The sequence below is a fragment of the Arvicanthis niloticus genome, chromosome 8 (genome assembly GCF_011762505.2).
Source record: "Arvicanthis niloticus isolate mArvNil1 chromosome 8, mArvNil1.pat.X, whole genome shotgun sequence".
In the NCBI taxonomy this organism is placed as follows: Eukaryota; Metazoa; Chordata; class Mammalia; order Rodentia; family Muridae; genus Arvicanthis; species Arvicanthis niloticus.
This window is the reverse complement of record NC_047665.1, coordinates 7,097,658-7,386,015: the sequence shown is the minus strand read 5'-3', so window position 1 is coordinate 7,386,015 and position 288,358 is coordinate 7,097,658. Positions and strand designations below refer to the sequence as shown.

Sequence of the window (288,358 nt, the reverse complement as noted above, 5' to 3'; positions counted from 1 at the left end):
CACGCTGGGTGTAAGCCTTCCGGTGTGGCTGGTTTAAAACTGCCCAGGTCATGCTGGTGACAGCCCGTTCACCGCTCTGTAAGTAAGCTTAATAAATTCACTGGTTACCCAGGGTCAACTTCAGTGGAATCATATCTGGGTTTTGCTAGTTGGTGGGGTAAACACTGTCTCTCCCAAGGGAGGAATTTTAGCAACAGGCAAGAAAGAGCATGCCTAGGGTCACATGGCCTTAGATAAATTTTAGCAACGGAGACTTGCATTTACATCTGCGAATCTCAAAGTAATTATATCTAGAGGAAGACGCCCAGAGAAGACAGTGCTACCATTTGGTTCCTTAAACTGGTCTATTCCAGGAGATAAAAGTAGAGCAAAGGTGCCTGGGCGCAGGGGGTGAGTCGGGGGGGGCGGGGCCGGAAGTAGGAGAATGGTGTTCCGCTGAAGAGGTCTTTTGGAGTATTTGCCATCTTGATGGTGATGTTTTCAAGGGTCTACATTAATGGTTTTCAGACTTCCCAACGCTGAAACTCTTTAAAACAGTTCCTCAGGTTACAGTGACCCCCCAAGCATACCATTATTTTTTGTTACTCCTTTATAATTGTAATTTCGCTGCTGTGTCGAATTGTAATGTAAATATCTATGTTTTCTGATGGTCTTAGGTGACCCCTGTGAAAGGGTCATTCAACCCCCAAAGAGATCGAGACCCACAGGTTGAGAACCACTGCTCTGTCAGATGCAGCTCATTGTCTGCCAACCCGATTTCAGTGTTCCTCAGAAGACTCTTCACCCACGGGGCTCCTTGTGTCGCCTTGGGCTGCGCAGAGGGTAGGGATGAGCCTAGTGGCGGGACCTCAGTAGGAAGTTCTGAGCTTTAAGATGAAGCAAAGGGCTGGAGAGATGGTTCAGCGATCAAAAGCACTCATTTCTCTTCCAGAGGACTCCTGCTTCAGTTCATTTACCTCACAACTGCCTAGTACTGCAGCTCCACAGCAGCCAACACCTCTGGCCTCCACAGGCACCCGCACTCACGTGTGTACATGCCACAGACAGCTACACATAATCTAAAGTAATGAAAAAAATTATCTGAAAGACATGAGGAACAAAAAGCTTTTTCACAGTGGGGTGTGTGGTGTGTGTGTGTGGATATGGATGTGTGTGTGTGCATGTATATGCCTGTATAAGTGTATGTGTGTAAATGTATATATGTGTGTGCATATGTGTGCATGTGTGTATGTATGTGTATTTGTGCATGTGTGTGAATGTGTATATGTGTGTGCATCTGTATAAATGTGCATATGTGCGTGTGTGTGTGTGTGTGCATGTGCATATGTATGTTCATGGGTGACAGAGAACTAAAACCTTTCTCAATTACCCAAATACTCACAGGTTTCAAAAATGCATCAATCACTGTAACTAACAGTACATGGTTATAAACTGCAACCATTTTTTATTTTTAGCAGATTCTTGACAAACAGATAAAGTGAGCCTCTTGTTTCTTCTAACAGTGTCCTACCATTTTAACAGAAAGAGGCACAGGAATCTCAAGTCTGTTGCCCAAATTGCACAGCAGGGGAAGGATAGAGCCAGATATGTGGGACTTAAAATGGCTGGGCCTGTTTGCTCTCCCTAGGACAGGGCCCCTCCCTACATACAGCTCCCAACTGGGAGGCTACAAGCCTGAAGGCATATGGGTGGGTGTTGGGATGACTCAAGCCTGTCTAAGTGCTCAGCCCTCCAAGGGTTGGCTACTATGCATAGAGCTATATACAGCAGGTTGTTAAAAAGAAAGTAAGATTTACCTTTTGAAGGTTCGGGGGATCCGGGGAACCTGAGTGGTCCTGGCAGCCCTGCAGGAGGGGCTGACAAATCATTGTCTAAAGCACAGCTGGTGTGTGGTGTGGGCAGGGGAGGCGGCCTGGCTCAAAATAGAGACTGGCCATTTCCTGAGTGGGAGTTAGCTGGGAAGAGAAGAGTACCCAGCCCTGAGGCCTCTGACCACAGTCTCTCAGCCAGAGAGCAGAAACTGGACAAATGTGCAGGGTCCCTGAGGTCTCTGGCTGGGCGGAGATGGCAGGCGAGGTGATTATGTGGCGGTTTTATTGCTAAGGAAGTCAAGGCTATATCCCTGTAAGAGTTTGAGTGTCAAGGACAGGCCTTAAGGGAGCCTTGCTGCCAAGTCCACTTGGCTTGCAGCAGGGATTTCAGGGGAGAACCAGGGAGGACGCTATAGGGTATAGTGTACAGTGTGCGCATGCGCGCTCAGGGAGGCGGTGCTTTGAGACACTGGGCATGGAGGAGATTAAGGATTCTTATGTGGGGAGTGAGCCTACAAGGATCCAGAAAAGAAGGCAGGGGCCAGATGATGGCCCTGGTCATGGCAGTGAGCATCCAGAGCCAACTGCCACTGAGGGAACCCTAGAGCTGATGTAGAACCCCCACAGGATGTAGCCCAGTTCCTGTCAGCAGTTTTTCATAGAGGCTGAAGTCCGATGGTTAACTACGGAATGCCCTTCTCTGCCAAACAACTTCCGACCACAGGCCCTGTTCAAGTCCCACAGGCTTTCCCCAGAACCTCCCACAGACCCCACCACAGGGGACTTAATTCTTAGTTTCCTCTAATCGGCTGATTGTCAGCGTTAGAAGTAGTGAACTATGACCCCAAGAGAGTGACAGCCACCTTCTCATATTGGTTATATACCAAACGTCATTCTAGACGGCTGACTGCCTCAACAACAGTAGCTGACAACCGCTGGGTGCTCACCCAGGTGGGACCTGGTGTTGTGCTGGGTGTTATACTGATGTGAAATATAATGCCAACCATCATCTGGCATTAACCCTTTGTGGTCACTTTTGAAGACTATGGCTAATTTTCAAAAGAAAAAACCCTTTGGGGTTCAATATGTTAGTCACTTGGGGGCGGGTTCTCAATGACAATACCTGAGGGAAATAATTTAAAGGAAGAAAGAGTTATTTAATATCATGGTTTCAAAGTTTCAGTCCACAGTTGGCTAGATCCGTTGCTTTGGGCTGGGGGGAGGCAGATGGCTGGGCTGCAAGAGGGAGTGTGTGGTGGAGGCTGCTCACTTCACAGGAGGGCAAGGAGTAGGGGATGGGAAGAGACAGGGTCTGTTTTTACACACGCTTTCAATAGCCACCTTTCTCTAAGTAGGCGCCCCAATAATACCATCATATCATGAATCATGGGATTAATCCCCTGATCTGTTTGGAGCCATCAGAACCCAGTCATCCCTTCATCTGTATCTATCAACTGGGGACCATTTTTCTTTAACACGTGAGTATTCGAGGGGCAATTCATATCCAAGCCATGGCGCGGGCAATAAGGGACAGGTCTTGAACCAGGTCTGCTGACTCTATACTGTGGAGTGTCATTTGAAAAAGCCTGTAGAGTTATCTTCAAAACGGGTCGTTTGAGTGAGAAATGGATCCCACAGGCCCCTAGAGAGTGGCATTATTTGAAAAGATTTGGGACACGTGGCCTTGTTGGAGGAAGTACATCACTGGGGGCAGGCATTGAGGTTTCAAGTTAGCCCCAATTAAATGCTGTTCTTTATGAGTATTGCCATGGTCATGGTATCTCTTCACAGCAGCAGAACACTAAGACGGTCCCCGTCGATTCATTCCCTCATCCATGCATCTGTTCTAGGCACACAGCATCTTCACTCTCCTTGCCTCCAGCTTGGCTACCTAATGTTTCTAATACCTCCCTTGAATTCCACAGATGCTGGCCTCCACATGCTGTGAAAAAAAAAAAAAATCCATTACGTTGTGTTTTGGATGTCCCAGCTAATCTTCTGTTGCAGTGGTTCAGAACACCCTATAGAGTGCACGAGGCCTGTGAGGCTATGAGGAGACATGGTCCCCAGTCTGTGCAGTCCCCACCTGTTCTGCAGACTGTGGAGGCTTCCTGGACACCTGCTTCCTTTGTTATGCTGAAGTTGAAGTGAGGCCATCTTTCTCTGAAGCACCTCCTTGGCAAGAATCCTAGAAGATGCCCTGTTGCTAAAAACAGCATCCTGCTGCTGTGCCCAGGAGCCTTTCCATGGACCAGTGGTTGACCGTTGCATATACATCATCCCTCAGCAATCCAGTAAGGGCAGCCAGTGTCTGAGCCCAGGGATAAGGCCACAAAAACCAGACCTCACCCGAGGCATTTGCAGACTAGGGAAGGAAAGCAACATCAGACATATAATTACAGAAAAGAGCAAAATGATGTCAGATTTTAGATGGCAGAGTCAAGGGTCATAGGAAGAGGAATTAGTATGACTAATATCCAGGCTGACACATGTAGTAGTCAGCGGGGAGAAAGGAGAGGTCTCAAAATAAAGAGCTGTCCGGTCAGAAGGGAAAGCTGAAGTGAAGGTCCCTGGGCTGAGGTCAAAGTTGGGTATGTTGAGGTCACAGAAGATAGAGCGAGCAGGAGCCTCTGTGAGGGTGTTGGAGCCAGACCGTGAGAGACAGCAAATCCTGTACGGGGCTGCTCTGGGAAGCACAGGGGAGGATTTGGTACTGAAGAGGGCCAGGCAACAGCTGCATAGCCACACCCTTGACAGTGGAAAGAGACGTCATAAACGCACTTCCCCTGTGGCTCCAGCCAAGGAAGACATCCTCCAGCAGAGTCAGTCTATGGAGGCCTTGGTTCAGCATGGAGCCTAAACCAACAGCTGGGCTCCAGGCTGCCGCCTCCTTCAGGAAGCTTCTAGTCAGCAGAGGCAGAAATATCTCATTTGGCTCAGGCTGCAGGGGAAATGTGTCAACTCAGAGAAGCAAGCGGGTGGAGAAGAAGGGCTCCAGCTGTCCCCGTGTCCTTTAGAGACCCAGTCTTTCTGTTTCCTTCACCCTTTTCTCCATCCCCTCTCTTCCTGCTGACTTACCTGACATGAAGCTCTCATCCCGGGATGAGGATGCTTTTTCAAAAAAAAGAATCCCACAGAGATGTGAATTCTGAATGTCTCACTTAGACCTCTGCCTATCCTTGGGCAACTGACCAAGAGGCAGTACTGTGTCCACTGCCTCCGGGGCAGCCTTGCTTACACTACTGTGTCAGAGTCACTTTCTAGGAACATGGAAAATGAGTGGTCACTGATGAAAATGTCCTAACAGACAAAAAAGGATAAGGAATAGTGTGTGAAGGGCACAGAATCTCCCTCCCTCCCTCCCTCCCTCCCTCCCTCCCTCCCTCCCTCCCTCTAGCAGAATTTTGCTTTTCCAAAAGCCATGTATGGTGGTGCACTCCTCCAGTCCTAGCACTCAGGAGGCTGGGCTTAGGAAGAGCACAGACTCAAGGCTAGCCTTGGCTCCATAGTGAGACACTATCTCAAAGCACAAACAAGCTGCATGTGGTACACGTGCTGTCATCCCACCACTTGAGGCTAAAACATGAGGATTGCTGAAGTTAGAGGCCAGCCTAGTCTACACAGCAGGTTCCAGCTTGGGCTGCATAGTAAGGTCAACAAAACAAGCCCAAACAAGAGCAATCAAAAGAAATGTTACTTTGGGCATATGGTTTTTATTAATTTATTAAAATATAATTATATAATTTTCCCTGTTTTCTTCCCACTCTCCCATATCCCCTTCCAATCCTTCTTAGGTCCTTCCCTTACTTTGTATCAAATTCATGGCTTCCTTTGCTTTGATTATTGCAGTTACACACACACACACACACGCTCATATATACATATATACATATATACATATATATATACATATACATATATACATATATATACACACATATATGCATACACATATATATTGTATGTACATGATTTCAAGGCTGACCACTGAAATTGGAAAACCTACTAGGCAGTCCCCCCCCCCCCCAGCAGTCATTAGTTGCCTATAGGAGTTTGATTGGCTTGTGTCCTTTATTAAAAAAAACAGGATAATTTGCCAGGCGTAGTGGCACATGCCTTTAATCCCATCTGGCATTGGGGAGGCAGAGGCAGGCAGCTCTCTGTGAGTTTGAGGCCAGTCTGGTCTACAAAGCAAGTTCCAGGACAGCCAGGGATACACAGAGAAACCCTGTCTGGAAAAAAAACCAAACTTGCTTTTTAAACTTTTTGTTTAAAGCATAATTTTACTCCAATGGTGTGATGGTTTGTATAAGAGCGTCACAGGCTCATAGTTAGATGTTTGGTCCCTAGTTGGTAAAACTGTTAAGGGAGGATTAGGTATTGTATAGTTGGAGGACTTGTGTTTCTGGGGATGGGCTTTGAGGTTTCAAAAACCCACATCAGGCCCTGTTAGCTCACCGATGCGCATGCTCCCTCCCTCCCCCATCTTCCTCCCTCTTTTCTCCCTCTTCTTCCTTCCTTCTCCCCCTCCCCATCCCCTTTTCCCCTTGCCCCCCCTCCCTCCCCCTTGCACCTATGGATCAGATCAGATGTAAACAATCAGCTCCTGCCCCAGCACCATGCCTGCCTGCTGTCCCTCTCCCTAACAGATAATGGACTCCCCCTCCCCCCAGGAAACTTTAAGCAAGCCCCAAATGAAATGCTTTCTTCTGTAAGCTACCTTGGTTATGGTGTCTCTTCACAGACCTAGAACAATGACTAAGATACACGGTATTAGGTTTCCAAAGAATGTTACCTTATGTTCTTCTTTTTGATAACATCCCAAACTTTGGCCGACCTTCCTCTGTGTAGCCCTCATCTTGCACCGTTCACCCTCCGTTTGTCTCAACACTGGTGCAAGCATCCTCATCGCTCCATTCATTTGTAGGTTGGTACCCAGTGCAGCTGTGCTAGTCTTTGCTCACACATGCAAAGGCCAGAGCGGGACACCAGGCATTACCCTCTATTGCTCTGTCACCTACTACCTTGAGACAGGGTCTGCCACTGACATTTTAGCTAGGCTGGGCTCTTAAGATCACCTGTCTTAGCCTCCCCTGCTAGGGTTGCAGGCACATGCAGCCAGACCCAGAGTTTTACACGGGGGAGGGGGAGACTTGAAATCGGGTCCTAATGCTCACAGAGCAAGCACTTTCACCCACTGAGCCACCTCCCCAGCCCCCAAGTCTTATTATTACTGTAGCTTTAGGTTTAAGCTTATATATTACATATTCACACCCCCGCATGATTCTCCCCTGACTTGAGCTTATGGTTTCCGGTTTCCTATTGACACCTCACCTGGTTAGAGTACACTGTGTTATCCCTGGGAAAGACAGCTGTCTGAGGTCTTTTCCTTTGTGGGTGAGCTTTCTCTGAGCCTGGAAGCATAGTTAACTTTTCTCTAGAAACATAGTAGACTTTTCCCTTAATCTCAGATTTAAGAACTTTTGCCAAGATATGAGTGGGGTTTTTGTTTGTTACTTGGTATTTGATTGGCCCCTTAGTTCTAAAATTGTAAGGTTTTCTTTCTTTGCCTGTGTTTTTCATAAAGAGTCTTGTTGTGCAACCCCAGACTATCCTGAAACTCTTTATCCTCCTGCCTCAGCTTCCTAAATTCTGTGATCATATGCCTGTGCCACTATACCCAGCGAAATGCAGATTTCCTACAGCTTAAACACTTGCTATTTTTCTTCCTTAGTGTGCATATGCAGATGTGTGTCTGGCCACACATATATGCAAGAATGCATGTGTGCATGGATGTTGAAGTCAAATATTTTCCTTCCTCTATCGAATTCCCCTGAGGGAGAGTCTCTTGCTGCTTGCCTGATCTGGCTACCCAGCTTGTCCTGGGGAACCCTTGTCTCCATCTGCCTAACACTGGAATTACAGTGAGCTATCTTGCTCCCCTAGTTCTCATGTAGCGCTGGGCATCCAGACCCCAAGACTCATGCTTGTGGCAAGAACTCTATTCAGTGAGGCAGCTCCCCAAGTCCCTTGCTTCCTAACATCCTATCTCTCTAGCCAGTTGTTTTAGTGTCCCCAGTTACTAAACCTCTGTAACCTCCAGTTACAGTTGTAACCAGTTGTAACCTCCAGTTACAAGAACCTCTGCAGATATCTGTTACCTTACCTGATACTCATCATATTTAACACGTATTATTGCTTGGCGTGTGTGTGTGTGTGTGTGTGTGTGTGTGTGTGTGTGTGTACATGTGTGATTGGTTCATTTGCCTCTTGTAGTGTATTTATGAGAGATTTCCTTCACCCGATTTTCCAAACTGTAAATTTGTTTTTAGATTTAAAGTTGGCTAGACAGTATGTTTTATTAGCCTTGCAACAGTACTCTAATGATATTAGGTGTGTGTAAAGCACCAACAGAAGCAGAATATTCGTCTCTAAAATATGTGTTTAGTAAAACATAAAACAAACAAGCAGAGTGATTGCCACATGTGTACATAAAGAGGGCTGGAGAGAGGGCTGGAAAGATGGCTCAGAGGTTAAGAGCACTGCTCTTCCAGAGGTCCTGAGTTCAATTCCCAGCAACCACATGGTGGCTCATGACCATCTGTTATGGGATCTGATACCCTCTTCTGGTGTGTCTGAAGACAGATACAGTGTACCCATATAAATTAAATAAATAAATAATAATTTATTTAGAACCACAAATGATAAACATATAGGTCCTTGTATTTCTAAGACTGGATTAATTTACAGCTCGTTGTCAGCTGCCCAAGTCTCGATGGCTGCCCTAGACAAGCGACAGAGCAGATCTGTAATACTCGAGAATCTTGGTTCTCAACAAACACATGGTCAGGACCATGTAGCCGACACTTCCACTTCTACCTCCCAGAGTCAGCCTGCTTCTTAGTGGGAGCCACACCACTGCCAAGTCTTCCAGCTGCACTGAGCTCCAGCTGCCTACAGTGGGAAGTCGGTCAGCAACAGCCTTTGTGATCTGTGTCAGCTGCAAACTCCTTTGGTGGAGGCCATGCACTCCTGCCTCTGCCTGCTCCCTGTCTGAGCTGTTGATTGGGGTCACCAGGGTATGCAGCTCAGCTCAGTATGGTGGCCACACTGGTGAAGAGGGCTGGAACAAAAGGATCAAGGCCAAGGACTTCCTGGTTCCTTCCACCCTTACCTCTGGGAACACGGACAGGGCCCAGGGTGCTATCCTGAAACTCCCCTTTGCTTAGCTTTTCACTCCTAGCTGCTTATCTTACAGATCTCATATTCAAGCTAAGAAAATGCACAGCGATGGGTTTTGTTGGTTTGGTCACTGCCAAAACCAAAAGTGAAAAGAACAACAATAAAAAAATGAAAACAAACAAAAACCAGGACACACACATACACATGCACACATATAAACATACACATGAACACACATACATATACACACACAGCTAATAAAAACAAATTTAAAAATCTCAACTTGGACAAATTTAAAGATCTAGCAAATGCAGCAATCAGTACTTGTTGTTTGTCACTAAGAGAAAATGGTAGGCGGAGCCTGAAGTGTAGTGTTAATAGGGGAAAAATCAGATTGCGAAGTGCATTCCAGCTCAGTCTCACCAAGGGTGTGCCAGTGCCAATGGAGAGGCTCGCACACTCCAGTTTCATCTTGTTTTGAAGTTGTTCATCTGTCCTGTTGCCTTGAGAGTGTTTTTTACTTGAAACATGGCCATTCTTCTGGAAGCATTTGTTCAGAGACAACGAAGGGGGATTTAGAGGAGCTGTTGGAAACTTTATCATTTTGAATTTCCTATGGAAATTGTAATGTCTTTGGGAAGTGTTTGCTCTGCTTCTTTTTTACATAAAAGGCCTAATTTGAATTTATGTTTTCTGTCACAATCCTACCTGCCGTCCCTCACCTCCTGAGTACTGGAATTAGAGGCCTGCATCATTGGTTAATTTACATAGTCTCAGGATCAAACACAGCACTCTATGAATTCTGGGCAAACACTCAACCAACTGAGCTTCATCCCACCTCCAGAACAAATACATACACACACACACACACACACACACACACACACACACACACACACACCAGCTGGGCTGGAGAGAGGGAGGGCTCGGCACTTAAGTGTAAAATAAAATAAATTCCCAGTTTTCCTTTTCCAGCTCCGGCTTCCAGAATGACGACTCAGACACTAATTATTTATTAATAAATGCCTAAGCCATAGCTTTGACTTATTCCTTGACTAGCTTGTAACTTATTTCACTCAATCAAACTATTCCATGTCTACCACTTGGTTAGTCACCTCTCCTCAGTCCTGGCTGCCTCTTCCTTCACATCTCCTTAGTGTCTCTCTCAGCCTCCCACTCAAGTCGCTCCCTGGGTCTCTCCTTTCATTCTCTCACTATTTCCCAGAATCCTCTCTCTTCCTGTCAATGTCCCACCTCCTATTTCCTGTCTCAGCTGATTAGCTGTCAGCTTTTTTATTGATAGGTGATGTTTATAAGATATTCCCTCTACAGTTATGAGTATCTGTCACTCTCGCAAAGGACCCTTCCCAGCACCTACAAACATCCCTATCTCCATTCCAGGGCATCGATGCGGACCTCTGCAGGTATCAGACACACGCGTAGAGGACACACACAGGCAAAAACACTAACATGCATAAAATTAAATTTAAAAAGCATTTAAAACTACACTAGGTCATAAACACATGCACAGAGTGAGATATAGACACACACACTCGAAGATGTGAGCGCGCAGACACACACACACACACACACACACACACACACACACACACACAGCTTCTCCCTGGAGCAGATCCCTTCAGTGGCTTCCTCCTCTCTAGAAGCGTCATCCTCTTGCTCCTTGTTTCCAGATGCTTCCTGCTTCTCCCTATACTGAGTACTGCCTTCCTGCGGCTACCGTTTCTTTTTTTCCCAGCATCTTCGCGCTCCCGCTAGCAATTATTCCAGGGGCATTGTAAGACGAGGAGCAATGTGGAAATATCCCGATTCAAGCTTGCAAACCTTAGAGAAGGTCTTCAGACTGTTTTCTTCATGAAAGCCTTAAGTTGGAGAACACCATATCCTGTCAACTTTCCTCAGCCCCGACCCTGAGTATGACCGGCGTAAGGAGCCATTCTTTATAAAGCCACTGGTGATTCTAACTCCTTCTGGAAGTTCAGTGACCTCGGGAAGCTGTGTTCCTCCACAGAGAAGTTGGGGAACAATGGGGTCTTTTATATCCCCAACAATTACGATATGTGTTAGCTAAATGCTAATTTTGTGGGACTCTGAACAGAATAAGATATCCCAAAAAATGATCATGGCTGCAGCAGCCTGGGAAAAAGAGATGCTCGCACCTGGCTCTGAGCCCTTCTAGGGAAGAACCAGGCTGGATTGGTCTAGGGCTAGAAAGATGGCCCCTGGTGCCCTCTCCCTGGACAGTGCCTGGGTCAGGGTGGAATGGGGGAGGTGAGAGGGTGGCACTAATTCTCCTAGGTCAGACATTGAGTACAGGAATCTTAGAGAGGCTTGTCCTCCTGTTGCTAGGATCATTGTGACTCCTGTTGGTGAAAAGATCTCAGCATGTGTCCTCAATGTTAGTTCTGATGATGTAAATAGGGGTCTTATGAACTGTCAAATTCTAAGACGTGAAGTGTGAAATTTAAAGAGAAATACAACACCTTCCGCAGTGCAGCAGTAGCCATATCTGTGATGCACATGTGCTCTGGCAGAATCCTGAGTGTTCCTGGGACCCCGTGGTTCGCAATCTGAGGGAGCTGCGTGCTCACTCTCTTGGCCAATTACTCTCCAACATTCCTGAAGGGGCAGAAAAGGATCAAGATGGAAAATGCATAGAACATGCCTGTCAGTTATTAAATTTGGGAAGAATTTCTACCAAACAGACTAAGAGGGAAACTGTTGATACCGTGTGTTACCCACGCTAGGGCATCCTGGCTCCCTTGAAAAAAATCTCAGCAAACCTTCGTGGTCAGCACTCAGGACTATTTCAGAATAGCTGTAAAAACAGGCTGTTTCAGAGTCTTAGCTGGCTGCTGGGTTTTGGTATTTAGGGGATGGTTGTTTGGGGGTTGTTTGTTTTTGAGGTACTCTGAGGAATGTCATTTCCTACTTATTGCCAGCATGTCTTTCTACACCCACTCAAAGACTGCAGTTCCCAGAAAGGAGGCAGGCAGAGTTCAAGGGCAGGCAGGAGAGGAGCTGGGCAGCAGAGGCCAGAGTTCAAGGGCAGGTGGGAGAGGAGCTGGGCAGCAGAGGCCAGAGTTCAAGGGCAGGTGGGAGAGGAGCTGGGCAGCAGAGGCCTTTCGTCAGCACTTTGATGGCAGGAGGGAGGAGATGTTCACCACAGCTCCCAATGAATTTCATCCTCCCCACACTCTGCCATCAGGGAGCCAGGGTCTGAGAGGCAGGAGAACACTCACTTTAGGACCAGAGGCCGCTTCCTCTCCCAGAACTCAAAGTCATGTGACTTCGTAGGCTTTGGTGGTTAAGTGAAGTTCGAGACAAGGTTCCGCTCACAAGGCCGGGTCATGAACCAGTCTAGCCATTTGCTCTGCTCTTGATTAATGAGAAGTTGGTCTGGGAGGCCCACAGTTCTGCCCAGGAGACGGGTAGGACAAGGAAGTGATGAGAGGTGAGAGGGACTCCCAACACCTTGCATCAGGCAGCCCCTAGGTCAGTCTGTCCCATTTCTGACAGGAAAGACAACACGCCCTGTAAGAACACATGCTCACACTAATTATAAGACATCACAGTTAACCACTGGAGTTTCTTTTGAACCAAACAATCACCTTCACCAACCAATCTCTCAAAAGCCCCAGGTTTCTGAGTCCCTCTGCTTTTCTCCACAGGCTTTGAGCTCTTTTGCTTTTCTCTTGCCTGTCTTTCCATTGCTGCTCTGTTCTTATTATCATTTCTAGTTTCCCTTGCTTGAAAATCAGCCTCTGAGTTAGTAAATATTCACCACTGGGTTAGCCTTTTCCAGTTATGTTTGTGTATGTTACCCAAAGATGGACCGTAGCCCAGCAAAGGTCCTCAGGGGAAAGCTGTGGGTTTCATTTTGAGTCTCAACTCTTTAATACCTGGGTGAATCTGAGTCCGTCAACCTGGCTAAGCCTCAGGAGCCCATCTAGACAATAAGTCTCAATAGCCAATCCGTTACACTCATAGTTACTGACTGCTTGCTGCAGACCAGGCCCCACTCTGGGTGGGAGGTATGTAAAGGTAGGCAGGGCAGATAAGCCTCCTCAAGTCACAGACATTCTGAAGGTGGAAAAGGAGGTGACAGAATATACACATGGGAGAGTGAATACCTGATCATGCCATGTGCTAAATAGTAGTGTGTATATAGCCACACGGGAGGTGGCATAAAGCAGGCCAGGTCACCCATCTCTCCCGCCATCAGGCCTGCAGAGATGGTTCCCTAGAAGGGGTTGTAAAGTGTAAAGCAGGACATAAAACATGCATATTCTTAGGGAACCCAAATGCTCCTATTACTAACTGCTCAAGAGTCCACACATGTCAGAGGGAAAGAGATGCAGTGAAGGGAGAAGGGCATTCAGTAGCACAAGCTTGAGAAAGAATTCACTCAGTTGATAAAAACCCCTCTAGCCCAGTGTTTCTCAACCTGTTGGTCACAACCCCCCACAGGGTTATAGATTAAATATCCAGTTTATCAGATATTTACAGTATGATTCATAAGAGTAACAAAATTCTAGTTATGAAATCGCAACGAAATAATTTTATGGTTGGGGGTCACCACAACATTAGGATCTGTATTAAAGGGTCCCAGCATCAGGAAGGTTGACAGCCACTGTGTTAGCCTGGTTGTTTCGCCAAGTACAGATGCACGACTGAAAGAGGCAACCTTTCACTTTTGTCTATGGGGATTTTGGGACAGCCTTGTCTTTCACTGAAGCTAGACATGTACCAGTGAGTAAGAAAGCCTTCTGACCAGTAGCCCGGAGCATCTTCACATGGACTGCCTTGTACTTCAGTGACACAGTAGCCCATCTGCCACTGGTAGAGACCGCTACCCCACCCCCACCCCGTGAAGCAAATCTGGTATGAGGGCACATTTGCATATCCTGGTTTGGACTTTTTTTACTGGGCTAGACCTTGATGATTCTCCAACTCTCCAGTGAAGCTGGTTCTGTTCTCTGCACTGCTGAGAGAATCGAGGCTGCTGGGGAGCTGGCTAAAGGCATGTGTGAACTAGCTGTCCCAGGATCTCAGACAACAGTGCCTTCTGGTTCAGATTGTGATACTCACAATGTCTTGCCTGACATAGGGTCTTTGCTGTCAGCATTCCTTGCTTCCCTGGTCTCTCTGGTTCCCTCTCCATCAGAAACACACGTCTGCCTGCCCATGTTCAGATGTGTTTCCTTATGTATAGCCAGTGATCTCCACCATGAACGCAAAGTTCCCATTTGTTTGCCATATAGTGTCAGACACTGTTCCCAACAAATACTGGTCAAGCTGTGTGTGGAAGAGGGAAAGGAAGGGAGATCAACACAGTACCTCTGTTGGATGTTTTAAACATAAAATAAAAACCATCTCCTCAGATATTGTGAAAGCAATAAACTATGAAAAGCTGAAGGACGTGTGTAGTGTCAGTTCAATGGTTATCCCTCTTAAACAAGAGCTAGTCACCCAAGCTCATTTGGAGGCAATGCTCCAAGACTGGGTTGGCTTATGACACAGAATGCCCTGGAGCAGCAATCGCCAGCAGATGCTTCAGGAAGCCCCAGGGTTTGACAATGGACACTGTCCTTGCTGGCCTAGAAACAGCATCTTGAGTGCCAAACCACAGTTGCCACTGGGATTTAGTTTTCTTCACAGGTTCCTGAAGCACCAGGTGTCATAACAAATCTGAGCCTGCATCGGGCCTGACAAGACTCTGAAAGTGAAAGTTGGCTTACATCTCTATTGAGGACCAGTTTCTTCTTTTGTGTAATAGGGCTTAACAACCCTGACGTGGATGGTGGGAACCAGAGGTAGGCCACTGTCCTTCATGACACTGTAAGGCGTGAAGTGCCGAAGGCACAACGGCCCAGTAGTGTGGGCGTGCACAGCACTGTGGCAAAGGCCTAGTGGTGTGGGCATGCACAGCACTGTGGCTTCTTGTCCTTCACTCCAGGTTGCCCCATGGATGAAGAATTCTGGGTTCACTCCCAGAATTCTGTTATCTGGCAGGACTTTGGACCGAAGCCATGGCTCCTCCTGAAAGCATGGACTTTGGCCAAGGGCAAACATGCAAGAGCTTCTCAGATACAGCCCACTCCCGGAAGCTGGGGGCCTTGAATGCTCTGCCAAACTTCCTCCCCAACTTTCAGCAGCAGCTTCCAACCCAAAGCATACAGAACAGTGCACACACACACACACACACACACACACACACACACCTCCCTCCTACACCCTTTCTCCTCCACTCTCCCAGACTCAAATTTCTAGGGGCCCCTTTGCCCTAAATTTCAGCAGGAAACAAACCAGCAACCAGATGTCTGACTTCTTCACCCCATTGGCAGGGATTAGCCATCTTCCCTGTAAACTTCCGGCTGTTCCTCTCTGTTAGATCTTTCAGCTTCTTCACGCTCCATCTCCTTCAGCTCAGACACAGGAACACTCTCTGGAGGAGAAACAAAAGGTAGCCAGCCAAGAGTAGCCAACCAACGTGTGTGGGATTTCTATGCCCTAGCAGCCAGTGGGTGGTTGAGGTTTTGGGGCGGGGGTGGGTTTGGGAAGGGCAGCTGTCCTCTTCCTGGATGTATTTGTTCTATCACTAGATTCAGGACTAAGGAAGCCTAGAGACTTCTAGAGACTTTGATCAAAGACAGAGATAATTAAACAATGTCTGACTTCAAGAGCGCACAGGGAGATAAACGCAGATGCTGTCACATCAAAGAACTTGTGGAAAAACAAGATGCAAAGCAGCTTTCGGAGTCTGGAGTTGGGGGGGTGGGTGTGAGAACAGGGGTGTGGGGGCGCCTCCCTGACCCAAGGCAGAGAGCATGGAAACAGGAAGCAACACAGAAAGCAGCTCTCTCGTCAGCTCTGTTGCTTTCAAATCAGGGCAACTGAGGAAAGAAGGAAGTACCCAGGTCTGCTGCTGGATGGCAGAATGCATTCTGTTTGGGGACCACTCTTGGCTTTCTAGGATGTTGACTGGTGTGGCTTGGCCTACTTGCCCTCTCTGCCTGCTGTCTTGCCCTTAGGATGGCCAGGTGCACCCTTCCGGTGACTCACTGCAGTCAGCCAGGAGATAGCAGCCACCATGGGAATTTTCCTGTAGTGGCAGAGGGCAGAGGGCTTTTGCTTTTGCTTTGCTGAGCTGAGCTTTGCTTTGTTTGTTTTTTTTTTTTTTTTTTTCAGGGCTCGTTGTGCAGCCTAGGCTGGCCTTGAACTCACAACCTTCCTGTCTTAGTCTTCCAAGTGCTAGGATTACAGGCCTGGGCCACTAAGCTCAGATTTGAAGACTACACACAAAAGGCAGTACTGAGAAATGACTCTTTTTTCAAGTTGACACTCCAGATCTGCTTACGGGGAATTGTGAATTCACTGAGAACATGTGGGAAGTCGCAAGAGCCTTCAGAATGGGGTGTTAAGGAGTGTTTGCCTGATGGCACCAACTATAGCCCGGCTCTTCCCCTTCTTTTTCTCTTTATGGCTTTCTTCATTTGCACATTTCAATTGACATAAATCTCCTCTAAAGCGTGACTTGGGAGAGTCACTGTCTTCTCTGTGACTCAGTTTCTCCACTTGTAAAACAGGGACAAAATCCATATCTGACATAGTTTCCAGGAAGAGTTATGTGAAGAATTGCCCCAATTAGCACACGGCAGACCTTTGATAAGCTTCAGTTCTCTCGAATTCTCTTCCGATTGTCACAGAAGGCACTGTATGTGTGCCCATTAAGCAATGGGTCCCCACTGAAAAAGAGGCCTCCTTGTTAGCATTTTTAGGGACTGACCTGGATCTTTGTCCTTGAGTTCTGGCTTTTTCCAAGAGGACAGACATTTCTACGCCTTGAAGTATGTTTTCAAGTTTTCTGGGTTGGGAGGACACCTCACCCTCCACAGTGGTTTGAGCATGTCTGTCAAAGATTGGTTAAAAGTTTGGTCTCATGTGTGGTGATGTCTGTGGTAGCAGGCCTTTAAAGAGGTGGAGCCCATGACAGACCCTAGGCTAATGGAGGAGCTGTCCTCAGAAGGAATTAGTGTGGCTCTCATGAGATACCTGAGGTCTTTAGTTGTTGGAAGAGGGAGCCTGCCCTCTGACCTGCCATGGTGCTTCCTGTTTGAACATGTGACCTCTTTCTTCCACATTGGCCCCCACCACTGTGATACCTTCAGCCATAAGCCCCCATCAGAGACTTCTCTGTTCAAAACTATGATACAAACTGTCAGCTTTCAACTTCACAGAAACCTAGAGTCACCTGGGAAGAAGAAAACTCAAATAGACTGGTCTGTGACCATGTCTGTGAGGCATTCTTAATTACTAATTGAGAAAGAGGGCTGGGCCCACTGTGGGTGGTGCCAACCCTAGGTAGTGGGCCTGGCAGCATATGAAAGGTGCACATACACACATTCTGCACTTAACAGCCCTGCATCCTGCGAACAGGGATGTAGACTGGGGAGATAGAGAAGGGAGATCTTTAAACATTTCCAACCCAGCTGAGATCTAACTGTGCAGATTCCATTTCCAAATCACATTGCATTTGGAGCTCACTGTATGGGTTCTTAGCTATATGAGGGGCGTAGGGGGAATGTAAATGGTACCTCTAGAGACCCTTTCATCCTTGCAACTGATGGTGCCCCTGACACAGGAAACAGGAGAGTGGATGTCATGTGCCATGTGGTGTGTGTGTGTGTGTGTGTGTGTGTGTGTGTGTGTGTGTGTGTTGGAGAAGGGATATGGACCATCTACTCAGAAAAAAAAAAAAAAAAAAAAAATGACGCTATGCTCCCTTGTAAGGTGAGATGCTTGCTATGGAGGCTTCCTGGCTAGCTCTGCCCCCCCTCCTCTTCCTGCCTCTGCCTGTCTCTTGGGGTTTCTCAGAAAATGTCCTTAGATCTCCTTCCTCCCCTCTCTTTCTCGCTCCACACAGAGCATTTTGTGGGACAGTCTGGCCAGTGCTGGAAGATGTCCACCATCACATGCCATGCAGAAATCCTATGGCCAAGGCAAAGACGGCATTTTCTCTGTGTCTAAAGCTGCTCTTTAGAAAAAGCCAAGTCAACACCAGAGCACAGCTGAGTGCTTTGGCTTCTGCCAGTAAGAGGGAAAACTGGCTCAACCCTCTTACAGTATTTGGCAGGATTTCTCAAAACTAAAGACACACCCATCCTCTAACTCATGTCTTCCCTTAGGAACTCTGTCCTGTGGAAGTACGCACACGCCCGCACAAAGATGCACATGCCCACACAGAGGCACAGGTAGGAGGAGCCTGTTCTTTACATCCTGCCAGCAACAGGGGAGGACTGCCAACATCCCAGGAGCTCATTCCAGATCCACACAGATGCACGAATGCTCACCATGTCAGCTCTGGAGTAGCAGTAAAGACCAAGATGAAGCAAAAGCACCTGGTTGGAGCTGCTTAAGGTCACAGGGGGTGGGTTAGTGTAGCTTCCTTGGTGGAGGGGAAAGGCTGGAAATATATGTTAGGAGGGAATTAATTACAAATTGTTACGCGGAGTGAATTTAGGGGTAGCAGTGCATAGAAACAGGAAGACATGGGATGCATGAAGAGACATGAACAATTCATTGCTGTCATCTTGGTAAAGGGTTGATAGAAGTCAGGAGGCTTCTTGCCCTCTCTACACTATTTGTTCATGTGATATTTGACCTCTAATAAACATATCAATTTAGAGTTTTGTCTTTTTCTTTCTTTCTTTTCTTTTTTTTTTTTTTTTTTTTTTTTTTTTTTTTTTTTTTTTTTTTTTTTTTTGACTTAGTTTCTTTGTATAGCCATGGCTGTCCTGGAACTCACCCCGTAGACCAGGTTGGCCTTGAACTCAGAGAGATCCACTGCCTATAGCCTAAATGAAATAAATAAGAATTGTAGGAAGAATGATTAAGAACAAACAGATGAATGGAACAGAGCAAATGAACCCGAGTTCTGGAACTCTGAGGCACATGCATAGCCTGCAGAACAGACAGAGAGGAGCAGGGCAGACAGACAGAGAAGAGTTGATGTATGTTCTTTGGAAAGATCTTTGCTGGGTAGTAGGTATGGTTTGCCAGGACCTGAGGTACAAGCAGCTGAGGGGTCTGTTTCTGATGACGACTCCAACACCAAGCACTGGTTCAATGCTCCGTGGTATGTAAAGTCTGAGCAGGGTGCAGTGAGCTAGGCATCTGGATGCAGGACCAGCCCCCTGCCCATCTCTTCCCATGGATCTCTGGGCCAAGCCTGGCTCCCGTTTGTGAACGGATCTGGGTCTGAGCCAACAGAGGAAGAGGGCCTTCCAGAGGAGCCCATCCCTCACCCAGGCTGGGAACTCTGGACATTTGGGTCAATTCTTCCCTTCTCCCTGGCTTCCTGGAGGTTTCATGCTTTCTTTGTGAGGGGACAGGACAAGGACAGGAAATCTCTTAGACTGTGCTTATGGGCACTGATCCTGATGGCAGAGTCACGTGACCTAAGCTCCCATGCCAGAGGCCCCACCTCTTCATAACATCACTTTGTGGTGGGAGCTGGAGGCAATATGAAGGGGTACAAACCTTCTACCCACAGCAGCTGGCTCTCACAGACAGATGGGCTGCATAGGTCTGTTCCAGGAGGACATGGGCTACAGCTCCAAAGCCTGCAAGCCCAGGGCTTCAGAAGCAGCTCAATCTCTGGTCTCCTGGTCCCCGTGAGAAGCGTGGGAACTATGGTTTCCTCAATTCTGACTAAACTGAGAATGTCCACCAACTACAAATACGGGGGGGGGGGGGGGGGGGGTGGGAGGGGGGAGCTATTTCTGAAGGAAGGATCTAGCAACTGGGCAAGTGCACTCTGCCTGTCTGTCTGTCTGTCTGTCTGTCTGTGGTGTCTGTCTCTGTCTCTCTCTCTGCTTCTGACACAGAGAAGATTCACAGGGTCTAATGTGACACAGTCACATATTTAGAAAGCTACAGCCCAGAAAATCACAATTAATCTTTTGATTCCAGCACACTGCATCCTTGTCAACGTGATGGGTGTGCGTTATGAGGGAGGGAGGCCATTTCTCCCGTGGTAAGCGCTTGTTTTTCCTCCCAGTAAACGAAGTAGCAGCAAGCCATCCAAGTGATGTTTTCTTCCAGCCTCACACAGGAGTGCAGCCTTCCGATTAACGGTCACATGCCAAATACCTGGCCAGGGCTGTGCAGTGGATGTTCCGGGCAGATTTCTGGGACAGGATGATAGAGATGAAGGGAGTAAGCTGGAATTCTGTGTAGGTTTTGTCCAACATACATCCTGAGACAGAGCAAGGGAAGCGCCTTGGGGGGTGTTTACTTGGGTCCTTAGAATTATTTTCCTTTCCGTAAACTCAAGCTAACGTCTTTATCATCTAAGAAGTCACATCCTCTGCATGATTTTCAGAGCCTATAGCCACACATCGAGGCATTGAAATCTGGGGTTTGGATTCTCACAATTGACAAAAAAAAAAAAAAAATCACTTTAAAATGTGACTTGGATCAGGGTGTGGTGGCACATACCTATAATACCAACTACTCCAAATGAGGGGACAGCAGAATCTCCAGTTTGTAGGAAACTCACCCTATACGGTGAGACCTCATCTAAAAAAGAAAATCTGGAGGGTCACCTGAGGTTGCTCTTGACCTCAGTGGCTTTAAAAGACGGGTGATTATAAACCACCCAACAGTCCTTTCAAATTCGGGCTAAAAGTTCTATACTGTCTGCTTGCCTGATGGCTTCTTTCGAAGCCTTCAGCCACCCCTGAGGTGATGGTCTTGGTCTCAGGCCTTGGTGGCTGCTCCAATTGTGGATTGTCAGAAAGCAAGGGTTAGGTAGCAGCAGAGATCATGGCTGTCATCCACAAACATTTTAGGAAAAAGACTGAGGTGGGAAAGAAAATGTTACCTGTATTCTGAAGTCCTTTGTAGACCATGCAGTTAAGAGTAAGGAGTTTCTGCCTAGAACTTCATGTAAACCGTGGGCATGGAGAATGGTTTTCTAGGAGAGAAGCTTCCTGGGTGCTGCAGTTTCTCCACCAAAGAGTCCATTCTCCCTGATCCCAGCTTCCTACCCCCCAGTTAGGTCCATTCTTGGAACCTTACTAGACAAGACAAGCACTGGATTGGAGGGAAAGGGTGATTTGGTTTTGAGGGCCCTCTCTCCTCAGGACCTGAGCCTTCATCCCCTAATACCCAGCAAGGTGTCTGGTCCCAGAAGGAGCTTCACAGCCGTGCTGGAAGTAGAAAGTTGACTCCAAAAAAACTGTCCCAAAGCCCCACCCACAAGATCACCGTAAGGGTGGGGGAGGGGCAAGGTAGACAGGGGTGGGAGGGGTGGGGGGTGTCTGCTTCTGACTGTAGCCTCTGCTTCCCCAGTTTGCAGCCACGCTGCTTCTTTTATGTCTTGAAATGTTTCTGTAGCTCTGCTGCCTCTCTACACAGAGTCATTCTCTCAGAATTCTCTCCTCCCTTTCCTGGCCTGGCTAGGTTTTACTCTGGCTTTGAATGTCGTCTTATACATCAAATCCTTAAAGAGACATTTGTCCGTCATTTATCTATAAAGTATCATCTTTCTCATCCGAGCTACTCTCTTAGGACTTCTCTTGTTACAATGAAACACTATGGCCAAAGCAGCCTGGGGAGGGAAGGGTTTATTTGGTTTGCATTTCCAGGTAACAACAGTCCATCTGGGGAAGGAAGTCAGGACAGGAACTCAAATAGAGCAGGAACCTGGAGGCAGGAGCTGATGCAGAGGCCATGCAGGGGTGCTGCTTACTGGTTTGCTCCTCATGGCTGCCCAGCCAGCTATTTTTATAAAACCCTGGACCACCTGACTGGAGTGTTCCCACCTACAATGGGCTGGGACCAACCACATCAATCACTAATTTTAAAAATGCCCTACAGTCTTCCTAAAGTCAGATCTCATGAAAGCAATTTTTTAAATGAGGGTCCCCCCTTCAGATGACTCTGGTTTATAGCATGTTGACGTAAGACTAGCCAGCACAGCTACCATCTCTCTGTCTTCATCATGCACAAGCCTTTGTATGTCACCATAGTGTTGTAGAGTGAAAAATTATAAAGGCCAGTTTATGAAATATGTGTAGATTTTTCGCCTTACAGAACTCGGAACTGAAAATAAGATTTCAGGCCTTCACATTCCAGGTGAAGGACACTTGCTGGATTACATTCCCCAAGCCTCGCCCAAGGCAGGACTAGGCATTCCTGACTACAGATAAAGATGCTATCACCTAGGTCGGGCCATAGCCCTATAGCCGGAAAAAGTAAAGATAGTAATCTGAAATGGCAGAATAGGACACAATAGCATGGTGAAAACCACATTTTTGAGAAGAATGAGTGTGCAGAGTGATCTCACATGACTCTAGATCATTTGGGCTAGATTCTCTGAAATGTTCCACTGTTCTTGGTTACCCCTTCCTTGGTCTTCCCAGTGCTATGTTCAAAATTTGTAAAACAACCAATCATGTGTAACCACGCGAAAATGCCTTCCTCCCCCCACCCCATGCTATAAAAGACCCTTTAACCCACCACACGGGGCCAAAAACCCTGCTCTTGGAGCTAAAGAGCTTGTCGTGTTTGACCGCCGGCTCCTCCCCTAATAAACCTCTGCTGATTGCATCTAGGTATGGTTTCTTGTGATTTTTGGGTGGCCGCAATGTCCTAAGACTTGAGGAAGGGTCTCCGGAGTTTGGAGCTCTTCAGTGTAAGCCTCTTGAAGACAGGAATCAGAAATCTGCTCCGAACTAAACAGCACGTGGCCCACTGTCTGGCATGTTGTAATAGCCACTCTATCAAATTTATGTTACATAAATTAACGAACCAATAAGTATTTCCCAGATGGCCCCATTCATTTATATACTCAACCAACGTTTATTTTTTTCAGTACCTGCTAAAGACTGGACCCCAGGCTAGCTTCCAGACGTGCAGAAGGAAGGAAGCAACTTTCCACTCGATCAATGTGTGCTCTGAAAACAAAGAGGGTGTTTGAGAACCCAGATTGAAGGCGATGCTCTAGGATGGGAAGCCATGACGAACACGTGATGTGGGAGCTGGAGGACAGGAAGCCGTGATGAACACGTGATGTGGGAGACAGAGGACAGGAAGTGGGAAGGGAGGAGCATACAAGTGGCGAGCTTGTGCTCCGGGGAGAGAGGGAAAGAACACGGGATGTAAGGGTCAGAGGGAAACCCAATTCCGAAGGGGCTCAGGAAGCTGAGGAGAAAAGGCGAACCAAGGGATAGAGCCGAAGGCCGTGGGCTGATGGCTGCTTCTTCTCCTTACGGCTGTGGGAGACAATTTGAAGGCTGTGCATCCGGACTGTGGTGGGGTTGAAAAGATCGGATTGGTATCAGTGAGAGTGAGACACATCCAGAGGGTCAAGGAGGGATTAAGGAGATGTGGACCCTCTAGGCAGATACTGGCACTGGGGGTGGGGCAACGTGGGAGGTGGAGAGGTGAGAATACAGATAAGAAGGGGGGAGGGTAATGAGGAAGAGAAAAGAATCTTTCTGTGGAGCCACACAGGGCCATCAACATAACTACCCATGCATGTTTGTATATATGCACACAGCATGTACACCACAGTACACACTTGCACACACACGTGCACATACACACGCACACACATATGTTCATGCTCAGGTGTGCACACAATGCACACATGCACGCGCGCGCAGCGTGTACACACACACACACACACACACACACACGCACACACACACACACAGCCTCTGCACATCTTATTTAGAATAGATGGAAGGGAAACTTATCCAAGTTAAAGGATTCTTCACAGGGCTGGACCCTCTTCTTTATTAACCGGTCATTTCTTCAATAAGGGGGAAACAGTGGGGTTGGCTCAAGCACCTGCTAGCTAAGAAACAATGAGTAAGCACAGTAAAAGTGTGCCACAGACAGTGTAGCTCAGTGTGTCACTGTCACTGTCACTGTGACGGAGTCTAAGTTCCAGACTGTCTTGTTCAATACCATGCACATCTTATCCACCCACTCTGGCTTTCCTCCTCCTTCAGGAAACCCAGGTTGCTGCACACAGCTCAGACCTCCACACCTTTCCCCTCTTCAACCCAGAGAACATTGCCTCAAAGCATTGAGCTACCCTCTCTGCCACATAACCCAACCTTCTGTCACCCTCACAGACCCCAAGTCCTTCCCTCACAGTGACCCTGAAGCTCCTCCGCACCCCATTCCAACATGCCCTGCACCCCGGGCTGTCAGGAAGAGCCTCCTCCCATGTTTCTCTGTGCTTGCTCAGGGCTTACCACCCTTCTCTCTGTTCTCCTTGGCTTGATGCATCCATTGCTCTATCAGTTGTTTTATTTATTTATTTATTTATTTATTTGTCTTGGATCAAACCCCAAAGTGTCTCTTGACAGAGTCCCCATGCTGCATACATAGGGAGGGAGGGAGAAAGAATCTCTCAGGATCCTCAGACTCCAGGAACAGGAGCAGTGACCCCCAATACCCGGCCCCCCGCTCTGTTCCCTTTTCTTAATGTCTTTCCTATCTCTGACCTCCCAGTAGAAGCAATAGTTGAGAGATTTTCAGTCTGGGGAGTTGAACAGAGATGGAGGCTTAGCCAGTTGCAAGGGTAGGAAGCTTCTACTAGTGAGTCCTACTTCAAAACAAGCAAGCCTTCTCCTAGGCAAAACTGCTTTCTCCTCCCAGAGAACATTTCCTAGTTAGTTGCGTCCACCATTGGTGTGTGATTCATCGTGTATTTATAAGAGATCCTAAGCAACCATAAGCTCCAAAAACAAGCAAAGGGTCCTCTCAATTAAAAATTTACATATGTAATTTATAAGTGTGAATAGCTCGGTGTGTCCTATCAGGTACCTGATCCTTTGTCCATGCCAGAAGGGGAAAAAATTCTGGCTTTATCCTGAGCACAATCCCTGGTCCTGGCCAGGGCATGGATCACATGATTATGTTCTCTGCCTTCCTCCCAGGCAGTCCCGCCAAATAGGAGTCCTTCCTCCATCTTGTCGTTGCAATTGGACTCCAGTTCACAGGTAAGTATGTGACGTTTCTAATGTTACCTAAGGGAAACGTCTAACCCAGCCTCAGCCCTGAGGGGCTGACTTCTTACCCAGGAACCTTTCTGAGTCAGATTCAGGGATGTTCCTTAGGGCACTGTGGACAAGAGGATCCTTTCACAGTCCAGACAGCAAGTGAAAATGCACCTGGGTTCGAGCTGTACTGAAACACTGGCCTGAGTCCAATAACTAAAGCCCCAGTGATAGAAACGAAACACTAGCAAACAAGTCGGATGTTTTAAGTCAGTAGAAGCAAGTTGTGTAGGCGTGGGCTTAGTTCAAGTCTTATTGATTAGCATTTTGTAGTCAACTCATGCAGCCCCACTCTGTGCACAGAAGTTGTTTTGCTGTTAACTTTGGGGGTGTTCCTCCCAGACTTCCCCTTCAAAGTTACTCTCTAAGAAGATTGAAAACAGCCACTAAATCCTCTGCCTCCCTTCTGTGCTCCTCCACCTGCCTTCCGTGCTCCTCTACCTGCCTTCCGTGCTCCTCCACCTGCCTTCCGTGCTCCTCCACCTGCCTTCCATGCTCCTCCACCTGCCTTCCATGCTCCTCCACCTGCCTTCTGTGCTCCTCCACCTGCCTTCCATGGTCCTCCACCTGCCTTCTGTGCTCCTCCACCTGCCTTCCATGGTCCTCCACCTGTCTTCCGTGCTCCTCACCTCTTTTCTCAATCATTCTCTGCCCATCAGCAGGTGTGCAGGTCTGAGACCAGGGCACTGCAGAGGAGATTTGCAAAGCTTCAGGAAGGCCCAGTAGGTGATCAATAAGTAATGGGGGAGGGGGAAAGGAACGGTCTTGTGATGGTCCTGAATAGAAGTCACAGGTAAGATGGTGGCATTGCCCTGAAAGGTCAGATGAAGGCTAAGGCTGGTGTTTAAGTAGCTGTGTGTTTCTGACACCTCCCCCTCAGCCATCACTTTCTCTGATACCCCGTTCTCACTATCAAAGTAACTACCTAAGACCCAGAAGAGTTTGGTGACCACTGCTCACATTTGGTTCAGTTTGGGACAGTTCTGGAACCCTCTGTGGCCTCCAGCTCCTGATAGACTTACCATGCCCACTTGTGCAAGCTCCCTCCCTCTGCTCCCTCTTTCTGATACCTTGAACTGTCTTTGGTCTCTCACAGTCACCGCCATGATTGTTTATGTTGCTGGGATCATTCTGCCTAAAAGGCTCAACCCTATGCTCCCAGACATCCCCCCGATGGCTCATCCCTATGCTCCCAGACATCCTCCTGATGGTCATCCCTGTGCTCCCAGACATCCTCCTTCCTTAATTTATTCCTGTTCCTATCAGGTCTTCCCCTTGAGCAGAACAGCCTACCAGCCCCTGGCTTTGTGGCTGTCTTGTCCTATGCTTCTTTTTACACAGTGTGGCTCTTTGGTCATTGTCTCATTCCTCCAGCTGGGTTATACAGTCTGTGAGCAGGCCACGTGTTACTTGTCATTGTGCCTGGCACCTGCTATTACATAGTGTGGTATTTATGTGTATGTATCACATCTACACACACATAGTAGAGAATGAATAAAAGCATGTCCAGTGTGTTGATGATTGGAAGTCAATGCCTGCCATATGTAGGAAAGCTATCTCTCTGAAGCAGATGCCCTGTCTCTGACTTTGTGTGCTGGTCTGGCTGCGGTGGGGTGCAGGAAGCCCATGTTGTCTGCCATGCTCACAACGCGACTACCTCATCAGCAGAGTGGCCTAAGCCACTTCTTTTTTGCATCAGCGGTTGGCTTTAGCCCTGTGATCAACTGAAGTACAGGCAGTTCTGGCCACAGCGGTCCAAGAGAAGACTGATGTGCTGTGCCTGACAAATTGCAGGTGACAGAGAGTGGCAGGAGCCACTCCTTCTTGAGCAGCAGCTTGGCATGATCTTCAGATAGAGAGTGTCACTTTGGGTGGTAATGGGCTATGAAGTTTCTTTTTATAGAGTTTTAACTACCAAGAATTCTGGGGATAAAAGCACAGAAAGGCCATTCTAGGGGTTGTTGTTAGTCTAGCCCAGAAACCAGAAGGACTTTGTGGATAAGGAAGCTCATATATTGCTTATATGATACTTCAGCAAGGATATCCATACCCCCGGACATCCTTGTGATGTACCTCATTTGCCACCAGGAGCCCATGTTCACCCCTCCTTCTCAATCTTAAGGAATAAAAATAGTCTAGTGTGAAAGCAGGGGATAGTTACTGTTGCTGTCTTAAAGCTATGAGTCTCTAAATGTAGCATGCAGGGGCCACTCAGCATTTGAGCCTAAGTCTAGAAACTGCTTTTCCTGTTTGCTTAGCTGTTGGGTATCAGCTTGCTAATGAAATGGTACGTGATGAGCCAGTGGATCCGGTACTGTGTGTGTGTGTGTGTGTGTATGTGTATGTGTGTGTGTGGTATGTGTATGTGGTGTGTGTGTGTGTATGTGATGTGTGTGTGTGTGTGGTGTATGTGGTATGTGTATGTGGTGTGTGTGTGTGTGTGATGTGTGTGTATATGGTGTATGTGGTATGTGTATGTGGTGTGTGTGTGTATGTGTGATGTGTGTGTATATGGTGTATGTGGTATGTGTATGTGGTGTGTGTGTGTGTGATGTGTGTGTGTGTGTGGTGTATGTGGTATGTGTATGTGGTGTGTGTGTGATGTGTGTGTGGTATGTGTGGTGTATGTGGTATGTGTATGTGGTGTGCGTGTGTGTGTGTATGTGTGTGTGATGTGTGTGTGTGTGTGGTGTATGTGGTATGTGTATGTGGTGTGTGTGTGATGTGTGTGTGGTATGTGTGGTGTATGTGGTATGTGTATGTGGTGTGCGTGTGTGTGTGTGTGTGTATGTGTGTGTGATGTGTGTGTGGTGTGTGTGTGTATGTGGTGTGTGATGTGTGTGTGTGGTGTATGTGGTATGTGTATGTGATGTGTGTATATGTGTGTGTGATGTGTGGTGTGTGTATATGAGGTGTGTGTGTGTGTGTGTGTATGTTCACACATTGCATGTATGTGTATGTTTCTTGTTACTCCAGTTTGTCTGCTTGTTATCTCAGTTAAGACGAGATGAATAGAGAGAAGTTCTATAGTTGGAAAATTTAGAAAAGCCAAAGATGATCAGGAAAATAAACAGGGTTCTAGGGGTTGTCTTGGGCAGACTAGACATAGAACAATTTGTGCCTGGCTTTTGTTGTAGTCTGTGCGAACAGGGCTCCTGAATGGGCTGTTTTTTAAAGCTATCCCAATTATCCAGCCTAGGACCTGGCCCATAAAGGGCAATCAGCAATGTTTTTAAAGGGCATAAGTGAATCAAAAAAGAAGTTGCATTGCCATAGATCAGAATAGAATCTCATCCAGCAATCATAAACAAGTAAAATAAACATTTCATGATTTATAAGAAACACTCATTTTCCTGCGGCCCTGAAGCTAGAAGCAGATCCCAGCTGACTGTTGACTTCAGGGTCATTAGAGCCAGGACCACATTGGTCCACTGAATTCACGCAGGTTCTTGATTCCGACAAAATGATCTGGCAGGGGCTCGCCTTGTACTGTATCAGGACACAGCAGAATGCAGACGTTGTGTGACCTTCTTACTTTCTTTTTCAAAAATCTGAGCTTCAGTGTTTAGCATATAGTGAATGCAACAGTACAGTACGCTGTCAAGCTGGGTCTGTGGAAGCCATTCAGGTCTCAGCCAGGCTGCACCCTGCAGGTGGCTCCTCTTTGCTGAGGAAACATTACACCGCTTCCACATGAGTCAAGAAGCCAGTGTTGACTTTGAGTAATTTCCCTGATTTGATTCATCAGTCCAAATAGTCTCTAATGTGGCATGATAGTAACACCCACATGTTGTCAACAGTACAGTCACAGAAGCATGAGCCACTGAGCAAAGAGACTGAATAGGTTTCACTATTTCACTATTTCCCTCCAGATAAACATGTCGGAACACGGACTCTGTTCAGTAAGGGCCTTTAAATCTTGCTTAGAGCCCTCGCCAGGCTGTTAGGATAAAGTTTTATGGCCTACTTACTTTGTATGACTTTGCCACCACCAAATGACACGGATTCTGATTACAAATTGCAGTTATGTGTGCCAACACATTTATTTATTTATTCTTTTGCTTAGTAACCTGTTATTTTTTCCCAGCTCGGTTTTCAGAGTATTGTGACTCCCTAACATTTGGCATAAAATCTGTGTTGTTAGAGTATAAGGTTGAGTATGGTTCTGTGTTTCATGGAGCCAAGAGGGTAGGCAGTGTCGTGCAATGGTGGGGCTCAGCTGGTGTGAGTCCTAGCTTTGTTTCTGACGACCTGGGTCCACTTGAAAACGAGCTTCACTGAGCTCCCTTTTGTGTGTGTGAGAAATGGCTGCACAGCCCCCTCACTGCCTTACAGCTCATGCTGTCTTTCCTTTCTACACACTTCCCAGAATACCAAGTGCCAAGAAGAGATTTCTAAGAATCAAACTGTCCTCCCAGAGAAGGAAGAGAAATCTAAGGTCAAGAGATGGGACAGCCATCCAGTCCCCTGGTACTTCAGTTACAGGCGATTGTGAGACTTAACTCAAGCCTTCTGGAAGAGCAGCAAGTGGTCAAAACCACTGAGCCATCTCTCTAGCCATGGAGAGAGACCTTTTAAGGTGTCTTTTTAGGCAGGTCACAAAACACCCATAGAGCTGTGGACTTGTGGCCCGTGGAGCTGTTTGTCATAGAAACATAGTGATACTGGGATTTTTTAAATGATTTGTACTATGGCTTCTTAAAAAATAAAAAAAGATGATAATGTTAGTAACTGTAGGAGAGTTGTAAGTGTCCTGTGATGTTTATGAAGTTTAGGAATAAGCAGGACAAGTAAGTGCTTGTTCAGCGTGCATTATCACTCACACATGCGTGGGGATGGGGCAGATAAAGGTGTTTCTTTACCTGCTAACCACCCCTTTTTTTATTCACAGAAATTCAAGTACTTTTACCTTTTCTCTGTGATTGAAAGTTTCCAATAAATATGCATTTATCTAAAAATATGTAACTGTAAATTTGGAATGATTGTTGTCTTTCTCTCTCCCTTCCTCCCTCCCTCCTTTCTCTCTCTCTCTCTCTCTCTCTCTCTCTCTCTCTCTCTGTCTCCCTCTCTCTCCCTTCCTCCCTCCCTCCCTCCTTTCTCTCTCTCTCTCTCTCTCTCTCTCTCTCTCTCTCTCTCTCTCTCTCTCTTTCTCTCTCTCTGTCTCCCCCTCTCTCCCTTCCTCCCTCCCTCCCTTTCTTTTTGAACAGGGTTTTGGTTTTTTTTTTAAATAAACCCAGACTAGCTTTGAACTCATTGTTACTGCCTCTAGAATTACAAGTTTGTTTCATCACACCAAGTCCTGAAGATCCTTCTTTAAAATCTATATTTCAGGAAGAATCGTCTGTAGTAAGTCTGATTCTACTTAGCATTTGAATGAGGACTGTGAGTAGTTTCACTACTTAAGGGTAAAATCTTCACCTCAGGAAAAATTTATTACTTTGCATTTTCTCAACTGAATGATCCATATTTGTGACCAACCTTTGCCAAACAAGGAGCTCCTTGGAGGTCCCACTCATCTCCTTGGAGGTCCCACTCACTCATCTCCTCTACGGGGGACAGTTGGGTTGGCAGACTGAAATGACAGATTTTGATTTTCTCATTTCTAGTTCTTACATGAAATATTTGAGAAATTTGAAGACAAAACACAGCAAGCATGCCCAGGAGACTGGGAGGAGACTGGGAGACTGGGAGACTGGGAGACTGGGAGACTGGGAGACTGGGAGGAGACTGGGAGACTGGGAGACTGGAAGACTGGGAGGAGACTGGGAGACTGGGAGACTGAGAGACTGGGAGACTGGGAGACTGGAGACTGGGAGACTGGGAGGAGACTGGGAGACTGGGAGTGTCACCAGTGCAGGAAAAACACCTTTGTGTGTCTGATGTTTGACATCTCATTGAGCACAGTCCCCGTTGCTTAACATAAAGCCTGGCACATAGGAGTCACTGACTCTGTGTGTGTGTGTGTGTGTGTGTGTGTGTGTGTGTGCGCGCGCGTGCGTGTTCGTGCACAGTGTATTGTAAGTGTGTGTGAAGGAGAGTGTTTATGTATGTGTAATATGAGTGTGCGTGCACGCACACACATGTGCATCGGTGTGAGTGTGTATGTGTGAGACTGCGAGTGTGTGTGTTTGTGCACATGTGCATTGGTGTATTGTGTGTGAGAGGGTGTACATGTGAGCATGTGTATGTGAGCGTGTGTGAGCATGTAGGAGTGTGTGTATGAGAGTGTGTCGCGAGTGTATATGTGAGAGAGTACATGTGTGTGTGCACTCATGTGCATCAGTGTGTGTGTAAGTGTATGTGTGTGTGTGTGTGTGTGTGTGTGTGTGTGTGTGCGCGCGCGCACACACGCGCGTGCACGCACACATGTGTGAAGGTGTGGAGGCCAGAAGTTGATGTTGGGTATTTCTATTCCTTGATCACTTCTCACCCTATATTTTTAAGGTGGAGTCACTCAGTGAGCTTGGAACGCTCCATTCAGTTAGACTGCCTGCCCAGAAAGCCCTAGGGATCTTCCTGTCCTCAGCCCCTTCATGCTGGGACTCCAGGCATAAACTGCTCTGCTTAGTTCTTTCCATGGGTGCTGGACATCTGCACTTGGGTCTTAATGATTGTGTGAAAAGTACTTTATGGACTGACCATCTCCTAGCCCTAATGCATATACTCTTATATTGCACGCATGCCTGCCTGCCTGCATGCATGCATGCATGCATGCATGAATGCCAAATCTAAAGTTGAATTTCTGTTTCAGGAAGAAGGGAGCCATACCTTAGTACATAGTAATTGAGGGCCTACACTCAGTTGTGAAGTGGAACTTAATTACAGTGGGGTATGCAGACTTTGATCAAGTCCTGACCTGTAAGAAGTGAATCCCAGCAAGGGAAGAACTGGATGTTCTCTGAGTATGGAAGGGAGAGCCAAGATGTAGACATGGTAAAGAGGGAGGGAGAGAACACAGATATGGCAGGGAAAAGCCTTTGTGAGAAACACACATTTAATCAGAGATGCCGGTTGATGAGTAACAAGACAGTTCTCTAGTATCTGGTGTGGTATTCCAGAAGTTTCTGTGGCAGAGGGAAGTGGGGGGTATGTGCACAAAGGCTCTGATTTGCTAAGAGCGTGTGGCACCTGAGGGTGGGATGGTACCCTCTGAGCAGGCTGTGGGAGAAGGTCTCAGTTTCATCTTAAATGCAGTGAGAGGCCTTGAAGGACTAATATTCTTATTTAAATTTTCAAGGCTGGAAAGAACAGACACCTCACAGGTACATGGTAGTGAGCTGGGCTTGGATCTAGTGCTGATTGTCCAAGATATGAGGACAAGCAAATGAATTTGAGATAGTTTCCAAGTAGGAGTGGCAAGTCTTGATGCTGGATTCAGAGCAGAGGGCTGCCCTCTGGAACCAACAGCAGCCACACAGAAGCCACAGGCTCTCTGCAGCCCCACACTTTTCTCCCAGCCTCCCTCTGAGCTTCCAGATTCCTGCCAGGTCCCTACTACCTTGTTACATATTAACAGTTATCTGCTTTTCTACTTAAAAAAAAGAATGACCTGGAGATGGCTTACTGATTAAGAGTGCTTCCTGCTCTTCCCAGCACCATGTCGGGCAGCTCACAACCCCCTGTAACTCCAGCATGTATCAGGTCTCCTTGGGCCACGATACTTACGTGCACAAATCCACCCACCCAACCACTACTGCCGAAGCGACAACAGTACATCCTTTAAAATGACATATTGACATGGTAATGACTTAAGATTTTATCTGTTTTGTCTAATATCTAATCCCTGATGTCTAAAGCATGCTTAAAACCTGAAGGTGCTCACTAAATATTTACCATCTTCTTGAACTTAGGAATAAGTAAATAAATAAAGGCAAAAGGTTTGGTTGGGCACCACCATCTCTGTGTGCTGCAGAACAAGATGATTTTCCCACACGTGGCTGTGAATCCACTTGGGCAGCTTGTTGAATGACTCCACGCAGGGAGCTGTTGGTGTCAACCCCATAGTATTCGTGAGTGTGTGCCCTATGGGTGCATGCTGGCCTCGAACTTGAGATCTCCCGCTTCAACCTCCTGAGTACTGACATTCTAAGTGAGTGTCACTGTGTCTGGATCTGGGGTTGATCTAAAGGTAGGTTGCAAAAGACCTCCCCCTGGAAACATCAAACACATCGAACAATTATATCCCATCATGTTCCCTGCCCAAGTTATCACAGCAAGTTCTCCTAAGATTCAAGGGAGCAAATCCCATCATCAGTAGCGTCAGATGCCACCTGGCATCTATAGCAAAGACAGACAGAAGACTTGTGCACACCACCACATTCTATTATCACGGCTGGACATGGAGAACTGCCATCTCCTGCTGTAGGGAAGACTGGGGCAGGACCAGGCAGCAGAGGCAAGATGTCAAACATCAGACTTTTAAATCTGTGCCTAATAAATCCAGTGAGCCTGCCATGGTAGATATCGCAAGAGGTGTAAGGTAACTTGCAGAAACAAAAGCAGTCTGTAGGAGGCTGGTGGGGAGGGCATGGCTCTGTGGGTTAAAGTGCTTGCTGCCCAAAGCTGATGGCCTGAACTCAGAACCCCAGAGTACACAGAGCAGTGCAATAGCAACAGACAAGAGACCCTGCCTCAAAATGTATGCACGCGCACGCACGCATGCATTCGAGCACACATAAACACGTATACATGTATACACACACAAACACACATGCACACACATACACACACAAGACACACACACACACACACACACACACACAGAGAGAGAGAGAGAGAGAGAGAGAGAGAGAGAGAGAGAGAGAGAGAGAGAGAGGATGAGATCCAAGTGGCTAAAGTAATTGGAAAGTCTAAGAAGCCTCAGGTGAAGCTGGATCCAGAAACTCAGACTTTGAAGGGCATTTGTTACCTCGGCTCTGAGTCTCTGTGTTGGCTTCCTTTCCAAACAGATTTCCTCCATATGGTGTCAAGATGGTCCCTGTCAGCCTCAGAACCAGCACGAACAGAGAGAGGGAAAACTTTTTTCTCCTGACATCCTGACATCTCTCATCCACCTGAGGGATGATGTACGTCTGTTGGCTTACTGTCCATATGTAAGCTAACCACAGTGGCTAAGGTACTATGCTGCCAACTCCCTGGGTCATGTGTCCACCTCTCAGGTAGGCAGTATGTGCTATCATTAAAGTAGGAGAGGAATGGTGTCCCAGAGAAGGCAGGAGAACGAGCATCAGGAGGTAAGAAGGCAGAAAATAACCCTGTAACTACTACCTTAGGGTAGGGAAGCTTTGGGCAAAAATGGATTTAAATATCTGGAGTTCATTAGCCACCTTTGAATTAGACACACCCATTTAGAAATGTATAGCTTACCAGGACAGCACTTGCCTAACATGTGCAGGACCTTAGAATACACATCCCTCTGTTTTTCTGCCTCTCTGTCTCTCTATGCGTCTCTCTGTCTCTCTCTGTGTGTCTCTGTGTCTGTGTGTCTCTGTGTCTCTGTGTGTGTGTGTGTGTGTGTGTGTATTCTTTGCAACAGATGGTATCAGAGACCCTTCAGATGAATGAGATAAAGACACTTTATTATCCTATTACGTGAATGTATTTCACATAACTAATGCATTTGCTAAGAATATATGGAATTTTCTGCCATATCAGCAGGAAACAAAACACCATTTGCCCTTTGCTATGTGTCAGCCACTATTCTGGATGCCTTGAAGGTTGCAGGTGTTTAATCCTCAGGCTAATTCTATTGTGTTGATACTCCTGTTATCTCTGTTTTATAAGCAAAGAGACAGAAGCAAGAATTGGCAAAGCAACCTGCCCAAGGTCACAGACATAAGTTATATGGCCCTGCTTCAAGCCAAGAATTCTGGCTTCAGAGCTCTTGAGATTAACATTGCATGCCGTCAACCGCTTCCTAGAGATTTGCATCTTTTGTCTCCTTCCTCCCCTCTCTTCAATTCCTTCACATTCCCAGATTTTCACCTGCTGTTCTGGATTTGAAGTGTGGTACACATATGGTTTGACCCCTCTGAGATGGAGTCTCTGAGGGATGTAAGTTGAGAAAGCAGAACCTTGGGAGTTAGTGGAGTTAACGGGGGGGGGGGGGGGGGGGGGGGGGGGGGGGGGGAGGGCTGTTCGCCAGCAGGAGAGAACAGATGCCGCTTAAACCAGAGAGAGATGAATGTTCCCTCCAAGCCCGGCTGCGGAGAGCCTCTTTGTTTTATGACTCTGGATGCAAGCAACCCCTTTAATTTCATGTTTTGGATTCCAGCCACAGGAAGTCTTCTTTAATGTAGCAGATGGTTGCAGACAGGCAAGCCAGGTTCTTCTTGCATTCTACATTAAGCTGCCTTCCCCAGAGAGGAGTCTCCTAATTATGCTTATGTGGAGAAAAAAAAAAAAGAGGGACTGTAGTGTAACATAGACACACTAGTTGTTTACCACTCATAAAGCAACTGCCGCCTTAAGTGTCTATAAGTATGTGCAAGTCAGGAGCCCATTCGGGAATCTGATGAAAACCATGGGCTTTCTCTTTAGAAAATTTGTACATAGGCATACACTTAAAGTGTGCTAAATTATTGCGGGGGGATTGTGGATTCTCTGCTGTCATTCCTGAAGCTTCAAAGAGTTTCCTGGGCTTTGAGTGGACACAGCTGTTATTCTCTTCTTTCTTCTTCTTCTTCTTCTTCTTCTTCTTCTTCTTCTTCTTCTTCTTCTTCTTCTTCTTCTTCTTCTTCTTCTTCTTCCTCCTCCTCCTCCTCCTCCTCTTCTTCTTTCTCCTCCTCCTCCTTCCTCCTCCTCCCTTCTACTCTTCCTTCTCTTCTTATTCTTATTGTGTGTTATTGCTTCAGCTTCCAAGTTATGAATTTTACCTTTCAATAATTTCTTTTTGATTTTTGAAACAGGGCCTCACTATGCGGTCCAGGCTGGCCTTGAACTCACTATCCTTCCGTCTCAGCCTATCCAGTGCTGAGATTACAGGTGGGTGCTGCCACACCTGGCTTACTGATTAGTGTGGAAGTCTTTATATTAGAATTTTACAGGAAAATACTTTCAATTATTCTATAAAGAATTACTTTGGTGTAATCGCCAGTTGGTCTGGGCCTTTGGTTTAGCCTCTATCTTTTTTAAGATGTTTAATTATGTGTACATTTGCTCCTCTCTTGCAGGTATGTGCATGTAAGTGTAACTGCTCACAGAGCCCAGGAGAGGGTGTTGGTTCCCGTGGAGCTGCAGTTATAGGTGGTTGGAATCTATCTAACTCAGGTCCTCTAGAAGAGTGGCTTGTGCTCTTACCTGCTGGGCCATCTCTCCAGCCCTGGTTTATTCTCTTAAAAGACAACTATGAAACTTCTGACCAGAGGAGATGCTCTCCTCTCCCTGGCCTGTGCGAGTTGATTCTTGTAGCTTTGTAGTTGATTCTTTGTAGTTTGATTCTGGGTTTTGGAGAGCTGCTTGTTTTAGCTGTTATACTGTTTCCAGTACTAAGGATAGAGGCTGGGGGTGTTCTGCCAGTGCAAGAACATACAGAACGCTCTCAGAGTTTGAAATCGAGGTTTTATTCTACCTAAGGATCCTGTCTGTAGAACGCATATAAACTTGGGCATTTCTTCCTCTGGTGCCCACATTCTATAACTGTTTGAGGATGGCAGGTATCTCTGGGAGGCTATGAAGGTATGGATGCCTGTGATAGTGTCACTCCCTGATGCTTCTGTTGGGTGATACTGCCAAACCCTGAATTCTTCTGGTTCAACTAGGTGTATAGGTATATTAGGGAGAGTCTTCTGAGTTACAGCAAAAATGTGGACTAGAAATATTTATTAATAATTTTCAACCAAACCCCAACTTGCCTCAATTATTTTATATTTAAAAATAAAATATAAGAGAAGATGATTCACATGCTTTCCCAGTTTTCCTGAAAATTGCTTACTTCTTGGGTCAGAAGAAATGTATTTATTTTATTTTATTTATTTATTTATTTTATTTATTTATTTATTTATTTATTTTTGGTTTTTCAAGACAGGGTTTCTCTGTGTAGCCCTGGCTGTCCTGGAACTCACTCTGTAGACCAGGCTGGCCTCGAACTCAGAAATCCACCTGCCTCTGCCTCCCAAGTGCTGGGATTAAAGGCGTGCCTCACCACCCACTGCCTGGCCGGGTCAGGAGAAATGTAAAGCGAGAGCAGGCCATGGATAAACCCTTCAGGCTAATTCTGTTTATCAAATGACTAACTTATTCAGTTATTGAAAAGAATTGGGGAGAAAAGGCCCAATTTCTTCTTAAAATGAATTTAATCAAATACAAATCATTTGGGGGTTGAGATTTCTTGCTTCTTTACTTCCACACGGAGGCTGTGTAGTTTTGGCAGATGGAGGTCATTGTATATATTTAAGGCAATTTTTCTCAGCCTATGGATCAGAATCTCATTGATGGTTGAACAAACCTTTCACAGGGGCTTCCTAAGACCACCAGAAAACACAGATATTTGCATTACAGTTCATAATAATAGCAAAATTCCAGTTATGAGGTAGCAAGAAAAATAATGTTATGGTTGGGGGGGGGGTCACCATGCATGAGGAACTCTGTTAAAGGTCACAGCATTAGGGAGGTTGAGAACTATTAGGGTGTTTATACCATCTCTGGCATTTACCTGCTAGGTTCCTGTGGCCATGCTGCCTGGGACAAGGGAGAAAGCCTTCAAACTGCAAGGGGCGGGGGGCTGTCTTTTCTGGTTGACAACTGCAGGACTTAATGATCCAGAAATATATTTCTCTATGAGTAAAGAAAAAGCAAGCCCTGAAGCTAGAGTCAGTAAGTGATCTCCTTGATCAGGTGACAGTTCAACCTCAGTCAGGGGATCTTCTTGATCAGGTAACAGCTCAACCTCAAAATCTTGCTGTCCCATTGCATGTGTCATCTGTTCAGATCACACTGTGCCACGCTTGTTCTTAGATTCAGTTGGTTTCCTTAAGCAATACTTCATTATGCCTCTGGCAAGCCTGAGACCAATCCTGACAACTGTATAGTTAGTGAGCCTTCTGATTTCTACATCCTTCGAAGTTTAGGTTACTTCTCTGTTCCCTGGAAGAGCTCTACTGCCTGCTAAAGCCCCCATTCATCCTTTCTGTGTTATCTCTTGTAACTGAAAGCCTGGCCTGAATGTACAAAAGCCACCTGAGAGCCTGGAGTCTCTCGAGTTGATTTGCTCAGTATACAGATACATAGTTGAGGAAGTGAAACAGTTGCTTTTAGGGTTATACTCACAATTCTGGACAGGACCCCAGTACTCAGAAAGTGTCCTTACAAATATGCACACCATCTGTTTGTGAAGTGATTTTTACTAGTTTTTCGAAGTGAGGAATGGCGCTGATACACACAATATTAAACAAAGTCTTCTGCAAACATCGACTCTGAAAAAAAGGGCATTCTTTCGGTAGGGTTATAGGTACTTCGGGGAGTTGTAAATCCGTGCCAGGCTCCAAAATCCATGCCTTTCAAGGGCCGGTAACAGCAAAGAATTAACAGCAACAAATCAGTAAGCATGGCAGAATCAGTGCACAGAGTCCCCGTTCACAAAGTTTATGATGTAGTAAAGAAGTTTAAGATGGAGACCTGAGATTGCAAACTGATGGCCTGCAGGCTATATTGGGACCATGGGTTTGTTTTGTTTGGCTTGTACCAGGGTGAGTCTTCTCAATGTCTAAAAAGAGAAGGGAAGGGAAGGGCAGGGAACCCACGAAAGAAACAAAGAGGCAGCTCATCAGATAAATGTGTGATTTCCTTTTTGTATAAAAAAGATTAATTTCCAACCTTCCTCAAAAAGCCAGAAGATCTGCCAATAATGGGCCGGCATTCCCACATTTCTTTCTACGGATGGTTGGCTGTGATCAACAGCCATTGCCTTCCCTTGGTAGGAGTCCATGCTGTCTAGTTCCCCAGCTCTGACCAAATTCTCCCCTATCACCATTCAACATGGCTGCTTCCATAAATGCTTCATCACGGCATTTATTTAATCTCTTCCAAACAGAAACAAGCCGTTGGAGTTTGGAACAACATGAAAACTGCCCCATTTGTGTATCAAGTGAGGTGACCCCAACTCAGGCCGAGGAGGTGGCAATAAAAGTGACGAGAAACTGTCAGAATCAGGGGTATACAGAATTGGTATTAGATGGGATTGACTGGGAAAGGTTAAAAATAGTTCCAGTTTATTTAAAGAAAAAACGGAGCAATCAGTTTTGAAGACTTAAAAAACAAACACAAGCTTTTCCTTGCTGTCCAAATCCAGTACCCTAGTACAAATACCGTATTTCTGGGAATGCTGACCTTTGGAGGGAGGGGGAAGCCAGACAGCCGGATTAGTATAGAGCTACCCTGTGGACAGTGTGCACCTTCACTGGGACTGTGTCCTGAGAAATGGACACTCGTCCTCAGCTCCGGGTTCAGCACTGTCTCCACCTGCGGAGGACTTTTTTTCCTTTGGGCGCAATGTTATGGCTGCGCCCAGTAGGTTGTATGATGTCTGCTGCACAGCAAGAGGTCTCTGTCTGTTAGGGTTTCTATTACGAGTCAATGAAAACAGCAAAGTTGTAGCTGGAGATACTTTTTAACGCTTTATATCGGCTAGAAAGGCCTCCAGCTGTCCAGAGCGAGGATGACTGTTTTGCTATAAGGCGGGTTGGCTTGGCTAGCCCAAGTGCCACTCGCAGGCCCGCCGAGGACCGCAGAAGCCAGGCCGCGGCCACTCCCGACGCGCATGCGCCGGCCGCCGCGGCCCTCCGCCGCCCCCCTCCCCCTCATCATCCGGGTCCCCGGCGAGCGGGCGCCGAGCGCTTGTCCCGCGGCCGAGCTGCTAATAAAGTTGCGGCGCGTGCACAGCGCGGCGACGGCGTGAGGAGAGCGCGCCCGGGCGGCGGGGAGGTGAGTGAGGGGCCCCGGGGCGGGCGCTCGAGGCCCAGCGGAGGGACACGCGCGGCTGAAGCGGCCTGCGTGCTGCCGGAGGCCTAGCGGGTCCCGGCTCGGGACCGGACGGGACGGGACGCCGCGCGGTGCGGGAGGCCCGGGTGCCGAGGAGGCCCCGCTCGGCCGACGAGGCCGGCGCGGACGAGGCCGCTGCCACCGCGGCGCGCCACCGACGCCCCGGCCCGCGGAGCCGCGCAGGCGGCCTAGGCCGAGCGCGCGCCCCGCCGCTTTGTGTCTGCGAGATAAGGATCCGCGCTTATCGGTGGGAATTACACTCCGGCCGGCGGCGACCCGCCCCTGCGCCCGCCCGCCCGCCCGTCACTCAGGGGACGTCGCAGAGCCTCTGGGCGCTGCGCTAAACTTTGTGTGAGGAACCGAAGCAGCTTTTGTCTCTCGCCCGGTCCCCGTGGTTCCCGTGGTTCCCGTGGGCATGCGTGCCCAAGTTCATACTCCACCCCCTCCCCCTGCCCTTTCTCCTCTGCGCTTCTGGCTGCGCCGAGCCGGGAGCCCCAGCTCGGAGGACTCCCCCGTGGCGGTCGTCTTGGGTCCGAGCATGCTTAAAGCCCGGGCTTTAAGCTTGGAGAAGGAGCTGGCGAGGATGGTCGAGGTATTTGGAGGTGTGCCAGCGATCCGAAGCGTGTGTCCGGACTCCCGGTTGCGATGGCACCGGGGCGAAAGGAGTCCCGGCCAACCTGGAATGGTCAGGAATGGCCGAACACTCTGGGCTAGATCTTTATCTTGATTGTAAAAGACAATGTTTCCTGAGCAGCTGGAGGTGGGGGGGGGGGCGTATTCCTGGCTGCTTTTGCCTTTAAATGGGTGTGGTGCTAAGTATATCTTGTTTATCTTTCTGTGGAAAAAGTTTTGAAGTCTGGTGGAGTTTATCACATCATGCCTGTTGCCTGGCACTATCAAGTGTATTCCTACCTAGCAACGGACACTGGGTGATCAATGGCGTTTGTTGGTTGCTTTTACAGAAGGGTACATGGTGTTTTCTTTCTGACGGGGGCTTGCTATGCAGACCTTGAACTCCGGCCAATCCTCCTGCTTCAGCTTTCAAGTGCTGGGATCACAGGAGTGAGCCATCACCAAGTCTGTCTGTGTTTTTCTTCTTTAAACAAAGAGTGCTTGGATTTTCTTAAAGTATGGGAGTTACCGTTAAAGTTGGAAACCCGGTTGGTTTAGAAACGCTGAGAGTAGTTCAGTGTTTCTGCTAGATGCCAGCCCATAGTGCCTGTTTCTGCGTGCAGCAGGGTAGGTTCACACTCAACTGCTCTAGTAGAGGTTATGTTCCAGATTTCGTAAGGTACGAGTTAGTAGTCAGTAGTAACAAAGCACGTTACTCCTTTTACCCTTCTTGGTAACGTTTTCCCCCTCTAAAATGAACCTCAAAATTATAAAATTCCAAAACAACTTAGAAGAAGCAGTCTATCAAAACCTATCTAACCTATATAAAGTTTGTACATACTATGTTTAAAGGAAAAATAATTTTGTAGCCAGGCATGGTGGCCCACACCTTTAATACCAGGCAGGTAGATGTGTGTGAGTTCCAGGCCACCTGGGGGGGGGTTACATAAGGAGGCCTTGAGCGAAAGACATTTCATTTTGAGTATGATTGTTAGGTGGTCACCTCCGAGGCACCTCTCCTTCCTCTGCGATTCCCCACTCAGTCCTTTTAGATAGCTGCTGTTACCACTTCGGCTTCCTCGGTGACTGTCGCAAACGCCATTCATCATTTTGTCACTTCTTGTAGGTCATAGATGAATCTTCTCAACTGACTTTTCCTTCCTTCCTTCCCAGACAGGCGCTTAGGTAGCCCAGGCTGGCCTCAGACTTGCTATGTAGTCCAGGATGCCCTTGGACGCCTACCTCTGCCTCCAAATGCTAGGATTACAAGTACATCACATCTGGTTATTTGCTTTGGTTGGGTCGCTCTTTTAGCAGCTGGGACTTGTACTCTCTGTTTCACCAAACACTCAGATTGAGTTTTCCATGCATCTATATTATATGATATAGTTAAAAGAAGGAAGAAAGCAATGAGCCTGGGGAAAGTAAAATGTTTGGTCTATTCTATACAGTCTAGTTGGAGCTGCTTAGCTGGTTCTTTGTGGTGGGCACCACAGAATTGGGTGGATGATGGTGCCTTTCTTTGCCCTCTGGCAAAGTTAGCCATTGATTGCAGTGTGAAACGGTGGCAGACTGTGGCTAATGAGCTCTGAATCAGATTGTTGTGTGCTGCTGGTTCTGTAACACGGGGAGGGGATTATTAAAGGTTGCAGTCTGTAGCAAGGTAGAGAGGCAAGTCAATTCTGCTGACCCTCCTCCTTGGGCTTTAATTTCTGGCTGAACCTGAAGGCACTTTAGGCTACAACTGTAATTATACCTGGGCAGCCTGTTTCCTGTTTGCATGATGGACTCAAACATCATGATTTCATGTGATGATGTCTTGCCCTCTGTGTTAGAGGCAGCATGTTTTCCCTACTGAAAACAGATTACTAGCTCAGTTGAACAAACTCCTTTTCAATGTTCTGAAGATTAGGCAGTAAAATTACAGCGTTTTACTTCTTAGTACCATGTATTGAAATTTAATATAAAATTCTTTCCACATGCACATTCTTTGATGGTAGGTTTTAATTTACCAGTGACGTGAGTGTGGATCACGACAGCTCTTGTTGATAATCGTGTTTTGTTATTACCACATGTGACAGTGAGAGCCACATCAGCGCTAATCTCAAGCCTTCATTCCTCTGCTTATCTGTCTCCGCATTACATTTCTTTCTTTTCTGTGTTCTTAACCTCTTAGTGCTTTGTATGAAGGACATTGTATTTCTGCAGGTGTTGAAGGCGCCTTAGGTCCTATGGTTTTCCAGCACACCTACCTCCAAGAGGTCAGGTACTGGATACGTTTTTCTTTCTGTGATGAATAGCCATAGCCTGAGGAACAATTCTTATCTTCACTAGGTGACATTCTGGAGAAAAGCTGAGAAAGTTGGATCTAAGGAAGCTGTGGTGCACAGATTTAAGAGTCTCTCTCACCAAAAAGATGATGAAGGGTTTTCTCTTCAAGGCCCTGGAAGTTGACCTGTGCCTTTTTACACCTGGTTTCCACTTCTGAACTTAGGAGAACAGTAGCAATTGGAATTTTCAGGCAGGGGACAGCTACTTACAGCCACTACCATACAACATTATTGCCAGCTAAAGCTTGAATGTGATGTGTATGTTTACTGAGTGGAACATTTAGAAGTCTTTCAGAAGACTTGTACCAACTAGATTGTTAGGACTCTCTAATTCCCCAATCTTTTATTTATTTATTTATTTATTTATTTATTTTAGATAAGGTCTCACTATATAGCTCTGGATGTTTGGGAACTCACTATGTAGAGCAGGCTGGCCTCAAACTCACAGAGATCCACCAGCCTTCCTAGTGCTGGGACTAACAGCATGTGTCACTGTCTGACTTCCAAATCTCATAGGTCACATATTTTAAGTCTTTATTGTTTCACAACTTGGGATGATGTAATTACAGAACATACTTAGTCTCTTAACTCCCCATACTTGCATCTTCCTAGTCTCCTAGGTGAGAGTCTAGTTAACTCATTGACTGTTTTCACTCTTTAGAGTTGAGTGCAAATTAAATGATGGCCAGAACAGAAAAGCAAGCCAGACTGGTTTTGTTTGCTTGTTTGTTTGTTTGTTTGTTTGTTTTTTCTTTCCTTCTAAGTAGGGCACTTGTACTCTCAGGTGCATACAAGGTGCTGGAGAATGCCCTTGCAGGACATTGGAATGGATGCTTTAGACACCAGCTAGCTGTCTGCTCCAGAGATTGTGTTGTGATTGAAAGGAGAGCTCTGTGAAGTAGACTGGCCTGCTCTGTGTCTGGCCGTGTGCCTGCAAGCCTGTACAAGCAGTTTACTAACAGTGGCAAGGCAGGGACTCTCGTAGGCTCTGTGGGGGTGAGTGATACATCTAGATCAGGCTCTGCTTAATCAGAGGATGTAAAGAAGCGGCTGAAACTTAAAGAGTGGTTAACAAATCTGGACGTGGGAGATAAAAAGTAGAGACAACTGGACACAAAGAGATGAACATGATTACCCTTTGGGAAATATCAGAACCCCGTGTTCATCATCCAGAGGGCTTTCAGAGCTTTGTAGAACTTTGGGTGTCTTTTTTAAATTTAATTTTTCTATGTATGGGTATTTTACCTGCATGTACATGCCTGGTGTCCAAGTTATTCAGAAGAGAATGTTAATGCCAGGAATTGAGCCTGGATCCTCTGCAAGAGCAGCAACTACTGAGCCATCTTTCCAGCTCATCTTGATGGTTTTGAAATTGGGAGTCAGAATTGGGAAAAATGGTGAATTATTTTTTGTTTGTTTGTTTGTTTGTTTTTGTTTTTTGTTTTTGCCTTTCTCTAGGAAAACAGCATGAGTGCTCATATGACTGTCACCTTTCTTCCTTTACAGATGTCTTGGTGAAGAGTTGGATTTATGAATCTAGAGGAGCTGTGGGTACTGGCTTTTCTGTTTGCACCTTTCTGTCAGCAATCATAGATGCAGCCTATACATTCTAAAATAATTGTATACCGGGATGTAGTATCTCTTAGGTAGTGGTGATGGGTGTCTATCCCTTGTGATTGTTGGTAACTAGCTACAGTTACCAACAGAACCAGAAGGGTAAGAGCTTTTTAAAGCTTCATCTTGACTAGCCTAGAAGGTTAACTTGGTTGTATATTCACAGGTAGCTTGCTTCTAGTAACTTGATTTTGAACTTCTTGATTCCCAAACTTGCTACCTAACCTGGGATTCCTGGTTAAAATGTGGGAAGGTTTTGTTTTGTTGTTGGGATGGGTGTCCCTGGACGTGGGACTCACTGTGTAGACCAGGCTGAGCTCAAGCTCAGAGGTCACCTGCTTCTGCCTTTTGAGTGTTGGGATTAAAGGCATGCGCCACTACACCTGGCTGCTGTGTTTTTTTTTTAAGTTTTATTTTTAATATTCTCCCCCCCCCATCTCTGCATGTTCGCGCGTGCGCTTGCACACACACACACACACACACACACACGGCTGTTGTATCTTCTGGAGCTGGAATAATCACAGGTGTTTGTGACCCTCCTGACTCAGGTGTTGGAATCCTCAGCAAGAAGAATGTTGAGCCGACTCTATAACCTCTGAGCCGGCTCTCCCACCCCAAGATGCCTATGAAGAATTTTGGAAAAAAAATAGTATCATAATGTTGCCTCTCATAAGAGAGTTCATGCATGTGCAAATGTCTGTATTTAAGAGCTATAGAAAAGCTTTGTTGAACCTCAGTTGACATCCCAATGTACATGTTGGTGAGTAACTCTGAATGTGAAGACTACAGGAAGGTTGTGGCCCACAATGAACCATCACTTCCCAGTTGTAAACTCATTTACATGAAGGAATGTGGGAAAGGGAAGTGCATAGAAACCCTTGAAATAGAAGTCAGGCCTTCCACCATGTAGGGAGAATTAGTAGGTTACAGTAACATGTGCTTCATTTCCAACCCATTTGTGCCCTGATGATACAGGTTCTTGACAGCACAGTTACCTGTCAGGAAAACCAAAAGCAATTCAACCTGACCTGTGCTTTATGTAACATCTGAACTCAAGTCTGTGAGACTGAGGTTGAAACTCAAATGACATCAGAAACCCAGGAGAGATGATTAAGCAGTAGAGTAGGAGGGGGATATGGTGACATTCTGTCACACAGTGAGTCAAGACGTTCTGTCAACACAGGGGCTCAGGAGGAGGCATCCCCCTCCCCCACACTCCCTCAGTGCAGGCATGGAATCACTTATGGGCTTGAGAACCCAGCTGAGAAAAGACTGGGCCTTGGGACGTGGCTTGTGGGCTATGTGCTTATGAAACTTGTCTTGTGTGCACATTTAACCCTTAGATGTTGTCTTTATCATAGCATAGTTTTGCTCATGGATCAGTTGTTTGTAAATAGACTTGATTGTGGAAAACTGAAGCAAACTTAGAATATTCTTAAAAATGTAGGAGATAGGGTCTAGCTGATCTGATTTCTTACACTTGTTTCTGAGAGATTTATTCCTGTAAAACTCCTACTTATAATTTTTCTCCAAAGGTTTGGCTTAGGTGCTGGTGAGTTGTGGGTCATTTGTGTAGCATTGATTTGCATGGGGTAATATTGTCAAGAGAGTTTGCTTTGACAGAAAGCTTTGGGGGAAATTTGGTGAATTATTGTGCTTGCCTTTTATTTTGGGTTGAAGTAGTAAGACAAGTTTGAGTAGAGAGTGGGGGAGATGCTATTTCTAGGAATATAAACTATGTGTCTCTTTCTGGGGAAGAGTGTTGGAGAGTGGGTTCTGTATTGGTCAAGGTAGGGAAGAGCTGAACTCTTGAGTTACTAATCTATGTTACTATATTATGATATTGAAGTCTTGTGAAGCTTAGCAGCATTTTATATGCATTTACTATGTATACCATTAAAGCCCTCATCTTTGTTTAGACTCCTTAAGTCAGCTGGTGACAAACCCCATTCTTCCAGTTGCTGAGGGTGACACCTTGGAATCATTATTGACTCCTGTCCTCACAGCCCATATCTCTCCATCAGGAGTCCTGTTGTCCCTTTGTCTGCCCTGTTGTCAGTCGCCTGCTCTTGTCACTTAGATGACTTCAGCTCTGAGCACACTAGCCAGAGTACATCTTTGTTGTTTTGTCTTGTTTCTGAGATGCCTCCTCAGCCTTCTGAGTCAGTCCACGTTTGACCTACAGCATCTGTTAGTCCTGAATCTCTTACTGCTCCCATGGCCGCTCTACTTCTCTTCCCTCTTTGATCCCAATCCTTGCCTTCTCTCCTGTTCACTTTATTCCCAGTCAGCTTTCATTTCTTGCTGACTGAGCTCAAATAAGGGAAGACTGGGTTAAAGCTGATAATATAATGAGATTGTGTTAAATGTTGTAAAAACTAGTTAGAAAGTAAGCATATGGAACTGTAATTCTTCGTCTCAAATGATGTAATCTTATTTTAAAGTAATAAACAATATTTTGGAGAACTCAAAGGAATATAAAATATAATAGAGATCTATGTTTTAATATAAAACATTATTTAAAGAAAATTCACTGGAGAAGAAGAACCTGGTATTTGAGTTGTACTATGACATGGACAACTTTAAAGGTGTAAATAACTTCTGAGATATCATTTATTATAAATGTTGGGCATTGGTTCTCATGCTTTGATTTAATTGGGAATCTGAGTGTCCAAACACTGAAGGACCTTGTCCCCAATTGGTTTTTGATCTGTCAATGAAGATGCCAGCAGCCAGTGGCTGGGCAAAGAGAGATGGGGCAGGACCAGAACTCTTAGATTTGTGTAGCAGATGAGAGAGGAGAATGGCCATGACTTTTGGGGGGGGGTGCGGTGAGAGGGTGGGGAGATGGATCGAATTTAGAACTGCAGTGGGAAGATCAGGTTAGACCAATGGGCCTCACAGAAGGTAACAGGACAGCAATGTTAAAGGTAGATTTAGACGGTGGTGAGCCAGGAGAACCAGAGAGAAAAGTATGCTAACCCTAGGAGGATGAGAACTGCTCAGCATTGAGTAGCCTAGGCATTTTAAAATAAACTGGTGTGTGTGTGTGTGTGTTTCATTCGAGGATCCAAATTGCTGTGAGGCAGGTGGCTGGAAGCCTACCAGGAGCATAAAGGGGAGTAGCCAAAACTCCCCACTACATCTGTGCTGTGCAGCTCACCTATTTATAGAGTACAACCAATGAAACATCTTGTGTTGTCTAGTAATTGCTGCAAGGAACTTAGAATATCCAGTGACAATTTTAGAATATTTTAGTCTCTCACAAAAGCTATATTAGCAGTCATTCCCAGCTGCCCCTTTCTTCAGACCCTAGTGACCTCTGATCTACATCTTCTTTGGATTTAGCCATTTGTTTCATAGAAGCAGCTTTATGTGACTAGCTTCTCATTTAGCATTATGCTCAGGGTTTATTCCTGGCATAGTTTTTTTTTTTTTTAATGATTCATTTAATGTTCATCATACTTATATACTCATACATGTACTCAAGAAGATAAATCAAGAAACCCATCCTCTTAGACTGATGTACATAACTAAGTATGAGTGAAATCAGCAGTGTACCTAATTAGTATGCTGCGGCTATGTTGCTAGAGCAAGCTCTCTCCTGCCCAGCCCTAGCTCTCAGCAAACATAGGGAAATGATTGTGCACTAGGTACACTGTGCATTGTGGTGATGCTGTTCGGTGAGAACTTTGCTTAATGTAGTCAGCTACTGTACAAGTTTTCACCCAAAGCAGCAGCTCCGAGTTCATCTGCAGTGGTGGCTCTTGATATCAGCTTTGCACCTTCCACAACAGCAGGTTGGTGGTTAGTGGTCAGACTTGCTGGTGACAAAGACCAAGTTATTGTGCCCAGCAAGTTCCAGGCAGTTATGAGCCTCTAGATGTATTGGGAACAAAATTGGGGTCTTCTGCAAGAACAGCAACTGCTTTTAACTGAGCCGTCTTTCCAGCCCCAGCAATTACATTCTTAGAAAAAAAGTTATCAAGATTCTTGAAATAGCTGTGTTCTTCTTAAAAAGTTTAAAAACTTAACCTTTTTGAGTAACCAATATCCCTGTGGTTGCCAATAGTGCCATCCTTACTCCATGTCTTCTAACAGATTGCAACAATGACAGCCATGGACAGAAGCTCTGCCACATTGTTTGATCACTCCGTGACAGTGATAACTGGTCAGGAAAGTGCTCATTTAAAGTAAAAGCACTTCTTGGAGTTTTGTTTGTTTGTCTTTTTTAAAGAATTAGAGTATACTACTTTCAATGGTTCATCTTTTTACATTTATTTATTTGTATTTTATGTGCACAGGTATTTTGTTTGTGTGAGGGTGTCAGGTCTCCTGGAACTAGAATTATAGTTGTAAGTTGCCATATGGGTGCTGGGAATTGACTCCAGGTCTTCTAGAAGAGCAGCCAGTACTCTTAACCACTGAGCCATCTCCCCCCCCCTCCAGTTCTTGAATTTTGTTGTGAAAACAAAATGCTCAATTTTAAATTATGAACATGCATTAATTGTTAAAATAAACAGTGAATGAATCAGTGCAAATGATTACATTTAATGTTCCTCATAGAATAGGTAACAACATCCTTCAACATGGCATTTAACAACATTGACATGAAGTTTTTATTTTTCAAAAATAATGTGTAAAATATGTATAAGAGTCAGGTGTACTGGTTCATGCTTTTAATCGCAGCACTCAGGGCTGAGGCAAGAGAATGGAGACTTCAGGGTTGGTCTGGGCTACAAAGTGAGACCTTAAACCAAAAACATCCTAAATGTCTGTATATTACATCTTTCTGTCATCTCTGTGTGTGTGTGCATGTGTATTTGTCCATTTTTGAATGTTATAAAATAGAATGATACGTAAATTTTTTCATTTTTATATCTGAAGTTCAGTTATATTTTGTGTCTGGATATATTCTATTATATAAATTCTATTTCTATGATTTGGATCTTTTACATATGCTGGACATGTACTTTTCTCTTGAGTTCAAAGTATTCATTTATGTCAAACATATACCTGGAACTAGAATTGGCTATAGGGATCATTGTTCAGCATCAGTGGATGCTGTCAAGCATTTTCTAAAGTGTCTGAGCTGCAGTATATGAAAGTTCTGTTTGGTCTGTGTTCTCAGGAATATTGAATTGCTCCCTCCCACCTCTTTGGCATATTAAGAGCCCTTTGGACACAGAGCCTGTAGTGGTGTGGCTGCATCAAGTTTAGTTTAATGTTTAGTTCTTTAGGAACCATTGTATTGATTCCCCTGTGGCTGTACCAGTCTGCAGCAAGCAAGAGTTCTTTCTTCCCCAGCATTTGTTGTTTTCTTGATGACAGCCATTCTGTCTGAGTAAGATAGAATCTGTAAGTAATTTTAGTTTGTATTTCCCTGATGGCTAAAGATGTTGAACATGTAAACATTTGTATGTCTTCTTTGAAAACTGCCATTTCATTAGCCTGCTTTTTGATTGGATGATCTTTTTGGTGTGAGTATTTATGGCTCATTATCCTAGGTATTAATCTAGGCTGCTTGTACTTGCTGAAGAGTTTCCCCCAGTTCTGTAATCTGTCTCTTCACTGTGCTATTTGTTCAGCCCTCTAGTTTCATATCATCTCATTTGTCCATTCTTAGAATAGTTCTTGTGTTGTTAGAGTCATTTTAAGACAGTCCTTGCGTGTATTTATCTTTTTTATGTATTTTTATTGGATGTTTTATTTATTTATAATACAGATGTCATCCCCTTTCCCCATTTTCCCTCCCTAGAACCCCCTATCCTATACCCCCTCTTCCTTTATGCTTTTATACCATTTTGATTACATGCATTTATTAAGGTCAGTTCTAGGTTGAGTGTCTAGTAATACAATAGATGCAAATAGTCAAGGAACAAGCAATCCAATAAATACAAATAGTCAAAGAAAAAGCAAGGCATTAAACCCAATTATGTGAACACTCCCATGATCACTGTTTCTAAAGGCTTATCAGGATGACCAAAGTATCTGAGCCCAAGGTCATGTCTGAACCTACTTCCTTGTTCTAGCCTAAAATTTAGGTTCCTGTCTGAAATTACTTCTTTGTTCTAGCCTAATATTTAGATATCTGCCTGAGAGTACTTCTTTGTTGTAGTCTACGATTTAGATTCCTACCTGAAATTACTTCTTTGTTGTAGCCTAATGTCAGATTCCTGCATTGAAGCCTTCTTCCTTGTCCTTGGCCAATGTCATATTCCTGCCAAGCAGCCCATTTCCTTGTCCTTGGCCAATGTCATATTCCTGCCAAGCAGCCCATTTCCTTGTCCTTGGCCAATGTCATATTCCTGCCAAGCAGCCCATTTCCTTGTCCTTGGCCCATGTCAGCTTCTTGCCAAGCAGCCCCAAAGGCTCTCCACCTCTCCCCCTTTTTTATTTAATTAACAAGACTGAGCCTATCTTAGGTTGTTCTGACAAGAATGTCTTCCTTACCCGTCATGGAATATGCATTATCAAAAGCAATGCATTTCTGTCTTAGGTTGTTAAGGCTCTGTGCAGAACCTTACCCGTCCTTGGCTTGCCAGGCTGTTAAATTAATAACTCTGTCTGGGGGTCCATTATCAGTTTCAAGTCATGTACTTTGGCTGCCAGCCTGTTGATGTAGTTAGAGACAAGCTTTAACACGATGGGCAGGAATAAAAGTATTCCCAGGACTAGAAGGGCTAGCTTGATCAAGCTATATATGCCATTCCTGTGGTTTGACCAAAATGGAAATACTTGACCTCAGGTCATGGATAATTTTATTGGCATTATCTGCAGCATCAAAGCTCAACAGAGCAGCATTCTTTAAATTCATAATCTCACTATACAAAGTTAATACACCCAGAGAGGTGTTAGGATTATGCCAAATATCCTACAGGTGTCTTTAAACTTTTTTCTAATTATGACAATCATTATGAATTTCAAAAGTAATACTACTCCAATGATACTTGTCACAACACTTGGGATGGCTCCTAACTCTTGAACCCTGAACCTCCTTCAGATAATTTGAATAGGTTATAGAGCATCATCTGTTGTTCCAGATACCTGTATAAATTCTTTTGTATACTCAATACATTAGTAACATTTTTTTTTTTGCTAAATGGTTAACAAAAATAGTTGTCTTAACTCCTGTGTCACTGCTATTGCAGAAGCATTGGTGCTAGCAATTAATGAAATTAAAGCTGTTATACCAGCAATAATCAAGCCCGCTGCCCTCTTGCTTCTGCTTAAAGCCTAACTCACTTCTAGCACTTTCAAGCTTTTTTCAGAAAATCAAGGTTTTGTAATACTCCGGGCAGTAAGACAAAAGCTGGTTGATAGACCCCATAACATGCATGCCAGGTTTTAACACACTAACACAATTGGAAATTATACAGTTAATGCAACTTACAATAACTATTGTAGAAGAGACAAAACCAATTTTAGCTTGACAATTAAAAGAACCTTAAAACATGCACTAATCCTTGTTTGGATTCCAGATCCTGTCCCAACTTTACCTCTTGCTATTGTAACATCATAGTGAACTATAGCTAACTTCCAAATATGTCTCTGACAAAGTCCAGATCCAGTTGTCCAAAAGTAGACTGTTATTTTCAATATTGAATTGATTTCTAGACCAGTACATGATTGAGTCCTAATAGCTGGTCACCTTTAAGAAGAATACAAGAGACATTATAATTTCTCTTTTTGATTCTCTATCCCACAAGGTCTAAAAACTTGAGGCAAGGCAGCTTATCCCATCTGGGGTATAGTCAAGCAAAGATGGGTCAGGAACATATGTCCAATATAGCTCCCTAGTCACCATTGTCAGGGCACTCAACAAACTCACAGGTTGGCATCATTCTTTGTTTCAGCAACAGTATGTCTCAACAATCTTTTTAGAGTTCCATGGGCCTCTTCCACAATACCTTGTCCTTGAGATTATACGAAATCCCCGTAATAAATTGTTGACAAAAAGTCTCGACTGCTGGACTACAATTGCCAGACCCATTATTGTGTTTTTTAATTGGATATTTTATTTATTTACTTTTCAATGTTATCTCCTCTCCCATCCACCCCAAACCCCTTATCCCATGCAGACCCATTATTGTGTTTTTTTAATTGGATTTTTATTTATTTACTTTTCAATGTTATCTCCTCTCCCATCCCCCCCCAAACCCCTTATCCCATTCCCCCTCTTCCTACTTCTATGAGGGTGTGCCCCCACCATTCACCCATTCCCACCTCCCTGCTGTCAAAATCCCCAACACTAGGGAATCCAAACTTTCAGGGACCAAGGCTCTCCCCTTCCACTGATGCAGGCAAGGCCACCCTCAACTACCTATACAGGTGGAGTCATGAGTCCCTCCCTTTGTGTTCCCAGGCTGGAGGTTTAGACTCTGGGAGCTCTGGTTGAGTGTATTTATCTTAATGAGTTTTATCTATGGTTTTCTCTAGCAGCAGTCTGAAGAGTTTCTGGTCTTAGAATTAAGATCTTTTATCCATTTGGAATTGATTCTCTGCATGTTAAAATGTAAATTTTATGTACCATTTGATGAAGAGCCTTTCTTCTAGTATATTTTTGGCTGTTGCAGTTTGGGCTTCTTTCTGGGTCCTATATTCTACTCTATTGGCCCACATGTCTGTTTTCCTGATAGCAGCATGGAGATGTAGCTCCTGAGGCTCTGTGGACTCAGCTGAGACAGAGTGCTGTGGGACTTGCAGCATTCCTTTTTCCTTAGGGTTGCATTGGTCATTTGGAGTCTTTGGCATCTAGGATTTATTTTTTTCTGTTTTTGTGAAGAATGTAATTAGAATTTTGTAGATCTCTTATGGCAATAGGCCACTTTTGCAGTATTAACCTGAGACTGTGACCATGTATTTAGTGTCTTTATAGTTGTGTTTTAGAGATTTGTCACCTCTTTAGTAGATATGTCCTCCCTTTTAAAGCTATTGTGAATGGTTTCTTTCTCGGCAAGTTTGCTATTCTATACAGAGGAAAGCTACTGTTTTGTGTGTTGATTCTGGATCCTGCTACTTTATTGATTTGTTTAGCAGATGTTAGAATTTTTCTGGTGGAACACTTAGCATTTTATAATTATAGGACTGTGTTGTCTGGAATTTGGGACAATTTGACTGCTTTTTATTTGTATCCTTTTCATTTCTTACTCTTGTCTTATTGCTCTAGTTAAGACATTGAACATTGTATTTAATAGGAGCGTGTAATGTACACCCTCTTATCTTGCCCTCAGCTTTAGAGGGTGCCCGCAGATTTTCCAAATTTATAGACTGATGGCTATAGGCTTGCTACCTAGGGTCTTTATTATGTTGAAGTATGTTCAGGCTTTTATTCTGCAAGGACATTGTGCATTGTCAGAGGTTTTTTGTTCATCTCTTGAGATGATGGTGTGATTTTTGTCCTTAAATGTGTTTGTACATTGTGTTATGTCTAACACTTAGTGATCTGTGTGTGTTGTTGATTCATGCATTCATGGATGATACCAAAATGGTATGGCCTGTGATCTTCATAATGTATTCTTGAATTAGGGTTGCAAGAATTTTATTGAGAATTTTTGTCTGATGTTCAGGTTTATATAGCTTTCTTGTTTCTTGTGTTAGGGTCTCACCTGGCTTTAGTATCAGGTGACGCTTCATGTGACGAGTCTGCTAGTGTTCCTTTCCTTTTGATTAAACATTTTTTATTTGGTGTTTGCTTTCTAAACTCTGACCTGCTATTTTGCAGTCCTTTTAATTGCAGTTGGTGCTACAGTGATGTATCCACCCCCTACCCACTCACAGCACTAGAGTTCCATAGCACATAGCTTCCTCTTGCTAAGTATCTTCCTTAACTACTGTGCTTAAGCAAAGAAGGCAGTAGACATTGTAAAGTACAGATTGACACTCTGAGGAACTGAGTAACATTTATGTTCTAAATCTCCTCAGTATTTTTAGTTTTAAAAATAGATAGTTGACCCTTTCCATGTGTTAGGCTGTGTTTGACAGGTCGGTACATCTTATGACAACTCTTATTCTCAGTCTGCTCCTCTTAGATGTCTCTTTAAACCTCTGCTTTGCCACTGAACTGTTTGGTTCTGAAGAAGGAATTGAGGGGCTATAGGAATTTTAGAGACATTTTTGTTTTCTGGCTTTATGCTTTTTGTTTTACTTTGAATGCTTCTCTACTTTTATTTCTGATAAAATGTTCTCACTTGTGCTGACTAGTCTTCTTTGACTGAATTAAGCTCCTTCTGCCCTCTTTCAGGACTTGTACTAATGGAAGAAGCATATGGCACCTATAAAGTTAAATGTCATTCCCCCCCTCCACTTGGACCTTCTGCTTGAGACCTGCATGTGACTTTTCACCCGCGATCTGCACTTTTCGTATCTACTGACTTTGATTACAGGAAAGTGTCTGAAGAGTCGTATCAAATGACGTCAATGGCCAGCTTGTTTTCTTTCACTAGTCCAGCCGTGAAGCGATTGTTGGGCTGGAAACAAGGTGATGAGGAAGAAAAATGGGCAGAAAAGGCAGTGGATGCTTTAGTGAAAAAGCTGAAGAAGAAGAAGGGTGCCATGGAGGAGTTGGAGAAAGCCTTGAGCAGCCCAGGACAGCCAAGCAAGTGTGTCACGATCCCCAGGTCCTTGGATGGACGTCTGCAAGTTTCTCACAGGAAAGGCTTACCCCACGTTATATATTGCCGTGTTTGGCGCTGGCCAGATTTGCAGAGCCATCATGAGCTAAAACCATTGGATATTTGTGAATTTCCTTTTGGATCTAAGCAAAAGGAAGTTTGTATCAATCCGTACCACTATAAGAGAGTGGAGAGTCCAGGTAAGTTTCACTGTACTGAGAATTAAAAACAAAAACATCAACATGTCTCACCAATTTGCATATAACTAGGCTTATTAGCCAAAAGACTGCATTAACCTTTGTTAAAGATTCCATCTTAAAAGGAAGTCTAGCTTTTAAGTTTAGCTTTCGTGAACATTTAACTCTTGGCTGCTACTGCTATTCCCTTTCTCTACTAACACCCGTTTCCTTTCTGTGGCCCGCATGTCTCTGCATGCTAAACACACGTTCCATGTTCACACTGGATCCTTCTCTCCTGTTTGTTTAGGAACTTTGTTGTCACTCATTGTCGATTTTTCTGTCTTTACATTTTCCCTCTCTATATGTCTTTTTTACTAAATTATTTTTACTTTGTGCTTGTGTGTGCGTGCGTGCGTGCGTGTGTGTGCATGGCACATGTAGAGATCAGAGGACAGTCTTAGGAGTTGGCAGAGAGTTCTTTTCTTACTCATTTCTCATTCTTCAGTGTCTAGAATAATTCTTTTTACTAGGTACAGTGGTCAGTATTTTTTTTTTTACAGTGAATTAATTATATAAGCTGATATCTTAGTCCTTTTATTGCTTCTGTAGCAGACTACCACACAGACTGGATAAATTCACTCTACTGGAAAGAATTAAAAACAAAACCAACATGTATCTTCCCAATTTGCATGTAATTAGGTTTACTAACTAAAAGGTTACTTTAGCCTTTGTTAAAGATTAACAATAGAAATTGGAAGGTAGACAGTTCAGGATTAAAAGACCATAAGGTGAGGGTCTTGTAATGAACTCTACCCTAGAACAGAAGAATGGCATGGGTATGAGTGAGCCACAGAGGATGGAGGGAAATGGAGATGTATAAAGAGACCTACTTTTAGTTTTCCTTTGGTGCCATCATCAAAACCAGAGTCTTGTGCATTCTAGGCAAGTTCTCTACTATGGAGCTACACCTCAGCCCAAGCAACCTGTTTATGTAACAAGGAGTCCACCTCCACCTTAATGACATAATCTCATTACATCTTGTGAGACCCCACCTCCCAACATTGCCACGGTGGGATTTAAGTGTCCAGCCTGTGACCTTTGCAAGATAGATTCAGCACAGCAGCTGAGATACAAGCTGGGTTCTTCCTTATCTTAGTTGCTACATAATAAATAGCCACACATGTGGTAGTTTAAACACAACACACATGTCTGACCTTCTATCTTCTGTAGCCACCCGTGTGGTAGTTTAAATACCACACACATGTAAGACCTTCTATCTTCTGTAGCCACACCTGTGGTAGTTTAAACACCACACACATATATGACCTTCTATCTTCTGGGTCAGGCATCAGTCGACTCAGCACATCTTCTGTGAGTTTGTAATCAAGATGTGGGTCAGGGCTGGCTTTATCTTGGGACTTCCAATGTGACAAGATTTAGTTCCTAAACAGGCCATTGGATGCTTACTGGTTATTGCCTGGAGACCACCTTCATTTGCTTTACTGCATGGCCTTCTTCAGAAGGTCACCTGTGTATTTGTTCTTGTACTGCCATTCTCTCTCACAGTAGTAGATTTTTTCTGCCAGACTATCTCTTATAGCATGCATGCATGTGATGATGCTCTGTCTTCTTCAGAGCCAGTAATAAGAGGGTTTTCCTGCAAGAGGGCATTGAATTCTGAAACACTTCCCCGGTACATTGCCCATAATTCTGTTGGTTAGAAGCAAGTCATAGGCCATATTCTGAAGGGAGAGTTTTATCCAATTACATGAATCCCCTGACTCTGTCTTACACACTGGAGGAATTGTAAGCCTTGTATAGTTGAATGTGAAGGCTAAAAGACTAGCAGTGACCTGAGTTACTAGTTAATATTCAACCATGAACTTTAGAGCTGCTGGTCTATCTGTGAAGTAGATCTCAGTTTCTTATGAAGCCCAAGGAGAGCTATTGTATGAGGGAATTGAGGAAGAAAAGAACAAGGCAGATTTAGTGGAGGAATATTTTCTGAAAAATTCTCCAGCTAAGTGTTTGCCAGCAATACATCTAAGAATTGTATCTGTTCCTTCTCACAGTCAGCGTAATGACAGTGGCCAGTGGAATTGTCTTTCTTTTAGCCTGCCTTCTCATTCCATATGAAGCACAGCATTGGTTATGATACTTTAACTTTGGAAATGTCTTGCTAGTTCAGCTGATGGAAAAAACTATAGAAACCTCATGCTTGGTCCGAAGTCTATACATCTCCTGGGGAAGGGATAACTCAGTAGGATTAACTTGACTAGTGTTCCTCCTTGATCAGTTGGGGACAATAGATGCCTCTCCTCCTGGTACTGTGCTAATAAAGGAGGTTGTTGGTGACTCTGGTTACAGTGAACGGTGAGCACTGTACGGTGGACATATGTGCTTTCCTAAGTCTGGTATTCTCTTGTGTAGAGTTAGAGAAAGAGAAAGCACCAACATCTCACAGCAACATAGTCTGTTTTAATGTTACAGACAAAGTAGCTAAGTCTTAACTTACACAAGAGTACAGAGAGTATGGAGTGGAATGAGGAAGTGTCGCAGAGAGAAAAAGATAATAAAAGATATGATGAACATGAGAATAAGGCCAACCGAGATGTGCCAGTATTTATTGGACTAGAAAATATTATCTGCTGGCTAAGATTTTAAGTCCTAGAGTTGATTTTATATATAATTATTATGTGTAACCTCAGGAAAGTTACAAAATCTTTGTGATTTAATGTCCTCTTCAACTAGATAATACTACTACTAATGACCTTACGGAGTTGTCAGGGAGATTGGGTGAGTCAGTGTGTATGTCAGTGCTTAACATTATGTTGCCAAGCTAGTTTGAAATCTAGGATCATTTCTCCAGAGGGATCCAAGTAGAGCATGTGAGGAGTAGGCAGAGAGGAAACGTTCCAGCACACAGCCACTGAGAACTGAAAACTGAAAACCAGTGGCCAAGTCATTAGAATAAACAATCGAAAAGGACTACAGATGACGTTGTACTTAGAGGACTGAAGGGAAGGCCTTTTCACTCTGGAGATTTGTTGCTTCGTCAGGGAAACCTTACCAGTTCTCTAAATGCTAAACAAGGCCCTCACTGACTCTGAAAGTGTTCAACTTTGGGAATTCGGAGTTCTCCGGATTCCACATACTGACCTCAGCAATCTCTGTAATCCTACATCTGTCTGGGTCAGTGGCTGTCTCTTCCCCACCTGTCTGCCTCTCTTCACTCCTGGCATCCTCAGGTGTTATTATTTTCACAGTATTTGGTACTCTGTTGGCTGGCATGCACCTTTCTTGAATTCTCATTAATTGCATTAAATGATTCTTATTATGGTTGTTTTTTTAAATGACTTATGTGCTATAGATGGAGAATGCCATCCTTTTGAACTCTCTGCTTCCAGAGTCTTTCACACAGGCCTAATAATGCTAAAGGTTTTTGGGTTTGGTTGTGACGTAAATACAAATCCAGATTCTGCCCCGTCTAACAGTAAACTTTAATCACTGCCCCTTAAAAGTTCCTGACTAGCTGTGACTTGTTTTTCTGATTGATTTTTGTTTTTCTTTCAGTCTTACCTCCAGTGTTAGTGCCTCGACACAACGAATTCAATCCACAGCACAGCCTTCTGGTTCAGTTCAGGAACCTGAGCCACAATGAACCGCACATGCCACAGAACGCCACGTTTCCCGATTCTTTCCACCAGCCCAACAACACTCCTTTCCCCTTATCTCCTAACAGCCCTTATCCACCTTCCCCTGCTAGCAGCACATATCCCAACTCCCCAGCAAGCTCTGGACCCGGAAGTCCATTTCAACTCCCAGGTAAGACTTTACTGATCTCCAAAACTAGATTTTTAAGTGCTGGTCTTCTGAGTGAACTATTACATAAGATCTTGTTGTTGATGACATATTCTTGAAGAATTTATTCCCACAAGGATTGGGTTTTATTTTTCAACTTCCATTATGTTTAAAAATCTGAAAATTGGGGAATTAAGTCTAAGTGTTTAGTTTGCTGTTAAGAGTTGTCTCAAAAACAAATTTGAATACTTCATCATAGACTTCAGAGCCATATGTAGCTTTGTCTCAAGCCGTCCCATATAAACCTGGGGCAAAAGAGAGCTTCTCTCCAGTTTTATAGTCACTGAGAAAAGTAGTCTAGCTCTAACATTTGCAAACATTCACAGTTCTGAGTGTTGGAAGCCCAAAGCTCATGTTAATGCACAGTTTCCTGAGCTAATTACCCAGTCATCTAGTCGGGCATGATGGTTACTGGGGCATTGCAACAGAATACAGTGACTGTTGTTACTGTTAATGCAGACTTTGAATGACACAGCAGTATGTAAAATCACCTGTGCTGTGTGCACTAGGTGATATGTAGCCTCAGATTGCTGTGCAGTAGCTGCAGTTTCTTGGAATATAGATTAAAGAAAAAAACCTTGACTTTGGGTTCCATTTTATTGTTAATCCTGGTATCCTGGATCACCAAGGGTCTGAGTTAGTATACACTTGTAGTAGGTTTGCAGGAAATGCTGTGTGTGCTCTTTCTGCTCTTGAACAGTTGTGTCCTACGTCTGTATGTGCTCAGTAATGAATTCTGCTGTTAACCTTGTAAATTACAAAATGCTTTTAGAGAATAGCTTTGGGCAAAATGAAGCTCTTAGCCTTTGTGGAATTGATGTGTCTCCTTCTCTTTCTCTTAGCTGATACACCTCCCCCTGCCTATATGCCACCTGAGGATCAGATGGGTCAGGATAATTCCCAGCCTATGGATACCAGCAATAACATGATCCCTCAGATCGTGCCCAGCATAGCCAGCAGAGGTGAGAGCAGTGCTCACTGTTTAGTTTTGTTGATATTATTTTTATTTCTTTTCATTTCTTGGCCACTTTTCTTTACTTTTTTGCAGTGCTAAGAGTCCAACCCAGGGCCTCATATTCTAGGTAAATAATCTCCCACCGAGTTTTTCCAAATCTTGCTCACTTGTGAAAGCACCTTGACTGTACAATTGATGTGAGTTAGTTTAGTGGTTTTAGCAAATATTTGAAGTTTGGGATCAAAATATAGGGGTTTTATGTTTGTTTGGTTTGGTTTTTACTTTTTATTTGTTCTTTGTGAATTTCACATAATGCACTCAATCCCACTCGTCTTCCCCTCCTATACCTGTCCTCCTACCCTTGCAACCGCCCCACAACATAGACAAAAATCTCATCGTGGAAGCTGTAGTGTGTCGGTGTGGCCCACAGTCTACCCTTTTGTCCACACGTCTTTGCTTGCAGATGTTCAGTGGAATGACTCATTGGTATGGTGCGAGGCTTCTTTCTCTTAGCATGATAGCTTTGAGACGGTGTGTTTTGTATTTGTCAGGTTTTAATTCCTTAGATGAACAGTGTTTCTTGTGTGTGCCACCCTTGTTTGCCTGCTCTCCACTGAGGAGCTGCTGTGCTCCTCCCACCTTTGTGCTGCTTTGAGTGGAAGCTGCTGCAAGCACTGCTTGGAGGCTGTCAGGCCTGCTGCTCTAAGGGAGTGGTGACTGAGGCTCTTCAGTTACGTTGTGTTGTCTGCTGGGTTACAGTGCTCAACCTTTCTGTATCCTTGCCTATTTTCTTTCTAACTGTTGTGTCCAAATTGAGAGTGAAAGATTGGAGTTTCCAATAATTAGGATAGAATTATATCTATTTCTACTTTCAGTTCTTTTGATGTTTGCTTCGTGTATTTGGCGACTCTGTTGTCAGAATGTACAGTTCAGTAATATGAATGCATTCAGCTTTGTGTGGCCATTGCCACTGTCTGCTCCCAGAACTTGTCATCTTCCTGAGCAGACTCTGTGCCCATTATAAATTTCCCTATTTTCTTTCTCCCAGTTACTCATCAGTAGTTACCTACATCCTGTCTGAATTTTCCTGTCTGGGCATCTAATCTCAGTGGACTCGTCCAGTACCTATTTGTCCTTTGCATCTGGCTTTTTTTCTTTTTTTTTCTTAGGATTATACATGTCACAATATATGTTCAAGTCTTATTTCTTATTATTACATTCTAGTTTATGGCATGGCACCTATATGTTTTGTTTATCCACATGTTTTGTTTATCTGCTTTTTTGGCTGTTGCACAGTAGGCTGTTATTTGAGTCTCTTTGTGCAGTCCCATCTCCCTGCGTGCTACGTATATTTGGGAATATATGTATTAGCATAGATTAGCATAGAATTGCTGTTCTATGCTAACCATGTTTAACCTTTGGAACTGCCAAACTCTGTATGGCAGCAGCAGCACTGTGTTCCCAAGGGCACTATATATAAGCATCCCAAGTTTCCCACATCCTTGCCAGCTCACTCTCTGTTGTTTGTCATTGTGCATGCTCTCCTTGCTTATAATTCTGCCTGCGAGGCATGATGTATTACATTGGATGCTTTAATTGACAAATAAGAAAGAGTGGTGGTGTTTTTTTTCCCATAATGTATATACCATTGTGTAATGCCCTACATTGGTACAAGTGTGTTACAGATCAGATACTGACATTTTAGGGGCCAGGGAGATGTCTCTGAGTAAAGTCTTGCTATACAAGTCTGGGGACCTGAGTTCAGAAGGGCAGCATTCACACGGAAGCCAGGCACACAGCACACTTTTAATCCCCTCCCTCCTCCAGGGCAAGGGAAGTGGAGATAGAACAATCCCAGCAAGTATGAGAGCCAGCCAGTCTTCCACACCAAGGAGCAAACAGCCTAAGAGCCCTGCCTCAAACAGCACTTAGACCTGTAAGGCAAGGATAAGTTTTGAGGCTGTCCCTGTCACTCACGCATGCATTCAGCACACCACAGACAAAGTAGAAAGACACTGTTATTTACATATTCTAAAGATCAGTGTTATGAGTGTGTGTTGTATTTGTGATGATAACCACAGCTAACTCCATACCTAATGCTGAGGAACTTGGTTTTCTGCATTTCTGTTTGTTCAGAACCTTACTTATAGTTCATCTTTTTGTTTAGAATAATTCTACAGATACAGATGTAATTATTTTTAGCTGTTAGAAAAGGATTTTACTTGACAAAGTGTAGCTGCCCACGGCCACAAGTCAACTGGGTTCACCTAAAAAGGGGGCTGGGAATGAAAGGGGACAGAGGGCGAGAAGACATGAAGCCAAGACAAAGTTCTCTGATCAAGGCTCAAAGCTTTAATGTTTATCTCTCAATTTAAAGGGGAAGGCCCAACCCACAACCCCTCCTGGTTTCAGCCAGAGATGGGTGGGATAATCCATAATCCATTCTAGGTCAGAGATGTCTCAAGGCAAGCCCAGGGGCAGTTCTGCTTCTGTGTTCTGTGCAGCCAAGGTGGGTAACTCCATCTAGATCCTATCACTTGGTCTGTTGTGGTAAACAGGCCTGCACAAGGCTTGGGGGGAGGGCACAACAAAGCCTGTATTAGTTTAGTGTACACCTGTTTGAGGTGCTGTTGCTGCTGCATTGCGAATTGTGTCCTTACCAATTGGATTTGGAACCCCTAAGCCCCAACCAATGTGGTTGTATTTGAATATGTGGGTTTTTGAACACCAGGACAGGGTTCTCCTGGTGTGGTGAGGATCCTTTGTTGTTGTTGTTGTTTTGTTGTTTTGTTTTTCGAGACAGGGTTTCTCTGTGTAGTCCTGGTTGTCCTGGAACTGACTCTATAGACCAGGCTGGCCTCGAACTCAGAAATCCGCCTGCCTCTGCCTCCCAAGTGCTGGGATTAAAGGCGTGCACGACCACCGCCAGGCTGGTGAGGATCTTTATAAGAAGAGTGTTCCTTGTTCTTTCTCTGCCCTGAGCACAAACCAAGGAAAGGCTGTCTAGCAAAGAGCTGTCTACAAACAGGAAGTGTCATTAAACAGTGGAGCTACTGCCACCTTGATCCCAGACTCCCTCCCTGCCACAGGACTGTGAGAGCAGAGCTCTGTTGCTGACATCACTCCATCAGCGCTGGGAGCTGCTCACTAGAGCGTCCTAAGCCGCCTGAGAGAAGTTGGTATATATGAATCAATACAGGCTGGAAAGGGGGCTAGTGAGTAACTGTGGAAAAAGGAGAGAAGAATCCTTGCGTTTCCTTAATTAAGGAAGGTGTTAATGTTTGTGTTTAGAATGTTAGTGGGGATATGGTGCTTAGGTTGGTGCTTCTTCTATTTCAGACCTAAGTGAGGAACACTCTGGAAGACAGGTAAAAGGCCTTCCTTGTTACATATGGCACCTTGGCTGGATTGTGTGTATGTTCTAGTGTTTTCTGGAAGGTAGAGCTTTAGAGATACACAATCAGTTCTTTAGCAGGAGAGATTTTTATGCATGAGATTGGCTGGTTTCTCCTGATGATGACTACTAATATATAAAAGTAACGATTAAAGGGGGAACTGTTACTTTAAAAGGAAGTTAAAATTTAAGAGATTTTCCATTTTCTACACATTGTAAGTACTAAGAAAGTGTGTTTGTAGAGAAACTTAGATGTCTTTCCATCTGAGAGTGTATTAGTGTGGTTATGAAGTATGACCTGATTAGTCCTCTCCATCAGGAACAGTTTGTTTGGCTTGAGGGGACACAGGTGGATCAGGGCAAGGGAGACTGTTAGACTTATAAGGCAGGACATTTTAAGCTGTCAGTTGTAAGCTCAAAAGAGGGTGATTGTTTCATGAGGGGATGAGCCATGCATGGGCTGAGGGTGCTTACAGCACACCTCTCTCTACAGTACACAACAGAGTTCCGCTGTGTTATAGTTGAAGAGGCATTTCCTTGAGAACTTTGCTCTGGCTTACCTGTGGACTGCACAGCCTTGCTGCTGTGAGCTAAGACTGGGGACTTGGGAGATGGGATTTACGTGAGACGGGCTGAGATGGTAGTGGACCTAGTTGTTAGTCTCTCTGATAATGTTGGAACCTAACCTTCAGTGTAATGCTGCTTAGAGATAGGGCCCTTTAAGAGGCAATTAGGCTTAAATAAACTCCTGAGATTAGGGTCTTTGAGATAGAATTGTCTTTACATGATTAGATACAGAGGTCAGGGAGCTGGCTCCTCGTGTAAAAAGCACTTGCTTAGACAAACCTGATGAACTCATTTCAGATCCCTGGAACCAACATACAAAAAAACTATGTATATCTCTTAATCACAGCACTTCTGCAGTTGAGATGGGAAGTAGATACAGGAGAATTTCCTAAATTTCAAAGCTCAGCTAACCTAGAGTATGTGGCAAAGCAGAGACAAGAGAGATCCTGACGCAAAACAAAGTAGAAGGCAAGAACCAACTTCTAAAGTTGACCTCTGATCTCTACACGCACACACCTGTACACTTGCTCACACGCTCGCGCGCGTGCGCGTACACACACACACACACACACACACACTAGACAGCACATTTGCTTATAGCTTGATAGCTGAGCCTCTAGAGCAGACTGTGAGAAACAGTTGTGGTGGTTTTGCTGTTCTTGTTTTGTCTTGAGTTGAAGCCATTCAGTCTGAGATATTTTATTATAGCTTTCTGAGCAGGCCAAGATAAGCCTTGGACTCTAAGCCTGCAATGTCAGTGAAATTTAAATGAAATATCTATTTTCTTTGTCATATAATGCTTGGTTAGGACAAATGGTAAATTTACAAGGCACTTGGTGTTTCAGATAATCAGTTATTAACCCTCTTTTCTGTTTTCAGATGTTCAGCCTGTTGCCTATGAAGAGCCCAAACACTGGTGTTCAATTGTCTACTATGAACTAAACAACCGTGTTGGGGAAGCTTTCCATGCGTCTTCTACTAGTGTGTTAGTAGATGGATTTACAGATCCTTCAAATAACAAAAGTAGATTCTGCTTGGGATTGTTGTCAAATGTTAATCGTAATTCAACTATTGAAAACACTAGGCGACATATTGGAAAAGGTAATCTTGTCATTTCTTTTCATTCAGTTGAATTAAGTCTTTTTTTTTTTTTTTTTTTTTTTTTTTTTTTTTTTTTGTACTGGCTAGATACAATTCATTGCAGAAGGTGCCAGAAACATTCAAAAAATCTTAAGGCTTGGATTTTGCCTCAAGTTGCAAATATTAAAGAATGTGATCACATAAAGATACAACCAGTCCTCTCCTTTTTATCCTGATTAGTTTTTGTTTCTAGTACTAAAGATCTGAAATCCTATTGTTCACTTCTTCAGTGTTTACCCTAACAGTTAGGGCACATTTAGTTAGGGCCTAACTGGAATATACACCTTAGAGTATCTACCACAATTGAGTGTGCTGCATGTCTCCAGCAAAAGCGGCTTTGCTTTTGTACCCTGCTGTTCTGTGCTCCTTTGATTTGAGTCTTGGTCAGAGATGGTAGCAATGGCAGATAACAGTAATTGTGGTAAGTTTTCTTATAGGTGAGATTCAGAAAAATAATCTGAAGCCAGGTGCAGTGGTTCACACCTGTAATCCCAGCACTAGGGAGGCTAAGGCAGGTGAGTCCCAAGTTCAAGGCCAACCTGGGCTACATATAGCAAGACTGTCTTAAAACACAAACAAAAACACCCCAAACAGACAACCAGAACATTTGAACTGTTTTTATTGATTCTATTGTCACCTTTCCCTGACCTTTTCTGTGAACTGTGTCTTCTGTATACGCTGCTCTGCCAGTTCTCCCACAGTGGAGATAATTTAAGGACATCTCTTTGGATCAGTTTTCACTTACTTGCCAGGATTCCCATTCCAAAGTCCATTTCTGTTTACTCAGAAGCAAGCCACAGTTTTTTAATACCATATTCTGTCACAATTCTGTGACTTATATTTGAACAGAGATTTACATTAATGGAGATCCTGCTAAAGTAGGCATTGTATGTAGTCACAGACAATAATGGAACTGGTCCGTTGTGGGTAGTCAGTATTCTCTCTTACCTAGAATATGGCAGTTGGCAGCATGCTATACTGTGAGTGAGACAAGACTGTGTGCTTCTGAGCAACAGACTGTGACACCTGTTTCATTTATTTAAAAAAAAAGAAAAACAAGCAAGCAAACAAAACAGCAAAAACAAAACAGCAAAACAAAAAACAGCAAAGCCCCCTATTCCCAAAAGCACACAGACATTCTATAGGCGCCTAGATATAACTGTCTTAGTTAGAGTTTTATTTCTGTCAACAGACACCAAGACCAAGGCAACTCTTATAAAGACAGCATTTTATTGGGACTGACTTACAAGTTCAGAGGTTCAGTCCATTATCATCAAAGTGGGAAGCATGGCAGCATCCAAGCAGACATGGGACTGAAGGAACTGAGAGTTCTAGATAGTCATCCAAAGAAAGCCAGGAACAGACTGTCCTCAGGCAGCTAGAAGGATAAGGGTCTCAAAGCTCATTCCCACAATGACACACTTCCTTCAACAAGGCCACACCTCCTAATAATGCCACTCCCTGGACCAAACATATCAAACTACCACAGTAACTTAATGTGTGCTGCCTGTGAAAAGGTTTAAAATGATATACACCAAATTTGTAGCACTGTCTACCTGTGGGGAAGAAAACCTTGAGGTAGTTCTTAAGTATATTGGAAAAATATTTTTTGAGTCAGCTTTTTAGTAATAAAGTTTAAATTTTACTATTAGAACTGGTTTCTCATAAGTATGTTTCTAGAAAACTTTAAAAAGTTGTATTATTCTGTGTGTATAGGTATTTTACCTCCAGGTGTGTCTGAGTACTGCATACATACAGTGTGTCTGCATACATACAGTGCCCTTAGAGGCCAGAAGAGGGACATCTCCTGGGACTGGAGTTAGGTGGTTGTGAGGCTCCATGTGGGTATTGGGAACCCAATATGAGTCCTTTATAAGAGCAGCCAGTGCTCTCAACTTTTGAGCTATTGCTCTAGTTCCATTAAAAAAAAAAGAAGGAGGAGGAGGAGGAAAGAAGGCTTTTAAAAGGAGAGTAAGATGAGCCTGCTGTTTTAAAGTTTTCTGTAATCTGAAGTCACAGTGTGTCTGGGTGTCTGTGGGTGATGGTTAACATGCTGTGCTCTTTGTTAGCAAACAGGGTGGAAAACTTCATTAAATAATGTTTATAATGAGTTTTTTGAAAGTACTCATAAAAAGAAATGTTAAAGAGCATCTTTTCCTTTCTAGAGAAACAAATGGTGGTTGGGAAACGAAACACAAACCCTGGGGTCAGACAGTTATAATACCCTGCCAACACCAGCCAGAGGCTTGGCTGTCGGAGGCTCTCAGAGTTGTGGGGATTATTTGTGGCTGCTGAAGGCCATCTAGTGGTAGTTGTTATCTGAACACTGTCGAGTTTGCTGTGCATTCTGGGTGCTTTAGTTGTACTAGTCTTCTGTGGCTTCTTAACCATGGTTTGCTAAGCCATCTCCCTTGTTGCCTGTCTCTTTAAGGTGTTCATCTATACTACGTTGGTGGGGAGGTGTATGCCGAGTGTCTCAGTGACAGCAGCATCTTTGTTCAGAGTAGGAACTGCAACTTTCACCATGGCTTCCACCCCACCACCGTCTGTAAGATTCCCAGCAGCTGCAGTCTCAAAATTTTTAACAATCAGGAGTTTGCTCAGCTTCTGGCTCAGTCAGTCAACCATGGGTTTGAGGCTGTGTATGAGCTCACCAAGATGTGTACTATTCGAATGAGTTTTGTCAAGGTGAGTAGTTACGATCTATAGTGTGACTTAGTCATTGTAAGTATGTATGCATTATAAAAAAATTATTAGATAATCAATGCTTTTTACTCAATTTCATACATTTAAGTGAAAATTTTGAATTTATCACTTTAACCATATGATTCATTTTGTAATGTACACATAAGATCCATGATTAATTTTGATAATGGGTAAGGAGTGGGTTTACAAAGTATTTCATATAGTAGACTAATTATTAGAAAGAGTTTAATATTAACATTGCATTTTGACTGGCTCAGATTCCATGACAGTGAAGGGGGAAATTTATAGTACTTTATCACTTTACTTGTGTCTCAGGCCTGTTGCAAAGGACTTATAAAGCCTATCACTCTCGTGGCCTGATTTTACTGACCATTATAAAGATTGTGTTGAGAGACTCATAGTGGTGAGTTGCAGCAGTAGGCTTGTTTTGTTTTGCCATGTAAGCCCAGTCCACAGTTTCTTTGCTATTTATGAATGATCTGAATTTAATTTCTCACCCTCTTTTGAAGTGTGGCTTTTTTATTGTCCAGTTCTCCTCCTTGCCCCATTTCTCTTTCTCCTGACCCCCTAGTTTCCCTGGAGCAGAGCTACTATAATCAGAGAGACAAAGAACTTGATAAATCAGGAAAATAAAAGTTTAAAAAAAAAACCCACGTTTTTTAGTTTTTATCTGAAGCTTTATCTGGTTTTTTATCTTTAGAGATAATGGCTTGCCGTTCTTCATACAGTAAACTACACGGTATGGATTGGTCAGTGTTTACACTGTCTCATCAGATAAAAACAAACATTTACTCAGTGAGAGTGTGTATCACATCACAGCATGATTTAGCTGTGAAAGGTCATAGTCTGGGCCCTTTGTAACATTTAAACATGTTCTTGGCCCCATGGGTCTGAATCAGAGAAATTGTGTGAGTTGTTGAGGTGTATAGCCTTGAACAATGCAACTGTGTCTTCATACCGTGTTGAATGCTTACTGTCTTCTGTAGTTGTTCAGTTTAAATATGTCTTACGTATTTCTACAGTTAAGCTTTGTATTGTTAAGGATGGTGGAGATGGTTGGCCATTCAAGAGGGATTTGCTTTGCTGTCTGTTCCTTTCCAGGGTTGGGGAGCGGAGTACCATCGACAGGATGTCACCAGTACTCCATGCTGGATAGAGATTCACCTCCATGGGCCTCTGCAGTGGCTGGATAAAGTTCTTACTCAGATGGGCTCTCCGCTGAACCCCATTTCTTCTGTTTCATAGTGCAGAAGTATTCTTTTCAACTATATTTTTAGTGGACTTGTTTTAATTTTAGAGAAATTTCCAGTACAGATACTGTGAGCTGATATGGAAAAACAAATATTATGGCTTATTTTTTCTACGTAATTGTGACCAACACATTTGTATTTTATGATGATAATTACATTTGTTTGTATTCGTGTTCATTGTGATTAACTTTCAGAAGTATTATAAACAATGTAGAGTATTTTGCCCCTGTTGAAAAGTCTAGCATTGATCTCAAACTGGAACATGCTTTTGCTTATTGTCCCAACAGTTTTTTAATTTGATAATTTTTTTACAAAGTAGTGCATCACATAATGAAATTTTATCCTTTAAGAGCGTATATATTGTGGGAAGCAGAAGACAATATTCCTCTGGGAATTTCTTTGTCCTACCACCTTTGAAAAAGCATATGTTGTTTTGCAAAAACTTAAAGTAGGGGCTTAAAGGAAACTATTGAATCTTATTTGAAGGACACTGCAGTCCTAACATGGTGTTCAGTGAAAGCAAGGTGGTAGATTTCTGGACGCCATACATTTACGTTTAATATAGCTAAGTGTTTGTCAGTGTAATGGGACTTCATGCTGTATATCTTTTGTAAACATTTCCTTTTTTAAATCTCAAGTATTTGTCCTTTACTCAAGTCTGTCATACGTCTTCCTTAGAGCTAGTTACTGTGTGCTCCACGGCCTTGTGCAGCATTGTTTACTGCTTTGGGCTCATATGTCAAGAACTCTAATTTTACTGTGCATTAATCTTTTCATTTTGCACTTTTATGGGTGACTGTCTTAGCGTAGTCTCTGGTAAAGCGCTGGAGGAGATGGGGTCTGAGGCCCTCTCTGTTTCCTGGCTCTCCTTTGGACAGCACTGCCTTTAGATGACAGCTGGGGGCTGGGCTGCCTTTCTACCCTTTACGTTTTGTTTAGTCTATAACATTGTTATCTATAGCTCTAGCTGAGGTGCCTGTTAACACACTACAATGTTATGAGTGTTATTGATATTGAAAGATCCTGTATGAATACTGAATACCTTTGCTGTGTACCAGACTTGTCATATGAGGACCTATGCAGTATAGCCATCAGAGGCTCTTTGGTTGGCCCAAGAGTGAGGCTGTTGGTGTAAATGAATCACAGTGGAGGTTGGCCTAGTTCATATCAAATGTCATAAGGCAAAGAGTATAGGCCTGTCTCTCTGCATCATGCTCTGCCTCTTTCTTCTTATCCTTTTAGAGCCTACATGGATGCTAATCTCCAGAACACAGCTGGACGTGAACACTCTTAAGACAGTGAATTTGGTTCACTGTGCCTTGGCCTTAGGACTTGTAACCACTTTCTAGGGAGCAGTCAGGTAGACAGTTATGGCCTGAGAATGAACACACTACTTTGATAAAGAAAAAGGCTTAATTTGCCTATGAGAGCAAGAAATTTTATTTTCTGGTGCCTTTTGAAAATATACAGAGCTACTTTGTTCTTCTGCTGAAAATGTTATTTTGGTTTGACTTTCTACAGTGCCCTTCCTGCCTTTATGAGGAACACAGCTTTTGGAGGTTGGGGGGAGAGATGATTTCTTTTGTTTTCCGTGTCATTATTTATTGCCTTTCAGAGTGCAGCCATTGGGTGGCTTTGCTCCTTCAGAGGGGGTGCCTTGCTGGCCTTCAGTAGCTTGAGCTATAAACATAAATATTCCATAGTATGAGTGTGTCAGCCCCATGAGAGAGGGATATCCACTTTATACTGGAGTGTAGAAACTGCTCATTGTTGTTTATTTAGCAGGCTCATGGCAGCCTGTAAGGACAAGTTTGTAGGAATATGTCTTGAGTTGAGTGACAGGCAGTACATGTCCATGAGCTCCAGTGAGTCCTGGAAACACGTGCCTTGCTTGTTCCTTTTTTCAGCAGTAGGCTACATGTTGTTTCTCCAGTCATCATGTCACAGGCCTCAGGCTTGTGGAGTCTGTGTGATCTGCCGTACAGTGGCAGGACTGAAGCTCTCAGCTGTTCGAGTTTCACGGAGAAATCCCACCTGCTCTACCACTGTTCCACAGTCTGTAAGTGGAGACTGTGTTCTTTTTGCTTCTGTGCCATCTAAGGATATACATACGTCTGTGGGATGAAGACAGCAAGGGTGGACTCTACCACAGAGAGCAGGGAGTAGGGCCTCTGAAGAAGCCACCAGACCATACCAGTGCCGGTACAGTCTCTGTCTGAGATGGCTCTCATGGAGCGCCTGCTGGCCCTGAGTGTGCTGAGTTGCTTCAGCTCCCCACCCTCCAGTCTCTACCTCTGAAGTGCTAGGATGAGGGACATCCGCCATCATACCCGGCTTCTGTGGTGCTAAGGATCAGTGTCAGACTTCACGAGTCGTAGGCAAGGACTCTGCCAACTCAATGACATCCCTAGTTCAGCAATCACATTTTAGCATCCAAAATACATTAATATCTGCCAGGGAAAAAGATAGATTTGCAAATAATAAAGATTGCCATCAGTTTGATAAATCGTGCAAAAGGAAAACTCAAAATCTCAGCAATGAGTTGCAGCAACAAGTCGCTGGCTAGGAAAGCAGGACGGAGAGGTCCATTTGACTAGTGTACCTTCAGGGTAGCATGATGGCCTGCTAATGCTGCCAAACTGAATATAAGGGCTGTAAGCAGGAATGCTGTGGGCCTTCCAGAGTTAGACAAAATGGGAAGAGGAAATCAGTTTTAAAACAGTAAAAGCTGGGTAATGGTGGCACATGCCTTTAATTTCAGCACTCTGGAAGCAGAGGCAAGTAGGTCTCTGTTTGAGGCTAGCCTGGTCTACAGAGCAACTTCTACACAGAGAAACTGTCTTGGAGGGAAAAAAAGAAAAGAGAAAAGTAAAATAGCAAACGAATAGAACAGGGTAGGGTCCTCCCCTCCCCTTTCCTGTCATGGTTTCTCACATAAGAAAAGTAGTCGTAGACGTGGCTGATTTGCTAAGGTGAAACCAGCAGTAAGATTGCTAAATATAACACTTCAGCAGGCTACCCTAATGATGCAGAGAGGAAATGTGCCATTTTCATAACATTTGAAATTAGACACCCTTTGGGGATGTGAATGACAGTAATGTTGCAATATGAAATGACCTGTAAGAGTAAAACTTGTGGGTTACCTCACAGTCTCCCTATTGCCTGAGAGGACTGTCAGAAACATATTCTGTCCCCTTCCAGTAGTGCCCTTGGGAAGAGAGAGTGGATGAAGAAATGAAGTCTTACTGGTCCAGGGTGTCATTGGTGCTTCTGCTGCAGAGAGCACAAGCGGCTCAGGTCTGTATATTCACATCTTGTTTGGTCATTTTTCTGTCAGCACTTGGGTCCCTGTTACTGGTCTCTCTTAAAGTCCTGTCTCTTTGCTTCCTGAAGACTCTCAAAAGTTATTATTTTTTATTACTTTAAAAATGTTTTTGTTGTTTTGAGACATACTCTCTGTACAGTCCTGACCAGCCTGGAAATTACTATGTAGGCCAGCCTCAAACTTGAAGTAATTCTCTTGCCTCTGTCTCTGGAGTTCTGGGATTACAGGCATGCACTGCTGAGTACAGTGACCTCTGATGATTTTTAAAATTCAGCCCCTGATGATGGTTTGGTTTTAGATCTGTTAGCTTTGTCTGAACCTCTCTTTGTCCTGCCAAGTAAATCCTCTGCTATCTGGGGTCTCAGGAGAAATGTGTGTTCTCAGTATAAACACAGCTAAATATTGGTGGTTTATAGGTGGCCTCAGATAGTAGGGAGAGCATCTTTTTTTTTGAAGTAATCTACAGTTAGGTGGGTATTTCCCTCACAGCAGTAGGATCTTCCCCTTTGGAAGATACCAGTTCTTACAAGTTTTTCTTGTTGAAATAATGCATTTCCGGGAAGTGGAATTTAAGGGTTTGGTTCTACACTAACAGAGAATTCTATCTGATGGACCACTTGGGTGGATTCCAGGGTGCTGACAGGAAGGATGACAGTATTTCATAGTGTCATCAGGCCTTGCTCATCTCCCTGTCTAGGGCAGTAGGTCAATGCTAGAGCACTTAGTAGGCGTAAACAACTCAGGGCACACCTGTATTGAAATTGACCGCCTACAACTGGATGATATGCCAGGACCACAGAAAGGAGATTCCCAGTGATGTGTTTAAAAGCAAGAATATATCTTAATACATCAAACTGGTGACCTCCTCCCCAGCAAAGAGAGTCCTCGAGCAGACTGTCCTCAGCAGAGAGAAGGCACTGGTGTACTCCTTGTTCAGATAACTTTGTTTTTAAATCAGCAGAAATAGTTATTCTTTAAGGATTTGTTTGAAGTTACTCTTTTAAAAAGTTAAAATTTTTGTGTGCAGTTGGGCACATGCTTGCCCTCCCCCCCTCACCCCCCCCATAGTCATGCCTTTCTTGCTGTGAACTGGTGTCAGCTCCAACACTCCAATTAGGTCAGAGTCCCAGGCTCTTTTGAGAGGTCTTGTAGAGCGCCATGCGCCTGTGCTACTGTTGGTGGGGCTGCTGCCCCGCCTTCTCAGAGAGGAGCTGAAGCAGAGGGAGCCTTAGGCATGACGGTTGGGCAGTGTACTCCACCACGTCTGGTAAAGCTGCAGTTTAACTGTACTTACTTAATTCAGGTAAGAGTGTAATATAGAGAGCGAGTGCTTATGTTCACCTGTCTGCCTTCTCCCAGGAAGAGGCTTCACATGTGGGTGATGAGAGCAGATGGATGGCTGCACTGTAGGTCTGCTTATGTGTATTGGTTCTGCTTCTGTTCGCGTTGTAGAAGACTAACCACACCAGCAGCATGCCTCGGCTCTGCTACCTTTTGATACTTATAAAAATGTATTAGGTTTTACTATATTGTGCTTCTCAAAGCCATAACTCTTAAGAAATTTGTTTTTGCATATTGTTTGCTAATACTTTGTTTTAATAAACCTCAAAATCTGCTTACCGTGTCTCTCTGTTTATTTTCTTGTACTTTGCCTTCCTCTGTGGTTCTCATTGTGGTGATCTGAGGAGGCAGAGACTGAGGCAGAACCTGGTCTGCTTTACTCTAATCACTAACTCTCTTCTCAGTCTCATTTGTAGGGGAGGGGCCGTGCTCAGGCTGGCTGTACACTTCGTAGTGTAGAGTGTGCCAGGCAGTGCTTGAGTTCTGGGCCTTATAGCTCTGTGCTCTTAGGCAGGATGATCAACCACTCTGGGCCTTAGGTTTTTGCATTTACAAAATAAAGATCTCCTTCATAGGAAAATAAAATGAAACATTACAAAGAAAGTATTTAGATTATTGTTTGGCATAAAATAACTTGTTAAAATTATCTATTAAATTTTGTTACTTTGATGTAAAGCAATTATTTTTCATACTGTTAGATCTTGACCATGTTTGGTAAACTGTTGGTTGGTGGTCTACGTTTTTTTAAGTTCTTTATTTTGTCTACCTGTGTGTATTGGCTATCATGTCATGTTGTGCGTGTCTAGGTCAGAAAATGACTAGGGGTTCTTTTTTTGACCTTGTGGATTCCAGGGATCAAACTCAGGTCTCCAGATATGGCAGCATGGGCCCTCTCCCTCTCCCTCTCCCTCTCCCTCTCCCTCTCCCTCTCCCTCTCCCTCTCCCTCTCCCTCTCCCTCTCCCTCTCCCTCTCCCTCTCCCTCTCCCTCTCCCTCTCCCTCTCCCCCTCCCCCTCCCCCTCCCCCTCCCCCTCCCCCTCCCCCTCCCCCTCCCCCTCCCCCTCCCCCTCCCCCTCCCCCTCCCCCTCCCCCTCCCCCTCCCCCTCCCCCTCCCCCTCCCCCTCCCCCTCCCCCTCCCCCTCCCCCTCCCCCTCCCCCTCCCCCTCCCCCTCCCCCTCCCCCTCCCTTTCTTCCTCTTTCCTTCTTTCCCTCCCTCTCTTCTTTTCCTCCCTCCCCCTCCCCCTCCCTTTCTTCCTCCTTCCTTCTTTCCCTCCCTCTCTTCTTTTCCTCCCTCCCTCCCTCCCTCCCTCCCTCCCTCCCTCCCTTCCTTCCTTTTTCTTTTTCTCTTTTTGGTAACTGAAATCAGACTAGCTTCTGTGGTCCTTCCTCTGGTGTGTACCTCCCCTGGCTGACATACTCCACACTGAGGCGATGCAGGTTAGCTAGGGTATATAAGCAAGCACCGTGGGCAGGAGAAAATTTCAGAGTAAATTTCTTACTCCAGGAGAAGAAATGAAAAAACACATTTTTCTTTATTCTTTTCTTTAGAGGAATTTCTGCAAACCAGACCTTAATGTTGTATTAGGAATGCATTTGGTGAGGTGTTCTGTGGCAGTCTCAGGTTAGTGTGCTGTGTGCTGTGATGTTGACTTCCATAACCCTAATATTAGCTCTCTGGTTGCTGGGATCCAAACAGTTGGGATGATGCAGTGGCAGGGCCCAGCGGCTGCTGCCAGCCAGTCTGCGAGACAGCAGCTTTCATGATGTTTGTTCATGTCTGAGGAGGCTGGTAGCAAGCTGGCAGTTCTCTAAAAGTTTTATTTAAAACTCTGCATGAATATATGGTAGAAAGAGGATTTTTCAAAACATCTCTTCCTTGTGCAGGTTAGGCAGGCACTGCCCCCGATGAGCTATGCTGCCCCCAGATGGATTTTCAAAATTCCCTTTACTTGGTTTTACTCTCCACCCCTTCTTCATTCAAGAAACTTTACACATCTCATTTTAAGGATTATTTTGCCCGAGGTAAATTCTGAGAATTGTAACAGCACAGAAAAGCATACACTAAAACTCCCAAACCAGTAGCTGTGTGCTCTTCTGATCTGCTCAGGTGATCACTCACTACTGGTCCTCTGCTTTCTTTGGCAAGTTTGTAGCTAGGTAGGGGTGACACTGTGTGTATGACAGAGTGTGTTCATGTATGTGCAGATGTGCACTCACCCACCCAGGCTGCAGGTTGATCTCCGCTGTCTTCCTCTGTCACTCTTGACCTTATTGTTTGAGACATGATCTCTTACAGAATCTGGAGCTCACCAATTGGCTAGACTGGCTGGACAGCACACCGTGGGATCCATCTGTCTCTGCCCACCAGCACCGGGCCCACCCCTCCCGCCTAAGGCTTTGTATGGGCTCTAGGGATCTGCCTTATCCTCCATATCTCCTTAGTACTTCACTCACTGTACCATCTTCCAGCCCAGTGCTTCTCTCTACCTCCCTTCCTTCCCTCCAAGTCCTCTACAACACTGCTCTGCTCTCCTTCAGATCATGGCCTCGTTTGTGCCTATGTGCTCGTATGTATATGCACATACATGTATACTCTACTCACTCGGCCTGTACAATGCCACCTGCACACCTGCCTTCAGGGCTGCCTTCAGTTCTTTGTATAGAGCTAAGGCCTTGTGCTCTTTCGTCTGTCCTCTTAGGCATGTCGTTGTTCTTGTTCTACTCATGTTTAGGTAGTTAGTTTGGTGAGACTTTATGAGTGTAGCGATTGGTGCAATAACTGAGGAAATCAGTGGGGAGAATTCTTACACAAGAAATAAATCTACTGGGGGACAGAGAGATGGTTCAGCGGTTAAGAGCACTGACTGTTCAGTTCCTAGCAACCACATGGTGGCTCACAACCATCTGTAATGGGATCGGATGCCCTCTTCTGGTGTGTCTACAGGGTACTCATGTACATAAAATAAGGAAATAAATCTTTTTTTAAAGAAAAGAAAGAAACCTGATATTTGAAAAAATAAAATCTACCATATGACTCAGCTAGCCCACTCCTTGGCCTGTGCCCCAAAGACTCAGCAGATACACGCTCAGCATGTGCACTGGTACTCTCTGCCATTGCTAGGAAATAGAAGTGACCTAAATGACCTTCAGCTGATGACTGGATGGAGAAAATGTGATACATAGACACTAAGGAACACTTTCCGTGAGTGTTCCAAGGACATGCATGGATCTAGAAACAACCATATTGAATGAGGTGAATTCAGACCCAGAAATAGAACCATCACGTTTTCTCTCTTATTGGAGGCTCCTGGCTCCGAACTTGAGGTGGAGCATATACTGGAGTAACTGCAGAAATCAGGAAAGTCAGGGGACCATTGCCATAGTTTGGGGGAGCAATAGGGAGAGAAATAGTGCAAGTGATCTGATTGTGTAGGCGGGGCTCTGAGTGGGGAGCAAGAAGGAAATTAAAACACAGGAGAGAGACCAAAATCATAGTAAAGATACCTGAAAAATAAAGAATCCTACTATTAACTCCCTTAGAAAACCTATGGCATGGAAGACTGGGTATAACTATATAGTTTAAATAAAATTTTCTCATCTGGGATGGTAGTGTTCTCTGAAAGAACAAAAGACCATCTGAGAAAACCAACAGCAAGCCTGAGAATGCTCTGAGTGGTTTGGGGTTGTCCAAGAGACTCCCAAAATATTCCAGGCTCTTGCTAGTCCCCAGCTTGCTGTGTTAGCACTTAGGATCTCTGTGAAGACAGACCTGCATCCCCTGCTGGAACAGTTCCCAAACGTTGAAGTCTACTGTCTGACATGTTGACAGAATACTGGAGCCTGGTGTGATTGTAATACTAGAATTCACCTTGTAAGTTATGTAATGAGGCAATTTTTAGTTAAATTGATTCTAGTTCAACATTATTAGATCTCGTCCCTGTATTCCAAAGGAAATTCAGTGAAGAAATTATAGCACGTAGATCTCTTCTCACGGAACCCTTTGGCCATGATATGGCAGGTACCTGTGACTGTTGCCTGGCTGAGCTATAAAATCAACAGTGCAGTTGGTGTTCTCTCAGAGAACGGGAAAAGGGCGCAGTTTCCTTGATGCGTTTGAGGACAGAAAACAAGAAGAGATGTGTGAACTATTTTAGAGCCTAGGGGTGAATGTTCTCCAATCTGTAATCTGGTTTACGCCATGGTGTTCCTTCCCCAACTGTTGTGTGTGGGGAAGGACTTTCATGGCACTCAGGTGGGCTGCCACAGAAGACTCCTCTGAGACCTAGAAAGTTCAGGTGGAGGTTCTGTGGATGATAAAGGCCCAGAGGACTTGGGCAGCTTTTGTGCAGCTTACAGTTGTGTCACCATTAGTTTAGAAGGGTAATTAACAGCAAACATTCCACAATTAATCTCCTCACAGGTCTGTGAAATTTTTCATTAACTTAGAAGTGGTTAGGCCACCTGAGTGATGCCAGGAAATGTGGAGATATACGTAAACACAGACGACATGAACTGCACTCCAGAGAGAATGCTTCAGTGAAATTACCCTACATCCTCTGCTTAAGACAGGCAGGACTTCACCTCTGCCCAGTGTACACCTTGGTTCCTTTCCCAGCAAGTCTTTTCTTCTGACCTTGAGCAACATAAGTCAGCTAATATATGAGAACTGTTTACATGTCAGGCTGTAAATATACAGATAAAAAAATTCTTTTCCTGTACATCTTCATTCTCATTGGAGGCATCAGACAAGGGAAATCAAATGTCTGTTCACCGGTAAGTTCTGAGGTGAAAAACGGTGAGAAGTGAGTGGGGGAAGGAAGGAATCACAGCTGTGGATGTCACAGCCAGGGAAGATCTCAGTGGAAAGCTAAGTTTGGGTTCAAGTCGAGGAAGACATGAGGAAGTCGGTTGAATGTTCCCGTTCCAGGCAGTTGAGAAGGCATGGGAGCGACATCACTAAGATCTTCCTTTCCTTCAGGAAGGGGAGTGTTGTAAGCAAAACCAGGACCTGTACTAATGTAAAAACTCTGTGCCCAGTCTCTGAGGGAGATAATAATAGATTGTTAACTCAGGTGTTACATACACAGGGAGGAGAAATGCTGTTAACACTAGATCACCACCTTTGGGAAACAGGCTGCCTGGAGGACCAGTCGGTAAGGAAGAGTTTCAACTCGGTATTCTGTCAGATACAGGTTTAAGGCAAAAGTCAATGAATGCACAGGCTGAGCTCACCTTAAACCCTAGCTGTTTCCCCAGTATAATTAGCAATGCCTACTGGGTGTCTGTTTTATGTCTTTAAAAAATGCCAGGCATCTAGAGGAAGTGGTGAGCAGGGCAAATGTCTTCCTCTCGTATGACTGCACACAGTTGTGGGGAAGAGACAGGCTAATTACAGTCATGCCGTAGCTCTCACTAGGGACGAAAGAAAGGTGGCAACACTCGAGTCTGGAGGCAAGGTTAAGGACATTGAGTTAGAGATGACCGCCCTTTCAGAATGTAGAATGAGGTAAGAAGCCTGAAACAGACATGGGGAAATGGGCAGTCTGTGCTTTCTGCACTTCTGTTTAGCTGAGTTCATGTCCCCAATGGCTGGGCTAGCCAAGAATATAACTTACCAGTCTGGGGAGCTCAAGCAAGTTTTGACAAAGATTAGAAATCAGAAGGATGAGAAGGCATTAGCCAGAGGGTAGAGAAAGCTGCTTAATTCGGAAGGTTTTGGGGGATTAAAATGGTTTCAAGTTCAAGAAGGATATGAAGACATGAAGCTGATTGTGGGCCAGAAGGTTCTAGGCCTTGTAGGCAGAGTTGAGATTTTTGTTTTTATTCAGGAGAGAAAGGAGGAGCCAATAGAGGGTAAGTAGGCTGGAACTGAAGGCAGAGGCTGCAATCATAAGTATTCCAGTTGGAGGTAGATGAAAGGCTGTGGGACAAAGGAGGTGGGGGGATTGATAGGGTGGACAGGCATTTAGCATGTTACCTCTGCATGAGCAAAGGAATTGGCCACCATGCTTTCTTATAACCTTGGGCAGTCATATGCTCATGCAGTTAATACTGAAAACACTGAAGAAACCTTAAATTGAGATAGAAAGGTGATGGTCTTAGACCTGTAAGATGCCCAGCTATGGTGGAGAGAGCCCTCCGAGGAGCACCAGAAGCTGTGATTGTAGATGCGGTCCAGCTGCCCCTTATGTAGGCAGCCATGCTGGAGAGTGAAGACCTCTACCATCTTGTCCCACATGAGTGAGAAGAATACAAGACTCATGGAAAGCAGTCTCTGTCCTACTGTAAGCACTTCTGGGGCCAGCATCCTGACTCAACACACAGCTCACATTCAAACACGTTTGACATACCCAACATGAGCAGAGCACTTGACCTCAAATGTCTGTGTTGAAAGTCCCACAAGGTAGGTGCTATTATCTCCAGTCTATAGCTGAGGAAACAAACAGCTGAGTCCCAGGTATGATCCAGGTGTAGCGTGTAGGATCAAACTCAGGTCAGCAGACTCTGGAACTCAGACTCTTGGTCCTCATTGCTGTCTGTCCCTAGTTCGCATCTACTGTTCCCATGCTCCCATCCCTTCTCACTGTTGGAATGTCTTCTTGCTAACATTCTTCTGCTTCCAGTGCTAGCTTTAGAGAGGAAGCACAAACACCATGACATGGTCTCTTCCTATTTTTAGCCCGCCACACCCAACACTCCTAAGGTGTTTCCATTACAGCTTGGGCTCAGGATAGCAAAGACAGAAAAGTACGTGTGATTGTATCTAGCCTCCAGAGAGCCATCTCTCTTAAACTTGGGCTGTCAAAACAAGATACCATACATTTGATAGATTAGACAACAAAAAAATTTATTTTCCCATAGTTCTGGAAGCTGGAAGTTCAGTCTCGAGGTTCTGGTTAATTCAGTTTCTGACGAGGGTTTATAGATGGCCAGCATCTCTGTGTGTGCTCATACAGCCTTCTCAGCTACAGGGAACAGGGAGCAGATCAGGGCTTCACTCTTGACCTCCTGAAGCTCCGATTCCATAGTGTGTGAATGCAGCCACTTGGGGAAGCAGGGCCTTCATGTACAAATTTGGGGAGAACATATGCACGTATTCAGTCCACAATGCTATCTAAATTGTAATCGCACACCATAATCCACTCACTTACATACTATTAGCAGAGGACAGGTAAATCACACTTTGCTGCTCCTGGGAAATCCGGGTCCAGTATGAGGAAGAAACCTTACTGCTCAGCCAGCCCAATGCTACCCTAGAAAACGGAATGGAGTTATTCAGAGTAGCAGTGCTGGCACACGGTGCTCTTACCGACTCAGCTCTAGATTCTAGCCCTACGTAAGCCCAGTTATCTAGAGTTTATTCCAAAAGCAAGCACCTTTTGTCACCTTGCTCCATATTTTATGAAGGGATCCCAATGGTACTGGATCCCTGTGGCTATAGCCAATAGTGCCCTAGGAACCACAGGTGACTTTGTAGCCAATTACTTGGTCATGTTCTTCTCTGAGGGGACTGGCCCTTGTTTTTTCTTGTGGCCACAGAAGACTGAGCTGTAAATGAGCACATCCTGTCTGGGAGTCAGCTTCTCTCCGCCTCAGATCTGTTCCTCAGTGACAAGAATAGCTAACCTTTGAGAATTCATTCTATGCCTGTGTTGTTCAGGCTGTGACACTGGCTTAGTGTGCTACCTGCAGAAGATATGATAGCCATTTCATGGAAGAGGCCACAGGACATAGGTTAAGTACTCCATACATGGTCATGGGGAGTTTAAGCTAGAGGGTTAGAGCAGAGCCTGAATTTGGACTCCTCAGAATAACACCAACGCTGACCACCAGTGGACAAATGTCCTCCTCCTATATGCCATCCCTACCTCTCCCGCTCCCCAGCCCTGAGCATGGGATTTTGGTGTGCTAGCCAGGGGCTCATGCTTTACCTATCTGTGCTCACAGAGTCTTCCCTGTAATCAGGGTAGGTGTGCATTAGCTGGACTATCCTTACAGAAGACTTGAAGATGTTTGGCTCCATTTCCAGATAATAATGTAAGATTCTATGAGGAGAAAGGACAGAGGAGGTGTCCCGACAAGGACCCAAGGCTGTGGGAATTCAGAGCTCTTAGAGCCTGGCTGTGTAACCAAGTCTTTGGGCATCCCTAGTTCCTCCTTCCACCTCCTCACGGAGCCTCCTGCTTGGCCATCTGAACCTATCCAAAATCCCTTATAAATGTGGCAGAATTCTGTGTCTGTGCACTTGGGTGGGGGGAAATGTGCTTTTTTCATGTTCCAGATTCACAAAGCTCTCATGACTCCCAGCATGGTTTAAGAGTGAACTGGATTAATATGTCAGATTCTTTTTCAGTAAATGTCTCTTAAGCTCAAGTGAAGTGAACTTCTTGAAGCCAAGGTGCTCCTGGAGGTATTTTATACACCCATTAAAATAACTCCCTGGCACGGGGTATGGGGAATGATAGTCCATGCCCATAATCCCAGCATTCAAGAGTAGAGGCAGGCAGACCTCTGTGAGTTCCTGGCCAGCCAGGCCTATGAGACCTTGTGTCAAAGCAAAACCCACCTCCCTGGAATTAGGCTAACATAGAAAATAGTCAAACCTACCTCCTCACCCCCTGGTTCTTTGCCTCTATCCCCATGCATCCTTCCTGTGGGAATCTCAGGGCTGGCTTTTGCCTGCTCGGGAGGAAATGCTACCCACTCCTTCCCCTTTCAGAACCGACCTTCACTAAGCCCTGGCTCGGTTAACACAGCAGTGAGAAAAAGCTCTGCCTCTTCAGCGAGGGTCTCTGTGGGGTCCACTTAACAGGAATGTATTCAGCAGATCAGGAGGTAGTTATCCATGGAGTCTGCCAGCAAACAAAACCCAAAGAAAACACTTTCCAGAGCAAGCAAAAAGCTAAGGAAAACCAGAGAGTAGGTATACTCAGACTGACCTGACCCTTGCAGGGGAGGTGGGTCGACCTCGGGCCTATTCCTCCTGGGGATGGGCCCTCTCATATTCCTTTTCCAAAAACGGTGCGACCAATGATCAATGTTTTAAATGATCAATGTTTTCCGCGCTGGATCTAATTTGGTGGGCTTTTATTGTAGAAATATGCTCCGTGAAAGCATGAGATGCAGACTCTCCGTGGCAGCCCCCCACCCCCACCTCGGCGGCGGCTATAATCACTGTTTCCTCTACTGGTCCCTCAGCCCCTGCTCTTAGAGGAAACTGGGTACTCGAACCCAAGTGGGACACACTGAAACCTTGCATCATTTCTCTATCGGATGGATCCCCGGTGTCAGGGGCGGTAGCAGATGCAGAGGACAGCCATAGGGCCGGAGAGTCCAGTCCGGACAATCAGCTCCTGATTAGTCCCGCGCTCGCGGTGCCTGCTGCCCCTCTGCGAGCAAAGTCAGGAACTCACCAGGCAGGCAAGGCTTCTGCGCCCGGGTGGGTCTTTCCGGGTGGCTTCCTGACCTGACAGGACCCGCTGTAGCGGGTGGAGGGGAACTCGCCTAGGGAGTACTTTTAGGCACTGGGACCAGAACCGCACGCAACCTCCTAACACCCCATATTCTTCAGGTCAGAAAGGGTCTTTGGGCGACTCCGGAGCCCACCCTACTCTGCTCCTGCTGGAGGCTTTCTGCAAGGCCAAGACCAAGCTCCCCGCGGGCCCTGACTCCTCCTGCCCTATACCGGTCGCGTCTTCCAGGGTGCACGGGCGTCGCGCAGCGAGCGATCGTGGGGCAGAGCAGCAAAGGCCGAGTGGCGCAGCTGGCAGCCGATAAAGAGGACGACGAGCGCCACGGACAGCAGCAGGAGGAAGAAGAGCAGCAGGTAGGTGGGCAGGTCGGGCTTGGTGGCCGAGCCGTCCCGCACTCCACGCGCGGTGGCCAGCTCCAGCGGCAAAGCGCCCTCTGCCTTGACCGTGGCTCCGGGGGCCAGCGCGCCACTTCCCGCCGCCTCCGGCCCGCTGGTGGCGTTGAACACGTCGCCGTACATGATTCGCGGGACCCGCCGACTCCGGCAGGACCACCTTACTTCTGATGCTGCAGACCGGCGCTGTTAAGAGCCTCCATGGCTCCCTCCATCCCCTCCCGCCCGGCGGCGCACACCTGCGGGGGATCGGTGCCCCGCGAGCGGCGAGGTCACTGGGACCCCGGGGAGGTCAAGATGCTCAGCCGCGACAGACCCCGGTACCTCGGGAGTTCCCGCTTCTGGCTGTTGCTACCTGGAGAGTCCCTAGTTCCGGGCCGGTTTCGTGGGTTTCCAGCGCTCTTCAGATCGGGTGAGCTCCGGAGCACCCCTGGGCTGCAGCAGCTGCGAAGGCTGCAGGTGAACGCAGCAGCAGTTTGTGGGGCTCTGCTCCGGGCGCGGGTGCTCACGGATCCTCCGCTCTCCCGGGTGCGGTGGCCTTTTGGAGCCGTCCCGCAGCCTCGGGTCGTTGTCCAGACGCCTGGTGTGTAGCAAGCGCTCCCACCGCTGTGCTCCTGCCTGAGCTGGAGACTCAGTGTCTTCTGTCCTGGGCGGGAGGGAGGCGGGGAGGTGGCAGGATTTGCAGCACAGCCCTGAGAGAGGCTGCGAACCAATGACTGAGGATCAGAAGGGACAGGGACAGCGCTGTGACCGCCTGCTTTTTATCACTCACCAAAGAGGATACCGAGGAGGAGAGAGGGAGAAAGGGGAACAGAAACAGGGAAAGACGCTAGGGCTCTGAGGTTCTCATTCCTCCTCCCATCTGCAAAGCCTGGGTGGGATTGAAGGAGCTGGGATTTGAACCTGGCCAACCTGGCAGGGAGTCCATGCTCTTGGCCTCTACAGTGGCCTCTCATGGCAGAGGGGTTCTGGTAACCGCTATTCATGCTTCTAACCACACGTTGACTATAGGGCACGGGCTTCAGGGTTCATGCCTCACACTGTCATAGCGCTGTGGTACCTTTGTGCGCAGTGGGTACCTGAGCACCTTACCTCAGGTGGGAACTGGAACCCGGTAAGGATCTCACAATGGTAAAGGAGTTTCAGACTCCACAGGCTGGGCTTAGTACCTGACTACCTTTTTTGGAGAGGTGAGGGTGTGGGGGTGGGGTGGGAGGACTGATTTATGATCAGCCACGGGCCATCAGGTAGAACATTTAATTAAGGGGGTGAGCAGATTTATTTATTATTTGTTTGTTTGTTTATTTATTGTCAATTTGGCATATGCTAGAGTCCTCTGGGAACCTCAGTGGGGACCCTCAACTGAGAAAATTGCCCATGGGCATGTCGGTGGGGTGCTTTCCTGAACCATGATTTTGTGTGAGGTGTCCCGTGCCATCCTCGAGGAGGTGGTCCTGGGTTGCATGAGAAAGCAGACCATGAGAGTTCCTCTGTGGCTTTTGCTTCCCGTCCTGCTTCCAGGCTGACCTCCCGCCCTGACGTCCCTCAGTGACAGACTGCAACCAGGAAGCAAGCTGAAATAAGCCCTTTCCTTCTCTAAGCTGGTCTTGGTCAGACCCCCTCACACCTGCCTTTCCCTGTTTCTTTTACCCGCTCCGCCCCCCACGCAGATGTAGCCAGTTTGCATAGAACCCCAGTGGCTGGCTGCCCATTGCTCAGACTGAATACTCCTGGGCAAAGTGGCTTGCCGCTCAGTCGTTCACACCGGGCCTGTGGGTACGCAGGCTACCAAGGGAGTTGGTCACTTGTTCAGCAACCCTTGCCTGCTCCGCTCTCCCATAAAGAGGCAAGAAGAGAACATGAACTGGTCGAGGTCTGCTCAGATGGATAGGCCTGGGAAAGGCTGGGTGGCCAGAACACAAGTGAGATTGGGGGTCGGCGGAGATGGGTGGGGGTAGCAAGTCCTTGTTCCATGCAGAAGGCCAACAGCAGCTGCCACACTCCATGCCACACAGGCATGGCTGCCTCTGAAGGCACTGCTCAGCAAAGGCAGACCCAGGGGCTGCAGGTAAGAAGAGCCAGGCACAGGGCCAATGCAGACGGTGGCTCTCAGGTGGCCAAGGGCAGGTGCTACTATGTCCAGTCTCATATTCTAGATCTCTCTCTCTCTCTCTCTCTCTCTCTCTCTCTCTCTCTCTCTCTCTCCCTCTCTCCTCACCCTAGTGCCAGCCTCGTTACCTCACCGATTGTGGGAGAGTTTCTTTACACAACCAGTCAAGTGCATGGCTGTGCCCCCACCCCACCCCCCCACCCCATGAAGCAGTGAGTACCTGAGGAAAACCTAAGATGTCTGCCGAACAAGCCAATGGAAGGTGGAGTTAGCTCGTCCTCTCTCCCCACTGCACACTGGGTTTGGCCACAGACAGTATCACAATAGTGGCCAAGGTGTGCCCGGCCAGAGGCTGTCCTCACAAGCTCCTTCTCAGAGCTGCAGATGCACCCCTGTGCGCGCTCTGACTTGAAATTGTGGCCCCAAGTGCAATGATGAAGACTATGTGAACATGCTCCGAGGGCTTTTGTACTTTCTGGTGGAGCCTTTCTGGGCCAGGAGGGGGCCCTGTTGAGGGCAGGACACAACTCAGTGCTGCCCACACCCACTCTGTTGACAGCCTTGGTCCTGGCAAACAATTCTGTTTAAAGAACACACTCACTCCCATAGGGGCTCTACATTTGGCTACCATTTAGACCAACAACTCACTTTTCAGATGTGAAAGCTGGCTCAGAGGGTGCCAGAACGTATCCCTGTTGGCACAGGACACTATCACATAACCACCGCAGGGCCACAGTGGCAGGGGCAGGAGTCACTTTCTCTGTAGGCCTGACCTATTTCTTACAGCACATGCACGGGAGATGAGATCCTACAGACATGCCAAACCAGAACAGGCCTTACTGGCACCTTAGCCACGCGATGGTCCACACAGGGTAGGGCCTGGATGGAGGTTTAATTCTGGGTCCTTGTGTAGCTTGAATGAAAGGCTTGGCTGGCTTGGTTTAGGGCCTGGCCTGTAATCCCCTCCTGAGCTCTGGATGGGAAGTGGTGAGACCCTTTGCTCACTCAGCTGAGTGCCAGCCTGGCTGGACAAGAGCCCAGGCAGTGGGCTCCCTGCAGCTGTGCGGGCAGCTCAGGTGGGAAGCGGCATCTTGGGCAGGACAATGCTTTGGGGGCTGTCGAGAGGCTTCATAACAAACAGATTTCCCTGCTCTGGAAGCAGGTTGTGTTTCTAGGACATGGCTGTGGAACATGGCTCTGTAAAGGGGGCTTGGTGTGAAGGGAGGGTTCCTGCAGCACCACAGGCTCATGGTGGGGACAAAAGTCATCTCTGATCCTGGGGTCCCTGATGGCACTCACTCCGCCTACCTGGCACTGAAGGAGCTACTGAGACCATGCTGTTGACTTCCCCTGAGTTACCTCTCATAGCAGACTGTTTTCAGTCAGTGCTTTTCACGCCCCCATCCCAAACGGAGCATGGCATGGGCTTCAGGGTTCATCTCCCACAATGCAGCCTGTGATGACACTGCCATCCCTGTGTACCCCAGGCAAGAGGTAGAACCCAGGAAAGGGGTCACTTGTCAAGGTCACACTGATGTGGTGTGAGATAGCCTTCAATGCCACAGTCTGGGGGTGTCCACACAGTCTATAAAGGGGCATGTTGTCAATGCCACAGTCTGGGGGTGTCCACACAGTCTATAAAGGGGCATGTTGTCAATGCCACAGTCTGGGGGTGTCCCCACAGTCTATAAAGGGGCATGTTGTCAATGCCACAGTCTGGGGGTGTCCCCGCAGTCTCTAAAGGGGCATGTTGTCAAGTTGCTTTTTTTTTTGACAAGTTGGAAGGGGTATATGGCCCTTTTGGGAGAGCCCTCTGGTATTGATGGGGAAGCCACAGTTTATTTTCTGAAAGATATTCAGAGCCCTGAGAGGGTTGATCACGTTCCCTGCACATCCCCGGGCAGGAAATTAAACAAGGCTGGTACTGAGTAAACGCAGAGATGAAGTTTACACGGCTTTTTATACAAGCCAGAGCGACCTTCCATTAAGGGAGCTTTGTGTACTCACACATTTAAGTCTTGGGAAAGATTATAAAAGGGGGCTCCGGGGCCGCCTTTGACAGGCAGAGGCCACAGAACTGTGAACTCACAAAGACCTCTCTCCCATTACGTAGTTGTTAAGTGGCATGCGTGCCTTTCCTGGTGCCCGCCTGCAGAGCCCCAAGGGAAGGGAGGTAAGGACACCCTCCTGCTATGTCAGCCATTTGCCGGCTGTTGAGTGGAAACTTGGGAGATGGGGGAGCACTGAGCCCCAGGATTTTGTAAACTTGCTGAACCGGTGTTGTGCTGGGTGAAGCCATTTCTGTGTCTTCTAAATGTTTGGGGGACCATTATGAAACCACTTAGTGCCAGACAGGCTGGGGGCGAAGGTCAGAGATGAAGAGATTTTGCTGAGAGGGAGCGTGGGTGGGCTCAGACCTCCTCTCAGTGCGCTCTGAAGACACCCTTCTTGCAGAACAGTTTTTGTTTGGGAGTAGGGTTTTATACTTATTTTTTTTTTTTAACTGTTCCCGGCCCCAGCATCTAATTCAATCAGAGACACATGGATTGCTGGGACCCAGAGGACACCGAGGAGGTGCTGTCCATTCCTAGAATAGAAAACTCCACCTTCTGTGAGACTCCTCCCTCACATCTGGCTTGTCTGTCCAGTCTCCAAGTCTGTTGCCTGTTCTCATTTGGAAAAATTGCTTCATTTTGGAGTCTAATCTTGGGGTTATTTTTTGTTTATTTCTTAAAATGACCACAACTGGGTCATCACTGGCTACAATTGCCAAGGTTATCTGTAAAAGACCTGCTAATCATTGCGAGGGATGATGGTTTTGTTGTTCTCGGGGCAGCTTTCATGTCGAACTGACTGCATAGTGGCCTTGCTTTTCCCACCTCTTGGTTTCTTTGGGTTATGCTGAGGGAAAACTAGTGGGACCCTGTTAGCAGGGGACCTCTGAGAAGCACATGGACCTCCGAGAAGCACCTATGATGGATGGGACATGAAGATGGAAGAAGCCAGGGTGCAGTCACAGTGCTGGGGTGATTCTGGAAGTGGGGGTGGGGGGAGCGGCTTTAGGAAGAGCTTCAGACTAAAACTCTACCAGCCAGGCCTGTGAGAGGTTCCCAAACAAACGTCCCATTAGAGTCTCTTGTGGGGCAGGATGTAGGATGAAGTGGTAGTTCTGAGCATGCGGATTCAGCGGAAGGTTATTTTTCTTTTGCTATGGGGCTGGGATTGGGCCCGGGGCCGGGGCTGGAGACCCTTTGTGGCGTATTGAATTCTGGGAGGAGAGACAGGTGGCAGGGGTTCATCCTTCCCCAGAAGCCTTCTCTCTCTGCTCTGGCCCTAGCAGGCACTTCCTCCCCTCTGAATCTTCCCAGCCTTGAAGCGAACCATTGCTTTTGCCTATATCTGGGCTGGGGTGAGCGCCCCCTTGTGGTCAGTGTCTCTTCCGTTTTTTGTTTTTCAAGCTAGGGGCTCACTGTAGCCAAGCTGTCCTTGAACCTGTGATATTCTCTTGCCTCCAAAGTGCTGGGAAGTTACAGAGTGAGGCCTCACTGGCTCAGTGCGTCCCTTCTGTGGTCAGTAGTTTCAGGCCCACCCGAATCCCAGGCTTCAGGCCCGTGTTGGGCTGATTATCTCGTCCTCTGTTTTACAGTTCTGCTGGGGTTGCTTCTGCTCAGGCCTAGCCGCTATTGCTAGGAGCAGAGATCACAGAAGCTTCCTGCCTTTGCTCTTCCGAGGTCCATTCTCAGGATGAACGAAGCCTGGAGTTTGCGCATTTTTGGGACCCTCTCTGAGAATAAGACTTCCAGCACTTGGTTTTTCAGTGAGCATTGACTTGGTACAGGAAACAGAATCAAAGTAAATGTTGTTTTAAAAATCTGACCAAGGCTCCAAGTGTGGAAAGAAAACCAAACTTGCCAATGTAGCTTTAAAGCCTGCGGTAGTTTGAATGAAAATTGCCCCCATAGGCTCACATGGGCACTATTAGGAGGTGTGTTCTTGTTGGAGTAGGTATGGCTTTGTTGGAAGAAATATGTCCCCTGGGTTTTGAGGTTTTAAACACTCAAACTAGGCCAGTGGCTCAGTCCCTCTTTCTGTTCCCTGATGATATAGTTGCAGAACTCTCAGCTACCTCTCGGCACCATGTCTGCCTGTGTGCCACCATGCTTCCTGCCATGATGATAATGGACTGAACCTCTGAACTATAGCCCCCATTTAAATATTTTTCTTGGTGAGAGTTCCTTTGGTCATAGTGTCTTTTCACAGCAATAGAAACTCTAAGACTCCACAGGAAAGACCTGCAGGGACAGTTCTTTAGTCTGCGTAGCCAACCTTATGAGAGGTACTGGGATGGCCCCTGTGACCTACAGTCAGCCCACCCTGTAGCTGGGGTAGCATCAGCTGGAAAGACACTTGGCCTGTTTGACGGGAGACTGAGGGACTCACTACCAGTCCATACCACACTTGGGCCAGCTGTTGCTCCAGGCCATGGGAGGAAAGGCTGGAGCTTTGGGCTACCAGTTCTCCTCAGAAATCAGTCCTGGTGAGGCAGAGACAGGGGCCTCTTTGCCTCCTACCACTCCCAGAAGACAAGGCCAAACCTCCAAGCCCTGGCTTTTAGACAAAGCTCTTCAGTGGGAGCCCCTGGTAGCTGGCCTGGCTTACACAGAGCTGACTCTATGGATACCAGTCTGGAATTACTTGGTCAGCCTCTGACAGTATCCACTTTTGACATCAGCCCCTCCCCATTCATCGAACATAGAGTTGGCAAAAAGAGCCCCATTTGCAGGAGGGTATTTACTTCAGATTTGAAACTCTGGCTTTCCCAGCAAGTTGCTTTGTCTCCCTGTAAAACTACAGCCAGCCCTCCCTGTCTGCATGGGCAGGTTCAACTGGCTGTGGGTAGAAAATATTCAGCAAAACAGAATGCTCTTTTTGTGTTGAGTAAGTTTGGCTTTTTTTTTTCTTTTCTGTTGTCGCTTTGTGAACAGTGTAGGATAATAGCTAGTTAGAAAGCATTGACATTGAATTAGGATTATAAATAAACCACAGGATAGTGTGCTGTAAATTACATGCAAACAATGTTTCATTTTATACAAGGACTTGGGTATTCAAGAATGTGGGTATCTGAGACATCTTGGAGCTTGTCCCCCTGGGTGACTAGATGAAGATTTGTTCTCTTCTGTTTCACAAGTCTCTCCCTGTGGCCAGTGACCCTCTGCTCCTGCCAACCATTTCCTGTCACCTTAGTCTGCAAAGGGCAGGTTTTACTTCTTTCCTTTTTTTTTTTTTTTTCTTCACCTCTGCCATGAGGACAGTACTGTCCTTTCCCAAGGAGAAGCTTCAGGTTATAGTGGGCTGCTCTTGGGACTGTGGCTATGGGTAGGAGCAGAAACGCACCCCCACCCCTGACCAAGGCAACTATGCAGGAGACCTGAGGTATGCTTTTCCTGTTAGCCTTGGCAGGGAAGGAGAGAGGGACACACAGGCCCATGGCCTGACTCGTGATGAAGTGTGGAAATGTTCTGAGTGAGAAGCTGTCCTTTAAGTGGCATTTCAAATCTAAATCTGAAGCTCCGTCAGCAGTGCCATTTTGTGATGAGGGCATCTTGTCCTCTCAGCTCCCTGTGAGGACATTCCGGCATCTCCATCCTGGGACCTCTTCCCTGGGAGTTATCTTTGGTTCCCTGTATCCCTGCTCAGTTGGGGAAAGAGCTTCTCCCACTCCTGTCCAGAGAAGGATGGGTAGCCTTGTCTGGGGCATGGAAGATGTGAGTTTCGTCACCCAGTCAGAGAGAGGGCTGCTTCTTGGAAAAAGCCTTTCAGATCACACCCCCTTGTAGATGGTACCGAGTTCCAGTAGGGAGCTGTGGTACCCAAGCAGATACTCAGGCAAGTGAAGGGCATTCAAGACATGCCAGCCAAGCCATCATCCAGCCAGAGTCTCTTGTTCCTGATCACCCACTCTGGCGAGAACAGCAGTGTTCTGCAGGTCCTCAGAGCAACCCAAAGGGCCGGGGCAGCATTCATCAGCTTGGTCTCACTATCTCCTTCTGGGACCTCTTCTGATTCACATCAGAATCATTTGTGCTTTCAAACGCTAATGGTCTCTGTCTTAGTTTGCTTTCTGTGGCTGTGATTAACACTGACCCGAACGAAACAGGAAAGGGTTTATTTGGCTTATGGATCGTGATTCATTGAGGGAAGCTAAAATAGGGACTGAAGCAGAGACCTGGGGGTGGGGTGGGGGTGGGGGTTCTTGCTTACTGGCTGGCTCTCCATGGCTTGCTCAGCCTGCTTTATTAAATAGCTCAGGCCAACCTGCCAGGGTGTGGCACCACCCAGAGTGCTCTGAGCCTGCCCAATCATTACTCAAGAAAATGCCCCAAAGACAAGCTCACAGGCAGATCTTACGGAGGTGGTTCCTTAGTTGAGGTTCCGTCTTTCCAGGTAACTCTGATTTGTGTTAAATGGATAAAAACTACCCTGCTCAGTCCCAGTCCTCAATATACAAACCTAGTATTTGGAGCTATAGACGTGATGGTGTGTGTGTGTGTGTGTGTGTGTGTGTGTGTGTGTGTGTGTGTGTGTGTTAAGGATGCAGGGCATGTGCATTTGCTGACATCCAAGATTCTTCCAAAAAGCAGTCAAATTGCTCAACAGCAACTGCTGGAGGGAAGGTGCAACATTGTAACACTCAGACAGAGAAGGTAAAATGTTACCTTTTGTGTTTCAATTGTCTAGAGGAGGTTCACAGCCCCACAGCAAGGGAGGGTGGGGCTGTAGCCAGCAGCCCTTCTCTTTAGTGTCTGGCTTCAACTCCATCTCTTTGCAGATTACTTTGTATTGTGCACACACTGCTTGTGGGATAGCAAAAATCCCTGAAGTTTGAAACTATTCCCCAGGTCTCAGGGAGGGTACATAGAAGATAGAGTTGGTTTGGAGGTATAGGGACCTTACATATTGGTTGATCTGTGAGGAGATTGGAAGTTCTTTGCCTTAGAATGGAGAACAGAAACCCAGAGAGTGTGATGACTCTAGATTGGGGGTAGGGGGTGGGGGGATGTGGAAGGGATGGGGAGAGAGGGAGAGTATGTTTCCTAGACAGATCTGTAAGGGTGCAGAAGTCCTCAGAATGTGCCTGGCACCTCTTCCAGCCCCACCCTCCAGGTGTGAGGCGTTGGGATAATTCCATATATTTATTTACCAGAATATGCAGAGGCTTTCGTTGCGGCCTCTAGCTCTGGAGTGGTTGGAGAGAAATGGAAAAGTGGCCAGCAGTGTTTTGAGCTATGTCCCTGTGGGGCTCATGTAGCAGTGGCTTGAAGGAGTGACCTCCAGGAAGCATGTGGATGGAGGTACACACGGAGGGGTTTGTGAGTAGGAAGTCCTCTGCCTAGTGCATCGGACCCCTGACTGGTGTAGCACAGGGTGGTGGGGGTGGACACTCTAAGCTGGGCTGAAATGTACGCTCCTCAGAAATGGAGTAGGGACTGGGGCTTCTGCCAGAGATCAGCTACTAGAATGAAGAGAACCTTACATCTCGTAGTCAATTGTCTCACGGATTAAGATTTATATAATATGCAAAGACAACCATGAGCAAATACTTCCAAAAACTACCTCGGAGTGAGTAGATTCAGAGAGATTTCCTTTTTTCTTTGAGGACTAGGGATTTTGGAAATCTCTCCAGTGCCTGTGGTTTGCTTTATTTGATGAAAATAATATTTTAAGGAAACAGCACACACTCGAGCAGCTAAAGCGATTTGCTTTGCCACTCCCCTCCTGCCTCTGAGGTCCCCATTCCTTAATTGCCCCATCTGTGCCTTTTCCTCCTGCCCCTGCCAACACGAAGAAGGCAAAGGCTGGCATGGGCTGGGGGCTGCAGGAAAGAGTCTGCTGGTGGTGCCAGAGACAGTTGAACGTGAAGAACAACAGCCCTTTACCCTCTGCACCTACTGAGAGCACAGAGGTGGTGGAACCTTGTCATTTAGTGTTGGGGAGAAGTTCTCTCTCATCTAGCCATTAAGAAGGTTGATGAGAGAGCTCTGAGAGGGTGCGAGCTTTTCACACCTAGCCACACTACCAAATAGCCTCTCTCTGGTCCCTGAGGAGCCTTTGCTCAGAGCTATCCTTGCCAATGGAGAAGGCAACGGAAGAGCCCACCATCAACCCCAGGCCCACTTGGAAAGGGGGTAAAATGAGGCAGAAACAGCAGGGTTGCTTTAAGGAATTCCCACCATGGAGGCCAGAGATGAAAACGGAGTGGGGACTGGGCAGGGGGAGGGGCACAGTGGGCTGGAGGGAGAAACAGGCTGGTTATTAAAGAGTGAGTTACCTGCTCTAATTATGAATGCTTTTAACGACACAGCTCTCTCGATGCAGTTGTGGCTGTACTTCAGTCCCACAGAGGAGGAGAGACAGCAGGTAAGTCTCCAGTCTGAGGAACCAGCCCCCACCTCTCTTCCCTATTAGCTGTGGTGGGGAGAGGTGTAGACCCCACCCCACCCAGCCTGCCACCTCAGTAGCAGTGATGAAGGCCCTGCCTCTTCCAGCTGGTAGGTGCCAGGACACCTTGGAAGTTTTGTTGTTCTCTCCTGGTGGGTTGTCTGTCATGATTTTGTAGCCCTGATATCCTGGCTTGGAACTGCTTGAACTGTGAGCCGAAATAAACCTTTCTTAAAATCAGAGCATCATGGAGCCTCCGTCCCCATGTCCTACGAGATAAATGACTTTTCTTCCACTCCTGGCAAGGGGAGAGAAAATACATACATAGTTACTCCAGCCACACATCTGTGACCATGGCCCCTTTCCTATGATACTAGCGATATCCTGGGTATTGGGGTGAAGGGTGACGGGCCAAGCCATTGGGCCTAGCTCTTCTTTCTGTTTCCAGTGCTTCATCCGTCTTTCCTGCATGCTCACTTCCTAAACTTACACTGGTCTGCAGAGAGCACTGGGCCACGATGCTGGTCCAGTCCCTTCCTCCCCATCCTCCTCTCGGGCAACCTCATAACCATGGCATCTAATGAACTTTCATTTTATAAGTAGTCCCACTCAAAGGGACACTTGCCCTACTAAAGCTCCTTTTCTGGAACAGGGACAACAAATCGTGCCCTGCCTACTCTATTGGGCTGTTGTTTAGATCAAATGAGATAAGTGATCGGAAAGTCCTCGGCCACAGTGGGCTGGACATCTAGGAAGGTGTCATTTTGTCTCTTGGATTTCACATTAGCTGGCATATAACAATGGTCGAGATGATTCTCTGATTTTAAGAAAGGTTTATTTTGGCTCACGGTTCAAGCAGCTCCAGTCCACGAGTTTGCATTTCAGGGAGTGTGTCAAGGCAGTTGGTCATGGTGGGGGCATGTGGTAGAGAAAACCATGTATAGGCTGAGTTAGGAGGCAGAAGAGAAAGAGGCAGCAGCTAAGGTCCCACAAGGACATACCACAATTACCTAAGGACCTCACACTAGGACTAAGGACCTCCAGGTCCTACCACCCCTGATAGTACCTCTGGGGGACACTCAGTAAACTACAGCAAACAGCAATTCTTGTTTCCTTGGGCCCTGTCAACAAGGCCTCAGCTCTTGTAAACATCCCTGGTTGTTATTACCGTCTCCAGGCTTGCTCCTCTCACACTAGTGAGACAGAGCAGGAGTCCGTTCTTTCACACAGTGCATGTGAGAAGAAGTGAGCTGCATGTACCAGCCTGTTCAGCAAAGTGTGTGTCCTCCTGTCTGATAGTCAAAGATGCTTGCTGTGTGTGTGTGTGTGTGTGTGTGTGTGTGTGTGCGCGCGCGCGCGTGTGTGTGTTTGGAAGCCCTGACTACAGTTTCAGTAGCACCTGCTGAAGTGATCTTGTTGGATAATGTTGGCAGAGGCAGCTAAGGTCCATCATTATTTGTGGATTTAGTTTTGAGATTGCTTTTCTACAGAGAAACAGCATGGAGACTGAGGATACAGCCCACTGCTTATACTTATATTAAAAATAATTTATTTTATACCAGTGGTTCTTTGCCCAGCAAGCAGGAGACCCTGATTCCCTTCTGTACTGCTGAGAAAAGGTTCCTAGACCATCCTTCAGCCTCCTTGTTTTAATTATCTGTTACTGGGTCCCATCTACCAGAAACAAGAGCTCTTAGATCAACAAACCCTACAGATGTATTTATTACATGTATGTATTGTACCTGTAGGAGTTTATGTGTACCATGTATGTACAGGTACCCTTGGAGGTCAGAGAACGGTGAGTTCCCCGGAAGTGGAGTTTTAAGTGTTAATAAGCCCGCTGATATGAGTGCTGGAAACTGAACTCGGGCTCTCTGAAAGAACTGTATGTTCTGTTAACCACTGATGCATCTCTCCAGGCCCAATTTTTCAGGATTCTGTGATTAGCAAAGCTCAGCTGGGTGGTTCATCTATTCTCTGTAGCTGAATCACTTGTGGGGCTGTTTTCCCCTAGGGGGACCAGTTAGTCTGGGAAGTGGGAGAAGCCTCCAGTCCTCTGAATTTTCTATGTCGTCGTCCTTCTCAATGAAGTATGTGAACTTATTTACAACATGGCGTTATGTCTTCTGGAAGGCAGGCCCCAGTGACCATGGACTCATCAATTTATTGTTTAGGCTATATTTGCTATATTTGCAGGTCACATGGCTAGGCCAGGGATGCATGCGCAATAGGACTTGTGGGATTTGAGAAATGAAAGGCATGCTCCAGCCAGAAATGCAATAGTTCAGCCAGTACAGCCATTCTCCTCTTTGCAGAGGCACCATCCACACTTCGTAGAACAGATAAAACGGCAGCCACGGGAGGCGCTAGAGTTCACGACAGTTGAGTTTCCGCCCCAGTACTAACGCCCACTCCTCACTCCCCGGATAGGACGAATCCGAGGTCACACAAACTCAGGCGCCAGTTTTGTGCCGGTGCTCTTTGTGCCCCTGGCCTGGGCGCTCACACTCTGTGTAGTGCTTCCTCTTGCTCATTGGTTTTGACCTTCAATGAGATGAATGAAGACGATGCTCAGCGCCTATTCTGATCTTTCTCCGGCTGCCCGTGGGCCACTGCTGGCCTCTGCCATGAGATGGACCTGTGTGGAAACACTTGTGCTGCCTGCCTCCCTCCTCTCCTCCTCCCTCCTGGCTTCTGCTGGGGCTCAGCAGTCACACATTCACCCCCAATTACCCATCCTTGTCTCTGCTGTGGTGGAGCAGCGTGGTGTCAGTTACACACCATGGGCTTGGATCTACTTCTTTGTAGAGCTGACCTGTGGTTAGCTGAGCACAGTAGCTCCATGCATAATGACGACACTTAGTGTTGTGCTGGATTGAGAAATGTTCCTGATAGGCTCATATATTAGAACACTCGATGCCCTTGAGGCGCTCTGGGGAGGTAATGGAAGCTTTAGGAGACCCTTGCAGGTTCCTAGCCAGAGCCACTTCCTGTTCGTTGGACCGACCTGCCAGCTTCCGGTTCCTTGCTGTTAGGCCACACCTTTCCTGTGTCATGGACACTAGCCCTCTGGAACTAGAAGCTAAAACAAATACGTCCTTAAGTAGTTTTGATCATGCTGTCACAGCAACAAAAACTTGTTTCACTCGGTATTCTCAGATGCCTGTGCTCTGCTCCTGTTTCCCTGGAAGTGCGCACCCCTCCCCTGCATACCACCTCCCCACCCCCCCACCCCCCCACCCCTGCACCTTTGTTTCACCTCAGCACAAGTCCCCTGGATCGCCTCCATTTGGGCAGGAGGCAGACTGTGTGGTAGGCATTTGTGAGCCGCGCTGAGAACCCATGCTCAGTGGCTGGAAGCTCCATCCTTTCCTCCCTCTCTCTGCAGCCTCAGTACAAGTTAGGTCACGCGGCTCTATGCTGTGCTCAGAGACAGACCAGCTCAGGCATCCCAGGACATCAAATTCAACTGCATCCCAGGAGGAGAATTACCAGGAGATGTATGGCCTTTTTCTAAAGCACAGAATATCCATGCTATTCATAGACGGTGATGCGAAGTGTGTGCAAGTGAGTCTGAGGAACCAGTACCACTCTGATAGAATGTCCATCTTCAGCAAGGCTCCCAGGCTTGGGAACAGCTAATTTAGCTCTACAGATAGGGGAAGGCGTTAAGGGATCCACTTTGCTAGTGCCTTTCTGTGACTGATTGGTACAGAGATGAAACCCTGGGGCTCTGTTCTCTGTGATCATTAAAGTGATCCATGGAGCCACTTCCTGTGCTCACTCAGGTCTGGGCATATGAAAAATGGTGAGTCAGAGGGATGGTGGCTGGAATTCTGCTCCCTATGGTCTATGCACGTGGAGAGCCACAGATGTCCCTGGAATCCAATATTCACTTGTATTTATGTAACTCCAATAATCGACTCCACCAGCCTGCACTTAAAGCGAGGCCACACAGGTCCTATTTATAGCAACAGCATCACCAGCCAGAAATTGATCACCCACAGAGTGTCTCCTGGTTATTTCTAGAATACCTGAGGACTGACCCCACAAATAAGGGTGAGAATGTAGTCACCGTGCAGGGAACATTTCCGACCTTCCTGCTTGGTCGCCTCCATTTCCAGCTCCCTTCACAGGGGCCAGAGGCAGAGGCCTGCACAGGGCAGGGCAACTCTTCTCCTGAATTTTGAAGGGCCCCCACATACCTGGGCCACAGAGCAGCCCTGCCAGGCCCCATGCCTTATAAACGCTCCTTGAGTGCTCTCCTCGGCTCTCCTTGTCTGCTCACAATCCGCAAGCCCTCAAGAGAAAGAGTGCGTGTAAACAGCTTCTGGCCTTCACATCTCTAGCTTGAGACATAACCCAGGGAATTGGGGGCCCCGGAAGGTGGGGAGTTAGGATGTTAACTTCTGTGTTCAACCAGACTCCGAGGAGATAACTGTCGGGAGCCCACTGCAAGCTGAACAAAAGTGGCATGTGTTTGGCCATGTGTCACCAGAAAAGAAGAACTGTACGAAGAGGGTGGCAGAGATGGGCTTCACCCAGGGACCCATTGCACTGCACCCTCCCCACTCCCTTCTTCTGTCCCTTCCCTTCTCCTTTCCATAGCACTCTTCCCTCAAGTTCATGTGTGGGCAGCCCCTCTCCACATTCCCAGAGAGCTTGATGCACAGTCTCCTGTCCAGCCCCGCTGGCTGTGTGGTCACAGAGATGTGTGAAACTCAAGGCAAAACTACAAATTGCCCTGCTTTGGCCAGCTATTGGTAGTGGAAGGGGCTGTGTCTTTGGTTGACTGCACTGGAGTCAGGCACTGGCATCTGTGGGCTGAGGTGAGAACAGCTCACTGTCTGTGGAAAGCATTCTCAAGGTTTGCTTTCCCCTTGATTTCTGCACCTGCCACATGTCTGCCTGATTCCTGCATGGAAATGACATGGCTTGAAAATGACGTATTTCGCCTATTCCCTGCTTTTCAAGAGAAGGTAGAAGCTACTGACAACACAAGCTGGTGGCCCAGCAGGTGCTTCTGTATGTCAATGGCCCCAAACAACACATGGGCCTTTGGCCTGTCAATGTGGCCTGCGCCACACCCATGGGCTGTGTTTGCCACACCTCTTTCTGATTCAGACACATCGAGGACCTGAGATCAACACGTTTAAATTTACTTTCTTAAGAGAACATCAAAGAGCTGGAGGAGGCCTGTACTGAGAATTTTTTTTTTTTAAAACACAACCCAGTTACATTATGTGAATATGTTTTGTTTTAATCCCAAGTGTTGGATAAGAGGCAGCTTCACAGCAGGTGATTATGATTTGCCTCGTGCACTAGCTGGGATGTGATTTTTGCCAGATGCAGATAGTTTAATTCTGTGGGCTTTGGAGAGGGTATAAATGGGAGACCCTGAGAGGCCCTCAAAAGGAGGCTGCTGCTCCCTCTGAGGCTCCTGGTTGCTGCTGCTGCTGCTGCTGCTGCAGTTTGTCAAGTGTTCATGAGCAAAGAGACAAGAAGTTGGAGACATCCTTTGAAGATTGGACTTGCCCCCAAGGAACTCAACACCCCCAATCAGCAGGAAGAAGCCTAAAGAGCCCCCCCCCCCTTTCCTCTAACCTTTCTCTCCAACCTAGCATTAAGGGAATGGAAAGGACTGGGGTGGAGTAAAGGTTGGAAGGGAGATGGAGGAATAAGAACCCAGTAAAGTCACTAAACAAATGTGCCAACAGACGCCCTTTCCTCTTCCTCCTCATTCCATTCAGGTGCAGGGTGAAAGCTTGGTGCCTGCAGGGAAGACTAAGCTGTTTCTGGCTGCTTCCAGTGGGCAGAGCTGGTCCAGCCAAGGCCTTGATCTCTAAGACACCAGAACATCCCTCTTCCAGCTGAACCTCCCTACCTGTAGCCTCTCTGTGCTCTTCTGTGGCCTCCAACCCCAAGCCCAGAGATAGCCCATCATCTTCTCCCTCAGGCTCCTGTTCTCTAAAGACTCAAGCCCTCAGAAACCCCACCTTTAGTTTTCCTATTTCTTGTGTCATCCCTTTTCTAACGCAAAGGAAGAGGATCTCCTAGGTGCTTGCTAGGGAAAGAGGGGGACAGCAGTCAGAGGGGTGGTTGGTGTTCCCATGGTATAGTCAAGCCTCTGGGGCTCTTTACTGGCATTGGTGAGGGTGGGTTAGTTTCAGGATCTTGCTGAGTGGGGAGCCAGCTGGAAGCCATTCCACTGAGTGCTGGGACAGAGTAAGTTGCTCTCTCTCTCTCAGACTCTCTTTCTCTCCCTCTTCCCCTCCCACTCTCCCTTTCTCTCTCCCTCTCCCCTTCTCTCCAGTACTTTCTCCCTGCAGGGGTGAAGAGTGCAGCCTAACAAGTAAACAAGAACTGAAGGCACCTGGCCACAGGGCTAGATCAGAACTCCTTCCATGCCTCTGTGTGCCAACCCCAACTCACTGCAAGCCACAGAGCATCAATGTCCCCTCAGAGGAGTGACACTCCAAGAAGCTACTTGCTTTCAGGGTGTCACAGCCTTCCCTGGTCTGCCACCTCCATGTGAGGAACTTCCCCTGGAGTCAGACCTGACAGAGACCTCACTGGGAGAGGAGGCAATCTTCTCCAGGCAGAGGAGTGCTGCCTTCTCAAGTGTGAATGTTCGCTTGTCAGCAGCAGCCCCAGAGCTAATTGGGGGGTTTTGTCTGGGAAGTGTCAGCAGGACTTGTTGAGTCCTATTAGAAGCCATCTGAAAGTGACAAATGACCGAAGACCTCCATGCTTGATCTCTGCCTACCTCAGAGGCTTGATCAGGAGCCTCCCCACGGGCAGGGATAGCGCTGTGCTGTGGAAGAGAGCAGGGCCACCCTCCAGATTAGGGGGAATGGGGCCACATAGCTCAGCTACAGCCGGACAAGAATACAGCTGAGGTGGCTTGCATTTTCTGCAAGCCCGCTGGTACTGTCTACAGGAACTTTAGAAATCCAGGCCTGGGAGGGCTTCACTAGCTGCCCACTCATTGCCCCTGGTCCAATATGAAATCCTGCCCCCTCCTGGATCCTTCCTTTTGGGCAGTAGCAACTGACACTGGATGCACACATTAAAGTTACACGAGACAGCATGACAAGTGGGCAGAGCTGCTGGATCAGACGAGCTTCAGGAACTGGCTCTTGTCCCTCTACACTCAATTCTTTCTTCACTGTCCTGCCTACTGTCCCCACGAACTGCTTTCCTTGTCCACACTGGCTAATTCCGTGAGGGTCAAGGTACGGGAGGGTAACAACATGGAGGGTCACGTCACAGGGCAGATGAGGGAGCTTGCCGCTGAGCTCCAGGCTGGTTGAGTTCTGTCAGGCTTCAGTTGCAGGCTCTCCACTTGAGACCCTACACGCCCACCCGGGCATACTCGGCCTCCACCCACCCCGCCCCGCCCCTGCCTCCTCCCCCTCCTTTCTCTCACCCATCTGGCACCCACTCCTGGATGGCCCTGAAGGCCTAATGAATGGTGCCAGTCTCCGTTCCAGTTTTAATTATGCAGCGGGGCTTGTTTTCCTTTCTCTCTCTGAGGAGCAGATCTGAAGCTTAGGATTTTTAGGAAAAGGGTGTCACACAGTTTGAAAACAGGGCTGTCAAGCGCCTCTGGCGGAAGCAGTTGGGGATTGGAATGCTGCGCTCGGCTCGCAGTGTTTATCAGCAGTCTGAGGAAGATAAGTGGGGGATCCGAGAGGAAATCTTGCAGAAACATTGGTAATTTGTCTTCTCTGGTCAGATTGTTTGCTCTTCCTTCCAAGCATGTACTCCTCTCTTCAGAGGCCAGGCCGGAACAGGGGACTGCTGGGTCCTAGCCCGAGACAGGAAAACCCTGCTGCAGGCATTCGTTCATCTTGCGCAGGCTTGGGAGCTTGGAGGATGGCAGGAAAAAGGGAAGGCATTCTCTCTAGGGACCGGCACACAGCCTCAAAGGCACCTGTAGACTTGACAGTTCCAGTTTTTCTTTTTATTTATTTTTATGTGTTTGAGTGTTTTGCCTGCATGTATGTTGGTATACCATTTGAGGCCAGAGGAGGACGATAGAGCCTCTGGACTGGAGTTATGAGCTGCCATGTGGGTGGTGGGAATTGAATGCAGGTCTTCTGGAAGATCAGCCAGTGCTTTTAAGCACTAAGCCATCTCTCCAGCCACAGAGGTTCTTTGAAATACACCTACAATCCCTCCAGTGATCCCAGGCTAACAACAGGAGTCTGTATTTGTGAAGTGCCTTGTTCATATACCCAAGGTGCCCATGGGTACAGAGTTTGCATCTTGTTCAAGCCCTGGGTTTTTGTGGTACAGGTAGGGCTAAGAAGACCCAGATATGCAATATTCATGGCCACATCTTGTCTAGCTGCCTAGCTCAGCATCCAGGGGCTCATCAAATGTTGACTTTCTTTGCTGTTCAAAATGGGGCCGATGTGCTGTTCGAAATAGCCTGTATTAGCAACATGCAGGGATTCACCATCTGTTAGTGACAGACACAGACACCAGTCACATCTAGTATCTCACGTCTATTATCATGTCACCCCATCTTCTTGCAGCAGAGTTAAAACAGCTTTTGCAACTGGATATCTTGAAATGCAAGTCTGATGTCTCTGCATATATGCATGCACACTCCTGGACTCCCAGGGGAACACATGCAAAGGCACCGTGAGTTGAAACTACTCTAAGACAAAATGCATTTATTGAACCTATTCTACAGAACTGTAGTATGGGCTAGCCCGTGCTCAGAAGTCTTAATGTGGGATAGAGTAGGCCAGATATACCCTACAACAACAGGATGGTTCACTGGGTACTTGTATCCAAAAATATTTGCCACCAAGTCCTCTGTAGAGTGTTGCCTGTTGGTACATATAATGTCTGCCTAGGAACAGCTGCCAGATGATGCCTTGAGATGATGCCATACTGTGTGTTAATGCCCAGCAGAATCCAAATGAAGAGTATGGTTCCTATGACTACAGCTTTGATGCCTCTGTAAAGGTGAAACTCATCTATCACATGGGTTACCATCTATCCATATGTGCACACACACATATGTGTGGGGATATGTATGTGCATATACACCCATTCTTTTCTTCCTTCTCTTCCAGGGTATCTTCCAGGTATCTGAATTTGGAACCCTGACCCTCCTTCCAGGGTTGCTGTGAAGACTCGGAGAACTGACTCGTGGGAAATCCTGAGCACAGCACACAGTAGGTACTCAGTCACAAACTGATCAGCACCACCAGCTGTTTCCCGGGACCAGTGGACTCTCCTTCAATCCCAGGGCACCATCTCTGACCCACTGTGAGGCACATTGTTTGGGGCTGGGCGCCATCTGGTGGTAGCTCTTCCCTCTCAGGTCCCTTCAGGTGTGAGGCTCCATCCCTGGCACCCTTGCCCTCTCCCCTTTACACCCAACTGGGCAGGGATGCTCCAGGGGGAGTTGGAGGGAATCAAACCTGCCACTTCAGTGCTTCCTTCACTTCCTGCCTGACCTTGGAGGGGCTGGGGTCAGGGCTGGAAGCAGCAAGTGGGGCTGGGCAGTGAGGTGGAGCCTGGAGACTTCCCGGGACCATAGTTGTGGTTTGGTCTTGTCCTCCCAGAAAGCCCTGACCAGGAGGGTTTCCAAAGCCAGGCCCCCCAGTCAGAGATGGCCCAACAGCACATCCACACAGACCCCCAGGCTCTTATGAGGTAATTTTATTTCTTCTCATTTTAGGTAAAAATAGTAAATACAAGATAATCTTAATAAAGGTAAAAATACATTATTTGGATTTTGTTGTTCTCTAAACAATGACAACTTTTCTCTACAGTACGATTTTTGATTGAGTGTTTTTAAACTTTTTTTATATAAACAAATAGAACTATTTAGCTATTAGGCTATCTGGGTTCTCGTCTGGCACTTAAGAGTAGGTCACAGGTCACCTCCCGGTTCTGGTTGTGTGTGTGTATGTGTGTGTGTATGTGTTGGGGAGGAGTAAGAAGGAACTCGGGTGCAGAGGGCTGATTTCCCAGGACACAGTTGTTGTCCTGAGTCGAGTGGGAGGGCACACATGTGTATCCAAGATGGCCTTTTCCTGCTTTGGCCACAGAGGCTGGACAGGAGGTCTTGTGTGTGTCTGATGGCACTTCTTTCCTCCTTGGAGTAGCTTGTCTCTCCAAACAGCCCAGTTTCACAATCCTGGATCCAGGCGGTTCCTGGGCTATAAGTATCAGTCACATGGCCATGACAGAGCCAGTGGTTCCCCTGTATCCCAGGGAAGTGGAACGGAACCCCCTCCCCAACAGGGCTGAGACTGGGACACCTGGTCCGGCTTTGGAATGCTGTTAGAAGTCACGAGTGCCCTCAGGCCACTAAATGTCCTTGCCCTTGTTCACCCTCAGGTGGTCTTTGTTCAGATTCTTCCCAAACTTCTCACTGAGCTGTTGGATCAGGTCTGCCAGCTCTCCTGTAGCTTGAGACTTCTCCTCCAGGAGCTCATAGCGAAGGCTTGAGATGTCTTGCTTGATTTCTTTGAGTTCACCTGCAAAGACAGAAGAGGGCTTGCTGGGGTTGTGTGTATAACAGGAAGGAGCTTCTGTGCTGTGGGTGCAGGCCCAGCCCTGGGGTGGATGAGCTAGGGGAGGGTGTTGGGAGTCCCGAAGATTTTTGTGTGTTCACAGATGTCTGGGTAGGAGTGTCACCCAGCCTGTTTCCCATACACACAGCCCCTCCTCCCATTCCTGGAAAGCCTCCCTCTTGGCTTGGAGAGGAGGAAGTCAGGGCTGTGAGTTTTCAGGCACCTGTTTCACACACTGCAGGCTCAATGTTGGCCTCAGAACCAGCACACGGAGATGTCAAGAGTAAGCCAGATGCTCGTTAATTGGGACGTCCATTTCATGATGCTCTGCTTGGTTCTGTGAATGTGTGCTGAGGGGAGAAACCCCAAGCACCAGAGAACAGGGCTGTGCACATGGATGCAGCCCCAGGGCTGGCCAGCTGCGGGCTGCAGCTTCCCTTAGTTCTTAGAAGCAGCCTGACCGCCCTAATGTGAGCCTCCCTGATGCCTGCAGCTGCCTCCTCCTCTAATAGGGTACCACCAGTCACTTTCATTTTCTGTTTCCATAGTGACCCACGTGGTTAGAAGCCTGATGGGTCTGGGCCTGTGGGAATCTCTTTATTAAGCACAGAGGGGAGTAGAAAGGTTCTTTTCTCATACGTTAGACACCAGACTTACTTCTGGCAGGGGTCCACTGCTTGTGGGTATATTATTCCCATCTCTTACGCAGGTGTACTTTAATAGAAATCTTATATACACACAATTATACCCCTTGTTTTTATTAGGGTGCTTCACTAAGCCTTGGGCTCAATTAAGTTAAAATGACATCTGGGTACCCACCCCCAAACTGTATATTAGTTACTTTCATGTCCATCACAGCTACATACTGCTTGATACTGGCTGATGCGGTACCTTGTGACCTCATAACTGGGGCCCACAAGGAGCTGTAGGGCCACTGCTCAGCCTCTTGGCTCTGTGTGCTCAGCAGCTAGCCTGGGCATTGCTGTTTTGCAGGTTGTATGCTAGGTACCCCGAGAGGCCAAGGGTCAGTCAGTGGCCGAGCTCTTTTGGTAGCCCTGTGGTCCAAGTAAAGGGAGATGGGGCACCTCCAGTTATGGGCAAGAGTCTTCCAAATATTTATCCTAGGTGTTGCATGAATAATGACCTGGTATAGCGCATCTGCTCCTTGCTTAAGAATACTTGCTTAGATCAGATGGAACACTAACTCACTCAGCGAGACTGATGTAAACAGTAACTCCAGTGTGCATGGACAGCACCAGATGCTGTTGTCTAAAGTGTCAGCCACAGGCCTTGCCACAGATGTGGGGAGGCGTTAGGCTAGGCCCTGCACTTTCACCAGCTGCCACTAAAGAGGGGGCACTTCAGAGCTCCTCAGAGAAACACTGCTATTGCCAATCTCAGACCTCAGAACAGAGCCGCTAAGCTGGGTCTGAGCCAGTGGCAGATTTTGAAAATGGGGCACAGGCTGACCCTTTTGTATATGTGCCCACACAAGGTGTAAGTGGTGGCATCCTAGGCTATCCTGAGTTCAAAGGGCTGGAATCCAACTGAGAATGTCACCACTGTGAGACAGACTAACAGTGTTCCATTCCTCCGTGACATCCACAATGTCATCATTAGTGGTTGGCCTCAGGATGAGTTATGTCACACAGCAAACAGGAACTAAGGTGACAGGTGGAAGCAGGTGCTAATCGTCTGGGTAAAGAGGGAATCCTGGACCATCCAGGAGCCAATCTAATGATGTGCCTTCCTTACAAGAGGAGGAGGTAGCAGGGCTGGGTGGAGATGACGGAGATGACAGAGGGCAGACGGGGCGGGGTGATGAGAGGGGTGTGGACACTGAGGGGCGCGGGTCCAGTGCAGCAGCAACATGGTGGACCAGCAGTGAGGAAGTAAAGACCTTGGTCTCCCCAGCTCATGGAAATACATGTGTTTGCACTGAAGAGCCAGGCATTCTCCAGAAAGAACACAGAACCCAAACTACACCAGTCTCCACCGGAGGGAGCCATGCTTGACCCCTGCGCTGTGAAGCTTGGAGTAAAATTGCTTTGTGGCCTCCCCTACCTTCGTTGACTTCATCGTTCTCTCTGTCCACCTGGGCCTTCAGCACGTATCTCTTTATGAGCCGCTTCATGATCTTCTGAAATGAGAGCACAGCAGCGCTCAGAGGTAGCGAGGCCAGCAGGGTCCGATTCTCTTACCCAGCCTAGGCCTCAGCACTGGGCACTAGCAGGTTAGCGTGGTCCCAGCATGCTCTGCCCAGCGGAGAGACCTGGGCAGAGCTCAGCTTGGCCTCCTCACTGTCCAGGAGGTGAGAACAGGACACTTCCTGTTGACAGGAAGCCAAGCTGAGGAGAAAGGGAAGGAGAACCATCTTGGAGTCATGGCTCTGCTTGAGGCCCTAGGCCCAGGGTTATGCTGGCCAAACAGGGAACTCTGGGAAATCTTATCAGGTCAGCCAGGCAAATGCAGCCCTCAGGGGTGACAGTGAGTGGCTGCTGTTCATGAGAGCGGCTCAGGCCAGGCTAGAGGAAGCCAACTATACCTTGGAGGGTTGCCAGCATCAGCCATACTCTCAGCTGGGCCTCTGAGCCTTGATGGAGAGACCACTTCCCCAGATGCCCACAGGCCTGACCCTGCACCTCCAGTTGTGGAGGAGCAAGGGCTTTCTTCGGTCTCTAGCTTACAGATAACTTGCTGGCAAGTATTCCTTAGGTGAACAAAGTTTGAACTATACGCAAAGGACACCAAGAATAGAGCCATGTGTCAGGAAGCCGGCGGAGTTGAGCTTTCAATTTTGCCAGCTAGTTGTTCCAGCGTTCCTGTGAAATCACAGAGGTTAAAAATATTCCAAAAACTGAGATTTCTGGCTCTCATGAACAGCATGGAGAGAGGGGCCGGAGTCCCCTGCTCCCTGGTGCTGCCCCGTCCTGTGCTTGGTTCACCTGACCGCACCCAGAACTAAGAGGACGTGGCTGCATCTTCCAGAGTTCAGAAGCTGGCAGTGGACCTGGGCTCAGCCCCAAGTTCTCTCCGAGCACAGGAAAACAGAACTGTGCTGTATGCAAAGCACCGGAGGCTGCAGGCTACTTTTCTGCTGATGCCCGCAGCAGGGACTATCTTGCCAAGGAGATGTCTTCAGACTGTGGTTCCAAGATTTTACCTGTACTGAGCTAAGTTTCTTTCACCCATGGCCTGAGTGAGCTTAGCCCCTCTTCACCCGTGCCTGTGGGCTCCCTTCCCCACGGCTCTATGGTTTGGATGGTGGGAATGGTTCATTAGCAAGCTGCCCCCTGTTCATGCCCATGAAGTGGGTGTTATCACAGCAGTGTCTGAAGTGTCTGGTACATTCGTCTACTCCATGAAGCAGGATACCTACATCACAGGACCGTGTGCCCACCCCTTGGTACCTTCAATGGAAACAGGAACCAAACAAACACAGGTTCTCACAGGAGGCAATAGAGTTATTGATTACCTGTTAATCTAAGAAATTCTAAGCATTCCTCTACTGTACTGTTTTAGGCTGACCCAAGTACAAGGGAGCTAGTTAAAGCTAATTGTCATTCAAGGCAAACCTCAGTAATTAAGTATCCCTGCTGGGTGCACTCCTGCAGGCTTGAAATGTCAACACTCAGGATCTGAGTCAGGGGGTTACTGAGTTCCTGGGCCGGTTCCAGGTCTGGGCTACATAGCGAGACCCTGTCTCAGTGAAACAGGTAGATGGCTTCTCCACTTCTGGAGTGAAGGATGTTCATGATGAAGATGGCAAGGCAGAAGCTAGAAATGAAGGGAGTGAAAAACACCTTTTTTGGGGGGTGCAGAAATCACCACGCTGCTTCCTAGTTAGCAGTTAGTATCTGCTATGCTCCAGATCGAGTCACACAATCAATCCAATTCTCTAGAAACATCCCAAGGGCTATAGTTATCACATTAAAATGTGGCTGCCAAGCTCCAGACTGAACTGGGGAGATCAGCTCGCCTGCCTCTTCCTTGGTGGTGGTGGTGGTGGTGTTGATGGGAAGAGGAGGAGGAGGAGGAGGAGGAGAAGGAAGAGGAGGAGGAGAAGGAAGAGGAGGAGGAAGAGGAGGAGGAGAAGGAAGAGGAGGAGGAAGAGGAAGAAGAGGAGGAAGAAGAGGAGGAAGAAGAGGAGGAGGAAGAAGAGAAGAAAACTCAGACATGCATGCTCCATCTTACACACCGTGTTGTGTTAGTCTTATTCACAGAAATGATTTCAATCCTCCCAGAAACTCAGGGACAGATGAATTGTTACAGATGAGGACTTGGGCTCAGAGTGGAGGGGACTTCTCAAGGGCCACACAACTTGTGGGCTCAGAGTGAGGGGGACTTCTCAAGGGCCACACAGATGGGGAGCAGGAGAGGGAAAGGTTTAGATTTAGCCGAAATGAAAACCAAAGCCTCAATAAGAGGTGAATTCCCTGGTGGTGTGGGAATGAGAAGCATTTCTCCGGAGCTGGATCTGTTGGTCAGTGGGCTTGGCTGGGTCTGGGTACCTCTTACAGGAAGAAGCCTATGTCAGCAGACGGGCAACCTCACAGTGCTACTGCAGAGGGAAAGAGTTGCTGGCCTCCTAGTCTTTGGGCTTAAACACACATGGCCCATCCTTGGCTACTAACTGCCTGATCTGAGTGGGTTTCCGCAGTGTTGGGGTACAGAGAGTAGAAAATCAAACACCTAGGGATCTTTAGGACGAGATGGTAATGTTGTACCACAAAACATAAAATGGTTGGAAGATATTCTCCTTGACGTGCATGCCAGAAGGTTTTGGGGAAGATGGTCATCAGAAGTTTCCTCTGATTCATTATGTGTGTGTTGTGGGGACAGGGTAGGGTAGGGTGGGGTGGGATAGATGTAGGACAAGCAGAGAGGGGAGGGAGGGTGCTCTTTGTGCTGAATTGTTGACAGCTCCTTGTTTCCTTCCACCGAGTCCTTCGGCTTCATGAAGATGACCTCTCCCCCGTCCCCGGCCCTCACCGCATGACTCTGGCTTGCAGCAGAGATGAGTGTTTTTAGTGCTGTTACTCAGCCGAGGAAGACTCAAAGTGGGCGCAGAGGAGATGCACTGTGAGTAAGAAGGGCTGTCACACAGAGACTAGCATCCAGGCACACGGGGAACACCTGCCCAGTGCAGACTCCTGGGGTCAGTGGTCTCTGGGTGCAGGTGGGAGGGGACACAGATCCTCCTTCTTGGGACCTGCGATCTTTGTGCTGCCAAGGTGGCCAAGAACACAGCCTAGGAAGAGAATACATACTGTATACTGACAAAGGCAAACGAGGCAGAGCCAGATGGACGTGGCGTAGCCCTCCAACTACAGAAAGCAGGAGCTTATGAAGCGTGGATAAAATGGTGTTCAGCAGAAACCACACATGATGGTCATGTTTGTGAGACCCTGACACAAGAAAAGTAGCACCTGCGGCTTGTCTGTAACATGCTTGTTTGTCTCACAGCAAAGACCAGCTAGAAGGTGAAATAGAAGATTCCCCCTGCTCCCAAGCTGGGTGGGGATAGGAGTTCAAGGCTAGCCTCAGCTACATAGCAAGTTCAAAGCCAGTTTGGCCTTTGAACAATGGCCAAGACATGAGGTCCTGTCTCAAGAAACCCAACCAAGCCACTGCCCCCAAACAACAAAATAAACTCCCTTGCTCCCAGACAACTCACTATGTCATGAAAACTAAGGTCTGATTGGATGGTGGACTGTGTCTGGGTTCTGTGATATCTTTAGGAAGTGGCTGTCTGCTTTGTCATAGAGAAATGCTTCCCTCAGAGAGTGAGTATTGGGGTCTGTACTCCTAACAAACGGACTCTTGGAACAGGCCACAAGGCAACTCTGAGGGGAGGTGCACTTAGACCATGTCAATGATGTCATGGTTTGTCCCACTGTTTGGTCTCTTGGGGATGGAAGCCCAGGTTGGACACAACCTAACTAAAGCAAACAGCCAGTGCTGGGGGAACCTGGCGATCCGCGGCTCCTCCAGTCTGCAGGACTGGTCTTTCCCGACCAAACAAGGCAGCGGGATTGGAAAGCTTAAAACAGAGACTACTACCCACCAGGGAACTCCTAAGGACTGGATAAAGGGAGTCAGGCTCAGGGCCGCTAGGGGTGATAGGGCAGAGTGCAGTGCGAGGACTCTCCAGGGTTTCTGCCAATGAGCACAGTGTAGGAGGCTGACAGAACAGGCACTCAGTGAACTGGCTGCTCTGGGAGATGGACTGAGGGTTTCAGGTTCTCCGCACATGGAAAGTGCTGTGACAAGCACGCAGCCTGGAAGGCTCCCTGTGGGCCCACAGACAGGCAAAATGGCTCATGTCACCCCCAGATCCATCCTTTGGCTTTGCCTGTTGCTGCTGGTGACAGGATGCAGTTTAAGGGCACTCTGGCACCTCACCCTGGGCTTGAGACAGATCCCACTCAAGAGACCACCAAGCCCCAGCTAGGCAGGGGCTGAGGGACTCTGGGGGAAGCACCAGGAAGAGGGACGCCAGGCTAATGCCTGGGCAGTGTTCTGGGGAAACAGAGAAGTGTCCTCAGAATTAGGTGGGTCACCACCAGATGTGAGGCCTCAGCCAGGCAGGCAGTTCTCTTATCTGTAAATTTGCCAGAATCTGGGGGAGTCCGCTTCCACGTGTCATTTGGGGTCAGCTCAAGGTCTGTTTAGATCCTGAATGTGACTACAGCTCAGAAGGCTGCCCATACATAGGACACAGCAGGTCCAGAGTGCCCAGGTGCAAAGAGAAGGGTCTTCTCAGTTCCCTGCAGTCCCCTAGTCCTTGTTAGGTGCCTCTGTGCCTTTCTGAGAGGAATACTTGAATAAGTAGCCTGGAGCTTTTCTCTAAGTGACAAGAGACAAGCGAGCAGAGCTTCCCAAGGTCACCCCTAGCCTGAGGCTGAAAAGCATCTATAAGGCAATCTCTGTCATCACAGCAGAGGTTTGTGGGAGATTTAAGGCCGGATGGATGGAGGCTGTGATACTGGTAAGCAGATAGGAGGCTAGTAGGCTGACTGTGATTCATCTGGGTGCAGGGCATTTGCCTGCAGCCCTCCTTCCTTTATCTCCGTAGCTGGTTCCGCCCAACACCGAATTTCTATAAGGCAATTCCTATCTTCTCAGTGACAGAGAAGCTGAGGAGGGGAGCCTTCCGCTGGTCAGAGGACTTAGACTGTAAAATAGCTCAGAGCAGATCAAACTGGGCATCTCCATTCTGTGCACAATTAAACTCAAGATCTGCCCGCTGCCAATTTCGAGCTCATGTCATCTGATAAAACAGTACGTGCTTTGAAGGCTGAACTGTTTCTTAATTGTACAATTAAATCCTCTCCACTGCACAGCTGGCTTCTGAAAACCAGATGAGGAGATTCAGCTAGAGGCCTTGTCAGGGAGATGCCAGGTCTGTCAGGGTTCCCTATGGAAAGGCAGCACCAGGGCTAGAGACCATGTCAGGGAGATGCCAGGTCTGTAAGGGTTCCCCAGGGGAAGGCAGCACCAGGGGCATAGTACCTCCTCACATCAGTCCAAAGGGATACCCTGGACAACATCACATTATAGCCAGGTGAGATCATTCCTGTAGGGAGTGGAAGACAGGGGAAGGATGCCCACATGTCTAACAACTAACCTATAGTTACCATGCATCACTGCTTGGGAACTGGTTCAAACTGGAACAAAGATTTAGCCCAGGTTTCCAGAAGAGATGCAGGGATTGCAGGCATAGGGGCTTTACAGAATTCTGTAGCATCTATCTCTGCAGACTGCCAAAGGACAAGTGTGCAGGGATGATCTTGGGATCCACCTGACCACCTAGGACACACTGGGCATTATGGAGTGGCTACTCCTTCCTCTGAACCCCACTTCCAAGCCTTAGGTCCTGCTGGCTGTGTGTCCAGACTGTGCATCGCCTGCGTCTGGTTTTCTCCACTGCCCACTCACACAGCCCAACTGTAACCACCAGTCCTTCCATCCGAACCTGCACACATGTCCTCCTTACTGGTGTCTTGCCTGATGACTGAAGCTGAATACAGTCTTACTGCGTCTGCCTCTGCAGTTACCCTCCTCTCCTGGACCTTCTTAGAGAGCCCTGCCCCTTCCTGAGTGGCAAGGCTTTGCCTTCCTTTCAACTTTATCTTCTGCTCTCTGCTCCAGCAGCCTGAGATCTTTGTGGATGCACCTTTCTTTACCTATAAGGTTCCATGGTTGTCTCCTTTTCCTGGCTGAGGTCTTGGCTAAGTCTCCTCTCTGTGAAGGTGCCCCTCTAGCCAGGCCTTCCTGGTTTTCTCAGGTTTTATCTTATTCTTTGTTTCCTGGGACTTCTATCAGTTTGATGCCATATGCTATCTATGAGTTTGTCATTTGTCAATCCCCCTAAGCGGCCTGGTGCCACTAAGGTATTTTCTGCCTCCTTGGTAAATGGCACAGTGCCTGCCATACAGCAGGTGCTCTAAAGGGAACTGAGCTCTCTGCTCACACACAGAATGTGACTGGGCCCATCTTGGTGGGATCTACCTCTGCCCACACTTAGGTAAGGGTAGTTACCTGGTATCTGGTGGGCTTGCTGAAGGTGCTGTTTGCTGTCAGGTTTTCAGAATTCCTCATACCGGCCTGGTAGCGAGTCTTCTGGAGCAAAGAAAGAAAGATACATACATACACATGCATGCAGGATTGAGAATATCTACATCCAGGGCCACTCTATTTCTTCTGGAAATAGATTCAGAAATGACTTGGCTTCCTACAGTGTTGCTCTTGGGAACTGAGTTGCTGTAGGGTTGTCATGGTAACAGACCATTATTGGTCCATTTGGTCAAGGAAGCCTTGAGGTTTTTGTCTTTCCTCTAGAACTCAGAGGTTCTGCTATGCAATGAACACTGAGACCACGGAAGCAAGAGAGACTGGGCAGTGAACTCGGTTCTCAGATCATCCTCTGGGTTCTTTCTGCAAAAAGCTATTCTATCTCCACATGCCCTAGGACAGCAGCTCTCAACCTGTGTTAAGCCACGCTTTCCAAGAGGTCACCTAAGACCATCTGCATATCAGGTATTTACATGACAATTTATAACACTAGCAAAATTACAGTTATGAAGTAGCAATGAAAATAATTTTATGGTTGGGGTCAGCACAGCGTGAGGAGCTGTATTGAAGGGTTACAGTGTTGGGAAGGTTGAGAGCCACGGGGTTAGGGAATTCGTCTCCACTGGGGTCATGTCTTTCTAGGCAGCAGGCAGTTTGCTGAACTCAAAGGGATTTGGGGACATTTTGCTGGGTGGTGCTTTGCTGAGGTGCCTGGTAGATTCTGCAAGGCAATGGCCCCTTAGAGTTCCCAGCTTGCTGGCTGCTGGCTTCCTTTGTTAGAAGGAAGGAGTCAAACACAGCCTTCCCCGACCACCCTCCACACCACGCCCCCCCCTTCCCCCACCTTTTCTCACCCTACAGACCAGATGCTACCTACCCTGAATTTGGAGTTGAGCATGCCCATTTCCAGGTCGTTTTCACAGCGTTTGGCCTTAGATTTGCAGAGCTTTATGAGGCACATCTTGATTCTCATTATGAGATAATAAAAGGATTTAGGACTCGGCACCAGGTTAAAGGGAGCAGGGAGAGTTCTTCCTTCATCAAAGTAAGAAAGCCAGAGCTTCGCTCGAGCAAATTTCCACTCCACGTCCGCGTCTTCCTGCGAAACAAGGGAACAGTCACATGTGTCAGAGGTCACGATGACATCTGAGCACAGTGAGAGCAGGGTCGACAGAGTCTACAGCGGTAGAGCAGATCGCCAGGCAGGACTGGCAAGCTGTGCATGCTTACCCGATGGCTCAGGGCAGTGGTGTGCGCTAAAGCCGAATGCGTACACCACTCTTAAAGCTCTCCTCTGCCTTGGCCTTCCTGGAGGAAAAGGCCGGCCGTGCTATGCCCCACCCCCCATGCTCTCCGCTGGCACCTTTGCCAGTGGCTCCCACTTGCAGCTCGTCAGAACTGTCTTTACAGCTCTGGCTAACACAGCTTGGCCTTAGCCATCTCTTTTGGGAGTGTCACCCAGCAATGCACCGTGAACCTGAGGTGAGCCTCTTAGGAAAGCTGACGTTTTCTACGCCCTGCTGTAAACAAAAGAACAGGTGAAATAGACTTCACCGATGTATCTGATTTAATTGAGCTAACAGTTTGCCATGTCAACAAGTCATTGTTACAAAACTTAGGGCTGGGGTGTAGCTCGGTGCTCAGAATGTACAAAGCCCCGGGTTCAGTACCTAGCATCACACACAAAAGGCTACTGGTATTTCTTTTTTTCTTTGCACACTGGACTTTTGAGGTCCAGTGTGAGTTTTACACAAGCAAAATGCCTCAGTCTGGGCTAGCTTCCTATCAGCTGCTCCATGGACAAGTGTGTCTCTTAGTAGTCAGAGTGACGGCAGGGAATTCGAGGAGGGCAAGCCTGTGAACACAACACAAAGCCGACTGTGGCCTGTAGGATGCACTTCACTGGTTCTGGGCTTAGATTAAATGCAAGTCTTGGGTCTTCTGAGTCAGTGTCAAGTCTGGAATGCTGGGTGTCCCTGGGAGTTGAAGCTCGGTTGTCTTCTATGCACAGGCTCCCTGGAGCCTCTTATGATAGGAGGATAGTCAGTCCCAGGCCAGGAAATGGGTAAGGATGGATAGGACTTTTTTTCCTTTTCAAACTTTGATTTTTTTAATTGTGTATATTTCCATTCATTCGAGGAAGCTTGGGGATGTGGTTTAGAACCATACACATCTGATTTCAAAGTTTTATTAACTATGGGACTTGAGCTTATGGATCCATGCAGTATGGGTAACACTGCCTCCTGCACGTTCTGAGGCAGGCATCAAGTGAATGCCTGCTTATCCAGTGCTGGCTATGAGCCAGGGCACTTGTGAGCCCATCACAGATGTGCCTCTGTGAGTCTTCTGGGATGGAGCCCTGGGGTATCAGCCCATAGCCAGCAGGCGGCCCTTTGCTTTCTATTGGGAAGGTTCTACGTCTGAGTTGCCTGCACTGGAACATGACACATGGGGTCTTGTGGACAAGGTGCTCTGTGAGAACAGGGGTCACTCCTGGTAAGACAGTAAGACTGGAAACCAGAGGAAGAAGGGTGGTGTGCCCATAGGAACACTGGGACCTGCATTGGTTCAAATCCTGGCCGTGGTCCTTGAGAGTTGTGAAAACTATGGCATCTGACTTAGCAATTCTGGACCTCAGTTACCTCATTTATAAAATGGGAATATAAACTAATTACCTGCTTCAGAGGTGGCTAGAAGAAGTGAAGGAACTATATATCCATAAAAGACATGTAACCATGCCAGACACTGACAAGAAAGGTTGTCCATCTTCTCAGCTGGGATGGGGCTCACTGTCAGCTTCCTGACACAAAGGAAATATTCTACCCTGTGCTTTCTGGCCTGTGCTCAGGAGGAGGCATAACTTTTGGATCATACAGTCTGGCCAATGGCATGGTCGGATCAATCACTCGTCAGCCCACCTTGTGGCTGACCTAGAGACAGGTGCACATGCTGAGAGAGGATCTTGTGCTGGGCTTGGTCTAACTGGGGGCTCAAAGTCTGTTCTACAGCAGGTATTAGAGCTGAGTAGTTCTCAGCCAGCTTGAGGGGGTGAGGTGGAATCGAGAACGGGGTGAGAGTCAAAAGTGGGAGAGGTGCTGAGCACTGTGAACGACTGAGTGGTGTGAACCACTTAGCAGTGTGAACACTGGCTGTAGTGAGCCATGACAGGCCAGTAGAAGGGTTTTCTCAGTTTTAAAAGAATTTGTTTTGATTGTTTAAACGCTGACACAAAAGGCTAGGTGGAGGGCTGGAGGGCGAGGATCCAGACAGGCATGACAGCAATGCACAGTGGCTTCTGAGACAGCCATGACTGTCCCAGATAGAGGAGGTGGAGCGGGATGCTGTGTCAGGGGCGGGTGGACGAGCCTGTGGATTCTGACAGGAAGTGCTCACCATCCAGTGAATGAATCAGCAAGTGGTCTCAGAAGGCTTACAAATACTCACTCGCCAGGGCCAATGCGCTCATGAGTGCCCATAGAAACAGGCAGGCACAGGCTCTGGCTTGGCCAGCGAGTAGTTCGGGGCCTAGAGGGGAGGGGTTAGGCTACCGTGTTCTGGCCACCTCAGATATTATCCTGAGCTATGAGCTCTGGGCTTGCCTAGCCCTGTACCGAGTAAGCACCACTTAGCCAAGCTTCCCACGCCAGGGCGAAGTGGACTGAAGCACCACATGTTTGTTTAAAACCTCTGGGAAATATAAAGACCTGGGGGTTTTCTTCAAGTACTATTTGTCTTTTCTTACACTTAGGGAAAACGAGGCCCAGCAGGATGGGAGGGCTCACTGGCAACAGCTTATCTGCACAGGAAACCAAACATGCAAAAATGTTTAAGATAACACCTGCTCATTCTTCTGGTGTGTGCTGCATTCTCCAGGGAGTGGGTTGGGTTGGGTGGTGAGGGGGTAGGCAGCTGATGCCTCAATCAATCCCAGCCCCCTCAGAAGCTCCCTGCCCCACAGGAGGACTGTGGTTCCATCCTTGGCATCCTATCCTATCCGTCTCTCCTGCTTGTTTGTATGCGTATCATCATATTCATAGGAGATTTGCCTGCTTACTCTTTTCATTTAATAACACCTGAGGAATTTCTCTCTAACTTAGAAAGCGTAAGCTGAAAGGGACCCAGTCCATCACCTTTCCCCATAGCTCTTCCTAAGAGGCAGGTATCCGATAGGGCATCTCGTTTTCCTCTTAAAAAACAAGTGTGTGTGTGTGTGTGTGTGTGTGTGTGTGTGTGTGTGTGTGTGTGTGTGTAAAGTATGTGCACAGGTGTGTGCAGGTACCAACAGAAGATGGTATTACAGGAAGATGGTATAAGGTCCCCTGGGTGCTGGGAACTGAACTCTGGTCCCCCGCAAGAGCGATCCACACTCTTAGCCCTGAGCCATCTCTTCAGCTCCAGCCGTAACTTTCCCATGGTCTCCTTGAGAAGACTTTTCCTGAGAAGGTGGAATTGAGGTGGCTTTGCAAATGCTACCACTGAGCTGCATCCTCAGCTTCTTTGTTTTTCAGGCATCTCCTTTCTACCTCCCGCTTTCCATTACTGGGGATCACACCCAAGGCCTCGCACATGACAGGTGAGTGCTCTGGGCCTCAGTCACAGCCTCTATACTTTCTGTTATCTTTCTGGCAAAGCGGTTTTTGAAGCTGGCCCCAAGCTTCTCAGTAGGTCTCTTTTTCTTTGTTTTGCATCTTCTGTGCCTGTCAGCATTGACCCCAGAACATGGAGATGTATCGATTACCTTACCCGGCTTTTTAACACTAAAACATTACTTATTACTCTGTGTGTGTGTGTGTGTGTGTGTGTGTGTGTGAGACATGGGAATGCGTGTACTAGAGAACACATGTGGAGGTCAAGAGGTGATGTAGTGGGGTTGGTTTTTTTCTTTCCTCTTTTATGTGGGTTCGGAGGACTTAACCCTGGTCGTCAGGACCTGCACAGCAAGTGCCTTTACAAGCTAACCCATCTCACCAGCCCTTACCTGGTTTGGTTTGTTTGCTTATTTTTGCCTACGTGTATGTAGCAGGGTGTGCATGTGTGGATCTGTGAGTGTGCATGCCCATGTGTGTGCATGTAGATGCCAGGATTTGATGTTGGGGATCTTCCTCCATCACTTTCCACTGTATTGGAGGGGCTAGGCTCTCTCACTGACTCTGGGGCTCACTGACCAGGCTAGGCTGGCAGGCCTGAGAGCTCCCAAGAGCCTGCTGGTTTTTTGCTTTCCAGAGCTGGGATTACAGGCATATGGTGCCATGCCTAGCTTTTTACATAGGTTCTGGGGAGCCAGATTCCGGTCCCCATGCTTGCTAAGCAACTAAGTGTACACTTTAACCCATGAGCCATCTCTCCACCCCATTCTCTCTCATTCATATTCTCTCTCTCTCTCTCTCTCTCTCTCTCTCTCTCTCTCTCTCTCTCTCATTGGCCTATGAGCTCTTTGGGCGCAGGGACTTGTCTGCATCATCAATGTAGTACTAGCTTGGCACACAGTAGGCTCTTAATAAGAAGCACAAGACAGGCACAAGGGGGATGGGCATATAGCCATTGTGATGTGCCATGGGCAGCCATCACCTGTCTGAATGATGTGTGATCCTGGTTCCTTCTGCTGTCACTAGGCTTTCCCATGTGGTGGTGGCAGCAGGGCCATATGGCTGACTGATAGAAAATGTGGTCCAGGAAGAGTGTCTGTCACTGTCTTAGCTTCACACACGAGGGTGCATGTGTGTCTGATGCCACCACCCTCTTTGCTGCAGTGCTATGGCTGGCCAAGGAGGGACGGCTCTGAGCTGGCTTACCTCGATTTCTTGATAGGAGTTGTTGATCATGGCTATCAGCATGTTGAGCAGCACAACCACCATGGTGACATTATAAACCCCGTACAGCACATAGCCGATATTCTCGATGAACTTGTGGTCATATTTCAGCACCACCGAGATGACCTCAGACAAGCCAAATATGGACCAAAACAAGGTTTTAAAACTTTCTTCAACTCTATGAGAAAGCAGACAGGCCTTTCAAGTACCTTGAACTAGTTCACACTTTTAAAATGAAAGCTGCCCTTTCATTACCAGGCTTTAATGGTCTCTCCACCACACTCCCACCCCAGAATGGGACTGGAGTGGGGTGCCGATGCCTACACTCTGAAATAATTGAGATACTCAGATTTCTAAGAAGACTTGGAAAGACTCTCACATGGCGATTTTTTCTGTTTTAAATTCAATTTTGCTGGGACTCCTGGCTGGGATTTTTTTTTTTTTTAATCCCACTGTAATTAATCAGACATCTAAAATTAAACACAGGGCAAATGTTTGCTTTTGAGCCTCAGGAGAGTTCATTGTCCCTTCAGTGAACTCTCAAACAGCTTTTCTTAGGCTACACAGCTTGACCAGGACCTGTGTTCAACACACTGAACTGGCATTGCTACCTGGCACTGGTGGGCCTCATGACACCTGGTAGCAGGCGCGTGTTTATCCTCACTACCTGAGGCCAATCACATAAACAAAGACCTCTCAGCCAGGGAGGGTTGGTCAGAAAGAAGGCTGAGAAAACAGGCGTATGTTCTAATTCTGCAGGTGCCGCATCTGGTGGATGCCGCACATGTGCGGTGAGTGGTCCAAGGGAAGCCTGGCCATTAGCAGACTGCTCTTTGACCCTTTGAAATTACTGAATACAGTGGTTTCAGTCCCCAAGCACATTTCCTGGTCCTAACCAGGCTATGAATTCTTATTAGGCTTATTACATAATATCCAATCAAAAAGCTGGATTGTGGTTGGTTGGCTTAGAAGATGCCTGTGTAGTAGGGACATGAAGTTCAACTTTCTAGTCTGCATCCAAATTTTCAGTGCTATTATAAGACAGGACTTCCCCCTTGCCTCTTAACATTTCGGATTTTCAACGCTCACCCACAAATGGCCAGGATTAACTAGAGCTCACCCATCTTCCCATCAGTGTTTCTCACGCACTGAGATTTATTTGAGAAAACGTACAAAAATGTTAGTTTTGCAACTTGGGCTAAAAATCCACTCTTGACTTGCATGAATTTACAGTTCTCCTCATGTGAGAATATGGGGGTGTCTGTGTGGGGGTGGCGGCTAGTGTACACAGCAGCTGTATGGCTCGCTCCCTGTGCATCTCAGTCTGAGAGGCTCGCATCCAGCTGGTATTGCTGGCCCTTCATTTCCTCTGAAGCTGTGAGTTTGTAACCTTTAATCAGGAATTCACTAGCAGGGCTTTGCTTGCTTGCTTGCTCGCTTGCTTGCTTTTGAGACAGGTTCTCACTATGTAGCTTTGCGGGGCCTGGAGCTCACCATGTAGATTAGGCTGGCTTTGAACTCAAACTGATCTGTCTGCCTGTGCCTCTGCCTTCAGAGGGCTGGGATTAAAGGCATGCATCACTTTTTGAAGTGAAGACTGGGTACGAGCCATTACTGCAGAGCTCTGGCTCCCACTACTGTTCTAGAAAGGGAAAATGGTTTCCTTCTAGAAGATGTGAATCCATTTTATGTGAAAGCACGGCGTTCACTGTGTGGAAGATTTACGGAGGTATCATCTCCCATCACAAAGGAATTATTGTTATCTCTTTATGGAACCGTGGCATAGACAGTCCTAAGCCTTGAGATGATGAGTTCCCGATCCTAAACTCATAGGAGCCGGCAGCTCTTCATCTCTGGCACAGCTGTTCCCTTCCCCACAGGATCCAGCAAAAAGTGGCAAGCACTGTCTCAAACAATAGAAACAGTGGCTAATACCGGTGACACCGAGATGTTTCACTCAAATTCACTTTCCGCTCCTTACCCTAGACCACCCCACAGGTCTCTGGCTGATGCCACTGAGGTCACAGGGAACACGGGCGGGACCAACCCACTCCATTGGTTTCAGTTGGGGAAGATGGGCTTGGGTCCAGCATGTATTGCTTCTCACTATGAAGTTTGCCTCTGGGCCCTCATCTATTTCCAGTTCGTTCTTAGGCATTCTGTGTTTGTAATCAGAAGGAGGCAAGGCAGGCCTGTTAAGCAGATCACATTTTGGTAAACCCGTGTTTGCAGCAGGGTCTCTAAAGTGACATGGCCCCACTCCAGACAGCTAGTGCTGCATGCTCACTTGATATTACTCTCCTGTGTGAGGATGAGCACGAGCCTCTGAACCTCCACTTAGCCTCATTTCTCAAAGCATGATTACAAGAGCCCAGACTCGAGATTGCTAGAGGAATAAACACTCATCCCTGATTGGCTGCGAAGGGGTCTTAGCCAGACTGCAACGACCTCTTCCAGGCTCTTGAGGAGAGGTCTGTGGCTCTTTCTCCTCTTTATAGGAGGCAGAATGAGCTGAAGCAACAGACCCTCTTTCAGTGAAAAGGTGGGCTGACTGACCAAGTCAGGGTAGTGGGATCTCCAGTCAACCTCCAGGCTTTGTATCTGGAGCCAGCCCACTCCACAAGAGCATTCAGTGTACTAGCTACGAACAGACTAGTGTTTGCTACTTGTATTGGCAGAGGAGACTTTATTGGCTGACATCTGACATGCAAGATTACCTAGGCTAAGCTGTGGGTGATATCATGTTTTGTCTAGACTGACACAATGTGAACTGATAAGATCTGAGTGGAATTGAAGAGTTAAAATTAGAAAAATTACTTATGACAAAAACTAGCATACAACATTGCTGAGAATTTACTAGATAATCTTGGCTTGGGGAAAGTTCCAGAAACTATTAATACAGACACCAAGAGATCCAACCATGCACAAATTAGCTCCTGAATGTCAAAAGCATAGAAAGCCATAGACCGGTGGGAAAAGGACTTGAATCTGCAAACATTAGCGCATACAGTAAGAATACTTCCCGTCGATTTGATCAAATTCCCCAAAAGAAACAGCTTAAGGTAGGAAGGTTGTATCTCTTGGTGGAGACATCACAGTGACAGGAGAATGAGGCTGCTCCATCAAGCCTCAGTGGTCAGAAGGCCGACAGGGCCTCCGATGAAGCCCAGGCGAGACCACAACTGATAGAGCCTTTCTTCAGTGACCTACTTCCTCCAACTAGGCACAATTTCCTCAAGGGCCAATAACCCACCTACAGGGACACATGTGCCTGTGGGTAGGGCGCATTTAAACTCAAACTATATAGACAACGCATCCAGACTGACTTTTAACTCAATGTGAAGCCAAAGCTGGTGGCCTTGAACTTGATCCTTCTGCCTCTACCCTCCAAGTACTGTGATCACAGGTTTGTGACAACACACTTGGCTTCATAAACACTTCTATGAATCAGCATGCAAACAACAGACATTCTAAGAAAGAACGTGTGTGTGTGTGTGTGTGTGTGTGTGTGTGTGTGTTGAGGAAACGTCAATGCCCAATGTATGCTTTTGAAACTGCAAGAGCTTCTTAGTCAACATGAGATGCTGGGATACTATCTTCTAGTCTAGGGTATAGCAGAAATAAAATAATTAAAGAGACTCAGTCTCACTGCCCTCAGTGGGAGAAGACTGTATTACCTACATCTTGGGAGCCTGCATAATACATTCTTAGAAAGGAAGCCAGGCTTAGAATCAAGTCAGTAGACCATCACTGATGCCAAGGGCTCAGGCCTGGAGCTAATGTCCTGGGAGGTGTCCCACAGCCTGCAATGGTGTCTTTTCACCATCTGCTGCCTAGCCTAGCCTAGCCTTAAACTCATGGCCATCCTTCTGCCTCAGCCTCCTGAGCACTGGCATTGTAGGTTTGAGAGCCCTTGAGCCCAATTGTTGCCTAGAATTTACAGGATCCACAAGACCCAGGGCAGAGGGAGTGAAAGAAAGGTCTACCCTTCTCCTTAGTGTCTGGAGTTGCCCTTCAGGAAGAAAGATTTTGGGCTGATTTAACTGGTGTCTACCACAAAACCACAAAGGCCCCCACTGGCAGCTGTAGGGACACATCTGGAGTTCCCTGTTGTCAAAGGTTGCAGCTCCTGGTTCCCTGTCTTCTCCCACCCCACTAGCTGTGTTTACCCACCCACTTGCAGTTTCCCGGGTCCTCAGCTGTGTCATTCACAGAAGGCTTCACAGAGACAGGTGGAGCAGGCAGAGATCCACGCCGGGGCCTAAATCTCCTCGGCACACATACTGGATATGTGTGTGTTTAAAAGTTACAGACCCAGCCAGGGTCTCAGTTTGCTCAACTGTGAAGTGGACATGATGGTGCTTACCTGCTCAGTTGCCGGGAAGATTAACTGAGCAACTCACGTTAACATATCCAGGAAGAACAGCTTCCTGAATGGCTGCTATCCTTTTGATTCATCTGTTGGTTTGCTGAACTCTGAAAGAAATCTGGTAGGTGCTAGCGAGAATGCAGTGAGAGCAGCTGCTGCTGGATGCTGTGCTGGCTGGTAGCAGACGCATCCCCATCAGCTCCAAAGGCCCCCGCTCAGTGAATGAAGGGTAATCAGTTAGGTATTTATCGATTTTCCCTAACAAGCCGCCTGTGCCTTCCTATCTGCCAGATCACCACAGATGCTTGATTTCATGCAAATTATCCTCTGGTTCCTCCAGCTCGTGCTCCCCCTTTTCTCTGTCCTCCCCTTTTGGCTCTTGGCTTGCAGGGGAAGGATCTGAAGTTAGTCAATAGGCCACCCTGGCATGAGAAGTCTTAGCAGCGAGAGCCTGTGAGCGATCCTGAATAGACGTGATTCACCCTTGTCTCCCTGGGTGGGGGTGTGTGTGGGGGAAGGTTGGGGCTGATCTGTCATGCAGAAAGCTGGGGCAAGGTAATCAGTCCTCTCCCAGGTCTGTCTCGCCTGGATAATGAGACTTTAATAACAGGTTTCCTGAAGAGGCAGCATGCACGCGCCTCAGAGAACAAACTGATCAACAAAGCGACAGTTTAGGTCGATTGTTATAAAAATTGCTGCTTCTTCAGAATGCCACAAACCCTCCCCACCAGAGCATTCAGTTCAGTTCAGTTACCTAGCCAGTGTGCAGCTAGCAAGCTAAAATTAAGCAGGAGGATCGGAGCTCAGAGGCCTGCTCTGAGGGCTCGGGAGACAATAGCTATGCCCTGCTAGAGCTCTGCCAAAGGACGGCGACACCTGCTTGCCATCCAAGCAGTGTGCTGGAGGGAGCGGTTTGGGAGTGAAGGAAGATCTTGTAGGCAGGCTGTTTCTCCAATACTCAGATCTCAGGGACCGAAACCAATCACCATGCCTGAGGAGGTGAGGGGGGACAGTCAAACAACCAAGGGGGTCTATATTCCTGCCAAGCTCCTACCCCAGAGCTCCCACCTCTGCCTCTGAATCACCTCCTAACCAGGTTCTATCCTGGGCCCCAAATGAGGAGCTGGGATTAGGAACTCCAGAAAAGAGAGGTCTGGCTTGAGGTGAGTGAAATGTATACAGCCTAGCAGTGTATACAGACAGACGGAACTCGGCAAACTCAGTGTGTGGTTCTGAGTGAGTGAGAGGAGTCTGTGCTACACAGTTCCCTTCCTGTTCGCTGGCCTTGCTGTTGACAGCCATCAGAGTGCTGAAGCCTAAGATTGGCTCTGAGTTTTGGGCCAAATTACAGGTTCCCTAGTTCTCCCCTGCCCCGGCCATTCCTTAGACATAAGATGGGAAAGCAACAATCTCTATGGTGTAAGGCTGTTGTGAAGGGCGAGAGAATTCTCACGATGCTGGTGGTGCACACAACAGTTTGCTAGGCGTCAACTGTTTGATAAGCAATACTCGTGCTAGGTCTGGCATTTTTTCTTTCATTATTTCCTTAATAGCAGTAAGTTGTAGCATCTGGGGGGAGTCTTCGGAACCTTACAACACATTGGAAATAAAAATGGATCCAGGCTCTCTCCTTCAGTGGCTTTACGGCTGTCAAAGTCCATCACGTGGCCAAGGTCTTCAAGACACTGGGCAATTTAGCTCCTCCCACCTGGAAAGACACTCTGTTAAGACCTGGTTTCTTCCCACACTGTCTGTCTCTTTGAGAACGAGAGTTTCAATTCAACTTCCACAGCTGGAATGAAATTTGGTGACTAAAATGGTTAACATGCCCTCCCTGGCAGAGCCTCCACTCAGGGGAGGACCTGAGGTGGTGCTTGAGATACTATGTCATGAAGGCAGTCATCAAGGGCCTGTGGCCAAAACACCCTGAAATCCAACCTTGTTCGCCAAGCAGCATAAGGCCTGGCTAGTACTTGGATGGTAAGACATAGACAATGGAGCATACTTTCTTCCTGTGAATGGGTCTCTCGTCTTAAAACTTGGTCTAGCGATACAGCTAAGTGGGAGGGTGCTTGCCTTGGAGTCTCCAGTGTGGCAAAGCAACAGCAACAACAACACATCCCCCCAACCCTTATCACCTTTTAGTCTGCTGAAAAGGCTTTAACATTTCATGTCACAAATGAACAGGAGAGCAGCATTCCAAGCAAACACCATTCAGTAATAGAATACTTGTTCTAAAAAGTGTTGTTACCCTTTAAAAATAGCTCAGATAAAAGACTGTCTCTTATGTATTAATGAGGCATGCAAAGATAAGGGGTTTTGCTTGTTTGTTTGGTAGGTTGGTTTTTACATCTTAGTGAGTGTCGTTGCCCAAACTCTCTGGGTCTGAGTGAGGCTCCACATCTGACCGTGTGACACCCTGTCAGGTCTCAGAACTTATCTGATGAACTCTCTCACTCATGCAGACACTATGTATTGGTCGTATTGTTAAAGGGTGACAATGATGACCTTGGAGTATAATGGATCGTGATTTTAAACTCAGCCCATGGTGCTACTAGATCAGACACACCATGTTCCCGTGCCAGCTAGGATCCTGGCAAACACCTCACCTGTGAGGCCAAGCATTATGTATTAATTCTCTCCCATGCAGCTCACCAAGCACTGCAGCTCACCATGCACTGTACAGTGTACGCTGTACAGTGTGTGACCCACACTGCACAGATAAAATGGCAGCAGCCAAGGACCTATGTGCCCCAGGGGGCCCTTCCCCTGGCTTCCTGTAACAGGCCACTGGTTGACAAAAATCCAGCCTTGGCTGCCTCACAGGACCCACACACGGCTAGATCCTTGGATTCCCTCCTCTGTCCCCACCAGCACTACTGCAGCCTCTGCCCCTGCCCCACCACTGCCCCTGACTCCCCTCTAGCACATCTGGCTCACTTCCCTCTGGAGTGGTTTCAGTTGTAGACTTTTCTAGAAGACTGTTTCTACATTCTCATCTTACTCATCCTCCAGTCTTCAGTAGCAGGTCCAGGCTGACTTCAAGTCTCTGTGCTCATCCCTCCACCGTCCACACGATTGTCACAGCATCCTTTCTGAAGTGCCTCTGAGTACATCTTCATCTAAGAGAGGGCTCAGCGGAGATTCACGCCCTCTATCAGGACTTAGAAGACTCTTCACGACGGAGTCCCTTCCAATCTCCCTTGTGTAATCTTTTCCCCGTCTCCCACAGGCTCTTGGCTATTTGCAGTTCTTTGAAGATGTGCCATATGGGCCGGGTGCTCTTCTAGCTCTCCCCTAAGAACCCTCCAATGGGGCATCCCTTCTAGGAAGTGTTCCCTAACCCTGCCAATCAGCAGAGAACACTTCCTCCCGGCTGCTGCCCAGACATCATTTACAATGGCAGCACAGTTCAAAGTGCTGCTCGTCCACTGCTACTTGTCTGAGAGTCCCTGGGCAGGAGTAAAGGGAAGAGCTCATTAAGGCCAGGGCTGAAGGGCCAAAATAGAACTTGACACGCCGTGGTTGTCCCATAACTATCTGTTATGACAGAGATACCTGTTAGACATGGAAAAGCCATGGGCTGCAAGCCGAGCACCAAGATGTGTGGCACTGTTGGGCTCTCACTGACAAGTCTTGTATAGTATGTGAGTCTTAAGAATTAGCACTGCAGGAGGCAAAGAGACAACCTCCCAGTCAAAGCACATGGATGGAGGGTTCTACTTGAAGCTGGAATGAAGCCGAGGGGAGTGAGGTTCATGTCCATTTACTGGCTCCGTGATCTTGGGCGAGTCCAGTGCCGCCTCCTCTTTAGTGGTGTCTGTGTCTCCATGGTGTGGGTTAAATGAAAGGCTGAAGAGTGCTTAGGGCACTTCTCACTATCCCTGTCTCTTACTGTCTTTAAAAGGACAGTGCTGAGCCAGAGTTCATGAGGCTCAGGCACGGTAGCAGTATAGGATATGTGGCAGTCTTCAGGGTCCCCTCCCTCTGCCCCAGAGCCCCTCAGGATTGCAAGATGGCCCCTGAGGGAGGCAGTGTGTCAGGGTGAGGTGGGACATATGAATCTTTCCAGGATGGAATGTGGAAATTTCCCATTGTTATCACAGAAAACAGGAGCTTCTAATTTTGCCCAGTGCTTCTAAAGTTCCTTCCATTAAAAGTCATTCCTGGGGAGACAGAACTTAACAAAGGCGCTGTTTTTGATTAGACAGGTATCTCCACTGCTCCTTCCACAGTGCCCGTAGAAAAGGTTGGCTGGGGTCATTTCTATTTGATTTTCATGAGGACAGAGCCTACCAATCACCAATCAGGGTTAAGTGGAGAGAGCCAAACTGATTTCCTGGGGAGACAGTGGTCCTTTATGTGTTCTGTGAGAGAGCCTGCTGCTTCTGCTCTCTGCCACTCATGCCTCCAGCCCCACCTATCTGTGCATTTGTCTGGTCATATGCTACATAATGGTGAATCTATTGGTGGTGACATAAAGCCTGAGCAAGTACAAGGCTATGCTGTCTGTCTGTGTCAGTACATTCTGTGATGTCCCTAAAATGACTCAATAACCCAGTGCTCAGATGTCCATACAATCCACACAACCTCATGTACGGAGGGCATGTATCTTCCCTGCAGTCTCTCCCAGGAGAATTTCGTGAGTGAGCCAAACCTTTTGTCACTTATTTTTCTAACCCTGTAACAAGAATGTTAGAATGCCAGTGTTTTCCTATTATCTCTATGCGGAATGACTTTGCTTTATGGGATACATGAATCTCAGCGAAGTTGACTATAAAACAAATTTCCAAAAGATAAGCCTAACTTCATTGACTTCCATTATTTGACATAAATAGCTATCGCCAGGGAGAACACACCATTCCATTCTTAAAGGAGGTGTGTCCTCAGGCTGTCTCCTCCCTCCCTTCCTCATCCGTGGCTTGGATACTTGGAGACTCGATGAGGGAGAGACTGGTCTGAAAGTCCCCTGTTCTCCTTTTTGGCCATTTGCAATCTTTAATGGCTGGTTTAGAGGGAACCTGCTGCCAGCAGGTGTGTCATCTGTCATGTTAACAGGTCCCAGCTGTGCACGCACACACAGCCTTGCTCCTCCTTCTTAGGAATCTCTTGCCACAGAAGTGCACCTAGACCTTTGAGAGAACCCTTGGGTGTAGGGTAGAAGGTTGAGATACTGGAAGCGTTCATAGCATCTGACTCAGTCCTGCTGGATCTGCACCTATCTGATGGTCTGTGCCAGGAAAAACCTGCCCCTGTGGTGTGACATGCCACCAGTATGCCAGGCTCCTTGCTCTGTAAATGCAGAGCACAGGATGGTACCTGTTGCATCCGTGCACTGATGATGTCGGATGAGATCCATGCTGTGTGTGTGTACATGTTGCTGTATGTGTGTACATGTTTCTGTATCTGTGTGTGCACATATCTGTGCACATGTCCATGTGTATGCAGGTACATGTGTGTGCATGTGCACAGATGTGGAGGCCAGAGGATAACCTTGGGTGTTATTCTCAGGAGTTGTTGACCTTGGTCTTGGAGGCAGGGTCTCTCACCAACCTGGGCTCATGGATTGGGCTAAGATGGCTGTCAGGGGTCCCAGGGAGCCTATGGCTCTCTGGCTCTGGGTTTGAAACCCATCACCTCACTCAGCTCTTTTGGACGGGTTCTGGAAATTGAACACAGGTCCCCACAAGCCATGTCCCAGTTCTAGACCCAACGAAACAAAACAGAACACCTTTGATAATCCTGTATCAAAATCCCAGTGGCTTAGAAGAATTATCCTTTGGTCCTTCCTACCTGTGCTTGACACACTGTGACCTCGGTCAACCATGCTCTCCCTTATGAACTCTGACCTCAGTTAACTCCAGTTCCTCCTCTGAAGAGACTTCCCCATCTTTTCATCTGGGTTTGTTTTCTGACCCTTAGAGTCTAACTAGGACCACTCAGATAAGCATGGATGTAGAGCTGTCTAAGGAGCATGAAAGAGTCACCACCCACCCCCAATCCCTGTGTCTATCAAAAGCCTGTTCTCCAGGGAGGGGCAGGTGTTGTTCACAGAGTGCCCTGGGCCCTGCTCTGCAGCTCCTATAATTAGAGGCTTAGAGGTGGGGTCAAGAAAACCTTAGATTTAGCCACTGCCTCTGGATGATCCTGGTGTGCTTTGAGGACCACTGACCTTGGGGTCTTCATTCATACCTGGAGATGGACTCATGCAACCCTCTCACATTCTTCTGCCCCTCTGTGAGATCTGCTGGATGGAGGAAATGGGAAGGGGGAGGGGCAAGAGGTCCTTGATTAAGTACTAGAATATCATGGGAATCTGAACTGAGGGCTGGGGGCCGCAGTCCATACCTTTTCTGCCCAGTTGTCTCAGAATCTGTGTCACGCCCCTCTCTTATGACAGAACTGACCAAGTTCAGTTAGTTCTGTGAGCTACCCTGGGACCTCACCCTACGAGGGGCAGGACTCCCATGGAGAGGCTCCCTGTAGGAAAAGCTGTTGGGAGACCAGCTTTCCTTGAACACGGAAGGTGCTGACAATCAGGTTAAAAGTGAGGGCAAGAAGATTCCTGCAGTGTGTCTGAACCCAAATACCCTTCCTTATCATTGTGCCCTTTTAAGACCCTGGAAGCAGAGGAGGAGCCCTATCTTAGCCTGCAACTTCAGTCACTAGTGACACAGCTTCTGCGTGTGTGTGTGTGTGTGTGTGTGTGTGTGTGTAACTGTGAATATGTGTGTGAAACTGTGTCACTATGAATGTCAATGTGTGTGTGACTGTGTGTAAGTGTCTGTGTGTATGAGTGTGTGCACATGTGTGTGATGTGTGTGTGATGTGAGTGTATTTATATGTAGTGTGTGTCTATATGTGTCAGTGGAAGTGTGTGTGGTGTGTGTGAAAGTATGTGTGTGTGTGTGTATATGTGAGTGTGTATGTGTGTGGCTTGTGTCTTTGTGTGTGTCTGTATGATTGTGTGTGAGTATGTGTGATGTGTGTGGTGTGAGAGTATGTGTATATATGTGTGTGTGATGTGTGGTGTGAAAGTGTGTGTATATATGTGTGTGTGTGTGTGTGTGTGTGTGTGTGTGTGAGTGTATGCACATGCGTGCCTGTGTGTCTAGGCAGGTGGCCTGGGACTGCCTGCTTGGGGCACAGCACTTCAGTGGGGGTTTCAGGCTTCATCTCCAGCACAATGACACTCAACATGATTCCAGGTCCCCAAACACACACGCCTCCTTCATTCTCTCAGGGTATTTTTAAGGCCACGGCTGATCTCTTGGGGGGTGACATGCTTCAGTGTGCAGTCAAAAGGGAAGAGGTGACATTTGCAACACCCCATTGTCCCCTCTTTCTGCTTCAGCAGTCCGCTGACTTTTCCCATTCAGTCAATCCTGCTCACAGCTACGCGGCACACTTCAGGACCTGCGGAGGAGGAAGACCGTTCTTTGCTGTGTTTGCTGTGCCCATGGCTCTTCATCTCCACACTAGAAGGCCTGGGGTGGTCTGGTGGGTGATGTCTCCAGTGCCTGGCCCATGGGAGCAGATGTGTTAGGCTAGAAACTCACAAACCTCTCCTTCTTGGTTGGCATCTTCCCCACATCTGCTGACAGTGTGGTTCCTGCTGACCGGATGCCTTTAGGTCCTGTCCTGCTGTCCCTCTGTCCTGCTAACTCTTTACACACACACACACACACACACACACACGTGCGCGCGCACACGCACGCACGCACACATACACATACACACATACACACACACACAACACACACACATACACACACACACACACATACACACACACAACACACACACATACACACACACACATACACACACACATACACACACACACATACACACACACAACACACACACATACACACACACACATACACACACACATACACACACACACATACACACACACAACACACACACATACACACACATACACACACACACATACATACACACACACATACATACACACACACATACACACACACAACACACACACACACACACACACACACACACACACACACACACACACACACCAGCACATTCAGAGCAAATCTGCTTATTCCATTTCTTCAATGGGTGCTGGAGAAATAAAAAGGAATCTGACTGACTGATGTGCCAGTCCGTAAGCCAGGCCACTGCCCAGAGAGGGTCCTACGGTACCAGCTCAGCCGCCACACCTATCGCCATTACTGCCAACACCAGAGGCTTTATGCACTGCATGACCCCTGCTTCTCTGTGGAGCCCAACAACAGTCCTGTAAGGCTGGCCTTCTTCCTACTTATTCTGTCAGAGCTGCAGTTATTCTGTCAGAGCTGCAGCAATTCAGGGCCTGGGGATTTAAGACCATGCTTGAGGCTGCACAGTGAGTCCCAGCTAAGGTCAGATGAAAATCTAGTCTGACCCCTGAGGTGCTGCTGCCCCAACTCAGGCTCCAGCCCGCAGGCTTCCTGTTCCCCAGCACTGGGCCTGGCACCTGCTCTCGGTATACACTTCCCTGTAAGTCAGCAGCATGGGGGCTGCCCATGGAACAGGCAATGAAATGAAATTACCACAGCTCTGAGGTAAGTGGTGTGGGGGTCAAACCACTTTGTTCTTAGATACTGTATCTCCCCTTGATGAGTGATTTCTCCTGAAGCAGGGCCAGCTGAGGCCTCATTACAGTGGGGCTCACCCAGACGACCAGTCACTTGCAGTGACTGGAAAACTGAGATGCCACCTGTGGACATGTCTCAGGAGGTTCTTAGCCTGCTTGGTGGACACTCGTCTCCCAAGACTCTGGCCAAAGCTTAATGAAGAGAAGTTCTCGACCTGATGGGTCTGGAGAATGTCTGAGACCAGGGACACTGCACCAGGACACTTTGCATGAAATACTCAGCTGCGGTGGAGGGTGAGGATGCTTGTGAGTATGGTGGGCAGTCAGTCCCCTTTTCCTCTCTACAGATGTGAATGAGAACTTCTGGACAGAAGCTTTGTCAGCAGAGACTGATCGGCACTTAGAATTTCAGTTCTGCAGAAAGACTGGAATGTTGCTGCTCCAGACTGGCTACCTCAGCTTGGACGAGTTCTAGCCCCCCCAGAACAGACACTCTTTGTCCACCTTTGCATCAGGACTAACATCTTATGACAATAGAAGAAACACCTTTTCATATCTATGAGTTCAGCAGCCCACTAACCACTGCCAGCCCAGAGGCTTAGGCTGCATCCTAGCCCGTAGAAAAGCTTACCCCCACTCCCTGAACCTGCCTGCCTCTCTGATGTACCCACACCAAGATATCTTAAACTTGTTTTGATCGTTCTGTGAATCTATACAACATCATGAAACTGCTTCTGTGTTGGAACATGGAATTTGGGGTGACCTAAATCTGTGTTCCTGGGCCACAGTCACAGAAAATGGCTCTGGAAATCTCTCTTATTCCCTTTAAGATGAGAGCTGTGGTTTTTGCGTTGACACTGATGTGGACACACGAGCTCGGATGCATCCAAGGATGTGGCTAACGGCCATCAGCCAGTAATGCTTGCCAGGGTGTAAATTTGGCTCCGCCATAGCCATTTACTAGATTCAGCTCAGTGCCCCTGGTGGCCCCTCTAGGAGACCCCATAGTTCCTCACAGAGACTGGGAAGTTTTGGATCTTTTGCACATAGGCTACATGAGATCTGTCACTTTTTGGGGGGGCTGCAGAGTGGGGTGTCATTGTGCTATCCTGCCTCTGGCTAGCTGGAGCTCCACAGCAGCAATCTGCCTCCCTTGCCTGGGCCTCTGCCTCTGGCTGCAGAAGCCCATGAAGCTGCAGAACCTGCTTTGTGCTCAGTCAGGTGTGGCCAGCACTCAGCCCCAGGGCTGCCCTAGACTGTAGGAGAGTTAGTGACTCTGACTCAGGAGAGACAGCAGATGGCAGAGGTCTGACTGATGAATTCTCTGTCTTTCCAATAGGTTATTCTAAGATGGGATGTTTCCATCTTGTCTTCTTGGAGAAGTCTGTTGTGCCCAGGGTGTGTGTCAGGTAGCAGCCCCTGTTCCCCTTCCCTGTCCCTCATGTCCCTCTCCGCCGGCTCACTCCGTTCCCCTTCTTCCTGTCCCCGCTGTCTTCCCCTGGATTATAGCTCTCTGGACCTAATAGCATGCTGGCATACGGGGTTTGTCAGGTTCTGTTCCTAAGTAATACAGATGAAGTGTACTGCTGTAATAATCACAATGGTAACCCCCCTTTCTTGTGTACTTTCTGGGTCACCCCATCCTGCTGAAACCTCACACTATGTCACAATGCAGGCATTGTTATTATTGCCCCTTGTGGTAGTCTGAATGAAAAATGTCCCTCAGAGGTGGCACTGTGTGAGGTGGTGCTGTAGCCTTGCTGAAGGAAGCATATCATTGGGGGTGGGCTTTCACAGTCCAGAGCCCCACCCTACTTCCGGTTATCTCTTTCTCCACTTCCTGTTTGTGGCTGAAGAGTGATCTCTTAGTTTACTGATCCCACGACCATGTTTCTCCTGCCATTATGGACGCCCCTCCAACCTGAAACTCTGAACCCAAATAAAAATCCTTGTTTCTGCCTTACTTTGTTCTTGGTCACAGTATTGTATCACAGTAACAGAAAAGCAACTGCTCCATCCCCATCTATAGCTAAGGAACAGCTGGGTACCGGGGCACGTTTTTAATGTCAGCACTCAGGAGGCAGAGGCAGGTAGATCTCTGTGAGTTCAAGGCTAACCTCGGCTACATTGTCAGTTGCAGGCCAGCCTGGGCTACACAGTAGCAAAGTGAGGATTTGAGTCATTTGTTCTTCTAGTTTCAGAACCTAAGCCTTAAAACACGGAGAGTAAAACTCACACCAACCCCAAGGAAACCTGAGTTCTGCAGGGAACTGCTTGCAAGAGGTTCCCAAGGATTCCCAGACACCCAGAGATGGCCTTAGGGAGGGACCATGCTGTGATACTCACGTTGTAAACGCTGGGTTGTACTTTGCACCTCGGTAGTAGGAGTACAGGTTGAACATCCCGATCATGAAGGCCACAAACACCATGATAAAAATGACCATGAACTTGAAGATATCTTTCACAGTTCTTCCCAGGGAGATCTGCAAGGGCCCGAAGCTCTCATTGGCTGGCAGGATGTAGGCAATACGGGAGAAGCTGAGGACAACTGCAATGGCGTACAGCCCTTCTGAGATGATCTGGGGGTCTGACGGCCACCACTTGTCCCTGGCTGAAAGGAAAGAATCTGTGTTACTTGCTGGGGGATGGGGTCTGCTCTGGAAGAATACCCAGTCAGGGATCTTTAAAGACTTGAATTTTATTATTTTATGTCTGCATGTGTGCAGGGACCCAAAAAGGGTAAAGGGGCTTCAGGTCACAGGAGTCACAGGTGCTTGTGAGCCATGTGAGGAGGTGATGGAAGTTGAATGTCCTTTTGCAGAGCAGCAAGTGCTCTGTACTGTTGAGCCATCTCTCTGCCCCGTTAGGCACCAGTAGCATTCTCTGTTGTCAACTCTGCCCTGAGGTGATCTCAGCACACAAGATGCCATGCTCTCACCTGCCTGGAACTTGACTTCAGATCTGATCCATTCCCAGTCATCCCTTCAAGATTCAGTTTAGGAATGATCTCTTTCCAGAAGCTTCCTGTAACTCCAGCAGTCTGGGTGGGGTTCCTGGTCTCCCATGCGTATCCATTATGAAAATGCTACAGGGCTAACCATTATGTTCCCCTCCTCCACACACGGGAGCCGAGCCCCCAACTGGGGAAGCATGAGGAGGCAGTAGAGACACGCATGGGCTGGAATCAGTCAACTGGCTTTCCTGAGCCACACTGTCCCTGTGTGTGATCATGACAGACAATCTCATCAGCCTTAAAGACTTTGACCATTAAGCCTCTTACACAAAGGGCTAGGGTAGGGTCTGTACAAAGCAGGCACTGATAAATGCCTGTGAAGTGACTGAACAAACTAACCACATATTCAGATAGCCACACGGCAGAAGAAATCAGCTTCTGGACCAGGAATCGGAAATGTTTGCCTGTGAACATAATCTTGCTCTCTACCCCTCTCCTCACCCCAAAAGTGTATGCTGTCAGCCCTTCTCACTGACTGAGCGAGAGAGTCTCAAAGGGGATGACCAGTCACACAGGCTTGCTACAACATTACTGGAAGGACAATGTTGGTGTTTATTGGTGAGAGTCCTGGGGCCTGAGGTGCCCTAAGTATCGCTATAGTGGAGTGGGCCTCCACTGGGCCCTAACGCAGGCCTAATGTCTAAGGAACAGCACTCAGTCTAGTTCCTAGGTGTCAGGACAAACTGTGAGTCTCAGGTGAGGGCAGTACCTCCCTCCTGGGACAGTGCCTGCTTCTCACAGTGCCTGGGAAGGAGCACTCCTCAGATGCTAAACATCCTGTATCACCCCAGACTGCACCACTTGGTAAAAAAATGCCCTGCTGACAAAGCCGACAGCATCCCTGTTGAGAACTGCTGAACGAAGCTTAAATGAGAAACATTGAGAAACTGAAATTAGCCCTCACACTAAATTAGCGGTGATTTTCACAACAGCCCCGTAGAGCAGACATTACTGTTGCCATTTTAAAGATTGGATTTGGGGGTATGGGGCCCTTTTTCAGAGCCAGTAAGTGCAAATAGAGAGCATATTACATGGCGATTCTTGGCACCCCACGGGAGATGGAGGGGGAAGGAACCTTATTCTTTTTTTTTTTTCAAAGCTAGGCTCTGTTAAATTAATTATAATAGAGAGAAACCTTTAGTAAGGGAAGCTGTGAACCAGTTTAATGTAGCGCATTCCAAATTACATTTGGAATACAGTAACACAGACTCTAAGTTCTTCCCAAAGTCAGAATTCAGAAGCCCATGAAAGACAATGCATGTTTTCTAAAATACCTGATACCCTCTATAGATAAATAACACATACATTCCACATGAAATCAGAAGTGGCTTCTTCTAATAAACAGACACTAAAATGAATTCCTTTTTAAATGCCACCTGCAACCCACCACCTTCAACCTCAGCTATAACAGTAAAAACTGCTCCCAGGGAGCTGCAGCTTCTAGGAACTATGTTCCTGGAGGCCAAGGCTGGACTTCCGGTCCAGGCGATTCTGCCTGAATGGGTTTTGTCACAGCTGCAGCGCTGGGTGGGCATAAAACAAACGGTACCGCGTGACTCACACGAAGGGCCTCTCATCCTGGAGCTGTTTCCACCAGAAAAAAAAGTCTTTTCACAACCTGAAACTCCCCACCCTGTCCCCCAGCATACTTTTTGATACTGAAATAGTTGGAAGGCTCGCAGGCAAGGCTCGCCACAAGAGGGTGCTCGGCCCCCATAGCTGGAGCACATGCGCGCAGCAAGAGCTCCGGATATTTCCCAAGGTGAACCGAAAAGGCAAGGACAGTAATGTGCTGTGAGCTGAGCTGGGACCTAGTACAACCCACAGAGGAAAAGAAGTTAACCCGGGGACAGTACTGCAGAATGCATCCATCTTTCCTTGAGGCACCAAAGCAGCACAGGCTGGAAAACATATATGATTCAAGAAAAACCTGCATTTGTTAACCAACAAATGCTGGGAGCAGGGCCCAGAAAGCAGTGGTTTTCTGTAACATTTGCGTTATGTGGACAGTTCGCTAAAGGTCACGGCTGTATCCCATAATTCTGTGGTTAGAAGGGTGATTAGTTTTTATCTACCAGGAGGGACATTTGACATTCAAATCCTTTAAAATGTGTACCAGTAATTAATACTTACTAAGCACCAGCTACCTTTTATCACCATTACTTCATCCCCCACACTCAATCCCCCACCTCCATCCCCCTAACCCCCACCTCTACCACGGCCCTCTACCACCCTCACCTCCACCCCTTTAGTATTCTGTCTAAACTCCACCTCCACAGTTACCTGGCAACAGTCAGGTAGGCCTGGCCCACTATAAAAGGGGCTGCTTGCCCCCTCCTCTCTCTCTTAATCTCTTGCTCTCTTGCCTCTAGCCTCTCTCTGTCCCCTCGCTCCTCCCCGCTTCCCTTCCCTTCACCTCTCTCCACTTAGTCATGGCCCGCCTCTACTTCTTCTCTTCTCCCCTCTCTCCTCTCTCCTCTCTCCTCTCTCCTCTCTCCTCTCTCCTCTCTCCTCTCTCCTCTCTCTCTCTCTCTCTCTCTCTCTCTCCCTCTCTCTGCCTCTCTCTGCCTCTCTCTCTGCCTCGACTACCCTCCTGGCCCCCCTCCCCATGCCCTGAATAAACTCTATTCTATACTATACCGGTGTGTGACTGGTCCCTCACGGGAAGAGATGCCTCTGCATGGGCCCACTGAGACATCCCCTTCCCCCATACCTCTCCACACACCTACAGAACATATTCTCTTTATCTCTTTATCTTTTTATAAACACTTCACCCCCACCTCCTTCCCAACCCCCAACCCCCTCTACCACCATGCCCACTACTACCTCCACTCCCAACCCCCCACTCCTTGAACCCCCTGTCCTCCACCCTCCTCCCCAAGCCTTTCCTCCACCTCCACAGTACCTTACCCTGCTAGCATTTTACAACATGGAGTACAGTGATTGAGCTTTAAAAAAAAAAAAAAAAGAAGTAGTATTGATAATAACTGTTACCACCTAGTAAGATTTTACTATGATCATGGATAATGCAAACATCTTCAATCTGCATCATTTTTATTTAACCCAAAACAAGCCTTTTGACATAAGAGTTTTTAATCCTCATCTTACACGTGAGAAGTGGAGACACAAAAGTTAAAAAAAAAAAAAAAAAAAAAAAAAGTAACCTATGGAGCTAGACTTTCACTTCAGCTCTAATTTTAAAACTTGGAGACAAAATTAGCTAATAGGGGCTGGAGAGATGGCTCGGTGGTTAAGAGTGCTGCTTTTCCAGAGGACCCTGGTTCGATTCCCAGCACTCACATGATGGCTCAGAACCTCTGCTAGCACCAGGTATACATGTGGGTGCACAGATGTACATGTATGTAAAACATCCATACACAAAAATAAAAAAAAATTACAGTATGATTTTCAATTAATTGAAGGTCAGGATTTTCTCTTATACGAAATAATATTGTGCTCTGGTAACATCATAAGAGCCCTACTGAGGTAGACTAGAGAGAGAGGAGACTAAGATGACAAAGGAAGATAAAAGAACCCCTCACTGTGGGGTCTAGTTAAAATCTGAGTCAGGAGTTCCAGCACAATTAACACAGGCACTACACCAACATATGGCCAAGTACAGGGAATCTGACAGAAGAGATTGTGGGGAACAGTCTTGACTCACTGGTATATCAAAGACCTCCTGGACTTCTAGAACACTGTTAGTGCAGGCTCTAAGATCAACAGTTAATAAACGGGACCTCACAAAGCTGAAAGGCTTCTGTATGGCAAAGGACACCAACATTTGGTCAAAGTAGCAAACTGCAGAGTGGGAAAATATCTTTACCAACTATAGATCCGATGGAGGGTTAGTAGCTACAATATATAAAGAACTAAAAAGAACTGGACATTAAGAAAACAAACATCCCAGTTAAAAATGGGGTACCCAACTATGTGGGGAGTTCTCAAAATATGAAACACAAATGGCTGGGAAGCCTAAAGAAACAGCCAACACCCTCGGTCATCTGGGAAATGCCAATCAGAACTACTTGGAGATTCCATCTCACACCTGTCAGAATGGCCAAAATCAGTAAAACGAATGAGCCTCACCCCTACCTCGGGAGCTATGGCTGCTGGTGGCTTCTGTGAGGGGGTGGAGCCTCTGTAGGTCGACCATGTTACAGTGGATGCTCCCACCCCCTGTAATAATATACAGGCAGCAAGAACTGGAGTATAGGGGTTAATTTGTTAAACAAGCAAAGGACACAAACTTGGGGTGAGGTTTGGGGAGGTAGGGGTGGGTCTGAGAGGAGTTAGAAGGGAAGGCTTGGGGTGAATATGATCAAAAGACATTGTTAAAATTCTCAAAGAATTAGTAAAGTATTTTAAAAATTAGCCTCGGAGGCTGCCTGCCTTCTTTCTAAAACAAATGTATTTCTAAGCAACCAATGCTACAACGGCAATGACACGTGGGGCCTTTGGGTGCCGCCTTACTGCTTTACAGAGTACAAACATGAACATTTCCGGGAATCTCACAAAGAAGACCCTAAAATTATACTGGAAAACACATTGTAATTCCATTATGCAACTCGTTGCGACCTATAGTTTACTTCAGCCGCTGTCATTCCATCTCACAGGTCCCGGGAGCCAGCCTGTGACCTCCTTCATGCTCACTGGCATAACAAATACAACCTTGGAAGCCACCGGCACCTTTCCGATTTTCATTGGTTTTTGCAGGGAGGCTGACCCAAGGAACTTAACTTGGGTTGCTTCTTCATGAACTCCAACTCTCATTCCTAACGGCTCATTCGGAAAGTATTTTCTGCAGGGCAGTCAAGAATCCCACTGTCACCTAAGTAGAGCTCTAGGTAGACCTCAGACTTCTTGGAGGCAGCAGCCTTAAGTTGTGTTACCAGCTTCCAGGAAACCTGTTTCAAACCGGTATGTTCAATGTATTGATGCCTCTTTTAAGAACCTGCCTCACCGTGAGAAAGAATGTTGGACTAGAGCGAACTTACCTTTGTGCAAAACAGGATTCAGTATGGAAGGACAAATTCAGTATATTATAGTCATGTCTGGGAGGGGGCGGGTTCTTCAGAAACAAAACCAAAAAACAAAACAAAACAAAACAGGAATGTTCCAAGAACCTCCCTGAAACAAACCCATCCTTCCAACACTAAAACTCCATCTCTAAGTCAGGGATTAATTCCACATTCTGTAAGCGTGTTGGGGACACCTGCGTGTGGGCTCTACCCTGCCAGGTTCCAAACCCCAGGTCCTAGGACCAGGCTAAACGCTCCTTGTAACTCACCGTAGGTGAAGTACGCCACTTCCGGCGGAAGTGAGACATTGTGTAACGTCACATCCTGCACGTACTGGTCCACATACAGTTGGGCCTCACTGGCCTTGAGGAAGGCCATGAACCTCGCGGTGAAGGAGGCCACGAAGATGGACAACATGCCGAAATCCAGTAGGTTCCACAAGTGCAGCACGTACTCCCGTGGCCCCTCCTCCCAGATTTCCTTGCATTCGGACCAGATCATTCCTGTGGGAGAAGGCCAGGCCCATCTTTCAGTTACCTTGGCAGATGCCATGGGAACTAGGTAGAAACAAAAATATCAGCCCTGTGGGGATAGCTAGAGACAGAGAGCTGGAAACACCTTCAAACACATACTGGTGAATTTCTGTGACTGGGAGAAGGCATGCCTTTGTCCCCGACCTTATGAGGTAAACCATCTCTGAGAGTGAGTAGAGGATTCCCACCCATGGACGGACTTTGGGGACAGAATGTGGGAGATAAGGCTACAGAACTCACACACTTTAGTATGGAGTAATTATAAATCAGGAAAGAAGGGGGCTGAGGTTGCAGAATTTCTGAAGGTCCCACATGCGATGCAGAATTCCGTTTCCCCAAATTACAGATTTTCTGTTTCTGTGGTTGATTCAGAGGGTTCAAGCATAGGGTTATTGGATTTCCTCCGCTCTTCCTTTAAATAACGAATTGGATTTTAATGTGATAGATGCTCTTGTTACACAGTAAGCGGTGTAGAGGTAGGAGAATGTAATTGAAATGGTACAGGTTTCTCCATCTGTCTTCCTAGACAACCTTGGAAGATGGCCCAGGCAATGGTTCTCAACCTTCCTAATGCTGCGACCCTTTTAAACAGTTCCTCATGATGTGGTGACCCCCAACTATACAATAATTTTTATTACTTCCTAACTGTTATGGATCTTGATATAAATAATCTATGTTTTCTGATGGTCTTGAGTCACGATTCACAGGCTGAGAACCACTGGCGTAGGCTAATACTTTGGTGTGTAGACTTCTAGACCTGTCGCTGTCTGGTACTGGGGGTCACCTTGTAGATGTTCACAATATTTACAACTTCTGCTTTTAATTAAGATTTTTAAAAATGAAATTCCCACCATGCAGAGAAACTGCAGCTAGGGAATGTTCTGTTAGTGCCAGAAATGTCATATACCCCAAGCTGACACCCCTCTCCCCCATTGTCACCTCTTCCCATTGCCCAGTGCCCCTGGCATTCCTGACTCTTCTGTGTGACAATCACAAGAGATTGTCCTTTGATGGACTTTGAGTTACATAGTGCACTTTCAAATGTCAACTCTTAGCAACTAAACAGGTCATGTGGTATTGATTCACTTCTGTCTTGACACCTGCAGTGCATGCGTAATGACCCTGAGGTACAGCGCCACAGCAAAGGCGCAGTGTCAGATCTCCCTGTGGTCTACTATCTCTCTATGTCAGCAGAGCAGCCCATGCAGCAGTTCCCCAGTGGCTCCGCCCCTGGACGTGTGTATGTATCTCTTGCTTCCCCCCAGACTGTACACTAAACCTACTGACAGCGGTGCATGTTACAAAACAGGCTTCTTTGAGGATTCAGCTGCTGAGAACGCCTAGAGTCAAAGATGCTGCCGCCAGTGGGCATTGGTGGTGGCTCTGTCCTCCAGAGGGAGGCTGCCTGGGTCGCAGTGCCACCTCAGAGCACATGACAGTGAGGAACAGATTGTCTTCAGTCTTCAGGGACACTGCCCAAGGATTGTTAGGATCAACATTTGGTGGTGGAAAAGCCCTTCAATTAAAAGGGATTGAAATATTTTTCAAAGGTGAAAAGTAGTCTGAGAGCAGCTGTCTGTATCTTTGTTGATGATTGAAGTTTCCACAGTGAGAAGTGTCCCCAACCCCTACAGTTCTGTTTAAAGGACTTCTCATGGCCTTAGCTTGTTTTTCTCTAAACACAGCATATGTCTCGTGCATACCCTGTCAGACTTCATACAGTAATTCAGTGCATCATAAGTTTCTTAACACTGAAATATATACTTTTCATTTGCCTATTTAAAAGTCTTATTAGAAAACCTATCACAGGCTAGAGAAAAAAAAAAACATGGATTATTTTTACTCTCTCTTCCCCTAGATTAAAATTACCAGTGTCTCAGTGGATGGGGGTAATCAGTTTTAATTTGGCTAACAGTGGGCTTAGGTTCTGGCCTGGTCATTCACTGGCAGTGGGATATTGGATAAGTCCCTTGATTTTTTGAGTGTGTTTTGGAGGAACTTCAAACACTAAAAGCTCTATGAAACTGAAATGGAAATTGTTTTCACTAGACACTGAGAATTATTCCGTGGTCAGATGTCCTTGTCAGTCTTCCTAGATTTAACTATTAATCACCAAGGTTAATTTAAATCATTCCAAGGCCTCAAGTAAAAGTAGCCTGGGATGAGGGTTTGAACAGCTGGAATGCCTAATGAAAACAGCAGTGTGCTTCAGGGAGGGGAACTGGGTCTCCTGCTTTCAAGATGCTAGGGGAGCATATGGGATTATATTGGAGCTGAGGCCCCAGCATGTCGTCAGAGAAATGTTTAGATCTCAGAGTCCCAAGGGGGTAAAGGATGCTTGGTGTTTGAAATTCCTCCAGGCCAAGTTCCTGTTACTCAAAAATGCCTGGAGCTCAGAGAACAAGGTTGTCAATAATTAAGAAAGGGGCTTGGCAGAAAAGGGGGATAGGGCATGCCAGGAAGCCTCAGAGGGCATCAGTGTCTTGATGTACGTGTGAAGTCAGGGTAATGGCTGCAGTCTGTGAAGAGGGGCTTGGCAGAGAAAAAGGCTCCCTTCCGGCCTCTCAGAAGAGCTTCCCTTCAAAGTGTTCTGAGACAGAGCTATGTACATTTTTTAAGTAGTCAGAGGCTCCTACTCTAACCCAGGGTCCCACACTGCCTATTTCCGTAAGTTACTTTCTCACCATGAACTCCGTGAACTCACAGGAAGGAAAATACACCGAGAAGCTCTCCATCCACCCCTAAGATCCAAACATTGTCTCAGGGTTAGCATTTCCAAGGTTTATTTGCTTGCCAGGCAGAAGGATGATATTAATGATTTCCCAATAATTCATCTGTCTCTTTATCCCCTCTCTTCTGACTACAGCAGCCAGTAGTCGTCCAGTTTCTCCTAGGCACCCAGCCTGGGCTAAGCATTTTATGGACGTCACCTGATTCTTCAAAGCATCCTAATTGAGAGCTACTGTAATTATCCCCACTTTGAAGACGAAACACATGTACAAAGTTGGCAAGTTGGTTGTCCAGTGCCATCTTTACCATGCCCTGCATTAGGCACAAGCTTAGGCTGCTTAGTCAGAAACCCTCCATTGATCAGATGTTGAGGCCCAGGCACCAAACTGGGGTCAAAACAACCAAGACAACGCTGGCTGTAGGCATCCATTTGCTGCTTGGCTGTACAGCTAACTCTGATTATGGAGACAGGGATATCACAGCCATGGGACCAACCAGAGTGCTTGCCCACTGTGTATTTGTAGACTCAGGAAAGGTGAATTTATGGAAGAGTGATACTGGGTTAAGGAACACAAAATTAGCCGGGTGAAGGGTAAGGGTGTTCCAGGTATTGGCCATGCGAGAAAAGGTCGGTCTAGGGGAGTGGTTCTCAACCTTCCTAATGCTGTAACCCTTTAATACAGTTCCTCATATTGTGGTGACCCTCAATCATAGGATTATTTTCATTGCTACTTCATAACTTAATTTTGCTACTCTTATGAATCATAATTGTCTTAGTTAGGTTTTACTGCTGTGAACAGACACCATGACCAAGGCAACTCTTATAAGGACAACATTTAATTGGGGCTGGCTTACAGGTTCAGAGGTTCAGTCCATTATCATCAAGGTGGGCGCATGGCAACATCCAGGCAGGCATGGTGCAGGCAGAACTGAGAGTTCTACATCTTCATCTGAACACTGCTAGTGGAAGACTGGCTTCCAGGCAGCCTGGATGAAGGTCTTAAAATCTATGGCCACAATGACACCTACTCCAACGAAGCCACACCTCCTAATAGTGCCACTCCCTGGGCCAAGCATATTCAAACCACCATACCTGATGTGTTTGGACACCCTGGCTAAATACCCAAAGCCTCTATTAAAAGACTGAATTTGTTAAGAACCAGGAAGGAATCACAGAAGCAGGACTGTTTTTCCTCTTGGCTAACTGTGGAGGTGTGATTCCAGAGCTCAGACTCAGTCCTTTTGTAACCAGCTGGCCCAGACACTACAGCTACACATCTGGTGTGTCACTGGACAGGAGAGTTGTGCATCTGTGTTGGCCACTAGTTAAAGGCTTTCTTAGCCGTGACGGGGAGCAGAAGTCCAAGAACATCAGCAGGGGATAAGGCTACTTTATGCTCTTCCATGTTTGAGTGGCTTAGATGCAGGAGTACAGAGAAGCGTTTGTAGACAGCGAGCTCAGGTCTTTCAGAGTCATTACTTTTGCAGTCATTAAAGAGCTCCAGCAGGCATTTAGGGCAAGATCACACTAGTCATTTACTGTTGGTTCTCTAGTACCTGGCGAAGTACCTAATCCTTGATAAAATGCCTAACATTTAGATGGATCTACTGAGAAATAGAAAATGCCAGCCAAGACCTTCAGTGCACCTCCATCAGTGTGTCAGCCACACCATTTATTTCATGCCCTCCCTATGACCTTGCCCCCTGTTAAAGTGAATAATAGAATGCTCAGGACCCCGGAAAGGCTAGGTCCAGGACATGGACACAGATCCAATTCCTGTCATCTACTTAGGAGCTTTGCCTCTGGGTGATCAAACCTTAGGACTTAGCACTCCCTGGCTCCTTTCTCTGGCTCTTGACCCGCCATTCTCTGGGTCTTCCCAAACGTTAACATTGATGTGCCCTGTGGCTGGATCCTTAGTTTATGAGAGTGATAGGATAATTTGCTTAAATATACTGACATACTCAAATTTGTTTCTGACCCCACCCCCACTTCTTCAGAGTTCAGACGCACACACCATTTACTACTTGACCTCTTAAGTGTCTGATAAACTCGGGTTCTCGGCAGATGGTAGAAATAAAAACTATAATACATATCTCAAACTGTAGTCTTCATTTACCTCTCTTCTTCTCCTCCAAAACGCCTCCCCTCACACTCATGTTTCCCATCCTAGTGAATGACTGCCTTTTATACCACTTTGCAAGTAACTGTCCTCAACGGTTCTCTCTTCCTCACATGTGCTTGAACAGTAAATATTAACTTTACCTTCAAACTGTGACCCTCTGCTACCTGTTCTCACTAACCATTTGATGTCCAACTTACTACAGGGACATTGGGACTGGCACCCTGCCTCTGCCTCTGTTCCACAGCTATTCCTTCTTAGCACAGCACTCTTGGGCACACTGAAGTGTTATGACGTCACTTCCGTTAGATCCTACAAAGCTTCTACCCAAGTGGCATCATCACTGTTCTCTCTGACTCTGAAGACCTCAGCAACACTTGTTTGGAACAAGTCCAATTTGCTACCAATTCTAGGCTCAGGGTACCTCACCCCTTCCGGTTAAAACGAGTTCAGTCTACCATGGTAGGGATAAGATGCTCTCTGGCTGCTCAGCTATTCTGGCAGAATCTGAAGACCTGAAAGGAGAGGGATCTACTTGCCTCTCTCTCAAAGAAGGTTGATTACTGATTAGATGTAGGAGACACAGAGGACTATTTCCTTTTACTCTCTAACCCTTAGTGTGATTGTTTGTATATGCTTAGCCCAGGGAGTGGCACTATTTGGAGGTGTGGCCTCATTGGAGTAGGTGTGGCCTTGTTGGAGTAGATGTGTCACTGTGGGCTTGGGCTTTAAGACTGTTATCCTAGCTTCCTAGAAGCTAGTCTTTGACTGGCAGCCTTCAGATAAAGATGTAGAACTCTCAGCTCTGCCTGCACCATCCCTGCCTGGATGCTGACCTGCTCCCCCAACCCCCATGATAATGGACTGAATCTCTGAACCTATAAGCCAGCCCAATTAAATGTTGTCCTTTATAAGACTTGCCTTGGTCATGGTGTCTGTTCACAGCAGTCAAACCCTAACTAAGACACTGAGTCTCCCTCTGTCTCTCAGTCTGTCTCCCTACTTCCCTTTCTCCCTCTCTCTCTTTCACCCCAAGTCAGGCTCTTCCTCTGTAGCCCAAGATGACTTCACATTGGTGATTTTCTTGCCTCAGCCGCCAAGATTACAAGTGCATGTGCTACCATGTCTGGCCTCTTTAGTTCTGATAAAGGTTTCTGCCTCTTTTTTAGAGAATGTATCTTGATTTCTGTTCCCAGAAATTCAATACATTGAAGAACCATTTGCAGACATTCGAAAGAGGCAGCACTGGAGCGTGGCTCCCCTAAGCCAATGGGAAGGCCATTGTCCTTTCTGGAAACCCATGTCCCATGTGCAGCACTCCAGGGGGAGTTCAGAGCAGAGCGTCTGGGTCACTGGCTGGAGAAGGGGTGCTAAGGTGTCCTGTGACAGGCCTCTGAGGGAAGGGTGCCGTGCAATCCTGAGAGCAAACCCACAAGCACAGGCATGCAAAAGGAACCAAGACTCTAGATGTTTAAGTCGGGTCCATGGCTGAGTTCTAAGTCATGGGCACGTGGAGTAGAATTCCACACACAACAGCCAGAAAGCTCACTCTCATGGGGAGACATCTGAGTTGTGACCACCCAGAACTGAAAGGCATTGCTGACACCTGAGGCCTCTGGTAAAGACCCCCGAAGTGCATTCTACAGCACAGAAATAAGTAGTCATGGTAAAATCAGCACCAACCGAATGGTCCTTGTGGTAAAGCTCTTCAGAGGCCCTCTAAGAAAAGTTGAAAAAAAATGACTCAAGGTGATATGCAAGGGTGTAATACCAGTCTGCGTAAGGCCAGTCTTCAGAAGGAAGGCCATGCTGTGGTTTGATGGTGGCTTGTCCCTACCAGAACAGAGGCTCAATGTGCCAGTGTTGGGAGGTTGGGCCCATTGGGCTGATTGGGTCATGGGTGTGGATTAGTGTTTTCCTCACACCAGTAGTGGTTTCTTGGTCCTGTGGAAGATTGGTGATGGGTTGTCATGAGGTGAAGTTGCCTCTGGTATCTTCTTTCATGCACTTGGCTTTGTCTTCCCACATTAAGGATTTATGGTCAATCTTGCCCAGTTTCCTTTTTCTCTATCTTGTGTTATTTTGAAGCAAGGTCAGGGATCATGAAACCACACCCTTGGATTTGTCCCCCACATTCCACCATGAGGTCCTTGTCAGACACAGCTGCCCTATTTCAGGCACCCCCTCCACAACCAAGAACCAAAATAATCCTCTTTGCTTTATGGTTCACCCAGCCTTAGGTTTTCTGTTATAGAAAAAGAAATGGCTCAGGTAACAAAACTCAGATGCTTAACAACACAATTTGTGAGGTACTCATGGATTGATGTTGATGAATGTCAACCTTTAGGAGAAAGACTAGTCAGGAGAAATTACACAAAAGTGACAGAATTTAAAAAGCACCACAAATATAGACAATATATTCAAGGATTTACAGGGATATGCAGCCACACTAAGGAAGGAAATGAGAGATATAAAGATATAAAAAGAATTGAGAAATATGAAAAGAATATGAATTTCACAAAGTGAAAAGTATATCTGAAATGAAAAAAAGACTGGGATTAAAATTCACAGGCATGACAAACAAGGCTGTGAGGGTGTGGGATCAAAAAGAAAGAGAAGAAAACAGACTTTACTGAGTGGCAATACTCTATATAGCCCTAACTAGCTTGCAACTCACTGTGTAGACCAGGCTGGCCTTGGACTCCCAGAAATCTACCTGCCTCTGCCTCCAGAGTGCTGTGCCACTACACCTGGCAATATTACAGAGTTTTTTTTAAACAGATGAAAGTTTCATGATCCCAGACCTTGTTTCAAAATAACATGGGGTGAAGGAAAAAGGGAAGGGGCCAGACTGGCCATAGGTCCCTAATTATTCAAGGTGAGAGACACATGGAGTTTATTCTGTTCTTCTTTTGAGTTTTATATATTTTAAAAACTATCTGTAATAAACATTTTGCAAGTTTCCTCCCTTTAGTAAGAAATCATAGACTTTTCTTCTTCTTCTTCTTCTTCTTCTTCTTCTTCTTCTTCTTCTTCTTCTTCTTCTTCTTCTTCTTCTTCTTCTTCTTCTTCTTCTTTTTTTTTTTCTTTTTTTGGTTTTTCGAGACAGGGTTTCTCTGTGTAGCCCTGGCTGTCCTGGAGCTCACTCTGTAGACCAGGCTGGCCTCGAACTCAGAAATCTGCCTGCCTCTGCCTCCCAAGTGCTGGGATTAAAGACATGCGCCACCACCGCCCGGCTAGACTTTTTTTTCTGTATTGAACAAAGCAATAAAGAGGCCACTAGTGAGTGGCTCTTGTCTCCAGCACTTTAGATGCTTAAGTCCTGAAAACTCGCCTCTGCTCTGATGGGCAAAAGTTGTGTAAGTATGAGAGCCACTGTATGGAGACACACCTGCCCTATGGTGTTAAGGCTCTGACACCTGTGAGGAGCTGTAAGAGGCCTCAGGAAAAAGGCTTAGAATGGAGGCTTAGCTTATAGCAACTGTATTTGTTTAAAGAAAGGGAGCTTGTGCTTGCTACAGTCTGGGGTACAGGTAGGAAAGCGGGGTGAGTGAGAGACTTGTACTATAGACACTTTTTTACTCAAACTCAGAATGTGAATGTTTAAAAGAACCTAGTGTTTAAGTGTTTGGTGATGTTAAACCAAGAGGCTGTCTGAGAGAGGCCGGGACGTGCTCTGAACCAGGAAAGGCCATAGACCAAACCCATACCAGGCTTTGGTGTCTTCTCTTTTCAATTTTAGTGTCAATGGCCTGACTAAACAATTCCTTGGCCACAGGCTTGCTACTTGATCACATGTCCCTGGGAAGCATGGCATGCTGTCCTGACAACCCCAGGTCAACACATTCTCAAGATCTCCAGTTGCCTACTTTGTGGTCTAGTGTAGGGCCATTTTTCCAGGTGTTCCCAGGTTGGGCAGCCATGATGCTCTCTGGTGGTTTATCTCTTGTAACTTTCTTGGGCTACCTATCAGTACAGGCCATGGGTTAAGTAATCTTTTTACATATCTGCTCATGATTTTGCTATTTGATGGCACAAACACTTTGATCTTGATTACATTTTAACTTAATACTTGTAAATATAATAACAATTATACAAATATTAAGTATTTGTCAGGAAAGCAAAATCTGGGTAAATACCGTTAAACTAATTTAGTTAATTGATCAACTCTCCTTACCTTACAAATTTCAGTTCTTTTAAAACTTTTATTTCACTAGCATTATCTCCATTAAATCCAGATCTTTGCAGTATAAAGTTTATAGTATATTAGGTTTTGCTTATTTATTATATCCCTGATGATAGCTTTGGCAAGTTTTCATTTTTCTCCTGTCAACTGATTTGCAGTTTTCAGTGTTAAAAAAAAGAAATCAGTAGCACTTTTTTTTCTGCTGTGATAGCTATTTCCAGTAATAAATGGGAGATACTGGGAGCCATTTCCTAGGAAATTTTGCCAAACCTTGAAACCACAAAATATCAGCACAGATAGGAAATCACAACCATTTAACATGTTAATTTAAACAAATAGCACATGTTACTGTAGAGAGATCATCTTGTGTATTGTATGGATGCTTCACCTGTCAATTAAAAAGCCTATGGCCTGTGGCTTAGGCAGGAAATAGAGAGAGATGGGACATCGGGAGGAGAAGGGATTCTGGGAAAGAATGAGGCAGGGAGAGGAGCCCAAAAAGATGAGGAGACAGATGCATGGACACAGGTTACCTGGGTACAGGTAAACAGCCATGTGGCAAAATGTAGGTTAAAATAAGTAGGTTACCTTTAGTAATGATCTCGTCAGAGTAGGGCCTAGCTATATGGCCATGGTATTTGTAAATATAATTTGAACCTGAGTTTTTATTTCTGGGAGCATGGAACTGGAAGGCAGAATCATGACATAACTTCAACATGTTACTCACTGTGTTGATGTGTGTGTGTGTGTGTGTGTGTGTGTGTGTGTGTTGTTTTGTTTTGTTTTTTTAACTTGACATAAACTACAGTCATCTGGGAAGCGAGACCCTCAGTTGAGAAAATCTCTCCATTGGACTGGACTGTGGGCAGTCTGTGGAGATTTCATTGACTAATGATTGATGTGGAAGGTTCCACTGTGGGCAGCGCCACCTCTGGGAAGGAGGTCCTGGCTGATAGAAACAAAGCAGGCTGAGTAAGCCAGGAGGACCAAGCCAGTAAGCAGCGTCTCCATTGCCTCTGCTTCAGTTTCTCCCTCCAGGTTCCTGTTCCGAGTCCCTGCGATGACTTCCCTCAGGAGCCTGAGACCCAGAAAGTGTGAGTCAAATAAGCCCTTCCTCCCTAGGGTACCTTTGGTCAAGATCTTTATCCTGGTAATAGAAGCTTAACTAAGGCACTTCGCAAATTTTAGGTAATACTTACTATAGAAAGTCCACATGTTTGGATTAATACAGGCACACTTTAGGCTATGAAATTTAAGTGTCCTTTAAGCTACAAAATTTTACCCTTCTTAAAATAGGCTTGTTCTAAGGCTTGTAGGGTTCTGTCATAAGGTAGCATGGTTTTGTCAAGAGACAAACCATCTGACTTGTGTCTTTTTTTTGGAGGGGGGGGCGGTGTTTCGAGACAGGGTTTCTCTGTGTAGCCCTGGCTGTCCTGGAACTTACTTTGTAGACCAGGATGGCCTTGAACTCAGAAATCCGCCTGCCTCTGCCTCCCAAGTGCTGGGATTAACGGCGTGCACCGCCACCACCCGGGCTTGTAGGGTTCTAAATGATCGACATGTTTCCCAGGCAAAAACACTGTATAGCCATAGGCAGTACACCTGCGCGCAAGAGTGCCTAGCGGGTGTTCCTCCCTAAACATCCCTTTCACACTGGGGTTTACGTCACCTCTGCACAGCAACTCCACGTTTGTGTTGGGCATCCATTGCATCAGCCAGGAGTCTGCACAGACCCAGAGGGGAGCCTAGAGTTGCACGCAGTGATGTTGTCTTAGTCAGAGAGAGGGAAGACAGAGACACTGGCTTACCTAAGACCCACTTCATGATGAGCATTTCCGTCCAGGAGAACTGCGTGGTCTTCACTCTGAAGATCTGCTTGGGGTAGTCCGTGAAGGTCTCATTGGGCAGAGTCTTAACGCCCTCAAAGCGGTCGGAGGCATTTACAACCAGCAGTCCCAAGAAGATAGTAAAAGACACCGCATGGGCTACAAACTTCATGAAAGGGCTCCTCAGGGTTTGTCCTAGCTGGAGATAAAGTGTGTACAGGACATGTTAAAATGACAGCTCGGGTGGGTACAGGTTCTCTGCAACACGTTGCTTTGTGTCATAAAATCACAATTTAGCCAGAGAGTCTCCAATGTTGGACAGAAACTGGAAGGAACACAGAATAGACATTTTCTCTTGTACTTATATATGAGCAGCTGTTTAACCAAATCTATGTTCTACTGACTTCAAAGTTTTCTTTTTCTTTTTCTATTTACAAGTCTCAGGGGAAGGGGCTAAAGGAATAGGACACACAGACACATAATCAGGGTACATCTGTTGACCTTGGTACCCTCAGCCTCATGGATATGGTCTTACACTCTTCCAATCTGAAGAAACGGTATCTAACCAGGACCTATATCTTAAAAATGCACACCAGCCTTTACCCATTTGCTTGGGTTTGTGGCTGTTTTCATTTTTCTCATATTTACTTAGAGCTGTGTGAGTCCTGATATTACATTAGCTGCACTTCCATAAAGTTTGACATACCTTGATATTTATATCTTTGCCGTTTTCTTTTTGATTAATTTTCAACTCAGGGATTATTTGCTTTGAAGTCATGTGGGAACTTTTTTTTTCTTTCTTGAAAACTGTCTAAGGTAAAGCAGTAGAGTCGCCATTTGAAGGCTAGTTGGAGCTACATAGGGAAGACCTGTCTCCAAAACGTTTATAATTTTCAGCAGCATGCTCACGGAACACACAGGCTTCATGATGCTGTCTTAAAATTCGTTGGTTTCTCCTTTATGGCCTGTTAGTCAGTGTGGTTGTTCCCAGTGAGTCTAGAATGACCCAGAATTTGCCTGCCTGCCCGGGAGCAAGAATTAGTGCCATCTTCTCTGTCTAATGACATGCCAGCTAAAGTTTATTATGCTCATGAAATCCCAGGGGAGGGGAGGTCTTTGCTAGGCCACCTTCATCACTCTGGGCAAGTCTGATCCTTCCCCCAGGCATACTGAAAAGGAGGGGAATCTCTTCAGCAGCCCAGCTCCTTCCCCAGGGTGGATTCAGTTATGACCAGTGATTAATTAACTGATATTCACGTGTTATCTCACTTAGGAGTCCCAGAGGAAAATGTCACCTGGGAGACTCATCCTGACTGAATATCATCCACAGGGACTTCTATAAGGCACGACCCCCTGGATTACAGCTGTGTTCAGACAATGTTTGCACATCAGATACTTTGATGATACTCTTCTAATGTGTGTCAGTCAGTAACCACCCCTGCTCTCGTTGTCAGGATAACATGATTTATAATTATTTGAATGTCATGGGATGCATTTATTGGAATTTTAATATACAGCTGGTTTTTATCTTTTTAAAACATTCATGACCGAGCCAGGCACTAAGAGTTCATGACTATGTTCAGAGTCATTGGTGTGCACATGTATATTACTGTAAGATCCACTAGGAAGAACTCCAGAGGGGTAAAGAGATGTTTGTCTGACAACCCTATGCCCACAAACACCTACCGAATAACATTTCTATATACTTTAATGCCATAAGTTGTTATATATAAATATCTACCTTTTATTGACTGTGGTATTTTTGACAGTAGGGACATATGCTAATTTGATGAGGCCGAATGGAAGGACAGAGTATCCCACATGAATTCAGTCGGATCAATCTGTGTCTGAATTATGCCATGTTGTGCTTTGGTTTGCTAGGCATCAGATATCTAGTTTGAAGTTTTCAACATTTTAGCAATGGGTATCATCATCTTAGAGACTTATTTTCCAACCATCTGACCTTGGACATCCTTAAGTATTCATGGAATTGTTCCTAAGTAGCTGACATATAGTATCTTGTCCCTGTCTGCGTTTCCGTACGCAGCAAGGGTAGATGGTGAGTTCTGGGAGGGGAGCAGACACGGCTACCAGATCTGTGTCTTGCAGAAGGTCCATCAAAGAAAGATGGAGACACTTTGAGAAAGACACAGCTCTTAAAAGCTCACCGGCCATCTCCTTGTGGGCTGTACGTGGGGTCTCCCACTGACATGTGTGGAGTGAAGCAGTTTCCATCTCCCCTCCCCCCCCCCCAGGCTGGGCACTGCCTCTCACTAAGCTGGCCGTGGGGGGCGGTTCCTCTTTGAGCATGTCATCTTCTAGCAGGAGATGAGCTCCTAAAAGCTATTACGCTACTGTAGAACGGAACAAGAAGTAATTCCCACAATGTGTGGCACTGATTTGGAAGCAACCCTAGTCTCCATTTTCACTTGATGTAGGCAATGGGCGGGAAGGTGAGATGAGGGGTTGATGGATCTTCTGAACTTGAAAGCATTCCTATGGTAAGTCATTGGCAGATGAGAGCCAGTCATTTCAGTGGCTCTTTCTCTTCCTCCTCTTCTTCTCCTTCCTTCTCCTCCTCTTCCATTCCCCTTCTCTTCTTCCTCCTTCTCCCCCCTCATCCATTCCTCTTCTCCTCTTCTTCCTCCTTCTCATTCCTTCCCCTTTCTCCTCCTTCCCCCTCTTCCTCCTTTCCTCCTGCCTCTTTTTCTTTTTCTTGCTTCTTCCTTTTTCATCTCTCTCTTTCTTTGAAACAGGCTGGCCTTAACCTCATGGCAATCTTCTGCCTCAAGTAGTGGGATTATAAAGATTTGCCACTGCTGTATGAGTGTGTGTGAGTGTGTGTGATTATGTATGTGAGAGTGTGTATGTATGTGTGAGTGTGTGTGAGTGAGTGTGAGTGAATGTGTTTATGTATGTGAGAGTGTGTATGTATGTGTGAGTGTGTGTTTGTGTGTGTGTGTGTGTGAGTGTGTGTATGAATGTGTATTTAAGTGAGTGTGTGTATTTATGTGAGTGTATGTTAATGTGTGTGAGAGTGTGTATGTCTGTGTGTGAGTGTGTATGAATGTGTGAGTGTGAGTGTGTGTGTGTGTGTGTGTGTGTGTGAGAGAGAGAGAGAGAGAGAGAGAGAGAGAGAGAGAGAGAGAGAGAGAGAGATTTTCTGTTTTACCCACAAAAAATAATTTCTGCAGCGAATTACCTCAGGGAAGAACTGCTTTCCACAAGTCTGACTGATGAGCCAAAAAGAAGACAAAAGACCCACCAGTAAGGCCTCTCAGCTCTGGGATTGTTAAAGCTAAGTCAAGGTACAGCTTTAGGTTTATAGTTGCTGCTGGGATGTTGGGAGGTGCAGGCCACTCTGCGTACAGTGCACGGGCTGTGAGTCTAGAAATGCGCTGAAGCCGCTCCATCACTACCGAGGCCTGTGAGTGAGAGCGCAGCGGTTGCCGTGAGCCTGCTCTGGTACTTGGGAGGATGAGGCAGGAACATCAGGAATTTGAGAGCAGTCTGGGCTCCATAGGGAGTTCCAGGCTAGCCCAGGGAGTAGATGCTTTCTTAGGCAAAATCAAGGGCTGGAGAGATGGCTCAGAGGCTCAGAGCTCTTGCTGCTGCTCTTGCAGAGGACCTGAGCTTGGTTCTCAGCACCCACATCGGGTACCTTACAAATAACCTGTAACCAGCTCCAGGGGAGACAGCGCCCTCTGCAGGCTCCTGTGGCTACCTTTACCCAAGTGGCATACACTCTCATAGACATACACATGAACACATTTTAAACAAATTTAAGAGCAACAAAATCCAAATAGAAGAAGCCTAATCTAGGGCTCAGGTAGCTTCCTTTTTATGATAGTAGATTATTTTTGGAGTCTGAAATCAGGGCCTTCTCATATTACAGTGTGAGGCCATCCTTTGTTCAGGGGCTAAAGAAGTACTAGGTGATGGTAGTTTTTACAAGGTAGGGTTTCCAATAAGTGGAAGGGAACAGGCAGAGTCTGGCCTGTGCTAGGATTGATTTCTCTTTGCTAGAAAAGTTGGCATGTGGCTCTGCTGGAGCTGTGCGTCGGCACACAGGTGCTGCTGCTATAATCATGGGCACATCTCCTGACCGGTAGACACTCAGTCTCAGTCACAATGCCACAGATTTTGGTGGTTGATTGACTAGTATCTCTGTTTCTTCTATAAAATGGGAGTGGAAAGATAAGACACCCGCCTGTGGTTGATGTGAGTGACGACTGATGTAACATCTAGCAAACAGCACCTGCTCCCTAGGGAGCTCTTGATCTACAGGAAGGATGGTCGAGGAATTCCTCTAGTGGGAAACCTGAGAGACTTGACGGATTCTTTGAAAATTTTTCTTTAGATTTATTTATTTTGTGAGTTCCTGTCTCCATTTATGTCTGTGACCCATGTGTGCCTGGTACTCTCAGAGGTCAGAAGAGAGTGTTGGATCCCCTGGATCTGGAGCTGCCATGTGGATCCTGGGAACCGAACCCTAATTCTCTATAATAGCAACAAGCTCTCTTACCACTGCGTCATCTCTCCAGCCCCTTGGCTGACTCTTGGCAGGTATGCATGCAAGGGTTCGTGAAGGACCCACCCGGGATCACTGTACATGCCATGAGCCTGTTTGGAGTGCCGGCTGTGTGGAACTAGAGGAGACAGAGAGAAAACAGCCGTCAAGTGTGGGGCCTGCTCTTAAGGACTGCTCATTCCCTGGTGGGGAGAGACACAGATTAAAAATGATGGTGAAAACCTAAATGAGGACTAACAGTGCAGGGCTCAGACTGTGCCCAGCAGCAGAGTGACCAGCCTCTGGCAGGACCCAGTCCTGTCCCAGCAGGTGCCCGCTGCTGGATTGCCCCTGGGGACTTGGTGGCAGAAGCGACAGCGGTCTAAGAGGAGACCTGGTGAGCACACACACACACACATGCTCCTTCTATCGCCATGGCTAGGACGGTGCGTTGTGATTTCCTGTGGCTTAGGCTTGCTTTCTGGTAGAAACAAATGCAGGGGATGAGCCCTTTGGACCCTCGGTTCTCTTCTAGTTGGTACCTGGACTGTGTGGACTGGGGAATCCTTCAAAGCTGCTGAAACCCCCTTCTCACTAGATGCTCGTTTGAGATGGGGAGGGGAGTACCTACAAATACTTGGATATTCTTTCCAAGAGGAGCTATGTGGCAGGAAAGATTGGTGGACTGCACACTGCAAAGGCATCAGGTTGGATTCTAGAATTGTTTGGTTTTCCCTGTCTGATTCCTAGGACTGATTTTGGGGATAGCTGAAGAGTGAAGGCTAGTGATGAGGAAGCAGCTTCTCCTGTCACGCTTTTAACTGGACTGTGAAGCTCCTTGACAGAGCCACAATGCTGACTTCTACTTGGTCCTACCTGCTGAAGAGCCGCTGCCTGAGATTTTAGCAGGCACATAACCTAGCAGAGCTCACAAAAGCCTGCTCATCAACTGGCTAATGAGTTACAAAGGCCCTCGGGCACAGGAGCCTTTGCCGAGAGGATAAAGATGCTAAGAAATGACTTAACCCAATGCTCCCATTTTTCAGAACTCACTGGCTTCACACTGGCCTTCCTGGCCATGTCAATGTTTGTGACAGCAGTGAGGAATGAGGAACAAAATCTCTGTTATTTTTCCTTGATTCTGGAAAGCCAGTCCCAGGCTCATGTCTGCAACTCACCCTCACCTGCACACACCTGCAGCTTGCTGATGCTCTTCAAGTGACAAATTGGCGAGCTGTACTTCTCTTGATGTGCCTGGCTGTGCAATCTCTAGTTAACTTTCTTTCTCAGAAACCCCCCAAACTTAAAATAGCAGAAAGACAGGCTTAGGAGTTCAAGAGGAAGTTAATGAGCTCATCTCAGAAGGCCAGCCAGCCAATCTCAGTGTTGGTAGTTGTCTCTCAGTTAGGATAGCTGATAGGAAGAAGATGCACTATTGGGCTGGGAACAAAGCCTCCTGACAGTCACTAGACATTGGTGGACATGAGACAGTTGATGAGGCCATTTTACAAGTCTACTTATAAACAAATATGGCAGTCTAATATCTTATCTGGGCATGTGATAATGGAATCCCTGGAATGGCATTGTGTTCTTTATGAGACTACAGAAATAGCTATCAAGGCTGTGACCTCACTGGAAGATCGGCCTATTAGATTCCTCTGCACTGCCCTCCTCCTGGGAGGCCATGGTATTCTGCATATCAGGATCCCTCAGAGAGGCTGGCTTTGTCACACGCAAGATTTGACCTCTCTGTAATTCCCAGCAATGTCTCTGCCAAACTTGAAAAGGGTTTTTTCCCAACTAAGTGGTAAAAGGAAAGACTAAAAATATATCAACTCTTTTATCTGTCCCTTAGCTGCCTCAAAGCAAGCTTGACAAGCGCTTTAATGAGGGACTCTTTCCTTGTAAAGAGAGTCATCCCACGTGACAGACTCAGGCCTGTCAGTCACTACTCACCGTGCTCCCCAGTTGCTCAGAGAGTTGGGAGTCTAATAAATGTGCCCAAGAGACAAGTGGCTTAAGGTTAGCTTTGTTTATCTCAGTGCTCTATTACTTTGGTCTCACTGGACAGTTTTGGAGCACCAAATGTCAATCAAGTTTTTGAAAAGAGGAAAGGAAGCCCTAGTCAAAGGCTAAATCATCCTGTAATAATTTCTTTTATAACATTCCAGAAGGTTAATGTAAGTTTGACCTCTATATCTCTATGTTAGCTTTTTGGATTCGCTGGGTCTGGAAAGCCCCAAATGCCTTTCCCATAAACATATCTATTTTGGAGGCAGGGTTGAGCACATATATATTATTTTTCAAGTCTTCTCAGCCCTAGCACAACTTTAAGAAGTAGAATCTTTCCCAAGGTACCTGGGCAGACAGTGCACCTGGCAGACAGAGGTGTACTGGGCACACAGAGGTGCTCTGTGTGCTGGTGTAGGCTGGACCTGGGCTCTGGAGGTTGTCACTGTCAGTTTTGTGGAGGTGGGAAGTGGAGAGAGGGGAATGTGGGGGATGTGGGTTGTGACTGGCTGGTAGTCATTCCTTCATCATGTTGATACTCTAATTGACTAAACTCCCTAGAGTGTGCTTTGAGGCCCAGAGTTAAGGCAGATGTTCCTCTTGAGCGTGCATGGGTGCATTATGGGGGTGGTTCAATTCCACTGCAGACTATTTGGTTGCAGCCTGGAGATACAGCCTTATTATAAGTATCTGAAACCAACAGCCAGCAACAATCTATCTGGAGTCTAGTTACTTTCTTTGTGAGATTTTAAGCTCATAAAAAAAAAAGGGGGGGGGGACAGAAAACCAAACCATCTGACCATGCTTACATATATATTATCTGGAAGATTTCGATGTAGAAGTCCATGACATGAGGCTGCCATAGAAGCAGAACTCTCAAAGACATTAAGGCCAGATACAGCAAACACACAGCTCTGTCTTGGGGAGTCACTGTTTGTGGGAGAGCGTCCCCCCTCTCTGGGACTGCTGACCTATGCTGAGGTGCTGAGTTCCTTGCCTGGCTGCTTTGGCGGCCTGAATTCTTGGACTCATCGCTCTGGCCTGAGTGCCTCACCTGTGGACTTGACAGGAGTGTCAGCTCAGTGGCCACACTGTAGCAGCTGCACTAGCTCACCAAGCTGTCCGAGGATCCAGGCTCCCTGGAGGCATGTTCGTCTCCAGTGAGTGTTGCATCTCCTAAGCTTAATTCCATGTCTCTAGATTCACTTCGTTTAGGAGTCTTTAAGACAATCTTAAACCCATGGAGCATGTTTCAAGGCTTCTTCATGGTTTGGTCTTTTGGGCACCAACTCTTTCTGTTGCTGGAGTGCAGGTGCTTTCTGTTCCTAATGGCTGGGCCATGAGGAAGGTGGGACCCACAGCATCACAGGTGTCAGAGTGCCTATAGGGCCCATTCCTCTTGTCACTCCTGCCTTTCTGCTATCTTCCTTAAGGAACACTCAGTCCCATCCTTCTGGATGTTTCTTCTCTCCCTCTTGTCTACGTGTAGTCTATTTAATGTGGACAAGAACCTTCTGACGGAGGAGGCTAGGGGAGTAAGGATGCTGTGAGGAGCCTCCCCTCTGGTTCTTTCTATCTTCTGAACTGCTTCTTGAAGCACATAATGTTACAATGTAACCAGGAGTAAAATGAGCTATCCCAAGAAGATGTAACAAAAAGAAAGCTCTTGGGGAGCAATGGCTGCTTCTACACCATGATGCTAATTAGTGTCCTGAGAGCTTGGAGGACGTACTCAGCACCCTGTAGACGGAAGGTACCTTTATCCTCTATTCTGTTATTTATCCATTCAGAGGCACCTCACATATTTAAAATATCCTATCGCATCACTCCCTGCCTCTTTAAAAAGGAATAATTAAAAACAGATCCCTTTTGTGGTTCTTCTGTTCTTGTTTAGTATATCAGAACTTTACTCCCCTCCCTCCCCACCTCCATCCCTCTTCTCTCCCTCCCTTCCTCCCTTCTTTTCTTTTCATCTTTCTTTGTGGTTCTGGGGCTTAAACCCAGAGCCTTGCAAATGTGCCAAGCAAGTGCTTTGCCCAGCTCCAGCTCTATGTAATACTTGAACAACACAGAAAAAGTTCTTCTGCTGACCTGAAGGAAATGCTAAGAAAGGAGAAGAAATAACTGCAAATGACATGCGCCTTAAGCGGTCTGTACCTTGCTGCACGGAGCAATCCAATAGGCTATGGCGAGAAAAGGGAGGCCTATGGAGACTCCAAAGACAGCCAGGAATTTCACAGCGATAGACTGTTGCCGTAAGCCTGAGAGATTTTCATACCACATGGTAAGCAATTGCTGCTGACAGTTAGGGTGAGCAACGAACTGTAAAAACAAAAGCAAAAACAAAACAAAATGCAAACAGGAAAACGGCGTCATAGCACTTGAACAGTACACAACCCGAGGAGAGGAGCATGGGAGCCTGGGAAGCTGTGGCAAGCCTGGAGTCGGGGTAAGCAGGACTTCTGACCCAGAGATGCCGAGTGGCTGAAGTGCTACTTCAACCAGAGTCTGGAGAAGCCTCAGACTTTGGAATGCTCAGCTTTGGGGTAAATGCTTGTCTCCAATCCAGGTTGGTCGTCTGGTCAGAGAGACCTATCTCTGCACAGGGGTCTTTAGGAAGCAGCATAGAGGGGCACATAAGTCACTAATAGCGTTTGGGAGTAAGAATTTCAGGCTTGAATTGTTTTTTATCATTTGTGAGCTAGGTGCCCGTAGACCAGCTATCTAACCTCAATAGTCTCCCAGGCGAAACAGTTTATCAGACTGCCTTGGGGGATTAAGTTAAGGATTATGTTTCCTATGCAGCTGAGGAAAATGCTTATGGCATCTCCAGAAACGTTGGAGGAACTGGACAGTACTTCCTCACTGGATCCTGCCCTGGGCCTCTGCCTGCTGAGTGATTCTGTGCTAGAACACTGGAGCAGTAGCCTCCATGCAGGGCCCTCCTTTGAGGACATCAGTCACCTCTCTCAGCACGACCTCCTCCTCTTGGAACTGTCGGTTCTAATAGCCAAGTCACAAATGAACTTCTAGTGGCCATTTTATCCCTAGGTTGGTACAGCTGTTGGACTAGGGCCCCTGCAGTTTTTGTCTCAGGTATCTGGGGGCTCTGCTGAGAGGAAATGTACCTAGCAGGAAGTCCCTTGTAACTGGGGCTACATGGCCATCTATCTCTCTTCTACTGTGTAAAGTCATTCTGCAAACAAGCCAGTTAAAAGGGAAAAAATGAAGGTGAGGAGATGAAGGGACAGTGATGGTGATTGTTCTGTCGGGGCTTTCCTGCACTCTGCCCACATGTACAAAGACGCTTCGAAGACATTTTCTTTTTATCCTGCATGACCTAGCCCATTGGCTTGAGCTTCTGTAGCCAAATCATCTGTTTTTCTGTGGACAGTTGTTGCTACCCTGCCATCTGTTTAGCTGACCCTGCATCCTGGCCAGAAGAAACTTATAATAAGCAATATTTAAGTTGATTTAAAAAAATCATGGGACTAAAATTTAAACCTGAGAACATTTGATGTACTCATTTATTTTTCTCAGTGGCAGAAGGAAGGAATGTGTTGCTTTTGGCAGGCCTGTCCTTTGTCCCTGCTGAGGATTCCCACAAGCTAGAGAAGACCGGGCGTCATTTACAAGCTCTCCCACTGCTCGTCCCAAGCAGTATGCGCCCATATCCCTCCCATTTGCTTCACTGGGTACTGAGGGAACACATACAGTAACTCAGAAATATAAGACATTCCATCATGAAAACAATATAAATAGAAATCCTGAAAATTCTCAGTGCAGATGACTGCATGCTTTCTATCTTCAGAAACATAACATCAACAGATTATCTGTGAGGACACTGACAATGCTCTTTTGACCCCTGTGATACTGCTACCTGAATATTAGCTGCAGCAAGGTGTCCTTATAGTATTTATTAGATTCATAGTGACCATTGTGGTCTTCTCTTCCAAAAGGCTCTCCTTAATTGAGGGAGGAGCCCAAGAGCCAGCAAGTTTTGTGATAACCCGGGCCCTTTCCTCACAGCTAAGGGCAACAAGTAATAAGATACAGACATTGCTGGGATTCCCAGAGTCTAGTCCTAACCTGGATCTAGAGTGGAGTGCTGGGTGAACACAGTCATCCCCAAGACTCCGCCTTGTAAGAGTGCTGAGATGGCCTTGCTCTGGAGACCCAGTCTAAACAGAAGGAGGGACTTAAGCCCCTGAAAGCATAGAGGAGGCCAAAGGACCCCTGAAAGCATAGAGGAGGCCACAGGACCCCTGCAGTGATGCTCCCTGGGGCTGCCCTGGGAGGCTCTCACTATGGTCATGGCATTAGTCTGTGGGAAGAGCCTACCCCTTGGTTCCTCTGACTGCAGCAAGGGTTCTGAGCGACAAGTGGAGTCCATACATCCCCATGTTCTCTTGCTTACCCAGGAGGAAGACAGTGGCCTTTACTCAAAGAAGGGGGCTCTTCTGGGGCCCTGTCTGCCCTTGAATAAACCTTCATTGGTTTTCACAGGCATATTTATTTCCCTGCAGTGAAGCAACCTAGCTTCAGATCTGCTATTTATCTGAAGATGGGCTTTATACTCTGCTCGCAGTAATTTGACAGCAGCTAAATAGCTGAAGCCAAATTGATATTTGCTGTCTGTGGGCACTTTTCTATAGTCCTGGCAGGCCTTGGAAGACAACTCAGTGACATGGAGTTCAGTGTGTATCAAAGAAAATTTTCCTGTTATTCTAAAGCATAGGAAAATATCATCCCTGATCCAAGGAGGGTTAAGAGTAAGAAATGAAGTCCACCTTCAGGACACAGAGAGAATTTATGCAAGGGCACACAACCAACCTTGGGCTGGGGGAGGAGTTTCAAAGGTCAGAGAAGGGCCAGGAAGAAAACTCACAACTAGAATAAGAATGACTCAGAAAACTGGTGTTGTCTCACACTGGCTTCCTTTGTCATCTAGTTTACAGAGGATGGAATTATCAAAAGATACAAGTCCTAAGCTTTGCCTGAGCCACTCCTGCCCCCAAGCCATTCTGGTCCAGAGCACGGTTTGCTTTTAGGAAGGCCCTTTCGGGGAAGAGCTGATGGGATGGAATGCCTTGACTTCCTCAGGGATGTGATTTCCATTCTATAGACCCATGAGTCTGTAAGGAGCTGGAGTTGAGTCTATTAAGGTGGGTTTACAGGAGGCCACGCTGCTTTGTGAAAGAAAGGAAATCCAGCTACACGGCCTCTTCAGTGAGTGGGCGGTGGAGGCAGCTGAGTAGGTAGACTGCAGGGGATGAAGGATGTGCCGCTGAGGTCAAGTTCTCTACACTGGGCAGGAGACTGGGATTCACCAGCTTGGGAAAAAGGACCCTGAGGTCACAAAAGACCAGCTTCGCATGGTTCTAGCTCTCAGATCCTTCTCAAGCCAATTCCTGTCAGTCCACCTGCACCGAATCCATGATTAATGTAAACTTTATATCCAAAGCTAGTTTCTGCTAAAAACCTCATTTAAACGTAATCCCACAGGTGCTTCTGTGGTGCTGAGACTGTGTGGCTAGCCCATGAGGACCCCTGGTGTATTGGCTAAAGCTTGAACCCTGCTTTGGTTTTAGTCTGTGGGCTACTTTTCTTTCATACCTCAAAGGAAACTCCTTCCCCTCAATATTTGCACTGTTTATATTTACCCACAAAGAAATGTCCAATGTTTAAGAATAATCACTGTAGAGCTGCCAGAATCCTGTAACTATTAAATGTGTGTGTGTGTGTGTGTGTGTGTGTGTGTGTGTGTGTGTTGTTTCCTGAGATATTAACTCCCATGGGCCTGATAAGAGGCAGGGTTAACAAGCCACAAGGCTTTCCTGGTGGTGGGCAGGTAACAGAGGACCTGTGGCCAGGCTGACGGGGCTCTAGGCATTGCCAGATGCCAGAGGGTTGGTCTTGGTTCTTTCCACACTTAGCTGTGTTCTCTAAAGTTCTCTAAAGCATTCTTTCAAGCTAGTCATGAGTGGGTACTTAGGAAGTTCTGGAAACAGGACCTAATGTTACATGAAAATGCAAGAAATCAAAACAAGCTGGTGGCTCTTTCCCCTCCTCCACCTCATTTTCTTTGTTCCTTCTTGGTCCTCTTGTTCTTCTTTCTGAGATCTTTCTTTGTCCCAGCAGACATTTTCTTGAGATGTTTCTAGTCCATGTAACCTAAGTGGGTATGTTAGGCACCCCCCTCTATCATTCCAGGATTCTCCACTGAAAGTAGAGCTTATCCTGGAACACCAGGGAGCTGTTCCCTGGTGGAGCAGGCAGGAACTGCATGGATCTGTTCATCTGACACATACCCATTTACTGCTAAAGGTCCTGAAGCCCTGCGGCGGTAAGCAGTCTCCTTCTTCCCCCTTCTCCACACCCTACTCCTTCCCAACTAAAAGTCCCACATGTGGCAGGGAAGGGAAGTGGTTGTTGTGGGGCCATGTAACTTCCACATCCCTTATGGATGGATATTTCTCTCCGATCCTAGGGTTCATCCACACAGTAAGGCGATGTGGCTCTGCATGTTGTAGCGAGCTGAAACGTGACCCAGCTAGAGAAGAATGTTATGAACTCAGTGAGTATGGGGAGGGTGCTTTTATACAGCTATCCACCAAAGTCCCCACTTTAATAATGTCTCCTGTGACTTGGAGAGATTTTCCTCTTCCTCATCAGCATTGTTCGATCACAAAAATTTGTTCTGGAAACAGAGAAGACAGACATGGTAGCAGCCAGCAAGCTCTGTTCTCAGTGTGGCCAGCCAATGTGACTTAGAATCGTTCTGCAGTGCTGCCTCCTATTGGACTGTGTACAGTACTGGGCTCAGTGGTAGCAATGCTCTTCCCTTCCAGTATGGAAAGAAGTTTGTTGGTCACACTCTTAAGTCATGGAGATGAAAGAGACAGATGGAAAGGTTCATGGTTCACTGCTTCTGCTTGTTGGCTCGTTTGCTTGTTAATTCAGTCAACAAACCTTTCTCCAGAGACTCCTCTCACTGGGTATTGTACTCAACATTGGGGACAAAGAAAGGGGTCCTGGTCTTGAAACAGGATCCACCAGACATCAGCTCTGTGGCTAGGAAGTGGAGTATGGTTCAATGGTTGGTGGCTGTGGGGTGGGGGTGGGGTATCTACCAGTTCCTGAGCAGGCTGCCAGTGATGCTATGATGGGTGAGTTATTTTAGACCGTGGATCACCATGGGTATTCCTAATGGTGCTTCTCTTCTCTCTCCTCTCTCCCCCTGCCCCCTGCCTCTTTCTCAAACCTAGTTAGTACCTTGTAGTTCACATGCTCTGGAATCGCATTAGAATCTAGTTGCTTTGCTTCCATCGGCATGCACCCTTGCAGAGTGCTGTCTGCACCAGTACTGTGGTTGACTGTGCAGATTCCAGGGAGGACCACCCTGATTCAAGGTCTATATCTTTCCTAGATGTGCAACCCGAGCAGCTCTCAGCTTTGTGATCTGAGGGAGATGAAACTGCCTCGAGTGCTCAGCAGGACCCATTGCTCAGCTGGTGAAGGTGGGCATGGCTTTAAGGCTGCTCCTGAGCCCATGGTGGCAGGCGGTATCTCTGTTGGCCTCCCCAGGGCTTTTTAGAAAGTTCTTTTACCTCTTCACTTTCAGTTTATGACAGGGAGGATGCTTGTTGAGTGAGTTTGGCATAGCATGGGGATCCCAAAAGTGAGTTCTTGCCCAGAGCCTGTAAGTATAGGCATCAGGCAACATGAAGTCTGAACAGCATAAACTGTTCCTAACTGTTTCTTGAGGTTCCACTGTATACAGCATGCTTGTTACATTCTTACACACAGTTTTCCCAGTAAGCCTCCAAACTGGAGGCATAGTTACATTGTTGCACAAAGTTTTCCCAGTAACCCTCCAAACTGGAGTTGTCATATATGCACTCATGCTCTAGTGTTTCTGTTTCCTCTCCATGTTTCACTTGGGGAAACTAAGGCTGGGCCATCCCAAGTGGTTCCCAGGCCTGAGAGAGTGTTCATGTTCCAGCCACCATCTAACTCCAAGCTGGAGCTATTTTCATTCCACTACACACTTTGAATTTTCTTCTTCTGGTTGACTTAGACATTAACCTGTCCTTATCTTAGTTCCTTATCATAAAACAGTAAAAATCTAAGAAGCACGCATTGACAGAGAACTCGCAGCGAATTAGGCCCTGTGATGTGCAGTTTACAGACGTGTTTTTCACTTATTCCTTACCATCCAATGCTGGAACACTGATGCTCATTTTAAAGCTGACAATATTGAGACACAAGAATGTTTAGGCAGCACTGACATTTACCCTCACTGCTGGCATATGTAGCTAATCATGGCCATGTTCTTATTCTGCCTCTCCCAATGAAGCTTCCTGCATCTTCCCTAAGCCAGGCCACTGTCCCATCTATCCCGACAAGCTTGGCCTCTTACTGAGCTGTGGATTTCAGTCATGTTACTTTTCCATCCAGAGAGTCTCCTTTGGCTATCTCCTCTAGATGTCACTTTTACTCAAGAACATGGGGGTCTGTCCTCATGGGAGGGGCGAGAGGCAATTTCTGCCCTCCCCCCTCTGAGGAGCAGAGGAAGGGGTGCTAATTATATCACTGGCATTGTTTGGGATGGAGGGAACGGATAGTAGAGAATCATGCTAGCTGACAAGGAAAGCAATGGATGATGGGAGGGAAAGAAGGAAAGGAAGAGGAAAGCAAGACCATGGGGCTGCTAGTGGCAATGTAACAAATGATGGCAGAGCCAAAGCCCTCTGTGTTCACTCTGCAGACCTGGTTCCTCTTTGATTCGAGGGCTGACGTAAGTCCTCCTGGCCACGTGCCACATCTGGAGTGGGCATAAATATTCACTTATGCCCAGGGCTACAGGGCTGCTTGCGTCCCAGATGTGCATAAGTATTCACAAGGCTGCAGGGCTGCTTGCTTCCCAGATGTGCATAAGTATTCACAAGGCTGCAGGGCTGCTTGCTTCCCAGATGTGCAGATAAGGAGGTAAATGTCTGAATCTCTGTCTCCACAGAATTTATTTTTTACTGTAGATGCACATCAGATTAGAAAACCACAGTAATGGCAACCTCCTCAATCCACAAAGCCCATTGATCTGAGTTGATGAGCTTGCCGGGAGGGCAATTCGTAGTGCCATTTGGAGAGATGGCCTAAGAAAATTGAAGCAGTTGGGGAGATGAACTCAGTTCAAGATTTCTGGTTATAACCTGAGGCTCTTAATTTCATATGCCTATAAGCTCCTCCCCCCGCCCCGCCCCGCCCCCTCTGCACCTCGCATTGTTTTCTATAGTACTAACTTTTAAACTTTTTCATCTCCTGATTATCTGTATATCTGTGAGACATTTTTGTTTGTCTGTTCATAGTTGGGCGGTTCCATTCCTATGCATGTCTGCATGAGCTTCACTAGGCTGCAGCCCCACCCCCCACCCTCACCCCTTCACTTCTACACTTCCCAAATCACCTAGCTCTGGCATGCTTCTTGGTTATTTCCAGAGCTGAGGGTCCTACCATGCAGCTTCCCCTGAATATTCTGGAATTCTACCAGGCAGCAGGGGAGCTGGGTATCTCTGATGGCCATTTACTACTACAAATATTTCTTCTCACTCATTCAGGTAGGAGGCTTGCTCTAGCCCTGTTTCCCAGCTATAGCAGAACTTAATGCCTGTCTTCTACTTCTTAATTTCCAGCTTTTAAAGACAACTAGAATTATTTGCACTCATGTCATAGGTTGGCTCATGTCTGTAAAGACTGTACTGATGGCTCATTATTGCTCCTCAGAAATGGTTTTCTGATGGAGACTATCATTCATGAAATGGAGTGCCCTTCTGTGTCCTCCTAGGATCTGCTCATGATTTTCTTGGTGACTAATCCTCCCGGATCAATTTCTAAATATAACAATCTTTTGTTACTCAGAGCTTGGTGAACACTGTCCGCATCTTGACTACAAGGCATACATGGAGGAGTGATGGAAACCAAGCCAGGCTTTTGTGTGGTTGTGCAAGAGGAAATTGAAATGTGAGTCTAACATAGGGTTTGATTATTAATCTCTTAGATTGGATAAGAACTGCTTAATTTCTCTATATGTAGTAGCAAGCTACCACAAATAGCATCAGTTCGATATTTTAACATTAATTCATGTATTTATATAATCATAACTACAATGGTGATAAAAATAGTATTCATTGACCATTTTTCTATGTCAGGCCTTATGCTTAATAGTCATTATATTGTTTAACCCTGTATTAATCTGTTTTCAGGTACTACAGTAAAAGGCTTGAAGCTGGATACTTACAAAGAAATGAATTTTATTTAGCATAAAGATTTAGAGGTTGTAAGTCTAAAATTGGGTGACTTATTTGTCTGTTCTGCCTCTAATAAGATATTTCTGGCTATATCACAGCATGGAGGATGGCATTAGGTGGGAGATGGAGAGACCTTGTGCTATGACAGAAGGTCATGCCATGACAGAAGGCCATGTTATATGACAGAAGGTCATGCTATGACAGAAGGTCATGCTATGACAGAAGGTCATGCTATGACAGAAGGTCATGCCATGACAGAAGGCCAGAGGGCAGAGGGGTAGCATTTCTTTAGCCATACTCACTCTTGCTAAATATTCCTGATCAAAACCAATTTAGTCCCTTCTGAGGGTAATGCTCTTATGACCTAATGCAGTTGGACTAGGCCATCTCCTCTCAACACTTTCACACCAAGGATCAAGGTTCTAGCATATGAAACCTAAAGAGAACTCTCAAACCATCTCCAAGGCATAAAAACCCTCTGACAGTTCCTTCAGATGGGAACTGTTACACCCTTGTTTTTAAGTATAGGGGCCCGAGACACAGAAGTCGTTACTAGCTTGCAGCCAGTTATACAAGTAATTGTTTATGACAAGGTCTGGTCTTCAACCCAGGCTAATTTGACTTTAAATTTAATATTTTAAACTTTCCCTTATATTTCTAAAAGGTAGATTTGAAATCTAACAGACAAGCGGGGGGTGGGGTGGTGATTTCTCCAGGTCTACATGGATGGGGCTTGTTGCTGAACACACAGTGTTTGTGTGGGCGGGGCCTTGCCACTGAACTTGATGTAGAATTCTAGTCTCTCTGTACCAGTTCATTCATTGGTCAGCCAACTTCAGCGCAGACAGAGATCTGGAATATGTAAGGGAAAGGCTCAAAGCAGTTTAACTCTCCGTCCTCTTAGAAGGAGCGAATCATCATGCTAAAGGCAAAGTCCTGCCTCTGTCTCCCATTTATAAAGAAGAGAATCAGGAACTGGCTTCATGGCAGCTCCAGCGCCTGATCTCTGCTCTGCCTGGCCTCATGAAGGCTGTGCAGATGTACAGCCTCAGATAACACAACTCAAACCGCATGGCCTTGGGGAGGCCTAATGAGGATCTCAGAGCTCCATCCAGTCCCACTTGACAGCTTACTAGGCAGAGCAGTGCTTTCAGACAATTCCCTGGATCTGAGTTGTGACTGGGTAATTGGCCAGGTTGTTGAGTAACTTGGCAGCTCCTGTGGCTGTACTGTCCTGTGTCTACAAAGATTCACAGGGGTAGGGACATACTTGGGCTCCGCCTACGTGCCAGTCTTGATCTCACCATGGATTGTGAGTGGAACAAGAAACTTCTTTTGTCTATGAAAGTGCCACAGTCAGGGCTAACTCATAGGTGCTCTTGCTGGCTTAGAGGACATTGATCTAGTTTTTAATTTACAGGGCAGTTCTTAATATCTGCTGATATATTTTACTTAATAATTATAAAACACTTCTGTCATGCATTAAAATTTTAACTAAACAAAGCTGTCATTTCCTAACAGAGAAATTATGTTTGGTGGTTCTTCAGCAGAGAACGAAATTTGAGCATCAATAAAACCAACAGGTTTTTTTTTTTCCTTGCAAGCATAATTCTTGACTCTAATTCAAACACTTTATCAACAGGAATATATGCCCAAAGTTATCGATAGCAATACAAGAAATCTGCATGGGATTTGTACCTGCATTTAGTGAAATGAAAGTCAGAGACAGACTGGAAATGCTTTCAGAAAATATAAACTGTAGCTGTGACCAGCATAGAAATTCCAGCCTATGCTGATGGGGCTCAGGTGGGGTGGGTGGACATACTGTTTCAAATAGATTCCCTTGTACATCAGATAAAATGTTGGGTTGGTTGCACTGGATGAACAAATCCATGAGAAATCATTTAGGGTTATCTCTTAGTATTTGTAGGTTTTTGCAGATTTCTCTGCTGATCAGCTTCCGCACGAGTCGGGAGTGACACATTTGATCAGCTTTAATTAAAAAAATCGTGTTTCATCTTATGTAATTACTTTAAAATTATACTTTAAAATTACCTTCATCTCCTATGAATTTATACAACGATGCTGACTTCTGCGTATCGTCTTTGCCTGTATTTAGTTCTCTCAACATTTATTTTTATATACGGTTTTACATTTGGCATGCCCTTGGGATTTAGTACCACCATTTTTTTTTTAAATTTAAATTTTGGGTTTCTTAAACTTGCCAAATGTGAGACTGTTGCCAGCGTTTTGATAGTTTGAGCTGTAAACATTGAAATAACAGAACTGATATTGGTTAAGAATTAGAAATGATCTGGGTATGACCCTGATGTCTTGGGTGCTAATGACTGTAAACCTGGTTCTGTTGTTAGAGTCATCCATGCACACACTGTCTGCATGGGAAATGCCTTTTGATACTTAGCACACACACACCTCTAGGCATAGAGGACAGACTGGATAGCATTGTCAAGGCCCTGCCTTTGGGGAGTTTATTAACATCTCAGTCTTGATGGTCCTAAGTCTTTTCAGACTGAGTGACAGTTTGATAGATGCCTATGTATATTCATTTATTTATTCATTTACTTATTCACTTTTTTATCTGGTGGTGCTGGGGATCAAACTTAGACCTTCACACATGCTACCTAGGTACTCCACCAGTGAGCTACCTCCCCAACTTCTCATTTCCAGGTGCTCCACCTAGCCCGAAGTAGACTGCATGCAGGCCATCGGTTCTTCCTTGCTTAGGTAGGCTGCTCCAACCCCCAGGCAAGCTGCTGATACCTCGGGCAGCTCCACATCCATGCTCTGGCAGCTCCCACATCAGCCTTTGGGCCTGGGCTGTTGCCAGACTCAGCCAGCCCTCTGCCCACCACTCTTCAGGAGCTGATTTTTTTTTGTAGTCCTAGGCGTAGCAACATCATGTGGTGCTGGCTGTTTTATTCTTTTGGACCCTACTCCTTGGCACGTGGACTCTACTGTAGAGCAAAGCCAGCCAGCCTCTCTCCTGTATTCCTGTCTCTAGATCACTGTCGGTCTCTCCTCCTGTCTTTTCTAAAAGGCAGTCTGTGAACAGAGTGGCTGAGAGTGGCGCCCCAGGCAGAGATAGGTTCTACTCACCGCCTCTTTCCCAGGGCTTGGGTTTCCATGACTCTGCTTCTCATCATCCTGGGCAGGAATTGCTGATCTCTCCTCTCCTCTCAGACCCTGTAAATTAGCCCCTCATGGAAGCTGGAGAGTCAGTTCTCTTGTTTGCCTGCAGGCAGCTCTTGTGGCTTGTTGGAAGGGAGGCTGAGGCGGGCCCGAGGGCTCCAACTTCATAACTACCGTTCATCTTCCTCAGTTGGTTCTTGGCCAGATTTGGTTATTTCTGGGAGTTTTCCTCTCAGATTTTCATGGTCTTTCATAGCACCATTCTGACTAATAAAGGTAGACACAGTGTAGGTGGAGTTCAAGTCCTTGTTCCTGAGCCTTTGGTCCCATGCAAACAACAGCATGTGCTGTCAATGAAGCCTTCCTCTTCCAGAAGCCTCTCTGCATATGAAGCGCATGATTATAAGGCATTTTAAAGGCGTGTTCCATAATTTCATATGTTACATTGTCCTTTCATACTCTCCCATGTTAAAGGGGATTATTGCTTACCAGTGTCTCTCAACTTTTCCAGTGCTCTGGCCCTGTAATGCAGTTCCTCATGCTGTGGTGAGTCCAAGAACAAAATTATTTCATTGCTGTTTCATAACTGTAATTTTGCTATTATGATGAATCATAATGTAAATATCTGATATGCAGAATATCTTATATGTGACCCCTGTAAAAGGGTCATTTGAGCCCCGAAGGGTCACGACCCATAGGTGGAGAATCACTGGCTTAGACCAAGAACCTGGAGCAAATCCATGAGTGTCACCTAGTCAATGTTAGTTTATTTTGCCTTGGTCATGTATACCATGGTTACTCTGCTACTCAAATCTCCCATGTTGAACAATTTTTATTGTTCTCTTCTCCTCTTTGAGAAATGCCAAAATTCCTCACACCCCAAGCACTAGGGATGTTTTCGTTCAGAGCATATTTTGGTATGTATATGACATCTGGCTTCGAGTTTTTAGATGCCAAATGAGGACATGACCATTCTGTATCCAAAGCAAAGATTTCAAGGGCACTTGGGTTTGCCCTTTGAAGAGTAAGTCCAACCATTTCACTCAGGGAGTAACCTTGACGTGGGTCAATTGTGGTCATGCTTGGAATAGTGGTGTTTTTTTACCAATCTACAGTGAATACAATTTCCCTTTATCTCACCATGGTCATGTTCTTCAGAAGAGGAAATTGGGTCTAACTGCATTCAGATTTGTCTAACCACCATGTCTTTCCATCCATGCATGGCTACAGCACCTTGACTCTTAGGGTCTCTGAGTCTAGACAAGGACACATCCTAGGGCACTGAGTCAGTGCTTTGCCAGTGATTGGTGTCATGGAGTCCCATAGAAGGGGTACCTCATCCAGGCTGGGATGTGGAGACATACAAGGAAAGGCTTGCAGAAGAGGTCATTTGTTCTCAGCTGTGATACCTGTGAACTCAGCCTACTAAAGGGTTGAGAAGGGTATGCCGATGAAAAAGAGCAGCCAAGCACTTGGGTTAGAATCAAGCAGGTCTTAGCTTGAGTCTTGCCTCTGGGTGTGACTGGCTGGGTGTGATCCTGATGAGTCTTGTCACTTCTGAGGTATGTCGATTTCACCTGACAAGTGGAAGCAACATTGAGTGCATCGGATGATTATACTTAGAGCACCTGGCATGACAAGGGCCATGGAGTGAGCGCTTAATAAGGTGCTGTTACAGCTGCTGTTATTATTACTGAAGTCTAAGAGCGTGACATGTGACGTTTCCCAGGAGATTGGCATCCCGGACGTACTTATGAGCCATGATAAGATGGAGACCGAACATGAGTTTGAAAGTTCATTGCCTTGGGTGCTAAGAGAAGCTGCAGTAGAGTTGTTTTTCCAGGGGTAGACCAGATATCCAGAAAGGAAGTTTTTCTGTGTGCAGACTTGCCCCCACTGCCACCTCTGCTATACCCCATGCACTAAAAAGTAGAGCAGCATCCTCTAAATGACAGCACCAGACAGTCTCGGACGGCTCCAGAAGCACCTGATTCATTGAGCCTGCCCAGTGGACAATGATAATTTATTGCAGTGTCCAGTGTCCTGTTTGCAGCCTCTTTAAATGTTAATGATCAATAACATAATTATGACGGGGAAGGTTCCTGGGCTAGTTGTGGCTTTAATTAAGTTTTCAAAGCCATCTGGAGCTATGCAAAATTATTTTAGGTTTCTTTCCAGACATGGCTTGGGAGGCCTCTAGTCATACAGTATCAATCCTATAGCAGATACTATCCCTATGCTCTTATATCCAGTAGGGGAGATGTGTTGGCTGGTGGAAGATTTTGTCATCTCCAGCCTTTCCACCACTCCAAGGCAGGCAGGAGGAGTATTTGTCTGGCAAGGAAGTATCTGTCTTAAGAACTGAGCCTCATTAGCTGGCCAAGGGGCTAGACCAATGAGTGCTTTCCATGATTAGAAATAACTTCCTATCTGTTCCCTCTCTCTGAGACTGTTAGTGACCTGGTACTTACCTACATTGCACTCTGCCACTTTCTCCATCTATGTCCTGCCATCTGGCCCTACTGACCTCTTCCCTAAATCTGACATGCCCACAGCCTTCCTCAATGCTTTGTCCAAAATGGGGTCTTACCTTTCCTCTATTCAGACCCTCCATGGTGTCTTTCTCTACTTTATTTATATCTATCTATCTATCCATCCATCTATCTATTACTGTTTATGTATGTGAGTTCACATGCATCACATTTTTCCTCATGGAAGCCAGACAAGGGCATCAGATTGCATGGAGTTATGGATGGTTGTGAGCATGGGTGCTGGGAATGGAATCTGGGTCTTCCGTTCTTACCATTGAGCTCTCTTCAGCCCCAATCCTTCACTTTGTCTTTTGTCACTTAGCTGCTACTAGAATTGGTTATGCCTTTATTATCTATGGCCATCCTAAAATACTACATCTTTAAGAGTAAGATTGTTAAATTCTATCTATAGACACATAGCAGATACCGTAGTTTCTCAGCAAATACCTTTTAAATGCTTAACACACACATGAATTTTTCATGGTGGTGCTCAGGAATGGGGCAGTTGGCCTCATGAAGGAGTTTTTGGTTCATTCTACTGTTCTCTGGGCATGCTCCACAAGCAGGGACTCCTACCTTTCCTTTCCTCCTGAGAGGGATGGAATTTCCCTGAAAATGCTAGTATTGATATCTCCTTTTCTGATTACTCTGGAGTGCTATCCTGACAGCTGTCCATTAAGAGGTGGACTAGCATTCAGTGACCTATTTTGACTAATAGGATGTGGCTGCATTTTGTGTGGTGGCGTGAAGCTCCCAAGGAGGGGTCCCAGAAATCCCTAGCATCTGCTTCAGTCTTGGGAAGGCTCCTTCTTGGAAGGTAGCTGCCATGGAAGGTCACTAGCTCAGTTCAGCCACCAGTGAATATGGCTGGGCAAATGACCCTAACACAAGAGCTTCCCAGCTGAGCCATGCTTGACTTCCTGTATAACCGTGATTAGATAGTATGGTTGGTGTCCTAAGCAGGGAAATCTTAAAGCTTAACAAATAACAGGAGCACCCTTCTTCAGTTCCATACCCAGAATTCCACACTGTCAACCTCTAGGAGTCTTGAGCAAGAGACCCTTCCCCACGCCTCACTTTCTGTCTGTCTTCAGGCTCTTCCTGTATCCCATCCTTCCTGCTCTGCCCTCCTCGTCTCAGGAACTCTGTGTTCTTTCTCTTCTCTGCCCTCTAACTATCTGAAATTTGGCTCCTGCAATTATTCTCTTAAAGTCTTCCTTATTTCCTCCTAGTCTCCCTTCTGTCAGACAGCACTGTGATCAAGCTGCTGATGGCTATGTCCTGAACTACTACTCCATTGCTCCTGCATGTATGGTGTGTGATTGGTGTCTGAAAGAGCCTGCTTTGTTTTGTTAGCAGAAGACTCATCCTGGAAGAGAGTTGACATTTGTTCTTGGTCTTCCTACATGGCCAGAAGGGATCTATCACTGTGGAACAGGAGGCAGCTCACAGGTCACAGTGTGTTTGGGAAGATGCAGCCCCCTGAAGGGGCTTGGAGGATAGTGCTGTTATTTGAAGGATGCTTTCTGAGACCGGGAGAGAGGAGAAGGGGTTGGGAGTCACCCATGGGTGGTGTACACCAGGTTTCATTTGAACTTTCTTCTGGAGACAGGGCCTAAAGGGTGTTCTTTGTGAAATTTTAGAGTCTCAAAGTCATTTGCCCCAGAGGGTTTTCTTCGTTGGAATATCCTGGAGAGAAAGAATTCCTGTCTGCTTTGTACCCATCCCTAGTACACGCTATCCTAGAATGCTGTGGACACTCTAGAAAATATGTGGAATGAGTCCACGGAGCCATGGCTAGTCTAAATGATAGTGGTGGTAAGCGTTTGCAGTGGCTAAGGTGTCCACAGGAGAAGGGCACTGGCCACATTTCTCCCATGGGTATATAGGTGAATCCTTGAGCCCAAACAAAGATGCCTAGCTCAGGTTGAGATAGGATTTCTTGGCAAAGCAGGTGGGGCACACTGAGCCAGATCTACCTCGTTAAGGGAAAGCAGAGTATAAAAGATGCCCTGAGTGACTGTGGTGGATTGATTACCTTAATCCTTGAAAGACTTTTATGCCATAAATATAAATTTAGCTCTTTGTTTTCAAATGAAGACACTGAGGTCATATAACCAGGATGTGAGACCAGACATGCCTGCCACCATGGGACCTATACCAATAGTCCCTGAATTGGGAAGTTTCTTAGCTTCCAATGGTCATGCCTGCTTCTCCAGCCATTCTATATACCTTATATATAAACATATCCAGATACTACATCAAACTGTATGGCATAATAAAATAATTCTGACAACAGGTTTAGGTTAGAAAGGACCCTCCTTTTCTCTTAGTACAATATAGTATCTATTAGTAGAGTCTAGTTAAGATTTAACAGCTTAGAACCTTGCCTGCCACACAGATAATTTACAGACTGTTTCCTAATGAGCATTGGATGTGGCTCTGGACAGTTCATGAAAGATATTTGTAAGGTACCATGTGCCACTTTTGTCTGGAACTTACTACAAACTAGGAATTTCTGAGTGAAGCATTGCTGTCCCTGCCCTGGAGGGGAGAAAAGCACCATAGAAAGAGTCACTCACGGTGACTCGGAGTTGTCATACCAGGGTCACACCGTGGTTCTGGTGACTATGTCATGTGAATTTCTCTAAATCGTGTTAGAGGGATTTTTTTTTTCTTCAGAAACATGCATTTCTTGGGCAGGGGGTGGGGAGGTATTCAATTATTTTGGGAAGAAATCTCCTAATAGTTATGTAAGGAGGTTCAGGGATAACTGTGCACTATATGGAAATACAATATATTACAACTAGGAGGGACTCTGTGAACCTTTATGTGTTCCCTGTCCCTAAGTGGACTACCAGCCTTTTCAGGGCGGTGGTTTAGTAACACTTAGGAGCCATAACGGATGCTAATGTGCCGAGTTGTTGAAATCTGTCTTTGTAAAGCATCTCTAAAGGATCCTAAGTTTGCTAGATTTCAGTTTGGTGGCACCAAAAGCAGCTTCTAAATCTGCCAACACTGTACCACTTCCCTTTTGCCCATGGAATGAAGGTCCTTAGGAAACCTTCCATGCGTGGGGCTGGAGGGATGGTTCAGCAGTTAGAGCTCTTACTGTTCTTTCAGAGAAACCAGGTTTGGGTTCAATTCCCAGCACCACATGGCAGCTCACTACAGTCTGTAACTCTAGTCCGGTGGCATCTGATACCCTCTTCTGGCTTCTGAAGGCACCAGGCACCACGTGTGGCGCACACATAGATGAGACAAAGCATCCTTACACATAAACAAATACACTTTTTAAAGAGATAAAAGATAATCATACATGATGCTTACTTTAATTGAAGGTGACAGAGATGGGTAGTGGCGGGGGGGGGGCAGGGCAGGATGAGGAGGGCGAGGGCAAGATCTGGTGAGAGGTGAGGTTTCCCTGCACACCTCTGAGAAACAGAGTAAGGGTCCCCAGGCCCTCACACCACAGCAGCTCCTCTGGCAGGCCCCTAGAGGGCTTTCCTAGCTCCCTGGTGCCAGCAGGTATGGCAGTGACATATGGTGGCTAAGGACAGAGTTCAGAATACAGGCTTCGGAACCAGATGTGTGTGAGTTTGGGTCTGCACAGCTTCCTCCCCAGGGGTATGGCGTTAGGTGACATTAGGTGACATGCTCCCTTCTCTGTTAGGAAATAGAAAGGGCACAGCTTGTGTATGAAGGGAGGGTGACCCCTGCTGTCTGTCAGAAAACTCCTGCATGTCCCTTTCTTCTGAGCCTCTCTCTCAAGTTCTCCTTCCTTCTGTCTTCTGTCCCAGTCTTGCCCCATTTGTGAGGGGCCATAAGGCCTCCTTCAGTGTTGCCCAGTCTTACCAGCAAGACCTCCATTCTGGTAAAATGGTTCCTGCTCCTTCCCTAAACTGAATCACACTTTTGTCAGAGTGATGCGGGAATTTGAGCAATTTATCCTATGATTGGGAGGCGAGGCACCTACTGAAGTTTCTAGACTGACTTTGTCCCCTGACTTCCAGACTCATACTTTCTACCTCCTAAATTATAGCCACACATTCTCCTTCCCTGGACACAGTGTTGTCTGCAGATTCCCACACTCCCATTGTGTCTCAAACCATCTAGTTTATTTTCTGTTGCTGTGACAAACACCATGGCCAAGAGCAAATTAGGGAGGAAATGGCTTATTTCATCTTACACTTTCAGCTCATGGCGAATCTCTGAGGAAAACTGGCTAGGGACTTGAGCAGGGACTTGAAGCTGAAACCATGGAGGGATGCTGCTTGCTGGCTGTCTCCTGGACTCAGGCTTAGCTGTCTTATAAGGTCCAGGACCAGCTGCCTAGGGCATGGTACCTCCTGTAGCAAGCTGGGCCCTCCTATGGCAATAAACTCTCAAGATAATGCCCCATGCCTACAGGCCAATCTGACCTAGGAACTCCTTCAACTGAGGCTTTCTCCTTAGGACTCTAGGCTGTGACAAGTTCACAGTTAAAGCTGGAGTTACAGAGGCATCCAGCATGGGTGCTGGGAAGCAAACTTGGGTGTCTGCAAGAACAATGAGTGCTCGTAACTCCAGCGCCATCTCTCCAGCCCCTTGTCACACTAATGGAAAATGTCATTAGCAACCTAGTGAAATTAAGTCTATTGTAAGTGTGAACATTCTTCAGTAGAGTAAATGTATATGGCGGCTCGCTGGCTGTCTGCTAACATAGAGAGAGTAATTATAGGAAATACAGAAAAACATTGCCATTCCATTCTAATAATGAATCAAATCACAAAATCATTTACTCTAAAGCCAAGTGTATGTTAATTTATGTCTGCACAGAGAAGGAATCAGGAGACTGAAAACAAATTAAAACAGCTGACATCTGAGATATAGGATCGTATGCTATTATCTTTTAATTGTCTTTCTCATTTTTTATCATGTCATGTAATAAATGAAATAAGTGAGATGAAAACTACTGCATTCAGAGACCACTGAGCAGCCCTCCCTGTCACAGAGCAGACCTGTCCTTCAGCCCACCCCAGCCATGTTTCTTCCTACCCTCCTCTTCTGTTGTCTCTTGCTTCCCAGCTCTTAGAAACCAATGCTAGCTTTTTCTCTACTCCAGCTTACTTGTACAGGTTTCTCCTGACATCACCCTTTTGACCAACTGTGAACACATGAGCCCAGCCTCAGCCTCAGCTCCTCAGTGGTGATCACAAACTGAATTCCTAAGGACAAAGACCGAGCCAGGCTTGCTTATCCAGTGACAGAAGATTTAAGCTTGGACATGACCTGATGTGATTACTTTAAGAAAATCTCTCTCTCTCTCTCTCTCTCTCTCTCTCTCTCTCTCTCTCTCTCTCTCTCTCTCTCTGTGTGTGTGTGTGTGTGTGTGTGTGTGTGTGTGTGTGTGTGTGTGTGTGTAAGGAAGAGAGAAGGTGCAGGAAGACCACTTAGATGCTAATACCATCCAGGCATGATATCACTGTGGCTCCAATTATATTAACTGAAGCATTCATATTAAACAAACTCTTTCATCTATACTTATACTTACAGACCTCCTCCCCAAGAATGATGTATTGTGGGACATAATGGAAGGAATTTGCAATAGATCAATTCCTCATTAAAAGTCTAAATCTATGAGAATATGTAACCAAAATAATATGATTGAAATGAACATTTGGTATTTAGCTTAGTTATTAGAGCCAGCTAGAATTTTTCAGGAGAGACTTCTAAGATCATTTTGATTTATGGGGTAAAAATGACAATTAGAAAATAGTTTTTTGTTTTCTGCGTGTTGTGGTTAGTTGCCCCTGGTTTGCATCTGTTCTCAGGGATGATGAAGACTTTGTGTTCCTGCTGTAAATGCCCTCAGATTCTTTTCTACTTGCTGACTTTCAAATTGGAAAGTAATCCTGATCCAGCTCTGCCTACCTCAACAAACACAGCACCCAGGGGGCAGAGCTGTACACACTAAAATTCTGTGGGATAGGAAGTTTGGTAACCAAAGAGAAAGTGTTTCAAAAAATTCTCCCTGCACACATTTGTTTGTGTAGAACAAACAGGTAAAAAAGTTTAACAGCCTGCCAGTAAGACAGGTCAACAGGAGTTTCAGTAACTGTGTGTCTCCCTCACCCTGTTTTCTTTTTTACAAGTTGGGCAGGGCAGAGTTTGGAAATGCAGTGATAACTCAGGCCATTGAGATGGGAGCTTCTCTCTGACTGCAGGATGTACTGGGAGTCACCTCTTTACTTCATCTATGAGACTGGGGAGCCAGAGCCAGTGGCAGGGTTTCCCTGAAGAGCAAGATGCTTTTTCTATGACCCAAAGGGACACAGTTGTTAGTAGAGAGATTGGAGATGTTGAGTCTGTACTCTAGGGCCAGCCTTGAATGGCATCTAGATTCCACTAGATGTGTATTTATTGTAGGTAGTTGGTAATTACTGATATTGGAGGAGCACCAAGGCCTCTGGCTTCCCAGTGCACACTTCATTCTTCTGCCTAGCAGATTACATGTACGATGTGTACTGTTTCCAGAGAGGCCGCACCTTCTGTGAGTTCATGCTCCAAAATTGAGAATCTCTTGAGAGCTTTAGAAAATACTGATGTGCATCTCTTGAGGCTAGCTGAACCTGAAACTGGGTCGGGATCTGCCCTTGTCACAAAGCTCCAGGTGACTCTGTTAGGGAAGAGATGTATGAAGTCACTGGGATAGCTACAGTTCCTATCCTGGAGGCTTAGAATCCAGGGCTTTGTGTAGCTTAGAGTCTGAAAACTAGCCCTGCATTTTTCAGCAAGGAGGGCTTTGTCCTCATTGTTCTCAGAAGGATATTGGAAGCAGTCAGATGCACTTTTGCATGTACAGTTGAGGGGAGGTGACACTGGGTAGAGGTCAGGACTGCCAATCTGGACAGTTCTCACAGCAAAAAAATGATCTGCCCAAAATATTACAAACAGTGGAACTGAACCGAGGGGCACTTATGTAGCCTGAGGGTGGTTCTGTGCATAATATCAGCATGGCAAGTAGCTTCCACTAGCTGAGCAATTACGAATATGCCATTTTAAAGTAGATTATATGTGCTAATAAACATTGAATACCATTTCTTAGGTTATATGTTCTCATATATGGACAGGAAAATTGAGGTTCCAAGATGAAATTACACGTTTAAAGTCATATATCTCGTAAGCCAGGGCTCTGAGACTTCAACACAGAGAGGCAGGCTTCTGCCAGGTACTTTCCTATTGCTTTTCCTAGGAAGTCTTCCAGGCAGAAAAAGGATCATGATTCATACACATTTATTCTGATTATTCTTTCATTAATATTTTCTGCTTGGGAAAAACCACACTTCCTTGAGTAAAAGGCAGCACTTCTAAGCCAGGTGATTAATAGATGCTGGTTATTTTTTGGGCCAGGGTAGAGCCCTGGAAGTGAGGTGCGGCATCCCGAAGGGGTTGGTGATGGATGCTTTGGTACCAGCATGGTCTGGCAGTGAGAGGCTTCATGCAGCACAGCCTGGGGTAGTGCCTGACGCCTGAGCAGCCAGTCAGCCTGCTCTCTTACCTCTGAGCATCTGCTAGTACAGCGTGCTGCAGGGAAGCTCGGTGGGGGAATGTCTGCTTGAGCCTGCGCATGTCTGACTGGCCCCTCAGATGTCCTCTGGAAAGGCCTGATATCCCCAAGTCCCCTTTGTTCACTGGCCTTGCCTGTGCGTTGTGCAGACAGAGGAAATGAAACAGGACACAACAGAGGTCACTGGCCCTCTCCCCAGTGTCCTGTCCATGAAGGATACACAAGGGAGACAATGCCAGCTGGTGCTGACTGCTGCTGGGCTTCATGTTTCTTTTCCTTTCTTCTTTTTTTTTTTTTTTTTTGTGAGGCTCTAGAAGGTTAGAACGGCCTGTAATGTGCAGGAGAAGCCCCTGGCTAGTAAGTGAAGTGGTATGTCTCTATCCATATACCTGTTGCAGCCATGCTCCTAGCTAGATGCAGTGCTGCTGCCCAGCAAGCTCTATTCCACCCTAGCAGCTTTTAGTAGAAAAGCAGGTCCATTTGCACCATGTCTGTAAAACAAGCACAAGGTGTTCACTGGGCCCACGTTTAGGTGGGATAATGCAGGTGGAAAGTATGTCCCCACTCCACACCTATCGACAGTCTTCCTCACAGCCAAATGCTCTCCCACTGAGCTCTTCTCCCCAAAGTGCTCCTGGCTCAAAGCCTTCCACTGTGTCGAGTCCCGTGGGCACATTTTACACGTTCCTGTCCTCCAGCTTATAAAAGAATGGTGGCAGCCCCAGGAAACAGAGTCACAACAGCTGGGCTGGTGTGCGCAGCAGTCACTGTGGCTTGTCGAACTGGCAGAGTAAAGCGTCATCTGGGAAACAAGCCTCTGGGGATGTCTGACAGGGAGTTGCTAGGTTGGGCTAATTGAGGTGGGGGTGCCCACCCTAACCGTGTGCTGTAACTATTCCGTTGGCTGGGGTCTTAGACTACATCACCAGCGTTCATCCCTCTGCTTCCTGACTGGATACCGAGTGACCATCTGCCTCACAGCCCGCTAAGACAAACTCTTCCTTCCTTAAGCTGCTTTTGCTTGGTATTTTGTCCCAGGATAAGGAGAGAAACTAACAGGGAAAACTGGTACTCGCAGTAGGGCTCTTGTGCTCTGTAGGCCCGTGAGCCAGGTTATCGGGATGAATTGAGGTGTGTGTATAACTTAGAAAAGCTCTAAAAACCTATAAGCAGAGCTCAGTGGGCCTTGTGGGAGCTGAGAAGGACTGATGATCAGTGGAGGCCTGGCTCATGAGCTTTCAGAGGGTAACATGGTGCTCTGTCAGGAACGGGGATAAAAACGTTTATTTTTATTCTGGCAAAGAACTTGTCTGTCTTCTGCCTGTGATCTGATAGCTCAAGTGGGCGCAATTCAGAATTACAGGGTGCATTGTTTGGCAGGAGAAATGCCATGCCATGAGTTGGTTGTAGCTAGGCTGGGTCTGCTGCCTCTCACCAAGTCTACTCAAGTTTGTGGTGAGAGAGCACAAGCAGGAAATGGAGGATCTGACAAATGTGTGAACAGGAAGAGAAAGGAGAAAGTTCAGATAAGACAGTGGCTGTGATTGTTTAATCAGTAAGAGAAACCTCCTGCTGGGAGGGACAATAGGCAAGGTATCCTGAGGGTGAGACTGGAGGCTGCATTTGAAAGAGGTCCTAGTTCATCAGAGAGGAGAAAATGCCACTGAAGAGCTTCCTACTGAAAAACAAAAAAGGGCCCAGGGAAAGGTTTGCCTAGAGTCTCCACACAAAGGCTGGTGCAGTTGTGGCCAAGGGAGCCAGATAACTTCCTGAGCTGACAGCAGAATTTGTCAACATCATGCATGTGGTACCTGGTTTTACAGGCATAAAAGATGCAAGAATAGTGGGGTCACAGAGGCAAATGCAGGGGTTCCCGAAGGCTGATGAGCCAGGCATCTGCAGGAAACTGAAACTGAAGACGAGTTTGCAATAGAGACTGGATCTTAGAGATGCCAGGATCTCAGAACATCTGCCAAGGAATGCTGCATGTGCGGAGGAGGGCTGGCTCCAGCTATAGTAGTAGCCTGTAGTTGTATAGTGTGTGGTGGGGTGGGGTGAGGTGTAGTATGTGGGGTGAAGTGGGGTGGGGTAGGGTAGTGTGTGGTGGGTGGTATGTGGTGTGGTGTGGGGTGGGATGGTGTGGGGTAGTGTGTGGTACGTGGTGGTGTGGTATGTGGTGGGGTGTAGTGTGGGGTGGGTTGGTGTGTGGGGTGGTCTGGTCTGGTATAGTCTAGTCTAGTGGCATAGTCGTAGCCCAGGCTACTGTAGTAGGATTGAATGGCAGGCAACTCAAGCCCTTGGAGCCTAGATGATTCCATTATGAGCCCCAGGTACCCAACATGGAGCATCAGGACTCGGTGTTTGCCCTGCTGGATGTCAGTCTTGCTTTTGTCTGACCTTTCCTTACTGTGTCCTGTTTCTCAGTTTAGGGAGGAGCATGTTCACTTTGTACCTCTGTATAGCTGAACAATGTTACTGCTTTTTGATATTATTGACACTGGCAGTTAAGAGAATGCTTGAGTCTCAGAATACACTCTTCACATATGCTTTTGAAAAGGTGTTGAAACTGCATGAGAGGCTGCTGCTTCTTGAGTCACAGGACATCCCCTCCATCCGGTTCTCCAAGTTGTTGGGAGCAACCAAGTTGTTGGTTTTGTAACAGGCCGAGCTGTGTCTGTAGAGCTCAGAGCTGGTGACCGAAGACTCAGAACTAATCACCATCATTGTGGATACTGTGTGCTGCCTGGAAAGAGATGCGCTTCTTCTATAGAAGTAATAGATTTAGCAAAAGTAATCATTTCTCTCTCCACTCCTTATCTGCCACGCCCTTCTCTGTGTGTTTCTCCCCATGTAGGCGGCCTTTGCTTGATTATGTCCAAGAAGCTGTACCCATTCCGTGGGTACAGTTAAAATGTCTGCGATGCAAAACAGGACAGTCTGGATCCGCTTGCTCTACTTCCTTTGAATACTACAGGACCAATCCCTAAGGAGTTCTCTTGCTGTATCTGGGAGAGTCATCTGCTCCCCCCTCAGGTAGATGGGAGGAAGGATGATGAAGAGACAGTCAAGCAAAAGGGAAGGCGAACATCACCCTCAAGTCCGAAGATGAAGTAGTGAGGAGGAAGAGGAATGAGATACGTTCCCCCTTTGACAAGTCGCATATGTCAGCAAGTCACCAGCCAGTCATCACATGCCATGTACTGCCTTTGCTTTGTGGAGGGAGCATGGGCTCAGCTGAGCTGAAATTGAGATCTAAGGTCGTTAGACCTTTCCAGAGGGTAAGCCTAGAAATGCCCCAGGTTTATTTAGAATCAGTAGATTGTGAATGAGGCTTTTTAGGCCTTTGAGAAGGATATAGGAGACAGAGACAGACAGCAAGCTGCTTCATTCAGCTGGCTCACGGCCTGAGAAGATGATGAAGCATTTTGAGCAGCCACAAGCCATAGCTGGGGGTGGTTTTGAGTAGCTGTAGGCTACAGGCACTGTGGCTGTAGAGCTTTGGTGAGAGGCAGCTGGGGATAGAGTCTCACCTCCGAATTCTCAGGAGGTGAACTTGCTCTCTCAGGCGGGTAGCCGGTAGGGTCTCAAGTGAGCCCTTAGCACTTTTTCCTTGCCTTGCCCTGTAAGCTGCTATAATGAGCAAATTAACACGACTGCCTTCTCTCCACAGCTGATGAGGGCTGGCCATATTCAAGGTACAAACATTTTATCCCACTTGAATCTTATCAGAGCCTGTGAAGTTTGCCTTAATATCCTACCTTTAGTAGCAAGAGACATAAGACAGAGTCTAAGTGTCTGTTCAGGTGAGTCCATGAGTCCATGGGTAGACTGGCAGTTGACCTCACTGGGCTTACTCCCAGCCACGTCGCCAACATTGTCACTCAAGGGTTGCCTTCAGCTGCATTACTGAGTCTGAATTACCCACTTTTGTTTGTGAGTCAGGGTCTTATTATGTAGCTCTTGTTGTCCTGGAACTCACTCAGTAGACCAGGGTGGCTTCAGACTCATAGAGATCCACCTGCCTCTGCTTCTCAAATTCTGGGATTAAAGGTGTACGCCACCATGCCTGGCTTGAGTTACCTTCCTAAAGCAGAAGTCATGGAGGACAGACACAACTTATAAGACAGTTGACCACTCCAAGAGGAATTTTATACTGAATGATGTCCTTACCATGGGGCTACTTTTAACATTCTTGGGGGAGATAACACAAGGCAACTTGGAGAATGTCTTAGAGGATGGTAGGACATTGAGTGTCTTAGCAGGTAGTCACCACAGAGACAGCAGTGACGCCTTGCCTTTGATATACAGAGGACAGCATAGCCTTCAGAATATTGCCTCTCTTATCATCTGGAAATTTGCAAAACTTTTTATAAAGAAAAAGCTTGTTCATCCACTTCTGCAGATGGAGTATGAAGTCATGCTAGTGACTTGACTGAGACCACAAGACTACATAGTCTGTGATCCAGGCCGGAAGTCTGTGTCCTGACATCAGCCCAGGACTGGCCTTTTTACCAAGGGCTCCTATGTCTTCATCTTATGGAGGTCGACAGTGGGTTGGATGTTAGGGTAAGTCCTAGAAAAAGGCAAGTGCTGAGACAAGAGACAGCATTCCTGCCTGTGAGCAGGCCCAGGGCAGCACACGCCACTCATGTGCAAGTAGACAAGGAAGTCATGGAGGATAGTCACAACTTATAAGACAGTTGAACACCCCAAGAGGAATGTTATACTAGATGGTGTCCTTACCATGGGGCAGACAGAGACTGAACTTGTGTTTCAGACTGACACATGGACAGTGTAAAGAGCTCCATGGTTCTGTAAGGTGTGCTGTATTTTCCATGACAGCAGTGACACGCGCTAAGGGCTCTATGGTGCCTTGGAGCAAAGGCACCCGTCTGATTATGCTGAACTCAAGGTATCCAAATGTATCATACCTGATTAGATGCTTGGGAAAATGCCAAGAATAACTAGTCTGCATGAATGGGCTAATCTGATAGCATGTGGGCAGAACCTTAGGCTTTAGATTCTATCATCTACCATCTATCTATCTGTCTGATATGTGTTTATGTATCTATATATCTGTCATCTATTATCTATGTATCTTTTTATGTATTTATTTTATATATCTATATATGTATGTATCTATCATCTATCTTATGTGCATATGTATGTATCCATCAACTATCTATTATCTATCTTATCTATGTATCATCTATCTATCTACCAATTGATCAGTGTATCTCAGATACAAAAGAGAGTGTATTTGTACATGGGCCATGGTAGTTGACACTTGCAAGTCAGATGTCCAGGCAGGAGTGTGTTTGTGAGGACATGCTAAGTTCCTGAGGTCAGACTGCAAGTGCATTCTATGATTCATAAGCCTTCCTAATATTAGACATTTTCATTAGTAATTCACAATAGAACAGATGTCAAGGAAAGCCACAGGGCTGTCTGCCTTTGCATGATGCCGTGCATGGTCAGAGAGGCTCTGCACATTGGAGGGCTTTGACATGAGCCGAGGTTAGCAGCCCACACAAGTCATCCATCGTCTTCCCACCTGAGGAGGCAGCCGACATGACATTCACGATAGATGTTTCCTGAGACCTTTATGACTCCCTTAATTGGAAAATTCCACCAAGGCAAATCATTTCTCTCACGAAACCCTTTTATTCTGACCTCGGCCACCGTGACCACGGAGAGCTTGGGTTTTCTACCTCATTCAGTATCAGATCATTTGTCTGTAGCTGGCAGTGGAGGGACGCAGCTATGAGGAAATGGCCAGACACCCACTCACTGAGTGACTCTACCCTCCATGGCAGTTTTGTTAGAGGACTTGAATGTACATTTTAGAGGGAACATGGACAATGTCGACAGGGTAGGCACTGTTGTGATTGCTTGTAATAGTCAGATTCTGTGACTCTAAACCACAGACCCCCCAGCATCTATTTCCTGGATGTTTCCGATCTCATTATCATGCCCTGTGAGGGGCAGGAAGCTACTCTGGCTGGTGAAGACAGGAGTGCTTGGAAGCTTGGTGACACCTCAAGTTCATCTTTACCAAGGTCACACAGGGCCCATAGCAGGGCTTGTTTGAACCGGAGAGTGGGAAGTCTCAGCAGTTCCAGAATGAGACCCCTGTGCTTTGGTTAAAAACAAAGCAAAGCAAAACCTCTGATCAGATCTGGGGCTAGGTTAAACAATGCATTCCCACAAGCTAAACAACAGAGATTTGAACTTGAAGCTTGACTTGGCCCAGCACCCGGCAGGCAAAACCTCTCTGGTTTGGGGGACTCAGTCTCCGGGAAATCCGTTTTCCTCAGATTTATGATGATTATTGAAGTAGGGGCACAGAAAGCCTTAGGAGCCATGGGAGCCCTCCCTAGATGAGACTCACCAGCACATGCCACTTGCTGATGGCCGGTTTATGCCCCCTGCCTGCCCCTGTTTGGATAATCAAGGGAAGAAAAATGTTCAGAGCCCAGCCTGGGGCATTTTAAGACCATTTGGTTAAAAATGATTGTTTGGAGACCAGGTTTTGCAGTGTAAGTGTGACTGGGTTGTGTGTGAGATGCTGGAGAGGCAGTGGCCCTGAAGGACCTTGGTGTGTCCTGTCAAGAAGTGGAGCCTGCCTTTGGGCATCTATTGGAGCTTTCTGTTAAGAACTTAATGAGACTTTGGAATGACCCATCTCTAAGCTAAGTCTCTGAGGTCCTCTGGTCTTACCTGGCCCTCTGTCCAAGCCGCTTTCTTGGTGCAACCAGTTACTTGGTGCAGCAGAGCAAGCTCAGCGGATGCTGCTGAGCGCTCAATTACACGCTTTTCAGCAAGTCATGGGCCTGGCTTGCTAGCCCATGGGAGCCTTGCTGGGAGTGTGTTCTGACATCCCTGTGGAGACTGTGATTTCTGCTCTCTGGGCTCAAGGCCTGCTCATGGGCTGATTGTGATTCCTCTGTTGGGGATTGGGAGACCAGGTAGAAAGGGGAAGTGAAATCTGAGCAGCTCTGCAAAATTGACGGTTCCCAGAATCTGGGTGTCACAGTTACTTTGTGGGCACATGAATACACATGAGCACGAAGCTGGGCCAGCAGCCCTGCAAAGCCAGGCAAGAAGGCAGGAGAGGCAAAGAGCTTACCTTCTTGACTTCGTATTTAATGGCGAGTTTGATTCGGCTCAGACTTGGACGGTGGTGGTCGGACCAGACTTGCAAGTTCACATCGCCATTTAAAATTGCTTCCACCTCTTCTGTGTCTCGGCACAGGTCCAGCACGCCCACCACAAAATCCTTGCATTGCATAGATAACTTCCTGTAATCATTCTAACAGAATAAAAAGAAATCAGGGTGCGTCACACTGAGCCCCGCGGGTTGGCTTGCTCGGTCAGCACAGTGAACCTGGGCAGGGCCTTGGAGCCAGAGGCATGTGCTGGCCCCAGAATAGAAGGCTATCGCTGTCACCTGGGCCTGCCTTCTCTAAGCTAGTGTTTGCTCAGTTAGTGGTTCACGGCCACCTCGGGTGTGTGCTGAAGTCATGGATTCCCACAGTCCACCCTACTCACTGAGCCAGGATTCCCAGGGATAGGGCCCAGGAATCTGCCTTGTCAGTTTGTCCCCAGGTGATCTGTGAGTCTGCCGTGCCCTTTCCAGGCTCTTTCAAAGTATCAGGTCCTTGTGCCCAAGGCTGAGTAGATCCTAATACTGTAGAAAATGTCGCTCCAGTCATGGGACTGCTTCACAAGGCCTTGCTGGAAAGTGATGGCTGACAGGCTAGGCTGGAAAACACATGTACACAGGTGTACACAGGTGTGCCTTTTCATGTCCGGGAAAACTCCTACAAAATTTTAAAATGAACTGTAATTCACATCTAACATTATGCTTTTAAGAAAAGCTGTACACACATTTATTTAGCAAACCGTGACTCCTGCGCTGCCTGCCTGTTGAGTAAACTGCTCTGGGTCCTGACCCTCTTGCTGATATCTCTCCTTTCTTAATGAATTGCTCCTGGGCCCTCCCCACAGGTATTTGAAAGGGGCTTCCTTCCTTCCTTAGTGACACTCCAACTTGTCTAAGTCTTCCTAACAGATAGTTCAAAATTTCAGTCAGTATTACAAAAAAAGGTTGGAAAAAAATGAGTATTCTGTATCACTTGCAAACCACCTTCCTCCCTAGCCCCCCCCCCCCCCCAATTATTTCCCCTCAAAGCTTCCTTTCGGATCTCTTAGTTGAAATCACACATATACCAAATGTCACTCTCAGTGTTAATCACTATCATCGACCCACAGTTGGCAGATCGGACAGCTTCGTCTCCCTGGAGCCTGGATTCCTCAGCACATAGGCAGGAGCCTGGCTGGGATGCTCAGGCGTTTCCCCCAGTGAATGATTCCCAGCTCTGTCCTGGATGCCACCTCAGAATGTCACTTTGCATTACACACAGAGGTCAGCGAGTGCCTACTTGCTGGGGGAAAAAAGGGGATCAAGCAAATATTTTCAGACAAGAATAGCCATGCTCCATTTTTATTCAGAATTTAGGTAGAAGAAGAAAGTTTCAGTAACTCTGTGGAGACATGGCTATTGCAAAGCTTGGGCAGACTGTCGTGCTGGGTCCATGGCGGGTGTGGGAGGTTTGGGCATCTAAGACTGGGTTGACGTGAACGCTGCATCCTGTCTTTCTTCACCCTAGGACTCACCCACTCACCATCCACTCATTCTCAAGGAGCTACTGCATACCAGACAGTGAAGGTACCAGTGCGAGCTGCAGCCGCTGTTTCTAAACACCAAGGAAGCTGGGGGTCCACCCTCAGAGTTCCAGCCAAGAGCAGCAAATGCCAAGAGGAGTGTGCAGGAAGCTACCCTGGCCCAAACCATCTAAAAGTCGTGTTCTTGGATGCTGGTTCCCAGTGCCAGTGAGGCATTGTCTTAGTCCCCACAGAACCCTGTAAAGGAAGGACTGTCCCCATTTCCAGACAGAAGCCTTGAGACTCAGAGAGCCCCAGGGGCCAAGCGCATGCCTCTGCTGTGTGCAGCCTTCTCTCCTCAGGTCACAGAGGACCTTGTTTGTTGTCAGAAAAGAAGCTGCCTACACTCACAGCACCACATGGACTGCCTCTCCTGCCTCTGCACTCAGGAAGTCTGGGACCTGTCACCTCTGCCCCTCCCCAAGCCACTTTCTCCACTCACACTAGAGAGCTGCTCAAGGACACTCCACCCTTCCCTCCTTCCCCTGCACCTCCAGCTTCCCACTGGCTCCTACTGGCTCTGCGCATACACGTGCTGATATTTGTCTTAACAGTAAATGTCTCCTGACTCCCATTACAGCCCCAGTTTCCTGTCCTGTTTAACAGCAGAACTCTGAACATTGTTGTCTACATCCATTGTCTCTGCTGTCTTCTGGTGTGCGGATTGTTCCATTTAGCGCTTGGCTGTGGCCGCTCTGACCACAGTCACAGAGGACACACTCATCTCTGAGTCGGCAGCTGAGCGTGATCTCTTCAGTTCATCGGGGTGGCCACTCGCATTAAAGTTCACTTCTGTCTGCTTTGGATCCGCTCTGTGGTGGTACCACAGTCTGCACTCACTTGCTGAAGCTGTTGGGTGTTTCTACCCTCTGACAAATAAGAACAAGCGGCTATAAATGTCAATGTACAGGTCTTTGGGTGAACTCATGGTCTCACTTGTTACAGTAAATACTAAGGAGGGGTGGCCGAGTGTATTGTTAATGTGTGTGGCTTTGATAATTTACTTCTGGAATAAACATACCATTTTGTATGACCTGTCCTTTCGTGGATTCTCTGTCTTTATTTCTGTAACTTCACATTAAATGCCAAGGATTGGCATTCTGAATCCCTCAGCTTTGTCATACATTTAACTATTGCTTTGGGCGTTTTAAAAGTTCCTTTTGTTTTTACAGAAACTTAATAACAAATGTACTTCTAAGAAACTATATTGGGATTTTAAAAAAAAAAAAAGTGATATTGGGTTGGTTCTACTGATGAATTTCTGGTACCAAAACAGACAGCAAACTGAACCCACCCGGAGCCTGCGTTGGTCCTGAACTTTTGGTGCCAAGCCTGTCGTTGAACAGCATCGGTTTTAGTAAGTCATTGGTTTTCCTAGTTTTGGTGATGAATTCAAACTTGTCAGCTTTGTCAAAATAACTGACAGATAAAAATCAAGAGAGATGCTCACTACCCAGATGGGACGAAAGTGAAGGGACTTTCTCAGGTCGGTGCTATGGAGACACCCACACGATTTCAGGGTAATTAACACTCATTCCTCAATGGAGATTCTAGAAATTAAATTTCAAAGGAGTGCGGACTTCAAATCTACTCCCACATTTTTCCCTTCAGGGACCTGGCTATGGGAGGGAATATTTATTGAAATCTTCCACTGGCGCAGAGGGAGATAGTTAGCAGGGATGAACATGCTGTATGCCCGGAGGGAACTTTTGTTTTCCACATGCCTGATTTTGTTAAGAGATGGTTGTCGTAACAGTAACAAGGAAAGTGCCTTAAATATGATATGTCATCAGTCACAACTCTCCCTTGAAGCCTTACCGTCCCTAAACAACAAGATTGAGATTTCGTTACTGAAGTCAGTGACTCGGGGTCAGGAGCCTCCTGATGGAACAGCTATGGGAGACCCTGAGGATCCGGCCACAGTGTTGAGAAGAAAGAGAGATACTGCAGGCAGTGGGGCACATGGGTCTCTAGAGTTGTATTATGAAGGAGAGAAGAGGAAAGGATATACGGGGTGAAGGGAATTGCTTCTTTTCTTCTTTTTCTCCATCTCTGCCTTCATTCCTCCTTGTTATAGTTTGAATGTTAAATGTCCCCCAAAGGCTCATTAGTTTGAATATTTGGTCCCCAGCTGGTGACAATATTTGGGGGGGGGATGTGGAACCTTTAGGAGTGAGAGCTCACGGGAGGAGTCATTCAGCCTTGAAGCTTTACGGCCGAGCTGAGGTCCTGTTCTTGTTTGGCTTCCCGAATGTTGACTCAGCATGTACAGCGGCTTCCTGCTGCCACTAGTATGCCTTCCCTGCCAGCAGTCACCATAATGCCCCTCTGGAACTGTAAGCCACAACGCACCCTTCTTCAAGTTTTTTCATTAAGGTGTTTTGTCACAGCAACAGCAAAGTAACTTACTTCCTTCCTTTCTTCTGTTCTTTCTTCTTTTTTCCCCTTTGATGGATTAATAGTCTATATGTTGATTGAAATTTAATTATGCTGATTGTTGCTTATAATAGCAGTAGGTCATGATATTGATTTAGTAGAGCTAATACCATATACAAGAGTGTTGAACATAGTCTATAAGCAGAAAATAAATTTATATAGAGATGTACACACAGAGAAATACACCTCTCAATAGATAGACTGATTGATAGATAAATAGAATTACATTTTGCCTATCTCTAGTAACAAGAAGAAATGTCAGTCTGTAGGTGATGCAGCCAGGAGGAACACTTTTGGTACGTAGCTGTAGATATTTTCATCCCACTGTTTTGCTTTGAGTTAAATATAAACAGAAGTGATTAGCTGAGAGCTAATAAGGGGTGCAGTTCAGATTTGAAAAGGTCAGATACAGTTTGGGGGAGATTATCAGAATGAATGGGTCAGTAGTGCCTGCACAGGTAGGAGGCAGCAGAGGTTAAGACTAGCCTGGGGCTGCATAAGGAGTTAGAGAACAGCTAAAATCTATCTAAGCCTCTATCCAAACAAACAACTACAGCAAAACAAAAGCAAACCACAAACAAGCTCATTTGAGGTTTATGATAATAAATATAAGATGAGCTCCATTAATGGGATTCTGTTTTTTCTAAATACATTCCCCCTTTTTGTGTGCCTGCAAAGAGTAGTCAGAAACTTGTTTTTTTCCAAAGAGAAATCCAGAGGGGTAAAGGAGTTGAGGACTAGGTAGGGGAGTGGTTTTAATGGTTCATGGAGCCAAGGCTTGTACAAGGGGAAGGAGACTTCAGAAGGAGGGGGAAAGTGGACGGGTAACATCAGTGAGTCCTGGGTTCCAGAGGAACACAGGAGGGGCAGGAAGAGTGGAAAGGTGTCTGCATTAGTGAGTCTGGGGTTCCAGAGGAAGACAGTATCAGCAGAGTTGGGGATTTAAGGGAGACAGAAACACTGGAGGTCACAGTCAGAGTGTAGTGCACAATGCTTTGAATATTAAAGAGTCTCTGTTTACTGATGGTGACAGATGAGTGTCCATGGCAACCAGGAGAGGATGAGGATTAGACCACCAGAAGAAGAGTCGGCAGAGTTCAGTCAGAATGCTATGAAGGATGTGTTCATACTGAAATGCCAAGACTGGAAACAACAGTAGCTGAAACCACGGGGGAGTGACTGGGTAGCCCCATAGTACATTTCGCTGTCACAGTGTCAACGGGGACAGCAGTAAAGGGTAGGACGATCTGTTGATGTGTCAGTCAGGCATGGATGTTCTTGGGATGAGAGGCAGACAGAGCCCTACGTGTGACAAGGAACAGCAAGGGGATGCCATATTCAACCCCAGGTTCAGTGCTGTGGACACTTGTCAGGGCAAGAGCTGTCCAGGCAACTGTGTCCTTGGGGGACATCTCTTCAGAAAAAGGATGGTGGACATTACATCTCTCAGGGCGGGGGGGGGGTCTTACTGAAGGATGTGTTCCAGTGAATGAATGGGACAGTAAGGAGATGGAGAACAGGAGGTGTGGGTGGATTGGAGTGCTTGGGGCCAGTCTGGAGCTGGAGTGCAGGTTCTGAGTGGATAGGGAGACCCTGTTTCCTCTGGCGATGACAGAGAAGCCTCATTAATGGTGGTGTGAGGATTCAGTGAGCTGAGGCAGGAGAAACAGGCAGCATGGTGCTGGGTGTGTAACGCACACGCAGGACCCCATAGCTACCCCAGGACTCCACCCCAGTGCCTTTCCTACTGCATAGTTCTCACTCGCTTGATGGGTGAGGGTATGCTAAGATCGAACATTCGTGGTTGAGTTCTTATTAATTATAACTGGAATCAGCTGATGGATGTAGAATGCTGGGTGAGAACCTGAGCCTGGCTCTCATCATTATAATAAGAATTGGTTTCTTTCTTTGAGCAGACTGAAGTAGAGATTCTGGGTAAATCACTTACTACAGCAAGTGACAAGAACTGCTGACACTGTAGTGATCTGGAGCCCACAGTTTACAGGGAACCTCAACAAGGATTCTGGTCTATCCCAGTTCAGCTCTTCCCCTGCCTCTCTGAATACAGCTGACAAATACTCGTGTTGGACCAACTCCCATAGCTTCACTCAGTGAAGCCCTTGGATGCAGGGTACAAACAGAGCTCAGAAGCTTGGAGCATGGGAATGGGACAGAGTTCTGACGGTCACAACGCTGATGGAGGCCCCTGGGCACGGGCACGGCTTCTGTGCCAGGCAGTGCTGACAGGCCCCTGCGGATGCTTTAGTTTCCCATCTGAATTTTGATTTACTTGGTTGGCAGCTACTGACGTTGAGAGGGACTCTTAACCTAGTAACACCTCTGTGAAATTCCAGAAGTAACAGATTACTGTGCTTGATGGCTTTCTTAACAGGTCCTCTGTTGGCTTAAGAGGCTTGCCTAGGAAAAGAGCTGTATTTCGAGAAAACAATTCCAGTACTCTTTGGGAAAGCCAAGCATCATACCCATTAATGCTGCAAGCAGATTTAAGCAGACATGATGTGCCAGGCTCCAGAAATACATATCTAAATAAAACATAGCCCTTGCATGCAAGTTATTGGCAACTAAATGAAGACCACAAGGTTACTGGAAGTGCCCTGGGACAGAGCTGGGCATCCCACTGACACGTAGCCATCAAGGGGGCTTTCAAGGGGAATACAGAGTATGAACTGAGACCTGTGGATGAGTAGAAGCTAAGAGGGCTGAGGCAGGTGCGAGGCACAGCAGGGGTGAACTTTCTAGAAGGCGGGGCTTGCAGAGGCCCTGTTGGGAGAGGGCCATCCCCCATGCAGGCTGGGCTAGATGTTGGTGACTCTGACCAGGCCAGATCATGTGCACAGATTGTGTGTGGTACTCAGTACACCAAGCTCGCTCATGTGTCTGTACAGAAGCCCACACACTTCACAAACCTTTACCCAGAGCAAGGATGCTCCCTGGTGCTGTGTTACAGAGTTCTCAGCAGGACCCTGCCCTAGCTCCCTGCCCTTCTGCTGCAGTGATTTCAAACCTGAATGCATCATGCCCAGTCCCTGCAGGACATATCCCTCCACCCTGGACCTCTTCTCTGTCTTGGCAGCTCTTTACTGCATGCACATGTATGCATACACATGCACACACACACCACTGTGCACACACAGTCCTCTCTAGTTACCATATGTCTGCACCCTATGGCCGAATGATTGCTCTGAGCTGTGACTAAGGATTGTAAATTGAAGTAGAAAGATGGATGGTCTTCACAAAGGGTCCTCTCTTCTGCCAGCCTGCCTCCACCTAGGCTTGCCTGGTTTGAATTGCCATGGTTTGAATGTGTTGCCCAAAGCTCCTGTCTTGGCGACCTAACTGCCAGTGCTGCAATGTTGGAGCCTAATAAGAAGTAACTAAGTCAATTGGGCTCTGCCCTTGGGATTGGACCAAGGTTATTATTAGGGGTGTGGATACATTATGACATGAGCTAAAAATCACACTTAGAAATCTATTATCTTTTGAATTATCTGGTACTTCCACCTCCCACCATGGGACAAAGCAGGAAAAGGCTGTCTACCAGATGCACACACCTGAACCTACTTTTGGAAGACTGGATCTGGACTTTGTCAGAGACATATTTGGAAGCTAGATGTAGCTCGCTATGATGTTAGGATAGCAAGAGATAATGTTGGGACAGGATTTGGATTTCAAACAAGGGTTAGTGCATGTTTTAAGGCTCTTTTAATTGTCAAGCTAAAATTGGTTCTGTCTCTTCTACAGTATTTATTGTAAGTTGCATTGACTTTTTAATTTCCAGTCATGTTAGTGTGTTGAAATCTGGCATGTATGTTGGGGGGGGGGGGGGCTATCAACCAGCTTTTGTCTGACTGCCCTGAGTATTACAAAACCTTGATTCAAAAAAAAAAAAAATCCAAACTTGAAAGTGCTGGAAGAAGTGAGTTAGGCTTTAAGCAGAAGCAAGAGGGTAGTGGGCTTGATTATTGCTGGTATAACAGCTTTAATTCCATCAATTTCTAGCACCACTGCTTCTGCAATAGCATTGACACAAGGAGTTAAGACAACTATTTTTGTTAACCATATAGCAAAAAAAATGTTACTAATATATTGAGAATACAAAAGGATTTATATAGGTTTCTGGAACAATGAATGATGCTCTATAGCCCATTCAAATTATCTGAAGGAGATTCAGGGTTCAAGAGTTAGGAGCCAAACCAAGTTTCATGACAAATATCATTGGAGTAGTGTTACTTTTGAAATTCACAATGATTGTCATCATAATTAGAAAAGAGTTTAAAGACACCTGTAGGATATTTGGCATAATCTTAACACCTCTCTGGGTGTATTAACTTTGCATAGTGAGATTAAGAATTTAAAGAATGCTGCTCTGTTAACCTTTGATGCTACAGATAATGCCTATAAAATTATCCATGACCTGAGCTCAGTATTTCCATTTTGGTCAAACCTCAGGAATAGCATATATAGCTTGACCAGGCTAGCCCTTCTTGTCCTGAAAATACTTTTATTCCTGTCCACCATGTTAAAGCTTATCTTTAACAACATCAACATCTTGGCAGCCAAAATACATGGCTTAAACCCGAAAATGGAACCCCAGACAGAGTTATTAAATTAACAAGCTGGCACGCCAAGGACAGGTAAGATTCTGCACAGAGCCTTACCAACCTAAGACTGAAGTGCATTGCCTTTGATAATGCATATTCCATGATGGGTAAGGAAGGCATTCTTGTCAGAATGACCTAAGACAGGCTCAGTCTTGTTAACGAAATAAAAAGGGGGGAGAGGTGGAGAGTCTTTGGGGCTGCTTGGCAAGAAGCTGACATGGGTCAAGGACAAGGAAATGGGCTGCTTGGCAGGAATATGACATTGGTCAAGGAAAAGGAGTAGGCTTCAGGCAGAAATCTGACATTAGAGTAGAACAAAGAAGTAATTTTAGGTAGGAATCTAAATCATAGGCTACAACAAAGAAGTAATCTCAGGCAGGAATCTAAATATTAGGCCAGAACAAAGAAGTAATTTCAGACAGGAATCTAAATTTTAGGCCAGAACAAGGGAGTAGGCTTCAGACATGAAAATGACCTTGGGCTAGGATAGGGAAGTAGGCTCAGATACTTTGGTCATCCTGATAAGCCTTTAGAAACAGTGTTCATGGGAGTGTTCAGGTAACTGGGTTTAATGCCTTGCTTCTTCTTTGACTATTTGTGTTTATTGTATTGCTTGTTCCTTGACTATTTGCATCTATTGTATTGCTAGACCCTCAACCTAGAACTGACCTTAATACACGCGTGTAATCAAAATGGTATAGAAGCATAAAGGAAGAGGGGGTATAGGATAGGGGGTTCTAGGAAGGGGAAATGGAGAAAGGGGATGACATCTGTATTATAAATAAATAAAATATCCAGTAAAAAAAGGAATCTATTATCTTTTGAATTATCTGGTAGTTCCACCTCCCACCATGGGACAAAGCAGGAAAAGGCTGTCTACCAGATGCACACACCTGAATATTGGGCTGTCCAGCCTTCAGTTAACTTTTCTTTGTAATTAATCCAATCTGTAACATTCTATTATAAAGTATAAAATAGATGAAGAGAGACACAATATTAAGAGGTATAATTATTCCAAGTGTCCTTACAGTTGGTTATCATTTATCGAATGCTTGCCATGTGCCAAGTCTTGGGCTGCCTTACATATTTAGCTCATCAAATTCTCATGGGAAACCTAGGGTGTAGGTACTGTTAACATCTCTGTTTCCTGGATAGGGGTCTGAAGTCCAGAGACTTGCTGACAGCCATGATTCAAACTCAGGTATCCATATCCCAGTGCAGGTAGGAACTTATTTATAGCACCACTAATGCCCTAGCGCATGCTCTAACCCCCCATCACCTCCCTGTCAGGCAGGAAGAAGCAACAGTGTTCAGGGTCCTCGAGGGCCTGGTGTTTGAGGCAGTGGTGACTCTAGGCATGGCCTGTGTTAATACACCCAGGGGAGGTGGGATGAGGGGGTGAGACGGGATGAGGTGGGATGAGTCGATGGTTGATTTTCTGTTGTACTTGTTTTAGTGAGATGCATTTTGACCTGTATGTCGGGCAGAAGTTGACACACATTTCCTAAAAGAGTGGGATATTTTTGTTTTCCCCAAGGTCCTAAGTTCCACAAAACTGCCAAGTATATGCTCCAAAGCCTTGCACCCCATCCTGAGAGGTGGGTGGCAGAGAATTACACGATATTCTGCCCACTCTGTCTGCTCCCCACACCTTTTCTGATCTCATGGCTCACATTTTCTCTGTCACGAGTCTCCTCCCCACTCATATCCTTGTCTGCATGGTGGAAGGTATGGTAAACAGAAGGTTCCCAGAGTTCCCTTGTAGTGACTTAGAGGGTCTTGCAGCTCATTCCTCAGGCACACAGAGAAATAGCCTGGGAGGATGTGGCAACACTGCCTGTGTCAGCTCAGTCCCGAGGGGTCACACAGTCACGGCTGGTTGACTTTCAGCAAACACATTTTTGGGGTCTCTTTGTCCTATTGTAGCTGAAGCAGATGAGACAGCTCCAGACTCTGCCAAACTAAAAGTTGTGTCTCCTGGTTCCTGCCAAAGCATCCACCCATTGGCATAGCCAAGCCACATCCACCCATGATGGATCGTCTCAGTCACTCATCTAGTCATCAAAGATGAACTAAACACTAGCTGAGATCCTGGAGAGTGGGCAGGCGTCTCTCGCCCCTGTGAGGCTGGTGGTTCAAAGGGAGCTGCCAATGGAAGCCCTATGCTGGGTCAGAAGGGATGCTCTCCTGCTTGTGAAAGTGAAGCTCAATTCTTCTACAGTTAGCCTGTCACTAACTCCTGGGAAAACTTTTTTTTTTTTTTTTTTTTTTTTTTTCTCAAACACTATAGGTAAGATTCAAAAACCAGGTAAGAATTTACTTAACCTAAAGGTGGAGTGAGTGACTTCCAGGAACCTCCTCTTAGAAAGAAGTTTGACCCAGCCCAGTGTGTGCTCACTGAGCTACCTTGCCCTGGAGCTACAAGGAGTGACAATGGGGTTATTCTCTTTGCCCACACAGACATTGTTTCACTGGTAGATTAGTTTATATGTAGCGAATGTTACATGGTCACTGAGCCAAGGGCCACCAAGTACTCACAGCATGCCAGAGGCAGCCATAAGCCAGGCAAGTGGCTGCTACTCTCATGGACTTTGCATTTCACTGGGGGTGGGGGGAGCTGCCTGGAGAGGTCACTGCTTCCGAGTTCCCTGAGGAGGTGACTTTGAATGGAGAGGAGAGGGAAGTGAGGGACGCAGCTATGCAAATTTGTGATGTGTTCCAGACAGGGTCTCCAGAGAACGAAGACTGCAAAGCAAAAGGAGAGTGTGTCAGGGTTGGTGAGGAGGAGCTGGAGGGCAATGACTTGGGGGCAAAGTGAGCAAGGGAGAGACCGGGAGAGCTGAGGCCAGAGGAGCAGCGGAGAACAGATGGTGGATGTCCAAATGTTGCTTCTGAGAACTGTCCTCCTTTTCCTCCAGGGGGATGGGAAGTCATTGGAAGACCTCAGAGCAGAGCGGACACCATCTGATTCATGCTCTGAAAAGATCAGTCTGGCTGCTGGGATGGAGTGAATTGCAAGGAGCAAGAGCAGAAGCAACAGAGCCAATCAGGATGCTGTTTCTATATCCTAGAGGAGAGATGAAGGTGGCCAGGACCAGCAGCCAAGGGGTTAAAGGATATCAGGCTGGGGAAATCTTTGCAGGATGGAGCTGAGAGTTTGCTGATGGATTGGGCATGAAGTATAGGAAACAGGGAAAAGGCAAGGTGAAGCTGAGGTTTGGGGCTTCAGCACCAGGCTGGGCTGGGTGTTGCTCAGCAACCCGCTTCCAGTCTCATGAGAAAACCCCCTCCTCCTTTCCCACTGTGATTAGTGGAGACAACATGGGGGTGGGAGTGGCAGCCTTGGAGTTCCAACCTAAGCCTAGGGACATCAGTCATTCTCTGTTTTCCCCCTGAGTGTCTGATTGCTACCAAGAGAAGAATGTGCCTTAGGTCCAGAGGCAGGATAGCAAGGTAGGGAAATCTAGTTGACATGAGAAGAGAGAAGGAAGCCCTCCCCACTCTGGAGTTCAACTGAGGTGTTTGCCTCAGCAGAGCAGACTCTCAGTATAATCAACAACTGGGCCTTTTCCTCTGTCTTGGCCACAAACCCGCTCTTGTCTCTGTATCTCATCAGAGACCCATTTTCAGGGAAAGGGCATATACTTAACCTCTCATAGGGGACTTTGCTGAATTATAATTCTACCCTAGGCATGTCTGAGCCACTTCAGCCGTTTCTTCTGTCAAAAGGTGGGTGGAGGATTTTTAGCAACCTTTGGGGATATATTTCAGGAGTCCCCAAAAGTGTTTATATGGCTAATGCTAAGACAATTAATTGCTAGTCTTTCCCAAGGAGCCTGTATCCAAACTTGGGTAGTCTTGATTTTTGCCTGTGCTCTTGTGAAGTGAACACCTTGGCTAGGGTGTGATGTTCTTTCTGAGGGCCTTTCTTCCCCTTAGTGGTCACACTTAAAGCCTGTACTGAACTATCTTTGATAAAGCTGCCAACCCTGCCTTACTGAACTGGCTAATCCTGAGATTCTTTAGTGGTAAAGCAACAAATCCTGGTGTAGGCTGAGTCAAGGTCTCCTCAAATCCAAGCAAACTTCTCAGGCTGTTGAGGGTGGCAGTGTAGAGCTGTCTTGGTCCCTCAACACTGCCACCCACTGCCATCCACCATGGGCCCAGACTCTCCACCCTGACTTGTAAACATGGGATAAACGTTCATTTGCAGAGGACTGAGTTTGGAGGCGGCTGTTACATGGTCGGATATGACAATAGCTGATAGATAAAGACAGATGGGGTGATTTGGTCCATCATTATCGAAGACTGGTTCTTTGATAGTTGAGGAAGCCACCCTGGATGAAATAAAAGGTAAAAGGCTGAGCGTAGAAGAACACATGAGTCACCCTGTTTTAGAGATGGAGGAAGCCAGACTGAGGGCATGGAGGAAACAGAGAGGCATACAAACATGGTGCAGGAATCTACATGGGGGCATGCTAGGTGAGGCAGAGAGATAGAAGGTTAATGTGGAGAAGCAAACAGGAATTGGATCCCAGAGAGGTCTTACTCCCTCCCATGTGGCACGGAAACAGAAGGAACACCAGGTCATGGTGGTAAGAATACAGGAAAATGACTGGGGAAACATTTATGTTCTAAGAATCAAAGTACAAAAAATGAGAGCCCAGCGTGACATGCTGGGGACATCAGACCAGGGAAGGGATTTCCTAGCCATGCTGACATCTGATCAGATTCCAAATGATTTTTCTTGCACACAAATGCATTTTATATTAATAATACATCAGCAGTATAACTAGACAAATTTTGGGGCGTGTTACAGTTTTTAGACCCCACCTATTTGGCTTTTGGATACCTGTACTGAACACAATGTCCCCCTGGAGATGGGAACCCCTCTGCTGCTTTCCTAGCTGGGCTGCAGCTGGTTCTGCTCTAAATTTGACAATTTTGAGGCTTATTTTTTTTCTTTCAGATAAATTGAAAAAAAATCCAAGGTCAGAGCAAATATGGCCTAGGCACCATATACCCACTGTATCTTGTGAAAATGGCTCAGGCAGGCACTAATTGAACTTGCCATCATCAGGTAATGGCCTTAGAGAGTGGTATGTTGTGACTTGCCTGATTACACATTCAGAATAAGGAATGCTTGTGAAGAGCCACTGGGTGCTGTATATGTATGTATGTATAGGAGCACATTTGAAAATTGTTTGTGATTGCCAGGAATGCTATTGATTAAGAAGGACTAATAGTGAGAGGGTAGAGCACCAATTAAAAAGCTCAGGTCCCTCCGATGACAAAACAAAGAGCGAAAATCAAGTAAGGCAAAGCAGGGTTTGTGATTTCCCTGAAGAAGGACCACGCTGTACCTCCTGCCTGTCTGCTCCCTATGACCCACTCCCCTCCTTGTCACTTCTAAGGACCCCACCCTTCTTATAAGTGCCCAGAAGAGACTTCTCAGATGTTTGTCCTGCATCCTTGGAGAAATCTAGCTGTTGGTAGGGCTCCTGCAGCATTTTCTTCTTTGCATTTAAATAACTGCACTAGTAGTCTGCATTCTGTTAAACACTTAACAAATCAAACTCATTCCTTTGTATATTCCAGCTCAGGACTGACACCCTACAGGAGCTGTAAAATGCATGCATTGATTTAACATATGCAATCTGGCTTAAGAACCTTCTTGGGGGAGGCTGGAGGGATGGTTCAAAGGTCAAAAGAACTGGTTGTTTTTGCAGAGGAGTCAAGTTTGATTTCCAGCACCCAAATGGCAGACCACAATTGTCTGTGATTCCATGGCATAGTATGTGACTTGATGCCCAGGTTTCATACAGGCAAAATATTCATTCAATGGGAGAGACTGAGAGACAGGGAGTAGGGTGGGGGGGGGAAGAGAGATAAAAGCTGAGGAGGAGAGAGAGAGAGAGAGAGAGACAGACAGACAGACAGACAGACAGACAGACAGACATATAGAGAGAACAACATAATTTTAAGGTATAAGCCTTAAAATAGAGCTGTCTGTTGAAGGCAATTAATTATCTTGAGCATAGACAGATATAGTAACTTTCCAAAAGTTCTAAAGTTCATATATATATATATATATATATGTATATATATACACATACATATATATATATATGTATGTGTATATACATATATACACACATATACACTATATATACATACATATATATGTATATATGTATATACATATATACACACATACATATATACATATATATGTATATATGTATATACATATATATATATATAGTATATGTGTGTGTGTGTATGTTGTTGTTGTTTATGATAGTGTTCTACAGAAATCAGTAGCAGAGAGACTTGAAGCCTTGGGTGCTACTGAGGGATTATGTGGTCCAAGAGCCCGGGCTTCAGAGTGAGGAGAGTGAGATGCTGAGCTAGGAAAGGACTCAGCCAGGTCACGTGATGTTCCTCTCCTAGAGTTGTCTTCCCTGTTTACACCTTACCCTTACAACTGTCCTGAAGACTCTTTTATGACACAATATCACTTGTGACATGTGACATAGCTTGGGAGAGTTTGTCCACACCCTTTAATTCCCTGGAGTAATGTCGAGAGCACAGCTGCCACACGAACACTTGGCCAAGCTTGTACTGCATATGTGAGGGAAGAGCAGCCCCAACACTGCTTCAAGTCTGATTTGCGAATTTGTCTGCATAGGGGAGATACTATTTAAAGATCAGTTCTGGCTCCTGATGTTTTCAGCCTAATTTGAATTTTTTCTATTCTTGCACATTTTCTGGAGCTCTTTCCATGTTTATGTTAAAGCGTCTGTTTTAAGCCCATAAAACATCGAGTTTCTAATGTGCCGTGCCAAAGTGTTGAGTGGACTCTCTGAAGAATGAGCTTAAAACACAATAATCACCTGACAAGAGACACTATTCCCAGAAAGACTTAGTCTAGCAGTCTTAAGTGTGATGGGAAAAAGGCCCAAACTCCCATTGCTACACGGTATGCAGGGAAGCTGTAGGGCCCTCTTAACAGGCAAGCAGCAAACCCCATCATGAAGAAGGCTGGTGGCCATAAGCTGATAAGCCCAAGAAGGGACTGCAGGCTCCCACCTGTCAGGTTCAAGCAAGTGCTTTGAGTAAAAGGGAGAGGGAGGTGGAGAAAAGGGGGGAAGGAGGAAGGAAGAAAGAGAGGAAGAGAGTGGGCAACAGGGAGGCTCTTCAAACCATTTGTTATTCCTGATTAGCAGTCTTTCTCAGGAGCCTGGGAAGCAGCTGACTATTGTTAATTTCATAATGTGTTGATAAGGGGGTGGAAAGATCAGGGTGATGTGGTACATGGTGATACCACCCAGCATTCAAACAGCCCTTTTCTGTTTAGACCTCTATGATTCTTGGATCATTGTCCTTTTAGGGGAATATAAATGCTGTCAGATTTTTATCAGTTTTCTGCATCTTCTGTCACTGCCTCTACTATGACTCTATGACTGGAGCTTGTGGCCCCTCCGCCTAACCTCTTGGCCAGTAGCAGTGGTGAAGAGAGTGAAGATGAGGCACTGCATCTGCAGTGAGGAGAGTACAGATGAGGCATTGCATCTGCAGTGGAGAGGAGAGTACAGATGAGGCACTGCATCGGCAATGAGGAGAGTACAGATGAGGCACTGCATCGGCAATGAGGAGAGTGCAGATGGAGGCACTGCATCTGCAGTGAGGAGAGTACAGATGAGGCACTGCATCTGCAATGAGGAGAGTACAGATGGAGGCACTGCATCTGCAGTGAGGAGGAGAGTGCAGATGGAGGCACTGCATCTGCAGTGGAGAGGAGAGTACAGATGAGGCACTGCATCTGCAGTGGGTAGGTGAGTGCAGACAGGCACTGCATCAATACTGTACTCAGTAAATGGAAAAGTGCACTCCCTCCCTTTGCCCAGGCTTTGCAAGGAGCCTCTGCTAGGATTTCGAGGAGCACTTATTTTAGGGTACCTTGTCTCTGTACTGTGTTTGAGTGCTTGACATGTACCTTGGGTACTAATCACACAGTTTGTAAGTGAAAAGGAGAAAAAAGAAAGAAAGGCGTTTAGTTCATGAGTGTTAAAGAGATTTCTGGCTCATTCCATCTGAGTGAAAGAGCTTTTGTTTTTCAGTCAACTACAGTTCTGATTGCTTGATTGGCATCAAGTGGACTCTTGTTCCCAGGGGCTGCAGTGGCATTGACTGACTTTGAGACATGGACTACACAAGAACATGGCTTCTTAGCTGGATATAGTCCAAAATCCAAAAATCACAATAATACTGAATTGAATACTGAAAACAAACCTAAAGAAAATGTACTGTTTAAAACTTGTCTCTGGGATCTTCCTACTGGAGTTAGGTAAACAGATGCATATTTCTCCCCCCACCACCTTGTACTGATACTTTCTCAGGTGCCTCTCTCTCTGACACTTGAGCCTGCCTCAGTCCCTACTGGACTGTTGCAGACTTGATTTTATTGGAGGTGATCACGAAGCTTTCTAGAAATGATGTCTATTGAGTGACGGCCTAACAGGAAGGGATGAATACCAAAGTTATGGCACTCAGAGAAAAAGGCAGCATTGCACATTGTTTATTCATTCCTATCACAATTGAACAAGACAAACGTATGCAAACTAGCTCCATCACCACTACCACCATCACCATCATCACCACCATCACCATCATCACCACCACCACCATCATCATGACCACCATCACCACCACCAACCATCACCACCACCATCACCACTAGCACCATCACCACCACCACCACCACCACCATCACCACCACCACCACCATCACCACCATCATCACCACCATCACCACCATCATCACTACCATCACCACCACCACCACCACCACCACCACCACCACCACCACCACTACCACTACCACCATCATCATCACCACTAGCACCAGCACCACTGGATCTCCCAACTTGGTAATTGGTCAGAACCCAAATTCCTAGGAGTGAAACTGTGGGTGGATGGATGGAATTCCCCCACCTAGGGGGGATACTGTCCTAGGAAACCCAGCAGCAGAAGCACTCACTATCCGTATAAAAGGTAGCTTGGTTGGACTGAAGACTTACACATGACCAATGGGTCTATGAAATTATGAAGGAGAGGAGAGAGTTCGTAGGGCTTTGGGGGAGGGGAAAGACATCTTTTCAAGCAGCACTACACCTTCCAGCTATTTCAAAGCCAAGGGTTTACAAAAGCTCCGCAGACACATTTGACAGAGTTTAGGTCTCAGACTGTGTTACCCTGAAGTAGTCACAATCAGGAAGGTTTCTCTTTCACGGTACCCTGCCTGTTTATGTTGAGAGCTGGTTATAAAAGAAATTTCTGACTGACGTCCCCTGCCTCAGAGCCAGAAGAGTCTTCCATGGCCCTGGTTTCAGCTAAGCACTACCTTCTGATAGAAATTCTTCAAGCACGCGCCATCTCCCAACAGAGTCAGCTGCCCCAACAAGTCAACCCTAACAAAACTTCACGTTAGGGTTTGGGATGCTTCTTTTCACGACTCTTGGAAGAATGCCCATGTCTGCCACCAGACAACACCATGGCTTAATCTCTGCCCCCAGCCTACAGCCTGTACATCAGACTCCAGCATCAGATGCTGAGGTTTCAAAGAGTTCAGTGGCTACAGGTCTTCAGTGAGGATGGCTCCTGCCTCTTCCCCACCCAGCAGTACACTTTTATGTTCAGTGTAAACATGAATCCACTGCTACTCAAACACGCATCTCCATGCTGATAGTCTGTGCAGCAAGATGATCAATATGATCAATTTGCACAGCCTTGTGACCTTTTCTTCGCAGAGAAAAGTGTGCATCCATTTGATTTAATTTGTGATACTTCTCACTGGCTAATTTCCTTGAACAACCGTCGACATTTTCTTTAGATCTCTATTTCAGACTGACAAACTTCTGTGGGAAACGATTTTTCATGTGGTTGGTGTGTGTGTGTGTGTGTGTGTGTGTGGTATGTGGTATGTATGGTATGTGGTGTGTGTGTGGTGCTGTGGTGTGTGTGTGTGTGTGGTATGTGGTATGTGTGGTATGTGGTGTGTGTGTGTGTGGTGCTGTGGTGTGTGTGTGGTATGTGGTATGTGTGGTATGTGGTGTGTGTGTGTGTGTGTGTGTGTGTGTGTGTATAATGAAGACTCTTCATGGAGTCATGGAGATAGTTTTCAGGCAAACCGAATGCTCTCAATCTTGACCTTCCTGGTACATAAGAATTCAAGAAGCCCATTTGCTTGAACCACTGTGTGTTTGGTCAGGGTGCTGCCTGCCCTCTTCTTTGCTGTCTCTTTCCAGCCCACATAATTTCTTTTCACAGTCATATTTTATCAGCACTCTTAGATTATCTGATTTCAATGGTCTGCAGTTTTTCCAATTGAAAATAACCCCTCGTCTCATTTCTAATCATGGAGCTCACATGTACAGCCTCGATTTTTTTTTTCTTGTTTTGTGAACATCTGCCAAGGGCGTGGGAAACATAGCTAGAATGGAGGAGGCCCTCTAAGAAGAGGAGGTGCTGAAATGTGAGGTGCGTTCATGGGAGGGGAAAGCTGTGGTGTTGACCCAGTAAGAAACCAGAAGGGAGTCTCCATCAGCGGTGCCTGTTGTGTGTGAGGCTCGCTGCACATTCTTTATGTTCTTACATACTCCATCTCACTGAACCGCCTTGACCCTGAGAACTTATCAGGGATACATTTCCTCAGCTTGCTTGCTTGAGGGCACATCTGTTGAGCAACTGATGGGTGTCAAGATTTTCTGGAGATTACATGGGGTGCGGGGTATAACGCTCTTGCAGACTGATGATCATGAAGTAGACATCTCAGAGCCAGAGGAACTGTTTAGTTGGGGAAATAAGCATCCACTGGACAAATTACAAGGGTCCAGTCATTCCTGCCCGCCCTCAAGTTTTCAATAAGAAAAGGCAATTTTGGGGAATGTTGACAATTGCATGGTTAATAGAAGATGAAATTTAGGTCATTCTGACTTCAGGTTCTTACTCTGCACTGACGAAGTGAAGCATGGCAGTTCCCTTCCCGCTCCCTCCTGAGAGTGGTGACTTCCTTAGTTCTCCTTAGATCACCGAACCTACACTCTCTCCTGTACACTGACGCTCTGACAGCACAAACCTAGAAGAGCAGCAGCTTCTAATTTTAGGTGCCATTTGTGATCCAGTGAGTGAACAGTTGTCATTAAAGACATGCTGATTGGCTGACTTCCTGTGACGTCACCAAACTAGCGCATGCTCCCAGACGCTCAGAGAGTAAAATGGAGGAAGACAGTGACCTAAGGCGGAGTTATCTTTTTTCTTATTTCCCACAATAGGCCAGCCCCCAGATCTTGCTTTAAGGACAGGGACCTACGAGCACTCCACCAGAGAGGACTGCCAACAGATAAGCATATTCAGACGGCATCATCCCAGCCTATTCTGGTTCTATACTTGTAGCACACAGGAGGACCACATCTGCCTGTGTTTAGGGTGTGGCGCGCTCATCAGCACACTGATGGACCCACCATAGATCTAACTGTACTCCGCTCAGGCTGTGCATCCTCAGATGTTCTTGCATAGGACTAGCTTTGGATCCCCAGGGATATCGGTGACGACATTAAACAAGTACTTTGAGAACTTTTTTTTTTTTTTTGCCGGATTCTCTTCCACACATACCCCACCCGCAAAAAACACCTTCCTTTTAACACCGGCACCCTCCACAGCTTCAAAACATGTTTTCCCAGTGGAAAGCGGAGCAGTCTACGGTTTCCTGCATATTAAACAGACATCTGTTTATACTACCAGCCAGCCTCAAGGAAATTCTGTTTTCCTAGGGTGTTGGTTTATATGATTTAGAAATCCAATGCATCTGAGAAATTGATTCAAACACTGGAGGCTAACTCAGCTTTTCTCACTGCCTCTGGCTCAGGCTGGGCCTTTACTCACTTCCTGGCTTTTTGGCTCCAGTTAGCCACAAGTCAGATGTCCTCTGGGTTCTCAGCCTCAGGAAACAAAGAGGCCTCCACCCTCCTCCTCCTCCTCCTCCTCCTCCTCCTCCTCCTCCTCCTCCTCCTCCTCCTCCTCCTCCTCCTCCTCCTCCACCTTCTCCTCCTGGTCCCCCCTCGGAAGTTTTCCAGCAGATTCCAGACTATCATCTCATCATCTTTACCTTCCACAATGGACTTGCCCTGCATCACGGCAGGTGGCAAATCGGTCCGATTTATCATTATTTGCATTTTTAATTTGAGGTATTTTAGGCCCAGAGAGTTGTTTTTAAATGGGTCTCAGACCGACAGCACAAACTTCGATACATAATTCATCATCTGCTTTTTCATAATCCGGGTGGCTAAGGATCCACGGATGCACAGAAAGGTCATTAACGCTCTAGACAAAGATGAAGTTACAGTTTGCTCTTGCCTCCTACTCTCCCCTTCTGAGCTCCAGGCAGCAAAGCACAGGATGCTTCCGAGCTGGCACTGTACCAACAGGAAAAGTCTCCTCAGTGGTGCCTTACCCATCTTCAGAATAGCAAAATCTTAGGCAACAGATACACGGACAGGCGTCTTCCTTCCCTGACAGGCACATAGATGCTCCTAAGTGGTAGCATAACATGAAGGAGCGTGACAGATTTCGGGGTCCCAAACGGCCTCCCTTCAGTTCTCCATCAGGCAACACTGTCTCCAAGCCCCACAGTAAGTAAAGCCAGGAAAACACACACATGGGCACACACACACATTTTGTCTTCCATACACCACACAAAGTAACATATAATCAGTCCCCCATTATTTAGTGTATGGACTTCATTCCTCCACTGAACTGGCTGGTTAGTTTTTATCAACAGGAGACAAATGGGAAAAGCTGGGAAAATGGAAACCTCAGCTGAAGAATTGTGTCCTTGAGCTTGGCATGTCTGGAGGGCATTTACTAGATTAATGATTGGTGTGGGAAGGTGCAGCCCACTGTGAGTGGCATCATCCATTCTGGGCTGTATAAGAAAGGCAGCTAAGCAAGCCACGGAGAGCAAGCCAGAAGCAGCATTCCCCTGTGGTCTCTGCTTCTGTTACTGACCCAGGTTCCTGCCTGGAGTTCCTGACTTAGCTTCCCCTCAGAGATAGACTGTGATCAGTCAGGGGCACAAGCCCTTTTGACTCCAGCCTTTTTATCCTAAGATTGCTTTTGGTCATAATGTTTATCTCAGGAACAGAAAGTAAACCAGAATAACCACCAAGATGATTATTTTAGAATTCTCTCAAATGACGCACATCAAATGCCTCCATTCAGTAAACGCACATGTATGAAGAGGTTAACACACACCAAGGAACGCTTGTCTCGGCAGCTGCAAGGATTTCCCTTTGGGGAATGTCTTCGTTCAAGTATTTCCAGAACGCCCACTGATTTACTAGGTTCCATCTGAAGCACCAGGGAGGCTCTAGAGACCACATCAAATTTTAATACCTTCCTAGACCCAAGACAATTAGACCTAAGACAATCCTTGAGTGGCTATATAATTTCCTCACCAAAATAATGGCTTGCATCTGACTTCAGCTACAATTTACCTGAGACCTTGACATTGGTTATACTTCTTATTAATGGCTATACTTGATTCTGCTAATAAATTATGATGACTCCAAAAACAACAGCCCAGGCAACTGGATTCAGGCCTATTATATATAATGTTTTCTGCCCAGGAATAGTCACCCTAGAATGTTTGAAAGGACACGAAGGGTGACGACATCTGATGTATTTTCAGAGATCCTTTGGTATCTCTATGTAATTGACAGCTTAATGTGGCTACCTAAATAGCAACGTGTAGTCCCTTGAAAACAGAACAGCCTCATCAAGTGCTTTGCAGAATGTGTCCATGTTTTCTCTTGTTGCAATCTGACTTCCTGCAAAGCTGCTCTCGGAGATCCACAACACTGGGATGCACAAGCAGAGATCCTTGAATGAGTAGGCATTTCTAAAGGATCAGATGGGCTGGTTTATAGTGAACCATATTTTAATCCACATTCCGAAAATATTTCAGCTCCCTAGGAAGGTGTTAATAGCCACCAGACGTCCTTAGCTAGTTTTCACTCTGAGCAAATCAGTGTTTTGTAGGAAATATTTCTCACCACATGTGTAGCCTTCTTAATTGTCCACAATTTTCATAGTTTACTTTTGAATTCAAATATTATCCTTGCTTTCCAAAGATGCTTTCAGAAGCCTTCCGGATTTAGAGATGGTGTATACTGAAGTAGGACAGACCTTCAGGTTTTACTAATGGAAACCAATGCCTCAGAGGGATTTCCAAATGTCAGTCAGCATTGTTTTATTTAGGCTGGCTCACTTTCAGGCGGGAGAAAAGCAGAGAACCACGGAATCATCCAGATAACCAGATCCAATAACATTTTCTTTCTTTCTTTCTTTCTTTCTTTCTTTCTTTCTTTCTTCCTTCCTTCCTTCCTTCCTTCCTTCCTTCCTTCCTTTCTCTCTTTTTTGCCTGCTCTCCCCCACTTCGTCCAGAATTACTGTCTGAATGAACTCGCTTAGCCATTCCTGCCACACAGCCTGTACAGCGTCCACCTGAACACTGGGCAATAAGCAGGGCTCCACTACTGTTGGCTGGGCCGCCGTCCTTAGCCTCAGGAGACAAGGTTACTAGACAGACAAGCAAAGAAGCAACAGCTGTTTCCTGGGAGCTCCTGTGGGCTGTTTTGCACCTCTGCCTAAATGAGGCCAGGAACAATACAGGGATCCAGGGAGTAGCTCAGGTTCAGTGGGCAGGGCTGAGTTGGAGCAGGCGGAATAAAATAATTATAATTACAGGTCTCCTTTCTCAGAGCCTGTGGCCTTGCACCCTCCTGTTAGCCGAGCTCAACTACCCCTGGCTTGTAGGGCAAGTTTCTCCCAGGAGACAGGCATCTTTGGTCTCAGATTACATAACCAAATTACCTCTGTATCTAGGCCCAGCTTGCATCCCCAAATTCATCTTACTTTCCTGTCAAACAAATTTCCACATCTCCGTCATCACCGTAGTCCCTTAACCACAAATTTTTAGCGGACCTTCATTTCCTACAGGCAAAGTGCTCAGACAGGTGAGCAGGGTCCTCTGGGCGCTGCTCCCCACTCCCTCACCCCAACATCCCAGGAAGCCATGTTGGAGTCACGCAGAGCTGCTTCTTTGTCCCTTCCCTACCTTGGGCTGTTGTTGATCTCCACCTGTCTCATCTGGGGCCTTGAATCCTGCCCAAACAGCCTGGCCAAAAAAGCCTCCTTGCTGTGAGGCAGCACTCACTGTTGACCACCTTAACTGTACCCCGTGCAGGGACACGTCTTACACAGACATCTTGTCTGGACAATGAGTTATACACTTGTAGGTAACATCTCATCACCAGCTCTGTGTGAGACACCATCTCGTATTTCCATGGCATCCAGCGCACAGCAGTTTCTTAGCCAGTGTCAGGATGAGAAATGCCTGAGTCTAGCTGTGGTTTCTACTCCCCTGACCACACCGCCGGCCACACCCCCTTCACCATTTTCATAAAGGAAGTCAAACTGGGAAGCTGAGCACTGGGAACCTGGAGGGATTAATCATGGACTCTGGGGTCCAGCTGCTTCCTTAGCTGTGTGCTTTGGGCTCTGTGCTATCATGCAAAATGGGGGGTGTTGTACCCTTGACACGGTTGTGGAGGTTAAATAAGATCTCACAGGTGAGTAATTGGCACGCGGCAAGTACCTAATCAATGTTTGCTCTCCTTAATAAGCATCCTGTCAAGAGAGAGTCATTCTTACACCTGGGCCCAGTCTTCTCTTTCAGAGCAAATGTCAGTTGACAGAGAAAGCAAAAAGTAGTCTCCAGGAATAGCCCTTGGGGGCGGGTCTCTAATCTTTGGAGCTGGCCTGGTAGGTCGAGGTATTCTCAAGGTGGCTGGATTCTAGGAAACCCTGAGGCTTGTTCACTGGAGTGGCAAAGTCAGACTTTATTTAAGAAGAGTTTGATTTGCTCGTTTGTGAGCCTCTGCCACAGCCAACTGATAGGACAATAGCAACAGGTCACTGGGTCTAAGAAAGACTGGCTCTGCCTTGAATGGGACACCTAGTCCCTAGAGAAACTGAGGCAGGAGAATTAGAAGTTTGAGCCAAGCTTGGTATACATAGCAAGATCCTATGTCAAATTATTTTTTTAAAAAGCCAAACTTTTTTTCATGGTCATTCTGAAGCCGACTGCACGACCAGCAATCCAGAATGTGAATGTGGCAATCAGAGTCACACAATGGAAGCAGTAGCACTAACCTAAGTCCCAGGCCAGAAGTAACCTCAGATTGCTGGGTATTGGAACTTTTAGAGTTTCTAGGGTGGCCAGAGCTGTGTCTGATAGCTTGTCTCTCTCTTCTGCTTCTTCCTTCGCTAACCTTATGTAGTTTAAAACACCCCTGTTTTAGGCTACTTTCCCCAGACCTACACCCAACAAAATAACCCTATCCTCTCTTCCCCTACGGTGAACCCCAAAGACAAGAGCCCAAAATCTTTCACTCTGCCTTTGATAGGCGCACAACCCATTTCGCTCTTAGGTACAGGCAGAAGGGGCCCCTGGGCCACCTGCCCCGCAGGATGGAGAGTAGAGGGTTACCTTAAATTCAGTCTCAATGTTGGCCAGTCTGGCTAACTCATTGCTTAGCTCCAGCGCAGTGAGGACAGGGTCTTCACTGGACAGGGACAGGTAGGCGGCACTGGCCAGTCCTTTGTAGGCATTCATCCGCGAGCGCGAGTGACTGAAGGAGTCCTTGCGCTGCTTCTCCGTGCACTCATTGCACTTGCAGAAGTAGTCATGGGGCCGCTCAATGCGCGCGCCCTTGAGCAGCAGGATGTGCACTATCTCATACTCCTGGCAGTGGGCTGCCAGGATGATGGGTGTGATGTCGTGGGAGAAGCGCGTGCCATCCTCGTCGTAGGCATAGAAGTCATCATCCCGTAGCTCCTGCTCCAGCGGGCTGAGCGTCAGGCGCTGGCCCTGTGCGAAGGCCGGATGGCTGAGGATGGCCTCCACAATGCGCACATAGCCCTTGCTGATGGCCAGCAACAGCGCGTCGCCCACCCGCGCCAAGTTCTCCTTCTTCAACAGCAGTTCAGTGACTTCCAGGTGCTCGTTGCCCACGGCCAGCTGCAGCGCGTTCTGCCCCATGTAGTCCACACAGTTGAAATTAAGGGTCTTGGACTCCTCCAGCATTTTCCTAACCACTGGTATGTTGCCATACTCAGCCGAGTCCAGGAAGCGCTCTTCCTCAGGGGTCAGGCTGGTGCCCTTCTCGTTGAACATGTAGGCAGGACCCCGGATGGCCTGGCGGCGCCCCTTCTCCCTCAAGGTGGTGTGCCGGCGCTGCATGTTTTTGAAGGTGCTGCTCCCCAACCTGAAGGACAATGGCAAAGATGCTTGGTTACTTTTCTGGGGCCTAGGGACTGTTCAGAAGGACAAAGAAAATCTGATATATAAGAATATTGGGACTGGGATTCTGCTAGAACATTGTCAAGGCTAGCTGGACCGCCTGAGGTACTGTTTTTGTTTGTTTTGCTGTTACTATTTTTTCCAATCGGAAGAATGCTGACTTACTGTCCACTGTCCCTGAGGTTGGAGGGATGGGGGCAGAGCCGAAAAGCAGCCTGAAGTGTCCTGTGACAGTGGAGGGTACCGGGTGGGGATGCGGGAAAACAGGCAAGGGTGTCCATTTCACTCCCTTCTGTGTAAGACTGAGCAGATCCCCCAACCTCTCTGCATTCTTACTTTCTTAGCCCTACAAGGAAGTGCAGCGTTTTTGTTTTGTTTTGTTTATTTATGTGGGGTGTGTGTGTGTGTGTGTGTGTGTGCCACAGTGTGGGTTCAAGGGACAGGGAGAGCCTAGAGCTATTCAATGCTGGTTTCATCTCTTCCTTCCTAACCATTGTTTCCCCCAGTCTCCATGGACAGTACAGTAGAACCTTTGGTTCCCACATCTCACCCTCTACTGAGTTCTGACACTCTGGTCCAGCTGCACTAGGCTGCAAGCATGGCCACACAGTTGGTTCCTACAGTTGGTGACATTCTCTATGTGGGTCACATCCCCTGGGCCTCAGGCAAATCAGGCACCTACTCAAGTCAAAATGTGTCCAGGAACAGGACTGGAGAAATGCCTCTTAGGGAGGACAGGGATTGACCTCCTGGGGGACTCAGCCTCAGTTCCCTGTAATTAGATCCAGTTAAGCCTGGATTGGGTCTTCCCAGTAGAAGAAATAGCCCAGCTTACTTACACGCTGTGCTCACTTCTAAGGTGTTCCTTTGTGGCACACAGTAGAAGTTAATACTGATCTACTAACCGCAGCAGTTAGCATTTACTGAGACCCTGTCGTGTCACTCCCAGGTGCAGTGCTAAGAGCCCTGTTCACCAGCTTGTGCAGTTCCTCTGTCAAGCCAACAGAAAAGGTATCTTACCTTCACCTGTGCCAATAGAAGAGCACTTGGTCATCAGTCCTTGAAAGCCACATGGCACTGGCAGTCTTGAGGCTTCTTGGCTTTGCCAAGTCACCTAAGAGTTTGCCAAGGGTTTGTTGTTGTTGTTTGTCCTTATGTTTTTCTTTAATTTGTATCTATTTATGTGTATTTGTATGTGCACGAGAGAGCACATGTAGAGGTCAGAGGGTAACGGGAAGGATTTGGTTTTTCTCCCCCCACCATGTGGGTCCCACACACTAAGCCCTCAAGTTGTCCTGCTTGTTGATAAGAGGCTTAATGGCTGAGCCATCTCACTGACCCTTGACCAAAACTTCAGATGTCAGACAACAAAGAGGCAGCCATAATGTAATTTGAGCTCATATTAGACCAGCCTTGGGACCTTGTGGGTACTTAGTTTCTTGGCCCCAGATTACAGCTGTGAAAGAGAGGGGCTAGACCAGATGTACCCCAGGCCACCACCAACTTGGACATCTTAGATTTTTCTGTTCCCCCCCAGTTGTTCCTACCTGAATTTCCTTTTCTTGTCATCTCTCATCCACGCTGTCTGAATGATTCAGGGTGGCATAACCTTAACCCAGAGAGCATCTGCTTCACAGTAAGAAGTGAGAAGCTCATTCTAAGTCTTTCCCATTGTCCCAGAGGAACTTACTGATCCTGATTGTGTCTGCGGCATGCAGAATGCCTGGTACCTCACTCAAATTGACTGAAGGAATAAACTGCACCAATAATCCACGTTAGAGCTTTCACGTCAAACCTGGTGTTTTGTGATTGTGTAGACTTTGGAATTCTGAACTCATGTTTTCATGCTCAGCTAGCCTTTGACCCGATCCAGCTCCTTAGGGGGCCAGTCTCTGCCATAGATCATTGGAGGTCAGAGCTGGTTACTCTAAATCCTGCCTGGAGCTGAGTCACACTTCCCTTGGGAAAGCCTCCTTTGGCAAAGTGGAGCAGCTCCGTCATCTGCAAAAACATCTAAAAGCAGGAGTCCTGGGAATCCCCTCCAAGCCAGCTCCAGGTGATAATCCTGACAGTGAACCCTGCTGAGGTAGGAAGAGAATCCAAACCTCTGCCTGTTCTAAAGTGCACCTCCAGAGAATATTGCAGGGGAGAGCAAGTGTGAGGTTCAAGTTTACAGCCTCTGAGCCCTTTCTCCCCAGAGGGTTGTCATTTCACAGAGGCAGGCTGCTTCCTCCTGCACAAGGAAGATCCTGGATGGGGGATCCCATGGCAGTGGTTCCACAATAAGGGAGACCCAAACACTGCAGGGTCATTAGTAGGCACTTCCGAATGGGGTGGAAGCCAGCCCCTCACTGGTCTCTTTCCCCCACCCTCATTCCAGAGCTTGTACAAACCTACTTTTCAGACCTGTCATCTGGGCACACAAAGACCAGAAATTGTAGAAATAGAAACTACAGAAGAATCATTTCCCTCATAGAATTACTCAGCCCGTTCTAAGATACATTGCCACCCCTCTCGGGAGCCTCTCTCTGGACTTAGCCATCACAACTCAACCCCGGGAAGAGCAGCTTCCCTCAAGAGCATGAAAGCTGTGTGCCGAGTAGGGAGCAGCAGCTGCCTTCAGAGAAGCAAGCACCATTCTCTCCCCTTTCCATCACAAGGCTGTCTAAGAGGGACAGTGGTTCAGACTACAAGGTCAAGGGTACCAAGCTATTACATAGCAAGAAGCCTTGGGGAGTAAATTCAAAGGAAATAGCATAACCACTGAACCAAGTCAGAGCAGAGAACGCTTTGCCGGGAACACAGAAATACCCAATCTAAATTCAAACTCCACATGAATATCATAGACATCAAAGCCTGCAAAATGAAACAACACTCACATCATTTGTTAATTTTCCATATTACCCAAAGAAAAGAAAAAAAAATCAAATATTAGCATGTTCATCTTTTAAGTGAACAAACCAAAAAGTCTAAGTCTTAGGGCAGGGAGGAATGGTGTCATGTGATGTTTCTGTAATAATTATCCAGTGTCGGGGCAGAGGATGCATGTGCACATGTGTGGGACTTCATGGCTGTGATTTCTCAGAGGGGAACTGTCCTCACTGGCTGTACATTTTTCTGAGTGACCTTGAAGGCAGATGGAAGATGAAGTACACATGCCAGTCTTCAGAGTCTTTAAACTCTTAGCTCTGAAATACATTTGGATGCTCAAAAATGACCAGCTCTCCTCCTATTCTAGCTGAACTTGGAATTAAAATGAAATCGCATAAGGTTTCAGCTCATGTGTGGCTAGCAGTCTATAAAGTGGGGTGTGTCATCCAGTGGGGTTACTTCCCAGGAGGGCTACACAGCAGACCTAGAGAAGATTCAAACGCTCAAGTAGACCTTAAGCCTCCCTGAGGGATTCTTGTCAGATCCAACAACCCCCATCCCAGCATCCTTCTAATGACCTTTTTTAACATATGTACGCCAATGTGTATATTTTACTACCATGTCTTTACCATTTAATCACAAAATCACTCAGCCTGTGGTAGCTGGTGGTCGGGCTTATACCTGGGAACTCAGTGTGTTACCCTGCTGGACCCCATCCCAGCTGCAGGGCCAGTGAGGAGAAGCATCAGCCCTAAGTGCAACTGGCATTTGGTTATCTTTACCTCAGTATTTTCCTTTGCAATAAACTTTGAACACAGATGCCTTTTATCTCCATGTTATTGAGATGAGTGGTCAAACTCACCATCCGTGTCATCTAAGACACAGTGGTTTCATTCTCCAGAATGCATATGCTGACACTGGTGTCTCTGAGAAGCATTTCAGTGGAGGCAAAACCATCTGAGAGGGGGAGGGACTGGAAAACTCCCTCTCTGTTCCTTTGGATGCTATTTTTATCAAGCGTTTCTTACCAGCGCATCAGCGGGTCTGAAGCCAGATGTAAGTCATGAAAGCAACAATCTTGCACCCTAGGTCCAGCTGCATGTGTGGTGAGTTTGGAGTTAGGGTTCTGCTTAATTACCAGTGAAGAAAAGGTCACTTAAGAATCTCTTTTGAGAGATATGTTGTCTTCCCCCCCCCCCTTCTAAAATTGCAACATGCATCAAAGGTCTCTGTGGAGATCATCCAAGCCTGAAATCAATTCAGCCTGTAACATTCCCCAGCTGGACATAGAACCAAACAATCCAGAATTCAGATCAGGCGCCCATGAAAACCCAGCCCGGTTCTGTGCGTCATCTCCTGCAGGAACAGATTCTGAGTTTTAGTCCACAAAATGAGGAAAGAGCCGAGTGATCTGTCGTCTTCCCCAACACCCCAGTGACTTTGTCACTATCCACGGAAGATTAAGTAGCATTTCTACCAAGTGTCCCAGACAGTTTAGAGATAGTGATGACCAAAACCCAAAGCTCAGGGACACTTAAATACATCCTTGTTTTTGTTGGTTCAGATTGTGTTCTATGCTGATAGACTCGGGTATTGTTTCAAATGACTGTGATGACAGAGATGGTTGACACACAGGCATTTACTGTGTTCCAATTACCATGTTAAGTGCTTTATATAAATTACTGTTGTAAATTACCATATGATAAGCCTAACTATCTTTTCAAATTACTATTCAATTATATCAATTAATACGTATCACACATTAACCATGTGTCAGCCTTCAGTCTGAGCACTGACATTTTAAGTTAAAGAAAATACGACATTATGTAGGTGCTATTTTCATTCCCATTTAGCAGACAAAGAAATGGGACTCCAGTGCATTAGTCACATTTCCCAAGATACTAAGGCATGGTCAGGGCACCCTCTGGTAGACGCGTATTCTGCTGAATTTCAAAGCCTTGCATCTGGCTGGTGTGCTGTTGACATCCATCTTACTCTTGCCTGTTTCTATGTTTACTTAGTCCACAAACATCCCCACTAGAGTTCAGGATCCTTGTGGGCAAGGGGATCACTTGTTTATCCTGCATCCATACCCGGCATCCAGTGCTCTTGATGCTCAGGTTGTGGTCCACAGTCAAATAGATCAACTCTCAAATACTTGATCTGATTGGTCATTTTTTAATGATAAAACTCTGGTACTGATGGTTAGGGCTATCTACTTTCTTACAAGGAGACCCAGACAGCCCTGTAGCTATTATTTCTTGTTTCTGATTGACAACTTCAAAACTAAGGTATCAGTTCTGAAGTAAAATCAGCTCCAAGGGAATAGCTCTTCTGTAAGCGACACAGGGCTTTGGTAGAGGAAGCAGCTTTCAGTGTGCCAATCTGTTATGTCCCTGAAGGACTAGAAGAGAAAACTGAAACATTTCCATTTTTTTCATCATACTCATGAATTTTTGGTGGATTCCCAAAGGTATCCCACTTATTTCCGTGTTTTATCTTCCCAGCATGTTGAAGGTGAGGTGAAATAATGCAAACAAACTCATTTGCAGCTAGTAAATACTCCTGCACCATCAAATGTCACTAAAGTTATTGTTTGAATTGTGGATCTAAAGCATTCAGGTTTGGACCCAGTAAAAGGAAACAGATACCTGGTTAGCTACTCCACTGTGTGTGTAAGGTCCTGCAAGAGGAAACAGATACCTGGTTAGCTACTCCACTGTGTGTGTAAGGTCCTACAAGAGGAAACAGATACCTGGTTAGCTACTCCACTGTGTGTGTAAGGTCCTACAAGAGAAAACAGATACCTGGTTAGCTACTCCACTGTGTGTGTAAGGAAGGTCCTACAAGAATCAAGCAAACCACTCTGAGCTGTTCATGTTGCTTGTAGTAAGATATACTCTTCAGACAGTTCTGCTAAAGTGGGTGTGGTTCCATTTCATCTTGGAAATTATCATTTATTATTCCTCCATGTCATATGTGTCTATCAGTAATTCATTTCACACACACACACACACACACACACACACACACACACACACACCATCATCATCATCATCATCATCTAGGAAAGACGTTATTTTTAGTGTTTACAAATTGTTGTGTGGCTTAGTGATCCAAATTAACTAACACGTTGCCTGCTGTCTTTGTTTCTGATTTTTTAAATCATCACTTGCTTGCTTATTTAGACCACAGAAGATATAAAACCAGGTGTCTGTATCTCATATTTTATATATAGTTCCAGATAGAGCTTAAACTGCCAGCTCAAATAGTTATGTTAAAATTAGTCTTGGGATAAAATAACTGTGCACAATCCTGTGGGGTTCTTCTACCTCCGTGATGAGAGCCAGGAATGAACTGAAAGGGATCCCATGACCTGCTGAGTGCTTACCAGAGGGGATGATTGCTTGTCCTGGGCAACAGCTCCTGGTAGTTCTCATCCACATGAATTCCGCAATTAGCCACAGTGAGGCACCACACAGTTCTGGTTTTTTTTCTGGGTTAATTACTGCCTAAAGGAGTTGGCTAGTCTACTTACTTTCAAGCTGAAGAGCAAGCGTTTGGGGAAATCAGTATGAAATTCCGCTTGTGACACAGAAGCTTGGGGAGCTGCTGTCCGGTCTATCCCAGGGAGTAGATTTGTATGCCATCCATAATGGGTATTCTGGATTTTATGTGAATTCATTCATTCATTCATAAATTTGATGTGTGCCCAATGCTTTAGGAAGGGGACCCACCAGCAGGTGGCATTCTGAGGCAAAATTTTACTGAGTGAGATCAGATGGGGTCAATCATTATTGCCTTTTGCAAACCTATCCTGAATCCATTAAATGACATTTAATGGCACAGCCTCCTGGTTGTATCCACTCAGCCTTACATAAGTGAATTTACAAGTGAGAGACTCTGTCATCTGTATTGTCAAAGCTTATGTCCAAAGCCCTGCCAAGGTTTATATCTCTTTGATTAGCATATTTGTTATTTTAAAATGAATGGCTAAAGGAAACATACACCCAGGACCTTATTTTCAACAAGGAAAAAAAAAGGAAGAAAGAAAGAAAGAAAAAAAGAAAGAAAGAAAGCTGAAAAAAAATAGCCTTTTATCGCCACCTGTAGTTCTTTAATGGTGAATCTCTCATAATGTAGCTATGGTTCTCTTCCCAACTCCATATTTATATTAAAATCAAACCAGAGAAGCTCTCAGCAGTGCAGAAGCCGAGATAACACACATGCTCTCTTCTAGGGACAAAACTGTACTACTCCAGCATGAAATGCACAGGATACCAGGCTGAGTTTCCTGTGTCTACATGGCTTGTAAACTTAGACATTCAACAAAAGGGAGAAAATATCCTACCAACTCAGTAGATAAGATTTCAGAGCCAGACTTGAATCCCCAAATCTAAGCAGTGCCTGCGAAAGGGCTAATAAATAAAAGTTCAATTCCATATTTCTGGGATAAAGCAGTCTCTACTGGGAAAATCAATATAAACCAACCATCAAAGCCACTTACATCGAGAGTAGAATACGCAGGCTTGTCCCTCCTCTAGATGACCCGAATCCTGCGCGGAGTCGCAGGGATCTGGCTCCCCATGGGTGGCCGAGGAGGAGGTGCCGCTCTCCGTGGTGCTGAAGTCGAGATCTGCTCCAGAGAGCGGAGTTGCGATTGTATGGAGGTGCGCTCTGCTTTCCTTTGTGGGTAATGGTGAAAACTCGCCTTCTGTGGCCGACTTGCCTTCCTGTCCTTTTCCTAATCTGGGGAAAATTTCCCAGAGAATGTGAAGGAGAAGCATCCGTGTGTGAGACTGGCATGCAGCGTGATGATGGGCTAGTATAGTCCCCACCCCTCTTCCAGACGTAGCTTTGAAAGGGAGAGAACAACTCTGCTTTTCTACCAGAGCCCCTCAGGATTTCTTTCTGTTCCTCTTCCTAGAATAGTGCATAAAACACACACACACACACACAGAGAGAGAGAGAGAGAGAGAGAAAGAGAGAGAGAGAGAGAGAAACATACAAACACATTTGCATACACTCATACACACTCACATAGACACACACTCTCTCTCATACATGCAAACACACAACCTTCAATTATATAAAACAACATGAAGAGTCTTCATCAATTTAAACAAGTGAAAAATGGGGAATGGGCTGATTTCCTACTTGTTGGTTTGTAGGTGTTTGTGGGGAGGGACAAACAGTGGGGGGGAGGGACTAACCAGAAGATAGAGTGACAGTGTTAAGCTCCTTTTGTGATCCTAAAGCCACACCCACTTTCTCTTTTTCTAACTTGACCTTTGTTTTATGATCTGTTAGTATTGCTTAGGATCATCTGACTTTGATAGAAGAGACTTTATAATGATTAACTTTATATGTAACTTTTTACATTTTGAAAGGAAATTCCCTGTGTACAAATTCATGTCTCCAACAGCCCCCATTTTCCCCCAATCGGTATGTTATGGTATGGTGTATGAGTGTTAAACACTAAGGTATCTTGACAACATCATGAGAGAGAAGTATCCTTAGCTGAGACACTGCCTATATAAGAAAAGCCACGATGGTTTCCAGGATCTATTTGGGCTGCTGAATCAGAGCACTTATTCTCTGAAACCAACTCAAGAATCAATAGTAACTGACACCCTTTAAAAACTGTCTCCAATTGCAAGTGTAACACATGAGATTAAAAAGTTGGCTTCTAATGGATTTTGCACACTTCTATATGCAAATCAGGTGGCACCAACTCATCAATATGCTAGAAGCGTTTTCTTTGGAGATGTGTGGAGAAAGACCCTTGGATGTTAATTTACTTATTAACTATGTGACCTTGAAATTAATAAATAGTTAACTTTTCTGAATCTCAGCTCCTTCATATGCAAATGGTGGGCAATAGTGGGGCTCACGGTGCCCTTTATCAATTGTTATGGTGACAATTAACTGAAATATGCAAAGCTCCCAAGGGGGATGGCATTTCCTGCCAAATGTACATACATTTAAATATTTTCTCTCCCCCTTTTGTTCAAAAGAAGTTAGAGAGTTCCTTTAGTTAAAACCTTCTAAGAAGATTGATGACAAAATTAATTTTATTCCATAAGCCTCCACACAAGCTTTCCAATATTAAAATCATGTTTTGTCAAATAAAATACTTTCCCGAAAAGAAATTTTTCTTAAAATTAAAATTTTTTTCTCTTTAAAATATTTATGATTCTAAAGGATATAGGATTTTAATTTTTCATTAGACTCAAACAAATAGGCTTGCTCCCTTGAATAAAATGCTAATTTTATGAACTCTTTAGTATCACGGGAGCATAAAAGAATGTATAGGAAGCTAGCAGAAACATCTTCCACGGCCACAAAGTGAGACACTTCCCCGTTACTGAAAATATCCTGTGATTACATCCTCATCATCATAATTAGTGAATCAATATAGAACAAGACTTTCTTAATTATAAAACACTTTCTCAAGATGCTAAGTTATGACTCTAGCTGCTAGTGATAAACATGGTTGTATTTTAATAAATAGCCAATGGTATATTTTCATGAAACTTTGAGATAAACTGTCCTTGTTTCTATCCATAATAATCTCATTGAAAAACACATTAGATGAAATATATATATATATATGCATATATGTATATAAATGTATATATATATGTATATATATATATATGTGTGTGTATATATATATATATATCCATCTATGAAAGGAAGTAGAGGAGGAAGGGTGGAGAGAAGAGAGAGGGATGGACTGATTAGTTTACAGAAATCGTAGAAATATTAATTAACTGAAGAAAGGTCATTCATCCAGATGACCAGTAACCCAGTCTTCAGAGGCCTTCTTGTCAGAGTTCCTTACTGTTTACAGAGTATGTATTTTACATACATAAAGAGGTGTTTGTTCAATGAGCAGCTACTTACCACCTGGAAAATGTCACACACCTTTGAAAGCACAAGTTTTAGTAAACAGAACAGTGAAGTAATGGGTCTTTGCTATCCACACTTAAGATTGAGCCTGCTATCAGCTCTCGCACTGGAGTGTGTCTTGGGTCCTGCATAAGTTCTTTCTGCCAGCTCAGCATGGGGATTCACAGTGGAGTCTAGAGCACAAGACCTCTCATCAAACATCTTGTGTTTGTATCCTTGGTTCCCTGAATGCATACTTTAGTCTCACCATCTAGAAGATGATAATGACAACAGCTACTTGTTTATAGAGTCATGATGACACTCAAGCAGAGTAGGTCACACTCAGAGCTTAGAACGGTGCCTGGCATGGAGATGAGCTTCTACTATTGCATCATGGACCAGTGGGCATCCTCAACTGTGTTCCACATAGCCTAATCAGCTTATTAAAAACAGACAAGTGCCAACCCCTGCCGCCTTCTCCCAGAGAATTACCCTCTTGCCCGGAGAACCTCATAGATGGCGCACAAATCATCCTTGAAGGCAATATTTCGTGATCTCTTTTAGAAATTGTAGCCACAATCATAAAAGTCTTCTTGAATATTCTTAAACAGTTCGTGCTATTTGATTGACATTAGACTGATGTGGCCCTTCCTCCTGTATTATAATATACTGAGAAAACTCCTTAGAATGAGTACCATGTAGCAAAAATTCTATTGTCTAGAGTCTTCTCAGATCATGAGATTTTTGTGCCTTTACTCACACATAATTAGAAAGTAGCTGGAAATAGTGTCTTAATGATCATAGGATGGTGCTAAATTCACTTATTTATATTTATCTTTTATGAAAAATTGTGGCTCATCTAATTTAGCATGCATATTGAGATTTCAAAGTGTGTAGTAGAATTGTATAAAGTAAAAAACTCAGCCCATGAATAATTAAGTTTTTTTTTTATTTTAAAAGAAAACAGAAACTAATATCAAATGCTTTCTAAAAATCAGCATATCAAACAATGGATTTTACTGTGAAAATTTCATAAACTTATACAATGTGCTTTCCTCAGGTTGATGGCTTCCTTCACCCTCTGGTATATTCTTTTCTTTTCTCTCTTGATTGTCCTTTTTCTTCTTCTTCCAAATAATATGAAATATTTATTTATTTATGTTCCACCTTGAAAGAGATTGGAGATACTCCGGTAGTCATGAGGATTTCCCTTTAGTAAAGGATTGTTTAAGGATGGCATCTAGGAATTCTATATTTGCTGTAACTGGATTTGCTCTCCTACCCCACCTCACACCCTTTTGAAGGCAGATTACATTCGTGGATCAGCAAAGAGGGAGAAAGCAAGCTGCTCTGCGGACACTCTAGTCAGCCCTTCTCCTTCCAGGGCTTATTGCCATGTTGGACAAACTATCACAGTCTGACTCCCCTTTCTACCCATTCCTCTCCATAGACACTGATCTCTAGTGAATATTTTCACTTAAGAATCTTTATCAACATTGACTCCAAGAAAATAGACCTTGTTCTAATTGGTACCAGGAATAAATTAAGAATATAGAGAAAGGAGTTTTTGACTGGATCACTAACATAGAGTCGGATATATGGACCCCCATCTCTAGTCATAAATGGCTTTCGGTGGCTTATGGAACAATGTGATGCTCCAGGGGTTAAATTTTTCACTTGCAGAAATGAGGAGGTAGAAGAGTCTATGGTAGTGAGATGTATCGTGGACTGACATATAGGAGAAGCAATGGCTGACAAGAATGATATTAGATAGTTGTTGTTAAATACTAATGATGTCTGATGGAAAGGTAATGATGAGGCTGCTTAATAAAACACTGAAGTCTGGGTGTAAAAGGCAGAAGACTCTTGTCACACATGCAGAAGTGCCTTTACAGTCTAGGGGAGGCCAATGTGTGAGTCACAGAAACTATATTCAGAGTAATGGAATTTCACAGATGACTAAAGGCTCAGCCAAGGCAGACCTGCTAAGGTTAGCATCCAGGACTCTGGTGGGATGAGGGTATGTAGATCATGAGATAACTTTAGCTTCAAAGTCACCTCCTAACCTCAGACTTGAGGGAATGACCTACTCATCTTTACTAAGAGGTATCACTGGGCTCTGGATGTGGCTCGGTGCTATAACACTCATCTGGCATGCTGGATGCACAGGTTTAATCCTTAGAATGGAAAGGAAAAGGAGCTGGATCCTGGAATCTCTCACCAGCAGATTTGGATGTTACGTAGGCCTCATCCGTGTAAGATTCCAGGTGCCCAAGGACTCACCCGCCATCCTTCTTCCCACTATGCCTGTATTAAGGTTAAGTTGTACACAGTGTCTGAGTTGGTATTAATATCAGTAGATTCACAATGCAGAGGAAGCTTTGAGTCAAAGGCTGGAAAAACAGACTCTCCAAAGGAGCCACAATAACTAGCTAATATGTACCAGAAAGAGCTGAGGGAATACATAAAAGACTGGCGTCTCAAGATTCTAGATCAAAGGGGCCTAAAGGACAGCTTGGATGGCTAGGAGCTGGTTAACTTCTGGTTTTCTTTTTCTCTTGAATTCCAGTGTTTAACAGTTTGGCAGTGATAGGATCCTATGAGCGGACTGTTAGAATGATCCGGAGAACATGAGGGAGCAATGGTCTACATTGCATGAAGTTGAAATGGCAGAATTTCCATTGTAGAAGGTGGAGGATGTGAATAAGAAAGTCTCACAAGCATGGAGATCCTACAATCGGAATGTCTTTTTTTTTTTCTTTTTTCTTTTTTGACTAGCAATGTACATTTGAGATGCTGAATTGTGACTTTTTATTTTAGTAAATATTCTTAGTATACCAGTTGGTCAGTAAATAGTTTTGTAAATTTTATTTATTTATTTATTCATTCTCTCTCTCTCTCTCTCTCTCTCTCTCTCTCTCTCTCTCTCTCTCTGTTTGATGTGCATATGAATATACTATGAAGGCCAGAAGAGGGCTGTGGATCCCCAGAGCTGGAACACAGGTAGTCTTGAGCCACCTTACATGGGAGTTGGAAACCAAACTTGAATATTCTTGAAAAATAGTAGATACTCTTAACTACTGAACTATCTCTCCAGCCCCTCATTAACTTTTCTTTTAATAAACAAGATCCCTGAAGGCATAAGCATGTGCTGCTGGCTAGGAGTTGCACTGGGGTCACGTGGCCTTTCTGCAGTGGGGGTTCTCGGCCCAGGGTCACGTGGCCTTTCTGCAGTGGGGTTACTCGGCAAAGCAGTGCATCAGGAGCGTAGTTACGTTGTTACAGAACTTGGCTCACTGACGACTATGTGTGGGATGGAACCATGAAGCAATAGAGGCCGAGGACCCATGCTTCCATATCCCAAATATGGTTTTTACAATTCCTGTTATGACCAGAAAAATTGGAGAGGCAGCCAAAGGGGCATAATCCACAGAAATATGGAAACAGCAGAAGATAGCCTTCCCACAGACACAGCAGGTAGGCAGTTTCCTAAGACATTATTTTGTTTGTGATTGTATAAATCATTTTTCAAAAGATAACTGTTACTATACTAAAAGGCTATGAGTCTAGATCACACATGTGTGTTAGGACGTGAAAGAAGTCCATGTGGGAAAGTAACAAATTGTATAATTCCAGCTACCAGACATTTCTGGAAAAGACAGAACTATGAATTTGGTAACCAGACCAGTGTTTGCCAGAGCTGAGCAGGAGGGGAACTGATGGGCAGAACACAGAGAATGTATAGCGCTGTGAAACAACCCACACATACGGGAAAGGAACGTGTTACACATCTTTCAAATGTTGGAACATGGACGAGACCAAGAGCAAACCCTAGAGCCAACTGTGGTCTTTTGTCAGAGTGATGCTCTAAGCAGGGAGACTTGTCATAACAATCGTTACATTTAAATGCTGTTGATAATGGGGGATCTGTGTATGTATGGAGGCATGGGGTGTGTGAGAACAATTTCTACTTTCCAGTTTGTGAACCCTAAGTACTCTGAAACCTTGGGTTTCCTTGTTGTTGTTTGTTTGATTGCTTGTGTGTGCATGTGTGGGTGGGTGGATGGATTGATGGATGCTGCTGCTGCTGCTGGTGATGATGATGATGACAATGACGATGCTTTGCTGCTGCTGCTGGTGATGATGATGATGATGATGATGATGATGACAATGCTGCTGCTGCTGCTGCTGACGATGACGATGCTGCTGCTGCTGCTGCTGACGACAATGCTGCTGATGATTTCCTTTCCATCGTCTGGATCTGATCCAGTGTTTAGATCTGAACCTGGATAGATGAACCCAACCTTGAGGGAAAGAACCAACCATAGGTTCTTTTCAGAGTAGTGAAACTCTTAGTTTTTCTGCAGACCCCTGGGAGCTCTGTCTTCTGGCCAGGCACCTGATTGATTTTGCACTGAGGAAAAGAGGACGAAGACCACGGGGACATTGGGAACTCTTCTGAACACAAAATCTGAGTTGAAATTAATATTCAGAAGCCCAAAGTCTTGTCATGGTCCTCTTGCTAGAACAGAGACAAACAGTGCCTGGGTAGTAAGCATAATTCAGAAAGAAGCATACAGGAGGTCCACAGAGCCTGCGAATGCTCCTGCCACTGCCTGTGAGTTGAGTCTGAAGTTCTTGGCATTTGGACCTCTAAATCGAGTCCTAGTCACAGCAAAGATAACCGAGTGGTTCTCACATGCCCTGCACCATGATGGTAAAATTAAAAACTTCATAGCATTGAAGAGAAAAAGTGCTGGAGATCAGTCAATGAGTGAATCCTTCCTTCGTCTCTGGTCTATGCATTTCATGCACTACGTCATTTCACTGGCCAGCCTGCCACGATTGGAGCCAATGGACTTAGGGGTGGTAACTAGCGATGGCTACAAGTTAGTAGGTCTGAGCACAGTCATTATGTTAGGTGTGATATCTTTGGATGGGTGAACAGGCCTGAGATACATTGTCATTATTTTGAAAAGTGTCTTTGTATCCCAAATTATAAAAGAGACTCAGATAGAATCCACATTTAGGTGAAATCAACTGCAATATATGGTCTTGCCAAAGGGCTATGCTCCCTTCCCGACCTCTGTCTTAAGAAAGTATAATCATATGTGGATTATCTAAGCATACTGCAGAATGCCACAATGGCTTATACATTGATCATATTCTAATACCTCAGTTGGCCAGGTGAGCAAGAGGAGGTTGGCATGTCAGAAGTCACAGTGAGATAGATGCTCTTGCTCCAGAGGCTGGGGTAAAAAAAGATACATTGCTGTGTCTTTTAGTCTCCAAACCAGAGAAAGGAACAAAGACTGGTAATCCCTTATGGGTCATGGAGGCAGCAAATCCTACCTCTGGAAATTCTGCTCCAGCTCATGTTCCAGGAAGCATGAAAGGCTGACTGCAGCCCAGAGCAGGAAGTGACTCTACAGCAGATCCAAATACGAGTGAGCCACATTAGTCATACAATCTAGCCAACCCAAACCAACTGGAGGTCATTGGTGGTAGACATAGTAGACACCGGCAATACTGTACACCTTTAAGCAGCTACTTCAGTGGCTGCTCCACCCTCCCCACACCTTGGTAGCATCCTTGGAGAGCGTTGGCCTGGGTCTGGTGACAGACATCTTGTTAATGTCACTTGTTAATGACAGTGATTATTCCAGAATGCCCTGCTAGAGTGACAAGGTTTGGATCAGGCTTGTGATCCCTCTGCCTAATCTCACTTTGTCCTCTCCATCAGAATTGGCATACAATAAACATCATACAATAAACATCTTGTCCTTTAGATTGTTCCTCTACATCTCCTCCCAGATCTCTTGGGCTGCAAAAGAAGGCTATATAGAGATATATGCAACAACTTCAAAGTCGGTAAAAAGGGAAGAGGCCAATAAGGAGAGAGACAATAGAACCACCTGGTTTAGTTACTGTGTGTGTCTCTGAGCCTCACCCAATGCCTATGGGTAGTGGCTGTGTTTTCTAGAAGCCAGGGTAAAATAAAATGAGCCAAGTACCAGTGAGAATCATGAGAGCAGGAAAAGGACAATTCTTCATTCTAAGATAGAAAATAACTTTTCAAAGAAAGGATACTAATGAACCCCCTTAACGATTACACTGATGCTGTAAGGTTAGCTAGGCCTGCCGTTTGCTACATTTGTTTCAAAAGGAATTGTATTCAATGGCATTTGTTTAAGCAGCTTTGTTACTTGTTGATCCATCCTTAGCTCTGGATCAGTGGGCAGCAGTCATAGGAACCAATTGTCTAAAGGTGCTAAGATAAAATGCTTTGGCTTGGGTATAGAAGAAGCAGAACAGTGAGGATCGACTATGTACCCCCAGAAGAATATTTTCTTTATTTCGTTCCCCTGTGGATCAGATGCTTGTGTTTGAGCTGAGATCCCTGTCCCACTCCATCCCCCTTTTGCCTATCCTTATCTAAATAATAGACTAGCTAGCACAGAAGGTGACATTACAAGGAGAAAAGGGGGAAGAAGAGAAAGACGGGGCCTTGTGGGGGGTCCTCCTACTAGGGCTCCTCCCACTTGAGCTCCTCCCACTGGGCTCCTCCAGCTGGGGCTCCTCCTACTGGGGGATCCTATCTCAGCTGTGATAAGAAGCGTTGTAAATGTTCCTTACAAGAAAAGGATCTTGTCTTGTTGGACTGCTTCAGAACATATCATTCCTCACACAAAAATCAAACTATTTTATATTTTTTATATCAGCTAGAAAAAAAATCTTCAAAATTGAGATTATCACTGGACTTTGCTAGATTAAAATATATTAATATTCATGAATAGATTTCTTATGGTTCAAAATTGTGTGCTCTTATTTATAAAAGCATTACATAAAAGCACAGCATATAGAGAAAGGTAAAGGATAAAAGGGAATTCTGCTGGGTGTGTGTCTCTTGCCTATAGTCCCAGCTCCCATGAGGCTGATGAAAGTTCAAGCATTTTGGGCCAGCCTGGGCTACATACAGAGGCTCTATCTCAAAGAATTATGTTAGAGGGAGAGAAGGAAAGAGAATGAGGAACAGAGAAAGGGAAGAGAGGGACTGGGGAGAAGGAGGGCTGGAGGGGAGAAGGGAGTGAGGAAGGACGAAAGGCAGAGAGAGGGAGGGAGGATGGGAGGCAGGGAAGAACTTGAACTTTCTCCAAGCTTTTAAATTCCTGTATTTATTGTTCAGGCTCATTATTTTTAATTAATTCTGTTGTATTCAATTTACTTTTTAAAAATAAATTTGTCTTTTTATTTAATCTTTTCAGTTTGATAATACTTTCTAGTTCTATTTCTATGTTCTTAATCCCCGTCATTCACACAAGACATACATATAAAAATCTTATTGACTCAAATTATTTCCAGGAAAGATGATTTGAACCCATAAGAATATTGTCTCTAAACAAATACCTACTTCTTAAATTAACATGTAGAGATTTGGTTCCTAGGATATTAACAAGTTTCATGATACCTTTTAGGACTTGTCTGAATGAAGATACATTTTATGCTTTGGTCAAGTGTTATACTGGTCCTTGGTCCTAAATCCATTCGTGACTTGCTGCTTTCCTCTCTGACTCTCTTCTGTTTTGCAAACGTGTTAACAACTGTAGGATCCATCTCCCAAGCTCCTAGAAAGCTGTTTCTATCTGGGTTTGACCCATGGGATTCATAGAGAGGGGATCAATAAGTGGAAAGAGGCATTTCTAGAACTTTTCCCCAAATGGATGCAGTCTTTCCTTAGAATTTTAGCACTTACCTGGTGACCTAATTAAACCCTTAGGGACATTTCCTTTGGATTTGATAGTTTAGTCTTGGGATGGGGGTGGCATCTTGCTATTGACAATTGTTGAGTGCTCTTGTTTTGTTTCTCAGCTGATCTGCCATTCAGGTAACTAAATCCATGCTTCTAATTCCCTCTGTTTGGGGAAATACATACATAAAAATAGATGATATTAGGATAATTGATATTCATCTAGAACAAAATAGTTTCACATCTCATACCAGTCACCAGAACTGTTTCCATGTTGGTTGGAGATCTAAATGTAAAAACACATAAAACAAATGTAAAAAACAACCCATGTAAGCAACCCATTGCAAAAGAAGACATGAATGATTTCACTTAGATAGGGGAGAATTTTCAAACTGAACCCTGAATCCAGAAATAACAAGACAACATCCATTGCACAAAAATAATGTTTTTTTTTTCCTTATATAGCAAAACAGCCTGTGCATAGACAAAGGACACATGATGAGCAGGAAGACTGAGAGGAGAGACAATTTCCCCAATAAACAGCTAATCCCAAAAGTTGGGAGAAAACTGTGGACTGTGAAATAGGTGGAGAAGAAAAATCATGAGGGTTGGCACTCGTAAAACAGGAGGAGGTAGGTAAACATAGCTACAAGAAGTGTGGATTAGAACTTTGTGGAGAGACTGTTTCCTATTGCAGTAATTTTCATCCCCAATAAGCCCACATAAAAATACACACTCTCCAGTTATCATATTTATAAGCTAGAAGCCTAGATTGGGCAGCCCTATCACCACACCCACCTATTCCTCAGCTATGGTAACCTTGCTACTAGCAATTTCTCCTGGCCACTTGGTTCTGTTCCACCTTCTCTTCCTCCCCTTCTTTCCTCCTTCCTCTCTTCCTCTCTTCCACTCTTCCAGACCTCTCATCCCACCTTTTACTTCCCCTAACCAATCACAGGTTCTAGCCTTTATTTGACCAGTAAAAAGGGGCAAAAGCATCACATGCTATCACCCAAGTATGTGAGGGACAGCTCGTAGGAGGGCAGCTCCTCATTAACATCAGAACACCGCATCGGGGGCAACCCACAACATTTCCCCCTTTTGTCCAATAAAAAGGGCTCCACTCCCTCAGATATAAATTGGGCACAACCATAACAATTATGTAAATTATGAAATATGATATCCACATAACATTCAGTCCATGGTATTTGTCAATTTAGATAAAGGACTTTACCGTGTATCCTAACTTAAAGAGCTTACGATTCTATACCTGAATCCTGTTCGGACTTTTTTGCCTGTATCACCATCTGAAAGCCGTCTTTTTAACTCTACACCATCTCTCTCATTTCTAAACAACTTGAGTTTGATTATGAGACTATAACTAGTCTTCAACCCTGTCAGAAATCCAAGAACAAATTAAATTTTACCTGAGTATTTAGGAAGCACAAAAGCATAGCTTCCAAAACATAAACAAACTGTAGAGACAGCTGACTCCCTGGACAGTTCCCTAGTCCTCAAAATGTCAGAGCATCTGTCTCCAGCCTTCAGTTTCCCACCTCCTAGATTGATCAAAAAACATTTGATGAGGCTGCGGAAAGTCAAATATTTTCATATAATTCTAGTCAGAATGCAAAGTAGAGTTGTTCCTCTAGAGGGGATCTGACAAGATCTCACATCTACCCTTTGACTCAGAAAAATCCACTTAAAAACTTCCTGAAGACATGCCTCCACAGACAGGAGACAGCATGTGTGCACACTTGCTCATTAAGGAATAATTTGTGACGTCTAATACTGTGTCAAGCACTAAGCTGCCATCCTTCTAAAGAACCACTCAGAGAGAGGCTGGTGCAGTGGACACAGCATTGCATGTGAGAGTTTGCAGCACAGTCAAAGAACAAGAATGAGGAAGCTGCATGATTCCAGCAGATACTAATGAAATAAAGCTAATTTCAGTGGAGTTTGTACAATAAGCTACTGAAGACACACAAGAAAGGTATTTATTCTTATATAATGTAACAAGAAATTAAAACCAGAAATTCACGAACCTGTTTAGTTACAGTGTGTCTAAGGAGGGTGTAGGGATATGTGTAAGATTTATCTTCGTAAACTGTCTATATAGTTTTAATTTTGAATGAAATAGTTCATTTAAAATTTTAATGTATGTGAACATTTTATGCCTGTGTATCACCTATGAGGCCAGATTCCTTGGGGCTGAAGTTACAGATGGATATGAGTTACTGTGTAGGTTCCAGGAATCAAATCTGGGTCCTCTAGAGGAACAGCCAGTATTCTCAACCACTGAGTCATCTCTCCAGCCCCACTGTGGCTAGTTAAAATGTTCAAAATCATAGTAAGATGAAAAGTCATGTACTAAGTTTGAATTATAATTCCAAAACAAAGCAAAACAAAGCAAAAAAAAAAACCAGACCAAAACAAAACCCCAAACAACCCCAGCTCATGTTAAGCTGCAAATAGTCAAACAGCGAAGAGTGACTTCTGAACAGGGTTTTGACCTTTGACCACACTGTAAACAGAATATAGTCTAAATCGGGGAAAGAGCCTCAGGGATGGGAGCGGCTCAGTGGAGGGCGCCTGCTCAGCCAAGGCCTTGATTGATACATCTCTGCACCAGATCAAAACAGGACAAAGAACACAAAACCTGCCGTTTGCTTTGCAGATCTGTTTCGTTCTGTTTGTTTGTTTGGAACAGTCTCATGTAGCTTAGGCTAGCCTGCCCTCCCTGTGTAGCTGAGGATGGATCTACCAACTGATCTGTATTCCCAGTTCTAGGTTTCTTCTTGGGAGTGGCATCATTCGCTAGCATGCCTTAGAAACTATTTTTGTGTGTTTAATAAGATAAAATGAATGTATAAATAAATACATTGATATTTTGGGGAAGCAGAGTATTTTTTTTTTATGGACAAACTATACAGAGTTAGATTTTAGTCACAATTATCAGCATAGACCAACACATATGCATAGACCAAAGGACCAAGGGCATTGTCAGTTTCTACTATCTGGAAGGTAAGATCTCCCCTTCGACAGGAAGGGGCACCCCAGCACTGGGTGTGGATTCCCGATTCCCATCAGCACTAAGCCATTCCATAGAAAAGTGACTACTGCCAGACCCAGAGTAAGAAACATAAACCCTGACCTCCAGTACCAGGCAACTTCACAGAGACTAGTACGCTCATTACAAAGAAAATTACAAAGGCCAGTGTGGGACGAATAACACATCAAAAAGAATGATTGTAATTGATCATAATGTGCACAGTAAAAACTGAACTCGGGAATTCGTAATGATGCTGAGGAGAGGATGAAGCTCTTTGTCATCACGAACTGAACTGATGCAACCAGATGATCAGCATCTCAATTCAGTGCAGCAGCTGATTCAAGCAAGCAAGAGCAGCGCATGCTGGGACCACTGGACGAAAAGTGGCCAGGGAACAGGTTAGTCAGGTGGTCTCCAAGAATCACCCCAGAGATAAGGAGGGTAGGGGGAAATCCTTCCTTGTGTAGTAGATGGCTCCGGTGCCCCACACCGTAGTCAAATAGCCAGCCCTGTATCTCTAGAGCAGTGTTTCTCAGTAGCCAGCCTCCTGTCTCTAGACAGTATTTTTCAACCCGGGAGTTGGGACCTCTTTGGGGGTCCAATGACCCCTTCATAGGGGTTACCTAAGACCCTCAGAAAATGCACATATTTTTATTACAATTCATAACAGTAGCAAAGTTCCAGTTAGGAAACAGTAATAAAAATAATTTTATGATTGGGGTCACCAAAACATGAGGGGCTGTATTAAAGGGTCCCAGCATCAGGAAGGTCAGTAGTCACTGCTCTGGGGTAAGCACAGTGAAATCAGATGCTGTCTACGCTAAAAGTACTTCACATCGCAGTCTTGGGTCAGTTTTGGTAAATTGTGTTTTATGAGAAAATTTTCATCTACATGGTCAGACTTATTGTCTTGTGTTCTATGATATTCTCTTATCCTGTAACACAGGTGGTATTGTGGATTTTTTTTATGCTATAGTTGTGTCTATTCTCCTTGGCCAGTTACGGCAATTACTTACCAATTTCATTCTTTTTTTTTTCCCCAAGGAATTTTTGATTGTTGACTTTTCTGTCTTCTTTGACTTCAGTTTGGACCAAAGGAAAGCATAGTGTTTATCAATGGATAACTCCAATGGTCCATATCTTAGCCTGTACACCGATTATTATATACACATCTTAGCCAGTCATTTCCTGCCACTGTTAACCTCAGGTTTATATTGTAGTTTGGGCTATTGATTTGGCCCTTTTCTTATTTTTATTATGTATGTTGGTAAAGTTATAAATTTATCTTGGTGCTTGCCCATGGATTATGAGGTTGCTGTGGCCTCATTATCATTCAATAAAAGTCCTGTGTTTCTTGTACTTGCTTCTTTGACATACAGATTACTCTATTAAATTCTGGTGTGGTTAGAGGACGCCTCTGTAACATTTCAATCCCCTGACTTAAAAATATTATTATTTTATGTGTGTGAGAAAGTGTGGGTGCACACATGGCACAGGACGAATGTGGAGGACAAAGGATAAGCTTTGGGAGTTGGTTGTCTCCTTACACCACATGGATTGTGTGGATTCAACTCAGGCCCTCAGGCTGGGTGGAAAGCACTTTTACCACCTAGCCATCTCTCTGGCATCCTCTGTCACTGTAAAATTTGGCAAGCTCCATGTTGAGTACCATATGTTATCAGGAAAATTGGGGTTCTCTTTCTGGAGAATCTTGTTTTGTTAACAAGAAATGGTCTTTTTAATGAAAGAGTTTAAAATTAGAGGAGGAAGCTCCACGATAATTTTATTAGGGTTTGAAACAGAAACGAAGGGGCAGGAAAGCTGTGGACCTTGGCAGCTGAGCCAAGGAGAAAGATGGAGGGGAGGAAGAGAGAACCCCTGCTACATGCAAGCAGCCATGCACAGAAGAGGAGGCAGCCCAGAGTGAGAACAGCTATGGTAGCCTCTGAGGCCCATTTTTTTTTTTTTTAAAGCTGTTTCCGTCTAGTCAGAAGAATGGAAACTAATTATCATTAACTCCTCCCTCCAGAATCAATCCACTGGGCCTGTCAATCACCTGGCTATGGGCTAAGGATCCACCCCTCCGGAAGGCAGATTCCGGAGAGGAATAATCATCCTTCTAATGAGATAATATACTTTTCCTTCTCAGAAGGCCCACCCAACTACAGTGCTGTTGAGCTGCCCCGGGGCTGTTAACTCCACACCTTTCTAACTGTTGGTTTCCTTTTCCTTCTCGGCTGCCTCTTAGTTTTGGCCGCTAGCCAGAGCCCTGCCTCCTCCGATGCGTTGGGCTTTTGCACGCACCCTCTCCAGCCCTCTCTGATGTGCAGCCACCCACAGATGGCGCGATCTTCTCCCTTCCTCTTCTCCATCGCCCTCCTCTGGGCAGCTGTTGACTTCTACCATTTGGTCGCCCTGAGTTTTTCTTTTAAACCCTAATAAAATGGTCCTTGATCTTTCTTCTGAGTTCTTTCTTAAATTCTGCTATTAATGAAACTAAAAATCCCTAGGAGAAACCCCTGTTTTCTGGTATTATGGTAACCCTGGGATAGGCTCTACCAAATTTCTGGTAACACTAGTTAAACTCTATTCATCTACGTCTCTGGCACAAGTTAATTCTCAACATAATCAGCACTTTTACTACCTCCCCCATTTAGGCATGCCACAGAGGAAACTAAAGTTACATAATATTCCCTGGGTCATGTGAACAGTAGCTGAGAGATCTGCCCTTAAACTGGAATCTGGTTAACCCAAAAGCCTGTGCCTACATCTTTGTTCTGTCTTTCTCTGTTTAGCCCTCTAAATATTTGCACTCCTAATTTTCTGTTACTTGATGCTAGTATCTTTCTTTGCACAGTGAATATTTTCTCCAGAGGCACACCAGGTTAACACCCACATACTGGGCTCATGACTGTCAAAGCTGGTCTGGGCAAAGTGTTCATGAGAAAGACCTCAGTCAAGGTTATCACAATAAGGAAGAAAGGCCCATCAAACTGAGTTCTAACCCTCACTGTACTGAAGCACAGGGCTGGAAAGCTAAGAGGCAGGACAGAGATGCAGATTGGGGTACCTGTGTTTGCTAATTGGCTTTACCCAGAAGAAAAATAAAGTTTCTGAATTTCTTGAGCAAGGTGCATATGAAATTTAAGTGCCCATCTTTCCAGGGAAACTAAGGGACAAGACCTGTGTTCTTTGGTGTTTACATTTCAAAGGGGGTAACTCCCTACTCCTGGAGAAATTGTAAAACTCAGTTTGTCCTGGTTAGCTGTTTGTTTGGTTGACTGGTTGGTTTATCAGTTTGACACATGCTATAATCTTTGACTTTGAAGGAAATTTACTGACATATCTTGATTTGCAAACTCCTGAAAAGGTTATTGCTGGCAAACCCATCAGTCTTGTATCACTCACGGGAAATGAGTTTGTTGGGTTTCTTTGTTAGGGTTTTACTGCTGTGAGCAGACACCATGACCAAGGCAACACATTTATAAGGACAACATTTAATCATGGGTGGCTTACAGGTTCAGAGGTTCAGTCCATTATCATCAAGGCAGAAACATGGCAGTATCCAGGCAGGCATGGTACAGGAGGAGCTGAGAATTCTACATCTTCATCTGGAGGCTGGTAGGAGAAGACTAGCTTCCAGGCAGCTAGGATGAGGGTCTTAAAGCCCACGCCCACAGTGACACACCTACTCCAACAAGGCCACACATCCAAATAGTGCCACTCCCTGGGCCAAGGATAGTCAAACTACCACAGTAAGGATGCTGTATCTATGGTTTCTCTTCCTGGTATAACTCAGTAAAAGACCATTTCCTATTGAACAAGGAATGGGGCTATGCCTGGGCCTTCAAGTTCCCCTTCTTGGGGTGTATATGCATGTTTTCTTAGTTCTAACTTCTTTGAATCAGACTAATTGTAGGATGATATCTCCATTTCATTACAGACTACCAGCCGTAGCGATGCCTTTGCTGCTATGATAACAGAATATCACATAACTCTGGTCATTTCTATACAGGCATTGAGTGATTTTCAGGGTCAGCGCATCTCACACTGCCAATTTTTAGATTTTGAACTTAGCATGCAGAATTAATACCTTTCAAAAGAAAATATCTTTGATATCAAATATAATGTGAAAATGTCAATGGAAATACCAGCTAAGGACAGTTAGTCGTTGAAAATTCACAACAGAACCAGGCTGCCTGGAATACTGGGGAACCATGTCTGAGCTCAGGGTTGCTGTGGTCTGCTGGTCTCTCAGTCTCTCTGGGCCTCAGTTGCTTCCACTGTAGACTCAGGCCATTAGGGGTTTGTATTAATGAGGCAGTGAACATAAACCATCATTAAAGGAACACAGGCAGAAACTTTGTTGAGGTTGGACTGGACTCTCCTTTAGCAAGAGAAACTCATTTCTCTATTCTGTGAGTTCAGTGACCTGGTCTGACTGCCACTGGGCACCTGCTTTAGCTTGCTTTCAGTCCCTGCAATAAAAAATCACTTTGACCAATAGCATGGGGAGAAAAGGGTTTATTTGGTTTACACTTCCGGGCCACAGTCTGCCATTGAGAGCAGAGTTTCGCAGGAACTGAAACAGACAAGGAAAGCTTCTTATGGCTTGCTCATTGGCTCCTTTTTTTTTTTTTTTTAATTGGATATTTTATTTATGTTTCAGATGTTATCCCCTTACCCCACCCCCACCCCCCCAGGAACCCCCTATCCCATCCCCCCTCCTCCTGCTTCTATAAGGATGTACCCCCATCCACCTACCTCCCCACCCTCGAATTCTCCCACACTGGGTGTCCAGCCTTCACGGGGCCAAGGATCTCCTCTCCCACCTATGCCCAACAAGGCCATCCTCCCCTACATATACAGCTGGAGCCATGGGTTTCTCCCTATGTACTCCCAGGCTGGTGATTTAGACCCTGGGAGCTCTGGTTGGTTGGTATCATTGCTCTCCCCATGGGGTCACAAGCCCTTTCAGCTCCTTCAGTCTTCTCTCTAACTCCTCCATTGGGAACACCATGATCAATTCAATGGTTAGCTGTGAGCATCCACTTCTGTATATGTTGGGCTCTGGCAGACTTCTAAGGAGACAGCTATGTCAGGCTTCTGTCAGCATGCACTTCCTGACATCCACATCAGTGTCTACATTGGTGACTGCACATGGGATGGATACCCAGGTGGAATGGTCTCCAGACGGCCCTTCCTTCAGTTTCTGTCCCACACTTTGTCTCTATATTAGCTCCCATGAGTATTTTGTTACTCCTTCTGAGAAAGACTGAAGCACCCACACTTTGGTCTTCCTTCTTCATGAGCTTCATGTGGTCTTTGAGTTGTATCTTGGGTATCATGAGCTTTTGGGCTGATATCCAACACAGAGCAAGCTCAGCTGTTTAGGGATGGTGCCACAACAGTGGGCTGACCCTCCCACATTAAACATCAATAATCAAGGCATGACCACAGGCAAGTCTTATTGAGGCGATTCTTCAGTCAAGGTTTCCCCTTCCCAGCTAGCTCTAGGTTGTGTCAGTCAATGAATCTTAACCAGCACGGTTCTTTGACTCTAGATGCTGCAGTGTCCCTCCAGGCTTATTCTCCACCCCCACCCCCCCCGAGACAGGGTTTCTCTGTGTAGTCCTGGCTGTTCTGGAACTCACTCTGTAGACCAGGCTGGCCTCGAACTCAGAAATCTGCCTGCCTCTGCCTATCCAGGCTTATTCTTAAGATAGCTGCTTATCCTGGAGTCACCTTTTACCTACTGGGGCTCACAGGTAAGTCTAGCCTTAGAACAGACTCTGGCAATGATGAGGTCCACACATTAACATCCAAATGACTGGTCCCTGTGGGAGTGCAAAGGCTGGGGCCCCTGTCTGGGGTACTGCAGGGCAGTTCTAAGGAGCATTGCTTCAGGGCTCCAGCTGGGGTCACTGTTCTGTGTGTACCCCGAGGTCTTTCCCTCACTGGGCCTGCAGTTCTTGGTACCATGTCATTCGAAAGAGCACTTCTGAGAGACCCCCCAACATCTCTGCACTACATAGCCTGTATGGAGATGCATAAGGAGACCATTCTGGTGTGGTAAATACATCCCCATTGTCAACAATGATGAAGGGACAATAGGTATCATCAAAACTCATCGCATTGCTTGCTTGAATAATTGCAGTTTACTCTAAATTAATTATACTTCAATAATGCTGTTAAGCAAAAGGCCAGAGACAGTGGTCGCATTCACAGTAGGCGTGCCTAATGTAGTGTGGAGACTCTTCCTCCACTGCGGTCTCTTAACCGTGGGTTCTACTGCTCACCAAAATAAAATCTCTCCTCACTTCTCCCTGTACTGATATTTTCATACCCTCATTCACCCTACTGGCAGACATTCTTTGCACACCCTTTAAGGCCAGATCCTACCCTAGGTACTTGGCATGAAAGCAAAAATTGGCAATCACCCCCCCCACACACCCCCCACCTTACCTATGAGTTTGTGGCTCTGTTCACAGCCTCCACCGTCGGGCCTCAGCCTGCGATGCTATACGTAGCACACGGGGTGGCATCAATGGTCTGGAAAACGAGACACCGGTGTCCACTCCTGGAGTTGAACATTAATCAACACTACCACAAGCTTCCTTCCAGATTACCAAATCATGCAAGACACGATTCATAACAGCAAAGCTACAGTTAGTTCCATGCGGTCCCTGGGCATTGGGTTTTTAACAGTGCCTCCGTGTGGCATCTCCTCTGGCTTTTTCCCATGTCACTTTGGCATTACAGGTAGGGGTGCCTGGAAGAACCCAGCAGGACATCTGGGGACCCAGCTCCCCAGACCCTCTCTGTTCTCTGCATCTGTGACTACTTGGACTTGTGATCAACTCTTCCCACATCTCTGTGATGTTCATAACAAGGCCCTGCTTTCTCTGTTCTTTCCCACTCATATGATGAAGTGTGAAGAGGGCATGGGTGATTCCGAGAGCCTCAGGACAGAGGCAAGACTGGTGACAGCCCACAGCCAGGTCAATATTTCCCTGGAACATGGGTTTATTTCTTTCGGGTCACAGTGTGACTATGTTACAAACTGCAGGATTTCTAACCAAGCCACTTCATTCTAGATCAACGGTACTCAACCTTTCTAATGCTGCAACCCCCTAATAAAGTCCCTTGTGTTGCGGTGACCCCTGACTGTAAAATTATCTCCTTGCTGCTCCATAACTGTAATTTTGCTACTGTTATGAATCACAATGTAAGTGTCTGATTTGCAGGATGTCGTGACTCACAGGTTGAGAACCGCTGCTCCAGATGATCATGATTTTCAGGTATCCAAAATCCAACACTTTAAAGGAAGACAATACAGGATGAGAGAGAGAGAGAGAGAGAGAGAGAGAGAGAGAGAGAGAGAGAGAGAGAGAGAGAGAGATTGGTAAGAACTGGCCAAGTTGTAACAATGTCTTTGGGTATTTTAAACAGCGAATTGTCAAGGGCCTTCCCACACTAGAGCGCCCCTGTGCCTCCCCCATCCCCACTCCTCCCTGCCCTCTCTTCAGCAACACCCAGAGAACCAAATGGGAGACTTTCATGATTATGACGTCTTTAAACTCAAGTCAGAAATTCAGATTTGGAATCCCCTGTGCTGGGATAATGTGCCAGACAGAGACTATATTGCAGTCCTATATGATAATCAACAAAAGCAAATTAAAAGGCCAAATCGAAATCCTAAACACGAGCAATGGATGTCTCCGAAGAGTCCTGCTTCTATGCTGGGCGTGGTGTATTATCTCACTTAAAATCCCTACAACCTCGTCTCTCAATGTTGCTCAAAGGCTGCGTTTGAGGTCACAGGCAGTGAGCACTGACCTCAGCTCCCCTGGGGTCTCCCTCAGCCCATAGCCTTTTTTCTTACTCTGTGGAGAGGCTGTCTGCTGTGTCTCCCTTCAAGAGCTCAGCAAGATGTGACAACTCCTGCAAGCTTTTCTATGGGCATCTGAAAGCTGCTGTTTGCTATTGAATTCTAATTTTATTGCCTTCTGGTTACAGAATTCAGTGTTGTGGTATTGATCTCTTGGCACGAGCTTCTTTTGTGGCCCAGAACATTGTCGGTTTTTGCAAATTAGCAATATGTACAGGAGAAGACCGTGTTTGCTCTCTCCGAAAGATGTCTGTCAGATCAATACTGCTTATCTTGTTGTTGATTTTTTTATTGTCATACACTTCTCGTTCACTTGAGCTATGGGCTCTGAGAGGTGTGTGTTGAGATACCCCATGGTGATCTCTTGATCAATTTCTCTTCTCCCTTCTCCTTTCTTGAAGCGTTCGAAGGTGCCTGTGGTGGCATTTATACTCAGAGTGGTTATACTTTTCTGCTGAAACTTTCTTTCATCCAGTCTTTATTTTACTCTTAAAGACGCAATTCGCTTTAGAATGATTTATTAAGCCTGTCACACCGCCTTTCCATTAGCATGTTCTTCCCGTGTCTGTCTTTACTAAACTTAAAAAAATAAAAATGAAAGTAAAACCAAACTGCTGTGGGGTGGAGGCCTGGTGGTTAAGACTGCAGACTAAGCTTGCTGAAGATCAACTTTGGTTCCCAGCACCCACAATGGGCAGTTTACAGTACCTTGTAACTCCAGCTCCAGGGGACCCAACATCTTTTCTGGCCTTTGCAGACACCTGTACTTATATTCACACACACACACACACACACACACACACACACACACACACACACACACAGAGAGAGAGAGAGAGAGAGAGAGAGAGAGAGAGAGAGAAGCATAGTTAAAATATTAAAAATAATTTTAAGAAATTATACAGCCCCCCCCCCCAACTTTTGCATCTTTTGGGGTGGGGAGGAGGAATAGGCTTTGTCTAATCTGGAAAGTGAAGCTAATTCTACAATTCGTGAGGAACAGCAAAACTCTCAATAGCCAACATTCCCCAGGGGAATATGTGGTACAGGGATTGGAGTAGCAGATATCAGGATTTATTTTTAAGCTATCAGAAATTACAATGAGGTACTCATATACAGATAGAAAATAAGTTAATAGACCTGAATAAGCATATGTTTGACGTACATGAGCAACTCAATTTCACACATAATTAGAATTTCATATTTTATGAACAATTCATGTTATCTTATGACCCAGTAAGTCCACACCTAGATATATAACTTAAAGAAATGCTTATTTCTGTGCTCCAGGAGACTTGTTTAAGATTTTTATAGCAGAAATATCTGTATTGCCAGAGATCAGGAATACCCATATGCCTGTCAACTAGAGAAATGACAGGTACCGGTTGGGATAATTATATCTGGATGCACTGATCAGAGAGCTCCCCAACTCTCTTCCAACTCCTGCGTCCTATGTTCCTGTCAAGGTTACTTCCCAGATACCCTGTCACCCAGTGGCTACACTCTTTGTGACCCTGGATTTCCCTGTGGATTTAAAAACCCCACTTCCCAGCCCCTAGAATCTATATCTGTTCCCACATCTGCTTGAACCCCCATTGCAGCAGTTTCCATCTGCTCCACTTTGTGAAGATGTTTTTGCAACCATTGCTCTCAGTGCATGGCAGGAAGAAGCTTAGCTGCCTGGATAGAAGCAGCCATTTTGTGTGCCTCCTGCATCAACCCCCCACAATTACGGATTCAGGGAGCCGTCCAAGCCGTATAACTTTGCCCGAGTTTAGCTGATGCCAACCAAGTGGGTTCTTCACTAAACTCCTTTCTTTGCATGTACCTTTTTTTTTTTCTTAGTCAGGTAAGAGAAGGAAAATTTCATAATTCTAAAGTTCTTCTCTCTTCAGATATGTCTGTCACGCCCACTCTGTGTGGCCATGATGAGAGCGTCTTTAGAAATGTTTTCTCAGGGTGGGTCTCTGGACACAGCTGAGGAATTATTTACGGCTGTCTGAAGAACTGAATGTAGACTTGTAGAGGAGACCAAGAGGGAGAGTAGAGACTTTCCGAAGCCACCCATGCAGAGCAGTTATGGGTAGCAAGCAGCCTAACCTGAGCGTGTGACCCACAACCACAGCCACCTCCACCTCCTCCTCCTTCTCCTCCACCTCCTCCTCCTCCTCCTCCTCCTCCTCCTCCTCCTTCTCTTCCTCCTCTTACTCCTTCTCTTTCTCCTTCTCCTTCTCTTCCTCCTCCTCTTCCTCCTCCTCTTCCTCCTCCTCCTTCTCCTCCACCTCCTCCTCCTCCTTCTCTTCCTCCTCTTCCTCCTTCTCTTTCTCCTTCTCTTCCTCCTCCTCCTCCTCCTCCTCCTTCTCCTCCTCCTCCTTCTCTTCCTCTTCTTCCTCTTCCTTCTTCTCTTCCTCCTTCTCCTTCTCTTCCTCCTTCTCTTCCTCCTTCTCTTCCTCCTCCTTCTCTTCTTCCTTCTCCTTCTCTTCCTCCTCCTCTTCCTCCTCCTCCTTCTCTTCCTCCTCCTCCTCTTCTTCCTCCTCCTCCTTCTCTTCCTCCTCCTCCTCTTCTTCCTCCTCCTCCTTCTCCTCCTCTTCCTCCTCCTCTTTCTCCTCCTCCTCCTTCTCCTCCTCCTTTTCCTCCACCCCTTTCTCCTTTTTCTCTTCCTCCTCCTCCCTCTTCTTCCTCTACCCCCTTTCTCCTTTTTCTCTTCCTCCTCCCTCTTCCTCCTCTTCCTCCTCCTCCTTTTTCTTCCCCCTTCTTCCTTCTCCTCCTCCTCATCTTCCATGTCCCACCTTTTCATCTTCCCTCTGTCCTCCTTCTCCCATCTCAGTTAAGTTTCTTTTAACACACTGTACCATTCTTAACTGAAGCTTTACATGCAGTTTAGGGTGTTTGGATAAATCCCACTTCCTGTTCTCTTTCTGGAGCCTCCCATTTTTGTATGCCATTATGTTTCTTCTAGCCTGTTTCTTTTCTTTTTCCATGAAACACATAAAAACCACCCTGAAGTATCTCCTGTTAGTAGAAGCTTGCCTAAGATCTGACACTGTCCACATGTCTGTCTGCTTAGTTCTGTCTGCTTCAGGCCTCTGTTCACAGATGACTAACACAGGGAAATCTCCAATTTGGCATTTGATGCTGTGCTGACCATTCCTCCATGTGAAACTCCAGATGAAGCGTTCTTAGTCAGAAGCATGTGATGGTCAGAAATCCAAGAAACGAATTGCAAGCACGAAAACCAGAGATTCAACAATAGCAGAGAACATGATAATCCAAGTTCTCAAAGCCAGTAAGAAAAAGAAAACTTTAAAACAGGAGAATAAGACCTCAAATACGACGACATAAATGTGATTGACCAGAGTCGATTTAGAGTAATAAAATTGGTGCCAGCCTAGACTGCTGCACCTGCTAAAAGTAGTCTCCTAAAGTGACGGCAAAATAATGACATTTCCAGTCATATGGAAGCTACGAGAATTTATCACCAGCTGATCTACATGGTGAGGAATGTCAAGAAAACCCCTCAGATGGAAGGATAGCAATTCTGCTGTGAGTCCTATTCACACACAGGAAGAGCGAGTGCAACAAATTACCACTGACAGATTTGCATGTCTCTAAAATGCAATCTGATAGGTGATTTCTCCGCAGGTGAAATGAGGCAATTCTAACCATATTAGAATATATTAAGGGCAGGTTTTTTGGGAAGCTGTTCTCGGGCAAGTTCACTGGGCCCAAGGACCAAGGCATGGGAAGTCATCATGGGAAGAGAGAAGGGGGTGGGAAGAAGGAGAGAAAGGTCCCACCTGTGCACAGAGAGAAAAGACAAGAAGGAGAGAGAGGGAGAGGGTAAGAGTTTGAGACCAAAATGTCTGAATTCTATAGGTAAGAGCCTCTGCGGGAAGGGCAGCCTAGTCTCTGGGCTGGACAGTTCAGAGTTGGGGGCAAGGGATGCCAGGTAGGGACTGAGGGATGCTGGGAGAACCTGGAGGCCAGGTCTGCTTTGATATGTAAAATACGCACCTCAGGCCCTAGTCCCAGGGTCTGAAACCACATAGAAAAAACAGCCCCCTAAATGTGTTTGAAAGTTGACTATATATGGAAGTTCTTGTTTTTGTGCAAATATGGAAGTGACAGGTGAGAGGTGAGAAACAGGTGTGAGCCACTGTCCCATGTTCTACAGGAAGTGCATCAGTGGCAGCTGAAAGTAAAGTACAAACTAGTGGTGCTGCAGCCCGAGCAACCACTGAGACAGCAGTTATGCAGCTAACAATGCAGTGAAGGAATGGAATGAAAAGCACAGGACGAGGTGCACAAGAGGGGAAGGAAGAAGAAACGGGGCAGATAGGAAGCAACCAGCACAAAAGGAAAGCAGTAGCGAGATGAAGTAAATCTGGTGTGTGAGTTATTTTAAATGCTGTTTTTTTATTGACCTGAGATTTCACTGTGTAGCTCAGGTTGGCTTCTGGTCACCACGGCCTCGTATGCTGGTATTGCCTAGGCACAGCCCCGCCCAGCCAGACACTTGAGTTTTTAGTACAAACTTTCTCTATGAAGTCCATGCTCAGTGATTTCCTGGTAAGGTCTAGCAAATGTCTGAAAAACATGAAACCAATTTTACATAAATTCCTGGAGCTTAGGAAGAGGGCCATACTTTCTTACAAGTTGTATGAAATTAGTGTTAAATCAAGAGCAAAACCAGAGGAAATCATACAAGGTCAATACAGGAAAGAAAAACTACATGCTAATGTCCCTCGTGAATATGCATGTAGTTTATACAAAATTTAATCGAATTAGACTTACAGTATTTAGAAGGAAAGCTATATGTTGTGAGCAGGATCTTTATCTTTTTGAAGATGATTTACTGTCAAAAATCTATGTGCAGATTGGAGGGATTCTCCATGATTGACAGTGCTTGCTGCTCTCACAGAGGATCTAGGTTCAGTCCCTAACTCCCATGGCAGATGGCTCACAACTGTCTGTGACTCCAAGACCAGGGAATCCAACACACTTCTTACCCTCCTCAGGTTCTCTCTCTCTCTGTCTCTCTCTCTCTCTCTCTCTGCCACTAATACATGTGAACACAAACACACACACACTCAATTGAAAACTAAAACTTAAAACTAGTGGATAAATCATAAAGTAAAACTGAAAACTGAAAAAAAAATTGACTCAAAGTATCAGGAAAATATATATTTGAAATCCCAAACATATTCCTGATTACAAACTAAACTTTTCTTAGAGTGGAAATGTAGCACAACTTTTTTACATGGAAAGGTAACCGTCTGCAGAAAGCAGACAGTTGTGAAGGGTGACAGGGCGAAAGGGCTTCACAGTAGGAGTGGTACAATGCCACTAGTCAGACGTAGAATCTAGCTGTGCGAAGAGGTATGACAAAGAAACGAGGAGTGTTTATACTGGAAAGTAAAAACAATTATCTTTATCCACAGAAAGTCTATTCTTGTAGAAAACCCAATGACATATTCCTTACGACTTTAAGAGTCGTCACAAAACCGCTATAATTAGCATATGTGAAATCACCACCAAGACAATCAGGCCAGAAAACTGGGACAGAACATATAAACAAGAGATAGACCTACGTGTGTGTGTGTGTGTGTGTGTGTGTGTGTGTGTGTGTGTAATGGTGAGCTTGAACAGAAGTGCCAAGGCAATCAATGCACTGGAGACATGATCATCTTTTCGACAGAAATGGTACAAGCCCCAAATGACCCAGGCCTTCTCTCACATAACACAGGCCTCTGTGCAAAGCCTGGTAACCATTCCCAAGGTAGATGGAAGTTTCACCGAAGGAAAAATGAAGTTAATAGAGACTGAGTTACTTGCCCACGTTTGTATAAACTGCTATTAAATTAGGCTCCAATCCTATTTTTGAGACCAAACTTTTTATATCTTGATATCTTTGGATTCTAGCCATGATCTCTTAGAGAAGGAAGGAAGGAAGGAAGGAAAGAAAGAAAGAAAGAAAGAAAGAAAGAAAGAAAGAAAGAAAGAAAGAAAGAAAAAGAGAGGTAAGATAGGAGGAAGGGATGAAGGAATACGGGATAGCTACCTTTAAGCCTTGAGAATTTTCTCTGAGAGAATGCCTGGGGAATTTCCTAGGGGACATCAAGATTTCCTTGACCAGTGCCAGGTGAATGGACACCCTGCTCGGTGTCCCTGAAGCTGTGAGCATTTTTTTCTCATATAACTATTAATATTCTTTCTGTGTCTCTCTAGAATGTGAGTATGTGAATAGATCCTTTACTTAAAAACATGAGAGCAAATGGTTACACTTCACTAATGAATACCAAACATTTCTCTCAAATGCAAAGTACTCACCGAGTGCCCTTACCCATATTGTCCTGTTTATCCTGCAGGATGGCTAAGATGCAGTTCCTGGTACTTTCCCAAAGTAACTTATGTTGCAAGTTGAATGATACATCAACAAAAGAAGAAAGTGAAAGTCCATTCCAGAGTAGTTTATGTCACTAGTTGAAGGAGACATCCGGAATAAAACTTTGTCCAATTCCGCATATGCTTCTGTTGGGAATGCCTTGCATTTCAAGGGTTGTTGAAACAGCTTCTGGTATGAAGCTATTCTAGCTGACTCTGGCTCTAGATGACTCTGACTCAAGCTGACTCTGGCTCTAGCTCTTGGCTTTTACAATGAAAGTTTATTGGTTTTCTCAAGCCCTAACAATCTCCAAATCAATCTCCACAAGCCTGAGAAGACACCATAGGCTCCCTGCGAGGAGACCTGTGACATTGGCTTGATTAAGAAGAGTTACCTCAGTGTGGAGAGGCAAGACAGAAGTGACCCTGTGGGATTACTGATATTTTTCAGTGCCAGGATGGATTAGGGAACAGAGCTGAGGGACAACACCTCTGACAGTTGGTAAAAAAGGGTGTAAACACTTCCCAAACACCTCCTGTGCATACCCCCTGCACTGAGTAGATCTCAAACTAGAGGGAAAATGGGGGAGCTTCTTCCCCCATCTCTTCTCTCAGGAGCCCAGAGCTGTCCCCTGCTGCTTCCAAAATTGAATCCAATTTCTCAGATATTAAAACACAGAGTGTCACCTCAATTGATAATTAGTATCACTTCCTATAGCTTTGATATGAAGTGTCTCTCAAAGGACCCCCATATTCAAGACTTAGTCATGAGCCTATGGCACCAGCGGGAGGTGGGAAAACCAGCAGGGCGTGGGTGGTCACTGGGGACATATGTGCCTTTGAAGCAGATACCAGGACTCTGATCCCTTCTTCTCTGTCTCTGTTGGCTTCTGGATAGAGGGCTTTTCTCCATTAAACCATCAGGCTACAATGTCCCACCTCACCGACAGCCCCAAAGCCACAGAGACAGACTACCTTGGACAGAAACCTCAAACCCTGGTCCCAAATAACTCTTCCCTCTTTTAAGCTGTTGGTTTCCAGTATTGGTGACAGTGTCAGGGAGCTGACTAAACACACTGAAAGCATAACATATTTCTGTTGGAAGTGCAGCTGGGCATTATGGCCGAATTACCTGATGTAGGAAATGGTTCTTCTCAGACTTTGTGTTGGCTTTGAGCTCATTAAAGTTTTCTTTTTATCATCTCAATTTATGTGTATACATCTGTATGTCTGTGTGAGGGGCAGCTAGAGAGGACATGGATTCCCCTAGAGCTGTGGAGTTGAGGGTTGTTGTGAGTCCTCGAATGGGGGTGCTAAGAAGTGAACCCCACCCTCTGTAAGAACAGTAAGCACTCTCTTTTCCTGCTCCTCCTAGTTCGTCCCTCCATTTCATACCCACCCCCTTTCTGTCTCTCATTAGAAAAGAACAGGTTTCTAAGAGATAATAACTAAAACATGATGAAATAAAATATTATAAGATAAATGAAAACCATCATATGGAGGTTGGACAGGGCCACGTAACTGAAGGAAAAACGCTCCAAGGACAGGCACAGGAACTAGAGATCCACTCAGGAGTCCCATAAAATAATACTAAGCTGATATATATATATATATATATATATATATATATATATATATATATATATATATGTGTGTGTGTGTGTGTGTGTGTGTGTGTGTGTGTGTCTGTGTGTCTGTGTGTGTGTCTGTGTGTGTGTGTGTGCCTGTCTGTCTGTCTACTGTTTGTGTGTGTGTGTATGTCTGTGTGTCTGTGTGTCTATGTGTCTGTGTGTGTGTGTCTGTGTGTCTGTGTGTCTGTGTGTCTGTGTGTGTGTCTGTCTGTGTATCCTGCTCAGAGGACCTGACTCTCACTGTTTCAGTCTCTCTGAGTCCGTATGAGCCTTGCTCAGTTGATTCTGATGCTCTTGATCTCCTAGTGTCCTCTATCCACTCTGTCTTTTCCAGCTCCTCTTCTGAGGTGTTCCTCGAGCTCTGAGAGGAGGAGATGAATGCAGACATCCCATTTAGAACTGTCTGTTCTATATCTCTAGATATAGTCTGGCTGTGGGTTTCTGTGTATGTTCCCGTCTACTGCAGGAGGAAGCCTCTCTGATGGTGACTGAATAAGGCACTGATCTCTGTGTATTACAGCAGAATCTCATTAGGAGTCATTTTGTTGATACTTTTTAGAGTAGTAGTGTGTGGTTTTACCCTAGATCTCTGTGCAATCTAATCTGTGGTTCTTGGTCTTAGTGTTGGGTTTGGGTTTCATTCTCCTGGAGAGGGCCTTAAGTCCTATCAGACACTGGTTGGCTACTCCCGCAAGTTCTGTGCTAGGTTGGTGGCTATAGCATATTTTGAAGACAGGACAAAGCATAGGTTAAGGTTCTGTGGCTGGGTTGATGTTTACATTTCTCTTTTGGTTGTGTGCAGAGTACCTTCCGACACCAGAGAGACTTTGAGTGTGGGGGTGAAGGCACATGGGCACCACATGGGCACCAGCTTTACTCCTCCCAGTTCCATGTGGGTGCTGTCCTCAGCAAGGGGGCCTTGCTGTCACTTTGCAGAGTATAACCCATTGTCTTAATAACAGCCTGGGTTGTTTGGGGGTTTCCATGGGACCCCCTGGCCAACAACTCAATTGAATGCAACCAAGTCCTGGTACTGGAGCCTTGTTTGGTGACAAGAAATGGCTAGTCGGGACTCCGTATTCCTCATTATTAGGAGACCTTATTAGGATCTCTTTCGTCTCTTTTATGACCCACTGCACTAGGTTTTCATATCATCTATCCAATGCCCCTCAATTCCAGATGTGTTTTCTCACATTTCATTCCTCAAGCCTATCTCCCCTCCCCCTCCCCACCTGATCCTCCTGTTCCAGATCTATCCTGCCCCCAATCCACCCATAAAGTCCATTTCCCTTACCAGGGGATCTATGTGCCTCCCCCTAGTCCCTTTCTCCAAACCTAACTTCTCTCAGATTATAGGTTGGTTATCATTTATTTATTTAATGACTATATACCATATTTACCTTTCTGGATCTGGGTTACCTCACTCAGGATGAGGTTTTCTGTTTTGTCCTTATGCCTTATGCCTTTATGATGTTATTTTTTTAAGAGCTGAGTAATACTCCTTTGTGTAACTGTACCACATTTTCTTTATCCATTCTTCTGTTGAGAGACATCTCAGGTGTTTCCAGTTTCTGGTGTTTCTGGCTATTATGAGTAAAGCAGCAGTGGACACTGAACCAGTGTCCTTGTGGTAGGATGAAGCATCTTTTGGGGATATGCCTAATGGCATAGCCAGATCTGGAGCTATATTGATTCCTGTCTTCTTGAGGAAAGGCCACACTGATTCCAATACTGGATGTACAAGTTTTAACTTTACCAGCAACAGATGAGTGTTTTCCTTACCCCCTATTCTCACCAGCACCAGTTGTCACTTGTGTTATTGATCTTAGCCATTCTGACAAGTGTAAGATGGAATCTCAAAGTAATTCCGATTTACATTTCCCTAACGGCTAATAATTTTGAATATTTAAGTGTTTCTCAGGCATTTGAGTTTCCTCTATTGAAAATTCTGTTTAGATCTTTACTCCATTTTGAATTGGACTATTGGTTTTTTGATAACTAGTTTCTTGAATTTTTTAAAATATATTTTGGATATTCGTCTCTATTGAATGTAAATTTGGTAAAAATTATTTACCATTCTGTAGGCTGCCATTTTGTTTGAATGATGGTGTCCTTTGCCTTACAGAAGCTTTTCAATTTCATGAGGTCTCATTTATTAATTGTTGATCTTAGTTTCTGTGTTACTGGTGTTCTGTTCAGGAATTGTCTCCTGTGCCAAAGTGTTTAAGGCTTTCCCCACTTTCTCTCCATCTAGTTCAGAGTATTTGGTTTTATGTTGAGGTCTTTGATCCACTTGGACTTGAGTTTTGTGCAGGGTAATAGACATGGATCTATTTGCATTCTTCTACATGCAACTATCCAGTCTGACCAGAACCATTTGTTGAAGATGCTGTCTTTTCTCCAGTGTGTATTTCTGGCTTCTCTATAAAAATCAGGAGTTTTTAGGTGGATTTATGTCTGGGGATTCAGCTTGATTCCATTGGGCAGTGTGTCTGTTTTTAATGCCAATATCATGGTTGTTTTATTATTATTAATTATTATTATTGTTATTATTGTTATTATTATTATAATTATAGCTCTGTAGTACAACTTGAAATCGGCAATGGTGAGACCTCTAGCAATTCTTGTATTGTTCAGGATTGTTTTCACTATCCTCAGTTTTTTGGTTTTCCATATGAAGTTGAGAATTGTCCTTTCACTGTAAAGAGCTGTGTTGGAAATTTAAAGGGGGATTGTATTTAATCTGTAGATTGCTGTTGGTAGGATGATCATTTTTGACTATGTTAATCCTACAGATGCATGAGCTTGGAAAATCTTTCCATCTTCTGATATCTTCTTTAATTTCTTTCCTCAAAGACTGGAAGGTTTTTGTTGTTGTTTGTTTGTTTTAATCATACAAATCTTTCACTTGCTTGGTTAGAGTTACTCCAAGATACTTTTTATTTTTTGAGGCTATTGTGAAGGGTGTTGTTTCCTTGATTTCTTTCTCAGTTTTTCTGTCATTTGTAGATGGGAGGGGCACTGATTTTGTGAGTTAATTTTGTATCCAGTTACTTTGCCAAAGGTGTTTATCAGCTGTAGGAGTTCCCTGGTGGAATTCTTAGAGTTACCAGTGTATACTATCATTTTCTGCGGATATCTTCTTCCTTTCCAATATGTATCCCCTTGGTCTCCTTCAGTTGTCTTATTGCTCTAGCTAAGACTTTGAGTACTATATTGAATAGATATGGAGGGAATAGACAATCTTGTCCCTGATTTTAGTGGAATTATTTTGAGTTTCTCTCTATCTAATTTGATATTAGCTATAGGCCTGCTGTAAACTGCCTTTATTATATTTAGGTATGTCCCTTGTATTCCTAACATCTCTTGGACTTTTATTATGAAGTTGTGTTGGATTTTGTCAAAGGTTTTTCTGTATATAATGAGTTGATCATATTTTTTTCACTTTGTTTATATGATGGATTACATTCATTGACTTTTTTACATTGAACCATCCCAGCATCCCTGTTAGATTATGGTGGATGACCATTTTGATGTGTTCTTGAATTCAGTTTGAGAGTATTGTGTTGGGTATTTTTGCATCTATGTTAATAGGGGATATGGTCTGTGATTCTCTTTCTTTCTTGGGTCTTTACATAGTTTGGGTAACAGAAATTCTGCACTAAAACCATCTGGCTCTGGGCTGCTTTTAGTTGGGATACGTTTAATGACTACCTCTATTTCAGTAGGGGTTGTAGGTCTGTTTAAATTGTTTATCTGCTTTTGGTAAGTGGTACCTACCAAGAACATTATCCATTTCATTTTGACTTTCCAATTTGGTGGAGTACAGGACTTTAAAGTATGTCCTTAGGATTCTCTGGATTTCTTTGGTGTCTGCTCCTATGCCCCCCTCTTGTTTTCTGATTTTGTTAATTTAGATCCCTGCCTTTTAGTTTTTGATTTAGTTTGTTTTATCTTGTTGATTTTCTCAGAGAACCAACTCTTTGTTCCACAGGTTAGGTTCTTTGTTTTGTTCTCTTTGTTTTTATTTTGTTGATTCCAGCCCTGAGTTTGATTATTTCTTTCTGTCTACTTCTGTCATTCTTTTTGTTCTAGAGCTTTCAGGTGTGCTACTAAGTTGCTAGTATGAGATCTCTCCAGTTGGTTATGTAGGCACTTAGTGCTGTGAACTTGCCTCTTAGAACTGCTTTCACTGTGTCCCATAAGTTCGGGTATGCTGTATATTCATTTTCATTGAATTTTAGAAAGTATTTAATTTCTTTATTTATTTTTATCGTGACCCATTTTTCATTCAGTAGGGACTTTTTCAGTTTCCATGAGTTTGTAAGCTCTCTGTCAGTTCTGTGGTTGTTGATATCCAAGCTTTAATCCATAGTGGTCTGATAAGATGCAGGGAGTGACTTCAGTGTCCTCATATCTGTTGTGGCTCATTTTGAGTATGTGGTCAGTTGGAGCAGAGCAGAAGGTATATTCTTACTCTTTTTGTGTTTGGAAATACTGTTCTATAAATATCTGTTGCATCCATTTGGTTTATGGCACTTGTTAGCTTGAGTATTTTGCTCCTGTTTACTTCTGTCTCATTGTCCTGCCTATTGGTGAGAATGGGGTATTGAAGTCTCCCACTGTCAGCGTGTAAGGATTAATATATAATTTAAGCTGTAGCAGTGTTCCTTTTACAAATGTGGGTGTCCTGCGTTCGAGGCATAGATGTTAAGAATTGAAATGTCACTTGGTGGACTTTTTCTTTCATGAGTATATAGTGCCATCTCTTTTGATTGGTTTTTGTTTAAAGTCTATTTTATTAGATATTATAATGGCTACAAGAGCTTGATTTTAGGTCCATTTGCTTGGAATATCTTTTTTTAACCCTTTACCCTGAGGTAATGTCTATTCTTGATGTTTAGGTGTGTTTCTTGGATGCAGCAAAAAGATGGATTCTGTTTCTGCATCCATTCTGTTAGTCTGCCTTTCTTAAAAAATATTATTCTTTCTTTTGGTTTTTCTTTCTTTTTTAAAAAAGCTTTTTATTGGATCTTTGTGAATTTCACATCATGCATCTCATCCCACTAATTTCCCCTTCCCTGTACCTTTGCAACCTCCCCCCTCGACAGAGGAAAAAAAATCTTGTAAAAAATGTAGTATAGTATCTCCCACAGCATACCCCTTTGTCCACACCTCTCTACTTGCAAGTGTTTATTGCAGGGACTCTTCGGTCTGATGTGAGGCCTCTGGCTTCTGCTACTCTATCAGTACTGGAACCTCAGTGGAACTCCTTTCAGATATCCTGCTGTTGCCCTGCATCATGGAGATCCTGAAGTTTTGGATTTGTAGGAGCAGTCCTTTCATGTACTCCAGCAGTTCATCAATGGGGTAGATGTTGGGGTGGACCAATTGAAAGCCCTGGATCTGGGTCTGAGAGGTATCTGAGCTGGTCAGCCTCCTGGCTCTCCAGCTCTTATTCCCTTGGGGCTGGCTCAATAGAACCCCCTGCTACCAGGGCCAGCTCTATCTTGCTGATCAGGAAAGATACAGGGCCAGTGCTCCTGAATGTTGCAGCCGGAGAGGGTCATGGCCAGTTCTCCTACTCTTATCACCCCTGGCTGCTCTCCTGCCTGCCATAGATGGTGAGGGATGAAGGAAGGGAGGAGAGTGTCTCTCCCTAGTTCACACTACCATCTAGCAGGCAAGAGGCAGGGCCATGTCTCCCATAAGCTTGCCCTCGGGGATGGCTCACCTGCAACCCCCACATCCAGTGCCAGCTCTACTATGCTGCTCAGGAGAGACACAAGGTTTGTTCTCCTGAATGCTACAGCAGGTGAGGGGCAGGACCAGCTCTCCAGCTCTGGTGACCTTGGGGCCAGCTCTCTTGACTGCTCTAAGTGATAGTGTGTGTATGTGCATGCCAACACATGGCAGAGATGTAGTGAGGTCAGCTCTTACATGCTTATGCCCTTAGGATAGCTTGCCCAAGCCCCTGTCACTAGGGCCAGCTCTACTGTGTTGCTCAGGTATGGTACAGGGCCTGCTCTCCTGAGTGCTACAGCTGGTGAGGGGCAGGGTTAGCTTTCTTGCTCTTGTGACCCCCACCCCCCAGGGACAGGTCTTCAGCTGTCAGCAAATAGTGAGTGACTCTCCTGAGTACTGCACTTGGATAGGGGCAGGGGCAGGTCAGCTGCTCTCATGCCTCCAGGACCAGATCTCCCATGATGTCCAAGTGAGAGATGGGGCCAGTTCTGCATAGTTGTCAGATAATAATATGTTCTGGGTGACAGTCCACAGCCAGGATGTCGGCCTGGATTTTGGTGGTAACAGATCTCTGCTGTTGCAGGGCCACAGACCCATGTATGTTCTGGTGGCAGCACAGGCCAGATCCCCACCATGGTCCCAGGTGTCATCACTGGCTACTCCCATCAGGCTGTTCCCCACTACCCTTGAGTCTCCAGTTCCACCCCTCTTCATAGTGCCCACAACCTTCTGTTTCTCTTTCTCTTCCATTTCTCCACCACTTAGTCCTCTTAGTTGTGCCCAGGTACGTTGAGTGTCTTAGGTCATCTCTGGAGTGGTCTCATGAGTGCTATGCCCTGCTCATGCATTATGGCACTGGGCAGGGGTCACCTCTGCATGGTCTGATACCCCCTACCCTGGCACTGTACTGGTGGTCATTTCAGACTGCATCCCTGTCTGGGACCCATGGTAGCTATCTGGTGTTCATCTCCAGTTTGCTCCTTGCCCAGGGCCCAAGGTTCCAGGTGAAGTTTTTCTAGTCTCTGGTTTTCTCTTCATCCTGGCAGCCTGTTGGGGCCTGCCTGGTGCCAGGCTAGTGGTCATCTCAGGCTCCCTCTTTTCAGGTTACTAATATTCAGATGTTCCTAGATCAGAACACTAAGCATAGACATAGCCTCTCCTTTCTGCCACCTACTGACGAACATGTGACACAGCAGCCATACCTGCAACACCTCTAGGGGTATTGATATTTTTATTGGTGAATTGAGATCATTGATACTGAGAGAGATCAGTGACCAAGAGTTGTTGATTCTTGTTATGTTGTTGTTGTTGGTGGTGGTGTGTGTGTGTGTGAGTGTGTGTGTGTGTGTGAGTGTGTGTGTGTGTGTGTGTGTGTGTGTGAGTGTGTGTGTGTGTGTGAGTGTGTGTGTGTGTGTGAGTGTGTGTGTGTGTGTGTGTGAGTGTGTGTGTGTGAGTGTGTGTGTGTGTGTGTGAGTGTGTGTGTGTGTGTGAGTGTGTGTGTGTGAGTGTGTGTGTGTGTGAGTGTGTGTGTGTGTGAGTGTGTGTGTGTGTGTGTGTGAGTGTGTGTGTGTGTGTGTGTGTGTGTGTGTGTGTGAGTGTGTGTGTGTGTGTGTTTCTCTTCTTTGATGTTGCTGGTGTGAGACTATGTATGTCCTGTGTTTTCACTGGAGCAGTTTACCTCCTTAAATTAGAATTTTCCTTTTAGCCCCTTCTGTAGGGCTGCATTTATAGATATATTACCTAAATTTGTTGTTTTAGTAAAATATTTTATTTTCTCCATATATGGTTATTGAAAGTTTTGCTGGGTATGGTAGTCTGGGCTGGCATCTGTAGTTTCTTAGAGTCTGCAGCACATCTGTCCAGACCCTTCTGATTGTTAAAGTGTCCATTGAGAAGTCAGGTATAATTCTGATAGGTCTGTCTTTATATGTTACTTGGTCTACTCACTTTCAGCTTTTAATATTTGCTCTTTGTTCTTTATGTTTAGTGTTTTGATAATTATGTGCCAAGGGGATTCCTTTTCTGGTCCAATCTACGTGCTGTTCTTTATGCTTGTTGTACCTGTATAGGTACCTCCTCCCTTAGGTTAGAAAAATTTTCTTCTACAGTTTTGTTGAAAACATTTTCTGGGCCTTTGAACTGATCATCTTTCTTCTTCTTCTTCTTCTTCTTCTTCTTCTTCTTCTTCTTCTTCTTCTTCTTCTTCTTCTACTTCTCCTTCTCCTTCTCCTTCTCCTTCTCCTTCTCCTTCTCCTTCTCCTTCTCCTTCTCCTTCTCCTTCTCCTTCTCCTTCTCCTTCTCCTTCTCCTCCTTCTCCTTCTCCTTCTCCTTCTCCTCCTCCTCCTCATCTTCCTCCTCTTCCTCCTCCTCCTCTTCCTCCTCTTCCTCCTCCTCTTCTTCCTCCTCCTCCTCTTTTTCTTCCTCTTTTTCTTCCTCTTCCTTTTCATCCTCTTCCTCTTCCTCTTCCTCCTCCTCCTCCTCCTCCTTCTTCTTCTATACATATTGTTCTTAGGTATCTATATCATTCCAGATTGCCTGGATGTTATATGTCAGGAGCTTTTTAGATTTAACATTTTCTTTGACTGGTTTACCCAATTCTTCTATGATGTCTCCAGTGCCTGAGACTCTCCCTTCCATCTCTTATATTCTACTGGTGAAGCTTGCCTCTGCAGTTCCTCTTGACATTCCTAAATTTTTCATTTCCAGAATTACTGCAGTTTGGGAACTTACTGACTTATTGGCTTATTGAGAATTTATTAATTCTATTTCCATTTTCATGTCTTGACAGGTATATTCATTTCCTCATGCTGTTCCGTTTTTCTGGACTTCTGTAAGAAATATATCACTTTCTTCTTTAAGGACCTCTATCATTTTAATACAGGTGGTTTCAAGATTTTGTGTGTGTGTGTGTGCTTCATCGATGTTGGAATATTCAGGGCTTGCTTGGTAGGAGGGCTCTAGTGGAGACACATCACCCGGATTGTTATTGATTATGTTCTTATGCTGGAGTCTAGGCATCTGGGATTGGTGTGATTATAGGTCTAGGTGCTGAGAATTTGATTTGTCTTTGTCTGGTGGGTGTTTTGTTCCTTGGTTTCTGTTTCCTTTCTGTATGTTTTAAGAGTGTAATGATTGTGTGTTGCCTAGTAGAAAATTTTCTTTGCACTGATAGTTGTGGCCACTGGGGGTTCCAGGTAAAATGTGTTTCTGGGTATTGGGAGCTGACACTTAGAAATGCGGATAGGTAAACATCTGAAGAGTTTACAGGAGGGAGGAGATGAGAATGTTCAATGAGGATCTGCTCATTTTGTCTCTTTGGAATTGGGAGGGACTATGAAGAGAGGTCACTCCAGAGGGTCCACTATAGAACTGGGGATGAGACTTGGGGGTTGGATCTAGAGGAGCAGGAGGAGAGGAGAATCAACCTACTTCCCTTGAAGGCCTGTGGGTCAGCAGGGAGTGCCTGCCCAAGTGGGGGGAGGGGCTGGGATAAAGCAACAAGCTGGGAGAAGGAGGTTAGAAGAGAAAGCTCTGTGGGAGCCACAGGAGATGTGGGTAGATGGGGAAGGAAGGCTGCAGCAGGTGTTCTGTTGCAGAGATAGGGATGAGGCTGGGAGATTGGATCTGGGAAAACAGAGCAGCAAGCATTCTTAGCTGCTGAGCCATCTCCTTAGTCCCAAGGTCCCCATATTTCACAAAAGACAAATTCAATATTCTCCATGTTAATTGGGATAGATCTTACACTTTTATTTATACCATTTATTTGCAATGATGTAATCTTTATGGCTCATGTGTTGAACATACATATTTGAAATTGACCATTCTGGTGATACTTTCCTGTGCATAATCACTTCAGCATCTTATGAAGTTAGAAGCAAAACTTAGTGCTATTTTTTGGCAGCATCACACTCAATGCCCTGTGACGTGGTATGAAGTGGGTAGTGTTGAGGACCACACTGCCCCATGCTTGGGGGCCACTGTGTCTTGGCCCGAGCTGCTGCTCCGATCTGAGGGTCAGGGTCTAGCAAGAGAGAGTGTGGGGATGGAGGGGAAGAGACTCGAAGAATGGAGACAAGAGAGAGGTTCTGATCAAGTCTCCTCTCCTTTATTGAAGGGAAATCTGGGGTATTTATACACTTTGCCAGGTGCCTTGTAGGCATGGATACCACATGCATCGTGCAGCTGGGGGCACTAAACAACAAAACAAGATATCTGGGATAAACGAGATGTTTATCAGAGTGTGCTCAGCTGTTGTAGGCTGTTTAAAACAAGTCTCTTGTCAGGGTATATGGCTCGAGATGTTTGCAAAGATCATAGCCACTTTCTGCTAGGAGTTGGCTCCCAAAAGGTAGGGCTCACGGCATGAACTAGGGCTGAGTCCTGTGATTGAAGAATCCAGAAGAGATTCGGGGAGATCTGGGATTAGTGGAGTCTTAGAGGTGAGGAAGGATTTATGAGTGAAAGAGGCGGGGCCCACCTGGGCCATCTGCCTCCTCTGTGCCCCTGGGTGGGCACCTGGCTTTGTGTTGTTGCGAGGTGTCTTGCTTGAAAATCCTGAGCCTCTTCAGGTGGTGTCCCAGAACTTACTTATCTTGGTCCGCTGTCCTCTCTGCAAAGATCAGTAAATGTTTGTTTGATTCCTAGGGTCCCAGATGAGACAGAAGGTTTCAGAGTGTGGGATAAGAGTTTATTTTTTTCAAAGTCCAAAACAAGTCTTGAAGTAAGACCCTGTCCTACTTGGAAAATGAATGTCTCTAAGGGAGGAGTCACTTGCTCAGACGCCAACAGATTGGGGTGAGGTGTGTGTGTGTGTTCTTGCATGTGTGCATGCATGTGTGTACGTGTTCCTTGCATGCTTCTTCATTATTCTCCCAGGACTATCCAAAGGTGCCTTCTCTCAGGTCTCTACCATATCTGGTGCGCATCTCTCTAGGTGCCAGTGCTGGGTTGGTGCTGTGGTACCTCAGCCCCAAGAGCTGAGAGTTGCAAGCTCGCAAGCAGCAAGGAAGGCATACGGATAATTTCACAGAGTTGGTTTCACTCCAGCAAGGGAGCTGTGACAGGCTTGTCTTGATTAATTGTCAAGTGGGTTACGCTGACTATCAGTGCTCAGGAGATGCAAATGAGGAAGGCAGGGAAGGATCTGTGGAGAATGTGGGAATTAAAGAGGGGTTTGGAGCCTGGAAAGATGTTAAACTACCTGACAGAGAGCCAGAGAATGCACACAGACTGAGGAGAAGCTTGGAAGGATGGCACACTCCATGGCTAAAGAGGCTTGATGTGAAAGGGACTTTTCCTCAGGAAGGGTTGAAATTCAGATACCATTAACATCAGGGATAATAGCGGCACCGTGACACCAAACAGTTATTGAACACAAAATCCTAGCTGAATACTGAGCTGAGCACATGCTAATCATAATCTCAGTTAATCCCCACAAAGCCTCACAGGCACTGCTAGGCCCTACAGGGGCTTCAGAGATTGAACAAAAGGAATCCCCTAGGGTAAACATTACCTCTTGGGAGCACAGCATGGGATGATGGAGAACATTGCTCAATTGCCCAACTGCACCTGGCAGGGGAGGCCATCATTACAGTTACCAGGTATACGCTATGGTTCAAGTTCTGCACTGCTGTGTAATGTATGCATTGGCATTCTTGCTTTTTTTTATGTGGTTTTTTTTTTTCCATTTATGTGTATTAGTGTTTTAACTGTATGCGTGTCTGGGTACCATGTGTGAACAATGTCTATGAATGCCAAAAGAGCATCGGATCCCCTAGAACTGGAGTTAGGAAGGTTGTGAGCTGCTCTGTGGGTGAAGGGAACCAGACCTTGATCCTCTGGAATAGCATCCAGTGCTCTTACTACGGAACCATCTCCCCAGCCCCTGCATTAACTTTCTTGCTCCTTCTAGGTATCTCATGGACATCTCCCACCTCCACCCCAACCCCACCCCCGTTCTCCACAGCTTCAGTTTTTCCGAGATGATAGAAAAGCAAGCTAGAGATAAATTGTGAAGGACTTGAATTCTAAGCACGAGAAGCACACTTTATTCAGTGGCTCTATGAGACTTCTACCCTGGTCACTCACCGAGTTGTAACAGAGTCCTCCCATGTCCAGCCCAGCCCCGGGCAGATGCCCTCACACACCCAACATGGAGCCCAGTATGAACTCACATCCTCCACTTCGACCTTTCTGTCTGAATGTCAACCTCTACTCTCCTTCTTCCTCAGCATCACAGTTAATCTAGCTTCTCTGGATTCCCCCTTCCCCACCCCAAGTCTGGAGCCCTCTGGTGACTGTACACATGAGCTCTGTGCAGATGGCAACAATGTTGCTTGTTTGACCCTCAGCATCCGGCTACAGATCTTTTACTCAGCCCAGCTGAGAACCTCCCAAGCAGCCCTCCTGCTTCCATTCACTCAGCCCAGCGTGCGAGTCCTTCCTCGACTCTGGTGCTTTTTGTTTCTTAGTATTTTTTCCACTGCAGAGCCTTCGACAGTGGGCACTTCTACTGTGTCTCACATGCTCCTGTGATGGCCACTGTGTCTCACCTGATACTGAGATTCTTCCTTGGCTTGAACCATTGTTGGGCATCAGACGACCGCCACTGGTTCAGTCATGTTAACTCAGCACACCTAGGCTGGCTGCACTAAGTTACCTGCACAAGAAGAGCCTTGGCACTCCCTCCTTCTGATAGGATTATACAGCTAGTTGGTCCCTCTGCTTGATGGTTAATAGCCCTGTCCCATGCCCTTCAGAGGTGCCTTGCTATGTAGTCTGCTCAGGCCTGTTCCCTGAGCTCTTCTGGACTCCCCTGTACTTAGCATCTTGAGGGTTAATATTGAGTGTGGCGGGAGGCTTCAGACCCTGCTCCAGCTGTAATATCGCATCCCCATTGGATGTGTTTGTCTTGCCCAGAACCACACAGGTTGTTTAGTATGGTGACTCATGTTGTGGTTTCTAGACCAGGGAGGGTCTAGCCTCCCCCAATGCCAGACTCATTAGTACAGTGGGAGTGTTTTCATCAGAAAGAAGAGACACTGCTTGGGTGAAATGAACCAGCATTTACTGGGGGCTCACTCTTTACCAAGTACTAGGCCAAGCACTGCCATTAACGCTTTGTCTTGCACAAAAGGCCCTGTGAGGTCTCTGGTGATATTCCACCTGTTTTGTTCTTTAAAGGGGGAGGCCCTTTAGAGGGTGAGAACGTGCCAGAGGATGACAGGTATTAAAACTGGAATTTAGACACAGGTTTGTCTGGCTGCCCATGTATGCCCTGGTCCCTCATGGCCATCCTGACTCCAGCCAGCCCTGCATCTTCAGACTCCGGAAGGTCCCCTGCTCAGTTGGTCCCTTGAGTTCTGAGATCACATTTGGCTCCAGCTGGCTTCTCAGGAGGCTTTAGAAGAGTCCCTCTGCGCTCCTCTGAATGACATAATGACATCCCCTTGTAGCTCGAGATTGGAGCAGGTCATTTAAAGTAGCACCCACATGAATTACTCCTTCTCATGTTTACCCTCCCTCCCACCTTTGTGCCTTTTCTGTTCTGTCTCAGGGATGGTTCAAGTTCACCCTGTGACTTGCCTTGACCAGGAGGAAACAATGGAAGTCTGTTCTAGAACCTTCCAGCTTAGTCCTTTCCAAGGCCCTTTGAGTTTGTTCTCAAAATCTAGTCAGGATGTGAAGTAGTGTAGATGATCATACTCAGAGAGCCTACATGGAGAACAGGCGCCAGCTCCATGCTAGTAACTAGCTCCAGACAGGTCAAACCTCTCAGGTCTGCCCTGGCTGGTTTAGTTATCTCCAGTGGCTTTAGTTGGAGCAGCACGATTCACCACAGGAGTCAGGAGCAAAGCCAGAGAGGTCTGGAGCAATATGCACTACAATGTGTAAAGGCAAGGTGTATCAAGAGTCAAGGCCTGGGCTAGAGCGATAGCTCTGTGGGCAGAGAACTTGCCTTCTAAGCACAAAGACCTCAGCATCTATGTAAATGATGGGCAGGTGTGGCAGCCTGCCTCTGTTTCCAGACCTCCCCCACAGGCAAGGTAGCTAGCTAACTTAGGTACTCAGTCAGTGAGCTCTAGTTCTGGTTCAAGTGAGAGAATCTGCCTACCTCAATATATAAAGCAAAGATGGCTGAGGAAGACTTCTGACATCAACCTGGCCTCCACACACATGTAAGCAAACATGCATGCACACCAACCCTAACACATATGCACATGCATGCATACCTCCACCCCACCCCACACACACATCTACGGTGGTGGTGGAGCAAAGCCTGAAAATTTATTTATAACTGTTTATTGGTTCATTGTTCAATCTATTGATCATAGATTGACTTGAGAATAACTGGGAGCCTTACCCAGTGGCACACTCCTTTAATACCAGCACTGGGGAGGCAGAGGCAGGTGGATTTCTTTAAGTTCAAGGACAGCCTAATCTACATAAAAGAGACTCTGTCTCAAAAAATAAAAAGAATAACCCTGTTTCTGTTTTTAGATTGAGGAAAAAACAATCTGTGAATAGGGAAAAGTTTTAAAAAATTCAAAGGAAACCAAAGCGAAGCTTTTTTTTTATGAGGACTTTATCACTGAACATTACTCAACACACGGTCTGATAGGCTGCAGGAAAGACAGCAGAAACCGTCTTCTTCACCCAGATTTTCTTTGGAAGTGTGTGATCCTGTACATTCTTGGTTTCACCCTGGGAACACATGTGCAGAGAAACACAACACAGATTGTTCCCTGAGCAAATGCCATAACATGAGCTCGTGCAGACTAAATGCAAGTGCAAGGCAACCGCCTCTCTCTCCTTGCTTGCAACAGGCTTGAAACATCAGCCTATCTTAAGTATAAGTAGATATGCAGGCCGTACACACCATAGGACATCTGAAATAAATCAATTAAATTCAGCAAGGAACTACAAATTCGATTTTCAAGTACTCCAACCAGTGAGTGCCAAATGGTGAATCTCTACCTTCTTAAAATCACTAAACAGTTCTACTTGTTGTCTGGCTCAAGTTTCTAGAATACATTTATCCTAACAAACTCTGCCTGGTAGGCTCTCTGTGTATCTGCTGGATGGATGGATGGATAGATGGATGGATGGATGGATGAATGAATGAATGAATGAATGAAAAGCTGAGCAAAGATTGTCTAAAAGAAAGCAACTTAGCAGGGCAAGGAGGTTCTGAGAGACAGGGAGGGACATTCTAAAGCACAATAATCAGCCTCGGGATAAGAGGTAGCTAAGTATTAAGTATTAAGTCCCAGAAAGCTCTCCCTTGCTCAGAACCTCCTCGGCTGGAAGGGGAGCAGAGTTGAGATGGTGAATGAAAAATGAGCTAGTGTGGCATGGTTTCCATTCCCTCTACAGGACACAGCAGGCTGGCCTCTGTCATAGGCAGGGGATGAAACAAGAGCACAGAGATGGAAGGAAAGCATTTGCCAAGTGCCTGGGAGCAAGCACAGGATAAAAAAATGGAAGTATGTGTGATGTTTAGTGGCCCTGTCCTTGTCAAAACTGACGAACCCTAAATCAGGGAAGGAACCCCTACTCAAAGTTCCTTAAAACCCTTCTCCCTCCTTCTCAAAGATAGAGAGGCTCTGGCTTTGCGGGGGGGGGGGGGGGGTTCTTTCTCTGTGTGTGCTTGTGTTCCCCTTAGCCCCTGTGTGTGTGTGTGTGTGTGTGTGTGTGTGTGTTTCCTTATCTTTAGTAAAGCCCCCTTCACCAGATGATTCTGTCTGCTATGTTTGAGAATTTCTCCATTGCTACCTGTCATGGTCAAGATTTTTCTGCCTTTAACTGACAGAGACAAGGAAGAGTAGTGACTCTCATCCTGGGGTTGATTGAGGAGGAGAGCAGCCTAGTAACCACCCAGGGTTGGGCAGGTACATGGAGGGACACATCAATATCAGTCTCATCCTTGCTACGAGAGGGACAAGAGCCATCAGCCTGGGAGTCAGCTTGCCCTCTTTCCTTTCACAAGGACACGCTATTTCACAGTGTGGAAAATTCTTTCACAGATAGCGACTGGCTTGGTCCTCATAGCAACCATGCACGACACATGGGACTGTTCAGTACTGCTATCCCCAGGTCACTCTATGACTTAGCAAGGAAAAAGAGAGAGTCCTGGCCTGGTTTTTTAAAGTCCTGCAGATGTTTCCAGCCCCAAATTGCCTTTCCCCAGGCTCCATGTAGGCAAGACCAGATAGCAGCAGCGCTTTGGCATGAGTGGTAAGTGACGGCATTTCCACAAGCCTGGCGATCTACCAGCTCCAGCCAGGACCTGGGAGCAGAGCTCCTGTGGTTACATCACAGCATTTCCCCTCTGAAGTAAATCACCGGGGCTGGGGCATAGTTCCGGGGCCGAGGAGAGCTGAGCATGCGCAAGGCCCTGAGCTAGTTGGCAGTACCGAAACAGTGAATCCTGGAGGTAAATATTGAACAGTTGAAGGAGGTTACCTTCTGGCACACAGATTGCCAGAATTTTGCTATAAAAATTTCATGCCGTGTACTTCCGCTGTTTTGTTTGAAAGCCGAATTACAGGCCTCAGGACAAACGCAATATGAGGCATCTAAGCATCTCCCTGAAATTATGAGCAGTTTCCCGACATTGACCTCTAGGAACTTACCTCAGTGTGAGAGTTGATCATACAGAAAGGAAATGAGAGACCTGGTCCCCACCTGAACTGGTGCGCCTTTGCACATGGCAGTCACGCTAGGGAGACAGTTTTATCTCATAGTGGGAAAAACGAGAGGAATGCTGGTCCCTGGAAGATTGCACTTCTTCCTAAAGACAAGAAGTGAGCAGGGTAGCCTGGGCAAGGCACTCAGCAGTGTCTGATGCACAGTGACTTCTTTGGAGACATCCTTTTCTCCGTCTTTACCACGTTAGAAGCGTCCAGGGAGCTCGGCTTGCCCAGCTGCTGCCATTCAGCTGTATTCCCTTTCTATTCAATTATATTGTTGATTCTTTAAAATTCCAAATGCTGTGAGCAGGAATCAATCAAGCTTTGTATATTTATTTCCCCAGCCTCTGCTGAGTGCATGGCAAACATTAGTGAAGCAAATGAGATAATTGGTTTCCCAGAGAGCAGACTGCAGAGACCCAGACAAGTTACTGTGGGCACAAGGGTGGTCTTTCCGTGGATTTAGCTTCTCTGATTTCTTGCTTACTTTTTCTAAACACCACCACCACCACCACCACCACCACCAAAACCTATGGCACATTCCCTGTGCAAATTACTGCCCCCCCCGGACCCTCTCCCCCCCATGCTTTGCCTCCAGGAAGGGTTGCTGCAGTGTGAGAGGCAGGAGGATGTAAGTCTTGGCTTTTGAGTTTCAGAATGTGTTTGAAAACACAAGACAACTAGTTTGAAAGAAAGATACTGGATTTTAAGAGCTTAGGACTTTGAATTCCAAGAGCCTTTTCTTTGAGACAATCTGGATCTAGAGAGTATAAAATTAATCACAGATGTTCCCCCAACCTCCACGCCCTGCTCCATAAATGTAAAGATAGTTCCTGGGCTAAGAAGGAGGAGTTGGAAGGAATACCACAGAAATAAGAAGGGTCCTGTAACTCTTAAGAGACTGGGCGCCAGGAAGGAGGGGCTCTCCAGTTGAGTCAGGGACACCCCGGAGCAGAGCACCCTAGGCACTTTACTTTTCTGAGATGTTTGTGACACCGCCTTGGTGTTCAGCATTGTGTAGAAGGCAGCCGGCGACTCCTGTGCACAAGGAGGCTTGCTCAGATGCAGCGTGTCCTATTGGGTTTGGACAGGCAAACTCTGGGACAGCTTGAGACCTCTGTACATTGATTAACAGAGGACCAGAGCAGGTGAGCCACGTCTCAACATGCTACAACTAGTGAGTGGTAACTGCTGAGGAGTGGTTGCCCTTCCTATCTCTCTGCCTTCCCACCGATGCAAAATTTAGTTCAAGGGAAGGTGGTTTTTCTTGAGTATAGTGTATGTTGTACACAGAAATGCTTATTTATTTATTTATTTATTTATGCACGAACCATCCCAATTCAGTGTGATGTGGTCCCTGATTGGGCAAAACTAGAAAGGCAGGGAATTCTAGAAACTTCTGAAAGGTCACGTGACCCTGGCTGGGGTAGCAGGGAAGGCTTTTGGAGAAAGTGATGTTGGCTGTAAGAGGGAAGCAAGGTAGGGCCTTCCACAGAAGCCATGCTGGCATGTGAATAATCTCAGGAAGTGTTAGCTACATGGGGTGCATCATGCTGGGGAGGACAGAGAGATGAGAGAAGATTAGTTTGCAGAAAAGAGGAATATACCACTGTGGAGGTTTTGAGAACACCCCAAAGCAGTGAGTGTTATAATCACAGATGTGAGTGAGTTATCAGCTACGAAGGGATAACTGGTTCCTTCATCCATTCTCAGCCAAAGCTAGTAAGTAGTAATGGCTACTTACTAGCTGCTAACTGCTTCGTCTGCTCCAGCCTTCTGCTGCTTCACTATTGTAACAACCTTGGGAGATAGGTGCTTCTATTTTCTCAATTCCTTAGATTAAAAAAAAATCATCAAGGTATAGTGAGGACAGGCATCTTGTCTGACACCATAGAATCTGATTGTGGGGAAGCAGGAATCAGCTCCTGTCCCTTAGCCACACCTACTAAACCTTGGGACATTCTGGGAAAAAAAAAGAGCAAAGGTTTTCATCCCCAGGAGGGAGGAGGTAACTAAGCCTGTTCCCGTGCTTTCCTCAGGTGTTTTCCTCAGTCGAGAGGCTGTTTTGAACATCTTCCCCAGGCCCTGGTGAATTTCTATTTCCCAGGAACAGGTCCACACGCCAGCTACTATGAGATGGACTATAGAGCTGAGCTGGACCAATACCATGTGTTGGGACCAGTTGTCACGGAGGCTCCTGCTAGGCCTTGCCTCAGCATCCCTTAGAAAGCCTTAGGCTGATTCTCTTCTCTGTGTAGAGCTGCTTCAGGAAGAGTGGAGGAATCCACAATGGAAAGCAAAGACTGTGCATGAGAAGCAGTGGGTATGAGCAGACCATAGACTTCTCTCTGGGCCCAGGGCCCACACAAGGGACACATGGCCCGCTGAGTACATTTGTGTCACAGTGAAAACTCACTTGAGAGAGGTATATTCCGGGAGAGCAGGATCCTACCCAACTGCTGAGCTGACAAAGCAGACAAATGTTGCCCCAAGGAGGATTATTATAGGCTCTGACCTTGGCACATATAAAAATGACCTCTAAAATGCTATCTGCATGGTCAGACATACTCTGGAGGATTCTTGGACAGTTCAAAGGAGACCAATGAGAGATGGGATGGGTTGGAGGAGGGGACGACAAGCAACACGGGTTGGAGCTATAGCATCAAACAAGATGCTCACACGCAGTTCCTGTATGGCTTCTTCCCCTAGGTATCATGAAGCCTGGGGGAAGGACTTATAGACTTACGAGCAATGGCCCCGAGCCTCTCACCCTACTGTGTCGCCCCCTAGCTGTGAATACTTTCCCAAGTGACTCTTCCCTTCTGAGTTTCACGTTTGTGGGATGGGTTCTTTTTCTGTTTGTTTTGTTTTGTTTTGTTTTTCGAGACAGGGTTTCTCTGTATAGCCCTGGCTGTCCTGGAACTCACTCTGTAGACCAGGCTGGCCTCAAACTCAGAAATCTGCCTGGTGTGCGCCACCACTGCCCGGCAGGTGGGATGGGGTCTTAACGACAATGAGGGCTATTCTGGAGAGTGTCTGAACTGAGGTGTGTGTGCACTGCGCAGGGTTACATCCTACAGGCTTCCGCCCCTGAAGGTCACATCAGCTTCAGTTCACATGATCGCAAACACCCCACTCTTTCTGCCTCCCATACTTAGGGTTGATCCCACACTCCACTACGGGTTTGGGTGGAGAATCTTGTTGTTAAGCCCTTTCATTGAGCTGCTCCCTGAGTCAGTGTGGTGTCCTTCCCCGTGGAGGATGGCTGGCTGAGAAACAAGCCCTTGGGATGTGATGTTTTCTTGGTCACCTGCAGACAGGGATGGAGAATACTTGACTAGGGAGGAACCATGGAGAGTAATCAGTGAGGTGGCTGGAAAGGGACATTGTTTTAGCACAAGTGACATTACTGGGCACTCCTAGGGGCCTATGCTAGGATCTAGTCAAGATTTTGATACTGCCAAGATCCAGGAAGAGGGTGGTCTGGATGAATTACTTCCTCTGAGTCTGTTTCCCTGGTAATAAAATAGAGGTGTCTTAAGCCTTTTGCAACTTTTGTGAGGTGAGTACTTGGTATTTCCTAAATGATAAGACTCTTTAGCAAACACGTCATAATTAACCAGGCGCCGTTCTGAGTAACTTATGCATGTTGTCTCATTTTAGCTTTTGGAAGTGGAAACTGAGGCACAAAGCGATGACACACACCTTGTTCAGTCTCTCACAGTCAGCCAGTGGGTCAGACCAGACAGGCTGAAGCTGTACCAGCCTTATTCTTAGAATGATGTCCCACAGAGGCCCCTGGAAGTGCTGTGGAGATACAGATATGGCTGCCCTGCAGAGGAGCTAGGCCTCAACCAATAGATTACTAACGTTTGCTTGGCGAGGACTTCAGTTCCTCTCGTGACGTAATTACTCTCAATCTCTGGTGACCAAGCAGCTGATACCACACAGGTCTTCCTGCCTCTTCTCTCTCCAAGCTGTTTTTCTTGAATGGTCTGGAAAATAGAGCATGCCAGCTTGTCTCCCCCCACCCCCCATGCAATTCATTTAGTTTTCAGAATCATTTGCTCGTGGCAGGGCTTTAACCTCTCTTCCACAGCTATAGATCCTCTGGGTCTGGAACAGCCTAGAAACCTGAAATCCATGGTGCAGAGCCTACATTGGTTCCAGCCACTGAGTGCCTGCCTGGGTTTGGAGCAAAGCCCACACCTCTGCACACCCTGTGCCTCCCCGCGCCTCCCCGCGCCTCCCAGCTCCTCCCTGTGCCTCCCCGTGCATGCTTCATCCTTAGTAGCACAGTGGCTTGGAATGGTGCTGCTATAAAATGAAATGATATGACACTTTCTGCAAGAAAAGCAGTCACAGGAAGGGAGCATGTGCTTTTCCAGGATTCCTCCCTGCACGGTGAGGGAGAGCTGGACTATGAAGCTATTGGGTCTTCCAGCTTTCCTGGGAGGTCCAAAAGCAGGTTCGAGTGTAGCAGAGTCCCAGGTTGCAGACTCAAGGTTGTAAACTCAGGGTTGAGAGGAAGAAAGATGGCTCTTGTAAGTAGCTCCCTGAGGAAGGGAGGCTGAGGATAGATCCTAATTGCTTCTCCATTTTCCAGGTGCTGAGACTGAGGCACAAAACGTGTTATAGAGCTTGTTGACAGTCAAGACGATGCAGGGTGCCCCCGCCGCTGGCTTCTTTCCTCTTCTCTCCCTTCGTGCTCTTGGGCTTTGATCTCAAATGGTTTTCTTTGGTTTTCCTACTTCAACTAGTGTGCTAACACTGCACCTCAGATTTGAGTGACCGCAGCTGAGTTTTCGTTTTGAAGCACAGACTACGTTTCCGGCCAACTGCTTCAGAGATGCAGTGAGTGGCATGGGTGAGGGGAGGAAGTGGTGGAAGATGTCATTTGGAATGCAATTCCTCTGTCTAGCATCTCAAGCTAATCCCACATCTTTGTTTGTTTGTTTCTAAGTAAGATTTGCCTTTGTTTGCCTCTTTGGTCTCTGGCCTTGTCTGAATTTACATGTGCTCACTTCTTTTATGGACGCACTTCCATTCTGGTAGCTGTGGGTCTGTCAAGCTGAGAGGCCTCACTCTGGAGCTGGCTCATTCTCTCACTGTGCTCTAATGATGAGAGGAGGCTTAGGTTTGGCAGTTTAAGGATGAGTGGGCCTGTGGCATCGGCTCACCGCCAATGTCCTCACCGACCCAACATGCATACAGCGGTCAGCTACTCACTGAGAGGCAGGCAGAGCTCGGGAGTGAAATGGAACCAAAGTGAACATCCCACAGCCTAAGCTGTTTGCCGTGAGTTATTTGTGAAAGAGCTGGATACCTCGATTTAATTTTCTTGTCTGTTCCTCCAAGGTCAAAAGTGGTACTGTCCCAAGGCAATTTAAAGACCTCGTAAGCATGCCACAAACAAGAGAGGATAGCACCTCAGGCTCCGTGGTGATAGACCTGCCACAAGTAATAACACTTGTTCCTGACTTTCCCGATGTGACTTGAGTAGTTTAACACCCAGATGCCAGAGTGTGAGCCAGAGGATGGGACAAGAGGAACGAAGAAAGCAACAAGAAAGAACACAGTGCCAATCTGCCCAAGGACCTGATACAGGAACTAGCCAACGTACCACAGCAGCATATTAAACCTCTGAATTCCCAAAGGCCTTCAAGTCCACTTGCATTAGATCAGGTCCTTCTAGTAGAATCCCATGGCCGCCGAGCACCCCAGGGGGACCGTCCACATTTATAGTTGTGTGATTCCATTCCCTCTGACAACTGTCCTGGATAATTTGTACAGACAAAGCACATGCACAATGTGAAGATCGCAGCGGACATTCAGTCTTTTGTCTCTGCCACCACCCTGACATGCCTCTAACCTCAACATGCCTGTGTCTCCATGCAGTGAGAAAATTCTCATCTTAGAGTTCAGAATCAGATCAAGCACAATGCGGCAAGATGGTGGGTCAGCGTCCTGGAAGTGACTGAGAAACAACTCGTCTTAGACAGGAACACCATCTCGGCAGAGAGGTGGCTTTTCATTAAGCCTTGCATTTTAGCTAACTGAAAGTAAAATAAGTTAGCTTAAAAACCCATTAGCTTAGGTCTTGGAAGCCAAGGGAACCTGGCAAGAGGAGATGCTTGGAAGCGAGCTTGATCCGATAGTGTTCAGCAGAAGAGGCAGCCTGGGGATAATTAGGGAAACAAGTGAGGTGCCCCACCCTGAGCACCCACGAGGGAGGCTAGAGGTAACTGTGCTAATGACTCAATCACTCCATGCATGCCTGCTTGTCCCAACATAGTTGTTATCTTAGCATTTCCATGGGTCGGGAGTCCACACCACAACTCAGAGGCCTCTGGTAATCTTGAGTGGCTCTGGCTTGGGATCTCTCCAGCCATACTATTGGCCAGGTCTGCAGTCTCTGATGATGGGTTGGCTCAAGGTTTGTCTTTTGAGCTCATTCATGTCAGATCCCCGCAGTCTCTGAGGATGAGTCAGATCCCCACCAGGCTGGATCTGTGTGGTACATTGTACAGAGACATCATGAGACACAGAGTTTTTTTTTTTGAAACTTACTGGGGACAGATAGGAAGTAGAGAGAGTGAGGGTATCTGGTGACCCTGTAACACAGGCTGGGCTGGACAGGAAACTTCCAGAAGTTCAGAGGCTGCAGGACTCACAAACATGCCTTTTACACTTACTTTCTTCTGTGCTATTTAACACAGGGAGAGAGGTTTGTGAGTCTGACCACTCACACCAAGCATCAGGGGAGGCTTTCCATGACCAGCAGTTGAAGGGCAAGCTGGCTGAAGGCACACACACAGGCAGCTTCTCTCTACATCCATCTGTCTGTCCACTTCCCAGAGTGCCTGAGAGAAGCTCATTGAATCTGAATGTACCAGTCTCGGCCCGGTCAGCTGTTTCTCCTGATCCCTTCACTTGGCAAGAACATCAAGGCTAGAAAAGGGACACTTTAAGGATATGACAGTTGACAGTATGGCTTCATTTTCCTAGGGGTCAGACATGTCAGCTAAGAGGTCATCTTCAGAAGGAACTTGGGGCACTTATTTTGGATAACAAAGACAACTAGATGTAATTCCCAGAAGCAGTTCCCTCTTCCCACTCAGGCCTCAGCCTTCCCACATTTAAGAGGAGATTGAATTAGGAAAATATAGAGCCTCTCAAAGCACATCTGGGAAATGGACAACTTGGAACACACGACGTAGTGGAGTGTCAAACCAGAGTGGTGGGAAAAGAAATTCCAGCCCCAACCCTAGCATGCAGGTGAAGGACATCTGTATACATGTACGTAGTTGGAGTTTGTGTGTGCAGGTGAAGGGCATCTGTATACATGTACGTAGTTGGAGTCTGTGTGTGCAGGTGCGTCTGGCCCAGACTTTGTGTCTATGTCCATTTCCCTGTAGACAGGTGTCAGGGTGGTGGACCGATGGCAGTGGTCAGAAGAGGGACTGTGACTCTGTTCAGTGCCATTCATTGCTGGGGACTTGAGAGTGACAGATGGATGGCGTGTCTGTCTCTGCGGAACTCCTGGCTTGGTTTCCCGGCCATGCTCCAGTCTTGGAAGGTCCCTTTATTGCCAAGGTTAGGGACTGGAGTTTCCAGGACCGTGGGAATAACTCTTGGCTCATGCCATGGATGTTAATATGAGGGCAGGAGCTTCAGAGAGTAGAGAAAGCCAGTTTACTATCCTATCACTGGGATTTAGCAGAGAACCTTCATAGCTTAGAGTTTGTGGTCCTGGGTGCAGTGTCAAAGAACACAGAAGGCAGCCTTTACTTGCCCTTGTGTTGGTCAGCATTTTAAAGCTAGCATTCCATCCCCCCTTTAGAAGGCAATATGTGGCTAAAAGCCAAACTTTCTAGTTCATCAAGAAATTTAGTGGCATTGGCAAAGAGAAGCAGAGGGAGTGGAGCGAGTGTTTGCTTTGCCTCAGTTCTGACCTCCACCCTCTTATCTTCTGCTTCCCCACAGGGCACGTGAGAAAAAAAATCGGAAATAATAATTTCATGGTCACCATGGAGACTCTTGGTTTATAGAGCCAACATATGTTCTTATATGTACTTTCTTTATTGAAAGATAACACACTTCAGCTCATTTCTTTGTCAACCCAGACAAGAACCAAAGAACACTCAGAAACATCCATTCATGAAAAGGGCAAAGTCAATTCACCGAAGAGATCGGCGAGCCAAGTCGGAGGACTTTCTCATATTCTAAGCCCTTTCAGGATGGATACTTGTACTGTATCCATGGGGGCATCAGAGACCTTTGAGGGAACAAACGTGTTTGCAGAATGGCTTGAGATTTGTTGGGCACTGTGCTCTACATGCAGAGGGTCTTCCTGAGTCTTCCTGAGGCAGCCACAGTGTAAGTGTGGCTCAGCCTGAGTTAGACAATAGGAACGAATGGATGGGCATTTCCCAGACCCTCTCTCCAGAGTCCTGAGGAAAACAAACCCAATAGCCAGTAGATTGACCATCCTAATGATGAGTCATCTGTCTTTCCTACTCTCCTGAAAATCAGGTTTTAAACATCACCATTGAAGAGCAGTACATTCAGCTAGCAGACATCACCCTGAGATAGACCTGGGTGCTGAAACAGAGTGAACACAAAGGGCTCCCTTCATGCTGGGGTGTCACTTGGGGGTGAAATATGTCAACTCAGTGCTCGCTGGGCCTCAGACTCCTGTCTGCATTTCTGTTATATTGATTGGCTAGCCGGTCAAAATCTCCCTTCACAAGAGCCAAGGGGCTTTCTAGACAGAGCTCATCTTGAAGACAGAAGGGACTGGGTGGGGAAAACTTGAGACATTAGCCTGTCTCCTTCCTTGATTACCTGTTGTACAAGGCCTCTGGCGTGTGGTCAGGTTTTTGTGGTCTGCGAGAAGCTGGGGGTGGATCCCAAGGCAGTGATGTTTCTGCACCTGTCTAAGAGTGTGTGAAGTTCCCCCTTTCCACAGCTTTACTACCATTGTGTCATGCTGAGGATTGTGGGAGCTGTGCCCCCTGGACCAGAGGAGGAGTCCCTCAGAGGCTATGGGTTACCTAGCAACAACCAGATGATGCCGAAGTAATATTCAATGTGCACAGGGTAGTGGTATCTCCATCGGGAGATTTCCACCTATAGATTTAGATTGAGCTGGTGCCTTCCTGACTACAGCATTGTGGGATTCTTCTTCCCTGTTGTTTGGAGTCCATGTGACTATGCAAAGGCTCTCATGATAATTTAGATACAGTCCATTTTTTTTTTTTAATTTGTGTAAAGGAATTTTCAAGGAGTAGTCGGCTCAGTTGGACCATCATGATTATTACACCATTCCCCTTAAAGGCTTGTTGTTGTTTTTGTTTAGTTTAAAAGGCTTTAATTTGCCAAGTCTGTACTTTAGTTCTTGGCCTGGCTATATCCCCGTCAACTTGGGCCTTTGAAAATCACCTGCATTTCCAGCAAGCCCTTATGGATTAAGGACCCCAGACAAGTTCACGAGGATCTCTGTGTGACCAGCACAGGCTGTCACCAAATGAAGCAGTGTGTCCAGAGAATGCTATGGTTTTTTGAGGAGTCAAGGCCATTTCAGTGTTTCTTCATGAACACTGAATGCTCTCATATGTCTTTTAGGTAGAGCCTCCTAAACTTCTTATTTAGCTTTTCCTGAGGCAGCCACCAGTGTAAGCTGAGAATTAGCAGACATGAGGAAGAGACAGAGAAGCAGTTCTCAGACCCTCTCTCCAGGATCCTAAGGAAGGCACAGCCAATAATGGACCCAATATGTCTTTGGTGGGTAGTCCTGTCAGTCATTCAGTTGTGGCCAATGAGAAACTCTCAATTTTTTTCCTAAGAAAAAGTACCACCTAGGTCCAAGAACAAAACAGAAGCATTTTAGACAGAGAGGTGCTCTGGTCTGAAAAGGCCATGGCCACAGCTGGCAGTGTCCCCTGAGTCAGCTCTATAACTCTGTGGTCTCTGCCTTGGGGTCTGGCCTGCCTAAGCCTGTGGGGAAGCAGTGTGTCCTCTCCCTCTGGTGTTTCCTCACAGAGGAAGGAAGGCAGTGCTGTGGAAGGGGAAAAGGGAAACTGGGCTCAGCTCCCCTCGGTCATGAAGAAAGGTAAAGCCCTAGACCAAACTCAGACAGAGCAAACTGAACCTGATGTAGAGAGAACTCTTATATAATGGTCTGTCATCACAAAGAGAAGTTACTATGTTTCCTGTATGCTGTGAGGATTTTCTTTCCCACAGTAAAGTATCAGTGGGCAAGTAAGTGGAAGTTTCCACTGTTTGTTCCAGAGTGGAAAGAATGCCCGCATTGGGTGGGGACAGGTGTCTAGAAAGTCCTTGTTTATAACCTAGAGACAAGAGAGAAGGGCTGAAAGGCCATGGGCATAATGATGCCTTGAGTTGTCTTGAGGAGTCTGCTAGCCGGGTGCTGTCACCTGGGCAGGTTGGGAGAAGGGTAAGCAGCAGCTGCTCTACCCAGGCAGGATGGGCAGAGGCTGTGGGCTTTCTCAATAAGAAGCTGCAGGGAACTGCCATTATCCGGGAATTCATATATCTGCATCCCGGAACCTGTGCTGCTTGTTAACAGCTGAGCTCTTGCCCAAGGTTGGAACAATGTGGTCCACGCCAGTGATTGCCAGGAGGAAATCTGGCAGCCCTGTCTCACCAGAAAGGGAGATCCAAGAGTTTTATACTGGGACTTCGTTGGAAGTGTGGTTTATGTGCTGGTCATTTGGTTATTTTAAAAAAAAGCAACTTTGGAGAAAAAGCCAAGGTGGAGAATGTGAAGAGGTTCCTGTGGACTCTTCACAACTCTCCTCAGAATATTCTTTCTGTCTTACTCATGAAGGTCAAACTCGATAACCTCTGTGGGACTGGGAACACTCTAGAGTGGAAAATGTGTGGCATGCTGTTTGGAGCAGAAGACAAATTCGGAGAGGAGTTAGGTCAAGTTTATGCAAGGGCAGAGGATGTGAACCAGGTCTGCTTTGCAAACTTACTCTTGCTGGAGGAGCCAGGCTGCCACTGTGAACCATCAGACATTGGGCAGTACCGTGGCAGGGCTGACCACTAAGTATTTAAAACAGGAAAGAACCCATCTGGTGGCCAAGGTAAGCGTGCAATTGTAGAGGGAAGTTCAGACACATTGTGACTTTATTGAGCTTATGATGTTTGGGGAACTAGAAAACCAACAACAACAACAACAACAAAATGTGTTTGTGAAGTTAGCTAGTGCTGAAGAGACTTGGCTGTGACTTTGAGGACCCCACCCCACCGGATCGCAGCCCTCCCTCAGAATGATGAGAGGTGGCACTAAGCATCTACCACAATGCTCTAAGCCAATGGTCCTCAGTCTTCCTAACGCTGCTACCCTTTAATTCTTTATGCTGTGGAGACCCCCAACCACGAAATGACTTTTGTTACTACTTCATAGCTGTAATTTTACTACCGTTATGAATTGTATTGGAAATATCTGGTATTTACGATAGTCTTAGATGACCCCCGTGAAAGGGTTGTTTGACCCCCCAAAGGGCTTACAACCTGCAGGTTGAGAACCACTGCTCTAGGCCTTCAGGATGGAGAGGCTGCTTACCAAGTCCGTGTCCTAATTTAAGCTCAGAGCTCTGCATTGGGCAGTGCACTCACTGATGACCACAGTAAAGGAGCACTGGCTTGCAGGACACCACCCCCCCCCCCCTCAGGGAAAGGCCTTTATGTGTAGGCAGCCTGCATACCTGATGGTTGATTGTCTCCCTACAGCGCCCCCTTGTGCTTTTGGACTCCATATGCAGGCGTCTTCCAGTTCACTTGTAGGAGGGCAGCAGCCTGTTACATAACACAGGGAACTAACTCATGGAGCTGGTGTTGGGATCAGATTGCCAGGTCACGTCCCTCTGCTGTTTGCACACCAGATAACAGTATCAAATTGCTGCTCCCCCCACCCCTTGAAAAAATACACAGCACACACAGCAGCAAGGATGCCACTTTCCGGTTCCGTGGGCTGACAGCTAAGCATGCAGCTCAAGGACCGGAAGTTCTGTCTTTAGAAACAGAACTACTTTCTATCACCTTTCAATTAAAAGTATGTTCTGTGAAGTCCTTGTTCATATCACCCCCAGTGCATGTGTGATGGGGTGTACCAGCTATCACTTATCAAAGTTGTCATGAAACAGGTTCCCCTACACTGTCTAAGACCCTGATCAATATCAGGGGTGCTACATATTTAACATCGGGGCCTGTGCAACATGTGAAATCAATCTGCTGAACTTCCACAACATTGTCACCCAGGACAAAGTCCTTCTGAGCTACTAGAAGCCACCAAACCCAAGCTCTGCCTCCACGTACCCTTGCCTGGCATCTTTGTCTGCAAGGATGTGTTAGGAGCCGCGTGAGCGTGACAACATTCGCCATTACAAGATGGTGCAGGCATCCTGTCCTCCCACAAGTAAACAACTAACTATGCAGGTGCAAAAGGCAAAAAGCGCGCCAAAGTCACTGCCCATCCCGGGGCATATTATGGGTAATGAGTGAACAGCCTATCAGAAGTGAACATACCACTCTAGGGTACATATAGCAGTGCCTTTTCCGGGCTTGGGGTCTTTCTGCTTCTGCTGATACAAGAATAAAGCCTCGTTGTGGTAACCACCCGAACACTGCCTCACGTGTCTCTTTCGCAGGCGAAGGGGACACGGAGGGGCTCGGAACAAGGACGCTTTCGGGGAAGTAGCTCCTTCTAAGGCTGCTTGTAGAGGCGCTCAATTCTCCTACTTAGTTCCTCTAACTTCCTTTACACCTCAGAAACTCACTTCTTCTTCCAGGTCCCTAGTACCTTAGACTCAGCAAACCCCAAAAGTCTGTCTCTGGTCTGTGCTATGGAAACTCACACTAGCAAATCAGAGAAGTTAAGGTGCCAGTCAGCAAAGTGTTGCATTCATATGCACAGACAGGGTCTAATCTGGCTTCTGTCCATTCATCTTGTTCCGATGAACCAGCACTGGTCTTCCTTGGGTCTCAGATACCCATTTCAACAGGGAACCACAGTGTATCAGCTACTGTTCTTGTGCTGGCCAGAAGCCACTTACAAAGGAGTTTCTTTGGCTTCTAGTACCAAAGGGCCGGAGCCCATAATGACAGGGAATCTATAGCAGTGTGCCAACAGAAAGGTGAAAGATCATAACCCAGTCACACATGGGAAACAGAGAGTGAAGGAAGTGGGAGAGGTTATAAACCCTCAAATCCCGCCTCCACTGATGATGCACTTCCTCCAGGAAGGCCCCACCACCTCAAGGTCCCAAATCTGCCCAACAATGCAGATGTCTGCAGATGTGATCATCACATGTGTGAGCCCACTGGGAGCAATTCTCATTCAAGCCACAGCAGCCTTCAGTCACAACTGGTCTACTTAGTCCTTTTGTTCTCCATGTTTACAGGGCTGTGGACACACTTCCCCGTGCCAGCTGCTCGTCTGTTACTTTCCTTTAACAGTTTTTCTAGACACAGAAACATTGACACCTCAGTCGCCTTCATCTTTTCTGTTTGCTTTGTTCTCACACATCACACTTAAGAAAAAAAAGTAACTGTTACTTTAACAAGGTCTTTGGGAGACACAGGCAAGGATAAACTTTTAAACCCACCTGCGTATTCTGAAGTATCTTGGCATTTCATCTGACAGAAGTAACTCTGTCATTTAATTCTTACAGATGGGTAAAAGAGTCCCAGAGAGGCCAACACCATTTCCCAAAGCTACACAGCCACTAAGTGAGGGGAGTTAATCCAAAGCTGCCTTTTAAATACAACCTATATGTTTTCGCTAGGAGGCTCTGCTGGCGTCTGGGCCATTTATGAATCTTGAGCTTGGCTCTTGTGTGTCTCCCTCTGAGCCAGGTGTGTTCTTGGTACACTGACAAGGTCAGGACTCTGAGCAGTGACGTTGTACTGGTACCACGGACCATAGCACGGTTCTGAAGGAGTCTTTCAAGGATGGTGCTATAGCCTCTCCTTCACATCACCATGGGCACTACAGGGCATGCGCCTTGGCTTGCCTCTTCATTTCCCCATGTAAAATTGAGCTTGTCTTCCTCTGCTTTGGTGGCCAGAGTCCCCATGAGGAAGACCAAACAGGAATTTAAAAACAATGCTTTTCATTTTTTGCTCTTTCTTAGGTTGGATTTTATTTAGTTTGTGTGTGTGTTTGTGGTGTGTATGTTTGTCTCTGTGTGTGTGCATGTGCACACGTGCATGAATCCACGGGGAGGACAGCTTTGAGACACCTTTTCTTTTCTCATTGGCCAGCAGGTCACCAAGGCAGCTAGGCTGGCTGGCCAGAGATCCACAGGGACCTGGCTGTCTCTGTGTCCCCAGTGTCCCCAGCACTGGGTCACACTGGGTCACACCCATATTCTATCATGTCTTTTGCTTGTTTGCTTGATTTTAAAGGTAGGTTCTGGAAATCAAACTCAGGTACTCATTGCAAGGCAAACACTTTCATGATCAAGCTATCTCCCCAAATACCCTTAAATTGAAATTTCCTTTGGGTGCTATAGACTTACTGCCTTTGAAAGAGCTCATATTGAGAATCCCGAATGCTGTAAACTTGCTTTTTTCCAGTGGAAACATCTTACACTCTAATTTCTAAGTTACCACAATATTGAACTAATACATTTTCATAGTTATAGAGTCATACCAAGCACATAGAAGCAAACAATGGCTTCATCTCTCTCCTCACTCCTGGAAGTCAACTCTGTTCTCCCCACTCTGTCCTCCTCATCCTTCTTCCCCACTCTCTCCTCCCCACTCTCTCCTCCCCATTCTGTCCTCCCCACTCTCTCCACCCACTTTGTCCTCCCCACTCTCTCCTCCCACTCTCTTCTCCCCATTCTGCGATATTCTCTCCTCATTACAGTGGAATTCCAGGATTTCTTCCTGACACTCTGGGGAGCCTTCCTTCTGATGATTGGCTCATTGCATCAGCCGCAATTAGTCCCACCTTCCTCTAGCTGTCTGGCTTCTCAGTTCTTTGTGTGCATTTGTCTCAGCATACCTAGTTGGAAAAAAGAAGTAGTGTGTTTATATGTGTGTGTGTGTGTGTTGTTTTCTATACATTACAGTATTAAATATTGATGACACCAATTTACATTTTGACAAACATTGCCAGGCACTGTTCTGAACACTTTATAAATATTAATCAAATTTTTATAGTTACTCTATGAAGATACAGTTTTGTGTGTGTGTGTGTGTGTGTGTGTATGCACATCTGTGCAAACACATAAGTACCTGCATGTACGAGTCAGATGTTGATGTTAGGCATTTCTGTCCATCACTGCCTAATCTTTTGAGATAGAGTTGTGCACTGACCCCAACCCTCACCATTTGGCTAGACTGGATGGCCCGTGAGTGCAAGAGACCCGAGTGACTCTGTGCCTTGCACTAGCATTGAAGATATGCATGTCCACACACACTTGGCTGTGGCACAGGCTCTGGGGATGTGAACCCTGGTTTTCATACTCACACGCAGACATCTACTCTACCAGCTGAGAAGATGCTATCCTGATTTTCATTTTGTAGGTTATGTGACAACAGAAAGGTTCGTCATCTTGCCTGACACTACCTTGTTAATGAACAACAACCCAGGTGCAAGCTCATTGGTCTGACTCAGAGTCAGAGCTCCTGACTATGGATGTAATTCACTGAGAAATGGACAGCTCACCAACTTCCTTAATACTTGCACATTTCCCCTTACATTGGTCTCTAGATGCAGGCTATGAATGTGTCTGATATTTGATATAAGCTTGTCTTCCATTCTCTCTGCCCCTTCACCCTATCTCCAGCCCTGACCATCACTTCCTTTCTTCCACGCATTTGCTTGGGCTTTCATAGATTCTCTTACAGCTGCTGTCTCCATGGTCTCTGCTAATTCCCTTGGGCCATAAATGGAATCTTCTCCAGCATCAACAAGACAGCCATTGCCTTTATCTCTCCACATATTATGCGCATAATTACATCAATATGGTTCCTGATGGAAACCTTCTGACGCCAACACTGGTTCTTGTTCTTGAAACTTGGTGCTGGATTCCATTTGGTAATATTTTATTTATAACTCTGGTTAGCATCAGATGGACAGACTATTTCCTGAAAGCCCAGGAGAGCCTAGGAAGGTCTTTCTAGTCCATTTAATTTCCATGTTAATTTATGGAGTCCGTTTTCTTAAAGAAATAGCTCTAATCTCTCTGTGTTCATGTCTTTCCCTGGGGGAAATGTCTTTAGTTTACCAATTAAAAGAGAAACAAATGTACTTTCTGATTATCACACAATAGTAACATGAGACAATACCTTTGCACTGGAGTATATATTAGGGAAGCTAGACTAGTCTGATTGTCTTAAACATGAGGTTAAGCTCTGAATCCTCAGGAAATACAGATTGGTCATAGAGTGTGACACTATTATTGGGGAGACATGAACAAACATCTCACCTCAGATAGGGAACCAACCACAGGTCAAAATAAGATATTACTGAAGTGAGACTTGATGGGCCAGTGAGTTTTATTGGGGTAGTTTACAGGATTATGACTGGAGTTACTTATAGGAGCAGAAGTGACTCAAAGACAGCTGCATCACCAAAGCCCAGTTGGCAGAAACACTAGTCACTGCATGATTCGCAGGCTGCTTCATAGGTTGGAGAGTATCCCAGCTGGTCTAGTCTGAGAGAGCTTTCTTTGCAGTAGTCATTACTGCTTAGACATGCTTGGAGAGGGGCAGGATAGCCTATCTGGTCAATTTCAGGGACTTCCTGAAGTTCTTATGTTGTTTACTTCCTGAGTTTAAGAAACTTCCCTGCAGGATGGAAGGCTTCACCTCCTTTTAGAATATCCTGTGCCTTGAACAGGCCTCCAAGATGGAATCTGTTGCCCCAGAGGAAATTGCTACCTAGCAGGTAGGAGAAGCTCCATTTTGGAGAGGAGCTAGAGTAACCATATACCAGCAGTGCTGACACTAAACTAACAAGGAAGTAACTCTTTCAGAACCAACATGATGTCAGTCATCGGCTTGAACACATTACCTGTGCTATTTACCAGAATGCAGTCTGGGAGGGCAAGGCCGCGCACAGGGTGAAAACTGTTAGTCACTCATGAGTCGTCCATGACGTGGGAATTGCTGTTGTCCATAGCGGAGATGAGACGCTCTTGGAGGTGAAGCTGATGCCTTAGGCTCATCCAGAGAGAAATTAAGATTGACTGTCACTGGGTTCTGGTAAAAACTGGACATGGTGTTAACTGGATGCCAGCAATGATGTCAGGACCTTTCCCTGCTGGCCTTCCCCATGTCCCACCTCTCTGGTCACTTGCAGCTTGCACCTTGTAGGCTCCTTCCTCTTCTGATTCATCTGGAGACCACTCACCTGACTACTGCTTCACACAAGCTTTATTCAGGTGTCCCTTTTCCCTTTCACCGCCTTCTCTTTGCCCCAAGGGCTGTGGTGAGTCCTTGTCCACACTCTGCAGCTTTTCTCTTGGCAATCAGCATCTTCAAGGTCCTCTTGACTCTTGCCTGTCTCCTGAACCATGCAGGATGTGCATTGGGTCCTCGTTGGAATCAAGGCCCCAGACCACTCAGAATGAATGTTCTGAGTCAAGAAGGGCTGAGAGCATCCTGTTGGCTCCTCTACATGCTGAGCTTAGTCTGGTGGCTGCTGGCAGTGGTGGCTAAGCATCACTTTCAACTGTGTGGACAAGGTAGGCCATGGGGCTCAGAAGTCCATAGCTGTCTGGGAATCCAACAATGTTTCAGAAGCACCACATGTCTCAGAACATGTTTCAATCCCTCTAATGTAATCCTGAGGCTGTTCATTTCATAAGTAAAAGATACTTTGTAGCTCTCAGTTCTCGACTTTCAGGGGCACAGCTCTGGCTTAGCTTTGTCTACTCATACCTCCTGGTATATGACATCATAGCTATGAGAAAACATCCAAGATCAAGCCATGGAAACCAGAGAACAGGCAGAAGCCAATCTTGAACCAAACAGGATCTCCTGTAAACCTCCTAGAGGCTGAACCTCCTGGCCAGATTACTTTCCTTTAGACCTTACCCTTTAAAACTACCACATTGAGGTCCAACCTTGGAACATAGGCATTGCGGGTGGAGGGTGGGAAGACAGGCCACATTCAGGGTCCTCTCAAGGAAAGCTCCTTCAGTGTGCTCACTTCAAAGCACTCCCAGAAGCCCGATTTTTTTTTCAGCCCAGCTACAGTGGGGTTTCTGAGATGTACAGGACCTTGCAGATGCCAAGGACAGAGGAACTCAGGCCATTTGAGGTAAAGACAGAAGCTGGGTGTTGGACACAGAAGGGTGAATCAGGGGCCAATAGACTTTCTGAAAGATCAGGAGCCCTGCTCAGAGGAGGAGACCCAGCTGAGGGGAGAGGTGTACACATAAGCTTGTTAGTCTCCTCTTATGATCCAGGATGTCAAAGCCTTTGGGGTGATGACTGATTTCTTTCAAATGGCAGCTCTCTGACAACTGAGATGGATGTTTGTTTACATGTGCCCACACATCAGGGTTGCAGAGTCTTTGAGATGATAGTTTTCCTTCCTTGCTGGGAACATCCATCTAGCTCTGCCTGATATATCCACAAGTCACAGGCAGGTCACATTTCACAGGAGCAGCTGGAGTATTTAGGAGGGTATGATGGGAACAGATGAACTGTTATCCCCTGTCCCCTCATGATTGTCCAGGGTCTCTCCTTCTGGTGGTTCTCAGCAAAGAATACAAGGCCCACAACCCATCAGAGCTCAGCAGTGATTTCTTGGATGGCTAGATGCTTGTAAGTTGGAGGTGGAGCATCATGACAGCATCCACTGAGCGTTTCCTCCTTCCTGTGGTACCCAGCAGAGGTGTGGTTCTCACCCTTCCCAGTCTCACTGCACAGAGAGTAAGCACTGGCTTCTTCCTCCTTTTGTCTGAATACTTAAACAGGTAGTGACATCAATGGGTGACCTCTATCTAAACCACTGCCAGGCACCAAACAGAGTGGCACTCTCTGCAGTCTGGATCTCATTAGGATAAAGAAAATTAGCTTGTTTTCTGGGATGCGGGAGAGAAATAAATAGTGAGGTCAGGTGTAAATTCCAGATTCATGGACAACTATTAAGTGTTCAGGAACGTCAACCAACTGTGAAGAAAGACTCGAGGCACAACAAGAGCCTCATACCCAATACTGGAGGCACTTTGTGCCCAAGAGTGTGGAGCAACTCTATTTTAAATTTCCTTCCGGGCTGATGGCTCTAAAGGAGCATTTGGACAAACTGATGTTCTAATCACAGAGAGGCTCTGGTGCTTGGAAGTGGCCCCATTGCTAGATATGTGAAGTGAGTTTTGATAGCTGTAGGAGGTTTGGTTAGGACAGTATCATTTTGAGGGAGACAGTGGACTTGAACCTGTGACCTGTTTCAGGGATCTGGGCAGGTGCTATGGGACCCACGCCACCCTTTTCCCATGATCTACCTCCTTGCTGATCCGCTGATGAAGGCTGTTTGCACTGGCTGCTGTCTTAGTCAGCAGGTGCCTCTAGGGTCTCTTCTTGTTCTTCTAATCCTTGGTCCCTCAGTTCATTGACTCCGCCTGCTGTAATGCCTGTGGGGCTTTCTGAGATCCAACTGCTGTTCTCAGAGTTACCCTGGACATGGGGCTGGGTGGGGTACCTGAATTCCTGTGCATGGCTTTGGCTCTGCTTGCCTTTGTGTAATACCTCTTTAACTCCCTTGCCTTCACCCATTTAAAGTTCTTTTCCGTATTTTTCTTTCTTAACCACGTACCTTTCCCCCCATTACCAGGCCAGACATTTTTTTCTTCAGCAGATTGTTCTCCACCTCCCTTTGACACTTTCCTGTTGGTGATTAGTTCCTTCTCCAGTGTTCCCATAATGCTGATTAAGTTACTGCATCCCCCCATGCTGACGTCACAACCCAGTGACGTCACTGAGAGCGAGGACTGACTTCACAGTGCAATGACAACACAGAGAGCAAAGAATGACTTCACAGTGCAGTGACAACACAGAGAGCAAAGAATGACTTCACAGTGCAGTGACATCACTAAGAGTGAGGATTGACTTCACAGTGCAGTGACATCACTGAGTGAGGACTGACTTCTCAATGCAGTGACATCACCGAGAACAAGGACTGACTTCACAGTGCAGTGACATCACTGAGTGAGGACTGACTTCACAATGCAGTGACATCACCGAGAACAGTGACTGACTTCACAGTGCAGTGACATCACTAAGAGTGAGGATTGACTTCACAGTGCAGTGACATCACTGAAACTGAGGACTGACTTCACAGTACAGTGACATCACTGAGTGAGGACTGACTTCACAATGCAGTGACATCACTGAGAACAGGGACTGACTTCACAGTGCAGTGACATCACTGAAAGTAAATACTGACTTCACAGTGCAGTGACATCACTGAGAGTAAAGA

General features: G+C 46.0%; 3 protein-coding genes and 1 non-coding gene across 12 annotated transcripts; 1 reads left to right on the top strand and 3 right to left on the bottom strand.

The window, feature by feature from the left end:
- Positions 1-39,856: 39,856 nt before the first annotated feature.
- On the top strand, positions 39,857-74,230 carry Smad5 (SMAD family member 5). Of its 6 annotated transcripts, XR_004607458.2 has the most exons (9): positions 39,857-40,012; positions 54,869-55,438; positions 58,991-59,242; positions 60,121-60,240; positions 65,074-65,295; positions 67,766-68,022; positions 69,142-71,349; positions 72,492-72,587; positions 73,975-74,230. XR_004607458.2 is itself a non-coding variant. In XM_034509868.2 (7 exons), the coding sequence occupies exons 2-7, from the start codon at positions 55,036-55,038 to the stop codon at positions 69,283-69,285; spliced, it is 1,398 nt and encodes a 465-aa protein (XP_034365759.1). In that variant the 5' UTR covers positions 39,857-40,012; positions 54,869-55,035; the 3' UTR covers positions 69,286-74,230. The 6 variants fall into 6 exon arrangements, 3 of the variants coding, with proteins under 3 accessions (XP_034365759.1, XP_076795044.1, XP_034365760.1); XR_004607457.2 differs by having other exon boundaries at positions 72,492-74,230; XR_004607459.2 differs by having other exon boundaries at positions 69,142-72,587.
- Positions 74,231-83,020: 8,790 nt separating this feature from the next.
- Smim32 (small integral membrane protein 32) lies at positions 83,021-84,490 on the bottom strand. The gene has a single exon (XM_076938928.1). The coding sequence runs from the start codon at positions 83,944-83,946 to the stop codon at positions 83,635-83,637; it is 312 nt and encodes a 103-aa protein (XP_076795043.1). The 5' UTR covers positions 83,947-84,490; the 3' UTR covers positions 83,021-83,634.
- Positions 84,491-104,021: 19,531 nt separating this feature from the next.
- On the bottom strand, positions 104,022-222,741 carry Trpc7 (transient receptor potential cation channel subfamily C member 7). Of its 4 annotated transcripts, none has more exons than XM_076938925.1 (12): positions 222,358-222,741; positions 214,167-214,944; positions 188,899-189,081; positions 160,390-160,554; positions 151,695-151,911; positions 140,584-140,817; positions 134,627-134,891; positions 119,283-119,478; positions 114,368-114,589; positions 113,458-113,535; positions 106,978-107,053; positions 104,022-104,877 (listed from the first exon to the last, which is right to left on the bottom strand). In XM_076938925.1, the coding sequence occupies exons 1-12, from the start codon at positions 222,654-222,656 to the stop codon at positions 104,708-104,710; spliced, it is 2,883 nt and encodes a 960-aa protein (XP_076795040.1). In that variant the 5' UTR covers positions 222,657-222,741; the 3' UTR covers positions 104,022-104,707. The 4 variants fall into 4 exon arrangements, with proteins under 4 accessions (XP_076795040.1, XP_034367000.2, XP_076795041.1 ...); XM_034511109.2 differs by having other exon boundaries at positions 113,458-113,538; positions 222,358-222,739; XM_076938926.1 differs by lacking the exon at positions 160,390-160,554 and having other exon boundaries at positions 104,028-104,877; positions 113,458-113,538; positions 222,358-222,739.
- Positions 222,742-258,289: 35,548 nt separating this feature from the next.
- On the bottom strand, positions 258,290-258,418 carry LOC117714441 (small nucleolar RNA SNORA17). The gene has a single exon (XR_004607526.1). It is a non-coding gene; the product is annotated as a small nucleolar RNA SNORA17 (small nucleolar RNA).
- Positions 258,419-288,358: the final 29,940 nt, after the last annotated feature.

What these genes read in the sequence shown, in the direction of transcription:
- Smad5 (XM_034509868.2), top strand. Translation starts at nt 55,036, where the DNA reads ATGACGTCAATGGCCAGCTTGTTTTCTTTCACTAGTCCAGCCGTGAAG. An exon ending in AAGTCCATTTCAACTCCCAG is followed by an intron (nt 59,243 to 60,120) that starts GTAAGACTTTAC and finishes TCTTTCTCTTAG; the next exon opens with CTGATACACCTCCCCCTGCC. An exon ending in GCCCAGCATAGCCAGCAGAG is followed by an intron (nt 60,241 to 65,073) that starts GTGAGAGCAGTG and finishes TTCTGTTTTCAG; the next exon opens with ATGTTCAGCCTGTTGCCTAT.
- Smim32 (XM_076938928.1), bottom strand. Translation starts at nt 83,946, where the DNA reads ATGTACGGCGACGTGTTCAACGCCACCAGCGGGCCGGAGGCGGCGGGA.
- Trpc7 (XM_034511109.2), bottom strand. Translation starts at nt 222,656, where the DNA reads ATGCCAGTCTCACACACGGATGCTTCTCCTTCACATTCTCTGGGAAAT. An exon ending in GGATTGCTCCGTGCAGCAAG is followed by an intron (nt 151,912 to 160,389) that starts GTACAGACCGCT and finishes CTTTATCTCCAG; the next exon opens with CTAGGACAAACCCTGAGGAG. An exon ending in TACAACCCAGCGTTTACAAC is followed by an intron (nt 119,479 to 134,626) that starts GTGAGTATCACA and finishes GCTTTCTCATAG; the next exon opens with AGTTGAAGAAAGTTTTAAAA.